This window comes from Coffea arabica, chromosome 3c (genome assembly GCF_036785885.1).
Source record: "Coffea arabica cultivar ET-39 chromosome 3c, Coffea Arabica ET-39 HiFi, whole genome shotgun sequence".
In the NCBI taxonomy this organism is placed as follows: domain Eukaryota; kingdom Viridiplantae; phylum Streptophyta; class Magnoliopsida; order Gentianales; family Rubiaceae; genus Coffea; species Coffea arabica.
Genome location: NC_092314.1, coordinates 522,472 through 740,930, shown reverse-complemented (window position 1 = coordinate 740,930; position 218,459 = coordinate 522,472). Strand labels below are relative to the sequence as shown.

Below are 218,459 nucleotides of genomic sequence, written 5' to 3'. Positions count from 1 at the left end.
CAAGTAATTTTTCAGCTTGAGAATCGATGGCGGTGGCATACAGGGAACCAGTTGCATCCGAAAGTGAAAGTGAAATACATGCTCTGTAAAGGGAAAAGTGGCACTGGTTATAGGAAGATGGAATTTGGTGGGTCGTGAAGTTCAGGATTTATAAATAATGGAAGAACCTGGGCAACAGGTGTACAACGTGTTCGCAATGCTGACAGAATGTATGGATTATAGATGTAGAGTAATGAGGTTCATGACAATTGGGACATATCATGTGGTACATTTTATTATCTTGATGGTCTATTTGAGCAGAGCCTTTAATCCATGCCGTCCCAACTTCCTATTAATCAGGTATAGGAGTTGAATGTAAGCAGCGATAAAGTAAATGCGAATAGAATAGAATTGAATAAAAGATGAGTTGGGAGAGTTACAATTTGTTTTGCAGTGGCAATATGCATGATTTGATCATCATTGGGAGGCGGAAGGAGGGCATTGGGATTAGCATAACTCGTGGTGGATAGAAGCTGTGTTGGTTGGGTAGAATTAGCAGAAAACCTGATTGATGGATAGAAAAATTAGTGATGAAATTTAATAGTAAAAGTAGGTGATGTAAACATTGGAAAGTTACCAGCTATGCATGTCGACTGCCTCTTGAACGTCTGGATTTATGAGAATGACTGATGATCTTTCAGTTGACAAGCTAAGATCTGTTGTGAGGGGAAAAAGTTGGCAAGGGAAGGAAAAGCGATAAAAATATCAAGGGAAGCGAGAAATATGTTTGCTTACAGTTTTTGGTTGTGACTTTGATCCTGATAGCAATAAGAACGGGAAAGTCTTCAGGTTGGGAAGCAATAATAGGTCCATTGGTTTCTTCAATTTGATTACAGAGAGTGAGAAGCAATGGGCGGAGACTGTATAAGCAATAAAAAAAAGATTGATAATTGTTGTGGTTGTAGCATAGTTGAAAGGGATGATGATTATGTGAATTTTAAAAATGGATGGTAACCTGGGATCAGCAATTACATAATCTCTACTGATGGACAATTTTCCGCGAACAGTTGTTTCTCTTCTAGGTAGGACATGCAGAACTTTCCCCATGATATCTATTGAAGTCAGATATAGGAAGCAATGTAAAATAAATGGTAGAACAAGGTTAATTTTTTTACGGGCGAAATAAATCAGTGAAATTGGGAATGGTTTGTATACTTATCAAACGATTTGTATTTGCAAGTGTGTCCAACATGGCAAAGGGGTGTAAGTGGAAAGAAAGTGGAAGACAAGGTCGTTGCAGCTGATGAATGTGGCGAATGCGTGTTTGCTTGGCGGCAACCCAGTAGTATGAGTAGTGTCCGGCAGGGATATCAGCAAGGGATGGACGGACAATGGCATTTGATATGTAGTATGTCTTAAAAGGTAAAAGAAGACTATCTAGTTGTTGAAGATATTGTGCAGGCACATGCATATTAACTGTAAGTCCCTGTATTTTAAGATGGTTAGTTTTTGTTAAAAGCTAAACGTAGGAGGGGAAAAATGCTTTTAAAAAAATATAATGAAACCTGTGGATCAGCAAGTGCATATTGCCGATAATGTGTTTGAGGTCCACCGAAACGGATGACATGGGTTTTTTCAATAACCTGGACAACTGTTGTCCAATCTTGGAGATCTGGATCAATGGTCGAGAGCGGAACCATAGTATTTTCCATGGGGGGAAAGGCTGCGGGAAAATTATGAATAATTAAGGTTAGATTATAAGTAATTACCGTATTTAAAAGTCAAACAGAGAATAGAAGTAGGAGGGCAAATATAAAGGAAGAAGATGCAGAGTGGCTTTGTTTGCTGAAACTTGATTATGAAATTCAGCACAGAATTATTATATAGATGGACGCATAAAAAAATTATAAAGGAAGGGAAAACATAGAGTTGGGAAAAGTAGAAGGAGGATAATTTGAAGAGGGGAAAATCGGCAGATAAAATGGAGAAAAACGAAAAAGAGGGGAAAAAAGATTACCTGAAGAGCAAGGGAGTTCAGCGGGTAAGGAAAAAACTGGTTCAGGAGAATTTATGAATTCGGTTGTAAATGGTTTTGACAGAGATGTATTGTGATATAGAAGAGAGGTAAGTGATTCATGTATTTATTGGAAACAGATAAATGATAGAGCACTGGTGTCTGACAATCTCGTGAGGATATACATGTGAAATCTGAAATTGCAGAGTAGGGGAGAGGACGTGGCTATTTAGGTAAGGGCTGGCAGGTGTATAGTGGCCAGGTTTTGAAAGTGTTTTGATTGCATTAGGCAAGTTTAGGAAAGGAGAAAGTCTGGGACTGTATAGTAGCAGGTGTATGGTGGTTAGATAAAAATCAACGTTTGACTTGATATTGGTCCTGGAACTATGGTAAATCATAGTTACGTGACATTTTGTTTTGTTTATTATTGGGCCTTGGTATTTTTGTTGCTAACAAATTTGTGAAATGCATAACGTATAGACTGAATATCTTTGGGAATTTGCTAATCTGGTGTTAATAATTTTGGATATTTTATTTGGAAGGTAACATGCTTTGGATATATTCTGATGAGTTTGTATATTTTTTTTTAATATTGTTGAATGGAGTTGTGGACAAAAGAACGTGAGGGATAGTAAGGACTGTTTTTTCAGTGCAACATTGCAGCGCCACTGACTAATACTACAAGAAGCAAATGCGAAAGGATGCTCAGAATAGGATTTGTCCAGTGTAAATGACAAAGCCAAATCCGAAATAACAAGGAAAGTTAAACCGGAAAGTTTGTCATGGAAGATAGGCGGCCATTCGTTCAATTATTGCTGCCATGATGTAGGAGGAAGCAGCTCACAAATTCGTCATATACATACTTGGGAGGGGGGAAACTTAAAACGGCCTACAAATTGCTCATCGCGTGATACGAGGAGCGAAAGAAACGAAGAGATGGAACTTTGTCTTCCGCTTGTGCTATTGTTAGTCACTTAGTTTTATACAATGCTCATAATGACCAAATTTGGTCTGGCCTTGGCATTCAAGTATGAGGTCCAATTATTTTTATTGGATTTTTCAATTTGTAAGCTTTTGATAGATGTAATTCAATTACAAATTATTATTATTATTATTATCATTATTTCAATTTATATTTATTATGATGTTAATTTGAGAGAGTATTTTTCAGATCATCGTATTTTCAAAAACAAAAAGAAATATTTAAAATTGATTTCAAGCTCTAGGTCTTTAGTGGGTTCCATACAGCAAAACACTCAGGCTTACAAATGCACGGCCCAATTTGCACCTCTGCATTTAAAAAAAAAACGCACACAGGCACATTCATCAGCTGCAAGTTGAATCCAAGTTGCATTTGTAGGCGGCGCTGTCATTCTTCATTGAAATTTGCTTATTTAATAATGAAAGTGATAAAGTAGAGTCGATGGGAAGGAGTAAGGGTTTGTAATTATTTAGGTTGCACAGGTTGAGAGTTTTATGGGAAGTGAATATTGAATTGATTAGGTGCAAAAAGGGACAGGAGGTGTAGTGACATGAAGAATGAAAATAAGTTGGTGATTAAAATGGAGGAAGATAATATGAATAGCATTTGGATTGGTACGTCAATAAAGCTAACAAATTACAGATCAAAGATAAGAATGTTTACAGATCAAAGATAAGAATGTACATAGTAGTTATGATACCAGGGGAAAATTTTTTCGGATCCATCTGTCTTGTAAACTTGGACGGTAAATGAATTTTCTGCTTCAGGTATGAAGACTAACTTCTCATTCAGCTGCAAATCGTGCTGGTAAACAAAGGAAGTCCAATTGTCGGTGAACTCTCGGCCCTTCATCTTTACTTGAAAAAGTTTATATCCAGCTCTGAGAGTGAGTTCTGGGGTTTTTTTTTCATTTAGAAAAACGGCAACGAACTTTGGTATTTTCTAGCACGGAAGGAAAAGGAAAATAGTGAGGAAAAACCATAATAAAAACACACAAATAACAATGTGCAAAAAGTTGAGACTCACGAATTTGGCTCTGTTCTTTTTGTCGTAAATCTGGTAAAAAGATGTAGAATTCATAATGTCATGAGTTATATCTGGTTTGATGGAAGAGGATACATGCTGATATAGAATATATGGTGGCTTGATATCACCTGAGATGAGAACGATCGAGTTAAGAAGGAGAATAAATGTCTATGTACCCTCGGTATGGAAAAGCAGACTAGTTATACTGACCATGAATATTTGCAGAATATTGCAATTGCAAAATATTAACAAGAGGAACTGTCCATCTAAGATAAGTGTGCATTTTAAGCTCTGTGAACTGAATAATGTCAAAATTTAAGTTGCCAATGTGGCGTAGGAGGATATAGCTGTCTCTGTCAAGCAAGTTATTTTTTTCAAATTCTGGCCATCCAGCTCCAAATTTTTGGTTCGCAACCTGAACATTCCAAGTTTCATTTCCTTGAACAATAGTGATGCTAGTTTTGTTGTGCAGTTTCAAGATATAGTGAAAGGTGGAGGCGAGAATCTGCAAGTTGAAAGCGGAACAGATGAAGTTGCAGAATAGAAGTTTCTTTGTGGGTGCTTATATTTATACATGTGAGAAAAAATTTTACCTTTTCATGCTGGCTGCATCTGAACAAAAAGCATCCTTCAGTGACATTGGGAGTATTAGGTGATTGTTTGGAGGAATTATTGTCCTGAATGTTGATTGCCATCGAGCTGGATAAATGCAGCAAAAAGGATTCTAGGAATAATGGTATAAATAAGAAAGAGTTTAGATGATAGATTTTATAGAGAAGAAAAGGAAGAACCGGCGAAGATGGTTGAAAGGAAACGAGCTTGTTAGGGATACATATTAGGAAGTATAGTGGGGTAGGATGTGGTATAAATAGCAATGAACAGCAGTTAAAAATGAGTGGGCAGTAGAGATTTGTTAAAAGTCAATACAATTGAAGTCTGGGGAGGCTGAGAGCAATAGTAGGTTCACGAACTTATTTATGAATGAAAGACAACTGATGTGAAGTTTGTGCAGACTGACATGAATAACTTGTGATAGTGAACCACCTTTGAGTCTTCATAAGAAAAATGACAAAAACAGATAAAGGAAACAGGGAAAGATGTGTAAAATCACTACATAGCTGAGTAGGGAAGCAACTCCCAGAAAGATGTGTACTTGGAGAAATATTTGGGGAAAGAGGCAACAGAGATGCAAAGCACTACATAGGTGAGTAGGGAAGCAACTCCCAGAATTTGTTGTAGGCGTTTATTCAATAAGGACCATTTGTTCTGCGAAACAACCTTTTGAAACTGAGTTTGAGGTTCAAGTATAATAATAATCATCCCTTTTATTGGCATAAAAAAAAATGCATCAGAACCATTGTCGCTATTTTTTAACTGCTCAAACCATCATTTGGTCTCTAGTTGTTGGACAATGAATAAGAAGGATGTGTGTCTTAAAATTAAACTTTCTGCTTCAAGATTTATGAACATTGAATTTAACATGGTAGGATTCTGGAAACACCTTGCACCAAATGAACCATATCGTGTTATACTTGCTGATGTGAGGGATAAGTTGTATGAGACACGCGAGCGCTGTCGACATATGTTAGCTGATGGAACTTCTGATATTTCAGAGGAGGGAACCTATACCAATGCTGAGCAGGTAGTACTTCTGAAGTTAATTGCTAAGTACCTAAAGTTTTGAATAGCAATGTTGACTATTATCTATATTTTTTCTTGTAGTCTGATCTCTGAGTCTATGTCGTTAGGTAAAAAGGCTAGCAAAGCTCGTAAGATGCAGAGGTTGGTTGGTTGATTGATATTCTAGAGAAAGAGAGCAATAATTGCTCAGAAAAAAGAGAGAATTGCAAAAGTTAAGTTTGAAGGAGGCAAGTATCAGAAGCTTCTTGCTAGCACGCTAAAGGAGCAGGGTGAGAGAAGATTCATGTTAATGTGTGGGATCTGTATATTTCGTTTTTATGCGTACGTTTGAGATTTTTTTTGCTTAAAGTTTTTTTTCCGCGTTCTAATTGATTTAATTTTTGGAAGAAGGTTCTGTGAAAGAGAGTGTAGTATATTGTTTATGTGTATCTGAAAATTCACATTGTAGCAAGCTAGGAGATATCAGTGGTGACCAGATAAGCTATTGCTGTAAGCAATAGAAGCTGTAATTTGAATGAATGAGAAAGTTTTAGAAAGTAGCAACGGAATAATAAGGAGGCCTGTAGAGAACTAATAGTAGATAAAGTTGACTGTCGAGGACAGTAGATGCGTGCAAAGGAGCTGGTTGACTAATACATACGTACAAAAGAAGAGGGTTCATAAAAAAGGCAGCGTCCTGTGTAAGGAACTTGGCAAAATGTAGGAGTTCAAACCATTGGTAAGGCGCATCTATCTTACGAAGGCAAAAAATGAATAACTCTGCTCTAGGTTAGCTTTGATTTTTTGGCAGAGCTGGTGGGTTCATCTGGAGAGGTGCCTGCGTCCAGCTTGTCTAATTCACCAAATTTGTCAGAAAGGCGCATGCGAGTCTTTGAAGGCACAGGATTTTGCTCTGGAACAAGTTACATAACAAAGAATTGGTTAAGAAATAGCAAATAAGTAACCGTACATGAAAACAGAGCACACGTAGTTAAAACGTAAAAGGGTAAACATACAAGAAACTTAAGTAGTCTTAAAGCCAGTGAGAATGATGCAAGTGTCTTGCTTTGTACCAGGACTAAGAATAAGGTTAGCACAGAATAGGTATTAAAAACATGAGACAAACCTGCATAAAAAAAAAGGTTTCGTTTTTCTACAGGACCTTGGCACAAAAACTAAGAAAGAATATCATTTTTCATTGGATGCATGCTGCACAAAATACTTGAGGCAAATAAATGCAAGAAGAAGGGAAAATTTGGAACTGATATAGCAAATAAAATAGAAGGCGAGATGGGCTAAAAAACAACAAAGTTAGGAGTTTGGACAAATGTACACAGTTGTGACAGTCATTTTTTTGCTAACTGTGTAAGAGGATTTCTTGCACTGAACAAAATGTAATTTGGGAGCAAGGACTTTTGGAACTCTATACACCAGTGAAAGTAAGCACAACAAAAAAGTGAATGCTGCAGTGAAGGTAATGACAGTATACAAATTTGTGGTTTCGCTGCAAAACTGAGATATACATGAGTAATTTTAACAGTAAGTGTTAACGACACTTGTAAATTCAACCACACCATTCTATGCATACTCTAAATAGATACACACAGCATGTGCAATGGAAAAGTAATGACAAAGCATATATATTTTAAGCACAACTAAAATAGGATTTTCCAGTATTATATATAACTGTAATGCACAATCATCTGTGCTAAGAAGGCAATAGTAAAGATAAAACAGAAAAGCAAGAAATAATATGTATAGCTACTCCGTCAAAACCATTGAACAGAATATAATTTCAAAATTAATTTAGAGATGAGCTGGAAAGATATTTGGGGGTGGAAAAAGAGCGTAACATAAAAAAGTTAATGTGGATCTGTTCTTATGGACCTTTCCTGTGTCTTTTCTAAATTTATTAAATAGAAAGCGAAACATGATATAACTGCAAAATAAGACTATTACCAGCAGCAAAACTAAATATTTAAACAGGAAGTAATTGAATAAGAAATTTAAATTAAGTTTACAGTATGTGCGTGCTTACCTGTATCAGCTAGTTCCAGCGTTCTGGATTGGTCATTAAGTAGTGGCAAATCATCTTTTGCCTCGCTTGCTACCTGAACTGAACTGGTAGCATGATCAGCTTCATAGTAATATATAACTGTGTAACGTTGCCTAGCATCTGCTAGCTGTGCTTGGACTGGTTTTATATGAATGAGAAAAGTCTTTGATATCAGTTGTTCATGAACAAGGTCAAGAGGGAGCTCAACATTCTGAGAACGAGAGGGGAAAAAGCATCAGTAATGTTATAATAGATCTGTCAACAACTTTTTTAGACAAAATAAAACCTCATTAAAATGCTGCATTGCTTCAACAGAGGTGAATGTTAAAAGCTTCTCAGCCAGTTCTCCAAATATGGAAGCTGGTATAGATCCACTGCTGTCAACTAAATCAACATCAAAGCGACATCTGGAAGAATAGTAAATACAGAGAGAATTAGTATTTTGGAGAATTTATCATTATACATGATTAAGAAAAATTTACACAATGATGACTTATGAAATATCACCTGGGTACAGCTGGTTGCTTCTCCTTGCACGAGTTGCAGGTAAATTCAACTTCATAATCTGCTGCTGTGGCTCGATAGCAATTCTTACAACTCATATACCAGTATTTTTGCAATATGTGTTGAAAGTAGAAGCGTGCTCTGACCCAAGTTGTCTGCAATATTAACAATCATGACAAAAAAAAATGTAAAATGGCGATAGCAAATTGTAAAGGAAAAGTGGGAAAGAATGTTTTAAGACCTTCTGTGATGGGTTAACATTGCAAATTAAGGTAGCTTTTTGATCAACTCTGAGAGAAATTGTAGGATTATACTTCATGTAGTCTCTCTTATCAAGAAGATCTGCAATTGTTTTAGAATTTCGAAGTGCCCTGTACAATGAGAAAAACACAGAGAAGGTGTAAGAAGGGAAAATCATCTGAAGTTGAAGTTTTATGAGATAGAAACAGATTATTGGAGTACAATATACCAGTTCTTCAGCTCTCTTGCTTCCTGTACAGGTGGATCAACAAGTATGACAGAATCAAACCAAGTACCCAATGCAACACCTGCAGAAAAAACATCAGTGTTATGATAACTGATTTTGTGAAATGTATATATAAGAAGGTGAGGGAAAAAATATTTCAATGTATAAAAGCAAAAAATACCATTGTAATTATTGACTTTAATTCGGCGTGCAATAATGACAGGATAGTTGTGGAGGTTAGACAGTAGCTGCTGTCCTTCATTAGTAAGAAAGTCATCCCATAAAGATAGCAATACAGTTTGACACCTGTAATGATTATTAATATAAGTAATAAGTAGGTAATAATTTAATTCACATTTGCGATTAAGATAAGAAATGAGATGCTCACTCTTCATCAAGAAGGACAAACTTTTGAACATTTGATTCTTTTGAGTTTCTATTCAACGTCTTCATGTCTAGTGCAGCAATCACAACGCCTAGCACATCTGTAAAGAGAGAACCACCATCATGGAAGAGGTACTAATAACAGTGTAAGTACAGCAATATTAATTTCTCGAGAGACTTACCAACTGATTTATTCTTCTCATCCATATGATGCACTAAATTAGTAAATTTTGTATAGGTAAACTTCACAGGCATGATTTCAGTAGGATCATCATTTATTTCTTGAATGACAGTTTTAGTGCTGATCACCCATTGGATAGTGAGCTCACTTGTCTGAAATTTTGCTGGGATAGGCTTCACTTCAGCATTCGTGATCTTGTATTTTTTGTAAACACGTAAGAGCGGACTCATTTTAGGAATATCAGCATTGAAGATTATTGCTTCCACTTTTGATCCCTGGGATACAGAAGCAGCGAGTATAGCATTAGCTAAAAAACAGGAAATTTTGTTATCACAACCATAGGAAAGAGAACGGGTACAAAGGGGCATTAACCTGTGTATCATAGAAGATAAATTTTTGTTTTTTTGTTGGCGTTCCCTTTGAGTCAGTGATCTGTTGCTTTTCTTGAACAGTGATGATGCAACTCCAATTCTTCATGAAAGGGACAATGTCTTGGATAGGCAGCAAGTTAGCCATTCTGTATGAAAGCAAAATATACATAACTAAGTATTAGTACACAGGTTAAGTGTAAGAGTATATTTGTTAAAGAAAGATAAATATGTATGTGTACCTCATTCAAAAATATACTTGAATTAGACAGAATCTTTACTGCTGAGTCAAATGAAAGATTTCATTAAAGACAACGTTCCTAGTTTTGCAGTCAATCTTTTTCTCATCAAAAGTTCCAGGAACAAGAAGAACTTTAAGGTCAGCAGCAGTTCTAGCTCTAGAAAGTGCAACGTAAAGCTGTCCGTGGGAAAAAACAGGTTCACGCAAGTAAAGACCCACATAGTCAAGAGTTTGTCCCTGTGCCTTATTAATGGTTAAAGCAAAACAAAGGCGGACAGGAAATTGAGTTCTTATGAACGGAATCCCATTCCTTTCGTTGTCAGAGGTCTGAAGAGGTATTTTTGGGATGAAGACTCTTTTGCCAGCATGAATGCCAAAAACAATTTCTGCAGAAATGATATTCAAGCTAAGCTCTCTACATATTAACCTTGTCCCATTACACAATCCTTCATTAGGATTTAAATTCCTTAAAAGCATAATAGGACAGCTTTCTTTTAGCAGCAACTTATGAGGAGGAAGTCCTTTTGGATTCTGCGAATTTAGAAAATCTTCATAGTCGCCTTGGTGCCGCTGCTCAACAGTCCGATCTGAACTAATATAAACTTGAAGTTTTCCAGGAAATTTGTTTATTAATAGCTCATTCAGCTCATCAACTGAGCTATTTTTGGGAGCAAGGATGCATCTATTTATCATCCTATAAGGATGCTTAGAATATAGCTGCAAATCTGGGAAAACACTCTCAACTAACCTGTTTAGAGTTATAAGTAGCTAGAATCAATGAAAGACAGGGCTGAAAATAAAGAATAAGCTAGATAAAGTATAACTGTATGTAGTTGCTAACCTGTTTAAAGATTGATCTTTATCATAATAAGGGATAACTATATCAGGTAGTAAAGTGATTTGGCCATGTGCATCTACAGGCTCTCTTCCCTCGCCTATTCTTAATAAGAACTCAGAGAAAGCAGGATCTAACATGGCTCTCATATTCTGCATGAGTTTCAGTTTGTGTAACTTAGACCAGAGAACAGAGTTAGGAAAGCTTGATTCTATGAGGGCATGCTTTGTTGCTCGTTCAATAACCGGCAAAGTTTGGCGAAAGTCTCCACCAAAAACTACAACTTTTCCTCCAAAAGGCAAATTAGAATCCATTATATCTTTAAGTAGATCGTCAAATGCCTCAATCGTTTCTCGCTTAGCCATTGATGCTTCATCCCAAAGAATAAGCTTACACTCTAAAAGCAACTTGGCAACACTGCTTTGTTTGCTAAGTTGACAAGCTTTATTCTTTGAAAAGTCCAGTGGTATCTTAAATCTTGAGTGTGCTGTTCGCCCTCCAGGAAGAATAGAAGCTGCAATTCCAGAAGTGGCTACAGCAATGGCAATGTAACCCTGTGATCTTAATGTAGCAAGCAGTGATCGGTATAAGAATGTTTTACCGGTCCCTCCTGGACCATCAATAAAAAAAGCTTCGCCTTGAGCAGAAAAACACGCTGCAAGAATTCGGTCATAAGCATTTTTCTGTTCAGAGTTCAATCTGAGAGAGAGTAAGAGATCCTCTGGAGCAACATGCAATCCTCTTTCGCTTTCGATCTCCTGTGTCAATCGTTTATGGAAAGGAGAATGGAAATCATCTGAAGCTAATTGGTAATCAGTAATTCTTTTTCCCATCTGCTCCAATGATCTGTTAATGTCTTGTAGCGTTCTTGTTATGATCTCTGAAGGAGTAAGAACAGAAAATGAGTGTTCGTGCTGATAATCTGTAGAGAGGTCATGGCGAAATTTTTCCCACAGGAGCTGAGGATTTACTGGAGAACAATGAACAAGCAAAGTGGCAAATAGCAATCTTAAGGAAGATGGCATCTGGAAGGCCACGGCTTCTTGGAGTGTATCATCTATGTAAGTATCAGATTGCAAAAGGCCTAATGCTAAAGCAGCTCCTCTAAAGGAATTCAGCTTCTGATCAGCAACCGTCAAAATATCGTCAAAAGAAGTTGGGCCATGAACATGATTCAGAAGAAGTCTCAAGTAGTATCTTTTTCCATCTGCTGGACTAACAGTAACCATTCTACCAATCACTTTTCGACGCTTCCTCTCAGTCCATCTTTTATATTTAGGAGACCAAACAAAAAATTGAGGAAAATCCTTGTAAAGACATTTAAGGTTCTGCGCAACCACATTTGTTTTGTTCATATGGAAAAATTCAGTTAACATGGTTTTTGAAAAATCAACTTTCCTCAATAATTGCAATAGATCAGAGTTTTTGTTGAAAGAAATAAACTGTTGGTCTGGAAGGTGGATCTGGAGAGTATAGACTGCTGGAGTTATTTCACTTAAGCGAAATTCAAAAATGCGCCAAAAAGCTTCAGGAGGTGAAATCCATCTGCCTTGCTGAAATTCCTTTATTTCATCAGTGTCATCAGAGGCATGGTGTGAAACGACTCTAAAACTGATTGAGTCATGGCCTTTGAAAACATACTTATACATGTACTTCACCAATTTAACAGTCGAGCAAATTTCTACATTGATATGGCAGTCAAATGTAGCTAACAGATAGGGACTATAAGACACAACCCATCTGTTATCAAGAGTATGCCTTCGGACTGTGATTTTTCTACCATCATCCCTCCTCCTGTATTGTGGATAACTATCTTCAGCATGAGTCGTTTGGCAACAAAAACTCTTTGGGTAGTGATATTTACAACGGCCATCTTTCATACAAGGGCAAGTTCTATCCATATCACCACAAGGACCATGAATCATATGCTTCACAACAAGCGAATATAGGTGAGGATGTTTAGAACGATCAGGTATTTCAGCGCAGACCACTCTATCATATGATTCTGGATTTAGGAGCTTGTATTCAGGCTTCAAAATTAGTAGCATATGCGCATGTGGGAATCCACGTTTCTGGAACTCAATCACATAAACATAGGCTGCAACTTCTCCAAAGATTTGTTTGGTCACAAGTTCTGATTTTAGCAATTCAAACTTGGCTCTAAAAACTCTAGCCAGAAGGTCCGGTCTGTCCTGAGGTTTTTCATGGTACTCTAGATTATCTTGAATTTCCTTCCATGCTGGGTTGCAGGTCATAGTAAGAAAGATGTCCGGTTTGCCATACTTTTGCACAAGGGACATTGCATCAAGATATCGACGCCTCATGTCCCGTGGTCCACCTATAAAGGAAGCTGGTAATATGGTTCTGCGGCCAACTTTACAAGCATCGGTCTGGCCTATAGAAACACTGTCTAGGACTCCTTGAAGAACCTCAGAACGAATGTTGTTCTGTCGGTTTCTATGAAAATCAAGTCTAGACGTTTCAATCTTAACATAACCATCTACTGCATACTGTTGTAATAGTCTAAGTGTGTGCAGCAACATTGATTCGTCATCATCCCTGATCTGAAATCTGTAACAGTAGTATTCCCTAGCTGACACTGTGTCTTCCTCATTTTTTGAACGATCAGCAGCTAGAGAAAAATGATGAGTAGTTATTTAGGTTGATGGTATCTTATAATGTAAAAAGAATGGGTACAAGCAATTGGCTAGAACCGGGAACAAATAACTTGCCTCTTTGTTCACGGGCGAATAAAGTTGATGGAGAATCGACCGAAGAAGGATGAATGTCGATATCTTCCTCACAGGAATCCTCTCTTCTTTTTCTTTTTCGAGCTCTTTTAATTCCAGGGTGCCACCCACATTCACCACGGGGAAACAAAATAGGGTATTGCAATGGATCATAACAGCCATAGTAATGTTTAATTCTATAGCTGCTGTTTGAATGAGTATAGACTTGAATATGAGCTCCCGTATGGTCTGATTCATCTTGATTTTCAGTCCATATTGCTGCAACTTGGGACGCAGAAGGAAGGTTATAAACTCGCTGGTCAAGGGCGGGATAACAACTAAGTACAATGTTCAGGTTGTTAATGTTTGGAACATGCCTAAGGTTTCTGAAGAACTTAGCATAAGGATTGTCGCTAAGAATGCGCATAAGGAGTCTTAATGTGGTTACTCGCAACTTATCAGAAGTAGCAGCTCTCTTTGCTAATTCTTCATCAGTGTCGAAGAAGTATAGCTGAATTCCAGATGATCTATCGTCTGACCGGACAAGGCCATTAAGAAAATGATAAACCTGACCTTGAACACGAAAAGTGTAAACACCTTTGGTGTTCTTTGTCAGTTCAGAATCATATTTAGCAGCAAATGATGTGAAGCCTAAGTTATTGTTGTAAGTGCGAGCATTATTCCTAAAATGGAAGCTCTCCTCATCGTTACCAATGAATAACCGCTTCAAATCATAAGGCATAGGAGGAGCAACAATAGAAATTTCTCCTCCTGCGCAGCAAAAATTAGGCGGTTCCAAATGGAATCTTTTCGCTCCACAATGGCCACAATCAGGAGCATCAGGCAAAGCCAAAGACTCGTCAGGAATATTGTTCACGAGGGAAAGATTTGGCTGACCACGCCTCCGTTTTCTCCCTGTGGTTGTTTGCATGCGGTTTGTAAACAGGTTGAGGTAAGACTGTGTATAAACAGGCAATAAGGAATCCTAAACAAAGGCAAAGTTAAGCGAGAAGCAACACTAAACCTGCATTTTCTGTTCTCACGGTGGGAGAGTTACTACGATTCTTGCTATGTGCAGAAATTGCAAAGGTCGGATCAAGAGGAGTATTCCTATTTTTTTTCCTTCTGTGGTGAGCCGAGGCCGATGTAGGTTGGTTAAAATTGCTTGTCAAAAAAGAAGAGGTTTCTGTGGATAATAAGATTCAATAAGACAATTGGCAAAGCTGTGTAGACCTTTGCATATGGACATTTAGTTATCAACAGGAAAAGGTGTTCAGGAGGCGAAAAAGAAAGCAGTGGGGCTGCAAGTTATAGCGAAAAAAGAGCTAAACAAGGATCATTGGAGAGAAGGACTGTTCTAAAGGAAAGTCGAATCTGAGGAAGGACTCGGTGATGGAGGATGCATTTTTTTTGCAAATCAGGCAATATATGGAAAACAAAATTTGCAGCTGGGAGGACTATGAGGTCAAGAAGACACAGTTGCTATAAACTAAAACGGGCATAACTCATCAGGATGTAATTCTGAATAGGAAAGGCTTGTAAGGCTCCAAATACTAAATAGGAGCATTGCAGGGTTCAAACAAAAGGGAGCTTATTTTTAGCAACACAGAGTGCATAGTAATCAATAGGAAGGCAGAGGAACAGCAATAAGATGGAAGAGGAAAATGCAAATGCAGCAGAAAACAACCTAATTAAATAATACCTTCAGTAACAGATGGCGCAGATCTGGAAGGCATATTTTTTATAGAAGAAGGCGAAGCATGAGTATTGAGCAAATGAGATACATCAGGAGTGCAGCGGAACTCTCCACCCCCTGTAACAACACTCTCAACCGGAAGCAAGCACTCTTGAGTTTCTAGTATATTAGAAACGACAGGAGGTTCATCCTCATTAACAGAAGGTCTATCATGACCATAGGCAAAACAGACAGTAGATTCCACACGAGGAAGAGGAACCTTTTGAAGGCGAGAGCGAGAATAATTTTGTTTTTTCTTCTCAGCTCTAGCTTGTCGCAGAGAACTCAAAAATGCAGCTTTCTTGGCAGGTGCCATTTCTGCGTATTTTTTTCGGCGCAAGGCGTTTCTATCCATCTAATCCCAGATACTAAGTAAGCGAGCAACCATGCAAGAATAAGGTAGTAAAAGCTACTAAATAAGCAGCCACCAAGCTAAGAAGCAGCAACTAAGCAAGGAAGAATGGCAGGACGAAGTTTAGTAATAAGAGATAAAATATGAATGGTAGGCAACAAAATATCATACAACTGGTGAGCATAAAAAAAACGTAGAGAAAAGAAGTGCACAAGTAAACGAATAAGGTGGCCGTAGAAAACTACAAGCACAGTAGCATGCAACAAAGGAAGAAGAGGGAAAAACTGCATGCGTGATAGACAAAACAAACGAGCGCAAACTAAAAGCAAACAAAGTTACAGAACAGGGAGATAGCAAGAAAAGGCAAGGAAAAAGGAGAAGAAGGGAATATACGACACCTCAAGCAAATGGCCAAACAGGCACACCTCAGCGAATGGAATAGCAACAACAAGCCGCACAGGATCCCTTGCTGTTAAAACAACAGACAGAATTGAGAAGTAAGCATGACACGAGACAAAGTACAACAAAGAGAAGGCAAAAGATTCTAGCAGAGGATATTCTAAGCAAGAGAAAGAAAGCAAGAGAAAGAAAAAGATTCCAAAAAGCAATACAAACGTAATATAGAATCGCGAGGAAAGAAACAAAAACAAAGCAACGGGGGAAAAAACAACAGGGAGTTCATAATGCAGGGAGAGCAAGTATGCGTACCACCAGCTAGCCAAAAGTTGCAGAGGAACGAGCAAGGTTGTAATAAGCAGCAAAACAGCAACAAAGCAATACAAAGGAAGGCGAGGGAAATAAGCTCGAAGAAGATTGGTTCAAACAGCACCGATCATAATGCGGGCCTCCCAAAATCCAACGGGAGACTCATGATAGGCTGACCAAGACTGGACGGAAATGCTTCAATGAATGTCGTCATCAATCATCATCATCCAAAAGCAAAGAAGGAAGAGCCATCCAAAAGCAAAGAAGGAAGAGCCGAAGGTCATTCTGTGTCAGCATTGCACAGTGTGCAAGGAAGAAGAAATTGACACTAACAGGCCATTGAATAGAATATAGTCTTTAAGGCACATTGGGTAATTGCGACAAGATAGGCAGGGTAAAATTGCCATTTTGGTTTCCCTTTATTCAGCTGACCACCTAACGTTTGACATTGAAATAACGTTTGACATTGAAAGAAAAGACATCACACCTGCTACAATGTTACAATGCGCCATAACAACCACTCTTCACACTCTATTCACCCTAACATTATCAGTTTTGAGTACTATCGTACAGTTCCAGTCTTAGTTTTATTCCTTTATGTTTATATTATATTATTATTTATATCGTTATATTATTATAAAACGACGGTACTTAGTCTTAGTCCGCTAACAACTAAGAAGAAAAAATAAGAAACGAAGCAAAGAAAGAACGGAAAGCAAACGAATTGGAGAACGAAGTTGGACGAACACTGTCCAACCAATCACGCTTGGCCACATCATCAAAAGTACACAATCTTGAGGCATGGCATTCGCTCTTTTATACCTATGTTAAAGATATGCGGTACGTGACAGATTTCAAACAAAAATTAGTTAGAAATCTAGGTAGAAATAAGATTTGACTAATATAAATTTATAAAAGGCCGTAAAATTATATTTTTTAAAAATGAGAGACGAAAAAAATTATTTTATAAAATGTGAGAGATATTTGAACGATTTTTTTCCATTTTTTATGTACAAAAAGTGAAATCTTACTATTTTTAGTGCTAAAAATGGATATAAATTGTGTCAAATCTAACTCTTTTAGGAAAAAAATGAATATAGTTCAAGTAAGATCATACTTTTTTTTTTAGAAAAAAATGAATATAAATCAGATTATTTATTTAACTACAAATGAGACCTAATTTCTTTTATCCATAAAAAAATGATTATGTGCAAATCACGTGATAAATTCAGGATCAAAAGTAATTGAAAATCCAGATCAGAATTAAATTTTATCAATTTAATTTTATAAGGGATATAAAATTATCATTTTTTAATTGAACGATGAAAAAAATTATTTGATAAAATGTGAGAAATATTTTAAACACTTCTCACTTTTGACAAACCCGATTTTCTCTATGCTTCGTGGTAGCCGTTGTCCATTTGGCCCCTAAATTGAAAATGTTTCTCATATAGTCAAGATTCTGGGTGGGCCTAGGCTCCTCTAGTATGAGGAGTTGATAGACAACCGAGCAATGACCAGTGAAGCAGCAGAGGTAACTGGTAAGGAGCCATTTTAGTTCTGAAACTATGCGATTTGATCCATTTCGTTTCTCTTAGAAAAACCAGAAAAGCAAGGAGCTAGGGTTCATCAAAATCAGAAAAAGCTTCGTTTTCTCAAATAAATCGATCAAGAGATGGCGTTTTGGTGGCCGTTGCTGGTGCTCGCATTCGCATTCGTGATCTGTAAATTCCTGTTGATGCTCGTTCCTTCCAATGTACCTTCTATCAACGTCGATGCCTCTGACGGTGCCTTCTCTCTCTCTCTCTCTCTCTTTTATACATATATAAGTATTACATGTCCGTTTTGCTAGAAATTTTGCTTAGCTTAGTTTCGAATAGACTTGCTTTGCTCGGTAATTGACTGTATTTAGTTTCGTATGTAGTAATATTTCTTTAGATGTTTAAAGTATTTTGGAATAATTTGATTGGAAAAATTTGTTTGTGTAGATACAAATATTGTATTGATTTTGAAGTTATTGTGTTAATTGCAGTGTTGGGTAACGGAAATCAGACGGACGAGAACAGCTACATATATGTGAGTTCCGACGACTGCTACTGTTTTTTTTTCGGTTTCGAAGCTTATTTGTAGTTTAAAATTGTAGTTATTATAATTATTATTTTAAGTATCGCTCCTATGCTACAAAATTATTCATTCCTAGCTAGTTTAGTTTCTCTGTTTGAATGTGTTAGAGCTGCGAACTTGATACAGAAATTTTTTTGGTAGTATAATTTTTTAACTAGATATATAATGTGCCGAACTGGATATTATTCATTTAAATTTGAGTTACGATTTAAATAAAGAACATACTTATTCTGATTGAAAAGCTTCAAGGTGGGATGCAATAGACGATGTTTATTACTTGAAATGTTCTTGGTTTGGCTGCAAACTAACAATTTTGCTTGTTTATTCTTCTTGTTTTTCACTTCTGTGGACTCCTTAGTGTTTGATAAGCAGTGATTGTATTCTATTCTTTCTTGGCTTTTGCTTTTGCTTTTGCTTATTCCACCCACCCCCCCCCCCTCTGGAATTGAGCTTTAGGTGATTTGAGCAGTTGTCTGCTGATAATGTTACATTGTGGTTTTCACTCAGAAATTTTTTTGGTAGTATAATTTTTTAACTAGATATATAATGTGCCGAACTGGATATTATTCATTTAAAATTGAGTTACAATTTAAATAAAGAACATACTTATTCAGATTGAAAAGCTTCAAGGTGGGATGCAATAGACGATGTTTATTACTTGAAATGTTCTTGGTTTGGCTGCAAACTAACAATTTCGCTTGTTTATTCTTCTTGTTTTTCACTTCTGTGGACTCCTTAGTGTTTGATAAGCAGTGATTGTATTCTATTCTTTCTTGGCTTTTGCTTTTGCTTTTGCTTATTCCACCCCCCCCCCCCTTCTGGAATTGAGCTTTAGGAGATTTGAGCAGTTGTCTGCTGATAATGTTACATTGTGGTTTGCACTCAGATACCATCAAGGCGGCAGACAGACATAGTTAAGTGCTATGAGCCTGCAACAATGAAGTACCTTGGCCACTTCCCTGCATTAAAACCTGATGAGGTGTGATAATTGTCTTACATTTTAAAAGTTTTAGATACTTGATGCGTGTGTAAAATCTGTATATTGGGCATGTTCTATTTTTTTTTTTTTTTAAATTAGCTAACAGTATGGATAATCTCTTGCATTTGGCTAGAATGTTATCTTAATTCTGGTTTCATTTAGAGCTAGTTCTGAAGTAAATATTACTTGATTAGAGTCGCAATATCATTTGCTCATGTCCTCTTTGCTTCATGTATAACTTTCAATGTGTTCAGTATCATTGAATTTAATATGATTCTAGATCCCTTCCCACCCAGGTTTACAGAATTTGTGATAATTCATCGTATTTATCAGATGCACCAGTGTGTTTAGGTAGTAGGTGTCTCTGCATAAACAATGTCTTTGTAGCATAGTTTGCAGCTTCCATCATCAGCTGTGACCTTTAGCTTTGCCTGACACCCTAGGCTTCAGAAGGCCTTAGCATCTCATATAACCACGACATTTGTGCCCAACTTTTCCATTTGGCTTTCGATGAAACTGGTAGTTTCCCAACTTTTTCCCCTCTCTATGTTGTGTTTTTGGTTGATGATGTGGCTTAATGATTCTTCTCTCACAGTTCATGTGTTCCGCTTCCAGTTGAAATTGACAACTGCACAATTTTCTTAGGTTAAGGAGAGGGTAGCACAGGCAAGGAAAGCTCAAAAGATATGGGCAAAAAGTAGCTTCAAGCAAAGGCGCCAGTTTCTGAGGATCCTTCTGAAGTATATAATTGAACATCAAGATCTTATATGCGAGTAAGGACTCCTGAACTGAAGAAAGCTCTCTATAAACTTTCTGGAAGTGCCAGCAAATGATTTGCTCATTTGAAGAAAAACTCCCTTCAACCTCTCCTAGTCTCCTCCTTGCCCCCAATGGCATGCACATACAATGAACCAAAAAAAAAAAAAGATTTAGTTGTAAAAAACTATCAGAACTCTGAGGAATCTATGCATTGCTTCTATTTTCTTTTACTTTTGCAGTATATGATAAATTTATGGATTTGCTGTAATGGTCAAAGTAATCAAGCGGTCTTCAACTTTTTCTCATTGTAGCTTCAATTCAAATCAATGTCTGGGGCTAGAATTTGTTCTTTGCATAGTTTTTTCCAACCATCAAAAAATTTTCTATTTATTGACCGTCACCTGATGGATTAGTCTGAATATGTTTAAGTTGCTCTACAAGTAACATCAGTGAAGAAAAGGAAATGGAAGACATCCTCATATATATCAATCTGGACTGAAAACTGATAACAGAAAATACTTCGGTGATATGGGATTAAATCTTGCAGAAGCACAAGTAAAATACTTCAGCTAGGGATGCTAAGAAATTGAATTCATAATATGACCTGAAAGTAAAAGGTTTAAGATCATTCCTCATCACGTACATCTTTTTCTCCCTTTTGGTTGAATTTTTTTGAAGTGTTGAATGTTGAATGTTAAAATTAAAACTTTCAACTTTTGCATTGATGCTTTTATTTGTGACTACTTGTGATAAAGTTCAGTCTCATGTGTCATTTCAACTAGAATTTCTTCAAGGGATACTGGGAAGACCATGGTGGATGCTTCATTGGGGGAGATATTGACAACTTGTGAGAAAATTACATGGCTTCTTTCAGAGGGTGAAAGGTGGCTAAAGCCTGAATACAGGTATATCCAATCACTTCTTTTTTCAATTCTATCACTACTACTGATTGGACGAGAGCAAAACTTGAACATCTGACCAGTGTTTAGCTCAAGAAGCAGTCTCATAAAAGTTGTAGCTGTGTCGTAGTGGCAATATACTCCTGTTGGTTTTGGTGTGAAATATGTAGATGCCTTCTTTGACAAGTGCTTGTAGTAATAACATCGTTTATGCTCATTTTGTTACTAGCAACATCCAATGAGTAGGAAGATCCAAACAATTTGTTGTTTCATCATGTTTTATCTGCTTGAATAATTAACAAGCCAAAAGTTTCAAGCAAAATAATCATCATTAGATATCTTATAGGTCATGTGGAAGATCAATGCTTCACAAGACAGCCAAGGTGGAGTTTTATCCCCTTGGTGTAATTGGTGCTATTGTCTCGTGGAATTATCCTTTTCATAATATTTTCAACCCAATGTTGGCAGCAGTATTCTCAGGAAACAGCATTGTGATTAAGGTATTCTTCCTTACCTGCATTGATTATCGTTTTGGACGTATTGCATGTTTTAGTTAACTCCTTTTGTCTCTTGAGTGTTGTATTTATGAATCGATTTAAAGTTGCAGTCTGTAGTAGAGTTTTGGCCTGTTCCACCATAGCTGTTGCTTTGTAATGACATCAGCACATTTTTCTATGCCCAGCATTTCATTGTCTGTCTGTAAGAACAGCATTTTTAATAAATATTTAAGCAAACTTTTTTAAGTAGATTGTTGGAAGAAATAAAACGGGCCATGTATTTCAAATAATAGTTGTATCTTTTTTCTTATTTCCTGTTTCCTAATTAACCCCCATTTTAGGCAATGCTTCTAAGTACCAAGGTTCTTCCCAGATGGTTGTCAGAGCCCTCACTCGTGGACACTATTTTTCATAACATAGAGGAATAGTAACGTGTCTGTGACTAAGCTTAGTCCTTTCCCGCAGAATGCCTCTGTAGTGTAGAAGAGTTGAAATTCATTTTAATTGTCTCAGATAAAATTCTATCTAAAAGAAGGATAAACATTTTAAATACATACATTCCCTTTGCTGATTTGCTTTGATAATTGATGAGTATGATTGTCATGGTAGGTTTCAGAAAATGCAAGTTGGTCAGGATGTTTTTATATGAGAATTATTCAGACAGCCCTTGCTGCTGTAGGAGCTCCTGAAAACCTGGTTGAAGTTATAACCGGGTATGCATCGTTTTAATGGTTTCATTGTGTTGACTTCTGTTCAGAGCTTGCTTGAATTGAACCTCTCTGCAGGTTTGCTGAAACTGGAGAAGCCTTAGTGTCTGCAGTTGACAAAATTATATTTGTCGGATCACCTGGTGTGGGTAGAATGGTAGGAAGTGAAGAAACGTATATTGATTTATTGCTTTACCATTAGCAGTATTATAGTCTACAAAAGTCCATTTTCTCATTTTTAAATTCCTTGAGCATTACTTACTCTTGAAACCACCCACCCGTGTACCATAACTGCCACCTAAAGAAGGAAAAGGTTTCTTGTGCAATATGGTGTCTCCCCTTTATCTTTGAGCTTCACTCATTTAAAGTAAAAAAATTTTCTCGTTAATTTTCAGTTTTCAAACCTTTGAGGTGTATAGATGCTTCTGAATTCGAGATGAAAACTGAGATGAAGTGCTTGGTGCTCTTCTTGTATATGCAGATAATGCGGAAAGCTTCAGATACATTAATACCAGTTACACTTGAGCTTGGTGGAAAAGATGCATTTATTGTCTGCGAAGATGTGGATGTGCCTCATGTATGAATCCCTCAAGCCTGCACTTGTATTTTCTAGATATGAATGCACTGATAACTTTCAACATTGCAATTCTAGATTCTTGAGCATAATCCTATTTCTTTTGCCTGGATGGTTGGTTATTACCAAATCATTTAACGGGAAGCAGGTTGCACAAGTTGCTGCTAGGGCTGCTCTCCAATCAAGTGGGCAAAATTGTGCGGGTGCTGAGAGATTCTATGTTCATAAGGATGTTTATTCTTCATTTGTTGCTGAAGTTGTCAAAATTGTAAAATCTGTTGCTGTTGTAAGTACAGTTTTTGCTATTTTCCTCTTAGTTTCTTTAATCAGATCTACCTGATCTCTCCCTGTATTGCTTCTTGGTCTCACTGGTGTCACGAACTTTAATTTTTCACTGCCTTCATATGCTTTTAGTTATAGCTTTACCTTCATGGCTTAATGAAGTGTTTTGAGATTACCACACTTAATTTATGTACTTCTGCTAATGCATCTTGCTAGCAAAAGCTTGTGAACCAATGCCTTCAAGAGGACTCAAAGTAGCTTTCTCTTTGTTCATGTTGGACATGCTGTGTCCAGCATGAACAAAGCTCAACTTCCTCAAAATATTCTTAGTTATATGAGTTGACCTGCTACATCAATATATGAAAGAAATTACATTTCGTTTCATATATTTTAGAAATTGATACCATTGATACTGCTAGTTATGCTGGAATTATTCTTTGATTGATCCATTTTTAAGATATGCATCCTTGTTTTATAATGTCTTTTCATCTTTCTTATTCCCTTGCTCTTTTGTTTGTGATTTCAGACAAAGAACTGTTGCAACTTTTGTGATTTCATTAATGATGTGTGAAATGGTTGAAGTCATTCGCTTGTGTCGCCTTCCGTTTTAGAAGTTCATGCATCAATCACCTCACATTATTCCATAAAGAAATCAACTAAATACCACGCCAGTAGCTTCCTTTGAGAACCACTAATTGCGTTTGATGCCAGATGTGAGATCCAATCTTTGAGAACATATTCAGGGAATACTGCTGCATTAGAATTCACTAGGTTGTTCCCTTTCCTGGCCACTGTAGTTGTGATTTTCACTTTAAAACAGAAAGAGTGATATCTTTGCATGAACCTTGACTGCACTCTTTTGGGCTGCTGTAGTATGATCGTGGTGCACTTGCATGCTCAATTGTAATTTCTTTTATAGAAGTTTAATAATTTAATTAATGATTTCATGCAGGGCCCTCCACTGGCTGGGAAGTATGACATGGGAGCCATATGCATGCAGGAGCATTCCGAAAAGCTCCAAAATCTTGTAAATGATGCCGTACATAAAGGAGCTGAAGTTGTTGGGCGAGGAAGTGTCGGAAATATTGGTGAAGATGCTGTTGATCAGTATTTCCCACCTACTGTTATTGTAAATGTGAACCACTCTATGAACTTGATGCAGGAGGAGGTATTTTCGTGTTGACTTCGTGTGTGTTTGTTCTGTTTGTTGATGCTATGAAAGTTGTCTGGCTTTTTTTCAATGGAAATTGGCACGCAGGCATTTGGACCAGTTTTGCCAATAATGAAATTCAATTCTGATGAAGAGGCTGTCAAGCTAGCAAATGATTCAAAATATGGACTTGGTTGTGCTGTTTTTTCTGGCAGTCAACATCGGGCCAAACAAATTGCTTCACAGTTACATTGTGGTGTTGCTGCAGTTAATGACTTTGCTTCAACTTACATGTGTCAGGTAATGCCACTACGGAAAGGGTATCATGGAGTATCAAGATGTGCTTTTAGTATTATCTAACTTAACTTGCTCTTCTAAATTACTGTAATTAGCATGATTAGAAATGGAACTTTCCCGGATGAAAGGGATTAGAAACAATATCTATAGTGGTCTAGAAGTTGCTTGTGCTGTGGAAACTCTCTGGCAAAGGATGATGTTTATGTGATTCCATAATTGCCTATTTTCAGAAACAGGTGGTTTAAAGTCCATACCCTACTGCTTTTAGGATTGGAAAAATTGGCTGTAAAATTAAATTTAGAGTTGACCATCTCTTCACTATTTATGGCTCTTAATTTGTTTGCATCTTACTTCAATTTTAATCATACATAGACATCTTAGTGATATTTTTTTTGTAATCTTGACTTTTGTATTTTCAGTCTTTGCCATTTGGTGGTGTAAAAGACAGTGGCTTTGGAAGATTTGCTGGCATAGAAGGCTTGCGAGCTTGCTGCCTTGTAAAGTCAGTCGTGGAGGATAGATGGTGGCCATTTATCAAAACCAAGATACCAAAGCCTATTCAGGTAAACTCTGCAGCATTTTTTACTCATTTTGTTTATGGTTCAATGAGTTTACATTGTCAATGTTTCTCACTGCATTACTGTAGTATCCTGTAGCGGAGAATGGTTTTGAGTTTCAAGTTTACCTGGTGGAAGCTCTTTATGGCTTGAACATCTTGGACCGTTTGAGAGCATTGGTGAATGTTTTGAAGATCCTTACAGAGCAGAACCCCTCCATAAACAACAAGAGGAGAAATGAATGATCTCTGTGCTCGGCAATTTTTCAAAGTTATCATGGTACCATCCAATATCACCATGTTTTGCACCATCTAAATGTTGCTTTATTTTCCTTTATTGCTGAGTATGAGTTGGTGGCTAAATGCTTCTCATTGTTTTAGGGACCGTTAGAGTACCTTTACAAGCCTTTTTTTTTTTTTTTGAAGGAACTGCTAATGAAACATGCAACAACTTAGAACAATTTGTTGTTATTCAGTTCTCGAGTAATGGTAAATCAGCATTGCTAGAAGTCATTATATTTAAATACCAGGTAAAACATGCAAATACAAAATTTTCGAGCTACTTAAAGGCAGTAAATGGCCAAGGCACCGTGATTCATACTTTAGTAGCTCGGGTGACCTCCCATGCAGTCTTTTCATGTTCCGCATTTATTAGACCGCCATCACCACTCCTGCAGCTGACAATTGCTACGATGAACCTTTCATTCTCAAGGGAAGATGGATACAAGATTTGTTCTTCCTGACAAGCCATAAGTATTGATAAAAGAAATTAGTTCCATAGAGTCTGTACATGCACTGCCCTGTTCCCTCACTTAAATTAATAAATATTAGTGAATATATTATATATAATTAATAATTGGACTAAAACTTTGACAAATTCTTTGTATTTACAACTTTAGATGAAGGTTTACTTAAATGGTTTTAAAGTATAAAACATTAGAGAAACTAAGCAACCTATTAACATTCAATTTAACCCCCTTCCATTTCTCTTTCTTCGATTGGTTTCTTTCTTACTTTTTTCCTTTTTCAGCTACCGCTCACTCTAAGTGTGGACGAATTGTGTATCTGTTGGAAGTTGTAATTGTTTTGCTAACCTTTTCTTTACAACAGATTAGCACTGGCTTACCTGCTACTTAGAGATGGTAACAAGGCAGGACCCGCCCTCCACCTCCTGTCAAAAGAGTTACCTCGCCTCCGGCCCCATTCCCCTAGTCCTTGCCCCGCAAGTGACCATTTCTTTTTTTTTTCTTTTTATATTGAAATGGAAGATTTCATTTTGAAGTAAATCTATCTTTGCAATATACATACATTAGTAATCCAAGAGAACATTACATTCAAACTAGTTTTTCCTCAAAAGTAAAGTTTATTTATAAGTGGACAAGCAAGCATTGGGCAAGCTAGTGCTAATAGATTGTAAAGAGAACGTTAGCAAAATAGTTACAAATTCTTCAAACTGACACAATATCATCAGATTGAGAGTGAGTGTGGCAACTGAAAAGGGAAAAAGTTACGTGACAGAGAAAGAAATGAACAAGAGAAGGAAAAGTAAGAAAGGGTTATAGGTTGAATGTTAATAGGTTTTTAGTTTCTCTAATATTTTGATGTTTAAGATATAAATAAAATTAAAATCATTTAAACTAATCTACTTATAAACTTTGTAAAGATAGAGAATTCTTCAAAGTTTTAGTCTAATTATTAATTAAGACTTGCTTCAAAAAGTTATTAATCATTATATTATACATATAATATATTCATTAATATTTATTAATTGATGCGAGGGAACAAGGCCGGCCCCCATTTACAGCAGGGGGACCCTCGCTCCATTACTTTCATTGCAAGACGGGCACCCGCGAACACCTACAGCCATTGCCATTGCCATTGCCATTCCTACTGTTGTTTGCTTGTTCACCAATAGTAGTATTTTAGAAGTAAATTAATCTTACTTCTAAAAAGAAACAATTTGCATGTGGTATTCTCTTGGACTTCTGATTTATACATATCACAAAGATAGATTCGCTTAAAAATGAAATGTTCCTCTCCAGTACACAAAAGATTTAAAAAAAAAAAGAAAAAAAGAGAGGAAACTATCACTTGTCGGGGAAGTGGGGTGAGACGAGGGTGGGGGAAGGGGAGCAGGGGATGGGACGAAGGCAGAGGGGATTTTTTGGCAATCCATCCCCCAATCCCACTCCGTTGCCATCCTTAGTTGACGAGATGTGTTGGCTTTTCTGTTGCCAGAGGTCAGGGGAATGGTTCAAAGTTCTCCGTTGACACCAGTTCTTCATTTTAAATTAGGAATTTCTTTTTTGGGCTTTGACGCAAGTCTTGGGTTTACTTATTAGAATATTCGTGAAAAGCTGTGATGCCCAAAAGTCAATTTACTTCCTTGGCGTTAACGATTAAGAAATCATGTGTAATGATGCTACTGTTAATAATATGTGAAATCATGTAGAGCAAATAAATATAGCGTGGCATACCCATTCCATTATTTCGGACACTAAAAAGTAGATTAGTGAAGTAAAAGATTCTTATATTGTTTATGTTCAAGAGTAAAATGTTATTATCTTGAATGGAGACGTCGAAAAGAAATGAAGGAGAAGAAGCGAGTCAGAAATTGTTTCAGGATTACCTCAGAGAGTTCATCAAAGTCGTCAGGAGTTATTTGAAGTAACTCTGCAGCGGTCTGACCAGTGCACCAAGCACACACTTTTGCGCTCCCATCAGCAAGAGTTATCTTGAGATGGAAAGACCGCACAACTTCAGCAGAGCAGTTCCAATTGCAGAAGTTACAAAAAGGGTCCCCACCGCGTGCCTCGTCAACAAAATTCCCACAAAGGGAATGCGAAAATCTTGTACTGACGTGACAATAGTCAATCTGATCCAGCCAGATTCGACAGATCTGAAAAGAAAAGGAAAGAGAAAAATGCTTTTAGAAAGCGACACCGATGCTCATCTAAGTAACTCTTTGTAAAGGGAAGGATACCTGAAGCCATATGCAGACAACCAACGAATCCCATGACCACAATATACATTGCGGCATCGGAACATCGATAACAAATCCTCATACAGAGGAGGAAAACAGAAAACTCAAGCAAGATGAAGCTATTAAAGTAGCCATTTGTTGTCACGAGGAAACAATCAAAACATAGCAGCAAAAAGACCTCAAAACTTAATAAAATCTTATTTTAGAAAAAAAAAAGATCATTAAAATAAAGGATTTTCACCTGGCTTTTCAATGTATGATTAAATTAACTATGGAAGTTAACCTGACAGCTGTTTATCCGCATGTCACAGGCTAATCACAGTTTAGAGTAAATTGAGTAAGAGGTAACTACCAAGACTCCACGTAGCAACACAAGATTACAAGTATCTTGCCTTAAAGAGAGAGAGAGAGAGAGAGATATTACCAGTATCTGCAAGATGGAAGCCAGGATTCAACATGGCAGAATCACAGAAAATAAAAAGTAAAATCAACCTTTTCTTTCCTTTATTTTTCTTTTGGGAGAGGAAGAAGAAAAACTGCATGGATTTTTAGCAGAACAGATAAGCACAGAATTGAAACCAAGGAAAAAGAATAAAACATACATGAGTTACACCAATCCGGATAGATAAATCAGAAAGGCGTGATAATTTGTGAAGACAAGACGAGTTCAGCAAGGCAGGTAAGCAACTTATGTTGATAAATGAAGCTCCAATGTCACTCTCCAACCATGATAACTGAAGTCTGTCAAGCATGCAACAAAAGCAAGATGAGATTATCCTATGAATAAAAAAGGCAAAATCAGGCAGCTGTAAGGGTATAATACATTCAAGTGCATGTAGCTTTAACCTGCAAACAAAGCTGTATCATGCACTGACCTCATGACCTTCCAGTTAATATATAATGAAAACTCATCATTTGACCAAAGTGCACCATCAGATGACCCAATACGTTCTATCAGTGAAAACAATCCCAAAAGGATCGCTGATCATTAGTCTCATTAAAGCTTAAAATGTAGCTATCCTTTTCTAACTGAATAAACTCACTTTATATGATATAACCCTTTCTTTTAGGCCACTTTCACATGATATAACGTTGTTCCTTTGGAGTTTTTGTGCAGCTAACTTGTCGGGAGAGAGGTAGTCAACGCAGTGTGTATATGTCAAAGTTCAGGATCTAATTAAAGTTTGAGTTGTGATCACCTATTTTCTATGCTCGTAGAGGAGGTCAAACCAGAAATGTACACTGTGTGACCAAGCCCTAATCTTCCCAATGACCTAAACAGCAAAAACATCGAGGAAACATTAGCTTTTTTAGCAAAATGAACATGTTTCATTTGGGACACAGGTAACTGAAGATAATTACCACAATCCGACAAAATATAGCTTTATCCAAATTGTTCCAGTTATATCTTTCAGCTTCAAGGAGAAAGTGGTCTTTGCCGTATTTCTCTCATGAACAATGTCAGTAACAACTCCATAAAGACTGAGGCCAGTCATCTTGTCATGTAGATCAACTACAAATGACTGCAATACTTCAACAGCATAAGAGAGATTAGTGGCAAAACTGAAATTTAGGGAATTGACACGAGCATATTGGTTTTGTAATGGACATATCCAGAACATTCTGAGGTAGGCACAGTTATAAACCCAAGAAGATTTTTATCCATTGTGCTTATTTAAATGGGATACGTCATCTATGAATTCACATAAAGCATCAGGTGTATTTAAAGGCATAATAAAAACACAGGAATGACAAATTTATATTTATGCTCAATGTGCATGCATATGAACACAATCCAAGTTGGTTTCAAAGTATGAAGAATGGAGGGAAGTATTCACAACGATACTAATAATGGTCATTGTCTTCTTGATTAATGATGTCATTAATGGTCATTAAATGACATACCTATCAAGTATGAAGCATGATTTGTTACATGTGAAGCTAAAACATAAAACTGAAGACCAAATCTTTTTTATTTGGTAAAGAAATATAACAGATGAGTATTACAACTCCATTTACCAGGAAAAGGCTAAATAATGCATTAGAAAAGAAGATTGAATTTACCCTGGATATCTAATCCAATCTCAATTTTTTATATGAAGAAGCTATTTCACAGATAAAACAATTCCTACAACAATAAATTGTTTTCAACATCCATAGATTCTGCCAAATTGTTGCAGAACTTACCCGAAATGGACAAAGACTGAAGTCAATAGATCCTTGAGAATCACAAGGCAGGGTCACTTGGGAAATGACAGATCTCTGATCTGATAGATTTAATAGCTTTGATCCTTGAGAACGGCTCTGTGTCAATGATACAGATACCTAGATCCCCCACAAGTTAACATTGTATTCATCATTGGACATGTTAGTTGCATAAAAAAATCCAAGACTTACTCGTTCCTCATGTTGGATAGAAGGCACCATAAAAAGCTGCGTTGCACTGCCATATTCAAGGAAAATTTCTTCACATGTTTCGATTTCACCATTAGAAGAACTTGCAATAAATGGCCTATCCAGGGCAAGCATACTCCCAACACTGAAAAGCAGCTAAATCATGTTGATGTAGAAAAACAAAAACAACAAATCTGAATCCCGAAGAGGTACCTGAATAGCTTGGATAGCATAACCTGCTCACCCCACAGCAGAAACTTTAGCTTGACACCATCGTTATCAACAAGAGTAATCTGCTTCTTCTGCAAATTACCATACTTCTGTGTTTCCAAAGATCCAATTGATTCAATCCTGTCCTCAAATAAAAACACAACTAGTTATAGTAGTTCTAGGTGCAACGTAAATTAAAATGCCAAAGACTTTAAGGACTTAAGAGCAAAGCAAAAAGAAAAGGTGCCAGTCAATTGAAATATGAAGTCAAAACGGGGAATAAAGAAAGGAAAAAGGAAGATTGGCAGAAGAAATGGAAAAGATGGGGGAGAGAGGGGACGAAAGGAAACTGACACACTTGACAGATCTTTGTGCCCATGTTCTTTTAAGCAGAGTCTTTATTGATTTGCTCAATCACATGTCAAAAGAAGCTAGGCCAACACTTGACAGCACTTTGAACTTATTAAAGTTGAGCACGCTTTGACTACTATACCATTCAGCAATAATATGCTAAAGTCTGAGAGCAGGAATTAAGACGGTGTGTAAAGCTGACATCCATCCTGTCTGTTAATGGACGGCCTTTTCTCAGGACATACTTTCATTATGTTCCCATCATGGAAAAGCAGATGAGGCACAAGCCAATTCTCAGAGCTAAAACTGTCTGATGTACTTAAAGAAGTGGGCCAGTTGGCGAGATGACTGATTTTATATATACCAACTTCAGAGAAAGTAGCATCAACTTCGTTTAAAACTGAAGTACACAAGACAGACTACAAATTATGCTGCCACATCTTACCTAGCATACAATGAATAAGAGACCCCTTCTTTAACAGCCTCAAGAGAAATGGAAGAGAAGGAATCTGAACAAAACTGTGCTCCAATTAGCATCGCATCATCGTCTTGGTCCTGCATCAAGGATAAATTTAAAGTCAACACCAGAAACAGAATATGAAATCTTAAAATCAGACCAAGTGCATATATGTCACAGGACTCCTGAAATTAATAAGCATGCAAATGCAAAGATAAAGCATGCAAAACTACACTAGTTTGTGCTAGCAAAGATCAACATCCATAAAAAGGTCAATCACAAGTGGATAAGCAAAGAAATCCTCCAAGACCTCATCTAACAGCACCACAAAATATTCAGTTGGCAGAAGTCGTGCCTGGCCACAACTTTTGCTGGCAGTTCGAAGATGGCATCCAGTTAGAAAAGCTTCTCGGCCCTTCTTCAGAATTCCATTGTTAGGATCAGCTAATTTGTAAAACCTGCTACAAAAATCCTTGTTAGACATCTTAGTAGATCAACAATGTACAAGATGCCGTACAGCAATGATAACATTGATTTAAATGATGACTAATGTGCTTAGTCGCTGAAAGTTCACCTTTGCAAAGAAAATATCCCAGCTTTAATTTAGTTATAGAATTAGTCTACTAATAACAGTCTGCTAGTTGCTTGTGAAGAGGTATGGTAACCATTAGCAGCATATGAAAAAAGAGAAGAAAAAGGATTCACAAGCATAAAGTTGGGCTAATTCACCACGTTAACAAATTGCCATATAATGTATGGTACACTCATTTAATATGCAGTGCAGTTCATTTACCTACGGTGAAGATACAGATCAATGGTGTTAGAGCTCCAAAAGTCACCCAATGTGATCATGCATATGTTGGTTCCTGAGAGAAACTTAACAAATTAAACATGACTACCACAGCATTAACACTTACTACTACAAGCAGGGGCAGGAAACCCATAGCTTGGAAACTGTTGGAAAAGAACTAAGCAGTAACGCTAAATATGAGTTGCCTCATTATAGACAAAATTTTCTCAAGTAATTTAACGCCTTTATTTAGCCCGAGAACTTCATTGCACTGTATATCAATGACAGTTAACTATTAGCACAAGCCCGGAAAGTTGTAGGTGAAAAGTTTGTTCATAGTGCATAATAGAATAGATCCCCAAGATTTTTATATTCAAAGTGAATTTATTGAGCCATTTTGTGGTAAAATAACAAAAAAGAAATGCAATTGAATGGCACGGCTCATGTTGTACCCGGAAGACAGTAAGCATCTACAATGACAGCTTCAATTACACTAGTCAAGGATAAGAATCTTTTCTCGTAAATTGAGTCAATTGTAACAGTGCTAGGAAGCTTTGCTCTTCTGTGCTTCTCCTTCAACTGGTTAATGCATTCAGGCCTCTTTTTTGGAGCTCTCCCCCTATTCTGCTCATTCCAAGCCTATAATCATACATAAACACACATATTAGCTGGGCAAAAACAAAAAAAAGCTGAAGAATGCCATAGAACGTGAAAAGTTGTTCGAAAAAGTGTCCTTATTCTGCAAATCAAATTCCAAAAACGTTCCTTATATAGACATAATTGTATAATTTATATCAATCAGAAAACATAGTATGTTTTTCCTCTTTCATGCAAATGATCTTTATTATTACTCAGAGAGTGCTATAAGATAAAATGTAAAAACCAAACTTATTTAGAACCTATTTTCTACGTGAATCTACAAAGCTAATAAAACGTGGAAATTCTGGACAAAAGTTCACAAATATCTATGCAATTAAGTCAAACTAATAACTCATATACGTAACAATTTCACATACACAATCCAGGCATACCACCGAGATGCACAAAATTCATCAAATTAACAACATGTATCTCTACTAATTTTCAAGTATACTGCAAAGACACGCACGTTTTACCTATAAAACTTGTCTAATTAACAACAAATACCATAGCAATTTTATATACTCTACATACACACACACACCGGAATGATGTACACATACTAAGCACTGATTATTCGGATGCTCAAAAGGGAAAAAAAAGATAGAGAGATAATTGAGAGGCCTATGCACCGAAGAAGACAAATATATACACGGAAAAGAATGCACGTATAGTTAATTTGAAGCTAGCGATGATAATAACTACTGATAATCAAATTTTTTCGAATATTTGGCCAAAAAAAAGAACTAATAAGAGAGAAATGCAGAGAGAATCGAGAATGGGATGGACCTGAGAGAGATCGGAAAGGAGAATAGCGGGAGTGACGCCGCTAGAATAAGCTACACAAGTTTTAAGGATCCGAGAAGCAATCCAGCTCCAACCCGGCCCGTCCGAATTGTCATTTTCGGTTTCTTTTAAAATCAACTGCGCGTAGTCAATAAATTTTAGGAACGGATCCTCTTCTTCGTCCATGTGATTTGGTTGATCTGTGATTTCCATTGATGAAGGTTCGTAGTCTATCATGCTGCTGGGAATCGCCTCAGAGAGAAAAACTCATCTGCTCTCTGAGGCAGGCACTGAAAGAGAAAGACGAATTAATAAACCCTAATCTCTGAAAGTGGGAGTGAAGTCCAGTTGGCGGGTTTTTATAGTCTTTGAACCTCCTAATAATCTCAAAATGCTTTTGGCGCGGAATCGATGCGTACATGAAGCGATGTCGTTTCATGGGCCGTGAGTGTGCGATGTGAATGAAGAGGTAAACGAGTCTTCTAGATCAATTAATTAATATCTCAACGATATTAATTAATCCCCATTTGGATTAGCTGTTTTTTAGAGTGTTTTTGAAAAAATTTACTGCAACAGAGCTTTTAGAGTATATTTTGGAATATTTAAAAGTAGTAGAGTTTTTAGAATATATTTTTGAATATTTTTTAAACATTAAAAATAATTAAAACTACTTTTTAGAGTGCCTTTTATAGTACTTTTTAAAAATTTTTATAGTATTTGAAAAACTCAAGGATCCAAACAGATTTGAACACACTCCTGTAACATCCAACCGTACACTTTTTTTTTTTGAGGCAACCGTGTACCCTCATTGAACAATAAACACTAACCAGGAGACAAATGAAGTGATGGGTAATGTACTATTTTCTTGCACCCAAATTTCCTCCTCTATAAAAATGTGCCCTAATAAATTTTTCTTAGTTTACTAATTTACTCGAGAGAACATCACTATTTAGAAATTAGAAATTACTCAACGTCGACCAAGTGTTAATGAAACCATTTTGCTTGCCAAAAGTCCATGTAAGTTTTTTACATAGACCCCATGTGCCACTTCTTTCACTTTACTTGCCAACAACATTGCATAAGAGAAATATATCCTAATACTATTGCAAAAGCATGCAAGTGATGATAAATCTACCACATAAACAAATCATAGCAGCAGTCACAAATATTAATTAGCAATTCATAGCAATCATATATATTACTTAACCAGTAATGTCTTAAATAAAGATGTTTTGGGACACCAATTCGCAAGTGATATAGTCAACAGTAGCCCATGAGAGAACAGCCATCACTGAGTGGAAAACGGGATGGGAGATGGTCATCGGCTCCTCCGCGTCGCAACTTCACGCGTAACGCCTACCTCAGCCTGCCTGATAACCTTATCCCCATAAATGTATCCATCCTTGGAGCAAACACACAACACGAACAGGTAACTAAATAAGGTTAAATAATAATAATAATAATAATAAGGGCAAATTATCCATTTGGCCCTTGAACTTTTAGTTTAGGTAAAATTAAACCCTTCAACTATTTGTAGTCAATTTTTAGCCCTCAAACTTGTAAAATTGGGAACCCGTGGCCCTTTTGGGCTAGTTTATCTGATTTTGCAACGGAAAAACCAAATCACACGAATGGTAGTATGTTTTAAAGAAGAGCCTTTTTGTCCACATAGAAATAAGTAAAAAGTGAAAAACTCCATCAATTTCTCTTTTCCTAAGGTAAAAGCTGCTACGTTGAAGGCAAAATTAGGAGAAATAGATAAGCATCTATGGTAATAGAAATGGTTGAATAAGTTTCTTGTGAGGGTACTTGTATTGAGTTGATTGATTGCTGTAATAATGATGCTTATAAAAACAAAAAGAGATGGAGTCTCGGATGGGATACTACAAATGGGGATAAATGTACTGGGATGATACTGCAAATTCGTGTGATTTGACTTTCCGGTTGTAAAACCGGATAAATTGGCCAAAAGGGCTATGGGTTCCCAATTTTACAAGTTCAAGGGTTGAAAATTGACTACAAATAGTTCGAGGGCTTAATTTGATTTAACCTAAAAGTTCAAGGGTCAAACGGATAATTTGCCATAATAATAATAATAGCCCAATTACATACCCGCTTCACTACTGCTACTAGTCCGGGTTCCCTATTTGGATCAGAAACAAAGAATGCAAGTTTGTGTTTGTTTGGATCAAACACGTCACCAGAATGTGGGGTGAATTTATTCACCCCATAGCATGGCAGAATCTAAAAATACAATTAGAAGTTGATAATCACCAATCAATTGATTCTACTTTCCTTTTTCTAAGGACATGAAAATGCATCCAACTGTTTTTTCTTGGCCTTTCTTTCGTAGAGTGGTGGGTTAGAGTTTCAATATCAAAACAATAACAGTGGTAGCAAATTAGTACTACTAACAATGCAAATACTAGACTTATTGGTCAATTGTTGTAGTGCAGCTGTTAAAACCAAAATAAACATAAAAGACGGATCAATGAAGTTCTCAACCTTAAACCTTGATCTAAACTTCTCGGATTACGCAGAAGAATTAAGAAGTAAAATGGGAAAACTTCTAGTCTGGTAAGAAAACCAAAATCCGGAACAATAGCTTTCCGCTAAACTCAGCACAAAGTCTTTTCTTTAAGAAGTAGGAAGCAAAAAATGAAACACAAGGAATTAATAACATCATATAAACATCAAGTTACCCAATTGTCGACTGTTCAACAAAAAATACTAGAAAATCATTCATCAGGCATCATACATCCCAATGGAATCGAAAGAGGCCATCCCTATTCACTACTTGATTCAAGTCATAAACAAAAACCCACATAACAGGTTGCGAAATGTGACGGCCCCACCTCACCCTAAGGCGAACCAGAGGGTTCGGCGGGCCGCCTGCCCAACTCTCGCCGGGACTCAGTCGTTCACTAAAGTCCTCAAATGAATTACAAGAATAAACCTTAAATATACATCACATGGTCCACAAATATACATCCAAGTCTCCAATAATTACATGTCACAAATGCAGCGGAAACTAATTCCTAACTATACATCAAATGATTCCAAATCCAAAACTGTACAAGATATAGGCCATCCATTCACGTGAATAAGCACAACAAGTCCTGCCTTCACCTTGAACCCTGTGGAGGGGAATAAAATATTTTTGGGGTGAGTTAGAAGCTCAGCGAGTAACCAGAAAATCAGTAATCAAATCGGTTTAACAATATTTCTTTTCAATGATGTCATAAATCAATGATGTCATAGATCAAATGATAAGTCCAGAAACGATTACAGCATTTACAAAATATTAATTTGGAGTATCAATAATTCAAGAAACATGTACAATGGAAAGCGAGAGTAACATTCATGAAAAGGATATGTTCATATTTTTATAAATAATCCCTCGTTCATCTTTTATTCGTTCATCTTTTTTTTTTCCGGACGTTGGCCGGTCTCCACCCATCCGGACGTAGCCGGACTACAAGGTAATACTCGAGTATACCAAATTCACCCAGGGTCACCATATCGCCCGACCGAGTCCGCTTCTGGCTCGAGTCGATCGGTAACGAAGGGCAGGGACTAATTCAGCCAAACGGCTTACATTCATGCGCAACTAGCATTTAATCATTAATCATTGAAAATTTCATATTTATTTAGGTCGAGTGCGATAAAGTACACACTCGCGTAGAAAGCTCGTTTTGGAAATCATTCAAAGCACTTAACACGTTATCAATCAATAATACAAGTCATGAAGTCAAGAAAATATAGCAAATAAGGAACACTCACATGCAAGTACGCATGATATGCAAGAAAACAGTTCAAAAGTAACTTTGGAAACAGTTTAAAGGTAAATAATGCAAGAAAACGGTACAAAAGTAACTTTGGAAACAGCTCAAAAGTAAAAAATGCAGGAAACGGTTCATAAATAACTTTAGAAATAGTTTGAGGTCACTCACCTCAACGGCTCAGAAATCATCCATCATGTATCATTGTCTTGCTCAAACCCAAGTCTTAGATCACAAACTCAATGCAAACGAATCCTTTAAAAATTCGGACAGCACTTCCCCTAAATTTGCTTACTTTTCCAGCCATCATGGTTTCATTATTTTCTCAGCCAGTCCCAAAGGTACACACACAACAACAAGTTCATCCAATAGCCATTCAGTAAACTCCAAGTAGTACTAGTACAAGTCAAACTAGGGAAACGTTTGGAAATGAAAGTTAAGCTCAAAACCAGAAAAACAGTTTTGACGTCATTTTGCGGTAATGGTACCAAAGGCGCTACAATTGTCGGATGAAGGTTCAAGACCCACCGTTTCGAAGCTAAGAGACAGGGCTACAATATTGCAAAAGGTCACTCAATCCAGTTTCGAGTGTAACTAGGTCAAAAGTGCAAGAAACTACACCAGAACCGGAAAAACAGATTCATAGAACGCACTCTAGCGGAAACATCATAACTCAGGCTCTCCAAGTCCAAATCCAGAAATTCTAGAACCAGCTGAAAGCTGAGAAACAGGGCTAAATTTCATCAGAAGGCCTCAACATCCAATTCGGAAGCAATTCCAGCCAAAACAACAAATTACTGTCGCAAATTCCAATTTCGGGTAAACCAGAACAGTAATAGTAATTTCGACTTTTCTCACTCTACGCTACTCCGATTGACCTGAAATTTTGTAGGCACCTCTAAAATGTCATTCCCTACAACTTTCATGTTTTAAGCAAAGGCCAATTCGGCCTCTATCTAGGACCTAAAAATTCGGACAGAATGTTCATCACAAAACCCTCACTTTTCAATTTTTGGTCCAAAACAGAAATTGGTTGCAATTAATCACTTTTTCCACCTCCTAGAGTCATTAAACATCATTTTCAATCATCATATATAACCACACAACCATGTTCATATTAAAACAGAAAAATCCCCAAAAATTATAAAATTTCATCAATTCAACCAAAATCAAGATATAATCCATAAAATCATTTATTTAGCCATCACAAGTCTCTAATTTAGCATAATCAAGAACAAAGAAAGGATGGCTAGACATGATACCTTCAAATATCAAGAAAGGTGATGACTTAGGGATTTTTCTTCCAAAACAACTCCACCAAGAGCTTCAATCTTCCTTAGCTAGCAAGTTTTATGGAGTGATTTGCAATTTAATCGGTTGGAACTCAAGATTTGGACAAGAAATTGAAGTGCAAGATGATGGATTTTCTCTCTCTTTTCCTCTCAAAATTTCGTCCAAGACAAGCTAAAATGGAGAGAAATTGGGTCCAAATTGGTTTTAGTAAAGTTAGAAAAGTCTTGGTCAAAAGTCAAGGTCCAATGGTTTTGTGACAAATGGTCCTTTAGGGTTTTAATCTTATCTTTTTGTCTCTCCAATACAAATATCTTAACACATTGTAAAATAATATCACTTAATACAAAATTCCAACAAGTTGTCAAAAATATAATGCATTTACCGCACTTACGGGTCCCACGTCCAAAATACGCTTTTAATTTCTCAAAAACTAACCGATACTAGAAAAATCATTTTAAAACTATTTTTGCTCATAAATTTTATCTGGAGAATTTTTCTAATCAAGAAAATGTAGAAAAGACGGGCGTTAAAAAAATAAACCCTAAAAAATTAAAAAATTTTCGAGTTCTCAAACTCATTTTTTTGGGGCGTCACACGAAAGAAAATCAAATCATCCACAAATAGCTAAAGAAAAACATTAAAAAAAATTGTAGTACTAGTAGCAAATTAGCAACTAAACAAAAGGTCTTCGAAGTTCAAATAGACTAAGCTATAGCTGTGTTAACTTCCAAATAGATCCACAAAACCCCATGTTTGATCTTAGTCTTGAGCAACTTGTCAATCTTGTAAGCCTGCGACTTAAACCTTGACAGTAAAATGCCCAGCACCAATGAAGGCTACCTCAAATAGAGCCTTCCAAGGGGATAGTCCCCTTGATTATACACTTTCTCTGGAAATCTTATAGATATGCCTAGTCATTACCCAGACAAGGATTCTTGCATGTCTCCTGAGGCCTTTAAGACAACCACGGGTTGTAGCTGAGATTAGTATAAGTTTCTACAACATTTGGAGATTGTTTTTTTTACTAAATAGGTTTCTATACCTTTTGCAGATTTATTCAGCATCTGAGCATTGAGATTTAGAAGCTGATCACAGTACGGTTAAAAAAGAATAAAAATGCATGTTGCATCAAGCTTAGTTTATTTTGCTCATATCTACTGGTCATCATTTCAAAAATATGTTCAAAAAAACTTTGCAGAAACCATTCAATTAAACTCGGTGGGTAAACTTTACACTCCTTACATAGTTTGATGTTCATGCAGCACAAAAAAATGATTATGGGGATAAAAAAGGGTATTATTTGTTGGATAAAAATAGCCAAAAAATAATGTTAACTGAAATTAATATAGTGTAGCTTGAATCGTGCTTTATATCACTGTCCTAAAAAATTATTTTAGGAGGTCGAAATATTTCTCTAGAATTAAACAAGCTTTCTTCCTATTATGAACAGGAAGGATCAGACTAGTAAATGAAATGTAAATCCAGCAAAGTAAGGAGAGGAAGAAGTAGAAGGGAAGTTGACAGGAAGGCATCTACTATCAGGGGAAGAATTGGAAAGAAAGCTGACAAGAAGGTATCAACTGTCAGGGGAGAAGAATTTGTGTGTTTTTCTAAGGGGAAATAACACCTATTTATACATTATAAATCTTGAGAGGACCTATTCATTTTCTGAGGTGGGACAAAACTTTTATCATATTCATTTTTGATGTGGGACAAAATTTCTGAAATACATTTATATTTTACAACAATCTCCTTCTTATTTCAATAGATTTTGGACAAAAGATAAGAAAATAATATATTGAATTTATTTGGGTGAAATGTAATTAGTTTGGTATCTTTTGGACTATGAACCAAACTTAGACTGACAAAACATGACCTTACAGAATTGTTGATGAAATATGAATTTCTATGAACCAATAATTCTTGACGTATGATAGAGATTTTGTCAATCACATTACAACCTATAATTTTGCTGTTAATGCGATTTCGCGCTTTTAGACCGTGCGCCTGCCTGGTTATTCATAAAAGCTCTAGAGATTTGACCAAGAAATCTTATAGGAGCTGCCCCACTCCATTCTCATATAAGTGAATTCATCAAGTGTATATTGCTTTAAATACACATCTCTAATGGGATATGAATTCATTAAAAATTTTAACTCATCCTTATAATTACTCAAAGCACTTATCTCCGAAGAGACTTAAATTTGAAGTATTTTTACAATCAATATTGATTTGTTATTACCCATATGAATCTATTTCATGATATCACCAATCACATAGGTTGGGTTACTGCCTCTATTGATAATTTGTTGGTTGAAGTCCCATTTCTTTTGAAGTTTGGAGAATCAATTTTCTTCTTATGGGTTTAGTAAGAGGATCGGCCAAATTCAACTCTGACTTCACAAAATCAATGAAAATAATTCCATCTCTAAACAGCTGCTTTACGACATCATGTCTTAATTTCATGTGTCGACTTTTACAATTATATGATTTGTTTTTAGCAATAGTAATTGCCGCCTGACAGTTACAATGTATGGATACAGGAGGCAACAAATCCTTAGTCGAAAGAATATTGGCTAAGAAGTTTCTTAACCAATCAACTCCAGAGTTATAAACTCTGATTTCATAGTTGATATAGTAATGATTGTCTGTCTAGCTGACTTCCATGCTACTGCACCACCACCAAGGGTGAATACATAATCACTAGTGAATTTTGTCTCATTTGAATTCGAGATCCAATTAGCATCACTGTACCCTTCTAATACAGTGAAAAATCCACAATAAACGATACCATAATTCATGGTTCCTCTCAAATATTTCAGTAGTCTGACTAATGCAAATCATTGCTCACTATTGGAATTGTGAGTATATCTACTCAATCTACACACAGTACAAGCTATATCAGGTCTTGTGAAATTGATCAAATGCATCAGACTCCCAATAATCTAAACATATTTAAACTGAGCAATTGGGTCGTCATTATTTTTCTTTAATTTAGTGTTAGCATCATAAGAAGTACTTACAGGTGTCACATTATAATTTTCAAACTTTCATAAGAAATCTTTCTGTATAATATTCTTGAGACAGCATTATACCATCATTTTTTCTTATGATTTTAACATCTAATATCATTGTAGTTTCACCCAAATATTTCATATCAAAATTAGAAGATAAAAAATATTTAGTACTATTAACAATCTCTACACTTGTACCAAATATAAGTATGTCATCCACATATAGACTAATTATCACATATTGATAATTTACACCTTTAGTATACACACATTTATCCACTTCTACAGACGAAAAAACGTCTTTTATCAATATTTAAACAAATTTCTCATGCCACTGTTTAGAAGCTATTTTAGGCCATAAAGAGATATAATTAATTGACACACTTTATTTTCTTGTTCAGATACAACACATCCTTTTGGTTGAAAATATAAATTTTTTCTTCTAAATCGTCATTTAAAAATACTGTTTTGATATCCATTTGATGAACAATAGATTTATGGATAAAAGTTATGGCAAATAAAACACGAATAGAAGAAATTCTTGTTACTGGTACAAACGTGTCAAAGTAGTCAATATCTTGTTTTTGAAAAATCTTTTGCTACTAGACGAGTCTTGTATTTTTCTATAGAACCATCAAAATTATATTTTCTTCAAAAATCATTTGCAATAAATAGGTTTTGCACCAGGAGGTAAATCTACTAAAGTACATGTTTTATTTTTTCAAAATAGAATCTATTTCTGATTCAATTGCTTCATTTCAAAACTTGCAATCAGAAGAAAAAATTGCATCAGAATACGTTAAAGGATCATTGTTAACAAGAAAGGTTTGAAAATCATTCCCATTGAAAAATTCTTTTCTTGGCCTTTTACTCCTTCTCAACTCCTCATTAGAGTTTGTCTCCTTATTATTATTTTTTCAACAGGTGCATGAGAAATTTTATTTGACAGTAAAAAATATGTTCTAAAAATTCAGTATTCTTTGTCTCAATGATTGTATTACAATCATCACTTCTCAAAACAAAGAAGAAGAAGACTCATGTCTTAGTATTGATATGATCGTACCCAAACATGTGTATTAGTGCCGGTACGATCGTGTTGCATCAAGGGACAAATGGGGGAGATATAAGCAAGAAGAAAACTCGTGTCTCTCTCGTATTTTTTAACTAACCCAATGTTTCTAAATATATAGTACAGGAAGTGAATTGTTTAGAAAGAAAATTTTCCTTACACTATCCCTTCCAAAACAATAGTAGAAATCAGAGCTAAGAAAGGAGAGTGCGGTACAATTGAGTATCCTAAATCACTATGAAATTTATCATATGGTGTAATATATGCTTATAAAACTGCGTGGAGTTTACTCAACTTTTACCAAAATCCAACTATTTAAATGACAACAACAGTAAGACACCAACCTAATTGCTTATTAAAATAATCCAACTGCAAAAACAGTGGATCTTTTGGAGTCTCATCTCACATGCTCTTGCTTTCAATTATTTTAATCAAGTGCTTACTTCCCATAATCAAGAAATGAATGCAAAAGAAATAAAAAAAAAACTCACGATATCACATGCCCCTCCTACATAAAATATAAATTGGAGTTCAAACTTCAACCTTGCAGCCATATATTGTATTTTCCACTGAACAAATAGTCTTATGTAGTGGTAAACGGTACTTCACATGATCAATTTATTTCTTGGCAGTTATATTGAATTTATAGAATAAACTAGATCTAATAGAAACATTAAGTAGTAACTCTTCACAAGGCATAAGTTTTGTACAATATTAGCTCTAATGAACAGAAAGCATACAAGAATCAAACTCTCACATATAAAGTTGTGAGATGTTAACATTGTCGGAGGCCATAGTTTTTTAGATTGTTGGAGAAAAATAGCCAAAAAATAATGTTAACTGAAATTAATATAATGTAGCTTGAGTCGTGCTTTATAGCACTGTCCTAAGAAACTATTTCAGGATGTCGAAATGTTTCCCCAAAATTAAACAAACCTTCTTCCTATTATGTATATGAAGGATCAGAACTAGCAAATGAAATGTAAATCTAACAGAGTAAGGAGAGGAAAAAGTAGAAGGGAAACTGACAGGAAGATATCTACTGTCAGGGGGAGAATTGGGAAGAAAGCTGACATGAAGGTATCAACTGTCAAGGGGAAAAGAATTGCTGTGTTTTTTCAAGGAGAAATAGCACTTATTTATACATTACAAATCTTGAGAGATTTTAGTCATTGTCCAATGTGGGACAAAACTTTTGTCCTATTCATTTTCGACATGGGACAAAACTTTTGAAATATATTTATATTTTACAACATTATTTACCCTAGAAAGTCCATCCTCACATATTTCTGCATTAGTCACAAACCTTAGAAAGTCCATCCTCACATATTCCCGCATTAGTCAAAGCCATTAGGGTTTAAGAGCTTCATTTTTCTTTTTTGCTTGTTTTTTGAGTTTAAAAAAATGCGGAGGAGACTCTTACTCTTAAACCTTGGGTCTTAACCACCTCCTTCGTGGGATGGATATCAGGCTCAGATCTCTTCTCGAACAACAGATTTATGTGAGAATCAATATATGTTTTGTCCTCAGATTCGCTCTCCAGAAGTTTGTTTTCGTATTTATTAAAATCTATTTCCACTTTTGTATCAAAAAAATAAGTGAGTCCCGTGCCAATGATCAAAACTCAATCTCTTCTTGCCAAAGATTACTCCAATCTTGTTACCGAGGCTAAAAAGTACTAATACATTTTGGAGTTCTTTTCTGGGGTTTTAGATTTTGCAGACGATAGGTTAATGCCTGAGAGAGAAAGAGGTCATGTTCATAAAACTAATCCAAGAGAAAAGAGTTATGTTAGTACTGGCCCTACTGGGATAGATACATTGTAGAGACAATTATATCAAAAAAAGAAAAAGAAAACATTTGAAATTTATTTGACCAGACTTTTTGCGGATGAATTGAGACTTGTGTTTTTTCCCACCAGAAAAGTTCAGGGGATTTTCCCAGAGATTTTAAACCCCTACCCCCCTCCCCCAACAAAAAAAAAAAAGTGAAAGTCCAATTTTGAGTTATGTTATTACTGGCCCTACTGGGATGGATACATTGTAGAGACAATTATATCAAAAAAAGAAAAAGAAAACATTTGAAATTTATTTGACCAGACTTTCTGCGGATGAATTGAGACTTGCGTTTTTTCCCACTAGAAAAGTTCAGGGGATTTTCCCAGAGATTTTAAACCCCTGCCCCTACCCAAAAAAAATAAAGTGAAAGTCCAATTCTTGTTTTACTTGTCGTGGGCATATTCTATTGTTATTCTATTGTTTGGGGATTAGCTCGGAACTTGGAGGCTTCAGTTATTATCCATCTTTTATTTTCAAAATCGGCCCCGTTTGGAAGATGAGTTTTTTGAGTGTTTGTATAAAATTTTACTGCAGATCACTGTAAAAGTTGTAGAAAAACTTTTGTGAGATGAAAAAACTTTTTTTCCTTTTCATTTTTTTCTTTCCTTTTCTTTTTTCTTTTTTTCCTTTCTTTCTTTTTTCTTTTCCTTCCTCCCTTCCCCTTCCCTCCCTTATTCCCTCTCCCGAAGCCAATGAAGCAGCAACTTTCTTTTTTTATATTTTTTTTGCTTTTTTTCTCTCTCCCTCTCCTGCCCGCCACCCCTCCCTCTCCCTCCCCCGTTACCCTCTTCTCCCTCTTTCCATCTCCTCCCCTTCCCCTTCCTTCCCCCGCCACCCTCTCCCCTTCCCCCTCCTCCTTCCCTCGCCATCGCTTCAAGACCTGTCAGCACGTAATTACTGCAGCAACAGAAACTTTTTTTTTTCAATTTTCCCTCTCTCTCTCTTTCCCTCTCCTCTCCTCTCCTTCTCTTGCTGGCAGATAAAGCAACAACTGCCAATTTTTTTTTTTTTTTTGCAATTTTCCTTCTCTCCCTCCTCTCCTCCACCCTCACCCTCCCTCGGTGCGATCTGGTCTCGCGACCAGATCAGCCAGAGGAGAGGGGGAAGGGTGGTGGGGGAGAAGTGGGAGAGAGGGAGAGGGATAAAAAAAAAGGAGGATCAAAATCGGACAAAGGGGGAGGATGGCAGGGGAGGAAGAGGGGGAGAGGGAGAAAGAAAAAAAAAAGAAGAAGACTAGCACCGGAAGAGGTGATCGGTGCCGGAACCGATGGAGGTGGTGGTGGTGGGTTGGGTGGGGGAGGAAGAAGAAGAAAAAGGGAAGGGAATTTTTTTTTTTTTTGTGTTTTGGGTATTTTGAAGTGTGTAGATAAAAAATTTTGAGAAGTTTTTTTAGGTTACTGTAGCGAAAGTTGGTAAAAAACTAGTATAATACAAACTTGAGTAAAAACTCAACTTCCAAATAGACCCTAGTTATTCGGTTGTCAATCTCATGCTACGAATTTTAAGTGGTAAATTAATCAAGAACTCGGTATGTAGGATAAAATTATTGTACGTAGCATAAAAACAATAGATTATGGAACAAACTATTGGTAAGTAGGACAAAAAATTGCGGTTTATTACAATAGTTGTTTGCAATGAATTAAATTAAGTACTGACTATTTTTCAAGTTTTTTTGGGTGATTAGTTCAATATCGAGACTTGCTTGTCCAACCTTATTACTTTTCTTCTTTTGGGCTTTCTTCTGTATTTTTTATCACCATCGGCGTGATTCAGAAAATCCAGTATGCCCAGTTGGCGAGATGAAACTGTCTGTTGTACTTGAAGAAGTGGACCAGTTGGCGAGATGACTGATTTTATATATACCAACTTCAGAGAAAGTAGCATCAACTTCGTTTAAAACTGAAGCACACAAGACAGACTACATATTATGCTGCCACATCTTACCTAGCATACAATGAATAAGAGACCCCTTCTTTAACAGCCTCAAGAGAAATGGAAGAGAAGGAATCTGAACAAAACTGGGCTCCAATTAGCATTGCATCATCGTCTTGGTCCTGTATCAAGGATAAATTTAAAGTCAACACCAGAAACAGAATATGAAATCTTAAAATCAGACCAAGTGCATCTATGTCACAGGACTCCTGAAATTAATAAGCATGGAAATGCAAAGATAAAGCATGCAAAACTACACTAGTTTGTGCTAGCAAAGATCAACATACATAAAAAGGTCAATCACAAGTGGATAAGCAAAGAAATCCTCCAATACCTCATCTAACAGCACCACAAAATATTCAGTTGGCAGAAGTCGTGCCTGGCCACAACTTTTGCTGGCAGTTCGAAGATGGCATCCAGTTAGAAAAGCTTCTCGGCCCTTCTTCAGAATTCCATTGTTAGGATCAGCTAATTTGTAAAACCTGCTACAAAAATCCTTGTTAGACATCTTAGTAGATCAACAAAGAACAAGATGCTGTACAGCAATGATAACATTGATTTAAATGATGACTAATGTGCTTAGTCGCTGAAAGTTCACCTTTGCAAAGAAAACAAGAGGACATATAAAGCACATTTCCCACGCAGTTGGATCCCCTTTATTGTTTCAAGAAATTAACCTCCAAGAAAGAATATACCAAAACCTACAAGCAAGGAGGACCGGATGAGTGGTGTTTAGTAGTAAACTAGGAGGGGATCACCGCGCGATGCGCGGTGGTAGTTTCATGCTGCCCAAAAAATGCCCAGGTTTTCAAGTGGAAATAGCATAAAGCATATGAATTGCGTCTGAGCAACTTAGCTATAAAATGATTAAGTTTTTAAATAAGTAATGGTATAAGAAAACGTGAGTATATAAAAGTTTGCATCCAACATGGTGTTGAGAAAAAAGGTTATAAAGGAAAAATCGAGGTGAGTAAAATTGTAATTAATTTGTATGGTTTTGTTTCGTGTAGAGATGGGACGAAGTGTTGGCAAGCTATTCATTATGCTATTTTACTGCAGAAGATTGATCATTTTTGTTGATTTTAAATTTACAATAAGAATTGATTTTGATGTTGTTCAATTGTCTTGTAATCGAAGTTTATTGTTTCTTCATAGTGAATGGAAATGTCTGCTAAAGGAAGTTTATTCTTGGGAGAATGGGTTAAGTAGGCGATGATTAGAAAGGTGGAATTGTTAGCGTACATGGTTTTCATGTTAGAGTAAATAAAATTGATCACTGATTATGCGAAGAAAATTAGTGGGAATAATAACTGTTAGGTATCTGTAATGTATTTGTTGCATGCATAATTTCATATGACTGCCAGTTAAATGTAATCAGGTGAAAGGGATAGCGTGCACTTTTGTTTTTCAGGTGCACGTGCATATGACTGCCATTATAAAGCTATTTTTGGGCAGACATAATCAGCACGAAGGAGGAAAACGTTCAAGAAAACCTTGTAACATTATAGAAGGGTGTAACAACATGGACCAAATGTTCATTGGCAAGGAACAAGGCAACAGGGAAAGCAAAAAAGGCAAGCTTATGCAGAAGGGAGAATAAGTGACGGCACCTTAACCTTAGATAGGCAGAACAATCCTTTGGCAGCCAACAATAGAGCAGGAGGGAAAAGGGCAGAACCGCCTTCTGTATTAAACAAAACAACGAGAAAAAGAAAGATTAAGAGGATACAATGATAAAAGAGCTAATGAGCTATAGCATGCAAGAGAGAATGAAAGGGGAAAAGCATCAGGGAATCAAGGGGAAAGGGGTAAAAAGCATAAAACAGAACGCGTGAGAAGCTTACCCGCACGAGCTAAGAAGCGCAGAGCAGAAGCTAGAACAAAAAAAAAAAAAAAAAGGATTGTAAGCACAACTTACAAGAGAGAAATGGAAAACAAAGTTAAAAAGATGCGTACAGGAAATCAAAGCTAAATAAAGCAACAGAAGCAGCAAAAATGGAGCGTAATGCAAAGGAAATAGCCAAGGCAACAGTAAGAGTTCAACGGGGCATAAAAATTTAGGGGGGAAAATCAAATAAGCATGACAATTCCAGACAACAAACTCACCAGGAGGAAAAAATGTAACAGTAACAGGGCAAGTAAATTCGAAACAAGAACGCAGGAAAACAGCAACTCCCACAGAGAGAATAAGGGAAAGGAAAGAAATGAGCTAACAAGACAGTGGATAGGAGCAAACAGATGGAAAGAAAGAAAAGACCACCGAAAAACAAGGCACAGTTACCGTGGAGCATAATGGCCGTAGCTGGAGGAGGCGGTCTCAGAAACACAGGAGCCTCTGCATACATGGGAGAAACAAAGTTTCTCAGTCCTTTCAATCAGAAGAAAGAGAAAAAGTCCGTTTCTGGTAGCTCTCCAAACCAGAGCTAAAACTTCTTCTCAACAAAGGACAGAGGCAAGCAGTAAGTTCAGCAACAAACAACGTTGCATTTGTTTTTTAAAATGAAGGGCAAAATGGTAAACCCACGCAAACCCACATTCAGCCCATCACCCAATACTTCGCATCAATCAAACCAGCACCAACCGCCGTAAGCTTACTCAGCAGGTTAGCCGGTCCTCATTCTCGTCTATCGGACAAAGAGCAGGAATTGTAGTGCTCCTCCCAACGGACAAAAGCAGGAATCCGAAGCCCCTCCCAGTGAAAGCACGCGAGCACCACGTGATGGAGGACGACCCTCCAGCGAATAAAATGCAGCCACATCAGCACAGCCACCACAACCCTTAACGAATCCTTTCGCGCTTTTACTATATAGGTAGATGAATAGATCACCAAAACCCCTAACAACAAGGTCACCAAAAACTTCATGACCACCACTCTCAATCACAGGAGCTTTCACCGCGGCTTCATAATAAAATATTTCTTCCAATCAAACTCAGGAATCGCGCCGTCCACGAAAAAAAACGACCGCTCAACTCCACCGTGCCCTGGACACTTTATGTCCTGCAGTGAAGGCGGATAGAAAGAGCAATTGTAGAAGAAGTGAATTATCTGATCATCACAATAAATGCAAATTTTTTAACGTTGCAGAGGTGGTTGGAGAGGCTGAGGGTCAGGGCATTGCCGTTACATGAGAGGCTAAAACCTTGGCAGCCACGGTACTTATGAGATTGTTGGCTTTTTAGCCAAAATGGGTAGCCTATTGTGAGGCCATTACAGTCAAAAGAAAGACAAGATATAGAAGAAGAAGTCAATGGTTTTGCAGAATTGCTGTTGATGCACTTGTAGAGAAGAAGGACGATGGAAAAGCACAATAAAGCTGGGAAGTGACGGGTTTCAGATGCCATTTTTTTGGTGCTTAATTTATTGGGGCATGGGTTAACTAGGGTGCATTTGTGTCTTCCAGTGTTATTTTATGGACAAATTTCTTGGGATATGACAAAGTAATAATCTGAAGTCAACGAAGTAAGTAGACGCTAATATAAACTAGCGATCTCGTGTACCAAATAATGACTTGTCATGCTACCTACGACTACGAGCTGATTGTTTTTTTTCTGGAGTTGACGTTGGACCTTGGTTGCTTCCAGATTCCCATGCGCGAGCAGTCTAATGAAATTCTACACGAATGCATAATCCACCCGTTTGGGTCGATAGATGATTCAAATCCTTTTGATTTCTCTTTGATCTTTTTAGATATCCCTTTCCGTGGCATAGAATAAATGTAAGCCTATCGTTTCGACCAAAAAAAAAAAAAACAGTCTAATAAAATTCACCTGCAAATAAAATTTAGCCTTAAATATCTTAGAAACAATACCGGGAATTCAATAAGTTGTTCAGATGCGTTGGTTAACTTAAAAGAGAACCACCAAAAAAAAAAAAAAGCCAGGCTCTCAAAGTACCAATTAAGAAGTTTAGCTTGATCGTTGGAATGTTAGCAGGTATTATTAGAGTCATCGTGTCGTAGAATTTCACGTGACTATCCTTCTATTTGGCCAATGAAACAAAACGCATACGTTGCCCTCTTGCATCTTTAGAGCACATCATCATTAAAATACAAAATGCACAGACCAACTTCCCTCTAAGCTCTCCGTCCAGCAGCATCATTGCTGGCCCTGAAAAACATATTTTTCAAATTGTAAGAATCTAATCACCCTAAAGGCAGGGAAAAAGGAGATATAAAGCACAAAATGCACTCATGTATATTTAAAAACAGGTTTTCCTTGCCTTTTGGCTTCCTTCCACTCCTTCCACTTCATTGTCACAAGTTTCTCCCCAGCGTTCAAGAAGATGGCAGCAGTATAGCAGAGCGCCACTGTAGGAATAGGTCCCAAACGAGTACCTGCAACACAAGGGAGGGTAAAAAAGAAAATAAAAAGAGAAACATAACCAGCCTAATTTGGTAAAGGACTAAAAACAGACGTGACTATATTGAAATGTAGTGTGGCAGTTTAAGATGGATAGCGATTGTGGTAGAAATAAAGAACATACTTAGTGGAACAAAATCGGCCATTGCAGCACGTCACCTGTAGAGGGAGCAATCAACAAGATAAAAGTATCAGCAAGAAAACTATCTGAAGTAAGAAAAGAAAAACAAAAAAAAAAAAATCAAAGCCGTTGTACAGCATTAGATATTCAAGAAAAAAAAAAGGAAAATCTAACCCACAAAACCAACCAAATTGAAGACAACCCTACAAAGAGCACATCTCAGCAATTTTTTTTTAAAGGCCCGGTCTCAGCAAATAGGTTGCCCAAGAAAGAGAGAACGAACAGAAATTAAACAGAGAAACACGATTCAGGTGAGATATCCACAATCAGTCCAAAAACACACACGCACACGCACACACAAAAATTTCAGCTAAAAACCACGCATTGTCGAACCTGTAAGGCAAAAAGCCAAAGGAGAACAATATCAGAGAGGATTAGGGCTCCGCAAGCACGCAGCAAGCCAGTAAATGCAAATTAATTCCCATCAAAATCAAGGGGAGGAAGGTTTCTTTTTAACCGGAAGTAGCGGCAGGCGAAGAATTGTGAACAGAGAAGGATGCGGGAAACCTAAGAGACCACCACACCAGCTTGATTTTACAACAATGCCCCTCCAATTCGTAAACCCAATAAGTTCCCGTACTAATATAAAAGTGTCCAACAGACGTTATGAAAAACCAACGGAATTATACTTTACAGTCATTGGGCCTTAGTCCAATAGTCAGAAGAGTCCAATAGTCTAAAACTGTTGCGTGCTTTATTTTTTTTAAAATCCAGAAACAGAATCTACTTTATATATTCGTGGCCCAAAACTTTCAAAACATTGAAACTAATTTTTTTTTTTTTTTTACAAATATTTAGGATAATTTTTGTGCACAAAATTAACACAGTGTGTGTAAAATCTTCAAACCAGGCGTTTACAATTGAATGGATACGTGGATATGTCATGTATTCTATTTCCCCATTCTTAATTTTAGTTCCTAGGGTAAAGTGCTATGTCAGTCTTATACGCTAATTTATATCTTAGTTTTGTACAAGCATCTTTGGGTGCTCCCACCTTTTTTCAATTAATAATATGTTTTAGTAGGGTGATAATTTTGTGTACAAATTTAACACAGGGAGGGTGCGTATATTCAGTCTACAATCTTCAGACGTGGAGTTTACAATTGAATGGATCGGATCTGTCGTGTACTCCATCTTCGCATTCTTAATTTTAGTTCCTAGGATAAAATGCTATATCTTATACTCTAATTATACAGCTTCCCCGACGACAAGAGGATCAATGTTTCACAAACAAGCTCAGTTAGACAACCATACAAGCAGAAGGCCTTAATCTTGCATATAACACATATGCAAGAGTATCCAATCCACCTCCAACCCGTGTCCATGAAAGAGAGGACAGTGATTATCCAATCTCGCTATAGTCTGTGTAAAATGTCTGAACTACTAAATTCTATAAATCAGAAATCACTGTTGATAACCAGTGATGATCCAATTTTGTGTATGATCTCTCAGTTGAACTACATTAGTACAATAATAATAAATAAGGGCAGGCCAATCAACATATATATGTATCGACGTGAATCAGGGCTCTGGTGATGGTCTAGCAGCCGTTCTCTGCTGCAGTGATACCTTCCTTGGAGATTTTATACTGACGGCAGTAACTTTTTCTAGTGTTCCTAACTGAACTTCCAGCTCTGAGGGATCCAAAGATAATTTTTCGCGAACAAACTTATCTAGATCAAACTCTTCTTCACTTCTGGTACCTTTGACATAATCAGAGGATCGCCCTGCTGATTCTTCTCCACTGTCTCCATTTTCAGCTCCTGGTGACCCTGTGAGTGAATTTACTGCTTTCTTGTATGGATTCTGACCCAAATTTAGAAGCTTCTTTATGCTGTCAATTGCAGGGTCGATGATATCTAAGAAACCCATAGCCCATGAAGCATCATCAACAACTTCAGTACGCTGCACCAAATTGAATGTTTTATTATGATACATTAATTCATTCGAGTACTCAATGCTTAGAGGTCCACGAAGTTTTATTCTGTTTACCTGCTGAAAGTATAAATTACGGATTTCCTCCGCACGTACAGAATTCCCTTGGTTTTCTTCCAGGGATGCCCAAGTCATCCAGGTTACATAGCTCTGAGAATTTATGTTCAATGAAGATCTAAATAGTCTTCGAGCTGCTGACAAATTGCCAATTCTTTGCTCCAAAACACCCCAAGCCTATTATATAAACCATAATTCAATGGCCGACATTTCAGTTTTGGCAATTAGTACTTTTAGTCCAGACGGATACAATAGAAACTTGAGCCAAGACAAACTGGAGTCCCGCTTTGTAAGAGGTGGGATGCTACATTGCAAGATCTTATTATTTTCCAGCTATACTGTTGGTATCCGGTGGATTTTTTGGTTGTTTCAGGGAGATAAAAGTGTTCTCTAGCAGACCGGCATTTAAGAATGGCACAGCAATTAGATCATGGTCCAAAGAAAGGTCATTTTGCTTGGTGATTGTTTCCAATTTTCAACAGCTTAAGAAAACTTACTGAGGCATAAGGAAGATCATATTATCACCATATTCAATTATATGATTCCTTAGGATCGAGGAGGCACTCAATTTGTGTTGCCTGCCTTCATCTAGATGTACTTTTTATCTAAAGAAGGGGGTCTTGGACAACTAAATGGGAACTAGATTTAATACCATCCTCCTTACCTGAAGGCAACGGGCAGCACTTTCAGTAGTAGAATCAATTGAGAGGGCTCTCTGGTACAAGTCCCTAGCTGTAGAGATGTTTCCTTCTTTCCACTCCATCCATCCCCAAGCCTTAATGGAAAAAAAGTTGGCATGTCAATCTCTGTGGATGTACTTGAATAAATGAGCATAAATCTACATACAACAGTGAGAATAAAGTCCTACAATCCAAACTGGTTGGTGCCTCGGATCCAGTTTAGATGCCTTCCTGAACAACATCCTAGCAAGATTTGCATTGGAGTATCTGTATTCCAACAAAGCAAGGGATTGAAGAAGAACTGGATCTCTTGGATTTACAGTGTGTCCTATCTTCAGAAGTTTCCTTCCTTTGTCTATATTTCCCAAATTTGATTCAAAGACTCCCCAGACATGCCAAGCAAACCTATTCTTAGGACTAGCCTGCACCGCTGCCTGCATGAGGAAAAGAAAAGGTCACCATGAATGCAAATCAACAAGAAAACTAAACATCTAACTAACTGAAGAAACCGAGACGAAATTTTATGTTTATTATCTTTGTTTCCAAAATATGGACAATAATTGAATTAGTAATCAGAAATCGAAGTTGCAAAACACTCAACCTCAAAAAGCTGCCTTGCTGCAGGGTTGTTTTCCTGCTGTGCCTCCAGTTGAGCCCATGCCTATCCAAAGAGACATCAGTACAATTAAAAGTTTTCACCTTGTGACCAATCGCAAGGAAAAAGAAAAGAGTCAGTAAATGCCGTCGCAAGTAAGCTGTGTAACAGAATCTCTTTTGAAGATAAATACTTACGAGCCAACTGGCACAGCTTTTTGGATTACGCTTAGTTGCCTGCCTGAATAGATAGCGGGCCTGTTCATATCTCCTCGCTTTAGCTTCAAGCAATGCAAGCGTTTGGTATATGTACTCATTTCCACCACAAAACTTCAGACCTTTGCCAAGAAGATTCCTTGCCTTCTTAATGTTGCCCTGTTTCAGCTCCAAGACTGCCCACCCATGCCAGGCAGCAATATGCCTCTTATCAGCAACTGTAGCAGCGTCAAACAATTCTCTAGCCCTCCGTATATTACCCATCTTATTTTCCAGAACAGCCCAGCACTAGTGCAAGGAAACAGGTCTGAGTTAATTTTCTGATCTATACAATAAAAAATGGCAAAGCATGCTGTTGGTTAGCCATTCTCCTTTGCACAAAAATAATTTACATGCAGTAGATATCTGGAAATCGCTGTTGTCCATCCAGCTAAATACATATGAGGATTTTCATTTACCTAAACCTTCAATTCAAATACTGTAAGGGAAGTGACAAGGCCAGAGCAGGTCTCAACCACCCTCCTCCACCTCTCCAATCTTTCCCCCACCTAAAGAAGTTCCGACCCTAGAAATGGAAAAGAAGAAGAGAACCTGATGCTGGAAGTCCACTAATTATGTCTTCCAAATTGTGCAGATGTAAAACTTAAAGCGAGTGACCAATGAAGAGAAATTAACGTGTCCTTGTTATTTTTCACCCCATTAGCTCTTGGCACATTGGACTAAGGGATTGATAATTCAAATGAAGACAATATCCTTAAAAAACAAAATGCCAAATTGATCACTTGAAATATCACTTAATCTACTTTGGGTAGGATATTAGGATAACACTAGCAAACTAATCTTGTCTTGTTAGTTTTTACCCGGTTGAACTGCTTTTTTGCCTCATACACGAAGTAATAAATATAGTTAGGCTCTGAAAGCTTGCTAAATTCTTTTAACTTATTGGACAGCATTAGTCAACGAAATAAGCTTGGGTTATAACAGAAAGCGGATACCAATGATGAAATTGGATTGAGAAAGGCTAGAATAACAGGTATACTAACCTGCCAAATGTACGGGTTTTCTCCCTGTGTAGCCTGGCATCCCTTTTCATAAACAGCCCTGGCTTCACCCATTTTAGATTGCTTACTCAGAATCTTGCCTAAAGCTACATATGATCTCCCATCTTCCGGCCAATAGTATATGCACTTCATAGTCCACAAGAGTAACCGCATAGTCATTATCAAAAATGAAGAATTCAAGATATCTAACTGCTGATAGAATTTGAAAAGAGATTGGTATGGAACAAGATGAGTACCTTCTGAAGTATCTTTTCTGATGCTTGATACTGAAAATTACGTGCCAATATTTTAGCTCGATACAGAGCTAAGTCCAAATTAATTGTCAGCGGTTTACCACCGGGGATCTGTTCTACCCTCTCAGGCTCAAAAATAGGCATCTTCTTTGCGAATTTAGAAAGTTTAGCATCAAATGGCATTGATGAAACGGACGACTTCTCTTCCTCAACTTCTTCATCCTCGGACTCAATTAGTTCTTCTTCTTCCTCTTCCTCCTCCTCCTCCTCCGCAGTAATCTCCTTCACTGGCCGGCGAACAACAAGCAACTCCTCCAAGGACTTCTTGGCAGTCCTGATCTTTTCAGCGACTTCAAAATCATCTTCTCGAACAATAATATCATCGGCCTGAGGTTGAAATCTTTGTGGGCTTTCTTGAAGAAGTGGTGGTGATGATGATTCATGGGAACAAACGGGACTTAACTGAGAATGCGAAGAAGAGGGATGGAGGGTCTTGAAGGGAACGACCAAATGGAATATTAAGGGATTGGAATTTTGAGGAGAAAGAAGAGTGTACTTGGAGCTGGTGCAGGTTGAAGAAGGAGGGGGAGAAGAAAATGAGTGCATTTCTTTTTCCTTCTCGAAACTCTTTAACGGATAATAACTGTATGAATCAATACTTTACATGGAACTGAGTAGGAGTGGAAGCGGAAGGGTAAGAGAGGCTCTCAGGAGAGAAATGAAAGTAGAAAAAGTTTGTTCATCTGCATTAAAGTGTTTCTCTGACTACAGCATCCAGATTCATTACAATCCAACTCGAAATTTCAAGAGGGAGGAGAGATCATTTGACAACATGTTTTTGGTCCGATGATATAACAAGTAAATTTTTGTAACTTTAAAAATAACCAGGGAGTATGGAAATTTGCTCCGTAAAAATATTAATGTAATTAGCTTTTGAATTACTATGATCACATCCTTTCGGCTAAGCCATGCGAAGAAATATGGAAATATAATAGGAGTAATATGAGCAAATACTACTACTAAATAGCCCCCCCCCCCAGTCCAGAGTTCAAACTTCAAAGTGGTGGCTTTCCTGCACAGTACACACTATTAGGGTGGCAAACACTGGGAAAAGAGGCTACTGGTTTGCAGAGTGGCACGTAACGCAGCTGCTTGACCGGCTTAGACCTCATCTGCAATTGTAGATTTTTTAGACACGTGGAAGCCGTTTATTGGTGGTCTAAAGGGGATAGAGCAGAAGTCAGAAGATGTCAAGCCATCCCAGTCTGTCGGTCCGATTCTTTTCTACACTTCTTCTTAAGATATATATATATATATATATTTTGGGTGTGTTTTTGGAGAATGCTTGAGTAGGAAATTTCACGTAAATCATACTTACTTAGGTACCTTTCTCTCCAGTTTCACCGCAGAAAGCTGATCATATTACATTTATATAATCTCTTTCCTACCAATAGTAGTCTTATCCGGACTCACAAAATTGGCGTCTTATTTTTTATTTTTTGGAATTATACATTACAAAACTTGACTTGCATCATCATAAGTTCGTTTGGTCAATAGGCAAGAATAGCTATTGCATGAACATCCCTTCCTTTGGGTCTGAAAGAATATGACATTCACCTTTAAACTTTTCGCAACAATTACCGTGATAATAATGAACCTGATTCGAGGTGGGAATAATTCTAAAGATTCAAGACAAAATTAATTCAGGAAAACTATTATTTAGCCTGCTTGACTGCTAGTACATTACGTGGATTGCTTCAAAATTTTAGAGCAAGAAAAAACACCACTAATTAACGAAGAAATTGTAGTCCATACCACATCTGGCTGAGTTTCAGAAATTAATACTTAAAAACAAGCTCCCAGAAACAACCAGAGTAAAGATTACACAATTGATGTGCTTGGATAGAAATTATTTACAAAAATATTTTATTTACTTGCATTACAAACACATTTTTTATCTTTCCAATCACCTGCACGTCCCATTATAAAAAATCACCCGTGTATATCACATACATCACATCGTAAAAATATTACAATAATTATTTCAAATAATCAACCTTATTTATTGCTTTGAATAAATGTCTAAAATTTAAAATTTTACTGTAACTTATTATAATTATATTTTGAAAAAATGTGTTTGTTCAAATCAAGTTATTTGTCCATGATACCCATTTTCCCCCTCCCACTGCCCTCCCCCTATTATATGATAAAATTTATCAACTCTTACCCCGAATGCTAGAAAACAATTATAAACTTTCTTCAACGTGCTTTATATTTCAGTAATCGCAATAATTATTGACCAGCAAACATGGCTTTGTTTGTATAATAACTTTTTAAACTAATCAAGAAAACCTGAAGATCTAATAATGTATTCTTTGTTGGGAAGCTTGTTAAGACCTCCCTAACTCCCAGCCCATTTCCTTTTCCGTGCTGGTCTAGGTAGCTGCTTTGTTTCAACAGTTTCAGCACCATCAGCAGTAAATGGCTTGCCATTTTTCTCTGAGACTGTTTTCAAAGAAATCGGTTCCTTGAACCGCTCTCGTCGTTTTTCCATTTTGGCAATTATCTCCAATATCCTAGGATTTTCCCTGGAAATGGCCTTTGTGCCTGTGATGTTTGTTTTATCTCTGGATGCACTAATCCTTTCCTTAGGTTTCTCATTCAAATCTTCAGTAACTATCTGACCTTCTTCAATATCTGGAGAATCGTTCCGCTTGCCATTAGGAAACTTGTTGCGCCAATTTGCATCCACCAGGAAGGTACCGGCTTTTGTATTGTCAGCTCGAGCAACCTTCTCTAGACGGGAATCATTTAAGCCCTTGAAAGTTCGCTGCTCTGAATCTTCATTGCGCTTGAAGTACTCGTATCTATCAAAGCAAATTGAACTTCCAGCCTCGGAGCACCTAGAGGACTGCAGAGTCCATTGCCATCAGGAAATGTCAATATAAGGATGTCCCACATTCTTAGTGTAGACAGACCAACAAAATTGTCAGAGCAGTGCATGAATAAGCATATACGACACAAAAGGGAAAAGAAAGAAAAAAGAGAAATAAGCGGAGCCACCGCATAAGTACAAAGGACCTCCTGTAAAAGAAGCAAAAGGTGGTTTCGGAAGATGCAAGACAAGCTGGAAAAGTAAACACCAATACTGATCAGAATAGGGCTCCAACCATAAAGCTCGGAGGAAAGAGACCATGTCCGGCGTCCATTAACTTACTAGGCATGTAAAATTGCCCTAATGAATATTAGAACTCAGGTAACGCAAATTATACATGCAAATTCATCGTGTAAGTTCCAGGACAACTACTTTTCAGTTACCAAGCACATAGCACATGCAAGGAAGACAACCCGGAACACAGGAAGATTGTGCATTCCCTCTGCGATGCAGCAAAAGCCACAACCAGAATTTGTGACCTGATCCTGTACAATTCATGTGCAATCTCCAAAACAACATACGCACCACAATCAGATCCAGGTAATAGTAAAAGTTACAAATACACCAAGCATTCAACAGTGATTTTACCAAACAAAATGCAGTGCCACAATGTCATGCTTGTGTATATATGATAACATGCATGTAAGCAACCACAACACCCACCAAGTAAAGCTTCAGGGAGAGAAATTTGATGGAAGTACAATAAATTTTTTTTTGTGGGTTGGGTGGGGGATGGTTGGGTGGAGTTGGGAGGAAAGGGCATCATCCTGAAAAATCTTCCAGAACGAAAATTTAAACAAAAAGTTTAGATGTCCATCAACTCAAATAATAAACAAATCAAAATGTTTACAGGTACCATAACAGGGGGAAAACAATATGTTGTAGGTCATTTAGCAGCTAATGGGGGAAACAATCATATTGGCTCCATTGACAACTACTTTCTACCACAAGTTCTTACTGTGGCATAGGTAGACTGAATCGATCAGAAAACAAAGCCAAAGGGCTTAGAGAAGAAAAATGATGCTCCTCTTGTCACCATGCATTCAGATGGTGGTGAAGTAACGACCATTGCAAATAATATAAACAAATTAGTCTGTATCCTATATTCTATATGCTAAAAAATGGTCACCAAGAATTAAACCAAATGTATTGCTCCTGTGGAGACAGAAAAAAGTAGTTTACAATCTTGATGCACAGTCAAGCAAGAGTATTGTTTTTAATACTACCTTCCAATCATGTAAAGTCCCAACTCAACAATCCAGTGAAAATAAACAAACAGTTCAATGTAGCAGCAAAATTCAAGTCATGTACCATTAACATAGACGAGTTTCTTTCTGTTCATCCAACCAATTCTCACTAATCTTATGCTAAACCTCATAATAAGCCACACCTCAACAAACTTATCGGCATAGCTTGGTCCATAGGCTCTTTAAACCAGAAAAGCAATTGATCATATGTACTAAGTATCCTAACTGGAAACTTTATTCGACAAGGCACAAGTTGGCCAAGCAGAACTCAGCTAAGGTGGCTCTAAGTCTGGCACTCTGGCTAAACAAGGGCATCAGCCTTTTCACATTGACATTGACTGCCTAAGTATCTACAAGACAAAGGGTAGCTTTTTAAAATTTTCAAGATGTGCAAGCTCCAAGATACAGATCATTATCCAAAATAAAAAAATTGGACATGTTAATATAACCTATAAAGATAGTTCTAAATTTCCTAAAGAAAAGAAACTTGCCCATTGATGATTTCCATGGAAAGTTACTGTTCCTTATACTACAAAACATGTTTTGGATCTCATATGTGCCTTAGGTTTAATATGCATCAGTAGAATGCAACAGAATCAGCTTTGAAAACACAAATATTGTCAACCAAACGATTGAAAGAAAACCCTCTAATATTAGTGGCCTGTTGGGTCGGCTTGTGACTAATGCATATTTTTTCACAGAATAAACAAGATAAATTTTGGGAATTTTTGAATTAAAAATTGCATGCTTCGAGGACTGAGGCCAACTTTCTGTTTCCAGGGAATAGGTAGATCAATCCAAAAACTTGCAATATTATAGCAAAGCTTGAATATAGGCCACACCAGAGTAAAAGAAAAATCAAGACAGTTCTAAAAGACACAAATAAAGCAATAAACATATGCAAAAAGCACTTTCCAAAATATGAGAATTACTTGTGTATATACATGTAGAATGATACAAAGATTTGACCTCAATTCCCCCAATTTTACCTTGCTGTCCCAAACAACCATGTCTTTGTCAGTTGAATCCCAGCACCTTGGGCGTGTTCGCTGAACATTATCTCTACGGCTAACATTAGGACTTTCCAGAAATTTACTACCGACACCGCCTTCTCTTGATAATTTGTATCTATTTTGCTCAGGTTCACTAAGATCTATAAGCTTCCCTCCATATACAGACCCATGTTTGGCAACAGATCCTTTACCCCCTGAAGTCTTGTTAAAAGGATATAATGTTCCCTCAGCCAAAACACCATGCTCAGGATACCAAGAATTGCATTCCTCTTCCCTCCACTCCAATACTTCAGATTGTCCATAATGTCTTCTTCCAGCAAAATCATCTTGATCATCAGCATGTTTTATATTCTCATCACTGTCAAACATACCATCAGAAAAACCAAATTTGGTACCACCACTGTACCTCCCTACACAATTATGTTTCCCTTGTTTACTGCATCTTTCAGATACATAAATTCTTGAATAAGGCGCACCTGGCGCCCTTACCCTGCCAACAGTTTGTGGTTTCTCGTCCTCGCTATTTCTACACCGAATAGTTTCACAGCCACTAAGGGGACTGTCAAATCTCCTTTTGCCTCTTAAAGGGCCTCTAACTTTTCCTCTACCATATTGCAACTGTCTATCATATTTACGTTGCACAATATCTCCTTCCCTACACTGAATAGATCTAAAATTTTCTCGAGTCATGTTATTGCTATATTTATGTTCACAAATAAAGTTACAATTTTTCAATTTCCTTCTAAATTTCAGCTCTCCTGATTTCCATTTCCACCGAGCATGGTTTCCACAGTCTAACAATTGTGATTTTTCAAAAATGAGCTCTCCTGGCCCATGGAAATCAAGGGATTCCAGTCCTGAGACAGAGTCTTCCCCATCATAGTGATCCAAATCCTTCTCCCTTGTGTCACCACTAAACCTCGGTATTCTTTGTTCAGTAAAATGGTGTTTTCCACTTACAGTCTGATTGTAACACTGCTCTCTCTCATATCTAGAAACTCGGCAACCTCTTTGATGAGAATTTTGAGAATAAGCACCACTGGACTGATAATCATATAATCTTTTTCCTCTATGGCTGATAAGATATTCTAAGCCCTCATAACATGAGAAATCTTGCCTTTCAGAAAAATCAAAACTATGACACCTATTTCTCTGATTGCCACATGCAGATGTTGAACGACATACGTCATGCAACTTCTTTGGATTAGACAAATAGAAAGCATCCTCATACTCGAGGTGAGACTTGAATTTAGATATCCTAGTTGATTTCCTCTCAGGAAATTTGAGCTTTCTGTTGATGGGATTTCTGCCTCTTGAAAAATATTCATAAGCACCAGACTTCATCTTGATGCTATGGCTTCTGAAGTCCTTTGAGGAATTACAATCAAATGTGACAGCCTCAGACTCTGAGTTTGGTGATACCCTTTTAACATGGTCATAAATTTTATCTGGCTCAGGATAAGCACCACATCTGGATTTTATGTCATGACTGGAAGAAGGAGAGAAATTAGTGCCACGAGTCTCAAGCCCATAGGATGATTCTGATTCCCTTACGGTTGATGTGGTATTGGATGTGACACTACCAATACATTTCTTCGAGTCATCAGAAGATCTATCTTCGGCACTTCCATCTGAATCACTGTCTGCCAACTCTTCATGGTCGTGTTCGTGTGTATCAGAAACCTGAAGACTCCCACAATTGTCTGAATCCCTATATACAGGATTACCAGCACATGTAGATGTATCATTGGAGCACCTGATCGATAGGAACACTTGATTAGCTTGTAACTTAGTTAAGAAACTAAAGTAAGAAGATTACAAAACTAATAATCTGTCCAGAAACCAGCAACATGCAAGAGCAGAGATATTCCCCATCCATATCCTTTATGACAAAAAAGTATGCTATTGTAGCGTACAAAAGATGGAAAGTATTCAGCTAGAATGCTTTCTTGCAATTATATGCACTTTGCAAACCTTTCAGGAATTGATATCCATTTTTCTTCTGTGGGTCCCTTCAAAATGGGTAGGTCATCTTTACTGGCACTATTAAAACAAACCATATCTTCATTCTTTATACCAATATCTCCAGATTCTCCTTCATGGGAAGCTTCAGCTACATGGCTACTCCCTTGATCAAGTGCCATGTTCCCAAAGCTTGAGAGATCTTCCATATCCTGCACATGAATCTGTAGCACCAAATACAGTGAGCAGCAGAATAAGACAGTATAGTTTGCAGAAGTAGAGTAATAACAAGCTACCTGTATGATAACATCAGAGTCTCGATCAACAGAATGCCTGACATCTACAGATGCTTGGCGTTCACAAATGCTGTCTTCTACCAGAATAGCTTCCCCCTTTGGCTGGATAAGCAAACAATCTTTATGTGACAATGCTGCTTAACTCAGAAGAGATTTTTCAAAACTATGATTCTCCAGAAGAATAAAAGCTTAGATACATGAGATCTGCCTATCAAATGAACTATGCATACCATCTCTAACTGCTCATGTCTACAAGAGATTTGTGAAACTGATCTCATCTGTTTGAAGAGAGTTCTATTTTCAGTTACAGCCTCTGAAGACACGTTATGTTGGTGTAAAATTTTGACAGATGGAAAACATTACAAGACAATTTTGGGCATTTGACTTCAAATTGGAGAATATTTTGTGAAATCAACAATTTACCATACTATGTCTCCAAGGATTGTAAGCTGGGTTACCCTCATTTGGTTGCTCGCGGTACCCATCCTGTAATGCAACTCAGAATGAGAGTTTATCCAGAAAAGGCCAAGTACTGAACATAATTTTGCAATTATCTTCTAACACAATGCTGAAATTCAAAACATTAAAGCAATGTTAAATCTGTGTATAAGCCCAAAGGAAGTACATTGATGAACTGGACAGCTCTTAAATATATACAATTCGTAGACAGTATTTCATTTACCAGGCAACTGCAATAGCATTTCCAACTATCTTCATCAAGACCAAAATTGAAAAAATCTGTTATGTCAGCCCCCGGATGCCTCCAAGGCTTCCACTCGAATGCATCTATATTTACATCTATAATGGTCCTGTGTACAACATACAAATAAAATGAAATGTAACACTCCAAAAGCATGTAGAAGAAGTATCTCTGAAGATACTATAAGCAACACAAAAAGATAACAGAACCAGAAAATCTACCAAGAACATGTTGGTACATTAAGAAGCACTATCTAAGATCTTATCAAGAAAAAACTCTTAAAAAACCAAGGTTTCCTAAAATTGCTGACCTAGAACGAGGAAGTGAGAAGTTATGTCCCCTTTGTGGCACTAGCGAGTTTTTGCCAAAACGAGGGGTCCAACAATTATGCTCCCAGTATCCTCTAACAAATTGGGAAGAGTAAGAAGCTACTCTGGCAGATCCATTGCATTTCAAATTACTTAGAACCGCTGCTGCCTTCGATTTCATGCACTACACAAAAGAGACGATATAATTGTCCATATGAAATAAGATGATCTCTGAGTTTATTTATAAAAGAAGGTGAATGCAGTCAATACAATCATAGAATCACGATCAAGTGACACAGATTGTATCACATTGGAAAGGGAATGTTTTTGTTGGAACAAAGAGACACACCAAAGTACTTTACGTGGAACATCTCCTGATTTTGAAAAGTAATTCCAGAGGTATATGGCACAAAGTAGACCTAAATACACAACATTCAAAAATTTTACACATTTAAAGGCTCTCATCTTGCTCCTTTTGGAATAAACAACATGGCCAGTTGAGTAGGACGTATTGCCAAAACAAACACATACACAATCACATTAACAGAACAAGTATTTCAATTACATAATGTCATCCATTTCCTAAATGTCCACAACTCTATCATCTGCAACAGAGAAAAATCTAAATGTCAAACCAAAAAATTTATAACAAATGGCTAAAAACATAAAATACATCTTGCTACACGCTGAATACATCTTTTGCACCCAAAGTGCCCAATGTATCCAGCATCAGATTCTCGGCAAGCAAATAATACTGCCGTTACCCAAGACAAGTTATGTTGCTAAGTTAATGCAAGGGATTTAAAGTATAGGAATACGAGTAAAGAAACCACATCCTACCATGACCTATACTATTCCTGATACAAGCTTGAACCTTCTGGCTTCACTGGTTTTGGGCACGGAACTCCCAAGCCAGACCATTCAAACTCAAAATTCACTCAGATTCTGTCGGGAGCAAAAAATTTCAGCGCAAACGCTCCATTTTATTTGCACTTCAAAGTAAACATATAAGCCCAAAAACTATAAAATTTTGTGTTAAGAGTATACCTCGTATTTTACACTGCAATCACCACCATTAAACCCAACCTTCCCTCTATTGCCTAGTTCAAAGCCAACATCACCAACACCACCAGTGCAGCAGCTATCATGGTTTCCCCTTCCTTTACTCCCTTCATCTTCCCCTTTAATTCCAGCTTCATCCTCATGATCAAGCCCTCCCCCAATCCCCCCAACTCGAAACCCTAATTGACCTCCATTAATAACCTCATTACCGTTTTCAACTTCCTCATCATCATTCAACACGATATTCAAATCATCCTCACTCTCACTCTCACTCTCAGATCCATTCCCACTCCACTCTTGACCTTCATCCAAAGCCACAGCCGCGGTCTCCTCCTCCTCCTCTTCTTCAGCATTGTCTGCGCCACTGCCGCCGGCGGTGAATCTCTCATTTGCCTCCGAGGAATCCGAAATTTCTGTGTCCAGGGAAAATTGAGCCAATGGTGGGACAGAATTGAGTGCCGGGCCGGCTTGAACCTTGACGTCGGTATAAAGATCCCCGAAATCATCTTCGTCGAACTCTTCCATTTTCTTCTCCCAAAATCTTGATACTGTTTCTTGGTTAAATAATGGAGAAAACCCTGGGAAAATGCTTAAACCCTACTCTTTTTTTTTTTTTTTTGAAACGATAAATTGGCTTAAACCCTACTCACTCTACTAGTAACGGCTCGGTGGCGCCACAGGCATCGAGGTGGGTCCGTACCTTTACGGCTTTACCTTTATACAGAGTGCCTTTGGGAGAAATTTGGAACATTATGGAGGGCAAAATTGTCACATAAATGAATCACATCATCCTACATACGCACTTCTGATATTTTGGGCTAAGTTTGGTCTAATTCCTGTATTCCTTTTTTTTTTTCCCTGACTTAGGAGGTATTCGGGCCTTCAACCCGATTAATCCCCAACAATCCGAGAAGAGAGGGCCCATCCCCCGAACACGGCAATCCTGGGACTCGAACCCTTGTGAGGGTAATGGACAATGTATCCTGAGAAGGGGACATGACCAACTGAACTACCAGGAGGAGTATCTAATTCCTGTATTTCGGGGATTCAAAAAATACATCCAGAATTTGTATAATTCTCTTTTTGTCCCACTAATTATGGATCTTGAAGGAAGAGTTATTTATGTCCTTAGACAGCATTAGCAAATTATACCTTCGACGATAAATATCCACATGTTCTGACTCTATTTATCATGCTTGATTCTTCTATAACTCTAATCAATATTGAATCCTATCAAAAACAAATTTATTCCTAAAAAAAAAAAGAATTTTTATGCTCCTTGAATGTTAACTGGATGCTCTTTATAACTTTTTTTTGTTTTGTGAATTGAAGTCTAGTAATTTCTTTTAAATTACCACGAGGTTATTTTTTTAGGGTGAATTGAAGCCTCGTAATTTCTTTTAACCTGCCACAAGGTTACTGGTGATTAAAAAAAAAAAGCCATGGCTGGGAAGGAAAAATGTAGATTGGAATCTATTCATTTCTTGAATTGGCTCCACCATATGAATTTTGCTGCGTATTTTCTGTTGACCAAAAAAACAAGAGGACATATAAAAAGCACATTTCCCACGCAGTTGGATCCCCCTTATTGTTTCAAGAAATTAACCTCCAAGAAAGAGTAAGAGTATACCAAAAACTCCAAGCAAGGAGGACCGGAGGAGTGGTGTTTAGTATTGAATGAATAGATCACCGAAACCCCTAACCACAAGACCACCATAAACTTCATGAACACCACTCTCAATCACAGTACCTTTCACCACGGCTTCACATAAGGGTTTGTTGGAAAGAGTATTATTTGAAATAATTATTATAATATTTTTTGTGATGTGATTTATGTGAGATAAAAAGATGGTTGAAAATATAAAAAAATGGATTGAAAAATATATTTATAATGCATGCGAAATATTATTTGGGATAATTGGCTATCCAAACAAACTCGGAATCGCGCTGTCCGCAAAAACAAACGACCGCTTAACTCCACCGTGCCCTGTATCCTGCAGTGAAGGCGGATAGAAAGAGCAATAGTAGAAGAAGTGAATTATCTGATCATCACAAGTATGATTCATCGAACAAGAAGCAGTGTCAAGGACAACATCATCCGGTACAAGGGGACATATTGGATCATTTAGGTCAGTATAGGTGATGGTCAAAGTCTTTTCTGAATCATTGAAATTTTTTTAACGTCGTAGAGGTGGTTGGAGAGGCTGAGGGTCGGGGCATTGCCGTTGCATGAGAGGCTAAAACCTTGGTAGCCACGGTACTTGTGAGATTGTTGGCTTTTTAGCCAAAATGGGTAGCCTATTGTGAGGCCATTACAGTCAAAAGAAAGACAAGATATAGAAGAAGAAGTCAATGGTTTTGCAGAATTGCTGTTGATGCACTTGTAGAGAAGGAGGACGATAGAAAAGGGCAATAACGATGGGAAGTGACGGGTTTCAGATGCCATTTTTTTGGTGCTTAATTATTGGGGAAGTCAATCGAAGATGTAGAATATTAGATAAGCACCTACTTAATAGTTGGCAGTGACACTAGAAGCTCCTCGTATTCTAGCACCACTCTTAGCATTGGTTGTGTTTGGATTGCATTTTCCGTCATTTTTCATGAAAAAATTACTGTAGTGATTTGATATATGTGAGGGAAAAATATGATAGGGAAATGTGATCACGAAAAACGACAATATTTTCGGACGGAAACAAGCAATCCAAGCAAGGCTAAGCTTATAACACAGAAGGTGTATCCCATTGACCCATATCTTCTGCAAGTTGCCACAAACAAATTGTGCAACCCAAATCTTTCCACAAGTTCGCTCAAGTCCATATAAGTTGTGGTTGCTGCCATAGTTATTAAAACCAACCCGACCGGAGGATCGGATTGGAGGATTAGTAATTCAATCGGTGGGTTATGGGTCGAATCGTTGGGTTACATTATACAATAAAAAATATATAATATAATTAAATAAACATATAAATTATAAGATAAGTATAGAAATTCTTAAATGTTAACAAATCATCACATATTCATATTTCATAGTTCAAACACATAAGTCATACACATATGTGTTCCTTAGTTCATGAATTCATATTGATATTATACGTAAACATAAATGATAAATCTAGGTGTCAAATAAAGAAAGAAACCATAATTCCCAAGTCCCTTTTCAATTTTTCTCATTAAATTATCAAAAAGACGACAATGTCCATATTGGTGTGGTTGGTCAAATTAAAAATTTGGATAAAAAGGTAATTTCAGAAAAATTTTCAAAATCCGTCAGATTCATTAAAAACAACTGGGTTTAGCGAGTCACCAGTTCGATCGTCCGAATCAAACAGTTCAAAGCGAATCATCTGCAACTCCGATCCAATTGCTAAACCGATCCGATTTCATGGCAGATTCACCAGTTTGACCAGTTCAACCATCAGGTCGGACCGAATTTAATAACTATGGTTTCTGCATTCTAAATACCTTTTTTTAAAATTTTGCGTTTGAGAACTACATCTTATGATCTGTTAATATTATTGTTAATGTGAGGTGACAAATGGCGATCATATAGACTTTGTAGTATGTCAAATTATGGAATTAGCATGTGATTTGGCATTACGAGTCCTTGAAGATAGGCCTACAAAAGTAGGGTTTGGCATAAATGGAAACTAGTCTCCTTTCAGCAGGCATCTAATGCTGCCTTTAGGTTGCAAATGTGCGATAAGTTTTTCAAGCGCGAGTTTCTTGTTATAGGGAAAAAGTTTTTTGCGCTTATGTCAAAGAAAAGGAGATTTATTAGGGTAAATTTTTTTAAAAGAAAAAAAGTACAATGCTAACAAAAAGGTTGTAAAATTTTTGGACCAAAACAAGAAAGGGTGAAAGGAACTCAGGTTCTTGCAGGCATGCGAGAAAGGGGCAAGAACAAAGCCACTTGGTTGACCACATTCAAATTCCCAAGTTCCTAACCTTGAATTACAAGGAAAGGAAGTACTACATGAAATTCGTTAGGTAGGCATCATTTGTTTATGCAGTAAAAAGTTTTGCATCCTTAATTTGATTTGGAAAAGATTGTCGCTTGTCATTTGACTATTTCCTCTTCCTCCAGAAGCTGTTTACCAAAAATTACTTCGGCTGCAAGGCTTAAAAAAATAATCAATATATTCGTGCAGACTAGCAGCACTTAAGTACAAGTTAAAAAAGTCTCTCACTAATTAACATGTATATATCGCCTACGCCTCTTCTTCCAAGAGTATCTTGAACAAAGAGAACTTGTACCGTATGATTGTGGATGTGTTAAGTGGCACCAGTAAGTCGGTAGAGCTTGCGGGCATCACTGTAAAGAAGAAGAGGTTGATATATGGTACGGTCATAGTTGTAAAGACTAGAGAGCCATCTGGCTATTGTTGCAATTAATGGTTGTCTTTCTTATCATCTTTGCTTTGGCATTTGACTAGCCTGAAGTTTGAAGAAATTTGCTGAGGAATGACTTCACCCTATGTGATAAAAGGATGAGCAACAGTAGTGGTCCTGTTCTATACTCTCCAATCTCTATATCCGTTCTTCCCTTGTGCACTTGGCTTTACTTCTTGTCCTACACTACCCTCGCGTGTCATTTGCTAGCACATTAATCCCATGTGTACTTCATGTTAGTGAAATAATAAAATAGGCTGATACAATAAAGAGAAGAATAAATACAACCTAGAAAGAAAGAAATGATCGAAAATAACAATAATAACAATCCGAGGCTTGTGAGTACAATTTCCTTAAAACAGATTCGCCCCCTCCAGGTAGAGTGCTCGAGGTTAAGTAGCCGTCTGTCTCCCAGGATACAACAGATTAAAGGTGAATATTCAGCACCAAACTTTCTTCACCACAGCGAACTCGAACGAGAGCAATATGGAACACTATAAAAGATGAAGATGCAAGAAAGAAAAAGAGAGAGAGAGCGCGCATTCTTTTGAAACAAAAGGAGATATTTATAGATGCTGGCCAAGGGTGACTGTTAGAAATTGACAACAAGTGTTAAATTCCAGATAATTATCTTCACGTTTATCAAAGTACCATATTCATGTACATACATGTATCTCAATAAGATAACTTCAAAATCATGTATTAAGTGCATGTATCCTATCCAAAATCATGTATCAATAATTAATATACATGAATCCTATCCAAAATCACGTATCAATAATTAATACACATGAATCCTATGTACATGAATGAATGATAGATAATTATCCTTGGATTCTTTCAAGAGTGCTATTATGAGAACAATTTTCTCATTCACTCTACAATGGATATAGCCATTTTTCCAACACTTCATATGCACAAGTACTGTGTATTTCTCGTCAAATAAATGAGCAAATCTTTCAAGAGTGCCATTATGAGAACAATTTTCTCATTCACTCTATAATGGATATAGCCATTTTTCCAACACTTCATATGCACTGAGTACTGCGTATTTCTCGTCAAATAAATGAGCAATACACAACTCTCTCCTCGACTCTCTTATTTCTCGTCAAATAAATGAGCAATACACAACTCTCTCCTCGACTCTCTTACTTCATAAGCCTGCACTTTCTCATGGCTCCGTTCTGACTCCGAACTAGAAGATTGTCTGGAAGTGAATCTAAGAAATTTGTTTGTCTTGAGTACAAACAAAAAGTTTTCCACCTGTAGTAGTTGTAAACTGAAAAGGCCATCATGAGGCCTGTGGCATTTGTTCTGTTCTCCCTCTTTATAGTAATCATTATAGTCTGCAGCATCCAATTTCAATCAGGCAAGTCATGTACTGAAACTAGATGTTCCGGAAGAACTATAACATTTTGTAGTTTGTTTTCGTCTTGACCTTTCGGCTTTCATTTTGACAGGTGAGATATTTCATGAAGATGGCAACAGGACAACAGTGATTGAACCTGGGAAAGCATATCTAAAGCATAGGAAATTTTTGATCCATGGTAATATTTCTATATCAGTTCTATAATCTTCTCTGCTTTTAATTTCTAAGTTCCCGAAGTTTGTCATATGATATTCTGATTTTTGTCACACCAGATTTTTGTTCGAATAGGGATATAAGTATTTCTCAAAGCATGTACTCAACATCAGGGATCCCACAGTACATTGTGCAGATTGTGAATACTTGCATTTCTGGCTGTGCACCTTCCAAAATTCACCTGCATTGTGGATGGTTTGCCTTTGCGAAGCTAGTCAATCCAAGAACTTTCAGGAGACTCTCTTATGATGATTGCTTGGTCAATGGAGGGAAGCCTTTAAGAACCGGTCAAATTATCAGATTCACTTACTCAAACTCATTTATGTATCCCCTTTCTTTCAAGTCTGCCAAGTTTTGCTGAGCTCAATACATCCAAAGGTTCAACAATTATACCTTAAGAATTCGGTGTTTCATTCTCAACCTTTTTTGCCATACACATTTGGTCAATTTTGATTTCTTTGAATTCAAATGGGACATTCAGAGTCAAAAAGGCATTGTCTTGAATGCAAGGCCTTGCCCTGCCTGAGGACTACAAATGCTGTTTCTTTATCAGTACAAGTGCTCTCATTTCTCAGTGCACTGTCCCTTTCACTCCCTCCAAAAATGAGACATACTACCGGGGAAACTAGGGCTACAAACGAATCGAGTCGCTCGCGAGCCGAGTTCGAGCTGGCTCGAGTTGAAATCGAGCTCGAACTCGAGCTCAAAATATTAAGTTCGTTAGGCTCGCGAGCTCGAGTATATATAAATTTTTTTTATTTTTTTATTTTAAGTATATATATATTTGTTTTTATTTTTTTATTTTAAATATATATATATTTTATATTTTTAAAATTTTAATAGTAAAATTATATATATATCCTTAATATTTTATTATTTATTTAAAAAATATTATTTTATTTATTTTTTAAAAAATAAAATAATTATTTTTTATTTTTTTCGAGGTCGAGCTCGAGCTTGAAATTGTCAGCTCATCGAACTCGAGCTCGAGTTCGAGTTCAATGAAATTATGTCGAGACTCAACTCGATTAGGCCAAAACTCGACTCAACTCGACTCGTTTGCAGCCCAAGAAACAGAAAGCATACAGAGTTAGGATCCTGCGGCCTGCATGTTATCTCCACTATTTTCATTTGGTCCAGTCCCCCGTGAAGACTTATCTTTGATGTAATGTTAGAAATTTTATCAATATAGGCTGGACTAGGGGTGCTGTCGAGTCGAACTCGACTCGAGGCAAAATAACTAAGCTCGAGTTCGAGCTCGAGCTCGTCAAGCTTTTAAAATTCGAGCTCGAGCTCGAGCTCGACATCGATTTATGAAATTCGAGCTCGAACTCGAGCTCGAGTTTAATTAAATGTAATTAATAGCTCAATCAAGTCTGATCAAGCTCAAGTAATAAAAATTAATATTTTATATATAATTTTAAATAAAGGATATTATTGACATTTCATAATAATAAAAATTAAAATATATATTATAAAAAACTCGATAGAGCTCGTCGAGCTCTCGAGTATTATATTTCCAAGCTCAAGCTCGACTCGATAGTTCTAACGAGCAGCTCCAGCTGCTGACCAAGTAGTTTGCGAGCTCGAGCCGAGCTACTTTGGTTAAGTTCCAGCCCTAGGCTGGACCAGAGCCTGGCCAAAATGCATGGTATGGCACAAGAAGCAATACTAGAGAAAAAGAAAGAAGCAAAGCTGTGAAAGGGTCTCTTTCTCAATTTGCTTCAATTTCTCGACTTCTGAACTTTGATTTGACATCGAGGAACTTCAGTTCTAATTTCATTTTTCCTCCACGGACAAGACTAGCTAAGTGGTTGAAGTACGAATTTATTAAAAAATCGAAGGCTCCGTTTGGATTAGTTGTTTTTGGGTTTGTTTTTCAAAAACACCACTGTAGCATTTTGAATTTGAAAAACAAATCCGTTTGGATTAGTTGTTTTTGGGGTTGTTTTTCAAAAACTATATAAAAAACTTTTACTGTTGATTTTTTTGAATTATTTTTAGAGGTATTTTTGAAACATATTTTTGAGTATTTTTAGAATATTATAATTTTTATATTTTTATATAAATATATATTTATGCATTTATAATACATTTATATTTACAAATGTATAGATATATATTATTATAAATATATAAATTATAAATGAATATTATATAAATGTATAAATTATAAATTATTTTCAGGGACAGGTGCAAAAACACTCGATCCAAAAGCATTTATCCACGCTATGGTGATTGGGGTTGCTAGTGAAGTCAAATTTGTACCTGCAATCTTGAGCCCTTTTCAGGAATTTGCAAGGTTACGGTAGCCTACGAGTTCCCAGATGGTTATTTCTTTCCTCTGAATATTATCCAGACTTTTTATTTGGTTTTGGTTAGAGCTTACTGAGTGCTCTTACGTCCTGAGCACATATTCTTTCTGTATGTTTTCCACAATGCCCTGCCTGTATTCATTGTTCCAATTGTCATTTTTGTATTTGAAAATAGTAACCGATTCTCAAACTTCAAATATGATTCAGATATTCAGGAAACATGGATAGATGGAAGTAACACCTAAGACTTAAAAGAACTCGAGAGAATCCAAAATATGCATTTTAAGTACATCCGAAGGGTCATGATTTGCCAGCACTAATGAACACAGTTAATTTACAGAATGGGTTGCAAGATTAAAATTATTACTTGATCTGCATGAGCTAGGTTGCAGAATCATCAGAAAGGTCAAGAATCCTACTGTTTTCAAACTAAAAAAGAGAAATGAAGAATACAAATCTACCATCAAGCTTGGCCTAGAGCCCTTCCACTAATTTATTCACATGGGATAGCTAATGTTTAAGACCAAAATGCGATCAAATTGGCTGCAATTACAGACAAGCAGCAGAATTAATGCTTGAACATCACTACCAACAATGTGCAAAGAAGCAGCAAGTAAAGTGCACTGCAAAAATTGAAACATGTACTCAACCTATCTCCCTTGAGGATTTATTATTTGTGAGAATATTTCGTTGGAGCTGCTGTCCTCTGTCTCCTGGCTTATTTTATCATTCTCCTCAATGGTCAGCAACGTTTCATGCATCGCATAAGCATCATTGGCTTTCTGTTGCACAACGAATTCTGGTCCATCTGGATTGTTTTGTAATTGTAAGCAATACTCCAGATTCCAGAGAACAGCCCCCATTGAAGGGCGATCAATTCCTTGATCGGACAAGCATTTAGCTGCTGTTTCTGCGAAGTGCTTCAAGCATTCAGGTGCCATTTCCCCCTTGATACATGGATCAATAATGTCGTCAAGAACACCCCGGGAATGACACCTCAATGCCCAATCTGCTAGACTAACTTGCTCTTTTGGAAGATTAGGATCAAGAGCTGGCCTTCCGCACAAAACTTCAAAAAGGACCACCCCAAAGGAATATACATCTGATTTCTCTGTCAATTGTTGCCTGCGGAAGTATTCTGGATCCAAGTACCCAAAACTTCCTTTCACCATTGTACTAACATGTGTTTGATGAAGAGTAGGACCTGTTTTTGAGAGTCCAAAATCAGAAACCTTTGCAAGCCACTTTTCATCCAACAGAATGTTAGTAGTTTTCACATCCCTGTGGATGATAGTGTACTTTGCTCCTGTATGAAGATAGTGAAGGCCTCTTGCAGCGCCAATGCAGATATCCAGCCTCTGTCTCCATAAAAGTCGTGGCTTCTTGGTCTTGTAAAGATGCTCCCTCAAAGTTCCATTAGCCATATAGTCATACACCAATATCATTTCATTATGTTCTTCACAAGCCCCAATTAGAGAGACCAAATGCCGGTGTCTTAGCTTTGAAAGCAGATCAATTTCAGTTCTAAACTCATGAACGCCTTGTTCTGATGATGGGTTTGCTCTTTTTATGGCAACTTCAGTCCCTCCATCAACAAAGCATCTGTACACCTTACCAAATCCTCCAACTCCAATAACTTGGGATTCAGAAAAATTCATGGAACCATTTTTTATCTCGGCCAAGGAGAAACGTCTACAGAGGCTTCCACCAATATTTGAAATGCGACTGCTGCCACAACTTTTGCCTGAGATTGTTGTTCCAGTTTCTGAAGAGCGCGAGCTATCATAAATTGGCAGCCAACCTGCTATGCTAGAACTTTCTCCGAGAGCCATCCTCTTCCTACGCCTGAGAAATGCAACAAAACCAATAACCAGAGCAAAGCCAACCGCTGCTCCCCCAACCGCACCGAGAATAAGGCCAGTTTTTCTGGACTTCGATGGTGCAAATTGCTTTGGCTCGGACTCCATGGGAGTGGCAAGCGGTGATGGCACAGGATTTGGGCCTGCTAAGCTCCCTTTTGTATCATTAATCTTAAAGATCTCCAGACCGTTTAGAATTACATCGTAAAATTCTGGCACGGATGTTTGATTAGGTTGCAGAGCCACCCACAATTGTTCATCGCCACTCCTATCACTGACTTGTATCGTAAAATCCTTGTAAACTGGTACCCCTTTTGCGCTAGCCCATCCAATCACATCTGCATCTGGAAAAGCTGTTTGGTTGTTAATGAAGATAGCAAACACCCTCTGATTAACTTTGGACATCTGATAATCGCAGAAATGGAACCTCACGAGATAAGTATAATTGGGATCAATTTGAAACACCCATGTAAGGTTGAAATTCTGATTAACCTTTGGATCAGGCCCCATTGACCTTGCTGTGTCATAAACGTTTACAGGAGCAATGTACTCGGGTAAACCAGTTGGATAATTGATTCTCACATTTTCATCAGCCTGAGAGGTGACACCAAAAGCTGCACCAAATAGATAAGGCGAGTCATCGTACCATGTTCTGCTCAGACCAGAATCATCACTAGCTGGAATATACTGTCCACCAACATTTAGCCTAATCAGTGTCTGCACCGTATTCTGTTCTACTTCCACTGACTGCTCTGAAAACCCAACCAAAGGCGCAGCTTGAAAAAGTTCTGGCGTTGAGATAATCTCAATGCCATTGACAAAAGCAAAAGATCCATTATATGCTGGTGATGGAGTGAATGTGAGGTTGAGAATACCAGTCTGAATTGGTACAATATTATATTCTCTGATAATATAAGCTTGTGTAAGCGCTTGGGCGGTGATCAAAGCACTAAAATTGTTAAGAAGTGTGAAACCATCAGCTGTTACAGAAAAGAATCCATTTGAAGAGCTGAGATTATTATAAGAAGGGGGGTAAAAATGAAGGCGAATCCAGTGGCGGGCTTTGGGAGAAATTCTGAACGTGTAAGTGAATTGTGATTGGAATACTCTGGCAGTCATGTAAGGGACAGTGGAAGGCAATGAAGGATCTTGAGAAAGAGCCGTGGCAACGATTGAATTATCTGAAGATGCAAGGAATTTAGAATCTGGAATCCAACTCCTGCCGTTATTATCTGTGGCATTGGTAGGAGCACCACAAGCCAACACAAGAGAATCAGAGTTTGATATATTGCTGTTGCTAGCTGAATGGACCTTATTCACAATGAAAGAACAGGCGATTCCAAGAAATAAAACATGGATATCAAAAATCATGCCTGAATATAGATTCCCTTTGAAGGGTAACTGCAAGAAAGAAACTTGAAAAGAGTTCAAGGAAGTATGGATATGCAAGAGAGTGGGGTAAGGAAACAGATTACGAGAAACTGAAGGCAAGAATTTTCCACTTGATGCCCATCAAGGAGGATTTGTAAACAACGTAATCGAAATTGACCTGCAAGAACAAGAAAATATTGGCATGCTCACCTTTGAATTTGCTTTTATTGAACCAAGAAAAAGGAAAAAGAAAAACCATGAAGCCAATCTTCTAATTCAGCTTGCTCAAGCAGCTCTATTATTTTCAGCAATGCTTCTTGATTGATGAGAGTTTCAGAGGGCGGAGAGGTTGTTAGAGAGGAATGGTGAAGGAAGAAAGTAACGGCTCGAGTGAGTGATGTTGCTTATAGCTATATTGATGCATTTAATTACTCCTCCAAATTTGGCGCCATCAATTGTCGAGTCTTACTGGTCACCTTGGCCTGCCTTGAGGGCAAATAAAACATGGAGTAAAACATATGCATTTATTTGCTCAATAAATACAGTCGATAGTCAGAACAATTGAGAGTTGGAAGATTACCTTCTTTTTTTTTTTTTTTGGTTGGGTGTTTGGGGGGTTTGGATAATTGTAAAGTTACTCTTATTCTTGCAATATGTAACATATGTAATTGAAGTATTTCAATTATGAATTATGTCACAGTGATGAAGCTGACTTCAATGCTTTTTTTATCACCTAGGCTAGGATAATACATCTTATGATCTTATCTTTGTTTCGTCTACAAGGATCTTAAAGGGACGGTTTAATAGCAATAACTGGTTTGCATTTGTAAGCCTTTTCATTTCCTGGCACTTACAATAATGTATGAGGTTTGTTCTAAATTCATACGGGTGTGTGGTGCACCCGTTTGATCTAATGGTGGTTCAATCTCCATCAAGTTCTCCCGACTTAATTGGGCCTTCCCATAGAGTAGATTTCCCCCCCCCCCTTCCTCCGTAGGAGTAGGCTAAACATATGCCGTTAAGATAAAAAAAAAAAAAAAAACGTCTTGTTAGAATTTCCATATCTTTTCTTTTTAATTTCAATCCCTCCTCCTCTAGTACTAACCAGTCCATCCCTCCCCGAAATTTCCATATCATTTATTCCATCAAGAATATCTTACTCATTATCTGGCTTACCACATAATGGGCGAATTCTGCTAATTAGTCTGTTCATTCTAACTCCTCAATGCCAAAAAGTTCAAAGTTCCATTCAAATTGAATTAGTGAACACTATAATTCCATTAAAGTACTAAAATGCCAGGCAAACACGATCAAATGAATTTTTTTTTAATCTCTTTATATCGAGAAAATTATCACATTAATTTTATTTTCTTCCTTCCTTTCATGAGAAAGAAAAGTAAGCAAAAGAAAAAGAAAAAAAGGTACCATAATCAAGTTTATGGGAACAGAGCTGAGCTGCAAAGTAAACCAAGTTGTACAACTAAACTTGTTCAATAATGCCTGACGGTGACATCGAGTTTAAGAATAGCCCTCAAGTTTGGTATGTCAATGAATTCAGTCGTCATAATTCCATACCCTTTAACAAACCGAAAAAAACCAGTCCCTGATACAATTGAAAACTCTCTTTCCTTGACGGAGAAGGGATCAGCTCCTTGAATTTCCAAAGTGCTCCCCTTGTATTCTCCATCAGTGAATATCACAGAAAATACCAAGTACAATCCTTTGCCATCCAGCTGAGAATTGATGTACAAACCTTGGGCCCTTCCAATTTTTTTGGATTTTGGATCTGGACCTTCAGTTACTGGATCATCCACTGCAGCCAGAGTTCCAAATTCTAAGATACTCGTCGTTGGGCCATCCTTCCCGGCCACGGTCATAGCAGAGGTGTCATCTCCGGCAAAGTTGTCGTGGACATAGAAAACAAGGTTTGTTTCCTTGGGTTTGCGCTTCCTGAGGGTTGTGGCCCAGTAAAGAATGGGCAGAGCCAGAAGAGGTAGGAAAGGGGTAGAAGCAGAGCTGAGAAGACTGGGCATGGCTATGACCTAAATGGATGATGCGCTAGTTTTTTCTGGAAATGGGGGGATGCTGCTGCATTTTATTTATGACTGCCATATGATGCTTAGCAGAGGACTTGGCGAACATTTTCAATGGAAAATGACAAAGGGGCAGCTACGGGTAATCATATTTTAAGGGGTTTAGTTTAGCTTTGTTAATAAGCATCTGATTAACCACGCGGCTTGGAACGCTCGTCATGGCCTTCGTGGATGTAACTCATGTATCGTAAACCGCAAATGCTGCTGCCCAAACTTTTGACCGGGGTTTTATGTTTTTGGCACTTTTTCTTCATTGAACTTTAAGGTGATTAGCAAAGAGTAAGACAAAAATTGCAATTTGAAAACTGTTCATTACGATTACAAATATGAATCTGAAGTATAGACAGAGCTATCAGCAATTCATTTCTTCAGAAAAAGTAACGATTAACAAATTGAGGGAACCACTTCTTCTGACCTCAATGTTGGTTCTATCTCTGACCACTCTGGTGCAACCACACAACTTTAGGCAGGCAATGGGATTGGCTACATGTAAAGTAGGTGAACCATGACGGAGAAGAGCTTCTGCGTCAGTGGTCTGTGGGTATAATTGGCGTTGGGATTTAGCACCATTCTTTAGTTTCACCTAAATAGCTGTTGTCACGCTTTTGCCACCTCTAAGTCCTAAAGAGAAGGATACGTACAAAAATATATACATATATACATACACACACGTGTGTGTTTACATATATAACACACACGCACATGTATTAAAGTTCGAGCAAGTTCGAATTTAATTTGCATATTTGCAACTTTCGAGACCAAAAATATCTGAAAGGAAACACTCAGCGGCTTCTTGAGGCATGGTTCGGCTCCACTGAGATTTGGGATGGCCCTCAGCTTATCTTGCTGTGCTTCGCTCCAGTCAAGTATTCAATCTGGTTTCTCTCTCTTTCTTGCCTTCTTCCAAGTTCCAAGTCCTAGAAGAAAGTTGAATTTGTTAATCAGTTTATGTGTAACATTGCTCTGCTGTGCTCTCACAGCTCAGCTGAATATAAGCAGCAAAAGAGAAGGCCTAGGACAGGTGAAAAGCCTCGTAGCCAGAACTGGGATTCCTTCAATAATCACCTCTCCGCATGAATCTCTACAAAAAGGCAACTGGGTCAAGCTTATTTGTGGTGCTAGTTTTGAGGATGTTGCTGATATCAGGAATCTTTCGTTGGTGTACACTCTTGCTGGTGGTAAGACAGAATGTTTCGATCAGCATTTGTTCCTCTTATTCCTTTGCCGCTTGTTGAAAAGAAGAAAAAAGCCTTCTCTTTATAGTTGGTTTTGTATTATTGAATGAAGTGAAGCCTTATGTATGAGTTTTTTTGTGTGAATGAAAATTCAGTTGATTGCATTGACTGTGCTGCTGAAGCATCTGTAGTGAGTGCTGTGAATGAAGGAATTGAAGCTGCTCGTGCTATTTTCCCCATTCGCAGGCCTTGGATTATGGTCAGTGTCAATGACAATGAAGATCTTCATTTCCGTAAAGCCGGTAACTATTTCAATTCTTGGACTCCATAAGGGTTACGTGAAGATGTGTTAAATGCTACAAATTCCCCTCTTCTTTTTGTGCGTCTGTAATTGGCATTATAATGCCACCATAACTCGAGGTAGAAATCCTTTTGTTTTTGGCTGATGTCTTCAGTTGATATTACTAGTAATAAACAACTTAAGGAGATGGCTTGGTGTGGAATTTAGGTAGAACCTGAATCGTGGAGCATTCTTGTACTAGCTCATGTGGTCATAGTATGGCTACAGGAACTGAATGTTCTCAGGAATGATGACCCTTGATCCTTTAGGAAGCACACACTTAAACAAAAGCCTGTAACGGCTCTTTATTATATAACAGAATTTGATCCGGATGATTGTCCCCTTGATTGCTCAAGACCGTGTGAGATTGTATGTCCAGCTAATGCAATACTTGGAGAAAGTACACCTAGTGGACTCAAGGTTCTTTTCTGTTTCATTTATGTAATTCAGTTGATTAAGCTTAGCTAAACTTCTGGCGTAAAGATCTTGTTCACCATCATTTGCTTATGTTCAATAACTAGATTTGAGAATGCAGGGTGGGGTCCTGGCTGATCGCTGCTATGGCTGTGGCCGCTGCATTCCTGTTTGTCCCTTTGATAGAATAAGTGAGTTAAACTTCATAATTCATTTATTGCATGCCTGCATCTGATATTGAGTTTTGAGAACCTTATTATCATAATTTCTTTTCCCAGCGGAAGTTTTGTCTGATTGAACGTTCTCATGACGTTCTCTTTTGAAAAGCCTTGAACTGGCTCATTTAATGATTATAACAGAACACTCGATTGATTAGGAGCAATTACATACATACGAGACGTTACCACAACAGTTGAACTTCTCAAAAGAGATGACGTTGATGCCATAGAGATTCATACAAATGGAAGGTAGCTTATCGCCATATCACTGTGTAGACTACTAGTATTATCTTTGTATTATGGATTTAAGTACAGCAAATATATGGCTAACTGCATGCTGGCCAAGTTAACCTTTCAATATTTATGTAGTAAATGGTAATCAAAATAAAGCGACTCATAGTAGTTTGAAAAGGCATGTTTTGCAGTCACGGGATGAGAAATTGCCCAAGTCTTTCCGGTACATTTTTTCTACATTCACCAGAGAGTAATGTTTCAGTATATGTGAGGGCTTAGTGCGACGTCACCCAATTATCGATACATAGTTACTAATGCTAAGCTGTTTTCACTTAGATTCGCTTTTTATATCTGTAGGCAGGCAAGTGCATTTGAAGAACTTTGGAATGGATTGGGAGATTCAATTAATCACTTGAGACTAGTGGCAGTAAGTGCAGAACAGTTTTATTGCGTTTATGATCAAACGCTGATTATTGTCATCTAACTATGTACATTGATCCTTACGAGCATTTTTCACTCTCTACTAAGTGCAGGTTAGTATGCCCGATATCAAGGATCTAACTATTGCTGCAATGAGCACTTTGTATTCTATAATGGAACCCAACCTGCATTGCATCAACTTATGGCAGGTACAGGCCCTCGAAAACCAGGAATCTGAATCTGTTACTACTTGTAAATCAGGTCTTGAGTTTCATCAAGTTGTATTGTGAGCTTTTTGATGGTTTGTGTATGTTATGCTGACTAAAGTTGGATGGTCGTCCCATGAGTGGAGACATCGGAAGAGGAGCCACGAGGGAAGCAATTGCTTTTGCTCTCCGTTTAGTCTCTGCTAGTGACAGGCCCAAAGGTGCATGTCTGGAGTATCTTCTTATCTTTATTTTTAGGTGCTAGGATTTGTAAAAGCTCAAAATTCCAATTCCAGTTCTGTCTACTCATCCCAGGTTTTCTTCAACTAGCTGGTGGTACCAATGCTCACACTGTAGATGGGCTGAAAAGAGAGAGATTGTTCCAAACAACAACCATACCTGGTACTAACCTATCCCCTCTGTAGCAAGTTTCTTGTTTGATGTTTCCTAATTCATACTGTTTTTCCAACTAAAAAGATAGAAATTCTTTTGCAGAGATATCTGAAGGTAAAAAGATGCCTCCAGTACCATCTAGTTCACAAAATGCTTTGATTGGAGGGGTAGCTTTTGGAGGCTACGCAAGAAAGGTAGTCTCGCATACTGCTGTAGGAAACTGTCCTAGTTATTGTCTTTATCATTAGCAAATTCAGAACCCTCTGCTTCCAACGTGATCTCTGGGGGGTAATTTTTTCTTATGTCCAGGTGGTTGGAAGGGTTTTGACATCTATGCAGTCTAATCATACGCATGCTTATATTGAGGACTGTCCTGAACATCTGTTGAAGGCACTTGAGGAATCACTTGCCTTGGTTGGAACTGTTAAAGCCTATGGCACCAATTGATCCTGGATAAAGCTAGAATGTCAAGGTCTCCACTCTCCTGTATCAATCGCAGAAGGAATGCTAGGTAGCAAGCAGGCCCTAGACAAATCTCGCAATGCACCCGCGGGAAACGAGAGGCAATTAGTATTGATTAAAAAGCTTTTTACAGTTGCGAGCAACCAAGAAGTCGTTCGTTGTTCGTTTTCTTTAACTCTGGATTTAAAGTGTCGCATCATAACACACAAACACCGTGCGATTTTTTTTTTTTTATAATTGTGCTTGGGCCTTGTCTCGCCCGAAAGGAAGTGTAGTGCAGACACGTTCGATTTGAAGTTTTTATGACTGGCAATTGGAGGGGTGCGCCAGGCCGAGGCTGCAGTGCAAAGCCCAGGCGACGCTCGAGGGCCCCGGCAGCAAGCTACCGTAGTGGGCTCTCCCCCTATAAAAATTGAGTTAATATCGTGTGGGCCGATGGCCCACGTATCAGATATTAAACTGATAAGAACAGATACTACACTTGATCTTAGCCAAAAGGCCGAGAAAGGTATGCTTGTTACGAGGCTGGCTCGCTGCTTTTATACTTCTCCAAGCTCACGCGACGCCCTTTGCTGCTCCGATGTGGGATCTCTTCGATAACCGCCTTTTCTTCTTCTTTGCTCTTTACAACCAAAACCATGGGCACAGGCAGATTCTTTTTAGCTCCGCCTCTATCAGACTAATACTACGTGAAGATCATCTTGATGGGTAAAAATGGTCCTTTCAATTTGATTTTGTATTGAATAGTAGCTGGATCCGTTTGCACATATTGGGGTGCTTATCATGCTGCGAAAAGTGTATAAGTTCTAGGCATCCCTGAAAGATTTTGCTCTGTGTCCAACAAACAGACAATTGGACATTATGTCACAAAGAATTTTGGTTTTCAATGAAACAACTGAACTAGATGCTTAAAATGTCGAATTGTTATTTTTCTATTGTCCACCAAATGGATGATAAATGTGTGGAAACGTTATTTGCAGTCCTGCCGTTTATTTTATTAAATAATATAGTAAGTGAAAACTATGTGATTGGAATGATACTGAAAATGTGATTAACAAAAATGGGAGTGTAAATATATTCGTAACTTCAAATATATTCCACCTAATAATGGTCCTCCCTCCCTCAGCATTCTGATCCCAAAAAGTATCCCTTCACCCCTCTTTTTTTTTTCTTCCTTTTTTAGAAAAAAAAGGGGTGCAATAAATGGATCTTTTTCCATCCAACTTCTGACCAAGTATGAAGAAGTATCAGCACATTAGAGGATTATGAATGTTGACATTAAAACTTGTCCGGCCCCTGCCAGCCACATGTTAGCGAAACCAACCCACTCTGGCACTGGCTGTTCCTGAAGTGGAGTGGACCGAAAAAATTGGGCCAATGGCTCAGTGGTCACCAGGGAGGCACTTAAGTCCCTCCTTGGGCTGTTGGTGAGGGTTCAAATCTCATCAGCAGCAAAAAAAAAATATAAGGGTAGTGTCATAGCACTCCCTTGGTCTAATTGGGTCTGTATACCCACTAGCTCCTACCACAGCCTCCTTAGGCTCTCCCTCCCCCTTAGATTAGGATAGAGTAGGTTATACAAATGCATCGTTGCCGGTAAAAAACAGTTTATAGGGTCCTAATTATGCTTAGAAACCAAAATTCCGTTTAATATGACTTGTTAACGGAATACAAAAATGCTTCCGGGATGGGATGCTTAAGAATCTTAAATTTCATTAGCTTCCAGGATGAGTTAGGATTAAGGTAATAATAATAATATTTGCGGACCTGTCAAAGGAGTTCGCTATCGCCCGCTTACTTTTCCGGGATGCAATTTTCTTCCTAATTGTTTGCGTTTCTTTGACTGAGACCGTGATTTTAACAATATGGTTATAGATGCTGATCAGAATTGCCAAAGATTTAAATAATAGTGGTTGATTTGGCAAATGCGCCGGTCGAGAAGAAAACAAAACCTGAAGCTTTCTCACGCTCCACCTTTCCCAAGTCAACCATGGCATGGATTGCCTCGTTGACCTTTTCTTTTTCCTGTCACAAAAGTGGTACTTAAAATACGAAAATATAATGCATATGTAAAGAGAATGATCGGCCTATAGCCAAAAAAAAAAAATCATCTAATCACAATAGTCTATAGAATTTTTTTTTTTTTTTTTTTGTAATAAATGGGAGGTTTTGAATCGGCTATAGATCAAGTAACAAGAAGAGCTTTTATGTGAGTGGCATCTCAAAACTGATCTCCTTGGTTAGCCAAGACTTTGCTCAAGCCCTAATAAATGTGTTCTAATTCTGGTCAACTTGCAGCTGAAGCGCCCCAATTAGACAGGAGGCTGCGACTGCAACCGCCATTGCTTTGGGAGCCTGCTCTTGGTTTGACTTTGACATGCCAAGTCAGCACATACTGCAACTGTGGATCAACTAGATTGTCTATATTTTAACTTTACTTTTCAAGGTTTTTATTATTTTTTTGGGGGGGGGGGGGGGGCGTTTGAAACCTGAAATGGTGAAGACGTTAAGTATGACCGTGTTCCGGGATGTACGTTGAAAAACAGCATGTCTGACTTCTGTATGGATCATCTATTAAACTTTCTCCAACCCAAAGGATTTTTTTTTTTTTTTTTTTTTGGCGAGTCTACTCATCTGACCAAACCAGTTTTGGTAGAATTGGCAGAAAGAAAGGTTTGAAAAAAGATTAAACAATGAACTGAAAAAACCAGTACTGTAATGCTTGTTTATTGCTCCGTTTGAATTAACAGTTTTTAGGTGTGTTATTATAAAACTTTATTGTAGTATTGCATATGAAAAACTTTTGTATGAGATTTTTTTAGGTTATTTTTGTTTGTATATTTATAAATTTGCTTGATTTATTTTAACTTTTCTGAGTGGGGTCCATTTTAACTTTTACTGTTTCGTAGTAATCTCATTCATTCATCTGTGTTTTTGCTAAAATATGATATTGAGCCTTTGCAAATTGCTACGCCCTCAACTAGGGGTGCAGAGAATTCGAGTAGCTTGAATCGAGCTCGCGAGTAGCTTGGTTAGCTACTCGAATCGAGCTCGAGGCGATTTCGAGCTACTTGCTACAGTAAACGAGTCGAGTTCGAGTAATTAATGGCAAGAAATTTTAACTCGTCGAGTAGCTCGAGTTTGGTGGCCTATTTGTATATTTTATATATCAATTTACTCTTTTAGGTTTGTTAGTTAGAATATTTACGGGTTTAACCAGTTATGTTGTAATAATAATGAAGGGTGAATAAGTAATTTTGGCTCGTAAACTAAAAACGATGAAATGCATTGCAAACTCTGTCCTTCATTCGCCTTCTTCGTTCCTCTTCAGTCTTCAGAGTTCAGCTTACCTCTCAAATCCCAATCTCAGTCTTTGGCTCATCTTCTCAAATCTCAATTGTCACAACTCAAAAAAATTGGGGGCTGCTGCTGCTGCAATACTTGTAATGGTTTCTGAGCTCTTGAGTCTTGACTTAGAGGAAGCTCTTGAGTCTTGCGCGCTGCTGGCGCAGGCCGTGGAGGAGAGGGCGTCGCGAGCTGGCGGATGACTGCGCGCCGTGCGCAACTGCTGCTGGACTGCTGCGGCTGAGTTGCTGCTCGATCTGCCTGGAGGTGAACTGGAGCGCAAGGGGCAGGCTGCTCGCAAGGGGGCGACTGCGGTTGAGTCGAGCAGGGGTTGCGTGAGAAGGAGCTGCTGGTGGCGAGGCGCGGCTGGGCAACAGGCGCGATGGGCGGCAGTGTGGCGTGCGGCGATCTGGCGGGGTGCAAAGTGACGGCGGTGGACAAGGAATAAAGAAGGAAGAAGAAGGAGAAAAATAAATAAAAGGAAGAAGAAAAAGAGAGAAAGAGGGGAAGTAGGGCTGACGTTGTTGTTGTTGCTGTTGTTGCTTCGATCGGATGCATGTCAAGTTCGAGTACTCGACTCGAGCTCGAGCTCGATATGCATTCAAGCTTGATCGAGTCGAGTACGATCTTACTCGTGCTTGTCTCGAGTCAATCCCGATCTTCATTGCTCGAGCTCGATTCCTGGTGGATGTTGTCGAGTTCGAGCTCGAGTAGGCTACTACTCGAACTCGACTCGGCTCGATTTCACCCATACCCTCAACAACATGGTCGATTTGATTGCTTTACTCATTCCGTATGGGTTGTAAGTTTTTTTTTTATATATATATATACACTACAATGATGCAATATACGGCAGATATCCCAAGAGAAATTATATATATATATATATTATATACAAAAACTGACAATCTAAACACGTTTACATGCCAATGATTGCTTAGCCTACTCGAGCTCGACTCGACTCGATTTCACCCCTACCCTCAACAACATGGTCGATTTGATTGCTTTACTCATTCCGTATGGGTTGTAAGTTTTTTTTTATATATATATATACACTACAATGATGCAATATACGGCAGATATCCCAAGAGAAATTATATATATATATATATATTATATACAAAAACTGACAATCTAAACACGTTTACATGCCAATGATTGCTTAAAATTCCTCGTTCATCCTGATGGATGAAGCTTTTCCAACTTCAGACTCGAAGCACAGAGGCTGTCAACCTTGACTTACCGGTTTCGGTGACTGTACAACTAACAAGTCTAACACAAGAATCAATTTATGACCTTTGGGCGGGTTGGTGGATGTTAGGAATGGCGGGCAATCAATCACCTGGCTAATTACGAGTACAAAACACGCAGAGATCAGGAAAACACACTCCTGTTAATGCCGCGTGCGTCGCAAGCCGTGTCACCCTAACTAAATAATCTGAAATCAAAATAATTTAGGATTAGGAGGAGTTCAGATTAAGCTACATTATAAAAATTTATATAGTTGGATGGCCTGAATGCAAATGGCGTCTCCGGCTTATTATTATTTGATATAATGGACACACGAGTCACCCAAAAAACAAAAAAAAGGACTTTGATATTATTATTGTCTTATTTTCCATTTTCGAAGTTTGACCAAGATAATTACTCAAGCTCGGCTACTCATTTACTTTTCATTTTATTTTATTTTTATGGGGTGGGGTGGGGTGGTTCAAAGCAGACTAGAATCCTCTCTACAAGCAGCCACAAAATAATATACTGTGATTTTGTCATATCGTACCCCTAATTATTATCCTTAAAATGAAAAAAAAAGGTGTGTTACAAGGTAAATAATACTACTAAGAAACGATGAAACTGGTTAGCATTCAAGACACATAAAGTATATGCTATAGTAATTGTTTGTTAGGCTTTAAAAGATTTGTTTGGATTGAGCACTATTTCCTTAATTTTATTTGCTTACATCATCATTACAATTTTCAATACATCTTTTTATCTTTCCAAGTATCTTTCTATCTCACATACATCACGTCACAAAAGGTACTACAGTAAAAATATCCCAAATAATTTACAATCCAAACAAACCCTAATCGGGGTTCTTCTGATTGAAGAACAATTAATTAGGACAATCCAAAACCAATAAAGGTTGATGATGAAACAATCCATTAATTCAAAAGTCCTTTGGGCTTAGGTAAAAAAAAAACAATCCATTAATTCTCCTCCTCTTTTAATGCAGCCACATAGGGGTTGTTAGTGTTAGCTAACCTTCCACTTTAGCCACATTTATTAAAGAAGAAGAGAAGAAGATCATTAAACTTGTTAGAAACTTGAAGACTTTCCAACTTGTGATTGAACCGGGGGAAAAAAAAAATTAATACCACAAAATCTGGTCAGTGTCAGCAGAACTTCCCATCAAGAAAAAGTAATCCTTAGTGCGTTGGCTCGACTAGTAAAAAATAGCACAAAATTATGTTCAGTTTCATCTCAACAAAATTTCTGCTTCAGCGTCAGGTCAATAAACCGAGATGACGAATTAGCGCACATAATATGATCTATTAGTTTATTTTTTGTTAGGGAAAGAACGCTTGTCTTTGGATTGTAGTCTATTAGTTTAATAGTTTGCGATCTCAATCAATTTAATGAATTGGTCAGGGACTTGGACAAATTAATTTTTATTTTCCATTATTTAATTTTGGGTTCTCAGTGAAGTCCACTAGATAAGATTGGTCGACCCATGAATTCTTGTTCCTGAGTCAATCTACTACTATTATATTTTACAAGTATAATAAAAATAATACGGTACTTGTTGAGTTGTTGTATCATGCTATAACTCCATCAAAATTAAAAAGGAGCCTTCTCATTCGTGAAGTCAAGCCTAACCACCGATACACCTAACCTTTCCTGTCCGTCCTACTCTCTCTCTCTCTCTCTCCTTCTTTCTGATGCTTCCTTGGGAGTAAAACCTCAACAGCCACTCCCACACACCAAGTCCACCAATGGACTTCCGGATGAATGTGTTTTTTCCTTTTTTTTTTTCAAAAAAATTAATTTTATATTTTCAACCATCTTTTTAATTTACATACATTACATTATAACAAGTGTCATGATAATTATTCTAAATAACATGTTTCAAATAACAATTAATTTGGTTTGTTTGGATTAAAGGATATTTGAAAAAAAAAATGGTATTAACTACATAGGAGTAACATTATTTTTTTTTGATACGGTGTATATGCAATAAAATGTGATTGAGAAATATATTTTGTAAGTAATAATAATAAATTTTTTTCAAATAATACTATCCAAATCCAAACACACTCCGTGCGTGTGCTTATGAGTTATGATGTATGTCAAAAAAAATTTAAAAAAAAAATGAATGGATGGATGGTTGGATGTTTCGAGAAATGACATATAAGCGGAAAGTCTTGAATTTGAAACCTTCCAATTACACTAAAAAACTAGTATTTAAAAGAAAAAACTGAGTATCCAAATGTTATTCCACATGACAAGCTATAAGACATCATCCTTGAGATGTAAAAACCAAAAGAATGAATTTGGATAGGGTATTATTTAAAACAAATTTTGGAGCACTTTTTGTGATATAAATGTATGTATAATAAAAAAGATAATTGAAAATAGAAAGAGAGAGGTTGAAAAATGTATTTATGATACAAGTTAAATAGTATTTGAAATAATTGTGTAACTTGCTCTGATACTTTTATCCCAACACGTTTGTAAAAATTAAAATACTTTTTCTTCGTAAAGAAAAACATATATGTATATATATAATAATAATAATAATAATAATAATTCTAATTCCCATTAGTTCAATCTAGAAAATCCAACACCAAGACAGGAATTTCATCGACCCATATATTGCCTGTCTCCCTGCAAACTGCCGCAAGCAAGCAACGAGCAACTTGATGTGCATCGGTCCCAACGGATTGGAGAATTTAGAAAAATGCAACTTTAAATGTGCTACTACTACTTGATTTTGAGCGTGATCGGATCTCAACCGGCTGAGCGATGGGCCTGGTACCGAATGCCAATTGAGACCAACAAGAAGGTTGTTGAGAATTGGGTCAGGAGTCCCAGACAGCAACAGCAAATTGGAAGTATTGACTTAAAAGCGGTGCTAGTAATAAATTTTGGTAGTAGTACTAGTTTCAGAGTTTGTTTGATGAAAGAAAATGTAAAGGGGAAAAAATTTGGTTCCAAATGGGTAGTCGTGAGCTAACTACCATGAGTGCCGCCACGTGACAGGCTGTTAGCTGCTCTGTCTTCCCTCTCTCACACAACACAACTATACATGTGAAAGTTGAAACTACTCAAAATTCAACCAAATTCCTTCCCCAAAATTCTTCCATTTTTTCTTTCTTTTACACCCAAATATCATACTCTGATCTGATTCGTTCCATGATTATTTATTGATAAAAAAAAATAATAATAATAGTTTTCCACAGACCAACCTCCCACAACTTCTCTCCTATATAAGTCTTCTCCCTCCTCTCGATTCTCAGCTCCCAAATACGATTCCTCCGCGCCTGACTTCGCCCAGGCTCACAGTTTTTGTTATACAGACACAGAACAAACAAGCAGGTACAGCTCCATTTTATCACACATTTCCCATTAACTCCCATTATATTCCTCCAATCATCCACCCTTTTTGTTGAAGAGACGAATCTTCTTTTTCCTATAATTCGGATCTGTTTTTCCTCGTGTTGGCTTTCCGGGTCTGTTTTTCTTTTCTCTTCCCTGTTTTTTATGATCTGGGATTGGGTCCTTTTGTGGGTAAGAATAATATGTTTCCATGGCGTGGGTGGTTCGCTGTTTCCCTGTCGTGTTTTTCGATGTTTCCGAGGAAATTGGAATATGGATGGGATGGGGCATCTTTATGCTTCCTTTTGCTGTTTAGTTAAGGTTGATGAACCTTTTAAATTTCCGGCTGAGAGGCAGATCCCTCTCTCCAATAAAGTTACCATTTTGTCAAGTGAATTTCGCACACCTGAATTGCTCATTGCTAGGATCTGAATTTTTGTTAAGGTTGATTTTGAATTTCTACTTCTTGAACATGATTGCATTTCCACTTATAATGGGTCCATTTGATTAACTGCAATCAAACTGATATTTAGATTGTCGTCGTGCCCCTAAATTTGGGTTGCATCAACAATGTTCATCACATGTTAGGGGCAAATATAAATTGGACTGTAAGTTTTTCCATTCATGATCTGGATTCAGTAGTGGTGTGATCGCCTGCTTTTTCGGGTACTGATGCATGAAGCTTGATTTACAATTTGATGGGGCTGTATGTTAGGAACAATATTCGTTATTGTTTGTCACTACTGTATTACACTTAATCTCCCTGCTTATTTTGCTTATCTAACCACTTTATTGAGATCTGCTCAAACCTCAAAATGGGATCTTATTGAATTTTCAGTTGCTGGATTAATTCATATAGAGTTGCGGAAAGAGTCAAAGGTGTAGTTAATAGTGCTATGAGATTACTTTTTAAACCGTTATGTCTGTTACACTCAGTTATGCAGAGTACGAAGATAAATGTTTAGTCTGCAGAGATGTTCCTTTACTAGAAAAAAGGACCAGTGCGTGCTGTGCCTCTGAGGAAATGTTTGAGTGCACTATTTGTTGTTTGAGTTTGGTGGATCTCTTCTTTACAATGATGTCTAATACTTTCCATACTGAGAAGATGACTATGATGTTTAAGCAGAAGTCGCTCTGAGGCAAGGCCATGGCTACTGGGCAGCTTTTCTCCAAGACTACACAAGCATTATTCTACAATTACAAGCAGCTTCCAATCCAGCGGATGCTGGACTTTGACTTCCTTTGTGGTGCGTATGGAATTTCTTATTGTGATTGAATCCATTTCACAATGTGGAGCTTTAAATTTGTTTTTCACCTAGTCTTTTTCACTAGCATTTGGTTAATGTTATTTCTTCTTCCTATCTGTTTGAAGGGAGAGAAACACCTTCTGTCGCTGGTATTATAAATCCTGGTGCAGAAGGTTTCCAGAAGCTTTTTTTCGGTCAGGAGGAAATTGCAATCCCAGTACACTCCACGTGGGTATCTGACCCCTGATTATTGTGTTGCATATGCTTGCATTTTTTGTCTTTCTCAGTAAAGTTTGGGTTATCTTGGTCATAAAGTGGAAATCTTTCTAATGGTTTTGGATAGGGTTTCAATATAGTGTACTATTGCTTGTTGTCTAGGTTGACAAGTAAATAATATGTGTTTCATAACTGGTCAAAATCTTATGTTCTTATTTTTGTCTATCTGTGCACGTTGACAACCGATGAACATTCACTTGTTTGGCATGAGATGTTTTAGTCTATCTGTCAATAGTTCTTGAAAGCAGCATGTTGTCAAAAATTTCGCTTTTTTTTAGGGGGGGGGGGGGGGGTAAAGTTTTTAAGGTTCAATCATAAATTTTTCTTCTGTGATCTGCATTGTTTTCTAGGATAAATCAAGTGGAAATTGCTTTGTCACTTCTTTCTTTTTGATATAGTTTCAGGTGCATATAACTGCACCTTGTTACACTTAGTACTGTACATGCTTTCTCTTTTCCCTGATAATTTTCTTAAGATTGAACATTTCTCATATTTTCTGCCATTTTCTGTTTCTCCAGCATTGAAGCCGCTTGTGCTGCACATCCCACTGCTGATGTTTTCATAAACTTTGCGTCATTTAGAAGGTGTGTCTTATAATTGTAATTGTGTATTGACCCGAAAGCTAAAGCTCATCCACATATTGGAATACAACTGCTGTTACTGCAGTGCTGCTTCTTCATCAATGTCTGCGCTTAAGCAGCCAACTATTAAAGTTGTTGCTATCATAGCTGAAGGTGTCCCTGAGGCAGACAGCAAGCAGTTGATTGCTTATGCACGGTCAAACAATAAGGTAACATGCAGGTTGTATGTTCAGATGCATTAGTCTGTCTTTTGCAACATGGTATCTGATCGTTGTAACATATCTGTTTCAGGTTGTTATTGGCCCAGCTACAGTTGGAGGTATCCAAGCTGGAGCTTTTAAAATTGGTGACACGGCTGGAACAATCGATAATATTATTCAGTGCAAGCTCTACAGGCCTGGATCTGTTGGCTTTGTCTCAAAATCTGTACGTAATCTTTGAAGTTCTCATTAATACAGCTTTTTTTTGGTACATCTTCGCAAATATTGTGTTTAAATTTTTTGTTAAAATTTTTCAATTACCAATGTGATTGGATCTCTCTTTCTTCTGGGATATGATATAGTAGCAGTGAAAATCTGTATGGGTTTTAACATAATTCTTTGACATACAGGGGGGCATGTCCAACGAATTGTACAATACAATTGCCCGTGTCACGGATGGCATTTATGAAGGTTATTTTCTTAACTTTTCAGGCTAATAGCAGTTGTTTGTTTTGTTTGAGCAGTAATAAAGGGATAATTTCAGAAACCTCTGAAACCTCCCCTGAGGTTTCTAACAATCTCACTGCCCTCCCCTAAGGTTTTCAAAATATCAAAAACCTCCCCTAAAACTAATTAGCTAGTAACAAATCAGCCCAATTCAAATACAAAAGCATTATAAACTTGGTATTAGGAGAGAGAAAACAATTTAATTCCATAACTACCCTCAAGTTTTGCATTAAATAGTTAATTTACTATGAACAATATATATCTATTTTAACTTTATTAAATGTGAGGTGGTGTAACCGTTACCGCATTCATAGATCGTAAACAAAATATCAGCTTATAACTCTACAATAAGTTTAGCAACTCAAAGTCTCATCTACATATTGCACATGTAATATGATACTGATACATCTATTATAACACCAGTTGCATAATCTGCTACAAGAGTAGCAAAACATGTAGACCCTACTGCAGCCAACATTTCGATTTAAAAAAGACCATTTGTTGAATAATCACAAACAAGAAAAAAAATTGTCATAATTTAAAGGTTTTTCAATTTAGTAGCATACAACCAATGATCTTTGCCTATATTTTATACAACATCAACACCTATTTTCGATGACAATAAAAGTAACAATTAAGATAAAAAAAAAAAAAAGAAGAAAAAACACTATAATTGAATACCAATCATCAAATGGAGCAGATCATACAGAACATAATACAAATTACATAATGTCATATTTTCCATTTTTTGTTTGATTCAAGCTATTTTTTTTCACTTGCATTAAGCATGACCATCAAGAATTACCTTAACATCTGCAATCAAATAATAAAAATTTCCAAAATTTAAGAGCAGAAAAATCTTAGAGGTTGACCTTGAGATTTTCACAATTACCAAAAATTTGAGAGCAAATTTCCTTGTCAAATCTCCTAAATCCTTAGATGTGCCTAAAGAAGCTCTATTTCTCTTATTCGACAAAAACCACTAAAGTCTAAATCACTGCTACTCACGCACATCAATTATCAATCATAGAAAGGCGCCTATAATTGCCCCCCCTTTTTGTAATGGCATATTAGAATTTTTTTTTAAAAACTTATAAATTGTCATTATTTCTGTTAAATCTAGTTAATAACAATTTAACTAATCATGTGAACATAATTGGGAAATATCTCTTAAGTGTGTGGGTAATTAAGTCATTTCTCCATGATTGGTGTGACAATTGGACCCAATGACCTAATAGGGGAGGTTTCTGATATTTTAGAAACCTCAGGGAAGGGCAGTGAAACTGTCAGAAACCTCAGGGGAGGTTTCTGAAATTATCCGTTTAATAAATGTTTAGAATTGGAATTTAATTGGATAGCAAATCATGTTTTATACAGGTATTGCAATCGGAGGAGATGTATTTCCTGGCTCAACACTTTCTGATCACGTTCTGCGGTTTAACAACATTCCCCAGGTACATACTCACTCTGGTAATCTTGTCAAAAATGGGAGGTTTCTTGTGTTTTTTTTTTTTTTTTTTGGTGCTTGATCTTGGGTGGGGAGCTAGGACATGCACTGAGCTTTAGTCTTTCTGGCTTTTCTTGTCTCAGATTATAATATAGGTTCTTAAATTCTGAGTCTCTTTGAACAGGTTAAAATGATGGTTGTTCTTGGGGAACTTGGTGGGAGAGATGAATATTCTTTAGTTGAGGCCCTCAAACAGGGTAAAATTAACAAGCCTGTAGTTGCTTGGGTCAGCGGCACTTGTGCAAGGCTTTTCAAGTCTGAAGTACAATTTGGTCATGCGGTGAGCTTTTCCTCTTGCTTCCATTTTTTCATATGGCTGTCAATGTTACTCTGCTTAGCCCTTTAATTTCTCAGTGTTCAATATCTTTGGGTTGGCACAGGGTCAAAGGGTTCTTTTGTACTCATTTCCCTCCTCAACAATAGCTTCTTGTGCAAGTAAGGTCTCTAACTTTGTCTGATGGTATTTGTCAGGGTGCAAAGAGTGGTGGTGAGATGGAATCTGCACAGGCAAAGAACCAAGCACTCAAGGATGCTGGTGCTGTCGTTCCCTCCTCATATGAAGCATTTGAGAGTGCTATTAAAGAAACTTTTGATAAATTGGTAGATTCTCCATATTCTTGCCTTAGTTGTTATTTCTCAGGCATTTGCTCTGCCTCTAGGTAGATTTACTAAAATGCCTGGTTATTCCCAATAGGCTCAAGATGGCAAGATTGCTCCTGTAAAGGAAGTGACGCCTCCACAAATTCCAGAGGATCTTAACACAGCAATCAAGAGTGGCAAAGTTCGGGCTCCTACTCATGTCATTTCCACCATCTCTGATGACAGAGGTCTGGGATATTTATTTTGTACGTTAGATGAATTCATCACTAATTTGACAGGATCTTAATTATTAGGTTGATTGCCTATTCTGGTAAACAGGTGAAGAGCCATGCTATGCTGGTGTTCCAATGTCCTCCATTGTTGAACAGGGATTTGGTGTTGGTGATGTCATTTCTCTGTTGTGGTTCAAACGAAGTCTTCCCCGTTATTGCTCTCGTTTTATTGAGGTGAGTCTCTTCTGAATTGTTAAAAACTTCCTTTGATTTCGTGGCATTCCCTGTTGTCAGTCTGTTTTACTTGCACAAGTTTACCCTTTTTTGTTGCTGACAAAACCAGATTTGCATCATGTTGTGTGCGGACCATGGCCCCTGTGTCTCTGGTGCTCACAACACCATTGTAACCGCCAGAGCAGGAAAAGATCTTGTGTCCAGCCTTGTTTCTGGTAAGTTGGTATCCTTCTGATATCCTCCTCAAAAGTCACAAAGATGGTAGTAGTAATCTTGAGTTTTTTTTAAGGTAGATGAATGGAATCTATACTGTTGATTTTGTTATCGATGGGAGATGTAATTTGGTTTCTGAAACAGGTTTACTGACTATTGGTCCCCGATTTGGTGGGGCTATTGATGATGCTGCTCGGTACTTTAAGGATGCTTATGACAGGGTAAGTTCACATGATTTGGCTAACTTAGCATATCCAATCATTCATGGATGCTAAATCGTTGTCTTAATGTTGTTTGGTCTCAGAATCTGACACCTTATGAATTTGTGGAGGGCATGAAAAAGAAAGGCATTCGGGTGCCAGGAATTGGACATAGGTAAGAAGCTCTGTTTGCTTGTCAGTGTAAAATAAGGCCTTCTTTCTCATATGGCATTATAACTTGGTAGATATTCTCTCCTGAATGGTACTAGATTGCTATATCACAAACTGACGTTCTTGTACAGTTTCCGTGGGTATACTTTTGAATCTTGCCATGTCAATTTTTAATATGGAGCTTTATATTCTCTCTATGAAAAAAGGATCAAGAGAGGAGACAACAGAGATAAGAGAGTTGAACTGCTACAACGGTATGCACGTGAAAACTTCCCTTCAGTGAAATACATGGAATACGCAGTCCAGGTTGAAACCTACACACTCTCAAAGGCAAACAACCTTGTCCTTAATGTGGATGGTGCCATTGGGTCTTTATTCCTGGATCTGCTTGCTGGAAGCGGAATGTTCACCAAACAAGAAATTGACGAGATCGTTGAGATTGGTTACCTGAATGGGCTGTTTGTGCTTGCCCGTTCTATTGGTCTAATTGGGTGAGTTGGATTATGCTAAAACAGTAAAAGGCAGTCTTTTTAAACAATGGTTGTTTACATCTCCCTCACTAACAAACGACTGATATATCCTTTTAAAAAAATCTCAGGCATACATTTGACCAGAAGAGATTGAAACAGCCACTGTACCGCCATCCTTGGGAAGATGTTCTCTACACCAAGTGAAGAGCTGGCAGATGGGAAGAGGGACTTTGCAGCATGCTCCTCAACAAGCATTCGGTTAAAAGTTGTCAATTTACCACTTGCTACCACCATTATTCAGTTTTAGGCTAGTGTTTTGAACTGCTAAAAGCAGGTAGAGTACTTCATTTTAAGTCATTTAACCCGAGTTTACATGAATATAAATGAGTAGTAGTCAATCTGGAGAATCTGTCTTTTGACTTGAGGAAGTAATAACAATTGTGGTATCGTTAGAGCAATTTTCGTCCTTGTTTTGTTAGCGTGTTATAATTCAAAGTCTCCACAGGCATGTTTACTTTGTTTTGCTTGATTAAAAAATAAAAAAAAAAAAAGGAAATAGGCTTGATTTGTTTTTGTGAATCCCCTGAAAGTCACAAAAGGGGGCCCTCAAGAATTCCTGGCAATTTCATGGATAAGATTGTGTCACATCATTACATTGAGATTTGAATGGTTGGAAGGTCTTTTGCATCTTGAAATTGATAGTCAAGGAACTTGTTTAAGAGTTTATGAGTGTCTCTGCTTCGGATGCAAGCAATCTGATCTGATGAAGTAACTGGGAGCCTACCATATTGATATAAACAACTGTATGGCATGCCATCCATATTAATTAAACTGGGGCGTTGTACACAAGCAACCTGTTGATACGCCTGAGACCAATGTTTTTAAAATTGGATCGGTCGATTTGATCGGTTGAACCATGAGTCGGTTATGTTTTTGGTCCGATTCAATTTGATTTAACCATGAATCGGTTATGTTTTTGGTCCGATTCAATTAAAAAATCAAAGAATTAATTGAACTGGTTAAGAGCTTGTTGAACCAATCAAATCGAAAGGTTTAATCAATTTTTGTTAAGTTTTTAGTTTCTACAATAAATATTTTAGTTTTATTCAAAATTCTTAATATTAAAATGAATAAAAAATTATTAAATCTTTGAATTGAGGTCGAATTGATTGAATCGTAAGGTTTTCCAACAATTCATTCTTCGATCCGAGTTTACAAATATTGTCTGAGACAAGTAGTTTGTTGCCGACAGTTAGGGTACCATACATACAAGCAGCCTAAACACAATCTGCCCAAGCAAATTAAATCAGGATCCATCTTTACTAAAATGATTTGTATATCGAATTCTATACATGTGTTATAGATATGGACACGCTAATATATATACACTCAAGAACTTAAGGGATTAATCCATTAAGTTGTTCTCGATGCTCGCTAGTGCATACATTCGGAATATAAGAAATTAATCCATTGAGTTATTCCCGATGCCCTCCAATGCCTTGTACGTGCTGAACATGGATTAAGTGGCGTAACTACTACTATGTACAACACCTGAATACGCCTGCTGCTTGAATCCATCAGAGGACAAAACCATGTGGAGTGAGGCTCTGATTGCAGACACTAGAAGGAAGGAGATAAGCTTTTGCGATATTGTGGGTCAATTATACGGTACAGAGTTCACGTGGAGGGAATGCGATCTGAAAGGGAAATCACACTTGTCCCGATCATTGGTGTCCATGTGTATATCAGTCTATGTTTCATGTTTTCGGAAATACTAACTGCATCAGTAAACGATTTCTAAGCTGGATTTGCATTACCTTAATGGACTTATGTCATTTCTTACGATTTGATGCGGAGTGGGCCTAAAGGACTCAAGAATCAAGTCGACAATCCTGTCAGATTTGAGGAATTGTAGATGTATGGATTCCACTAGTTTACTCATTTTAGTATTTAACTTTGTCAACAAGTTATATCTATGTTGGATCGTGATTTTCTATCAAAAAAAAATTTCTACATTTTTCGTAAACACGTTTTTTTATTATTTTTTATCTCATATACGTCAGATCGCTACAGTTAATCCAATTGATTGATTTTTATCAATTGCTTCCGGAATCAGGCCACTTGCTGTCAGGGCCAACAATTATTTTTTTCAAAAAAAAAAAGTTTAAGGAACTGATAAAATATTAATAGCCATAATTTGTAATAAAAAAATAATTAATTACCCACATATGAATCACGTGAAGAATCAGTCTTGTAGGAATAATTTTTTTGTCAAATTTTTGTATTCTAAGCTAAAAACTAGTTACTCACATCATTGGCATGCAAGTAATTAGTCCTCATTTATTATAAATTATGTCAAACAATATTTGTTTCATATTTTTAAAACTTTTTACAAAATTAGTTGCTAGCACGTGACAACACATGAACGGATTCTGGTAGCAATTAACAAAAATCATTTATTTGGACTAAATATATTTAGAAATTGAAACATTTGGAACTGCATTTATTTTTTGTCTAGGTTTTAGTGACTAGAATTGTTCATGGTCCAAACATTTGTTTTTGTCTAAACTTTTGGGTGCGTTTAATAAATTTGAAATTTGAAATTTGAGTTCGTTGATTTGTTAAATTATTAAGTAAATGTGGCAAAATGGGCGGGATTTGCTTGAGTTTTAAATCAAACTGAATCATATGGGTTTAGGCCTAACCATAACCATATGTGTTTTAGAACTAACTTGGGCGGTATCACTTTGGAATGGTTTTAGATTGATCCCGCCCAATACCCAAATCTATTTCTATATTTTTTTTCCTTTAATTCTTTTTTATTTTTTATATAACTTTAATATTTTTATTTATTAAATTTCTTTTTGATCTTATTGTGAATTTATATTTTCCTGAATTCATCCACACTCTAAAACGACTAACAGTTACTTTAAAAAGACATAACATTTTGGTGAGAATGAACATATCTTCTCATTGGATTAAACCAAAAATTGGATTAACATATAAAGGAAAAGATAGATACACAGCTATATTCTAACAGATATCAAAATAGCCTGGATACTGAGGCTGTTGAACATTTATCCTCGTCACTGTCCAAGTATATGGGTAAGGTTAGTAATTGTCTCTACCTAAATATGACATAATGTTGTCTGACACAAGGACTGGAAACAAGATTTTTTAACACCAAATTCATTTTTGTTGACATTCTTAAAATTTCCAAAAATTAATACAAAAGAAATTCACATTAAATGCTGAATAAAACTAGCACAAAAACAAAGAAGCTCATTAACATATAGAAATCTATGTAGATAGTTCAACAATTAGCATAAAATCAACATAAAATGATGCCAACAGTTGTTAATGATTCTTGAAGACACCAAAATTTTATCAATTCATTTTATTTTTATTGTTATATTTATTTTTTTAAGTTGTTTAGATGAAATCATTTTTACTTAATTGGTTTTCTTTTGTAGGAAAGTGAGAAAAGAACAGAAAGAAAATGGAAGTGAAAAAAAAATCAGATTTTTGCAAAAAAAAAAAAAAAAAAAAAACAAAGATGAATTTTTAGATAAATAAAATTTTTTGGAAAGATATTTGGGCCCAATGGGTACCCAAGTATTTCCTAATATTTCCCATCAAATAATGGGCACAACTGAGATGCATCCCATTTTAAACTCAATATCAAATTACAATACCCATCCCGCACAAAGTCCTTTTAGGCATGAGTAGCCCATTGGGATTTGGGACAAATTATCATCTCTATTATTAAACTCAATTTGATACATTTAAATGTATATCACATTAAATAATAAGTGAATAATTCATCACTTATTTTTTAGAGTAAGTTTTGCTTTGAAAATTTAGTGTCAATTAATTTAGATATTCAATTTTTTGTTATCAAATACGTTGGAACATGTTAAATTTGAATCCATTAAATTTAAGTATTGGATTAGGTTATTAAACAGGGCCTTATTTTGTAGCTAGAGCTAAGACTTCAAGAATTAGAGATTTTGATTTAAACTCCCTCCTCATTTCTTAAACTCCACACTTTTCCTACTAAACAAATTTAATTTCTCTCACTTTTCCATACTTGTCTTTACAAACAAATATTGCCTAAAGAAAGGTTAAAAGTTTCTATGGTTAAAAAAGGCATGGACATGGTGAATTTCTTAAAATAATCCCTAAGAATAAATGTGTCTCAAAAGTTAAGAGTATTTTGGTTGGGGTTTTAATATTAACATGAGTATGCAGTGACAGAGATAGATAAATTTTTTTTTTTCATTATCTTTTTGTTACCGCACAAGTCTATGAGTTTTTTAATATTATATTTTGATGAAATGAGTTTCAAATGTTACAAGAAGTTTGAAGTAAAGGAGTCAAGTGAAATTTTTAAATTTTGGGAGTGTTAAGAGAAACTATTAAAACCTCAGAAAAGGTTTTTTAAATTATCCCTAACAAAAAAGTTGTAAAAAAAGGAAAAAAGAGGAGCTAGTCCAGTATTTTGCAATCCTCCTCGTTTTTGGGTTGTATATGGCTTATAAGCTATAAGGTCCATGGTTTCAATTGCCATATGCACGACACGATTTAAAAAAAAAAAAAAAAAATCAGCGGTCGGTCGCCGCATACTCATGTGAGGCGACTGAGACATTTCAGTGAAAATTTTCTTATTTGTGTAATACAGTCGGAGCATACACCCATTTCGGCGACCAACTATCCTTACAGTAGTTGACTATTAGGAAAACCGCCATGTTTGGATTGCTACTTTTCGTCGAAAAATTACGTTGTTTTCCGTGATCACATTTCCCTATTACCTTTTTCCCTCACATACATCACATCGCTACAGTATTTTTTCCATGAAAAATCATGAAAAATGCAATCCAAACACAACCTTAAGACTCTCCTTGATTATAGATTAAGGGATAACTTACATTCATTTTAAATATTTTCTGAAAGTTGTATCGATGGGTGCTAACGCATTCATTTGATCGCTTGATCCGATAATAGTTCAGTTCCGTCCAGACTCTTCTTTGACTTATTTAGATTCACTTCCTCCCTCTTAATATAGAGTATGAATAGAAAAGCTATCATGTTAATAAAAAAAATCAATTTCAACAATGTTAATATATTAAAATCTCCTTCCAAATATCTTTACTTTTGAGACACATTTATTTTTGGGATTATCTGAAGAAATTTGTAGATGAGCATCTCACCAAGCCACAATATTTTAAGAAACACAAATCAAAGTTAGTGCCATTTTCATGCTCTGAATCTCTTTTGCTTTTTCATGAATGGTAATCTTCATTAATATGCCAGAAATGTGGCCAAATAAAGGCCGTCCATGTTACGCGAATGTGAATTGGAAACGTGGTAGAACGAGTTATTACTGTACTATTTTAGGTGAGTTCTTCACCTGTGTTACTTTAGTTGATTGCAGAGATGGACAAGATACGGTTGCTTCTATTGTGGAAAGCTGAGTCATCTTTGCATGGTGGGAAAAAGTAATAGGAATAGGACAACACAGCTAGGTGGGCCAGGTGATAGACAGGAGTGAAAATTGCAACCGAGGATAGGTTAGAACCGATAATGAGCAAGGGGCCTACAGCAAGGTTTGTAAAATCGGGATTCTACATAGGATCGATTTTAGTTTTACAGGATCGGATCGTAGAATCGTAAGATCCTACCAAAAACTCTTAATTGCAATTAAAGGTTGCAATTCTTTGATAAATTACAAATATACCACAAATATTTTCATTTATTTGCAAAATGGAGCTTCGTATTTCACAAATTTACAAAAAATTGTAGGATCGTACGATCCTACCGATTCTACGATCCTACGATTCTACACGATCCTACACGATCCTATACGATCCTGCTACGATTCTATGCGATCCTGCAAAAATTAATATGATTTGCGACTCTGCATACGATCCGGATCGATTTTGGTTATCCGGATCGTAGGATCGTACGATCCTACGATCCGAATCGCGATTTTGACAACTATGACCTACAGTTTAATTTTTGCGCATCCTTAAAATAAAACCTGTTTTCATGATGGAGCAAAGATGCTGCTTTCCTGTCTTCAGTTCAAGCTTGCGTGAGATCCTTTTAACCCAACGTAACATCCCCAATTATTTTCAATTGGTGTCTTTATTCCTTTGGAAACTCGGAAGACATTTTAAAGTGGCGTTGTTTCCATTTTGTTTAAAGTAATTTATCCAATTTTTGTCATTTAATTTTTTAATTCTATTTATTGGTTCAAAAGCATTTTTTTCTTTATTGCATTTATTCTTTTTAATTCATTTTAAATATAATTTAACCAACTTTTTCCTTTTTCTTTAAGAAAAAAATACTGTTCTTATAATTTGTAAATGTGATGGCTATCCCAACTATCGATGATTACGCAAAGGTATGTACGTGAAAATTTTCAATTGAGTAATTACATTAGTGAATTATTCTACCGCATAAATAATCAAGAAATCTTGACAATTCAAAGGTATGTACACTTCTTGCAAATCCCAAATGCATAGATGAAATTCACAGTGTGGAAGCGCATGATTTTATAATTTTACTGTGATACCCGTCATTCAAATCTCTCAATTTTGAAATGTTAATCGTGTGCAAATTTTTTTTTGGTGTAGCTTAACCACTACTTCATCTTGTTTCTTGAGTTTTGTATGGTTCTAAGACAATAATGGTGTTTTTTTTTTGGTTAAAACGAAAAAAAGAAAAAGGGTTGGCTACATTACATTAAACAAAAGAAAAAAAGAATTAAAAGAAGGTAAGTGCAATGAACCAAAAATTGCTTTTGAACAAATAAAGAAAGGGAAAAATGTTAAATGATAAAAGTTGGTAAATTACTTTAAACAGGGGAAAAAAAAGAAATAGCAAATCTGAAGATTGTGTAAATATAGGTACATTATTATTAAGTTGGAGCACTTAAAGAAACCTAAGTGACAATAAAAAATCCCAAATCAAAATGATCCTCGTATATTATTTAAACTCTTGTCTGAATAATTTAAATTGAACATGGGAGCATAACTTGACATCTAAACATCGTTGCTACATAGTTAATAGTTAAAATGCCTTAAATTTAGTGTATACATCAAGTTTGTGATTTATAATCCAACACATTCATCATAACTAGTGGAAACATTAATAGTTAAAAAGACAAAAGACACAAAATTTGACATTGCACTTGTCAAATTTGTGATTTGTAGTCAGTCGTGTTCAATACAACTAATGGCACAGTTAGGACCTAGTTTAGTACAATCTAATTATTTAGTTGGGGAAATATTCACTATTTGAAACAATTGCATTATCACTAGGAGTGAGATTTGGAATTCGATTTAGGAATCTTTTAACAGATTTTTTACAACTAGCGACAAGTTAGGATATAGTTTAGTACAGTCTAATTATTTGGTAGGGGAAACATTCACTATTCGAAACAATTGCATTATTACCAGGAGCGAGAATTGGAATTCAATTTAGGAATCTTTTAACATGTTGACCTTGGTCGATCAATCCTTGGTTTTGATGATTAACAAACTAATATGTAGATTTGGGCTAATGTTTTTATGTGAGTAATTTGTTAGAACAGATTCTTGTGGCATAAAAGAAGAAGCAAAAACAGGGCACTCATGTCGGACGCTATCGGACGTCCGAAAGGATGAAGAACATCAAGAAGAAAACTCTGTCGGACGCTCGTGAGGAAGCATCGGACGTCCGGAAGGATCGGACGCACGCCTCGGACGCACATCGATCGCATCGGACGTCCGAGAAATTTCGCAAAGATTTGATGACTCTCTGTCAACGTTCGGACGCAGGGTTCGGACGTCCGACAGGTGGTTTGGACGCAGGGTTCGGACGTTCGACAGGTGGTTCGGACGTCCGACAGGCCAACGGCTAGTTTTGACAGCATTTAATATTTGACCGTTGGAGAGCCTTTTGGAGCCATTTCTCACCTTCTATAAAAATCCCAAAGCACAAGAAGACAAGGGATTTTTGCCAACACAAAATACAAGCTTACAAGTGAGATTTTTGAATAGAAAGATTCTTTGTTGGTTGTATAAGGGGTTGGAAAAGTTGGGTTGTGAGGTTGCTGAAGTGAAGGTTACTCTCTAAGAGAAGTAAAACCTTGGTGAAAGTGAACCTATCACTTGAAGTGGTAAAACCTTGGTGAAGGTTGCCTCATTTGTATAAAATAGTTCTTAATTGGGTGAGTGATCTTTCAAGTGTAGGTTGTTGAGGGTTAACTAGAATAGTTGTAAAACTCTTTGACTCAACCAAAGTGTGTTTGGGGTGAGGAAGGAGTGAGCCTTCACTTGTACATCTTGGTTAGCATCGCCATCTATTGAAGAGGCTATTGGATTGATATTTGGTTTGCATTTCTTATCTTTTCTCTTTAATTAAGTTTTCTTTATTGTACTTAAATTTGATATATCTTTGTGCATCATTGTGAAATTGTTTGTACTCATTGGGTTGCACCAGGCCTAACAATTGGTATCAGAGTTTGGTCTCTTTTGATCAAACTTAACCGCTTAGAGTAAAGATCATGGCAACCATAAAAGTTTATTTTTTAGAAGGGCAATCTATTGATAGACCACCTATGTTTAATGGTTCTCATTTTAGCATGTGGAAACAAAAAATGATGATTTTCTTACAATCCGTTTATATTGAATTATGGTATGTGATAGAAGATGGTCCTTATGAAGCCAGAATAATTGACTCTATCACTAATTTGAGTAGATTAAAGACTAGACAAGAATTGAATGAAAAAGACAAGAGATACCTTTCTTTGAATGCCAAGGCCATGTGTATATTGTACAATGCATTAGATGTAAATGAATCTAGTAGGATTAAAGGTTGTAAATCAGGTAAAGATATTTGGGATAAATTGTGTGTATTTCATGAAGGTAACCAAGATATTAAAGAACAAAAGAAATCTTTCCTTGTTTCTCAATATGAATTTTTCAAAATGCATCCTCTTGAAAATGTTGATAAGATGTGTAGTAGATTTTGTGACATTATTGAAGATCTTAAATTGCTTGGAAAAGAATATTCTTTAGGTGAGAAAAATAGAAAGATTTTGAATGCCTTGCCAAAAGAATGGGAAAACAAAATAAATGCTATAGAAGAGGCAAAAGATTTAAATTCTATGTCCATTGAATTTTTTGTGGATACCCTAATCTCTTATGAATTAAAGCTGAAATTCAAAGTGCAAGATGAAGAAAATGCAAGAATGTATAAGAGAGGCATAGCTTTTAAAGCATCTCAAATGGGAAATAACCCATCCTTCATGGGTAATGAAATCATGGAAGTGGACAATGATATAACTCCTCACATCAAAAGTTTCAAGAAGATCTTCAACAAGAGATGTTCAAGAGGAGATTGCAAAATTACATGGGATGAATGCAATTCAAAAAGAGAAAAAGAAGAGTTGGCCCAAATGGCACTAATGGCAGTTGGAGAAGATGAGGTAAGTTCTTATCACTCTTCTTGTGATGAAGATAATGGAGATGATGATGTGAAAATTTTTATGATTAAAATGCATAAAAGTTTGAGAAAATTTTATGCTAAAAATAAAGATTTGAAAACAAAAATAAATGATTTGTTGGAAGAAAACTCCAAACTTTTTCAAGAAAACAAATGTTTGAGAATGGAAAATGATGATTTAAAAAATCAAAAAAATGTTTTGAAAAGGAAGTTGGAAGAGAAAACAAAGTTTTATGAAAAAATGTTGGAGGAACAGAATTTGTTAAAGAAGAGAATTAATGACTTGAACGAGTTTCTCCAAAATGAAAAATAAAAGTTTTCTCAAACAAAAGAAAGTAAATCTTTTCAAGGCATAAATAAGTTTGCTATGATAAGAAGTAAGAAAATTAGTTGCATTAAATTCACTTATGTGCAAAATACTTCTATCATGTGTCACTTTTGTTGCAAATTTGGACATATGCAAAATGATTGCTATGTAAAGAAAAATATGAGAAAAGGTATGAAATCCATGTGGATTGTTAGATCATGTTGTCGTAACTCCCAATGACCCTATAAAGAAAGGGTACCAAATGAAATTTCTCATATTTAGGTACATCATGAAAATTTGATCCAAGAAGTGCTATATGGTTGTAAGTACAATTGAAAATTTTGATATTCAATATGGTTTTGATTTGAAAAATAAAGGGGGAGTTTGTTTTTGATTGATGCCAAAAGGGGAAGTTGGATTTATTGAAATTTCTTTGTATGTTGGCACTTTCTAAGGGGGAGCTTTATTTGAACTTATTTGATAAAAGAAATCTTCATTTTGTTTGTCATCATCAAAAAGGAGGAGATTGTTGACCTTGGTCGATCAATCATTGGTTTTGATGATTAACAAACCAATATGTAGATTTGGGCTAATGTTTTTATGTGAGTAATTTGTTAGAACAGATTCTTGTGGCATAAAAGAAGAAGCAAAAACATGGCACTCATGTCGGACGCTATCGGACGTCCGAAAGGATGAAAAATATCAAGAAGGAAACTCTGTCGGACGCTCGTGAGGAAGCATCGGACGTCCGGAAGGATCGGACGCACATCGATCGCATCGGACGTCCGAAAAATTTCGCAAAGATTTGATGACTCTCTGTCAACGTTCGGACGCAGGGTTCGGACGTCCGACAGGTGGTTTGGACGCAGGGTTCGGACGTTCGACAGGTGGTTCGGACGTCCGACAGGCCAACGGCTAGTTTTGACAGCATTTAATATTTGACCGTTGGAGAGCCTTTTGGAGCCATTTCTCACCTTCTATAAAAATCCCAAAGCACAAGAAGACAAGGGATTTTTGCCAACACAAAATACAAGCTTACAAGTGAGATTTTTGAATAGAAAGATTCTTTGTTGGTTGTATAAGGGGTTGGAAAAGTTGGGTTGTGAGGTTGCTGAAGTGAAGGTTACTCTCTAAGAGAAGTAAAACCTTGGTGAAAGTGAACCTATCACTTGAAGTGGTAAAACCTTGGTGAAGGTTGCCTCATTTGTATAAAATAGTTCTTAATTGGGTGAGTGATCTTTCAAGTGTAGGTTGTTGAGAGTTAACTAGAATAGTTGTAAAACTCCTTGGCTCAACCAAAGTGTGTTTGGGGTGAGTACGGAGTGAGCCTTCACTTATACATCTTGGTTAGCATCGCCATCTATTGAAGAGGCTATTGGATTGATATTTGGTTTGCATTTCTTATCTTTTCTCTTTAATTAAGTTTTCTTTATTGTGCTTAAATTTGATATATCTTTGTGCATCATTGTGAAATTATTTGTACTCATTGGGTTGCACCAGGCCTAACATAACATATGGTCTTTTTTTTTATGGACAAAAAGGTTAGATTTCATTTATAGTTAAACAAATAATCAAATTTATATTCATTTTTGCACATAAAAAAACAAGATCTAACTTGAACCATATTAATTTTTGTCAATTCATATTTATTTTTGCCATTAAAAAATTGAAATTTGACATTTTTGTACATAAACACCATTGCATATGAGTCATGTGGTGATTTTAGACTAAAAAGTGGTTGAAACCAAAATTGCGAACTTGAATTTGTAATGAATATAAAGTTAATATTTTAAGACGAAAAAATTCATTTAACAAAATGTAAAGGACATTTTGATCAATTTTTCTTGAAAATATTTATTACTATTTAGTATGCAAGACTTGAATCATTTCCAATTGTAAATATTTCTTGTAATAATAATTAACAAGAAACCGATTTCATAACCATAACCCACTTGGTACCAACATGAGATGTTAAGCTCGAGATCGTTGTTCTGAAAACACTATTAGTATGCTAAGCATCCAATTAGTAATAACAAAACTGACAAGTTTTGACGCAAAAACCCGTTAATTCGCTCAGGATTTTCGGGTTCCAGCCATTATCATGGCCTAGTTTGTTAAGCCAACCTACAGCCGGTTGCCTTATTTCAATTGGGGCCCAATTGTCATGAGAGAGATGTTCATGCTGAGTTGTCTTGTTAATGCTTCTTCTGCCTACGGACCGGTGGAAAGTAGAATGTACTAGGGGTGCAAACGAGCCGAGTTGAGTCGAGATTTATCCTTATCGAGTCGAGCCTTAACTTAATTTCATCGAACTCGAACTCGAGCTCGAGCTCGACGAGCTGGTAATTTTCAAGCTCGAGCTCGAAAAAAATAAAAAATAATTATTTTATTTTTAAAAAAATTAATAAAACAATATTTTTTCTTAATAAATAATAAAATATTAAGGATATTTATGTAATTTTACTATTAAAAATAAAAATAAAAAAAATAAATATATATATACTCGAGCTCGCGAGCCTTAATGTTTTGAGCTCGAGCTCGATATTGATCGAGCTCGAGTCGAGCTCGAATCGAGCCGCTCGCGAGCGGCTCGATTCGTTTGCACCCCTAGAATGTACTTCCCACACTAGAAGATATTCTACTTTTATGGGGTAATGGGAATGGATTGCTGAGCGAATGGGCGGATAGCATAAAGTCAAAGGCATTTGGGGACATGGATTAAGGGCCTCAACAACAATTGTTAGTACAATGCGTGCACTAATCGAAGAGATGTGCATACTAACTTCAAGTCATGTATTGCGCAAAACAAAAAAAAAAAAGCCATGAATTTATTAGAATAACAAGTGTACAACTACAATAATTTTTGGTACAAAATTTGTAAAGGCAAATTTTAAGTTTCGAAAAGAGTACTTTTAATACTTTGCTAAGTAGTACAAAAAATAGTCCATGAATGAGTATTCAGAAATGCAAAATCAGTACTTCTAAAGGATAAAATCAATATTTTTCTAATGATGAATTACTCACATTATGAATGGTAATTAGTTTTCGACATTACCAAAATTAGGCACTGTGGTAGACTCACTCTGGAGATCAGAGAAATTATTTTTGTATGACACTCATTTTTTAGGCTTATAAATTTATTGTGTTAGTATTATTACCTTCATTGTGCTGTACATTATATGTTATAATTGGCGCTCGTCCAAAGAAAGAACACGGGGTTGAATGACCCTCAAAGAAAAAGGGCAAATTATTTGGATGGTCGCTAAATTTTTAAAATCATCGAGTTTTGACTATTAAACTATTAAATGTCCAGTTTTAATTACACTAAATTATTTAACGTTTAAATTTGGAGCCGTTAGATTTAATCGTTAATTATGCTATATTCGAGTGCTCGCATGATTCACAAAACAAAAGAAAGGGACATAATTAACAGTTAAATTTGGCAAAATGACTCGAAATCTAAATTTTAAATAGTTTAATGATTAAAATCAAACCTTTAATAATTTAGTGGTTAGAATTCAATGATTCTAAAAGTTTAGTAACTGTCCGATAATTTGTTCAAAGAAAAAAGGTTTGAATGCCCCTCAGCTAGTGACAGAACATTGGATTGAATGACCGCCACGACCCCAAAAAGAAAAAAAAGAAAGAACATTGGCTTGTGAATCTCACGTGGCCTAAGTGACACTTGACCAATCAATGAACCAGAGATTTTACTCTCTCAGCAAGTTGTCGCTTACGTTGCGAGTCCTCCTCTCCTTCGTTCGTTCCCTCGCTCTACTTTTCGGCTCAAAGAATTAACTACAAATGTACGGATAAATAAGGGATCAATCGAATCTTTTTTATTAAGTTTAAAAGTTATTAAACACAATATGTTGTTTAAATTTGATTTGATTAATTGACGAATCAATTTAAATTAGTTATTATCAATCAAATTTGATTTACGTATTGAGTAACTTAATTCATGTTGCAGCCTTAGGAATAAAACAAAAAGCGGAATCTTATTCAAAATTCCATGTGAAAAGGTAAAGTATTTTTCCTACAAGAGATTAAAAGGAATACATCCAATCATTATTTGACAATTGATAAGATTAGGCGTGTAGAACTTAGCATAGCTTTCAAAGAAGTTAAATTTTCATTAATTAACCTAGATTTTAGTAACACATGAAGTAATCATAACAAGAGGATTTTTTCAATTATGCTGTATTAAACTTATTATATAAAAAAAATACAATAATCACATTCGTTGCACTTTTTGTATTTAAATATATTTTTAAAATTAATAACATATGCTTGCAAAATAACAATAATAAAACATGAGGGTTTTATTCAACGAGATAAAAAAAAAGGTTTTTTTTTCCAACCAGTACAAGGCATCTATTAATCAAACCTATCACAATATAGTAGGTTATGTCAATGATATTATTGAAATTTGAAACGTTAAAGCATGCAAACCACGCCCTTATAAAAATGCATTTGTATGTTGATGCTGTTCTTAACATGAATATATATATCATATAACAGATCGTGTGCGGTGCGTGTGCTTCCTATAACAGATGGTCTCTCAATTAATATTATTTGTGTGTGTGTGTTTCATTTCGTTTCGGAAAAAAACACTATCACCTGGTGGTGTCTGTGTGCGCGGAGGGGGTTGGGGCACTATCCCACATCGGTTGATCGTGAGATATTTATTTTGGATTTAAAGTTCATAGAAGTATTTTTTTATCATCAATTAACTGGATGAATGTTTCCTGTGGATCCTTTAAATTACTTTCGTGCCGATTAGCTGATGCTTTCTGCGTGTCTCTCATTATTTGTACGTGTGTGTGTGTTTCATCCCGTTTCGGTAAAAAAAAAAAAAGTTGAGTGAAATCTGAAATAATGGCAAATTATGAACAGAATACTTTGTACGCCATCATGTCATCTCAACTTTGGCACAGCCAAAATACATACGAATGATATTTATATGTTGTGCAAAAAAACTCTAAAAATCGAAAGAAAATGGGGAAAAAGTAGGACTGACTCAGTTCCCAGCTCCCAAATTCAGCTCTCTTCTCTTACCTCATTCAATGAATCAAATGAAAAATCAGTCCAAGCTAACTTTCTAGCTTCTCCCTCCCCGATTGGAAAAAGGAAAAGAAGGGGATTCAAGAAATTAGAATCCGCCCCAGAATTAACAGGGACGAGGAAAAAACAGGGTGAAGAAAAAAGGTTCTTTCTTTTTTAAAATTCAAGACAAGAAGAAACCCTATACATCTGCTGCGAAATTTCTTGACACTCCCAGAAATTTTACCCAATCGGGTCCTCTTATTAACTCCATGTCTGTCCTAATTCAGCTTAAAAATCCAAACTTGTAACACACACTCAAGGTGAGCTTGTCCTTTCCTTCTTCTTCTTCTTCTTTTTCCTTTTCCTTTTTCCTCAACACAGATGGCCTCAGGGGGAAGCAGAGCATCAAGCAGTCTTCATCATCACCATTCTAAAGGTAGAGGTCAAGCTCAATCTTCAGGGACAAGCCAAAATGTAAACTACAGGGAGTCAGTCAGCAAGGCTGTGGCTCAGTACACGGTGGATGCTAAGCTACATGCTGTATTTGAGCAGTCTGGTGAGTCTGGCAAGTCCTTTGATTACTCTCAGTCCGTTAGAACCACCACACACTCTGCTCCCGAGCAACAAATCACTGCATATTTGTCTAAAATCCAGAGGGGTGGTCATATTCAACCCTTTGGTTGTATGATAGCCGTAGACGAGGCTTCTTTCAGTGTCATTGCTTATAGCGAAAATGCTCGTGAAATGCTTGGTTTAACTCCTCAATCAGTCCCTAGCCTCGAGAGGCCTGAGATCCTCACAATTGGGACTGATGTAAGGACCGTTTTCACCCCTTCCAGCTCTGTTTTGCTCGAAAGGGCATTTGGGGCGCGAGAAATCACTTTGTTAAATCCGATTTGGATTCATTCAAAGAATTCTGGGAAGCCCTTTTATGGAATTCTGCATAGGATTGATGTTGGGATTGTAATTGACTTGGAGCCTGCTAGGACTGAGGATCCTGCTTTATCAATTGCTGGGGCGGTTCAGTCTCAGAAACTAGCTGTGAGGGCGATTTCACATTTGCAATCACTCCCCGGTGGAGATATTAAGCTTTTGTGTGATACTGTGGTTGAAAGTGTGAGGGAGCTTACGGGCTATGACAGGGTAATGGTGTATAAATTTCATGAGGATGAGCATGGTGAGGTTGTGGCTGAGAGCAAAAGGTCGGATTTGGATCCTTATATGGGGTTGCATTATCCAGCCACCGACATTCCTCAGGCATCAAGGTTTTTGTTTAAGCAGAATAGGGTTAGGATGATCGTGGATTGTCATGCTACTTCCGTTCAGGTGCTCCAGGATGAATCACTCATGCAGCCTCTATGTTTAGTTGGTTCAACACTTCGAGCTCCTCATGGTTGCCATGCCCAGTACATGGCTAATATGGGGTCAATTGCCTCATTAACTCTTGCAGTCATCATTAATGGAAATGAGGAGGATAGTGTTGGGGGCCGGAATTCCATGAGACTTTGGGGCTTGGTTGTTGGTCACCACACTTCTGCTCGTTGTATTCCTTTCCCTCTGCGTTATGCCTGTGAGTTCCTAATGCAAGCCTTTGGGCTCCAATTGAACATGGAGTTACAATTGGCTTCACAGTTGTCTGAGAAACATGTTTTGAGGACACAAACACTTTTGTGTGATATGATTCTTCGAGATTCTCCAACTGGGATTGTTACACAGAGCCCCAGTATTATGGACCTCGTGAAGTGTGATGGTGCTGCTCTGTACTACCAGGGAAAGTACTACCCACTGGGTGTGACACCTACTCAAGCCCAGATAAAGGATATTGTTGAATGGTTGTTGGCTTACCATGGGGACTCAACAGGATTGAGTACTGATAGTTTGGCCGATGCAGGGTACCCCGAAGCAGCCTCTCTTGGTGACGCTGTTTGTGGGATGGCTGTTGCTTATATTACTTCAAGAGATTTCTTGTTCTGGTTTCGCTCCCACACTGCCAAAGAGATGAAGTGGGGTGGTGCAAAGCATCATCCAGAGGACAAAGATGATGGGCAGAGGATGCATCCACGTTCTTCTTTCAAAGCATTTCTGGAAGTAGTCAAAAGCCGTAGTTTGCCATGGGAGACTGCTGAAATGGATGCAATTCATTCCTTGCAGCTTATACTACGAGATTCATTCAGGGATGCTGATGGAAGCAATACAAAGGCTGTTGTTCAGAATCAGATTGTGGATAATGAGTTTCAAGGGATGGATGAGCTCAGTTCTGTTGCCAGGGAAATGGTTAGATTGATAGAGACTGCAACAGCACCAATATTTGCTGTAGATGTTGAAGGCCGTATAAATGGGTGGAATGCAAAGGTTGCTGAATTGACAGGCTTGCCTGTTGAAGAAGCTATGGGGAAGTCCTTGGTTCGTGATATTGTTAAAAAAGAATCAGCAGAAACTACTGAAAAGCTTTTGCTGCATGCTTTGAGAGGTAGTCTTCTTCCATTTAGTATTTATTTTCCTGTCTCCTCCTGCATTTTTTTTTTGGATTCTGTATGTGTGAAAAAGGTTTGTCTTGAAGTCTTGGGTTACAACTAGAAGTTGTTTTTGCTATTTCCAGTACTTAAATACTCCTGTCAATAAGGGATATAGATGGGCTTAATCAATTCTTTGCGTATTTTATTATGATAGTAGGCTGCTGACGTGGATTACCAGTACTTATGTAGTTTATTGTACATGGGTATTCTAATATTGACTTAAGTTGATGCAGGTGAAGAAGATAAGAATGTTGAGATAAAGCTGAGGACATTTGGAGCTGAAGAAAATAAGAAAACTGTATTTGTGGTGGTCAATGCTTGCACTAGCAAGGATTACACAAATAACATAGTTGGGGTTTGTTTTGTTGGTCAGGATGTTACTGGCCAGAAGGTGGTCATGGACAAATTTATTCACATCCAAGGTGATTACAAGGCCATTGTACACAGTCTAAATCCACTAATCCCACCTATATTTGCTTCCGATGAGAACACCTGCTGTTCTGAATGGAACACTGCTATGGAAAAGCTCACTGGATGGAGCAGAGGGGAAGTCATGGGGAAGATGTTAGTAGGGGAGATTTTTGGGAGTTGTTGTCGGCTGAAAGGTGCAGATGCTATGACTAAGTTCATGATTGCTTTGCATAATGCAATTGGAGGCCAGGATACTGACAAGTTCCCATTCTCTTTTTTTGACCGAAGTGGGAAATATGTGCAAGCTCTCCTGACTGCTAATAAGAGGGTCAATATGGATTGCCAGATTATTGGAGCTTTTTGTTTTGTTCAGATTGCAAGTCCTGAATTGCAGCAGGCCTTGAAACTCCAAAGGCAACAGGAAAAGAAGTGCTTTTCAAGGATGAAAGAGTTAGCTTACATATGTCAAGAAATAAAGAATCCATTAAGTGGTATACGCTTTACTAATTCACTCTTGGAAGCTACAGATTTAACGGACGACCAAAAGCAATTTATTGAGACAAGTTCTGCTTGTGAGAAGCAGATGTCAATGATAGTAAGGGACGTTAATTTGGATAACCTTGAGGATGGGTGAGTTTATTATATTTAGTTCAACCTTTTTATCAGTGCATTCACAACTGGAAAGTGCTTACATGGCATGATTGTTGCTAATGTTGTTTTCATAGTCAAAACACAAATTCTGAGTTCTGACCAACAAGGAGAAATTGGCTAGTAATACGAGGCATTAAGTTTTTTAGCAACTCTTAGGAAATTATTTGATTTTTCTTGAGGTTGTGCTTGATGCTCTTAGGAAGTTATTTGTAATTTGTTTAAAGGTTTAATATCTCCATGCAATCTTAAAGGTTGTTTAGTTTCATATCCTGCTGAGAAAACTTTGAATTGTGATTTTTGGAAAACTTCATATGACTAATGCTCAATAGCTGCCATTATTTGCATTTCTATGATTTTCTTTCTTGCTGAAATTGCATATTTCTCTATTAGCAGCTTATGAAATGTGCACTTATGCTTCAATGCTAGATCCTTCTTTGTGCTTTCCGTCAAGCTAACTTGGTGAAGTTTTTTGGATTTTAGACATGAAAATTCTTGTGGCGACTCTTGTAGAAATAAAGCATCAAATTGACCAACTTAGTAGAATTTAGTGACCATACGTTCATTCCGTTTCCGTCTGTTCTCCAGTAGGCAGCCCTTGCGTGTAGAGTCATTGTTTACTTTACCTATTTTACCAGTCTGAGGATAGTCATTTGGGGAGCAAATCAATGAGTTTCTTTTCAGTGCATCTCATCTCTAGTCATGACCTGGCTTCTCTCTTGAATATTTTTGTGAGATTCTTTTAGTCTTTTAGAAAGATTTTGCATTTCTGATGTCCGTTTGAAATAAAATCTTATTCCGAAAGTGTTTTGTGATTTGCTTATGGACAAGTCATATGACTGATTCCTAGTTTGTTTTTGGGCAGGTCATTGGAACTTGAGAAGTCAGAATTCTTACTCGGGAGTGTAATAGATGCTGTTGTTAGCCAAGTAATGTTGTTGCTGAGGGAAAGAGGTCTACAACTGATCCGGGACATTCCAGAGGAAATAAAAACCCTGGCTGTTTATGGTGATCAAGTAAGAGTTCAGCAGGTCTTAGCAGATTTTTTGTTAAATATGGTGCGTTATGCACCCTCTTCTGGCGGTTGGGTGGAAATTCAACTAAAACCAAGTTTGAAGCAAATTTCTATTGGGATAAACATTTTGCACATCGAATTTAGGTATGTTCTCCATATTTTGCTCAAAATGTGTTCAGTAGGATACATATACATTTTAGTTTTAGCATATGCTTTAACAAGTCATGTTTATTCACTTCACTGTTTCTTCTGCATTTGAAGTCACATGCCTGATTTCATCAACGTGAACAAAATTAGGGTCTATGTTGAAAGATGTAAATGGTGCTAGTTGCAAGGATGGTAATTAAAGCAGGAAAAGCTCCTAAACCAACCACCAATTAAGTGCTGCCAGAACAAATAACAATTATTGCAGATGCTTGTCTTCAGGCTCAAGTTGTTCCATATCGTTCATGGACGTTGATTTTGCCATAAAATTGTGTGGCTACTCTGACTCACGGCATTATGTAGAGAATTGCTGTTAAAAATTTAAAAGCTGGCATATTTACCAAGTAATCTGAGAATTTTTATGCCATGTGCTATCTTGGTGAAACAATTTTTGTGCACTGGTTCTTGTGAAGGATTGTCTGCCCTGGTGAAGGTCTTCCTCCTGAACTTGTTCAGGACATGTTCCATAGCAGTCGATGGGTGACCCAAGAGGGGCTGGGCCTGAGCATGTGCAGGAAAATTTTGAAGCTTATGGATGGAGAAGTTCAATATATTAGAGAGTCAGAAAGAAGTTATTTCTTGATTACACTTGAACTGCCCATGCAGCGGAGAGGTTCAAAAAGCGTGGCTTAGTCTATTAACGGATTGGATACAAACCAACTCTCTGGTTCTAGAAGCAAAGCTAGTGCTAAATTTCCAGTGTTTACTCGGAAGTTAATGCTTTCCTTGGCAATCAAAAGAAGCTTTATTTTGTGGGTACTGAAATCCAATGTCAGGATCTGCGGCATTTCAGCTATTTGGCCTGTTATCGTGCCATTGGTGCCCATGCTTGACTGTTGCTGTTTGCCACCAGTATTCACATGGAGCTGGAAGATTTCTTGAAATGTGACAGGGATACGTTTACTAATGACTCGTCAAGTTCCCTTCCCGACTGTGTACTGCATGCAGTATACATGGGGCCAAAAGGTCAAAGCAGGTGTTTGTAGTTCTTGGCTTAAAGATAACCCTGGTGATACGGTTCTAACAATAAGCCTTGTATTGAGAAGTATATATAGCCTGTATAGATACGGTTCTAACAGTAAGCTTGTATTGAGAAGTATATATAGCTGGTATTGTTAAAACTGAGTATAGATCGTCTCAGGTCTTAGGGTATCCACATGTGCAGCAGTTTTACACTTTTACTTTATGGGGTGCTTGAAAGTTTTGATCGTCTTGTCTTGCTACTTTCTTTCGGGCTGTATGATAGCATCATTGGTCTATTTCCTGATTTCATAATTGTAATAATCTACATTAGATAGATTAGACTGATGATTAAAATAAACAAGATCCTCTTTGAGAGGACTTTTTGGTAAATTTGCATAACCTAGATTAATTTATGTATTCGATCCATCTTCCAGGAGATAAGCGAATGCAAGTGATCGATCTGGGCGGAGTGGTCATGAACTTAATGTTACTTGTACAAAATTTTAGGTTCATGAAATTAATAGACTTCCTTTAGTCGTAATTAACACGGTGACATGCCCTTAGTATGGTGGAAGATAACTTTTGACATTTTTGTCGCCCAGTCGCATATGTCTCTTCTCAGAGCAGGGATGGCAACGGGACGGGGTTGGGACGATGGATCCCTCCCCCATCCCTCGTCCTGCTGCCCACAAATTCCTCTCGCCCCCGCCCTATCCCCAGTCCCTTGCTCCCCCTGCCCCGCCCCGCTTCCATCCGCGGGACTTATAAAAATTTATTATGGTTAATTTTTTGCAAATAATCAAGTACTGAAATATCAACACATCATCAAATTATTATTCATTGTAATTTTACAATTGAAACTTATAAAAACAATCAAACAAAAATTAGTTGAATACAATCTAACATGATGAAATAAATATAACTAAAGTAGTCAAGTTTTCACTTTTAGCACAAATATAATCACTAATTCATTATTGTGCTTGTGCTTTTTTTAAGAAAAAAATGTTATTGTATTAAGTGTAATTAGGGATTTAGTATAAATGTATTAGTAAATTTAGTATAACCAATTAATAATTTGTATTAGTACACATATATAATTATTAGTATAATAATATCAATTATATTATATATACTAATAGACATCATATAATGCATATAACTAATAATATCATTATCATAAGTTTGTAACTAATTAAATTATATATTATATATAATTATATACATATATATTTTATATATTTATTTTTCTAAAACAGGTGGCAGGGCGGGGGTACACTCCCCCGCCCCCCGTCCCCCGTCCCGTTACTAAGTAGGGGGGGAAATTCCCCCCGCCCCCGCCCCTGCCCTCGCCCTAACACCCTTCCCATTAGCCCACCGCGCGGGCACCCGCCACCATTACCATCCCTATTTCAGAGTCTATTAAGTATGCGGATTATGACTCTTCTACTAGATTCTTGGTCAAGATAGTAAGTGTGGATTCTGCACGAGTTGAAGTAGATCACAGATAGAAAATGGATATGGAACTAGTAGTATTGCCTATGAAGAAGAGAACCATTGATGAGGTTTTGAAAGTTGGATCCTGTTTGATAATCTAATTCAACACTTAGACTTAATGGATTTAGATTTTAATATATTTAGACGCGTTTGATAATAAAAAATTGGACATATGAATTAATTAAGTGGTATCGAATTTTTTAGGTAAAACTTGTTCCCAAAATTAAGTGATGAACTATTCGCTTATAACTGAATGTGATATACACTCAAATGTATTAAATTTAATATTTAACAATTAAATAATTTAATAAATTTAGAATTTAGATTTCAGATTTCAGTTTTATTAAATGCACTCTTACTCCGTTTGGATTGGAATTTTATGATTTTTTTGTTTGAAAAACATACTAATGTATGTGAAGTAAAAAATAAAAAATTGAGAAATGTGTTTGAGGAAATATTCAAATTTTTTTTTAAAAAAAAAAACAGTTTGACGCAGAGCTCTTGACTACCTCGTGTTACTCAATTCTCGTGAGAAAACTCTTGAACCACCGTTGAACCATACGAATGCATCATGCATTCTCATATAGATTTAGAAGAAATCACGTATAACGACGCACTAATAGAAAATAAGATTCGAGTCCTTGATCTTTTACCTCAGTCACTCGCTCACTCACAATACATGTGGTGGCCAAGCCAATTCCATTAGATGAAGTTGGGTCTCACGCAGGACTCAAGGAGAGCAATATTCCCCGGTTAGTAAAGGACAAAAAGAGCACGAATTCCTGTTTAGTAGTACTGTACCGTCACCATGACATGATGATGCAGATCAGAATAGTGCTCTAATGGAATGATTAACATATAATTGAAGTTAAAAAGTGAGGAGTCGTAGAACAGCACTACCGACCCACTTGCCTTTCATTGAGGGCAGAAAAGTCAATCCGTAGTGTCTCCAAGATAGTAGTAGATGCTTATATTATATAGCTTTTGGTTTTCTATTCTGGGCCCCTCTACGGTATATTCCCGTTCAAGGAATTGACTGATGCTTTATGCATTAGCATATCTTTCTTCAGCCGTCAATTTTTATCACTTGGGCACTTGGGCGGGCCGGGTGTCATGTAGCAGCTGCGGAATAGTATACGAGAAAGCGAAATCCCTCCTCTATCATGCATTCGTCGGTGAAATTCATGTAAAATAAGATAAATTAAATTATTTAATAATTATTATTATTATGAAAAAATAGATAATTGCTGAAGCCCTTGGAGAGGGCTTCACCTTTAGCTATATGTTGCATTGATTACGAACTTGTAATTAATCGAAAGCCCAAGTGACCCTTGTTTGTGATGAATAAGAGCCACTTTTGACCTAGTCTGGCCTTCTCGACTCCCGGAGATGAGCACGCCTCTGAACTTGTTAGCTAAAGAAGTAGGGTTGCAAATGAGTCGAGTCGAGTCGAATTTTGGGTTAATCGAACCGAGTTTTGATTAAATTTTATCAAGTTCGAACTCGACGACCCGACAATTTAAAGCTCGAGCTCGGAAAAAAATAAAAATAATTATTTTATTTTTAAAAAATAAATAAAATAATATTTTTTCTTAATAAATAATAAAATATTAAGAATATATATGTAATTTTACTATTAAAATAAGAAAATAAAAATATATATGTATACTTAAAATAGAAAATATATATACTTAAAATAAAAAATATTATATATATATATATATATATTCAAGATCGGGAGCCGGCTTGCGAGCTAACAAACTTAATATTTTGAACTCGAGTCTTGAACTCGAGTTCGAACTCGACTCGAGTCGCTCGCGTTCGATTCGTTTGCAGCCCTGTTATTTTAGAGAAGGATGTTATAATTGTTATTGAACCAAAAGGAAAAATGGGTATCATGCATTGAAATTGAATGATCATCTTCCTTCCTCATTTTTTTTTAAGTAGTAAAATTGTTTGGGAAGTAGTAGTAGTAGTAGTAGTAGTATATCATAATCAATTACTCTCATTTCATTCCCGTGATGCCTATCATTACTTATGTGCATCCAACCACAATCACGTCGTGCACGGAAAATGGATAATAACAAAAAAAAAAAATTCAGAAAAAGAGAGAGAGAGAGAGAGAAATCAATCAATCTGTCTTGCTTCAAGAAATGAAAGTGACCCAGAATAAATTTGGGGATAAGAATTGAAGAAAAGATGAATAAAACGTAGAGCACAAAGTAACAATCATCCTCTAATCAAATCAAGCAACTGTGCCACCTAGCCTTGGTTTGCACTTTTAGTTATATATATATTTTGGTTTTGGTTTTGGTTTTCCTTTTTCTGTGAAAGGAAAAAAAGAGGGATTCTTTGCATCGAAGTAAAATGGATAATTGTATGATGATGATGATGATGATGCAGGAGGGTCTTGGATTTTGAAGACATGACATGATGGTCATCTGAGGGCAAAAAGAAAAGAAAGTAAAGAAGGCAGTGCAAAAACCTGCATTGCTTTCTCTTGCTGGAGCAATAATTTGGTTCCTTGGTGATGAAGGTTGGGGAACAGAAATGCTTGCTTGTCCATATGCGGTACAATATTACTTGTACGTGTCCAACACCCAGAAAGGTAAACTCCGCTTTGTACTGATTTAGACAGCCTTGCATGTTTATCCCAGTCCCAATCTCTTCTCTAAGTTCTTCGTTGCAGCTCACAGGAGGACAACCGCGGGGAAGGAATTTGCAAATAGTCAAACACCCTAAAATTAATAAACTTATTAAAATTTCACAACCAAAATTATGTGGGACGCAAATCCTACACTTGTATTCGGTTCAGGCAGGCCGGATTTGGAGCCTCCACTTGACCCGCTTTCCAAGAAAGAACAAACAACTTGCATCCACTACTTTTTTCACAATGACGTTAGTGGATCTTTTGAGCTCCCGGGTTGGACAAGTTTTCGTGGAAAAGCTTTTGAAGTACTGCTACTGTTTTCTTAATATATTATTATTGTTTAATCACTTTTTCTTTAAGAAAAAAAAATATATATATTAACTTTCCACGCATGCATCGCACGTAAATTTTTCAACAGAAACTCCAAAAAATAACAATTCAAACAGGCTAAACTCAAGAAGTAAATATTTAGACATCTTTCGTAACAATTCTGCGTGTTGTCCTTACAGATAACTTTCAACCGCTTATTTATCCTTCAGTTTATTCTAGTTTTATTTTAGTTGAATTAAGCATCAAACCTTGGCATTTGGAATTGCCATTAATTAAATATAATATATTTATTTAGATGGATTCAGAGGTGGGCAAATTGGTAATTTGACTCTTAGGTGTACTCGAAGCCAGTCCAACGAACATATGGGATACTCAGGCCATTTATTAACAAAAAAATTCCCCAGGAAAAATTAATACGGAAAGAAAGAGATGGGAGGCATTAAAAAACCAGACTGGATTTAGTTGCTTGAACCTTTTAATTTGAAATGTGGGCCAACAACACTTCACGCGCCATAGCCTATCCTTCTCCTTCCGAGCCAGATACATCACGAAGCAGCCGGGAGACAGTTGTTGCGTGCACATCACGCGCCACCACGGAGAATGGGATTGAATTTGGCGGTCATCACTATAAACAAAAAACCGGTCGAAGTGGTCAGCTTGGCAGAGGATGGATTTGATAAAGAAGAAGAAGCCACCAAAATCCAGAACCGCCCACCCGCGTTCAAGACAAAAGAAAGAAGAGGGCGAACAATAAACCACATACAGTAGACATTTTCGCAACAATCCATTGATTAAATCTTTTTAATAATTCTTGTTTTACATTTTTAAAAAAAAGTCCTCAGAGGAGAGAGAAAAAAGAACCCAAAATGGTACAGTACTAAACAGTTTTTCTTGACCTTTGAGGACCCATCAATCAACTCTTTTTTTCAGCTCCAATTCATGAAAGTATGGATAAACATGCTTACAGAGGTTGAATCTCTTTTTTGAATTGTTTTCAGATCCATTTATTAGTTGGGAAAGCAGTCCTTCCAAAAAATAGTAGTGATATATGTTCTTCTTTTTGTGTTTTTGAGCACGAAAGGCTAAAGATTTTAGCAAGAGTCAAGTTGGGTGTATTTTTGTGTATATTATGGTAGAAGATTGGATTTTTTGAGGTGGGTTGCGATTAAATTAGCCGGAAAATGGAAAATATTGGGACAAAATCGGCTGCAGCTGGAGCAGGAGCAGCAGCTGCAACACCCCCAGCTGAGGAGCTGCTGAAGAAGATTCAAGAATTGGAAGAAGGGCATGCCCATTTGAAGCAAGAGATGTCTAAGCTGATGATTTCAACCACTCATGAGAAATCTGAGAGGCAGCAACAAAGGTCTCATTCTATATCTCCTCAGCGTTCTCGTGGGCCGCGGCGGCTGGGTAGTGGTGGTGCTGTTGGCTTTGAGGGTGGCATAGTGGCCGCGTGGAAAAAGGGTTCTGCTTCTTTTCGGCATTCCTCACCTTTGAGAAGGGAAAGTAGGAGTAGGGATGCGTATGCTGCTGTTGGAGGCGGTGGTGGGCCGACGGCTGTAAAATTTACTGACAAGCAGTATTTGAATATATTGCAGTCAATGGGGCAGTCTGTGCATATATTTGATCTTAATCGTCGTATTATTTACTGGTGAGTAATTCGATTCGAAATGGAATTCATAGCATTAGTAGTTGCTATTTCTGTTTATATTGTTGTATTTATTATGTCATAAGGTTTCCTTTTATCTTCCTTATCGTACCAATTTCAGTAGTTACTATTTGGCTCTTTACCATTTTCATATGTCGGTTGAAAATCTGAACTGCATAGTGAAAAATGTTCAGAAGTAATGTGGCTTGGATAGTGAAACTGCAATGATGGACTATTTCTTTGGTCCTCTTTTTTGTGTTGTAAATCTTGGACCTAGGAAGGAAATTTGAAACTTGGTAACTTGTATAGGGCAATACTGACGCAACTTGTAGTGCAGGAATCGGAGTGCTGAGAATCTTTATGGTTATTCAGCAGCTGAAGCTTTAGGACAGGATCCCGTTGAGCTTTTGGCAGATGCCCAGGACTATGCTATTGCCAGCAATATAATCGATCTCGTGGCAATGGGGCAAAGTTGGACTGGTCAGTTCCCTGTCAAGAACAAGAAAGGAGACAGATTTGTAATTGTTGCCACTGATACCCCTTTCTATGATGATGATGGCACTTTGGTTGGAATTATTTGTGTATCTACTGATTCAAGACCCTTCCAAGAAACAAAGGCAACATTGTCAGGGGCAAGGCAGCCAGAAGCCAATTCAAGCTTTAGTAGGCCTAAAATGCTTGCTTCTGCTAAACTTGGGCTTGATCCTCAACAGCCTCTTCAAGTTGCAATTGCCTCGAAAATATCAAATTTGGTTAGTTTGTAGTGTTTTAAACATTATCCATTATTAAGTTAGTGATATGCTGATGTTACAATCTGAATATAGGCTTCCAAAGTGAGCAGCAAGGTGAAGTCAAAAATAAGGACTGGAGACACGAGTACTGATCATGAGGGTGGTAGTGAAGACAATAGCGTTGATCATCTCTCTGATCATGGTATCTCAGATGCTGCCCTCTCTGACCATAGAGAGGATGCGGCTTCTAGTGGAGCTAGTACACCACGAGCAGATGTGCACCCTTCACCATTTGGAAAATCTTCTCAAGCTACTTATGAGGAGCTCTCCCCCGGAAACAACTCCAGAGGTTCAGGGGATGAGGGTGAAGGAAAACTGGGGATCTCTAAGATCATTACATCAAAGGCAGAGGCATTGATCAGTAAAACTGGTTTAACTTGGCCGTGGAAAGGAAATGATCGAGAGAACTCTGAGTCAAAGGCTACTCGTTTTGTCTGGCCATGGTTACACAATGACCTAGAGAATGACTTGGATCAACAGAAAACATCTGCAGCTCCAGCAAAGCCAGACAATCAGGAAACTAACAGGATGGTTAATAATGAGGCTTCGGGCTCCTGGTCCTCATCATTTAACATTAACAGCACAAGTAGTGCTAGTAGCTGTGGAAGTACAAGCAGCAGTGCTGTAAATAAGATTGACATGGATAATGACTGCTTGGACTATGAGATCTTGTGGGAAGACTTGACAATTGGGGAACAGATTGGGCAAGGTAAACAATTTCCCATTTTACGGGTTCTATTATATCAGTTTTCTCAATCTTCATGCATGCACAACCCCCTTTAAGTACCTAGAAGGCTGTAATTTCAGGAAATGGCATTTTTGGTCTTACCTTTTTGAAATCATTGGTCTAACCTTTTTGGTCGTGACTGTTTGTTTCTTTTCCTTGTATCCTTCCTTGAACAGGATCTATTTAATAAGTTTGTACTTTTGTCCTTCAGTTTTAAGGAGACAAGACATCAAGACTATATGCATTATCACCGATTATTACAAATTCAGAATAGGTTCTTTTTTTTTTGAGGGACATTTTGATTAGCTGCTCAGCTTTATTAGTGTTAATATTGTCTGAATTTTTATCTCTCTTTGTTTAACATCGTCTGCATTATGCCTGTGCAGGTTCATGTGGAACTGTATACCATGCTCTGTGGTATGGATCAGTATGTTCTTTAGCTCTTCTCTTTTAGTCATTTGTTACAAGGAGAATTCAAGAACAATTGTCACTATCCAAATTAAACAGTTCAAATAAGATGTGGCTTTCCAATAGCATAATTTAAGTAAAAGTGTGTGTGTTTTAAATTCACAGCATGTAAATCCCTGGCTCCAAAAGTCAAGGCTTTACTCCTAAATTAGGTTATAAGCTAAGTCTGGAAGCTAGTGCCATCAAAACTTTTGCATGATTGGTGATTGGTGTTCTTTCTTTTTCTATATGATCATCCTTTCTAGAGCAGTAGGATGCTGGAAAATGGCTATAATTTTGTAGTGCCTTTGTTATGCAGGACGTCGCTGTGAAGGTGTTCTCTAGGCAAGAATATTCTGAAGATGCGATATTTTCCTTCCGACAGGAGGTGAGTAATGTGTTCTCATTAATTCTTGGCTTCTTGTGTCCATACACTTGAAAAGTTTTCTGTGTGTTTAAATTGCAAATACTCTTCAAAAGATGCTAGAAATGATCTTTATGGTAAAAGAATATCATTCCAGTTTTTATTGTTAGCTTAATTTGCCTTTGAGTATTGCTGCTAGTTCGAGTTAACAATTGTATATCTGTTCGTGTGATATGTTAGTCTATGTGCACACAGGCATGTATCTATAGATGGGATAGCTTTAGAATCCTGTGTGTATATACTTGTTGGATGCTGATCTTGTTCACTTGTAGTGCTCCCTTTCCTTCCTTTCTTATTTTCCTGAAAAGTTATCTGCTATGTGGGCATCTACCTGATGCATGTATGTCGTGTTGTTTAGGTGTCTCTCATGAAAAGATTGCGGCATCCAAATATTCTGCTTTTCATGGGTGCAGTAACCTCGCCTGAACGTCTCTGCATTGTAACAGAGTTCCTGCCTCGGTTCGTTCTCCAGTTCCTTCTATAATACATTCTTCACTTTATTTTATCTATTCTGAGAAGAAATGGCTAACGAGCCATGTTTCTTGCATGAACTTCTGCATGTTAATGTAGTGGAAAATTTTATTGGCTGAATGACTTACGAATTTCTTCTTCCTCTTTTGATGCAGTGGAAGTTTATTCAGGTTACTACAAAGGAATATGGGCAAATTAGATTGGAGACGTCGTATTCACATGGCTTTGGACGTAGTGAGTAATTCAAAGTCCGTATACTGTGAATGTTGTTGGTTAACAGACCCATGTTGTAGCTTGATATGGAGAAGCAGGACATGTGCCAAACCGCAATTATTATGATTTATTAGGCTTGAAGCCAAATTTTTTCTTTTTGCTTGTAGGTTTTTGACCTTTTTTTTTTTGGTGGGAGAAGTGTTTTCGTTATACTGTTTGATTTTTAATTTTTATTTTTTCAGGCACGAGGCATGAATTATCTTCATCATTGCAACCCACCTATTATCCATCGAGATTTGAAATCTTCGAATCTTCTTGTTGATAAGAACTGGACTGTAAAGGTGTGGATTTAGGTCCCCTAGCTGCTTAATTTCCTGCTTGGATGTTAAAAACTGTTTATTGAATTGAGTTTCGTGAAAACCTGAATTTGTTGTTACACAGGTTGGCGACTTTGGTCTGTCACGTCTTAAAAGAGAAACATACCTGACCACCAAGACAGGGAAAGGAACGGTATTGAATTAAAACATGCATTAACCTTTTTGCTATACTGACATGATCAGTTGTAGTTTCCGGGTTGACTGAGGCTCTAAATACTTCATTTTCTTTCAGCCTCAATGGATGGCTCCAGAAGTTCTTCGAAATGAACCCTCGGATGAGAAGTATGTCTCTACCAGAAAATATTTAATGCATATGCAGCCATATACATAAAATATTGCTGATTAACTTTTTTTTTTTTTACTTTAAAATATCTAGGGCGGATATATACAGCTTTGGGGTGATATTGTGGGAACTTGCCACTGAAAAGATCCCTTGGGATAACCTCAACTCTATGCAGGTACTTGTTTTGTCTTTCTACGAAATAGCTTACCTGAAAACTGGGGATAGAAAGAGCATTTGGTCGTGCAGGTTTAATCACCTTTTCGGTACTTCTCCAGGTAATTGGAGCTGTAGGATTCATGAATCAACGACTTGACATTCCTAAGGACGTTGATCCGCAGTGGGCAGCAATAGTTGAGAGCTGCTGGCATAGGTTTGTACCTTGGCACTGAGAATCTCCTTTTTCTTTATTTCTTTTTGTTTGATAAGATGCAACAAGTATTTCTTAGCAATTTGCGGCTGAATGAAGAAAGGATGAAATCTTTATCGCATCTGTTATGTGTGTGCATTACGTTTTAGTTAATAGGACTGAAATGGACATGTTGCTAAATTTCATATGTTAAGGATGGGGTGATCTCGTAGTTTCCTAGTTCAAAGCTCCGCTTATACTGTAGGTTGATCCATCGATGTCTGCATGACATTTTGAATTTATCAACGAAATTGTCATACTGTCGAGATTGAGTACCCAGTCTTCTGCTATTATCTTGAGTTTTAATGTTTCAGGGAATATTATTTAGTTCTATGTGATGTTGTGTGCATTAAACTGATGTGAAAGTAAATGATTTTTCCCAAACACAGTGAACCGCCGAACCGTCCAACCTTCCAAGAACTAGTGGAAAGGCTTAGAGATATGCAAAGACAGTCTGCCATTCAATTTCAGGCCTCACGAGCTGGCACAGGAGATGGCAGTCAGAAAGAGTTGTAGACACGTCGTGTAACTTGCTCTTTGCTTGGAACATTCAGCCACTTCTCTCTCAATGGTAACAAACGCTGGTGGCAGGTTGATGATTATGGCATTGCCATGAATGCTTGCTTGCAATGTTGAAAAAGCTCAACCCAAGGGCTGGTCGATATGATGTTTGCTAATACAAGAAAGTTTGATGCAGCAAGTTGTCATTTGTGAAGCCTGTCAAATCATACACTGGTAGATTGTATCCAATTGCTGGTGCTATCGACGACCTCTCAAGCATGTCCATCGTGTGCACTGGCAAATTTGTTGTACGAGCAGAACAGATATCATTCAGAGATGGATGGGATCTTAACAGTTTCAAAGCAATCAAAATCTGTGTATAGAAAACAAGAAACTCTAGGAACTCTACAAGTCCAACTGATACTCTGATTTTGCCGTTGAAGAGATCTGTCTGTAGCTTCGTGATTTTTGGTGCAATTAGTATTATTTCAACAAAGTCGATAAATATGTCTCTGACAATATTCTGAGCTAGATGAGCATAATTGCCTAATAAATTTGAGACCTTATCCGGGAGTGTAGCTATAAATGAGGTTCTGTTGAGATGTAGCTTAAAGAAACTACAATAAGAAGACCATGGCGCATCAAGGAGGAGTATACTCATACTGCATGTATCACAGATTACGAATTTTACAGAACCACAAACAACCAACATATCTGCCCCGGTTTGGGGATGGAGATGAAGCAAGGGAATTTTAGAACACAAATTAATCTAATTCACTTTCACTTTCGTCATGCAAGGGAAGCTGTTTGGCACATAGACGGACAACTTCTGTTCAGCTGCGGTTGAGGAGAAATGCCAGTTGAATGATGACCCTTATCGTCTCTATTCTTGATAAATTGTTAAAAAGTGCAGGTTGATGACCCGAGTGATTGGAATGCCTTTCACCGGGTTTCTCATTACATGAAAAAGAGAAATCAACTAAAATAAACAAGTACTAATTGACAAAAAACAAAATCTCAGAGCATAAATTTCACCGATATTGCGGCACAATTTTACAAGCAGGAAATGCACAGCTAAGCACGGACACTTGAGAGATTGAAAGCATGCTCAAGTCCCGTAATGGCCCCAAACACAAGTAAGAAAAGCCAGCAGGATCCAGTAAACTCGTCTTTGAAGCTCGAATGGCAGCATTTAGTTAAGCAAAGCTCGAATGGCAGCAACAGGATCACCTTTGTGCTCACGCAAAGTCCTTTCAGCCACCTTCTTGTCCAGCTGTGGGCAAGTTTTAAAGCTATATTGTTAAAAAACGGAGCACAAAGCAAAAGGCTGCAAATTCACGAACGAAAATAAAAAATGATACAAGCCTCTAGTTCATTGGCAATTATATCAACATGTTCTGGATTAATCTTGACTGCAGCTAATTCCTTTTCCCTGCAGAAGGAACAAAACGTTGAGAAGCTACACATAACCCCACAGTACAAACGCATTTTAAACACTGTTAACTGGCTTAACTTCAATTACTGCTGACCACTCGAAAATAATCATTAAAAGAACAGCATTTGCATTTGTGATGAGAAATTTTGTAAAGCAGATCTTTAAGCTGAACCACATGAGCACGTGGAAATAAAAAGTTGGCCAAAAAAAATCTAAACAAAAAGGAAAAATGTTGAAGAAGGCCACAAAAGATAATTCAAGTTTTAAATACTTGAGCTATGGTAAAATGAAGCATGATAGTATGCCCTCCAATGGCATGAAAAACCAAATCTGTAGTCCTATGGCTAATTGCAGACAAACGTTCTGAGAACAACACAGCAGGGTAGGTTGAGAATAGAAAAACCAACATAATTATTGAGCTTACCTTATAAGATATCTAAATGGACACAAAATAGCTTGTCAAATTTGATAATTAGACAGAATCCATGGCCATATCACATGAATATAAAATCAAACATGCTGCGTATTCATGTTGTAAGTCACTATAATAACTACGTAAGAAATTCATCACGAGGCCAAGAAAAGCCCAAGGAGCCACATTACTTCATTTTCTCTACACCCCACAGGCAATTCAAGCTTCCCCAAAAACTATTTCTTTGTTTATTTACTTTATATGATGCAGTACAATAGTATGAATCTCAATCCAGCATGAAATACCAATCAATTATGTCTATACATGTTTTACAACCAGTGGGCCACGTTTACAGATTACATCTTCCATTCCATCGAAAGAAAAAAAAAAAAATAATAGAGAAGCATTTGAAATCTATTTCCAGCTCCACTAACGAAATAATGTACAAAAGTAAAAAAGGAAAAAGAAATAGCTCCAACCTCAATCTCATGGCTTGAAGATCAGCTTCTTTGGATGCAGCAATTGACGCCATAGCCTGAACTAATTCAAAGTAAACCAGAGGTAAACAACAGAAATTGGAGAATGAAGACAAATGAATAGAATGTGGGTATTGTGGGTTGGTACCTCCTGAACCCGGGTGGAGTCGAGTTGACGATCCTCGACTCGGTCAGTGAGCTTGTCGAGGGCTTTGCTCTGCTGCTGCAGGTCCTTGGAGTCCACCACCATCTCTATTCCTTCATCTCCTCCCTCCGCTTCCATTTTCTCCTCTGCCCTAATCCCTTTCCCTCTTCTCCAATTTCTTTCACGATAATTTCCAAAGCTCTCTCTCGCGGATGGAGAATTCGTTAATCAAGCAAGCCCTACATGTCTTTTGAATGCCCTGTTTTGTTGGGGATTTTGTACGGAAAGATGTTGGAATTGTTGGGCCAACTGCTGGGCCTTCTCACTCCACGTAATTTTGGGCCTTTTGGCGTTTTTTTTTTATTTTTTATTTTATTATTGTTATGATTGTTGTTAGTTGTTATTCTTAATACGAACATCTAGACTGATCCTGAATTGAACTTAACTGGATAAAACCTCGTTGGAATTCATATTGTGACAGTAATAATAATTGAGCTGAGTATTCTGAATTATGCAAACTGGTTAGGGATTTACAGTCTACGAGTTATAAACTATAGTTTTTTTTTAAAAAAAAAATAAAAGGGTTCGTGTATGACTATTTTATATTACAATTTCTATTTTTCTTTCACCGTTCAAAAAATTTTACATTGTATGCACGGATGAAAGAACCCAAACTTTTTTACATTACAAAGAGATCTATCAAATACTACTACTACTATGATTTCTACTACCATATAACTTCAGTATGAAAGAAATGATGAATTACCACATGTTACTATTGAATTGGTCCGATCAAGGCTCAAGCAAAGTAAGTTTTCTTATAATTTTCTTTACATTAATGGGTTTAAATCATGTTATATAACGTAAATTTAAATTTAAAATTCAAAATATGCACATGTGACGTATAATCATAACTGCTAGTATAAAAAAATCACTATACTGTCAATGTATAAATTTTTTTTTTTATTTTTGATAAACAGTGTGTATAAAAGGTTAATCCTATATCAAATAGGCAAGAAAGTAGGTGTTGTCGAACACGATCTTAGGTCCAAGTCCTTGGAGTTGTAAGCTACATTTGAGCAGAGGATATATAGGCTCCCAGCTGCCCTTCATGCCTGTATATTCCTTCACGACTTGATATATAGATGAATACTTGTTTCGTCATCTTTCTGTGTTTTGTGGATCTAGAAATGTGCTGTGATGGAATATCAAACTAATTGTTTCATCTGCGCATGGAACCGGATAGAGCACTGCATTTGCCCGCCCGCCACACACTACTCTTTTTAAGTAATTGTTGCAATATACTCGGGGATAAATTTTGTACTGATTGGTAATGTAACAATTTTGGCATTATTATGAGAGACAAATTAAACCTGATTCATAATCCAGTTTTATGGTGTTTATAGTTATTATGTGCAGCGGTAACTCGACTTCTGAGTGGAGTTTTACTTGCATTAGGGTAGTTGGAGTTAGTTTTCAAGTACAATGAGTTAAATCATCAGAATGTGTACGTCAGACACAATGATCAAGATCTGTTCTCCCCAGATTTCTTTCAGTTGCTTCATCAAAATAATCTAATATCCAACCAAGACCAACTTTGGAAAGGATCTTAACATCGACCAGCATCAATCCTTAGTAAATGGTACTTGGATACATTACATTTATTTGTGCAAGTTTATTAAAAAAAAAAAAAAAAATTGGACAGGGTATGCCCCTCTATTTTACTGACTCGTAAGCCTCCAAAGGGCTAGTACTAGGAGCAAGTCCGATCCTAACTAACTACCACCCAAAGATTTACAATTGTGAGGTACTCTTAACTTGGAGCAGGTCTCATCCTGTACAGTATTCACATTGGCAGTTCAGAGCCATGCTGGGAGCCATTGCTTGCCATTGATGTAATCAATAGAGAGGAAAGGAGCTACTTCTTTGTCATCGAGTTGTTTTGACCACTTAGCTCGATCTTTTGAAGCAGACCCTGGACCATGACATTTATACTCTGCAAGATATACACGGCTGTTGCAGTTGTTTGCAACATTCCTTGGATCAGCTAGGAGCACAATGACAATGAAATTACTCAAGAATACCCAGTATCCAGTGATCCAAGTATGATGATTGCAAGCCATTCTGGTAAATGTATCCTAAAAACTCTACTTAACTATGATTCTTTGCGTTTTTTCAGAGCGTTATCGAATAGGGTATTGACTGAAGAACCTTTAGAGTAGCAGTTCCATAACATGACTTGAAGCCAATTATGTTTTCGTTTTCTGAACATTTCATGCAGTTGCATATCATTCGTCAATCACCTCATACTCATCGTGGCATTCTTAAGTTATAATATTTTCTCATTACTGCTTAAGCTTAATTAGTAATGAATATATATATATATAGGGAACTAGTCCTTACTCTGGACTGCCAGCATAGCTCCAATTCGTCCATCCTTGAGGCACAATGGTCCTGGAGAAGTAGGTGTTTGCAAAAACAACTCGAGAAAAGGGTGCATTGGCTCTACCCAAGTACAAGCTACCAACCCCATAGATCTTCCCTCCAACGAACACAAAACCACTGTTTTCACCAGCACTTCGCCTGCTGTGAGCTGTGATGGATCCATGGATCTCTGCCCTCTTGTCTCCAATCACGAATATCTCGCAGTTCTGCGTTACATCGTCACATCACATCACAGGTCTTTACCCATTTCGTTTAATTTCTCGCAATATTGCACATACGTAAAGAATCATGTATGAAGATGGCATTTACGATATCTACTTACATGGAACATAGACTGACCGCGTCCAAATATGAAATCGATGGAACCCTGAATATAGCAATTGTCGTAGTAATGCCTGCCTTTGTAATCAAAGAGAGTGTTGTGTGAGCTAAAGAATGCACAGTGGTAGAATGCAACTTTATCTGCCCCAACAAATGCTGCAACTGACTGGTTACGTGAGGTATAAGCAATCCCGGTTGGAGCTTCATTCTACCAAAACAAATCAATTACTACACATTTAATCAAAGACTAAGACAAATTAAGGGAGATGCTCTAAATTTAAGCAATTTTAACCGAGGATCTCTTTGCCGTTATATAGTTTCTAGAAATGAAATGAATTTAAGTCCGACATTACGCTACAGAAGTTGAACCTTGAAGCTAATACCGAAGGCAACGAAGTTCTGTGATTCAACAAGGAAAGCAGCAGACTGGTAGTTGTCGACAGAGCTCTGAGACCAAACGATGGATGTCTTACCCTTTCCATTGCCTCTCAAGAATATAAAGGGTTTATTACGAGGTATGTGCACCTTCTCTCTGCAATTGTTACAAGTTCAGAAAATGTTATCACATCAATATCTTTAATTTTACCGATGGATGGCAAATCAATATCACATCAGAAAATAGCTTTGAGCCATCATTCCACCGATGGATGGCACATGGTCCTTCAATTTTACAGTACAAAGCAATTGTTCACACCATTAAGTGATCATGTACCAAATGTATTACCGGGACAAACCCAAAGAGAAATTGATACTTTAGATCCCAGTATTATGCCTAGCTAATTGGTTGGAACAAAAGTACACTTCTTACTATCTAATAGTCATCTACAGTTTTCAAGTACAGGCAGCGCCTTTTATATCTCTAAATTTTGTTAAATTAATAATGGCATCAACTTTTGTTGCAATCGCTAAATCAAATGATTATGATCGCCAATCTCATTTCATCTCGATTAAAAAGTGAATTTGATCGTCATCCCGTTGTTCTTGCTTTTTGCCAAAAAAAAAAGAAAAAAGAAAAACAGATAGATACTTGAATCGTATTTTGGCTTTTCCTGGCAATTTTTGGTATAAGATCACCTGTAAACACCTTTCCTCACATGAATAATGGTCCAATTGGAATTGCCTTCTGGAACAGCATCAATTGCTGCTTGAATGGTCCTGAAGTCTCCTTGTCCACTAATATCAACTATTGTTGCTCGCCTGGTACCAATCTTCTGGGTCAGGAGATTGGAATCGATCACGTTTCTGTCCGAGGAGCAATGTACAACATCTGAAATGAGGACAGACATGACTAGAAAATGTACATAGGCAACATTTTTTGCCCAGGGAAGCGTTGAAGAAGATGAAGGCATTTTTAGAAGTGGAACCAACTGCCCCAGTTCTCTTGAATCTTAAAGTTGGCTTTGATTGAATTGACATTCACTATAGGAGTTGCTTCTAAAGATATTTTGCATGCATGTACTGATTTGGCGCATCGAAGTTGGTGCGAGGAAGGAGCTTCCTCTAAATTGGAGGGCGTCCAACAATAGCTATGCGGCTGTTATGCAATCCGTCCTTGATTTCTGTTGGTAGGTAATGGGTAGGACTCACAACAACACATTTATATTTCTGGTAATTAATTTTGGCTGAGGCTCAAGTGAGAAAGAATGCAATATATTTCACCTTTGTACCTAGTGTGTGTGGTATATTAATCTTCTCTTCCGCTTCAGATAGACTAATGCGGTTTCCATTTACTAATTTTAAGCGTGTCAATTAGGAAAAATTGCATCAGTCGTATCTCACATATAAACTGATGTGAGAATTCAATTCCTCAATATGAAAATGAGCGATTTTAATCTCTATCACATGAAATATGCTCTTTTTTTTGTCATTCGACATCTTTACAAGCTAATTTTGATCGAAATAAATTACGAATTTATTGCGTGCTTCATATTTAAAGAGTGATGAACACATCCTGTGCTCCATATATAGTTTCTATTCTATTCAGGCTGACACACATTTTGATCGATGCTCACTCCGCCAAACGTACCGTTCCTCACTGGTCTCGGCCATAAACAGGCCACTAGCCCCAGAATTCCTTATGTTTGGGCCAAGCTGGAGTAACGCTTTAATAAAAATGATGCACGGAGAAGTTGAGTGGATTTTGAGGTCACAGCACGCGCTCGGGAGGGGATCATTTTATGCTTCCATGGCATCTTTTGATCATTTCTTAAATGGCTCTCTCAGAAATACATAGCTATGGAATTTGATCAATTCCTTCAAGTTTAACAATTTCTGAGAGGGGTTTTTAATGCACCCCTCCAAAATTTGATGCGTAACTTATTAGCTTGCCAACATAAGTTAATTTTTTATTTCATGCTTCAACGAGGTGTAGCCGCAATAGAAATGGGAAATGTAGAAATGTTGCAGAAAAGCATCACGATTCCCTTTGAGCACTAGGAAATAAAAAAAGTAGAGTATCAGTTTCGGCCTTATCATAAAGGAAAACAGAGGAAAGGAAAATAGCATATGAAGCATGACTAATCTTCAACAGATGTTGCTGCAATCTTTTACCAATAACTATTCACGCCCAGGCCTGAAGTTTTCTCTCTGCTTGTCCAGCACCACACCACACCAAGCCAGAAAAGCGGTACCCCCCCATTGCATTGCTGGGAATTGTGCGGTAATATTAAATATTAAATCCTTTGATATCCTTCCTGGATTGATCATGAAGGAAACAAAGATGTGGGCTAGTAAATGAGGTGTTACCATCTCAAATGACTGCATTGAATTCCACGTACTTGTGCCATCCCGTTGGTTTGAATGTTTGGAGGGCCGTTAGGCTTGTTGGGAGTTGGAAACAGAAGTTTAATTTATCATTATTGTGTTTCTGAGAAATACAGATTAGGATTTGGCAGCAAAAGATTTCCATGAATTCGGCTATTCGTCGCCGTGGTGCCCAGTTATTGGTGAAGCTTTAAATGACAATAGGCTTCAACAATCATATGGTAGCTCCCATGGTTGGTAGTGCTGCCGTTGCTGGACATTCAATGACTTCGTTTCTCTACCTACCCAGTTGCTCGCTTGAGCACTCGGGTTTATAAGGAAAAGTATGTTCTTGAACAAAATCTGCTAATCTGGTAGCTTCATCTTGATACTCATTTTCGTTTCACACTTTGGATAGTGGATAAACTACGTGCACAAATTGTTTTGGGAAAGGAAAAATTGATCAACCAATTGCACAACTTGTCTTGGGTCGTTGGATTTCTCTTTGATACATTGTGTGTTCAAGATACAATTTTTGGTTAGAAAACTTAGCCATTGCAATTCTTTCTGCCTTATACATGTATCTGTTTTCTTGTTTCTCGCATCCCAGTTGAGGTGTTTATTTAAGTTTAAGCAGCAGCTTAGCAGTTGGAAGTTAGTGCAGCAGAAAAAGGAAATTTTAGATCAAATCTTCATACAACTACAGCAGAATAAACTTCCGTGGTTTTCCTGCTGATGGATTATCTATCGTACAGGAAACTTGCAGCAGGGATTTTGTTTCAACTCTTAGCCCTTTTTGTTCGGTTGAAGACCTGCTTCTGTGAAGTTGCTCCTCCTGCTAATTTTGTTTTTGGAGATTCCTTGGTTGATGTTGGCAACAACAACTACATTGTGTCTCTCTCAAAAGCTAATTTTGTACCAAATGGCATCGACTTTGGTAAGCCAACAGGAAGATACACAAATGGAAGAACAATAGTTGATATTTTAGGTGAGGTGTCCGTCCTGAACTATTTCAGCTTGCTGTCTGCCAACTTAATTGGTAGCCACATTCAAATTGTCTGGTTAATACTTGATGATGGCATTGGAAGCTGATTTAGGTGTCATCTTCTTTTCTTTTCAATGGCCAAAAGTACTACCAGCTGACCATTTCATGTGCATACTTTTGGTATTTCCAGGAGAGGAAGTAGGAATCAAAGGCTTTACTCCTCCATTCTTGGCGCCGACAACAGCTGGTCCGGTGGTTCTGCAGGGTGTTAATTATGCTTCTGGTGGAGGGGGGATTCTGAATCACACTGGAAAGATTTTTGTGAGATTCTTATTATCCACCTGCACATGTTCTAATGCACATTTGGATGAAACAAACATGTAGCGAAAACACACATGAATTTCTTGACAGAACATAGCCTGAAACTTGAGCATTCCAATCCACCTATTTTAATTGATTACCAATCTGCATTGCTACGACAGGTCGGTAGAATCAACTTCGATGCTCAACTAGACAACTTTGCCAATACCAAGGAGTACATAATTTCAACAATCGGTGCTCCCATGACAATGAAATTGCTTCAAACTGCACTCTTCTCAGTAACAATGGGATCAAATGACTTCATTAACAACTATTTGGTGCCCGTTGTCTCAAAAGTTCAGCAAAATTTGGTCTCTCCAGAAACCTTCGTAGCAGATTTGATTACAAGATATAGAACTCAACTTACGGTAGGACTCCCATTTGCAAATAGCAATTCCGTTTGTTTATCGTACTGTAGATGCTAGGCATACAATACATTTTTCTGATGTGATTAAAACATTCCCAGAGGCTCTACAACATGGGTGCTAGAAAGATCGTTGTAGTTAATGTAGGACCTATTGGATGCATCCCATATCAGAGGGCAATTAATCCATCTTCTGGAAAAGGCTGTGCTGCCTTCCCTAATCGGCTAGCTCAGTTGTTCAATAGCCAGTTGAGGGATCTAGTAACAGAGCTTCGTTCTAATCTGAAGGGATCAAAACTCATTTATGCAGATGCCTATCGCATTGTAGATGATTTGATTCAGAACTACTTCTCCTATGGTAAGCAACATCTTATCATTCGGAATTACAGCAGCAAATGCTATCATGGAACACCACCTTAATTGTGCTTAACATTGTACTGATCAGCAGTATATCCTTTCTTTGCTTTCCATAAACAGGTTTCGGGAATGCAGATTCAGCTTGCTGCTACGTTGCTGGGCGATTTGGGGGCCTAATTCCATGCGGTCCAACATCTAAAATTTGTGCAGACAGATCAAAGTATGTGTTCTGGGATCCATATCATCCAACAGATGCTGCTAACAGCTTTATAGCTAAGCGTCTGCTTGACGGTGGCTCTGGGGACGTTTGGCCGATGAACATTAGACAATTAATTTCATCAAATTGACTACATCTTCAGAGTGTTGAACAATTTGCCCAAATATATTTACTTACGTCACCGTTACAATTTTCAATATGTCTTTTTATCTTCTCAATTACTTTTTTATTTCACGTACATCACATTACAAAAAATATTACAGTAAAAATATCTCAAATAATTTACAACCCAGAAGAACCCGAGATGATCTTATATTCGCTTAATATATTCTCATTTCTATCGTCAACAATGGACGTGTTTGGATTACAAGATTTTTAAAAAAAAAATTCAAAATTTATATTTTACTTACATTATACACGTAATTTTTATTCATATTTTTATATTATATACATCGCATTACAAAAATATTACAATAAAAATTATTTTAAATAATCTCCCGTCCAAATAAACTCATTAATTGCCACCTTTTAGTTCAGGTGCATAAGAATTGAACAGCAAGGTATGACGTTTGTTAGCTCTTTTGTTTTAGGATAACTACAACACCGATTCGTAGGTACTCCACGCTGTCAACTAATTTTATTATTATTATTTTTTGAAGTGTCACGTCAGCTAATTCAATTCAACAGCCGATAGGGCACGCATTTCGACCCTCCAACAATCTAATCTAATTATTATACGACTATACATACTAGTAGTCCATTAGTTTTCACCTGCGCCCTTCGGAAAAGTGAAAATAATGGCGGGCACTTCTTCGGAAAACCTGATAGTCGTGAACCGAGGACAAGGGGGCGTCGGTGTCGTCACAATTAACCGTCCCAAGAGTCTGAACTCGCTCACCAGACAGATGATGAAGGATCTTGCCAAAGCATTCAAGTCGCTAGACGCGGAAGAGTCAGTTCGGGTTATTATTCTTTGCGGGTCAGGTCGATCATTCTGTTCTGGGGTGGACTTGACTGCTGCGGAAGATGTCTTTAAAGGGGACGTCAAGGATATAGAATCCGATCCAGTTGCTCAAATGGAGCGTTGCAAGAAGCCCATTATAGGAGCCATTAACGGGTTTGCTGTCACAGCTGGGTTTGAGATTGCTTTGGCTTGCGATATTTTGGTTGCTTCTAAAGATGCTAAATTTATGGATACCCATGCCAGGTTCGTTTCCTTTAAATTTTTTTCCCCAATTCTTATTCTTTTATGTGCATTTTTTTTCGATGCTGCTGTCAATTGCTTCGATTAATAATCCCGATTCAGTGTAATTTTTCAGTATTTTATTGTAGAACGCACATATTTGAGCTAAAATATCGGTTTCTGTTTTCCTTTTTTCCCCCCTCCTTAAAGGGTACATTGGGAGGGAAAATTCGGGGAGAATTATGGGGACAATCGGAACCGAATGTAGCTGAGTGATATTCAGAGCTAAAACCTGGTTAAGTTATATTAGTACTTCTGTAAATTGGAGGATCAATGGAGAGTGATTAATGTGTTGAAAGTCTGACTTGACTTGAGAGATCAAAGCATCACCAATTGATGGAGATGTTGTAAGGCCAGCTTAAGCAAGTTGGTAAATGTTGAAGGGACACAAGTGGAAAGATTTAAACTTTCTGACACTCTACCCGAAGAAGGAAGAAAGTAAAAAGGAAGCTTGACAGTGTCATGAATCAGTTTTATGCTGAGTAGAACTAACTGGTTTGGCCGAGATTGAGACTCCACTGAATCACTCTTGATCTTGACCCACCACCTAATTTGGATCGTCTGTTCTGCTTGGTTCATACAATTGGTTTTCTGTTTTTGTCTGAGAGATAAAAATGTGACTACATAGGACGTGTAATATGAAGACTTAGGGGTGAAAGTTTCTTGTTGCAACCTTTTACATATGATGTTTTGCCGTTCATGCTCTTCAACTTCTCTAAGTTAAAGCTGGATGTGTTTACGTTCATGACTATCCTGCGCATTCTGATTAATATTGTTGGATCAATTCTCTTACAGATTTGGAATATTTCCTTCATGGGGTCTATCTCAGAAGCTTGCCCGTGTCATAGGGCCCAATAGAGCCCGTGAAGTATCTCTGACTGCGACCCCTGTAACTGCAGAAGAAGCTGAGAAATGGGGTTTGGTAAATCATGTAGTTGAAGGAAGTGAACTCTTGAAGAAAGCTCGACAAATTGCAGAAGCCATTATTAAGAACAATCAAGACCTTGTCTTGAGGTACAAGAGAGTTATAAATGATGGATTCAAACAAGACTTGGCTCATGCCCTTGTGCTAGAAAAGGTGGTTATCTGTCCTACTTTTTCTTCTTCATCTTCTTCTGGATTGCCTATGCACATGCACTTACCTGGAGATACTCGCATGTAACCCAGAAATGTATCATAAGAAGGATAAGGGGATTGCTTAATGGTTTACTGTGAAGTGGCTATTAAATACGCAAAACTTTAAGTGCTTAAATTTGTTGATCAATCACACTGATACTGAAGGAGTTTGTAACCCCAGAAATTATTTGTAGTTTAATTCAATACACCCGTAAGAGTTCATTACCCATTTTGTTTTTCTTAGAATTTATTTGGTTAGGCCACTATGTCACTGTACTAGCTCATTCTTTTATATGGCCAATTCCAGTGGCTTAATTCCGAGTGCTAGTGTTGTCAAAGCTCACCAAACAACATGGCTAAAATGGTTTTGTTTAGAGCTGTTGAGTTTGTTATTGTATAAAGAAGTCAAGTGTTAAACTAAGTTATATAGGCATATCATTTGCTGTCAACATACTGTGGTATCTCTGTGTGTTGCGCTTCATCAATCTATTTCTTAAATTATCATGCTTCATCAATATTAATTGGAATACCAAACCTCTTTCCCCGCTTTGCACAAGCTAGAAGAGGATACCTCTGTGTTTGAGATGGTTTGGGCTGGTCTTTCAAAGCAGTTAGCTAATAGGATGCTGCAGCCTTCAAATAATGCTTAATCATAACCAACTTAATCATTTGATTGCCTCCTCTTTATGTTTTTAGTACTTAGCAGGGTCCAGACAGTTGATTGTGTGCTTAACCTTGAAAACGGTCCTAAGTATTTAACTAAAAAGAATCTAGATGAGAAAGTTAGGAATTCATAAATTTAAGTTACTCAGCTGACTCGTAACGCTGCAGCTATTTGGAGATCATGGGCTAACCGCAGAGGCTCATAATGAAAATGAGTAACATTATAGAGAAGAGTCTTTGTGGAATTCAGATCTTCTAGCAACAAATCACTTATCTTTGAGAAGTCTGCATTTTTTTTTTTTTTGGGAACAGGACTTCATGCATGCAGTTGATTGGCACAGTTGACAAACTTTTGTATTCTGAAAATGATCTAATATTTTGCTCTGTTACATGCTTTGCTCAGGAGAGGGCGCATGACTATTACAATGGAATGACCAAGGAGCAGTTCAAGAAAATGCAAGAATTCATTGCAGGTCGGAGTGCAAAGAAATCTCCATCCAAGTTGTAGATATGTCAACAAGTCACTTGATAGTCTGTTGTAAAATAAGTTGTTTGAGTCCCTTAATACGTCCTCAAAGGATAGGTGTTCGCTTGGAAAATGAAGTCTTGATTCTACAATTAAGTAAAACAGGGAAACGGGAATGCATTAATAGAGGCTTTGATGTTCTGAGAATCTAGCTTTTAACCGCGCATGTTTACTTGGCCAAATGGTCCGAACTTTCTTCGGTATGTGTACTGTTCCCTTTTTTTGTACTTTTTTCCCACCAATGTAATAATAGGTATTGACTTCGACTTGAACTTTGTAATGGTTTTGCATCTGACAATAAAGGAATTAAAGCACAGAGAGACCCACCAGCAACGTATGTCTCACCCCTATGGGCTGCCTGCGGCCTTTTATAAGATGCCATCACAGAATTGGCAACCTCTTAAGAGTACCTTTTAGTTTCAATCATCAATTATTTCGGTAGGTTGGAACTTAAGGGAGTGAGTGCAGGGTTTGTTTAAATTCTCGTTTGAGCCTTGCTCCAAGAATAGTCAAGCCAGGGCCATAAACAATTGAATGCTCGTTTAAAGAACCGAAAAAAAAAAACAAGGAAAAATGAACAAAATAGTGGGTAGTTCTATGGGTATCAATTCATTGTTGGATCAATTAAAAAGAGACATCAACCACTAGATGATTTTAGAAGCTCAAATTATTGAATAATGGGATAAAAATTTATTAAATTAAAATCATCAGATACCCAAAAAAGAATGGTAGAATTTCTACACACGACTCAATTAGTTCAGCTCCCTATTTCATTCTATTTTTAAAGGCTTCCAGTTCCAGCATGATGGGTTCCTTAGCTGGATCTATTGTCATGTCCAAACTTATGTAAAATTAAGTTGTCGTGGACCCAAACTGGGAAGAGATCGGAATGGAGTTGTACTGTTTGAGCCCATCCTATTCCCCACCCTCGATGTCTTGCGTCGCCCAAATGGATGGAGAATAAAAGAAGACGAAAACAAAGAAAAAAGAAAAAAATGTTTGGCAGCAAATTTAGCAAATAACCAAATACGGGAAGGCAGAATGCTTGTTAAGAAAGAAAACACCAACTTCCAATTTCATGAATGCTTGCGTGAAATTGACCATCCCGTTTGCCTTTTCAGTTATGCGGTCATAGTTTTCTTTGGATCCCCACAATTCTTAGGAAGCAAACAGGCCCTAGTTTTGCCACCTTCAACAATTTTTTATCTATTGGACTGCTCGTCTTCACACAATGTGAGAGGGTTCCCTGTTGCAAGCCGACTAGGTAATCTTTTCTAGGTTTTGGCAGCAGTTAAGGGTTGTGAAAAGATGGCCCCAGGTGAACCCTTTTCCCTTTTTCTTCCTTTTTCTTCGCGCAGATGATCATGCCACTTGTGATGGGGTACGGAAAATAAAGGAAACTTTTTTACTCTTTTCTCATCTTAAAGTTTAAATTTTGTTTTATTTTTGCTTTAAAGACAAGAACCTTTCGTGTCTTGATAAAACTTCAAGTGTGTTTGGTTTGTCATTTAAGTTCAATATGTGGATAATTTGGAGAAGTGGCCCAAGGTAAACCCTTTCCACTTTGCTTGATGATAATGCATTGATTTCGTTCTATCTGGTGTTCTTTAGTAAAAATTTTTTCTCCCCTGTGCAAATAATCATGCAAATTCTCATGGGCTACCAAAAACAAACTGGAAAAGGAAAAGCATTAGTGGAAAATTTGTTACTGTAAGTTATTCGACTTTATTGAATGATATGACGTGGGCTTGTCTTAGAAGCTTGATACAGTGCACAAAAGTTTTTTTCTTTTTTTTTTCCTTTTGTTTTGTGTGTTTAAACAACTGAATATCGCTGTTGGATTTTAATTTGAGCTGTGTGTGGATAATTAGAAAAGCAGGGCGGTGAGTAAATTGCTAAATTATCCGTGGGCGTGCAGGTTAATTGAATGAGATGCTCATGTTTTAGTGGAGCTCTTACTTTGGTGGTGTTCAAATTATGTGTCTCATTCATTTTGTATAAGAGATCTTCAAGGAGGATTTTTAATGGCTTGATCTGTTACTGCATGAACTCTGTTTAGTAGATGTTTTACCTTGATTTTGTTTTTCTATATACCTAGCCTAATTCTTGGGGGCAAATATTTACTATTTAACTTAGGAGATATTGATGGTTTAATGCATTCAATGCTATTTCAGTTAGTCCTATGACGCACATCAACCTGTTAAAAAGGATCGAGGGATGAACCAGGACTCATCAGTACCTTTTTGATTTTCTTGTCTCTGCATATTACAATCTTCATCAGTACTTGCTATTTATTTCTCTGTTGATCAGGTGATAACAAAGTTGCTGCCAACACCATCGTATTTCCACAGTTCGACATTTTATCAGGTGATTCAGCTCATTCAGATCACTACTTCATTCATTCTAACAAGTCCAAAAAGGCTCAAGGCTGCTTCAACGATTCAACAAGTGCCGTGTCGAAGAAAATTGCAAAAGAGTGGAAAATCCTTGAGAAAGGTCTTCCTGACTCCATTTATGTACGAGTTTATGAGCAGAGAATTGACTTGCTTCGAGCTGTGATCATTGGTGCTGCTGGAACTCCTTATCATGATGGTCTTTTCTTCCTTGACATTGTTCTGCCTTCTGATTATCCAAACCAACCTCCTAAAGTGTATTATCATGCCCATGGCCTGTGTTTAAATCCCAATCTATATTCAAACGGGACGGTTTGCTTGAGTTTGATCCATACTTGGACCGGTCGAGGTGTGGAGTTATGGACTCCTGCTAAGTCCACCATTCTTCAGCTGTTGGTCTCCGTTCAAGGACTTGTGCTTAACAGTAAGCCATACTTCAATGAGCCTGGACGTGAAGTTGGACTGTACAGCAAGGCTGAACGTTGGACCAAAAAATCAATGGCTTATAATGAAGAGGTTTTTATCTCGTCTTGTAAGACAATGCTGTACAATTTGCGAAAGGCACCAAAGGGTTTTGAGAGTTTTGTTGTAGAACATTTTCGAGCACGTGGAGATTTTATATTGGCGGCTATCAGGGCTTATATAAATGGTGATGCTACCGTTGGCCAATATCAAGAGTGCGTATCAGCTTCATTGTCCTCTGTTCCAGTGTCAAGCAAATTTAAGGCAAATTTGGAGAAGATGCATTTGGATCTTAGGTCGGCCTTCCATGGGATTGACACTTCTCCACCAAAAATGAAGAAATTACCATTGGAAGGCAGGAGAGAAGAAAAAGAAGCGACGTCAGATGCAGTGAAGTCTCGGTCAAGTGCGAAAGAATCCAAACAAGGAATATCAAGCAGAATTTTGAAGGTCCTGAAGAAGATTTTTGAATGAAGACTGGTAACGTTGTTGACATCAAAATTCGTTTTAATGGTGTAGAGGAGGAAGCAGACGGGAGTAGAACAGCTATAATTTTCTGTTTGACTAGATATATTTGTTTCCAAGATCATGGGGCCAGAAACTGATGATGGTCTTAACTCAATTCTTACATGGCAGAATATAACGGTCAGATCTAATTGCTCTTTTGCAGATATGGTCGAATGATCAGGTGGTATTCAGAAATTCCTTGACATTGCATCGCTTTTGATGGTCTTAATTGGGTGGCATTGTAGTTCCTGCTCGTGATGTAGAGTGAAAGCCTTTCTTGATTTCAGTCGTCAGTTTAACTATAATGCATGGCAGCTTCTCATTTTAAGCCAATTTTAATTTCTACCAAATCAGCTTTGAATAGGTTTCAAATTTGTCCGTATTGCAAGAACTTCAACAAGTCAGAAAATATTCCAAGTAGTGCTGTCTCCGGGAAGATTCCTCCTTTGATTGACAGAGATGTTCCTCGGCAGTCCGCCAGTTCTAGCTCTTCGGCTCTGTTTGGTTACCCTTACTCTCCACGGCAAAGAGCCTTCATCCGTAGCATATACTAGTATTTTTTTACAGTAGACCAATTGATGAAGAGGTGGCTTTTTGGAGATGAGTTTTATCCAAAGCCGAATACTACAGTAGCCTTGTTTGGACAGTCATTCTTCGTGAAAAAATTACGTCGTTTTTCGTGATCACATTTTTTTATTACATTTTTTCCTCGTATACGTCATATCATTACAGTAATTTTTCTAAAAAAATCCTAGAAAATGCAATCCGAACGCAACCTTAATCAGAATAGTCTTAGTCAGAGAGCCGGTTTAGTCCATTTAAAATGAACACTCCTCAGTGTCTCCTGTGTTTCTTCACTTGAATCGCATTGTTGACCTAAGTGCACTGTCATTGCCAATTGGACTCCTCGGTATCTTTTGATTGAATTCTTGAACTGCTTTGTGAGCTTATGTATACGAGATTGAAATCGAATTAGGTCTTCATGCGTGGTTTGAATATTTAGTGAATGTGGAATGTACACTTACAAGTGAAAGCATTAATAAACGTAATGGAGCTAAATATCAAAACCAACAATGGATTTTTATTCTTGGGGGTGTGGCGTAGTACTTGAAACTGTAATGACAGCCTCTGTTTTTTTTTTTTTTTTTTTTGAGAAGGGAGGGAAATTGGTCCTCTAACCTAAATTTTGTCTCACCATTTTTTCTCCTTGTCATTTTACATAGTTTTTAGTTTTTACCATGTTTGAAAAATGCGTATGTGTATCGATGCACTCAGATAAATTTGTATAAATAATTTACTATCCAAACCGACTCAATATGATGACTATGAACATATCAACCTCAAAAAAGAAACACAAAATAAATTTTTGAACAACGACATTTATAAATGTGGATTTCAATAAATGTTTGTGTATATCAAAATATGCATATCTAAATTAATATACAAAACCTGAGAATGTGTATATATGATGTATGCGCACATAATAAGTTCTTGAATATGCAAATAAGGATAATTTCATAATTTTTATTGACAATATTCCTTCTTTACAATTTATGAGCCGTAACTCATTTCTCATTGACAAATTTCATAAAGTCTGATGCTCTGTTTGGATGGAAGTGTTTTTCAAAAATTAGTTTTTCAAATACAATATAAATTTTTAAAAAGTACTCTAAAAGATAATCTAAAAATTAGTTTAAATTTTTTTAAAATTTTAAAAATATTTCAAAATATATTTTAGAAACTCTTCTACTCTTAAATATTCCAAAATATTTTTTAAAAATATCTTAAAATATAATTTAAAAACTCTGCTGCAGCAAAATATCTCAAACGGAGCCCGAATCTTTCATCCGAGATGCAAAAACAAAACAATAACGATTTTTCGGTTAGACCAGATCGGAGTTAACCACGGCTTAGACCCGGTTTAAAATTTTATTAAAATAAATAAATAAACGGGTTTTTGACGTCCTTGGCTTGGACAGAAGCCCCATTGAAACGCAGAGCGAAGAGAGACACCAGTCTAGTATAAACACAGAAGAAGAAAAATCAAAAGAGCGATTGTAATTTTGTTATCAGTATTTGGAATAAAATAAAAGACAAAGATGCTAATAGGAGGAGCAGCAGCAGCAGGAGGAGGAGGAACGTGGAGCAACAAATGTTTGATATTGGGGATTTTGATATTAATAGCGATGGTAGTGAAGGAGGAGACTAGTTGTTTCGGGGTTGAAGCGGCAACGCCCAAAGCTTATGTGAGAAGAGAAGCAGGGCATCTGCAGTGGCATCATGGAGCCTTTCAGGATGTCAAAGATTCCGTCCGATCTGAAGTCCGTCAAATGCTGCATTCTCGCGCCGAGGTATACTGTTTTTGTTCTATGTTTGTTTCCGTGTTTTTTTCTGCTTGGAGATGTCTTCTATTCATTCTTCAGTGATTCTTTCTTTTTAGATATTTTTCTTTTTAGCTTCCTTTGCTTAATTGCTTGGAACTTCGGCCTTTCTACTAGATAATACAGCTTGCTAGCTGGAATTTTTTATGTGAGTGATTTGATTGTTTGCAACTTTTATTCGCTTAGCTTTGAACTATAATTTCTTTCGGGGTAGTAGAATTATGATCATTTCAATTCTATGGTTTTAGGCTTTGTTAAACGGCAGTGTGATTAATTTTGACTTGTACTTAATGTACTCAAGAAAGTGCAGTCTGCAGTTAAGCAGCTTTTTTCTGTGCTGCTTTTTCATTGCTCAACCTCGTGGTTGTGATTAAGCTTCACACTTATTTCTCTTTTTCATTTCGTAATCACAAGGGATGAATCCTGTTTTACAAGCATTTTGTCCTTTAATTTAGGAAATAAATTCCTATATTTTTCCTCTTTTTTTTTCCATTCCCTTTGTATCTCAAAGTGAAAAGGCATTGAATTTTAACTTTCTTCTTTGTATCTAAAACTAACATCTGCTTTATTCTTGTTGAGAACAATTGTATTTGAATCCGGGACTTAACTTTATTCTCTGGATCATGCAGGTTCCGTTTCAAGTACCCCTTGAAGTAAATATTGTCCTCATTGGTTTTAATGGTGATGGAGGCTATAGGTATACCATTGATTCTCAAAAGTTAGAGGATTTTATGAGAGTCAGTTTCGCATCTCATAGGCTGTCATGCCTTGAGACAGGCCAGCCTCTTGATATAGAGCATCACATCGTGTATAATGTATTCCCTGTAAGAATCATTTAACTTAAATTTTCAAAATTTTATATGCTTTTTTTTGAAGAATTGTAATAGCGCAGACAAGGTTACTAGCTTTACATATATCTTGGTCTTGTTGCTTTCCACTGCTCCAGCTATGTGTAGTTGTGAGGTATGGTGAATAAGTTTTATACAGACGGCAGATGCAAAAAGAGCTCCCATTAGCCATAAAATAACTTGCTTGGCTCTTCAAAGACTGCAACTTAGATTATCGGAGCTACAATGGAAGCAGCACAACAAAATTCAACTGTTTCCTGTTCAAAGGCTTTAACTTTAGCTCCAATTGAGTTTCTATGTTTAGGAATGGCAATGGGGTGATTCCCCGCCCCTCACCCCGTTGCCCAAACATTCCCCGCCCCTCCCACCCCTGTGCTGCCTCCCACAGGGGCTAATAGAATAAGTGTATATGTAATAGTAATTTAGTATAAATCTACAACTGATCAGTAATTTGTATTAGTAGAAATGTATAATTATTAGTATTAATTATATTACATATACATAATCTGACACTTATAACTAATAATATAATTATTATAACTAACAATAATAAATATATTATATATGTAATTATAATATACATTTATTTTTTTCAGGTGGGTGATGGGGCAGGGGTATGCTCCCACGCCCCGTTTTTTAATGGGGGGAGAATTTGACCCCCGCCCCATCAACCCCCCATGGGCACCCACCCCAATTGCCATTTCTATCCATGTTTTACCAATGCTGATGACTGCTTTACACCTTAAAACATGTAATGAACTTCAACAGGACACGTAGTTGAAATCTCTGTCAAGTTAGATGTTAACAAGACAAATAGTTATCTCACTTTATGTTTTTTTGCTCTTTCCTTTTTAGCTTTAACACTCACTTTTTCAACAGGTTGGGCAGCCGGAACTTATCGCCCTTGAGAGAGCATTAAAAGAAGCAATGCTTCCTGCTGGCACAGCCAGAGAGGTCACAACATCTATTTACCTAGTCTTAAGTATCAATTTCTACTTTTGCAGTTTTTTAGGCGATAATTCCAACTTAGCTATTTGGTGCACAGGCTGATTTTGGAAGGGAAGTTTCTTTGTTTGAGGTGGATGCAACAGTTGTTGAGGCAGAGTTTCAGAATCTGTATTCCTTCCTGTTTGACATGGAAAATGGAGGACATTCTGTGGAAGAAATGGACAGACCTTGGCCAACTGCAATTTTTGTTGTCAATTTTGATAAGGTATTGTTTATCCATCCTAAAATGTTGAGATAATATATCATTGCCAAGGAATTAGTTTTTTTTTTATTATTGCTTCTGTTAACTCAGAACTGTGTAATGCTTTCCTTGAATTGTTTCATAAAATAACATTTCAATCTTCATCATAGCAATTGATGGGGCTCTAAGAATTGTTTCTTTCTTTTGAATCTTGGTTTTCTTCTGTATAGGTAAGAGTTGATCCAAGGAACAAGGATATCGATCTTAACAGTTTGATGTATGGAAGAATTGCGCAGCTAAATGAGGAAGAGCTGCAAAAGCAAGAGGGTGATTACATCTATCGATATCGTTATAATGGAGGGGGAGCAACTCAGGTTTGGCTGAGTTCTGGCAGGTATAATTCATATAAGCTTCATAATGGAAGACCTATCTATTTGTGCACAAGAAAAATTGTCCTGTGTGCTTCAATCTGCAATTGACCATTCATGGGAGTTGTTTTTAGACTTGTTTATCTGAGGGGGCTGTTTTGCAAGAATAAGACTGTGTCTTCTGTAATAACTTTGATTTGTTGGAGATAAGCCATGCATTAGCAAGTTGCTTGATTCATCATTGGTGCAAACTTGACAACATTGTCATAATTGCAGGTTTGTTGTGATTGACCTCTCAGCTGGCCCTTGCACATATGGAAAAATTGAAACTGAAGAAGGAAGTGTTAGCTCTAAAACACTACCTCGATTGAAAAACGTCATATTTCCAAGAGGATCAAATTTAGTGAGTGAGCATTCTGCACATGATATATTTGTTGGGCAGCTTGGTGCTCTGATTGCGACCACAGTTGAGCATGTTATTGCTCCGGATGTTAGGTATAATCTGTTGATATTTGAATGGGCATTAATATTCAGAACATCTCAATAATCTCACGTTTTTTTGTTCACTTTAATGAGCTTTGTGTGATAGATAAAGGAATAGTTGCAACATTTCTATACTTAAAACACTCACTTATGATCCTGGACCAGGTTTGAAACTGTTGATATGGCAACGAGGTTGCTTATACCAATAATTGTCCTCCAAAATCATAATCGTTACAATATCATGGAGACAGGCCACAATTACAGTATTAATATTGAAGCTATTGAGGCTGAGGTGAGATATTTTCTTTGAGAGAGTATTTGATTTTTATCTGTTGGAAGTTCTCTTTCATAGTGTTTATGGATTTTGAGGCTGTAACATGAAGATTGATGGTTCGAACTTAAGTCCTCTGGGGGACAGTTTTGATAATGTGCAAATTTCAATATCATTTGAGCTAGCTATTTAGAGTATTGAATGCATAGATGTAGGCCTTTTGATATTCCATTTTTGAGATTTTCTATTGGCTAAAACTTCCTTACCCTCTTTAATTGCCCACGAATCAGGCTGCTTTGGCAGAAAGTTATATTTATCCATCTATAGATCTAGTTGTTCTTTAGGTGTTAAATACGTCTGGTACTGTCATGGGTAAACATTAATTTAAGAGTTCGTGCTTTTTGCCCTGCAGACCAAATTCTCTGCCAGTCTTTGCTATGTCTTTTGATTATAGCAAACCCTCTTTCATTGGTATTCTTTGCATCCTAGAACTGTTTCAACATTACTCTCCGCTTGTTCCCAGCTTGGATTCTGCACACTGTCACCTGTTACAAGTATGCAAAAACCAATATTTAGTGCTGATTTTTGTTGAAAAAGGTGGTTACCATTTATTTGTTGAAATACTTTGACCATGATGAACAGAATCATTAATTCTCTTTGCAGAAGTGATTGAGAGATGTTGATTTCTATCCAGGGGTTGAGTTCTCTTAGTTTTTGTGTTAGAAAGTTTAGAGCTGCATGCCTTGAAATGTTTGTGACCATAACTAGAGATTCATGTCTATATTAAATTGGTAGATACAAGATTTTAAGATATGAAATTTCTTCATTCCTCTTTGTGCTCTTATGTTTAGAGAAATCTTGATAAGGGTATAGCCTAATTGAGCATTGTGTGATGCTCTTTTCAGGTTAAGAAAATGGTTCACCGGGGTGAGGAAGTAGTAATAGTAGGAGGTGTACATCCGCTGCATCACCATGAAAAGTTGGCTATTGCTGTTTCGAAAGCAATGAGAGGGCATTCCCTTCAAGAAACCAAGACAGATGGACGCTTCCATGTGCATACAAAGACATATCTGGATGGTGCTATTCTGAAAGAGGTTTAATTTGTTCTCTTCAAATTTATCCTAACACCATTTTATGATGCATGCAAGTTTTCTTTGGATAGGATTCTAAGTTTTATGTCGCATATATGTTTGTTGTCATGACATACTTAAAATTTGAACTAACAAACATGCATTTCTGCTAGGAAATGGAGCGGTCAGCTGATGTCCTTGCTGCTGGTCTACTCGAGGTGTCTGATCCATCCCTTTCAAGCAAATTTTTCCTCAGACAGGTTGGCACCGAATAATCAAACATGTACAAGTTGTGTTGAAAAATATGATCTTTGTGAAGCTTCATCTTTATGTCAGAAAATAGCTTCTAGTCAGTTTTTTATAAATGATGTCTGTTTTGTTGGGTCATACACCCTCCCCCCCCCTCCCCCAAAAAAAACCAACAAAAGAAAACCAACCTTTTTTGCTAAAGTTTCATTGTCAAATATTTTGCTCCAGAACTGGGTGGATCAAAGTGATAGCTCAAGTGATTCCCTACTAAAACACAAACCTATCTGGGCTACTTATGGCCAATGGGGAAAGGACAAGAAACGGAGAAAAGAGATGAAGAAACAAGGGGATTTGTACCGGACCTATGGAACTAGAGTTATTCCAGTGTGAGCACAAAATCCATCTCTTCAAATAGTCTTGATCAATGTCGTCTCAAAGTAGTTTCATGCAATACAAGTTTTATTAAAGGCATGGTTGGTATTTTTTGTGAATGAATGTTAAAGTGGCCGTTTTTCAATTCAATCATGGAGTAACTACTAAATCATACCTTGTATGCTTTGGATTTGGCATTCTTGAATGCATGTGCACCTTAATTAGCCATATGTATACTATCCCAACAGAATAAAGCTGCATAATAAATTCACTTCATGATTGGTAATGATCAGGTTTTAATGTTCTCTGTTCAAAGCAGGAAATAAATGAGCTTTGCCTTCAATTGTCTTTTGGTAGTACTGTTTGAGTATTGTTTGGTTAATGTACTAAAAGACTCCTGGTTACCCTACTGAAGCATTTTTATAATCTTTTAATTTATTCTATGCAGCTTTGTTCTATCACTAGCCGATGTTGATGAAAATCTTATGATGGAGGATGAAAGTCTTGTATGGACAAGTAATGAAGTAATTATTGTCCTTCAGCATCAAAGTGAAAAGATACAGTTGAGGTTAGTCGTCAAGTATTCCTCATTTAGTCAGTGACATGCTGATTGTTGCAAACGATTTATTGTTATTGAATTGCTAGCATCTTCAGATTCAGCTCATTCTTGCCACGACACATTTTATGCGAAAAAGATTCCTGTTTGGCATTGTCAATGGTTTATAGCTAATTGGAGATTCAGCTCATTCTTGCCGCGACACATTTTATGCGAAAAAGATTCCTGTTTGGCATTGTCAATGTTTTATAGCTAATTGAAATCCTCTCGAAACTTCACCAAAATCCAGATAATTTGGCAAACATGTCCCTGAACTATTTTGTTACTGTGATGATGAGTCTATTTGAATGTCTTATCCAATCCTACAACAAAATTGTATGAGATCTCGCTTGGCTCCTTATGTTCTGGCAGTTATGTTTCGGAATTGGAAAGAAGGCAAGCTATTCCATCACAAGCACAGCGACATATATTGGCGGGGCTGGCTTCTGTTGTAGGCGGATTGAGTGCGCCATATGAAAAGGCGTCTCATGTGCATGAAAGGCCCATTGTAAATTGGCTTTGGGCTGCTGGTTGTCATCCATTTGGACCATTTTCTAATACTTCAGGAATTAGTCAAATGCTGCAGGATGTTGCACTGGTACGTCCTGTCTTACTGTTTCATTGGCTGATACTTTGTTTAGCATGATGAAAAATATCCATTTACGTTGAAAATTGATGAATTTCTTTAAGATTATTAGTGAAACTGCATATTGTTCGTATTTTTGTTCCTCTTGGAGTTGGTGATTTTGTTCCTTTTCATCTCTACCGTGCTTACATTTGTTTAAGACCATCTATCCTCATTACTTATTGTACTCAGAGGAACACAATCTATGCACGTGTTGATTCTGCCCTTCACCGAATAAGGGATACATCAGAGGTAACATGATTAATATGATCTTTGCAAGGTCAAAGTTAGAAGGTTTAATGTTCTTGTTATCACAAATCGTGTGTTTTCCTAGGCTATCCAAGCTTTCGCTGCAGAGTACTTGAAAACTCCTCTTGGTGAACCGGTGAAGGGTAAAAAGAACAAGTCAAGCACTGAGCTCTGGCTGGAAAAGTTTTATAAGAAAACTACCACCTTGCCTGAACCGTTCCCGCATGAATTGGTTGAGCGGTTGGAAAAGTACCTGGATGTAAGTTTATCTCGAGGAAATTAACTGCATTCAGCTTAGAAAGTAACGAGCAATTTTACGAGAATAATTTCACATCTTTGGATAACAGAACCTTGAAGAACAGCTTGTTGATCTGTCTTCCCTGCTTTACGATCATCGGCTACAAGATGCACACTTGAATAGTACCCAGATTTTCCAGAGCTCCATATTCACCGAGCAGTAAGTTACCCTGCGAGTTTCAGCTTGATCGAGTGGTTTTTTTTCAGTTACATCTTCCTGTTTAAACAACCTATGTGTGATTGTTTGCATGCTTTACGCGTAGGTATGTGGACCATATTTTGGCCCGTGAGAGAGAGCAAATGAAATGTTGCAGCGTTGAGTACAGACTTCCGGTGCAGTCTTCACAAAACTTCATTTATGCTGGAATTCTCTTAGCTGGTTTTGTTGTATACTTTGTTGTAATCTTCTTTTCAGCACCAGTTCGTTAAAAACAATTTTATACCGATGGCAGAAGCATTTTTTCTATGTAAAACAACGAACACAATTTTGAGGAAGAGAAGGAAGCTGTTCCCTTTCTTGCACCGTGGAGAACATGTGTGCATGCTTGCGATGTCAAGTGGCAGCAATCTAAAAGGATATGCTCCTTTTCTGCACAAGTTTTAGGATTTGAAATTTTTATATGCTTTTTGGTACATCTTATGAAATTGAAGTTCACCTTTACGACAAAATCTGTGTCACTTCTGGCACTTTGATTAGGTTATAATTAGATCAGTTTGACACCAGAAAGAAAACATTGGGGCCCGACAACCACCAAAAACTTCCGCTCGCTCTTTCACGATTGAAGTTCACCTTTAAGGCTTAAACCTTATAGGCTAGAAATTATTTAGCCAAATTAAAACTCGTTAGTGATCATGGTCAAGAAGCATTTAATTGAGCGTCTGCCTCGTACACTCTTTTTTTTTTCCTTTGGAACTTAAACAAGCTGTCATTTCCATCATGTTGATATTATACTTCATGACTAGTTGTAAATTGTATCCTTAATATCACCCTTAATTCCCCTTTTTCTTAATATATCTTCCTCAAATCTTTTGATAAAATTATTATTGGACTCTACATGTTTCTCCGCAGAAAGGGTAACATGTGAAACTTCCTGCATCCCCCTTCCCGGCATTCATGTATCAAGCTTAACGAATGATTTTCCATTTAAGCTAGTCATATTTATAATGGGGAAAAAATCAAAGAATTTGCTAGTCCAATCAATATTAAAAACAGTCAAAAGATCAGAAATAGCTTTCTAGGCTGCATTGTCCATCAAAATTTGCAGCTACTTAGCTGCTCAGAGCCCAGTGCAATCATCATCTCTAGTTTAAAAAATAAAGATAAAAATAAAAATTGGTGAATGAAAATAGGGCGACAACTACTCGTCATAAATGAAATTGCATCGAAATTGAAAAGAAAAAGTTTCTGAATTTGGGATAGGAGCCCTCAGAAAAAGATGCTTATAATTGTCATCAAAATAGACAATCAGGTCTCAAAGATTCCATGCCATCATAGGAATCCCCCCCCAAATTTCAACATTTTCAAAAGAAAATTGGGGCTAATTTCCCCGGAATAACATATAAATTTTTTATAAAAAAAATCACAAAAAAGACGAGTATTAGTAACAAGAAAAAAGAAAAAAGAATAATTTGGCAGGGTGTTATTCACTGCACCTAGCGGCAACGGGCGAAGTGACTCAACTCTCCTGCTCACCCACTCTCTGCCCCCGCCAAATCTTGTGCATATACACACAACCTGAGAAACCCTTACCATTGATTAGGCTTGAGCAAAGGTTTCCGGTAGGAGGCAATATCATGGAACACCACAAAATAAATATTAAAAAACAAAAAACCCACCAAAATTTTCAGCGTGTCGTGTTTGCCTCCGAAGCGATTGTGGAAGAAGAACGAGATGACTGGATACAGAGATATATATTGAAGGGTCATGGGGTTAGGGTTTTAACTAGATTTGTTGAATGACCAAAAGCTCCTTGGGCCAGTCCAGTGCAGAAATGGATGTAGACTAGGCCCATTGTCGTCATGACTGGACCGCCAGTTATATCTTTTAGGGCCCAACTTGCGTCAAGTGCTAGGTTGCAAGACTGCTGTATTTTAAGGATGTCTTGGCATTTCATATAGGGTGGAAAACTCCATAAAATTACGCCTGTGGTTAAATTGTTTCCAGGAGATACAGCTCCTGTGATTCAAAAATGTTCACTTACGCTCCTCTTGCTCTGGATTTGAGTAGAAAACAAACAAAATTGGATTCTACTACTGAAAATTTAACCATGCAATAATCTAACAGTGCTACCGATTACTTATTTCTAATGATGTTAAATTTTGGTAACGTTTTTCTTCCGAAAATGCCTCTAAATGAATGTTTGCACTCTACAAAAAAGGATCCAATATTTCACATTATTGTAATCAAGTAACTAATCATACATATTGGTGCATGTATGGTAAAATCTCTGTTAGTGAAGTCCATTTTCATATGTTTTTTTTTTACTTACTTAAATTTAAAGTGTAGAAGATATAAGTACTCATTTTTAAAACATGAGAGGTGTGTGTTTAAAAAGCGTAAAGGGGCGCGTGAGAAATTTGTCCAACTGAAATTATGAGCTCTGCTCTCTAAATCATTCACTTATGTATACCCCCGTTTGGTTAATGGGTGCTCGTGGAAGAATATTCACATTGCAAATGCCCTGTCGAAGAATCAATGCGCAAAACGTAAGAATGCAAAGGGCCGGGCCATCTTTGACAAGACAGCTAGATGCTTGGTGGAGAAGAAAATCCGAGCCACTAAACTATACTCCCTCCCTTTTTTTATAATTGACGTTTAAGATTTTGCACACCAATTAAGAAAAATTTTTCATTGCTTAAATATGTACACTATTTTCCTTTTGTACCCTCATTAATTATCCAATTCGCCCATATTTTCTCTCACTAGAGTACTAAATGATGCTGTTTTACTATGCCAAAAGCAATGCAAACTAACTCCCACCAAACTAAATGTAATTAAGAACCTTGTATTGGAAAAGAGAGATAAAAGGGTAAAATTATAAAAAAATAATTAATACTGTATGGGATAATAAAACGACAGATAAAAGTACACTAGAGCAAATTTTTTAAACGTCAGTTATAAAAAAAAGGATGGAGTATTGCTAAAGATTCTCAATCTCAAGAAATATATTGCTAAGATTGGAGTTCACATCATGCTAAGCTAGTTGACAAAGATTCTGGCAAACTACGCAGTCGCCTCTCACATTTGACGGCTACGTTTGCTTCCCCTTCCATTCCCCCTCAAAATATTATGGAGTTCTCTTTTGTTTTATCAAAAAAATTTTGACCTCGTTCCATTAATTAAGCCAACAACGTGTGTACATTAATATATGTTGGGGGCCTGTGATAGTTTGACGGAATACCCACTTGGGGACAGAAACTGGATTTCTTTCGGCGTATTTGTTTTGACTGAAGTCCTTGCTGGCTGCCGGTGACCAGAAGGAAAGCAAGTACAAAGTGAAGGCCATGATTTGTGCATCAATAAGTTGCCTTTATGGCCTCCAAGCCCATAAAGTCTCATATGCGTGAAAAGTCTCAAAATCAATTTAGTAGTCAGAAGAGTCCCTTTAAAACGCTTCCGTGTATAAGGGAGTTTAAACCCCATCTAATGCATTGCTTTTTGTTTTTAAAATATTCATGCTTTCCATTCTTAAAAAAATGTAGAAAATGCAGTAGTACACTTGTCCGATCTGATGGTTCATCTCCTAACCCCCATTCAAAGTCTTTTTAGACTCCTTTCCTTTTTTAAAACTAGCATTATGACCCGTGCTATGCACGGATTTATATTTTAATTTAAAACAATACTTATATATTATAGTATAAGACAAAGTATATAAAAAAAAGACAAAAAAATTTAAAGACGTGTATGCTTAATATGTTTAAAAAATTTTATTTCATAAGTACAGAATGGACTTTCTTAATTTTAATATCTTAAATAAGTTAAACCCAAATTTTGTTAACCTATTGTTTGTCAATATATGATAACAATTTTAATAAAATAATTTAATTTATAACGCTTTATATGATAGAGCAATTGTAAACTTATTTATCAATATATCATGTTATACTCGTATACCAAAATTTTTAACATTAAAAATATAAAGTATAACTAATTCATTTTCCTCAATTTTTAAAAAATTTTCTCTCATTTTGTAATCCTAAAATTGTTGAGTGCCTATAGAATAATGCTGTTTATAAATTTTAATATGTATTTAAAATAATCTTTCTAAGATGTGTTTCAAAATTTTCAAAATTATTAAAAACTATCACTTTTCTATCCTCTCTTACCTGCTAATTATCTATCCGCTGCCTTCTATGACTTTCAGACCTTTTTGTTTTCTATATAATTTGTCCTTTTACTTAGGATGACTGAGTTAAAGAGTAAAATATTGTTATTTACTTTTTATTAAGGTTGGTGGTTTTCCTCTTTATTTACTCTCACATTAATAGATTTCAAATCAAATTCTTATATAAGTAAGCCACTCCTTACTTTTAAATTCAAAAGACATGAAAAAATATATAACAATTAAAAAAGTTTAAAATTCTATAAAAAAAATATAACAAGGAGTTATAAGCATTCTGATTTAATCATCCAAAAAACCTTCCATACAATACTTGTAGATATAGATTTTTGTAGTAATATGTGTTTTACCCTACTTCCCATGTTAGACAAAATCGCATTCCCTATTCCTTATTTTATTTGTAAGGTTGTTATCTTAATTATTTATTTAAATCAGAGCCCAAGAAATGGAATACAAACCCAAATGGGCAGTCTCACATTGGACTCGTTCCTTTTCCATGTCTCCACAATTAAGTATCTATTCCTCATTCACTCTAGAGGGAAGTTGAAAGAGATAATAAATTGCAGTTTTTTGTGAAATTATGTTGTTATCTCTTATTATTGGGTTAGAGGAGTTTTAATTGGAATAAAATTGTTAATTGGAGAGGTATTAATTGGAGTGAGGAGTTATGTGATGGGAGGAGTATTAATTGGAGTGGTATTCTTATTTGATGAAAACATAGACATTATGTATTTTACGAAATAAATTAAATATAAAATGCTAAAAAAATGGAATTGAGAGAGGGAAGGTGTGTGGAAATTCGTTGCTAAAAATCCCTTTTCAAATTTATATAGATATAGATACGAATGAATTAGATAGTTGTCATTACAGACAAAACAAAAAAAACCTGTAAAATTTCAAAACTAATGCCCACTTGGGGCATTGGTCACCTCAAATAATTTAAATTTTGTAGAGTGGGAGGTCAAAGTTCAAATATTGTCTTCTATCATTTTGCCACTCACCCTCTAAAATAGATTAGAGTAGAAACACAAGTTCCTCCAATTAGGTTCCTAGAACAAAAGTACAAATCCGACCAGCCAATTGCTGGCTTGTGGTCTACAGCTACCATCTAGTAATAATTCCAAAAGCAAAAAGTTGTGATTCTAGACCTCTAACAGAAACAATTGGAGATTTTTTGGGCCGATCAAGTGCTCTCGGTTGTTATTTGACTTGTCTTTGGTCAAATTGGCTACTCAAGGAGAATTAAAAATCTGTTTCAAACCTCACACCCTACTATTTAAAAAGATTTGAAAGTAAATATCAGAGCACTCATTTAGTCTCAATAGGATTGCATTGCCTCTATGATAGAATAGACATTACCAATTGAAGAAAAAAGGATCATCTGTTAATTTAAAAAAGGGCGTGTCACATTTAGTTTTTTGCTTTTTTAAGGAGTGTCACATTAGTTTATAACATTTATATGAAAGGGTTTCTTGAATGAGTGTACTTTTAATATACATACATCATACTTAGCGTATCATATAAATGTACACGCTCATAATTGTTATATACTTCTTCCGATTAACTTTACTTCTTTTCAAAAATTTAAGATCCAACTAATCTCAACCAGTGACCCTGGTTACAACCATGAAAAATCACTACAATAGGTATTGAAATTATCGAGAATCACTACCATAGGTATTGAAAAATCACAATCATATAGGTATTGAAATTATCGAGAATCACTACCATAGGTATTGAAAAATCACAATCATATAGGTATTTAGAAAGCTCTCTCTCTGGCTTACAACTCACGAAGGAGAGGCTGAAGGCCCCTTGCCCCCGTCGAAAAGTACTTGCCAATTTTGCAACACAAAACGCGCTGCGCTATCTTGGAAGAACCTAGAACAACGAGCCAATAACCACAAGCTTTCGAGGCCAAAAGATTCATGACGTCATCACATACGCATCTGATCCAATCATTTTATAAGTAGTAGCAGCGGCCAGCGGGCGTCCTAGCTTGTTTGACACGGCCCATGGGGCTGGATATGGGCCCCCAAAGCTCCGGAAGTCCTGCTATAAATAGGAGCTGGGGGAGGGGTGGGGAAGGAATCAAGTCCACCCAGTCTACCAAGAATCGATTGACACAACGTTGCGATCCTCCCAGCAAGCATACGAATCGAATCCAATTAGTTAGTTCTCTCCTTGTTTCGTGGGGCTAAAGAATTCCATTCCACCAAAATGTGTCCAACAGGAAGCGTTTTGGCTGCTCAGGAGACGGGAAGAAGATCAAATTTACGTTCAGCATTCGATGTTTTAGACGTGGACCACGACGGAAAGATCAGCCGCGATGATCTCCAGGCTTTCTACGGTGGGTATTTGGCTGCCGGGACGTCGGATATTGAAGATGATGTCATAGGATCCATGATCTCCGTGGCCGACGCAAACAAGGACGGCTTCGTGGAGTACGATGAATTCGAGAAGGTTTTGGGGTCCAGAAACAACAACAACAGCAGCAGCAGCAAGAAGCAGGAGGAGGAGAATGGAAGAGAGTGGAGTTTGATGGCGGATGTGTTCAGGGCGATGGACAGAGATGGAGATGGGAAGGTGGGGCATCAAGATTTGAAGGATTTTCTAACTTGGGCTGGCTTTGGCGTCAATGATGACGATGTCAAGGCCATGATCAGATTGGGCGGAGGCCATGAAAATGGCGGCGGCGGCGTTTCTTATGAAGGTCTTCTCAAGATTTTGGCCATCTGAATCACATGCAAGAAAGAAAAAGTTCAAATGTGCAAGAAAGAAGAGTTTTGACGATGACGACAACGTTAGATAAAATTAGGAGTCCAGGACAACTAGCTATTAGCCAAGCCAATGTCTCTTGACTTCCTTTTATTTAAAAAAAAAAAAAAAAAAATTCTTGGGTCCTCCTGTACTTATAAAAATATTAAAGGAAAAATCGTTTGCTCCTTATTCAAGTTATAGCAGGTGTTAATCTCAATCAATCGGTTGGGACGCTCTTTTCAAGAATTCAAGAATCCCGTTGTTCCGTTCCAGGTGAATGCTGCTGCTGATTAGTGATTACAGCTGTGTTGGAAGAGTACTATCACCTCTCTTTCTTCCCATATTTTGTTTTGGCCTTACATTTGCTGAAGCTGCAATTGATTCTGACTGGCTGCTGCTCGTACTTCTTATCTTGTAACAACTGAGTATTTTTATGTGGTGGTGGTTCATGAATTATTATGTCCATTTCTGTTTTGCTTGAACGCAAATTCCAGTCTTCCATATCCTTGAGACATGAAGCATTAAACCTTTTGACCATGCATACAAATTAGAATATGCCAACAGATGTTTTAATCGTACGTAAATGCCCCCAGTGGAGGGGATCGCTCAGTCGCCGTCTCAATAGGATAACAACACTTATTGCCACACACACACACACACACATATATAAAGATATACAGACAGAATTAATTCAGCGTGCGTAAATGAGATAAAAAGATAATTTAAAAAAAATATGTTTGTTAGAAAATTGTAATCCAAACAACATAATATGTATGTCTGCAATGTAATATAATTTTGCCGCGGTCAGATATTGGTGCTTCATTTTGGGCCAAGCCTACTGAATTTACCAGATCCAGACTTGATGGGCCACCAAAATTCCGACCACCTCTCTGTCTCTCGTACACATAACACATTATTGTTACACAATCGAAAACTGAAAATGGAGATGAAACTGCCGTTTTCTGAATTTTTTCCCCCTCCAATCGTAGAATGTTTACAAAGAGGGAAAAGTATCAGATGCAAAATTGTATGAATACTGAAGAGTAAAATGTCAGGAAGATCTAAAGGAAAAGGAAAATGTTAATATACTACTGTTTCCGAAGATGCTCATGTTTAGATTTCCGAGATGAAACTAACTTAAAATCATTTTCATATTTCCTCTTCTGGCTTTAATTAGGTACGATTTGGCTTAATTGCAGCGTTTTGAATGCTTTCTTTTAATTTTCAGATGCAAAGCCCTTATAAATAGCATATCTATCGGCATTGACTATTGCTACTATACAATTGACAAGCGCCTTGATCGAAGTAATTCTGCTCCTCATTGCTCTGATTTTCCCCCCCTTTCCTTCGTGGAAAAGTGATATAATTCGTGCTATTCAGAGTGAAATTATGGGAATGCAGTATTAAATTTTTGCTCTTATAATCATTTTGATGAAATTGGACTACTGGCAGTTGAAGCAGTACCTTTTGTTTAGATGTCATGAAATTTCTTGAAAAAATGCAGCAGTTTACAGCCAGTCACTATTTAAGTAATGACTTGAAAGTAGGAGTCAGCATTGGTCGGTTAAACTAAATTGGTTAAAAATGGTTATTGCCATTTTTGTACTTTCCACCGGAATAGGGCTGCTATCGAGTCGAGTCGAGACTCGAGGCAAAATAACTAAGAGCTCGAGCTCGTCAAGCTTTTAAAATTCGAGCTCGACATTAATATATGGAACTCGAGCTCGAACTCGAACTCGAGTTTAATTAAATATAATCAATTCAAATCAAGCTCAATCATGTTTATTCAAGCTCAATCAAGTTCAAGTAATAAAATTTAATATTTTATATATAATTTTAAATAAAGGATATTATTGACATTTCACAATAATAAAAATTAAAATATATATTATAAAAAAACTCCATAGAATTCGTCGAGCTCTTGAGTATCATATTTCCAAGATCGAGCTCGACTCGATAGCTCTAACGAGCAGCTCGACCTCGAGATCGAGCTTGGTCAACCGAACTCGATCTCGAGCTGCTGACCAAGTAGCTCGCGAGCTCGAACCGAACTACTTGGTTCAGCTCCATCCCTACACTGGAATCAACAATATTCGCTGAATTGAAATCAGAAATCAGTTTTGAAATCGGTTAATCGATTTAGTCAATTTCAAAATTTGATTAAAAATATCAATTTTCACCATGCACTTCAAAAACCAATAAACCCTCCTGTTTTACATAGAAGTCAGCTTTACAAATTTACAAGCCACCAATTTCCAACAAGGCAACAATTTCCATCACCATCCTCTTTAATTAATCGAAAAGAAATAAGAATACAATTCATTGAATGAAATTCAAGAAATGAAAAAGGAAAAATATAGCATATGAATATGACGGTTCGGCGCAACACATAAAAAAGTAAGAGCTTTGACTATGTCATATAGAATATATGTATATATATATATATAAGATAGTTAAAAAAAGGAAAAATTGAATTTAGTTTTCTGTCAAGATCAAAATCGACAACTCAGAATCACTTTTGACTAATTAACGGCTTTGACATCAATTTCACCATAATCGATTCACCAATTTTAATTAAATTCGGGGAAATTCGGTTAACCAAATTGTTCCTCGCCGCTACTTGAAAGTGCATTTATACAGCTAAAATGAAATTAAAACTGCTGGGAGAAAATATAATAATGTTGTACTTCAGAATATTGTCTGCCTGCGAGGATCTTGCTGTTTGGAAACTGATGGGGCATATCTCCCGCTGGTGCCATGTGTGAAAAGATTAACTTGTTTTTACATGGCAAGATGAATGCATAGTAGAAGGAAATCCATCTAAAGTAAATGCCTAAAATTGTTCTTAATTATTTGCTCAGAGATTGGTACAACATTTCAATGCCGTGTTTGGGCACAATAAGGGGTTAAAATGCATGCATGCCTTCTTAATTAAGCACTATGTATGTGGCAGCTTCTTGCACTCTACCTGTGTTTAGCAGATTCAATGACAGGTTAACGTTTCTTGAAGCCACGCCAAAGAACAGTTATGTATACTCAGTAGCAAGTACTAGTGGTTAGCCCCAGTGGATAGCTCGGCCGAGGTTAGCCCCAGTGGATAGCTCGACTGTTCCGGTGGTCGTTTGTCTTTATAACAAGGTTCTAGGTTCGACACCCACTTGCTACTGCTGTTGGGCATCTTTGGGGCGAGCTCTGCCCAGTTTGGGAGATTAGTCCGGTGATTTCGGGATATCCATCCAGACCGTAAAAAAAAAAAAAAAAGTACCGGTGGTTAAAATATGTTGGAATTGCTGAACTTACTTAAAACCTAGCATGTTATTAAGATACATAATTCTTGTATTCACAAGGTTTGTAAAGACGTGTATATCTGCAACTGAAAAATACAAGGAGTGATGCGACTATTAACAGAAAATTAAACTGATGATCTCCACATAACTCGAGAGAATGTATAATTAGGAAATACAACATATAATATATAAGCAGTCTATATAAACATGCCACAATACTACTCAAATCACCGTGGGTAGATGACATGTACATGACACGCATGTAGCATGCATAAAAGCCAAGATCATGGAAACACAAGACAATCAATCACAGATGAAACACAAATCTAAAACTCGATCTTAACATGATCAAAAGATCCTGTCCATGTACAGGCCACAACTTACTGAGCTACGACGCATGGTATAACTGCCAAACATGCATGCATTATATCTCACGTTTATAATTATAAGGCCGAGCACCATTATATATACATATATATATTTTGGTCTGCACGGCTGTTGACGACAACATGTATATCTATAGCGTCTTAGAGGTTGCGATGAGGTGTGTTAACGTTATTGTTCGCGGTGGAGGGTTGGTGTTTATCATCTGGGAAATAGCGGTGGGAGGATGTGCCTGAATCTTCTCCATCGTCATTTTCATTTAATTCACTATAAGCAGCTGTAGCAGCACCGTTTGTAGCAGCTATTTTGGTTTGAGTCGCAACCTTGTCATTAGGACCAATACTCTTGACCTTTCTGCCAAGAAGATTTGCATCATTCAATAGCAGGGGAAAAACCCTTTTTGCATTGGCTTGAAAAGATCCCAAGATGAATACTGAGGCAACAAAGAGACTGATTGAGATCTTCATGATTGATCAACCTGAGGAAGAAAGACACAAAAAAGGTTTTAGTAATACTAACAATCCCAGAAAAATAGTAAGATTTGGCGAAATTTTGGTGTTTAAAGTAATTAAGGAGATGGAGTTAGTTAGTACCTAGCCACTTTTATTCTTCAAACTTGTGTGGAAGAATGCAGCTTGAAAGGTTGGATTATATGGTGGTATAATTCACTGTGCTTAGGGTTAACTAGTTGGAGCGTAAAATTAAAGTGCAAGCACTAGTGAAAAAGGATTCATTGGAGGATTCACAATGCTTTAACTCGATTGGAGGAGGCTGCAGCCACCGAAGAAGTAATCATGATTACAATTCCTATTTCAAGAACTTTAATTTGAAGCTGATTTTCCTTTAATATGATGACTAATCTCACATGTGCTCCCTCGTCAGGGTTAAAACTTTAGTGCTTGCTCCATAAAGAAATGTCCCTTTTTGCCTAACAGTTAAACTGCTGACCACTCTAATTAATCATCGATCATTGGGGTTAATTAACTATAGCATTTGAAAGATATTCTGGTGATAAAGTAAACTTTCGAGCTTATCTGAGTTATACATGTTTTTTTTAATTAATTAACCATGAAGTACGAGATATTATGGCTCTTAACTTGGAAAACATCTCAAACATTTTACTAATTAAGTCTGCACCGTACCATACTTTTTTCCTGCAATGTGAAGGAAAACAACCTTCTTTCTGTATTGTTATAGCACCGCTGTTTGTTGACGCACTATTCCAATTAAATTCTGCGCCAATATCTTTGCCTGCCACACCACATCCACATGTGGGGCGGCTTTCTATAAGTTGTTGCGAGGACCCTTATTCTCAACAGGGATCATTACAGGCTTCACTTGAAGATCGAGTTACTATAGTTTTTTTACTTGTTGCATTATTTGGTATACAATCACATTACGTTACGTTGCTGTACTCTTGAAAAAAATAATATACATGAATAAAATATTTCACATATATTTAATAAAATATTATTATAATGTAGGCGCGCATTGAAAAATTTAAATCGCGCACACTAACCGGCAAATCGCATAAAATACAGCATCACCAGCACCCAGTCCCTTAAATTTAATACCTCCATTGGATGTCAACACAGGCATGGAAAGGAAAAAAGAATTATGTTCTTTTTTTTTTTGGTGGGGGGCGGGGGTTAGCTTTTCAAGTTGTTAAAAGAAAATGATATCTGTTCATTTTTTTTAAAAAAATTTTGAGAATTATAATTTTAAAAGATTTATGCCATCTGGCACTTTTGAATTTCTCTTGTGCTTTTTTACTCTTTTTTAATAGTATTTACCTAGAAACTTCATTAACAATTGTTCAGGTATTACACACGAAGGCCGATGGGGATGAAACTGAGCACTTGGACAAATGCAAATCTGGCCTACTTAAATTACTAGATCTGCGGCCTTTGTGGAGGTTGGCCCATTATAGCCCGCACCTTCGGCGCCTATAAATTCCCATCCCCACATTTGAAAATTCAACTCTTTACCGCCGAAACAGCTCCTGATCAGACGCGCGAAGACGAAAGGCTATCAGTATCAACTTCTAACGCCTCAGAAGGATCACTCAACTCGCCGATCCAAAATGTCTGCGATCAAAACAAGGTACCGAATGTTTCCAATTGCTAATAAAAAACTACAATCTCTCTCGAGCTAAACGTTGTCTCCGTTCACAGAGGTGGAATTATCGATTCATTTACCGAATTCTTTTAAATTATTGTTAGATTTTCTCGCAGAATGGGAAGTAGAGCTTGATTTCTGAATTTCCTGCGTTCCTTTTTGTATTGATGAAAGACACGAACGATGTCGCTTCCGACGAGGTGATTTGAAACTCTCACTGTTCGAGCTATGAATTTTTTCCAATTGTCTCTCCAATATGTTATAGCTTTGGTTCAATTGCAGTTTTTGAACATTTTGTTTTACTTTTCAAGTGCTATACTTTGATATCGAGACTAATTCTCTCTATTAAATGAAAACGGGAAAAAAAAAACAGAGAAAGACAAAAATTGAACAGAAAAGAAGATTGTTTGATTCTGCTTTGCAATACGCTCTCGCTCTTTTTTATTTTTATTTTTTACTTCTTGGTAATTGGAAGTAATATGTTTATGCACTTTTGGAGAAAAGTTCTGGCACTAATTTTGTGGATTGTTTCTGAAATTATGTACCGTTCAATTATATTAATTTCAGTGGTAAAAACACTTTGTTTTTATTTGTGATCTGGAAAGGTCTGCCAGTAGAGCCTCGAGATTAATTTTTTCCGAGAAGCTCCTTGATGACAGTAATACAGCACGTAAAAAATAATTGTGTAGTCGTTTGATTCACAATTTGTATGCCTTAATATTCTATATTTGTGCTGATGATCTTGCTGTTGAAAAGTAAAGTTATTTCTGCTATTTTCAGAGGAAAGTTATAGTAATAAAGTTCTAGTAATTTGCTCTTATGACTTGATGGGTTTTGGATTCATATAGTCAAATAGTTAGTACGTTGTGCAGAACTTCTCCAAACACTGCATTCGCTGACTAGTGCTTTCTTTAGTTAGCAAGTTTTTCCCCCCTCGATTCTGTCTTGTCTATTAGGTTCTCTTGCATAGGGATTTCTTGGTATAACTTGCGAGAGCAGACCTGTGAAAGAATCATTACTTATTATAGAGAGCTTGCACGATTATTGATTACCCAATAGAAGTGATTCAACAGAGTCCGGCAACCTCACTTGCATTGGATATTGTTGCTTCATCTGACCTCTCCCCTCTGTCATCAATGACTGTTTCTGATGAGCGCAAAGATCCCATAGCATCAACTAATCATTCTAGAATTATGGAATCAGAAACTATGAAGTTGAGTTTTGTTGAGGCAGAGCAAGCAGCGAAACATCTGAGGGGAGCTCAACTTCAGATCGTAAATGCAAGAGGATAGGATTTTCCATCTAAGGGTGTTTTGGATGCTTTGTTGAATCTCATTGTTGATTCGATTGCCTGAGGAGGACCAGTTCAATGAATTTATGACCACAAAAGATAATTTTGCAGTTCTGAGCTTCTTGCTATGGATCCGTGTTGTCAGTGCATTTTTCTTCTTCTTCTCTGGCAGCCAACGCTCATTCAGTGGAGCTATACCAATCTGAATATTGCCTTCTAGTTGATTGCAGATGAACTTTAGCTCCTCATATTTCTTCTGTCCTTATTTCTCTGAGTGGATGCTGCTGACAACTGTTGAGTTTTGTTGAGGCAGAGCAAGCAGCGAAACATCTGAGGGGAGCTCAACTTCAGATCGTAAATGCAAGAGGATAGGATTTTCCATCTAAGGGTGTTTTGGATGCTTTGTTGAATCTCATTGTTGATTCGATTGCCTGAGGAGGACCAGTTCAATGAATTTATGACCACAAAAGATAATTTTGCAGTTCTGAGCTTCTTGCTATGGATCCGTGTTGTCAGTGCATTTTTTTTCTTCTTCTCTGGCAGCCAACGCTCATTCAGTGGAGCTATACCAATCTGAATATTGCCTTCTAGTTGATTACAGATGAACTTTAGCTCCTCATATTTCTTCTGTCCTTATTTCTCTGAGTGGATGCTGCTGACAACTGAATGTTCTTTGGCCTGGACATGCTTTAGGCCTTAGTTTGTGCTTAACAGCTATGATAATTGAGGGACTTAATAGCTGTGGAATGATCAGGTCAAGCATATTCCTGGATTTAAGTTGGTTCGATTGTGTTGTTGGTTGAATTACACTAGATGAAACATATTTCTCTTGTGCAGCGAGTGGGACTTGCTTCAGGCTTAAGAATTTTACCTGGTTATTCTGGAATCTATATATGCTTCTTGCAGAAAAGTCGTAAATATAGGTCTTATGCAGAAGAAGATAGTACACCATGAACTAATGTTACTTTGGTTGAATTCACCCTTGTTGTCGGCATAAGCACTTCCAACAACAATCTTTAGCTAAATAATTTGGTATCCTTTTCCCATTGTTTACCTTTGCAGTTATCACTTGATACTGGATTCCTGTGTAAACTAATAAGAGGAGACTATCACACAGTATTGTGCTTGTGCCAAAGGAAATACTGTCGTGTTATCCAGCCTATTGTGACGAAAGGAAAAACTGTCTTGTTATGATTTCACTTGGCGGAAATTTGTGTCGTTGTGGTATTTTTTAAGCTAATTACTGTTCACTCTTCCAATCAGATAATACGCAGCAAGTTGATTGAGAGGTTCACCGACTCAGCCTTTATGACAACTTCATTTCTCCCACTGAGGTATTTCCCATGGATTCTTCTTGAACTTGGAAAAGCTCTTCTTTGGAGACTGAATTTCGCTCACTCTTTCATTATGTATTTTGCAGGAACTGGCAACCCGTCAAAAGCCACGGCCAAGCGATCACGCTTCAATTGGCCGAGTATCCTCAAGTTCGTGTAAATAAAGATCCTGTCATGAAAGGTATGTAACTTCTGGCATTCGGGTCACAGTTGAAGTTCTAAGCTTCTGAATTTCGTAGTCATTGCATTGATTGCTATTTGGGTGGCAAATGGGCTGGTTTGTACTTCGGAGGTGTTCCCCAGTCCTTCGTCCTATATAGACTTGCATCATTTCATCCTGAAGATTACTATATCTAAACTTGGATGGACACAATAAAGCGCAAAGATATGGAGGTTCAACTTGCTGTTTCCTGTTCAATGGGATCGATGAATTGTCTGTAAGTCCGTGTTTTAGGTTGGTTTTCTTGTTGAGGTCCTATTTGATCATCTCTAATCAATTACTAGTACTTATCCAAATCGATTATGCAGTGTGTTCTGCGTGGACATCCCGTCTGGTAGAATAGGCCTCGTGAATTCAAGTTCTTCCTCACTTGGCATGCAGCCTAAAACCAAGCAGCAAGACCTAACGAAATGGCTAGGAAAAATTTTAGGCATAATCGCCAAACGTCTGAACCAACGAGATTGACTTTTGTTGTATCTGTAGGATAGGGAAGTGGGTAGTTGAGGAAAAGGAAAAACTTCTTTGAGTGGCTGCTAATTAAACCAATTATCTCTGTTCTTTCGACCCCAAGTGTTAATGAAAGAAGAATAAGTTCTATCACAACCATATTTCATTAGCCCGAGATTACTAAGATAAAAGTACAAAATTCCCATAAAGAAATTAGGTTTTTTCCCCGTAAACGGTAGAAACACACACACAATTAGGTGAGTGTTGATTAGCGGTGATAAGGGGATTAAAATAGACTTTGTAGCAGTCTTGCAATAAAAAATTGCAAGGAAGGATTGGCTTGTTGAATCGGGACACATGTTAAGATATAATGCAGCAAGACAATTGAAAAGGCTTCTCGTTTCGATCAGCAATCAATAGCCTGAGAGAGCATCCTTAACTGTCTTGTCATTTGGTTGCAACTTTAGTGATTAACTAATTTATCCTCCTGTAAGATAATCGTCATAAAAAATGTTCGACAAGGCTAGATGAGTAAGATTCTGTATTGATAATTTGACTACACAAACCTTTCTAAGTTTCGTTTAGCAGCCCGTTGCGCATAGGAGCAGGTAGGAACTCAGTTCAAAATTCCACCTACAAATCTTCCCTTAGAATGTTTTAATTAATAGTAGGTAAATGGATCCTCTGATCACAAAAGGGAGTTGCTTGAGTTCTAGGCGCCCACTAATACACTCTACAGAGAAAAGAAAAAATGGCAAGGAAAAGGCTAGGCCTGGGCCGCAGGGGCAGGGATGACCATGTTTTGCCTCTTCACATTTTTTTTCCAAAAGCTGCAGTATATTTTTGCCTCTTTTCGCTTGAAAGCATGATTTGATGTAACCATATATAGTTTATCGAAAATGTTGCTGACTACTGAGTTTTGCATCACATAATTGGTATTCAACTTTATGGCTTTATGTAGGGAATATGTCTTTTACTTTTCACATGCAGAACAATTGTGTGCTGCATCCAATTGTAAAGAAACATAGTTTACATTTATTTGTAACTATGAAAATACGAATCCTTCTGCACTAATACATCCGCACTAGCACTCTTACTTTGGTCATGCTCAATCAAATGCGCTTCCAGCATTGCTCTGATCATGAATTGTGCGCTCCTTGGGTCTGCAGCCAATGTAGGGCTCATACTTAAGACGGAAGTCAAAGATTACTTTTTCTTTTTTTTTTTTTTTTTTTTTATAAGTGGAAGATCTTGAATTTAGAGGATTATCTACTTACAATTTTTTCTACCTTACCTTCCAACCCAACCTTCTTCTCAGTCAAAAATTACTTGAATACAGCATCTTCAAAGATACTCAATTTGACACTCAATAATTTATTCAATTTGACATGTTATACAGATGTTTGTCATTTTACCCGAAACACTCTAAAACTTATTTTGCAATTGTACAGTTGTACTAAGAAAGAGGAGTACAATTTTTTGATGCCAAATTTGGCATATATCAACTGGTACCGTGATTTTCATATCAATACTTTGCTTAGGTTTTTTTTTTTTTTTTTTTTTTTTTTAAACACTGGGCCAATAGCTCAGTGGCTACCAGGGAGGGACTTAAGTCCGTCCTTGAGCTGTAGGTGAGAGTTCAAACATCACTTGTAGCGAAAAAAATTTAAGGGTTATGCCATAGCATTCTTTTGGTCTAGTTGGGTCTGTATACTCACTAATCCCCCCTACCACAGCTTCCTTAAGCTTCCCTCTTCCTAGATTAGGATAGAGTAGGTTATATAAATGTATCGTTGCTGACAAAAAAAAAAAAACTTTGGTTAGCTTTTTGACCACTACAAAGGCGATGCTACCTCAGCTCATTGGTACTAGTCTTACATAAAGCGATAGCAGTTGAAAAGTTGTACAAGCACTAATATGAGTACTGTGGTGCTTGTTGGTGTACATCAAATTTAGCATTTCAGAATTACTGAGGGGATGGATCTACATAATTTGCAATTTTTTCTAAACCCTTTAGTGCAGTGGCATATAAAGAAGAAATTACTAGAAATTTATTACACATTATAACTTGTACATGTTTGTTTAGCTCGTCCCTCATGAAATAGATGCATCGGTGAAGTTCGTTGCTTTTTACATGGTTATAGAGTTGAGTGTGAAAGAGCTGAGCTAAGCTTTGGATCTCGTCGATTAAAAATACTAGTTGGCCGCAGTAATTCCTGAATTATTACTTGATTAAAATGATACTGCTACATGGGCCTCGGATACATACAGCCATGGTTTGAAGAGGCATCAGTCTGTGACACCTTGCACCCATTAGACCAATTGGCGACGCTGACTTGCTGTGTCAGGAAGGCTAAGAAAAATAGAGATCCGAACCAATGAATAGAGATTAAGCTTGTCTGACTTAAATATCCTCAACTGGATACCTTGTGGTCTATTATAATATAACTAACTCTAACAGGGACCGAGAGGTCACGAGTTCGAGCCTCCACTCTGCTGGATTCCTCCGCGCACTTAATGTGCTAGGGTCGGGTTGGGACGCCGGGCCCGGGCCGCAGGGGATTAGTCGGGTCCCGTAAGAATTGATCCGGACACCCCTGTGTCGAAAAAAAAAACTCTACCAAAAAAAAAAAAAAACTCCAAATGACTGAGAATATGTGTGTTTCCCTCGGGCCTCCTGTTGTTTAAGCTAGTTTCCCAACATTATACCTCGAGCACACTAGAAAATGCTATGGAGCATTAACAACTAAGGATGGGAGCCAATTTCCAATTGAATCATCACTCTAATATAGCTCAACAGAAGATATTGCTAGATTCGTCCGTTTCAGGTTCAAGATAGACGCTCTTCACTGTTTAATGTTGTCTAATAATGGGGGAACAAAATGTCTCTGGCACATCATATTGCTCAGAATTGCGGTCTCTATCTATTTGTTTCTTTTTTTTGATTCAAACTTGACACTGATTACGAATTGATGTTAATACACATGGGACAATGATTGTGGTTAGAATGTGGATTGGGTTTATAATAACGCAGACGAATACTATATATTTTTGCGAACGTCACAGTCAAGCAGCCATTCAATAATTTTGTTAGTAAAACTGTTTTGGTCAACTTAATTGTTTAGTTTAGAGGCTTTAGAATCATTTGATTTGTAGTCTTCCCCAGGAGGAACTCTCCATATGGCGCGCACCTTGTGTTGAAAAAGTCCATCGCTGTTAGAAGCGAATCCTGAAATAACAATTGCAGAAAAGTTTTTGTATAACACATTTCCACCGCAGAGAGTGGAAGTTTTCCTGTTAATCCACTTCTTTCTACTAATAGTAGTTATTGGAATCCAAATGAAAACAAATTTGAGATTGAGACATTAAATACACAATAATCTAATGGCAAATAAACTACAAACATGAAACACAAACAACACATAATATTTAATATGATTCAACTTCATCATTGATCTTGCATCTAGAAAAGGAAATTCGCTCTTTATTATTAAAAAAAAAGAAAAATCCTATACAAGAATATACTTAAATTTAAATCTAACACTTACATACTATCTCTCATTTTCGAAATATCCTCTCTCATCTTATGTATAAGACTACATGTCGCCCCTCACGTGTTATTTTGTGTTATCCTAAGTTCCACCTATTTATAAGGTACATCACTTAGTCAACACTCAAATAATAACATAAAATAATTGCTAATTCTTAATCTTATACAAAATAAGAAATAATTCTTATTTTTTAAATTCATAAAAATAGGAAATTTCTTAATTATTATTTCAAATAACTAAAATAATTAGAAAATTAATTACTTCCATATAAAATAAGAAATTTGTCTAAAAGAAATTCTTTTAACAATCATTTACCTTTAACTAGCAAATAATATGGTATCAAAATATACATCCGAATCAATGTAGTCTTGACACTCAATTGATTCAATTGTCAAACAAACATTGTAGTTACCTCGTGTTTAACTTCCAATTGTTTGTGGTACAGTGTCTTAATTTACCATCTCACTTCGTATGATTTCTTCCCGTCACCACTAGCAATTTGAAATCTACCTTTATTTCTAATTATTGAGCCAATCAAGTCATAAAATCATCATATTTCTTTTCATTCGTCACGTGTGATTTTTAAAACTTCACATACAATGAAAAACTCGTAAGTGTCAGAATTTTTTGACGTTTGGAAATTAGATCCTTTATTTTTTTTGGAATATAAACCTAAATTTAAAAACCATCAGAAATGAATTATCAATCGTTAGAGTTATGAGAACGTCTCCACTGGTTCACATCCATAATAAATATTGGATTTCATCTTTTTTTTTCTTGATCCTTAAATCACCTATTTAGATTTAGTGTCAAGCATTTTTTTTGTTATTTTTCAACTTTCCATCCTTCACATTTAATACTTCATGCCAAGTCTTTGAAACAAAGAAATCATTCATAAAATTGTTCAATTGGTAACAATTACCAATTCACTTGATCTCACTTGTCAATCATAACACAATCATAAACCTCACTCTGATACCAATTTGTTGAGATTCAAGTGCAAAATAAACGACTATTGAGATATTAAGTACGCAATAATTTAATGACAAACAAACTATAAAAAAAATGATATACAAGATTTAACATGACTCGATTCCATCATTAAACCTACGTTTATAGAGAGAAATATATTCTTTATTATGAGTGAAAAATCTTATACAAGAATACAACTTGAATTTAAGTTCAATATTTGTATACCATCTTCATCTCTCAAGAATCTTTTATCATTCTATGTATAAGGTTGAATGACGCCCATTATGTACTATTTTGTAGTATGTTAATCTCCACCTATTTATAAACTACATTACTTGGCAAACATACAAGTAATACTGGAAAATAATTGCTAATTTCTAATCTTATACAGACTATGAAATAATTCCTAATTTCTAAACTCATACAAATAGAAAATTTCTAAATTTTATTACTTCAAATAACTAAAATAATTAAAAAATTAGTTACTTTCACACAAAACAAGAACTTGTTTAAAAGAAATTAAATAAATTTTCTAACAGTAGTGTACAAAATCTGATGCATGATTTGGCCTCCATGCACCATGAAAGCAACACACATTGCAATTGCAACATCTAAGGTAAACAAGCTCAACAAGCAGTCTACCAATCCAAGTGAAATATCACGGTTTAAAGGGCTACTTTAATTTTTTTTTCAAGGGGAAAAACGAAAAGGCGAAGCAAAAAATAGAATTGATAGAAATGTAATTCTCTTACGAAGGACTCAAATATCTGAAAATGCTAAGCATTTCTAATTTCTGCCAAGCGTAGGTAAGAGAAAATCTTAAGAATAAAATAATAATATTTCGCTTGTATTATAAAATTTTAAGAGAAAATTTGGATAGCTAAAATTTTTCAAATAATATTTAGTTTGCATCATAAATACATTTTTCAAGTCATCTTGCCACATCATGTTACAATAATTATTCTAAATAATACTCTATTTAAACACACGTGTTCCTAGAACTCCGACTATTTACGTATTACCTACGATAGAAACTTATGTTTTTTTTTATAAAGAAAAGTTTGGATAGATTCAATTTCAATTATACTCTATCTAAACACGCATTCCTGGAATTCTAACTATTTATATATGACCTACGACAAAATTATTTTCTTTTTAAGTATGGGTGGATTCAACTCCAATCACCACCACGAGTCAAAACAGGTCTCCAAGACCATAGATTACATACAAAGGTACTTACAAATCATCCACCAATACAATCCTTATATTGATAGCGAAATTCGAACACACGATATTTTGTAAGGAAGTGAACAGTTATGAACTGAATCAACTTATGTTGGCCAACAGAAAATTATGTAATCATTCACATCACAAACAAAAGTTGATTGGGTAATTTTGTCCATAGAAAAGGAGAGGACATTTTTCTAGAAACGCGGAGCACATCCTCCCACAACCTACCAAGAAAATATAAGCCTCAAATCCCCCTGCATATATGCACATACACACAGTCTGTAATGTTGTGATAACATAAAACAAAGCAGCAGGAGAAGATGGAATGGTGCAGTGCCAGCAGAGAATGAAACAAAAATATTATATGATTTTTTATGCTACTATTATACGTTTCATTGCTATGCTCAACCAACAATAATGATTGCACGGAATGAAACAAAAATATTGTTGTTCTTTTCTTTTCTTTTCTTTTCTTTTTTTTTGGGTGGGGGGCCGGGGGTCCAAGAACCACTCAGTTAGTGGAAGCCAACATCTCGGTCATAGCTACTCAAGCTCTTACACATCCGCAAGGACTTTACTCCTACAAACTCATTTTCATGGAACAAAATATCTGGAAAGACGGTAGGGGAAGAAGAGGCAAATTTGAAATTGTTTCGTCAAAAGGTTATCGAATTCCTGATTCAAAAATGATATTGTGTGGACAATTACCTGAAAAAGATAAGTGGGGAAGAAGAAAGGTGGATATGACAAGGGCAAACCAAGGGCTACAGCCTATCAATCAAAACAAAATATCTATTGTCGTAAAGTGAAGCATATTAATTTGCTTGCCTATGTTTAACCAAGTGATAAAGGAGCGTGAAAACGCTATGGAGCATAACAAATTAACAATAACCGCGGAAAGGAGAAAAAGCCTAGAATAAAAAAACCTGATGCGCACTTGAGTCTCAAACCTGCATAACATATCTGCATACAGCACACAGTTTTTTTTTTTTTTTTTTTTTTCAAACGTTTTAAAGATAGGATTCACCGACTAGGTAATCAACTAACTTCTCATCTGATGGACATCATCTCTTTTTTTTTTTGTCCTTAAGGAAATTTATTAATATCTTTTTTTTTCAGTTTATATAAATATATATATATATCTTATTATGTCTTTCACAATATTAATTTTATCTTCAAATTCTTTCCTTTAGAGAATTATTTTCTCAAAGACCGAAAAATACAAAATTGGTCACTGCAACTTCCATGTTCGAGAAGTACACTTGTTGTTAAGTATTAATTTTTCAGCTAAACTGGTTCTCATTGCGCTTAAATTGACAGCTTTGCTAGCCATCTTTACACCCAGACGAAAGATATAATATTGGAGTTGCATTCCGCCACGTCCTAGGATTTTGGCCGGATAAGCATACTTAAACAACTTTCTGATATCTTTTTAGGATAAACAACCGTCATGACGTATATTTCTAAGTATTCATTTTAACCGCTGCTAAAATATTGTCTTGATATTCCAGGTTATCCATGTAAAGTCAACAAGAAATATCGAAATGATTATAAAAGCACAATATGAATAAAGTGATTTTTTTGGGGCTTAACGTACAAAATTTTAACAAGCTTTATTTATGAAAAGAATAAAAAAAAAATGATAAGCAAGCTTTCTAATAATTTTCTCCTGATGTGACGTCAAAATCACAGGCCCCAAAATTATCAAATTGAATGGAAACCAAGTGTTACTTTGGGGGTCCTAACAGCACAGCCTTTTATTTTAGAAACAGATATCTCAAGAAAACTACTCGAGCAATAAGATCATTTTCGCAGCGGCTTATGCAATAATGTGTAGTTAGGATGTCTATCACTTTCCCAGAAGCATCTAAAACGAATATAAATAGGGTAATCCAGATGGAAAGCGATTGACCAGCTACAAAAATCCGAAGCTCACAGCCTTAATTAGATTTCGCAATTAATCTTTTTTAAAGAGAACCAACAGTGGAGCCACTATCTTTAATGTCATAATTGAAGGAAAATATTATTTGTTTTATCACATAATTTAGTAAATGAAAACTATATAATTAAAATGATAATGGAAGTGTGATTAACAAAAATGAGAGTGCAAATAACGTTTCCGTAAATTAAATACCAATAACGAGCCTTCTAAAAAAAAAAAGATAAATTCTTTAAACGAGTAGAACAGAAGTATATTTAGCGGCCTAGTAAAGGCACACATGGAAATCGCTTTTATGTAGAAGAAAGACAAAAAGACGTGCTTCAATATTAGAAGCTTTTGAGTTACATAAGATGCAACTGCATGACGTGCAAAGAGCTAAAAGCATAATTATTTGGTTGAAAATAAGCACTTGTGCTAAACTTGGTTAGCAAGGAGCATAAAGATATTCCTCGCCTAATGGTGGACCTTAAACAGGAAAAAAAAAAAAAAAAACATACATGCATACATACATACGAACAAACAAACCTAAGTGAATAAATAGGGCTCGGATTTGCTGGAGGTTTCCATTTGCCATATAAACACATAATTCAAATTCAGGCATAAAGTATAATAAGCTAGAGCACCATCGATTTTCATTCCTAATACAGTTTCTTGCGCTGCAGCAGTCACTTTTATGAGAAACAGCAGCCATGAATTCTGATGAACACAATCATTTCCTTGTCAATCAATTTCAGTTAGATGCATAACTTCAGGTAGTCCTTCTCATAGTACCAAAAGACGAGAAACAAATTAAAAGTAGTCAGGGGTTGGTGCAATATCCCTCTCAACTTCTAATGGTTACCCGTAAGTTCGCCAGTTCATTCTTTTACAAGTTAAGAAGCATTTCAGCCAATCAAAATTTCCATTTCTTGTTTATCTTTGGAGAAGGAAGCAACAAACATAATCTAGCTAGAGTAATACATGGGAATTGGATGAAACCATCATGTTACCTAACACTTTTGAAGCCCCCCAAGGAACATCAACATGGTGCATTGGACGTTTGAGCTTCACTTGTTAGGACCAAAGGTTCTGTGCTAGCTAAGAAAGTGTTTTAATGGCATCCAAAAGTGACTCGTTCATCTTGACAACAACCATAAGAATAGCTTCACATCCAATGCTGGATAAGAGCTTAACTGTCCAAATGTTACTTCCATTTTTGTGATAAATTAGGTAAATACGGTCATGGAAATCCTATTTTTGTATGAAAAACTAATTACCATCCATATACTGCTCCATTTTTGGTTGGGCAAGGGATGATTCTTAGAGAAATTATGGTTGAGTAAATATATCATCATTACAAAGGAGAGGTAAGTATCACTACTACAATCTCTAACATCTTTTCCCAGGTCGAGGTCGGGCCTCCTGCTATTACAGTAGTAGTTGTGTTTGAATTGCATTTTTCATAATTTTTCATGAAAAAATTACTGTAACGATTTGATGCATGTAAGGGAAAAAGGTAATAGGGAAATGTGATCAGGAAAAATAACGTAATTTTTTTGACAGAAAACTACAATCCAAACAAGGCCCTAACGATAACGGGAGAAACGAAATACAGATAAAAATTGAAGAACCGAAAAACACTTATGTACAACGGTGTAAGGGTTAACGGAGACAGAGAAAGGAAGTCACAAGAACGTGGACCTCAGAGGGCCCACACTGCCACATGGTCCGTACGAAAAGGCAAACACACCAGCAGAAACACATTTCTAACCCCCAAAAAAAAAAAAAAAAAAATTTTTACGCTTTTTCCCAAATATCCCCGTTTAGTTTACATTGCTGTATTTTTTTTAAAAAAAAATTTTACACTATTCATAAACACATTTATACAGGAACTCTAGAAAATAACAATTCAAACAACCCGATTCATGATGGTTTTTAGCCCTACCGTCCGCAATATTTGGATTTTAAATTCAGATTTGAATTAATTGCTAGGCGTCCAAACACAGTAATGATGCATACACTCCTACCTACCATCCGGAGGATTAATTCGTAACTAAAACAACAGATGCAGCACTTCTATTTTTAAATTGTTGGGTGGGGGCCAGAAATTAAGAATAAGACTCCCCCAGCTCGCCCTGCCAGTATCTGCATATGCTGATGGGCAGCACAACCCACACTCATGGACTCTGCACTGCACTGCACATTTAAAAGAAACCTTCCCAAACCACAACTCGACTCAATTCACAAATAGCAGACGCATGCTCTCTTTGCTGCTTTCCTTTCCCGTGATTCCCTCTCCACCACCACACAGCCCAAAAATACAAAAAACTCTTATCCCTCTCTCTCTCTCTCTCTCTCTCCAGCGGCTCTTCAATTTTCCGATCAATCAATCAATCATAAAAGTGTTTCCGAAGCTGATATTTGAAGAAACTCATCTCTTCTTGCCAGGTTAAAAACTTAAAAAAGGATCACTTCCTTTATAACTATTCTATTCATAATCTCACCTGTTAATGTCTTATTAATCACGATCATTATCTGGTTAGTTAATCGCTAATTCTTAGATTAATTTTACTTTTATTAATCACTAATTAATCTCCTGAATTTGGCTCTGTGAATTTACTCTCATTCTTTACCTCCAATTCTGACTCCATTCGATACGTGAATTTACTCTAAATCCGATTCGTTGAATCTACAGCAGGTCCATGGAATATGTTGCGTGCGTTGTGTTTGCATAGGTGAATCAAAACTCAACCGATCATTCCTATTTCTATCGGCGTTGGAAATACACGTCTACCTACCTCGATGGCGTCAACGGCGGTGTCCAATCCGGCAGTAAATAACTCCGACAGATCACTTCTGAGGAGAAAAAAGAAGAAGAAAATTCCGAATCAGAACCAAAACCTCAGAAATCAAGCTCAAGCCGCTCAAACTGAATGGAAATCCGATACTCAACAACAAGCTTACTCTTCCAAGCTTCTCCAAGCTCTCCGCCGAGTCCGAATCACCGGCGGCGCTGCTCCGAAGGGCGGCAGAGCAGTGCGGGATGCTGCGGATAGAGTGCTGGCGGTGGCGGCGAAAGGTCGGACGCGATGGAGCAGAGCGATTCTGACCAACAGGATAAAGCTGAAATTTATGAAGAATAGCGCCAGTCACAAGAGGCAGAGAGTGACGGTGACCACCGGGAACAGCCGGTGGCAGAAGAAGCCGAGAGTGTCGATATTGAGGTTGAAGACGAAGAACTTACCGGCGTTTCAGAGGAAGGCGCGTGTTCTCGGCCGGTTAGTTCCCGGTTGCAGGAAGCAGCCTCTGCCGGTAATTTTGGAAGAGGCGACCGATTATATAGCAGCTCTGGAGATGCAAGTTCGGGCCATGACTGCCTTGACTCAATTGCTTTCTGGAGCCTCCTCCTCCTCCTCCTCTTCTTCTGCTTCTTCTTCCTCTTCCAGCTCTGTTAACGCTCTTAATCAGCTCGGCTCAAGCCGGCATCCTCCGGCTAGCTGATAGCACTAATTCTCGTTCTTTTTTTTTTTTTTTAATTTTTCCTTTACAGTTTCTCTTCTCCCTGTCTCCATCGCTTATGAATATTCTCCTGTCAAATACTAGTACTGCTCCAACAACTAATTGTCTAATATTCAGTACATTCTTCTCTTTTTTTTTATCCGGTTAGTTCTCTCAATTGTAACGTTGCTATCGGTTCATCAGAAAAAATCAAACAAAAAGAAAGTAAAAAGAAACGGAGAGATAATAACTGAAGAATGAGTGGGCGTTTGGGTGCAAAGGAATAATAGTCGTTATCGTTATCTTCTTTATTGGAGATTGGAGAGGGAGTAGTTGTATTTTATTTATTTATTTATTTAAAATATATTCCTATTTTTGCAGTCATCCCAAATATTACCAATTATGTTTTGATTTGGGAGTGAATTAATGAAGGGAATAATAATAAATAATGCCTTCGAACTCATGCCATCTCCTCCTGAATCTGAAGTAGTAGTATGTAATTTGCGAAGGATGGATAGATTGGCCCAGAAAAAGAAAGAAAAGGAATAGGCACACAGGCTTTTCATTTGTGGAATCGAGAGGTATGCCAGATAGTATATGGCTTTAACCATTCAAACTGTAAATAAGGCGTGTCTAAACAGGTGGGATGAAACGTCTACTGCAATTTTTTTTTTTTCAATCGTCACTTTATTTATAGAATTTTACACTCTCCTGAATTAAGAAGGAAACCCAATTGAATCTAAATGGATCAATGGGAACTAAACTACTACCAAATCAAACGAGTGTACTACGTACCCATCTGAATTTAAGAAGTCACTTAATCGAAACGTCTGCTACTATTTGCTTAAATGGTTTTTAACCCTATATAGTTGTCCCAACATTTGGACATGACTAAGAGAATAAAAAACGTGATCTAAACTTTTATGCTTTTTAACACCTAGGCTAAAACTTATATGATATAAACTTTTATGGTCTGTTTGTTTGGGTGAAAAAGATTTTTCGGAAAATATTTTTCATATTTTCCGTTGCTTGGTTGTTAATTAATTTGAAAAAATAATTTCTGACATAAAATAAGTTACATCCATTGGAGGAAAATAACTTCCTTATCTATCTTTGTGAAGTTATTTTCCTTTCTTAAACAGACTCTTCGGCAGTGATAACAGACTCTTCTTCAGCAATGACATCTCATCCAGCAAACAAATCCAAGGGAAAGACCCACTCTTCTTCGCCGGCGGCTCCGGCTTCTCTCTCTCTCCCTCTCTTCCTCATTTTTTTCCTTTAAAAGCGGCCGCGATAGCGACATCTCTTATCAACGGCTCATCCCCACTCTAGCAGCGACATCTCATTCTCGTTCCTACAATAACATTTCCAGCAAGGGTGAAGACTTCTTAAGTATTTCCAAAAATATAGTGGTCTCTTATTGGTTTTTTTTTTCCCTCCCTTTTCCTTTGAAAAATTGTCATGAATTACTGGTGTAGATTCTTGAAGTTGGATTTGAATGAATTTTTGTGGGTTGTTTTTGTTTTTGTTTGTTCTTATCTGATTAGGGTTAAATCTGATTTGATTGATGGGCACGGAATTAGTTATTTAGCTAACTAGGAAATTATGCCCAATATTAGATTTTCTAACTTTTTGCCAATAAGGATATGACTTTGTGTTTTAGAATATGTTTCCCCTCAACAGTTTAATAATGTGTTTCTGTGAGAACTCGAAAATTTTCTTATTTTCTAAATTTTATTTTATTTAATTGCACGCCTTTTCTTTATTTTCTTTATTAGAAAAATTTTCTAAATAATTTTTATGAGTAAATATAGTTTTTAAATCATTTTTCTAGTATAAATTAGTTCATGAGATTTTAAAAATGTATATTGGACGTGGGACTCGCTAGTGCGTTAAGTGTGAATTATTCGGCCAATTAGGTTAAGTTTTGCATAAATGGATTAAATTATTAGGTGTTAGGAGATAATTAGAGATTACCTAGATGGATTAACATTGGAGAGATTTAGAGATAAGTTTAAGCCCAAAAAGGTGACATGTGTCACTTTATGATTCAATCTTGGACTTTGACCATCTTGCCTCAACTTTACTAAATAACCAAAATTGACCCCAAAATCATCATTTTCTTCATCTTCTTGGCCGAAACTCCTAAGGAGAGAAAAGAAGAGAAGACTCCAACTACTTCATCCATTTATTGTACAAATCTTGTGATTCAGCCACCAAACTTTGAAAACACTCTATAAAAGTCCTTTGCTAGGTAGGTTTATAGAAGGTGGTGGAGTTGTTTTGGAAGAAAGAAACATAAGTTACTACCTTTCTTGAGGTGTCAAGGTATGGTGTGTAGTAATTCATAGGTTGTTCTTAATAATGGGTTATTAGTGACTTGTGGTAATTAAAAAAGTTGATTTGTGGAAGATTTCATGACTTTTAGTAGAGTTTGATAAATTTCTGATTTTATTCATGATTTTTCTGATTTTATATGATAAATGTTGGTTGGCCGTGGATAATGGCTTGATCTGGTCCAAAGTGAAGTTTTGGTGTGTTAATTATAGTTATTTACGAAAAATTTCAACTTTGTGCGAAAATTTCAGTTTTAGGGTATTGAATTTGGGACTTTTCTAGAGTTGTTGTGAAATTCTTGATTTGGCTTTGATTAAAGGGCATTGTAACCCTAATAAGGTGTATTGAATGGCTTGTGACTTGTACTTGTAGTTGTGGTTGTGTTGGTTCAATATGAATGATTGTTTGTAGAATGAAAATCTGAAATTTTAGGAAAAATGCTGTCCAATTTTTAAGTCTAGGTGATTGCATGTAATTGGCTTGTTGTGAGTAGACATGAGTGCCTTTGGGGTTGTCTAAACCTTTAGCACCAAGTATTCCTTATTTTCATTTTCAAGTTCTTTTGGCTTTGTGTGAGTAGTATATGGATTAGGTTTATGACTCGTGTTCGAATCTCATTGTGTTTTCTTGAATGTTTTAGGGCATGCCGGTGACTCAAGGCACTCGTTGGGCGGAAATTTGGGAAATCCCTTTTGTTTGATTGGTGAGTGTACTACTCACATGATTGTTATTTCATGGCCTTGTTATACCTGAAATCTATGATTGGAATGCTTGTGTTTACTGCTGATATTGGTTGAGACGAGGGTGTACTTTATCATTCTCGTACTCTATGGTTTATTTGACTGTTTACTGTATCAATTGAATTTCTCTTGAATGCACTTGAATTGGTGTCGATTGGACGTTTATCCAACGACCTTTACTGTTAACTCTGATCTCAACTCTATTGGTGGTCAATTGAATCAAACCAGTAAGGGCATGGTCGAGAAAAATTGACAAGTTATGGGGACTGTTTTGGAGATCTTTGGGTATGAGACTCTTAATTCCAGTATACTCGAGTATTACCATTTCTAAAGTGATTGGAGTTCGGACCCGGTAAGGGGTATGTAAGGTGGACGGAAATTAGAGAAAAGTGGAGTCTACGGTATTGATTACTCTTTATACATTGACGGAGAGTCAATGAGGTGAGATCAAGTATGACAAAAGTGGAAAAAGGCTCTTGAAAGCCGTCCGTATCCTTTTAATCTTTATTGAGATATGGTGTTAGTTCGACTCACTTGTTCAACGTATTTGGATTGAGTAACTTTGTGCTTATGTGAACTTTGTTTACTTGCGTGATGGTACTTCATTGGGCAAAAGCTCATTCCATTGCCTTTGTTTTCCTTACAGGGAACCACCTTTTGGAACTGTGATTTTGAAGCATGAGTTGAGTTAGTTTTAGTATATTCTTTTGTAAAGCTCCTCAATGGTTGGAAAATCTTAAATGTATTTTAATCAAACATTTTCTTTTGAGTTGTAAATTTGCAACCATACGTATACAAAAGTGTTTGGTAATGTTCATTTTATTTTGGTTTGGAAATGTTTCCTTCTAAGGTTATATAAAGTTTATTGCACTTGTATAGGTTTCGAGCAGGTTCAAATTTTGAATGACAAAAGGAAAATTTTGGCGAGAAATTTCTGCAGGAGAATCCGGCCGCAAATCCGGCCAAGAATTGGCCGGATTGACAGGAGAAATTTTGAATCCTTGAGGTTGGCCTCTGCCTCCAATCCGACCAAGAATCCGGTCGGATTGTGACGTGGCCGGTACTATTCATTTGCGGTTCTGATTTTCGTTTTTCCGTTTCGTGATTTTGAATAGTTTAAGCGCGCTAATATCTTTCGAAACTTTTTAGATTGTACATAACTGTCTTAGTAATCCTGGCGAGTGTTGGACAGGCAATCCGCTAACCCCTTTGATACGCCTTAAGGGAAGGTGGAGCTGTCACAGTTTCAAAATGTTTTAGATACATTGATGTTAAAATTTCATAGATAAGCACTGAAAATGTATATTTATTTCACGAATGGAGTGTTATAGAATGGTAATCTTAATTAGATAAGTGGTTGGAGGGACACTCTGTGCTTTGATTTAGATAAAGAATGCCTGAATTTGACCATGCCTTCTCCTCATATGCCGCTTGATCAGGATCTATGTAGATTTTACATGTGTTGTTTTCTTGAGGATGAGAAAGAAAAGAAACCAAGGCTTGTGATCTCTTTGCTGGGTAAGGTAATTTTGTACGACATTAAGGATGAGGATGCTAAGGAGCTAGTTGAAGCAGGAACCAATGATATTGATCGTGGTTGGAATAACTTTTATGACTGGACAGAAACCTACCAGTTCATGTAGATGCTTGCTAATGTTTGATTCCTTTCTGTAGCATGCTCCAACATGTTGAAGGGGCTAGCTTGATGTACCTAATATCACTCTCCCAGACTAGAAACATGAGTATGATGAATCACTGTTGTGTAGCTTTAGAAACCTAAGATTAGTTTGCTTGATGGTTTACAAGATCACTGCATATATGTATCAGCTGTTAATCAGCCAAGCTTCAGTTGAGTACAGATTGATTTGATCCAAGCTTCAGGCTAGAAAGCCTAGTTTTCCGACTGGGCAAAATAGAAAATAGGGCAAGAAAATTTCAGTTGTAAGAAAGTTTGCAAATAAATAAATCATCCGACAATACTTATGGAAACATCAATCAACAACAATATCAGCAAGCGAATTTTGGGCACATTTGCTGTAGACTTGCTCCTCTGTTTTTTACTCAATTATTTGTTGGTATTCTTGTTTGGTGACAATTATGTGTAATCTTAGTTGTACTATCTAAATAGCCAATATTTTTGCAGTGATTCTAACAAGAAAACAAAAACTGAACCATTAATTCAGATTTTGTTTGCCATGGTTCAGTTTAGCTTTAAACCATGGTTGCATATCAACAAGTCAAAACCTTTTTGATTGCTACATGCCCTCTGTGCACTCTCTCTCTCCCTCCCTTTTTCTCTCTATCATGTATATTTAGTGGCTTTGCATCAAATATTTTAGCAGAAAAAGGACGAGCAGATTAGGCAGAAACAGTATGTCGAATTGCCTTGCCAGAATAAAGTACGTGAACTGAATTATGCAATTGCCTTGTCAGAATAATTGTTTCTTGTATGGCCTATGAGTTATAATAGGTTTGTACTTTACGAGTGGACTTGATGCTTCTCTCACGTATTAAGATATTTATTTTTCCTGTTGTGTTTTAGCACCATTGAACCTTGGAGGTGATGTAGAAGTGGAAAAAAGGAGGGCTGACTGAGTACGTTGCCACTTGCCGTGGCCTTGGGAATTTGTAGGTGCAGGCCAATTGGATTTGTTCAAAGTTGTGTCTGGACATCCGAGTTTATTGGTGCTGATATTCTAGCTGATCAGTGCTTGAGTTGAGATCTATTCTAGACTATGTTTTTCTTTTCTTTTCTTTTGAATCTGTATATCTAGAGATTGATTGAAGATCGGGATCAACTGTCTTCTTGGCTTGTAATGTATAAATTGCCATTTCTGCAATGCTGAGTAGCAGCAGCAGTTCCTACTACACTTGATGATTCATTGCCGTCCAATTCATTGCGTTCTATTTGCAGTAATTACCACCAACTACACCAATATATATATGTATATATATACTCATAGTATATAAATATAAATTTGGGATGCAAGGAACTCGACTTCTTGTTTTGTTGTTCGTTCCCATTTTGTCACCAGAAGTTGCCATTTGTCCAACTAAAGCAAGATTTTTTTTTGCTTCAATGCAAAGAATTATACTTGAAACATTTGTGTCTTGATAAGCAAAAGTGAAATGTTAATCACATTTCACTTTTTTATAATGACACTCTTACTATCATTTTTAATGTAAAGTCTAACAAATGATAACTATATAATAAAAATAATAATGAGATTGTTGTTAGTTAAAAAAAAAAGGTGTGAAATTTAAGTGCATGCAAGCGTTGGAGCATATTTTGCAACATATCAACAAACATATCAGAAAATATTTTCATTGACAAACCAAACACTGAAAAATTATGAAAAAAGGAATTTGGAAAATATTTTCACTTAATAACCAAACACTGAAAAATTATGGGGAAGGAAGTGATTTTCCAGGAAAATGACTTCGATCAAGGAAAATATTTTCAGTCCAACCAAACGGACCCTTAATGTTTTATTAGTTTTGGGCACGCTACAGATAGAGAAATTTTTGGTCGGCGAAGAGCCTTAAATCAATTCGTGAGGATGATTGAATGAAGTATGGAGGAGGCACAGGCCATATTGCAATTTGCAGGTAGGCAGCAAATTAATGACAAAGCACCGCTTGCAATGCATAGGAATGGTTGGAATTGTTTCATGGTACCGCCCACAAGACGCAGTGGCTGTTGCGGTCGCATGTGATGATAGTTTCTGCTTCTCCAACAGAACAGAATGAAGTGAATCTGTTTTAAGGTTTGGCGTGAAGTTTCTGATGAAACACACGTCTTCGATCATCTGGCAGAGGCAGAATTAACATACATCAGAGGGCCGGGGGGGGGGGGGGGGGGGGGGGGGTTGGTTACGCCGCAGCAAGTTGTTGGACTTGTCAATATTATTACACTGCGCGTAGATGAACAACCATACATTATTTGTTTTTTCGATGCCAATGACTAAATGCACCTTCTTCCCTTTTCTTGTTCTTTTTTCCTTTCCCTTTTTGGTGCATAAAATAGTACTAGCTTTTAACAAGAAATGTGTTTTGTGCGCGTATTATTCTTGAAGAATCAACTACAGCGTAACAGTTTCATATGCATCCCATAAAACTAGATCGTTCTTCATCGATCCTCGTCCACAATGTTGCTTCAATCTACATCAAATCAGATGGATGTTCCTAATTGGATTTCAAAATCAAAGGCTCTGTTTGAATTTCTCATTTTTTGAATAATAAGTTTTTCATATTCACACAACCTATCATAAAATAATATATATATATATATATATATACCATGTTTTTCTTCCATCCATCACCACCAACCACCACAAGATAGTATAGGATAAACAGTAATGATCAAGATAATGAAGATGGCATTTTCAACCCCAAAAAAAAAAAAAAAAAGCGAACATGGCCTCCCTTTTTACTCCTTTTTATCTTTGCAAATGACAAGTCATGACGGCACTCATTCGTGTCATCACCGCATTGTAGTTGCCCCGGTGAGACCGTCAGGGATTGGATTACGTTTTGGACACTTGCCATGTTGTTTGACACCAGCACAGCACTATGGGAGATTAGAAACGTTCTGTGTCGTGACAAGAGTTTGTCAACCCACATTCTAATTGGCTTGCATACATGGCGTGCCTGTGTAAATGTAAGATTTCGGTTTTCAGTGGTCATCGTTCGTAGGTGCCAGCAACTTCTTGCTGTATACTACCCTTTTTTTTTTTTTTTTGTTATGTTTGCAACTCTACTAAAAATATCAAGATCGATGTCTACATATGCATCCTGTATGTCTTGCTGGAGATGTAGACGGTAATCATTCTCATATAATTGCCTGAACATTAGGTTTCATGATGAGGAAACAGGTTGTTTTAGGGGCCACGTCTTCATCATTTTAACAACCACAGACAGCCACCATTTCTGTACGTACTGTTCTCTCTTCCACAACAAGTACATCCTACCAGGCTTAACTCAACTGCGGAAGAAAGAACAAAAACACATAAAGGGATCTCAAGGCGGTTGTCCCAAGTTCTTTCTTCATCATATCTACTGAAATTTGTCTTGCAGATGATCCTGTGGTGATGTTTTTTGGGGACAGGAAAATGGCATCCAAAATTGGCAAGTGACTTGCTTAACACAGAAGTTAGATGGAAGAGATAAAAAATAAGCAGGCAAGTCATTAGTAAGCATCCACTTGACATCTTAACACAGCATTAGTTTAATCATCACATCATCAGGTCTCATCGCACACCTAAGTGGAAAGCACAATAGATATCTATCTATACAGGTTGATGAATCAAAAAGTAACTAATATATAGAAGCAGGCACATGGGGGTTGGCCATGGACTCAACCTCACCTAAGAGGTTAGGCCCCAGGAATTACTACTAATAAACAACGATTTGGGAAAAAAGGTTGAGGGTTTCAATAAAGTAGTGCTTAATCTGGGATGAGCAGAAGAAAGAAACTACCACCCAAAACAAAGGAAAAAAAGAAAAGGGGATTAATGGTGGGTTCCACTTAGCATCAAAATCATTAGTGGCAAGCATGTGGATCAATATACAGATGTGGCCTATGAAAGACTGGTGATCCACGCTTCACGCCTGTTGCCATTAACTCCTTCCTAATAATAAGTACTGGTATTACCATGTGTGACCAGGCTCCATCATATAAGTGCTTTTATAGATATAATAATAATAATATATGATCTGGGATTTCACGCAGATGATGAATGGTGTTCGGAATATGTTTTTGAAGCTTTAAACTTCATTAATTACAATCTACTAATTGATTAAATTGGGAGTTGGTTAATCTTCTCGTCACTTCATAGTAGTAGACTAGTGTATGGTATATTATACTGACCAAAAGCATATATCTACATCGCCATATATAAAATTAACAATAATATGATCACGCTAGAAGAAGCTATGATGGATCAGGTGCAGTATTTCTACCCCATAGTCATAGCACCATTCCAATCTTTTCTCCAAAAACTTCATCGCCAGAGAGGGAATTATAGTATATAATATGTCAGATGTGACAGTAAATAAAGGACATGTACGTGTGCTGCTAGCATAATCTGTAATGGAGAATCTGAGCTATAATAGAGAGATGCAGGCATGATATGAACAAGTTTCAATCAAAGGGACGCGAGTGAGTCCCTACACGACCAGCTTAACCACAATTATGGATTATTGGAGATTATAATTAGACCGACGGCAACCAAACCTGTTTGATTTGACAAATCCAACCTGTTTCACTTTCTTGTCCTTGAATGGCTCTCTTAGGGACTAGTTAAGTACTAGTAAGTAAGTAGGCTCTCTTTTTTTTTGAAGAAGAAGAAGAAGAATTGGCTCCGACATGACATGGAGAGCTTCGCGCCTCGCGCCGCACCGCTCACATTAATCAAAGACGCTAATTGTTTGCCTATGTATCTGATTCCGAGCCAATCATCATAGTGAAAAGTGAAAAGGATCCTTCTATATTCTTTATTTATTTTCTTTTTTCAGTTTCTTTTTCTCTTCTCTCGCTACCTTCCTTTTTTTTTTTTTGGCAAGTCATCCTTGTAGCAACTATATATAAATGGACTTTTGACTCTCTGGAATTTTATGGGCCGACAACACCAAAACCCAGCCCAGATGGCACATACTCAGACAGGAGCAGGCTGTTGTCTGTCCTCTTGATCAGACGCTATCCCTTTTGCTCAATTGCTTGAGCCAAGTGGACTTTTGTATCCGAGACTTTCACATCGTTGCCCGCCTCCGAGGCCCCTCCTGCTCCAAACATGAATTGTTGTACGAAAGCCCACATTGCTTCAGTGGACCGGAGCAATTCGAGTTAACCACATGCTAAAGTTACCTAGCGTCGGCCCAATAAAAGTTTGGTAGCGAATCACATAACCATTAAAAGGTAATCAGGAAAAAGACCATCAAATGTTTTGATCAAAGAATTTTCTAAAGAATTTTTTTTTTACGTTTTCCCTGATGAAACGACACTCTCTCTGTTGAGTCCATCCAGCTCCAAGTTCAACTGAGCGAATCGGTCGTTCTCTGTTCCTCGGTCTTTCTATTCTCTTTTTTACTTTCCCTCTTCCGGAAAGAAGAAGCAAAATGGCGTCAACATCAGCATCAGCAATCGAAGGAACTGTGACGGAGAGAAGAGGAATACCAGCGGCCGCCTTCGTAGAGGATGTCCAAACATATTTATCCCAATCGGGCCTGGATGCCAATTCCGCTCTCGCCTTCTTCCAAGAAAGGTCATCCCTTTTGCCCCTTCTTTTCACATATCCACTCTTCTTGCTATCTGTTTCTTTATGTATAATTTATGTTACGCTTGGTTTTTTATTAGTTCAGATCAATGTATATTTTGGTGGGTTTATTTGTGGTTTTAGTGTGTAATGTTCATATTTATTAGTATTTAATACATTATTATTCTTTGCTGTCCGATTGGTAGAGCCTGGTGTTGGACTTAATGGTGTTTAACTTTGATTTTTGGGTGTAGAACCCATGATCATAGTAAGCTAGTTTGTAGACTTGACTATGTTGAAAAGCTTATTTATGAGACGTTATTGTGAGCCATTGTTGGACTAAAGTTTTGAGTCTTTGTAGTGAGCTAGTTTGTACACTTGACCATGTTGAAAAGCTTATTTATGAGATGTTACTGCGAGTCATTGTTGGACTCAAGTTTGAGTCCTTGTGGTTGTCTGTTACTTCAATTTTAGTTGGCAGGATAAAGCAAGGTTCCAAGTTTAACTTTTTTTCTTTGTAACAGAAGTTCTGTAGTAGTATCTACCTAAACTGCAGATAGGGCAATGTTTGAGCAAAAGCTGGGCTTAGAAGTAATATATTTGGTTTTGAATGACTTTGAGACTGTTTTTGTGAAAGATTGAAACTTTCTTTGTTTCTAGTTAACGTGTCTCTGGTTTTTGTCTGGATTATCATTCTGTCTTCCTCTGCTTATTGTATTTGACTGTTACTGTAATATGAATAGTATGTCCACCGACTGGGCACGGTACTGAATTTTAATCACATATAGGAATCTGGCCATAACATAACTGACAGATCCAAGATCTATAACCTCTGGATTGAGGCTCTGTTCTGTGTCACAAGTATGAGATACAAGGATGAATCTGTGTTTGAATTGAAGAAACTGGATGATTTTTACCTTGGCTGGTAATGCTGTTGTAATTTGTTAGATCATGATCACATAGCTTTGTAGCCGTAACTTAGCTGTATGGTAGATTTTATGCATGCTGCTTTACTAGTCTTGCAATCACTCCAAGGTCATCAAGTATTTATAATATCTTTCTGAACCATCTAATCTTATGTTTTCATAAGCTTGTGCATTTACAAATTCTGGTCACATTTGCTGTTAGATGATGTTCTGAGTTCTCTCCTTCATCTGGTGTTTCTATTACATCTATCAGTTTCTTTGCTTTTACTTTGCCATTGCTGTAATAACTTCTAGCCTTAGTTGGCTGCCTTGTCAGGTAACTTCTGGGATAAATACATGCCTGGTAACATGTTTTTCTTTACTTGTCCTAATGTTGCTTATCAACTATATTTAATCATCTATGCTTCATTTCCACACCTTTTCTAGCTTCATCTTGAGCTTTGCATATCCTTGATAGACATTTTTGCTGCTTGTATAGTATCTTCTTGTTTATAAGCTTTGAACTTGCTTTTTATTTTTGCAGACTTCAGCAGTACAGGGTAGTTGAGATGAAACTTCTGGCTCAGCAGAGAGACCTTCAGGTACTTGTCTGTCTGTGTGTGTGCGTCCGTATATGCAGATAATACATACTTATAGATGCATGGTTTTCACATTGAAGGGAGTGAATATTGAGGGTTGGAAACTTGAAATAGTTCTCCATGAGCACAAATTTTATGCTATGAATTTGTAAAAGCAATTTTTTTCCAAGGTACTTAACTATATAGGCAGATCACGATGCACTTTTCTTCTTAGTGATGCACCCTCTAAGTGCCTCATATGCGTCTTATGTAGGTAGTGATACATAAACTCACAATTTTGAAACTAACAATGGTTAAAATGTGATTGTTTTTGCTAAACTATGTAGCTTTGGAGATAGATAGATTGCATGTTGTTCTCTGGGATGCATCTTATAGGTGTCTTGTACAAAGAAGTACAGTTGGCCCAAGCATTGCTACATAAACCCCAACAGTAAGCTAGAACTTGTAAAGTACGTTATCTTTTGCTCAAGTGCAAAGCTTCCAAAAGAAATTGAGTTGCATGTGACATAGGTACCTGAGTAATCAATAATACTATATTTTGTGTTTTTAAGCCCTCAGGCAAACAAAATTGAAATTCTTTTGCATGTTTTGAATCTTATTCATATCATTTTACAAAATCCTTAGTAACTAAAGTTTTGTGAAATCAGTTATTCGAATCTTTTGGCTCTGAAAGTTTCTATGATAGAAATTAAGACTTGCATGGCTCCTTTTGACCTTTTCTTCCTAACTATATTAGGCCATTATTCAGAACAAATATTTTACTTTCTTGCTGCTTATCAATCTTTTCCTCTTATGCGTAGGGTTTACTTACACTTCCTGTTGCCTTTCATATACCAGGCAAAAATTCCCGACATTGAGAAGTGCTTAGATGTAGTTGCCGCCCTGCAAGCTAAGAAGGGTACTGGTGAGGTTCGTTTTGGTAGTGTGTATTATTGTTTTGTCCTCTTATGCATCTGAAACATTAGCTGGTGCTTTTCGCCTATGATGTAATTATGTCAGTCAGGTTTTGTAGCTTTCATGTTCTTTTGTTGATAGCTTTTTGTTATCATGGCAAAGAAGTTGGTCCTGATGCTTGTGCCAATTTGATTGGTCATTCAGAATTTTAAGTTGCAATTATTCAGAAAATTTTTGAAGTAGATAGCCTGTGTGGTGTCACTGCCTTTAGTTTCCAAATTGTGGGATCAGCAATTGATTTAGAATTATTATCTTGATAGATACTGAGACAATAAATTAACAAGGGATCGTAATTATTGTTTCCAGTATATGTATCTCCATAAATATAGATGAAGATAGGGATCCAACATTTTTTGAGTGTAAAACTTACGAATGCCATAGTGTGATAATGCTAGCCAAACATGCAAGTATGATGGTAATTCTTCTTCCTTTTACTTTTTTCCACATTATGCTTACCCAACTTTGATTGTCTTGTCTCTGGATAAACTTTGACTGCTTACCCAGCAAGATCATTGGCCTGGTGGTGTGCGGAGTATTTAATTTGTATGTGTGTTAAGATTGTCTCCTGGTGCTTCTTCAAGAGAGAATAAGTATTTCCCCATGAACTACACTGTTTGCATTCGCATTTGCCAAGTTTTTCAGTTTCATTTTCTGAACTACAACCATGTGGACAAATCAAGTTATGGTTCTTATATGTGTATATATATTACATGTTGAATGCAGGCTCTACTAGCTGATTTTGAAGTGTCAGAGGGCATTTATTCCCGTGCTCGCATTGAAGATGCTGATTCTGTTTGCCTATGGCTTGGAGCCAATGTCATGCTTGAGTATTCATGTGAAGAGGTACATATATTAGGATCTACATATATTAGGATCTCCTTATATTTGCTCTTTCACATTTGACACATGTAGAGTATACATTTAAGAGTTCTAAATAACCTTGTAATGCAGGCTACTGCTCTTCTTCAAAAAAATTTAGAGAATGCTAAAGCAAGTTTAGAAGTTCTTGTGGCCGATCTACAGTTTCTAAGGGATCAAGTTACCATTACGCAGGTACTATGACCATTAAATTTCCTCAATTGTTAAAGTCTAAGTCTTCTTCTTTACAAATAGATAATCAACAAGCTGTCCAGTCTCCTTGAGTTTGATCACGAAAATGATTGGACACCTCTGATGTACTAGAACAACTAGACCTAGCCTTTTTATCTAATTGTCATTGCTTAAGGTAGTGCATTATGTGATTTGTTCAGGTAACAATTGCCCGTGTATATAACTGGGATGTACATCAACGAAGAACACGACAAGCTATCGCGACCACAGAATCATAAGGACCATATTGTACCTTCCAATTTACAGTTGGTGGCAATCCATATTTCAAGTCAGGTTAACGAATTTGTCATTAAGGTTAGCAGTCACGATTTCGTTGCCTGATATCATCAGCGAGGATGCTTTGGTCATCCTTTAAATTCCCGATTCTGAATCTTGTTTGCGATCAAGAGACGTGTTGTGAGAAAAATTAGACCGCATCAGCTTTGAAGTGTGAGTTTAGAGCTGTAATATTGGGTAGAAATATCTGCTTCTTTGACGCTTTTTGTTTTCTTGAACTGCTTGATGGCTCGATAAAGTTAGCAGTGCTTGTTTCTGTTGTTGGATTAAATGACTTTGGCCCTACATGGGATGCCCTTCTCCCCTGGCTTGAAGTTTTCGATTAAGAGCAGTCCATTAGCCTTTTTTTTTTTTTTTTTTGGGGTAAAAAAGATGCAGATATTGATAAAGAGTTAGTTACAAAATGAGGGAAACATATCCATTTTATGTCATCCAAAATTAAACTAGACATCGCAGGAGACATTGCCTCAAATAAGAGAATGGTTAAGTCTGATCTGCTCCAAACTTGGCATGCCAATCTGCACACCTATTGGCTTGTCAATAAACATGTGCAAGTCTTGCTTTCTGCAGTGACAGATCAGGTACCTGCAATCAGAGACGATTGATACAAATTCACAAGCGGAAGAGTCTGCTTATTTAATCAAATTCAATTGCAGCAGTAGCATCTATTTGTACTTCTACATATTGCATGTTGAGAGATTTGGACAGTGGCAATCCATCTTGTATCCTCCATAATTCGGCAAGGACGTTGGTCGGATGTCCCAGCTTTTAGCTAAAGCAGAAATCCATCTTCTTTGATGGTCTCTGAAAAGTACCCCTGCCCCAGCTGGCACTGGATTTTACCTTTAGAGGATCCATCTCTAATTTTGAACACATTTCGCTCAGGAGACATCCGGTTTGGAATTGAATCTAATTTGATCTTAAGCTAATTCCGACTAGGTCCTAGGAAGGAGTAGTTAGAAGCAGCCTTTTTATTTTTTTTGTTGGGGGGGGGGGGGGGGGGTAAGATTTTTGGAGGACTCAGATGATGCCAGTCTCGAGTCTTAGGCGCTGTTTACATCATCGTGGATGGTAGTGTAGTGTAGTCGAAATTGGTTTGGTTTTATCGGTCCATTTTGTATTCGCCCTTTTACCTATCCATAAAGTAACCCAGAGAACATGATCGTGGTACCAAAGTGCGGGCTTTGGTGCATGCATGCTTCATTAAACTTGGCTGTCGCTCCATTTTCTCATGGAGAAACTCACGGCTTTCAATGCCATCTACAATCTGAGGAGCATATAGTATTAGTTTTAAGCATTGATTCGTCCTGTTTGTCAATGAAAGATTCACCGATACAAGACTGTTAAAGTTCAGAAAACGCCCTTCCTTTCAATTTCGGTTTCTTCAAGGCGTGGCAGTATACCATAAGTTGCTATATTTAATGATTGACCTTTTGAAACATTTCTGAAGATTCCTTTGGGTCACATCCGCTTCTGCGATCCGGGCAGGACCTGTTCAGCATTAAAAGTCAACATAGCATTTTTTTTTTCCTTCAAGTTTTCTTTGCCTCGAAAGCGGTCAGACAGATCGTTCATGTGTGTTCCTTTTAATCCTTGCATATATTTATTTGCTTCCTTTAACTCTTTCCAGCCAAAAAAAAAAAAAAAGCCTAGTTTTTTTGTTGTCAAAAAGGATTTTGACCTAATATGACGTGCTTCTGACCAAGCCAATGCTTCTAGTTGTGTCGTATTTGCATGCTAACAAGGGCTGGGACCAAGTTCTTGCTTGTATTCTTGCAGACGAGTTTTAGTTGAAATTGGCCGAGTATCCAAAGCAGAATGAGCTGAGCATTCACACCTGGTGGGGAAGCGGAGACAAAAGTTCAGGGTTGGCTTGGCTCAACTCTTTTAAGCACTCAGAATCATACAAAAGGGAAGGGGCCTAGGGCGCCCGTAGCCCATATGTGTGTGTTTGTGTGTGTATATATATATATATATATATATCTATAGTCTGAGATGAGATGTGATGATATGTTTGACCTCGGGGGACGTGTCTTATGCCTGGGAATCTTTGTGGGACTTCAAACTCCGTGTTGACAGTTGAAATTGAACCCAGAGGAAACCAACTGTTAACGTCAATAATGCCTCTCGAAAGTTATGGGCCATTCTCTGGACTACGTGATTCTTCCGTGAAATAATAATTCCCCCGGATGATCACTGAACTTTTGAAGTCATCAAAATTTTGGCTATTAAATTATTAAAAATTTGATTTTGTCCACTAAACTATGTAAAGTTTAGATTTCGGGTTAGATTTAATTATGCCTCTTTCTTTTGTCTCGCGAATCATGTAAATACTTAGATTTGACATAGTTAACGATCAAATTTGATGGAATGGTTCGAAAACTAAATTTTAGATAATTCAAGAGCCAAAATCAGGTTTTTAATAGTTCAGTGATCAAAATTCAACGATTCTAAACGTTTAGTTACCATCCGAATAATTTGCTCAAACAAGAATAATAGTTACCATGATCTAAGACATTTTGGTGTTTCAAAGGCACTTAAAAAATCTAGCTCTCTCTCTCTCTCCCGTAGTTGTATGTTTTACCCAGAGTCTTCTCAATCATGCTCTCCCAAAATTATATATTGTTTTTTCTCGAGGGCTACCCGCTATTTAATCAGTGGCCACCATATTTTAGTGGTACGCTTGGTCTGTGAGAAAAGAAGCAGCTATTCCTCTTGCTTTCAATCGCCCTTTCAGACCAAACTTGCTCCAAAACAACATTAATAATGAGCTATTGGACTAGCGAAAAGAAAATGAAATTTCCACATGCAACGCGCAAACAAATAGACCTATTTTCTCTTGTCATCTACTAGTATTAATTGTTGTAACACGATGATGACAAATGCAATTCATGCACCCGGGGAACTTGAACAAAGAACTACTTGAAACAGCCACGTCAAATTGAAGAATTACGCTAGCTCCTTCAGTTTCTTTTTTAATATATATATATATTTTTTTTTAAAAAAAAAAACAAAAATTTTGGGATGCGGGGTGACAAGATGGGTGGCTAAAGAAGAGTTTTAGTCTGGCAAAAGGATGAGTAAAAGAGCCAGGAAGAGAACTCTGAGTAGAAATGCGTTGATTACAGAGACGTGCACGAAAAACGAAGCCGATATTGTCCAGACCTGCATTTGTCAGCTTCTGGTGTTTGACGCGGTAAGCTCTCAAATCAAACGGTGCCCCCCACTCCCCATCGATTCGAGTCAAGGCAACCACAAACATTAATGCTGTTGACCTTGACCTTCATCATCATGTGCCCACCCCAGCCCAGATCTTCTTCTACCTCATGGGGATGGGGATGATGCTGCCTGCTTTGGTTTTCTTGATTTTGCTACGCTCACTGCTTTTATACAGTATATGCAACAGTACTTACTCTGCTGCTGCTGCTACTACTATAACACTTTGTCCACGAGTACTAGCAGCAGCAGGCAGCGTTTTGATTCCGAAATCCAGAGATGAGTCGCCAGTCCCACATTCAAAAAAAAATATATATGTATATATATATACTACTCGTATTATTTATAAATAAAGTGACGATGGGATGACATCACTGAGCGTTTTAAATTTTTGTTTAATAGAATAATAACCTGAAAATTTTGAGGGATAAATAAATGGCCGCAATCATCGGCCACGTACCACTCGTAGCAATAGAAGAGAGGAGATTGACAGAGTCAACGGGTTCGATTCGGATCCACAGCCCCGGTACTCTTAACCAATCATGGGTCGTCCATATTACATCATGTCATTCACGAGTATGATGATGATTATTCCTTTTTAATTGTGGTTCTCTAGTAAATACTCTACTAAGTAGTGTAGTACTAGGCGCTAGCCATTTGTTTCATGTTTCATGCATCCCGGACCCGTGCCAATTGATTAAGTTTGTTCTACTGCTACATTACTATTATTAATGGACCGTTGATTAAGGCTACGGCCAAGGGATGCTTCCAAATCTTTTGGGTTGGCAGGTACTTATTACTATCTTGGTAGGTGTTACGGGAAGATAGTAGTAGTACGTATCGGTTTCGAATATTTTTTACTAGCACGGATTTAGATGGTTCATCTCACCTTTTCTGATTAACCCCCTTCGGCTATTTACTTTTTCTTTTTTTTTTTTTTTGAAAAAAAAATTCTAGATCAACTTACATACTTAAAAAAAAAAAAAATAGGTTTGAACTGTAAGAAAGTTTGTAATGATCAATCAGATGGTGGTAGAATTTAGTCGATATATTTCTTACTACATTTTGTGTACAGCTAACGAAAATGATGAAATATATCATGGCCGTTGCTAATTTTCAACAAATAATTTTTAAATTAATTTTATTGTGGTGTGATAGAGAGAATTGCTCTCCAATTCAAGGGAAGAGACTTTTTAGTCCCATATTCTTCTCTCTAAGAAACTAGTTTTTTTTTTTTAAAGTCCTGGTGGCAACTACTGTTAATAAGAGCTGCGTTAGCCCAGAAATATAAATTGCTTCTAGCTCCGAGCACATCTCCAAATTACAGACAGTATCATTCTAAAACTCATACATACATACATACATACCTATATCTCTAACTACATAAAGCGCCGAAGGGTTGGCAACAGTGATTTCCACTGGTTATTTTGTAATTTGAGCATTGATTTTGTCCTCATTTGTCTTTGTAGGTGTGATGGAACTCATTGTGGGGTCATCTTTGTTTCATGCTTGTCGGCCACAGGTTCTAAATTTTGGTCGCCTTATTCCAATTTTACCCTTTTACACTGGTTTCGTTGTTGTTTCTCTACAGATTTTGGCCTTTTTCGTCTTTTTATTGTAAATAATATTTTTAGTGGTTGGCCCGTTGCCTGCTGCATATGTCTGCCCGGATTTATTGGACCTCTCACGGTTTTTGCGAAATCTTTTCTGGTCTGCCGCCTTATGTTGGTCCACTGTGTTTGGGTTTCGGACATAAGAAAAATACCACTATATCCATCCATATATAGCAAACATATATATATCTATATATATATATATATATGATACGTAAACAAAATCAGCAACCTTGGCTGCCAAATTACTCTTCACAAGTTAAATAGTACCAGCAACAAATAATTAAAAAATTTATACAATTTACACATTACTAATCAATACTAAATATTACAAAAATCAACACAACCTAGAATAATACACCTCAAACTATACCATCATACACACTAAGAAATCCTTCAATTAATCCACTCTCACAACTTTCACAAGCATAAAATTAATTAGAACCAATAATCAAATCACAATTAGACAAAACATAAATATACTGTAAACAATAAAATACCAAAAAAATAAAAAAGTGCAAAACAATTACTTACTTTACCAATAGAAAAACATATCAAAACCATAATCATTCAAAATAATACAAAATATGACAAATCCATACTACATTGCAAAACTTATATTACAAATCTTTACACATGTTCCAATATAAAATACATGTACATATAATTAATAAACAAATGGAAGATATTGCCTATAACATACCAGGTCTTTATGGGTTTTTTGCATTACATGAACAAAATATTAGTTATTTATGGGCATTTTACTTTGAATTATTTAATTTGTGTAAAATACATAAATGTTTGTAGCTAAAACTGGAAAAGTGTTACACTAATATTTTTATGAAAGGGAAACTCATAGGTTTTGTATTTAACATAAATTAAATATGTGAAAGTAAAAAAAGAAATTGCCCAAAGCATACCGGCTCTTTACTGGTTTTCTCTATTACATGAACAAAGTACTAGCTATTTATGAACATTTTACTTTGAATCATTTAATTTATGTTAAAAACGTAAATGTTTGTAAGTAAAATTCAAAAAATGTTACACTAATATACTCAATTATTAAATTAAAGCTTTTGCGTTTTAAGATCGATAATATTTGTTAACTACTCAATTATTAAATTAAAGCTTTTGCGTTTTAAGATTGAGTAGTTACTTCGATAATATTTGTTAACTGCTCAATTATTAAATTACAGCTAATTAAAGCTTTTGCGTTTAAGATTGATAATATTTGTATATGCATGTTCGGCAAAATATATATATGGACATAATTTCTGTGTGTATCTAATATTATTAATTTAAAGCTTTTGTGTTTTAATATTAACTACTTAATTATTAATTTAAAGCTTGCCGTCAAGCTCCAGTTACAAGTTAATTGTCTCCTTTTGCTGTTGTGCTCATATTCTATTTTCTCATCTTATTCCAATATGTGCATATCTAATAAATATAAATCAATTGTCCCGCTTTGTATTAGGTTCCATTAATACGATCAATTATTTTTAAAAATATCGGATAATTTTCCTCTATTTCAAAAATGTTACTTCGATAATATTTGTTAACTACTCAATTATTAAATTAAAGCTTTTGCGTTTTAAGATTGAATAGCATAACATAAATGTGTTTAGGACAAAGTGATAATTAGTTGTGTGCCTTTTTATATATGTGCATGTTCGGCAAAATATATATCTGAACAAAAATATTGATTTTCTGAAAAAAAAATATTTCGAGACAAATTTTTTGTGTATCTAATATTATTAATTTAAAGCTTTTGCGTTTTAAGATATTTTTAGCAAAATATATAGCAATTCTTCTACAATGCCACCGCATGCTATCAAAATTTACGTGGTTGTTCCCTGGTGATTAAAGGTTACGTGGCGCAAAATTTATCTTACGTGGTTACATATTAGAAGTTACACCTGTAGTTACAGTTCATGTCATGTACTTACAGATAGAGATATGCTTGTTTCGTTCGGTTCTTTCACAGATTACATACTGTCATAGTGGACTTGCAATCATTAGTCAGATTTAATGCATGCATGTGTTTCCTTCTGCCAAACCTCAAACTCTTTGTATAGTTGAAGACTATATGCGTTCTATCTATATTAACCTTTTCACCGTCAGTTTCTTTGGTTTGGTTTTCTTTATCTACGGACTACCAACTATTATAATGCTTTAGAGATGTTTCTCTTTTCTCTTGCGCCTTCCTGTTAGCTCTTTATTTTCTATTGGCTTTTCCTGATCCCTGTTTCAAATTCTCAGCTTCGCACCGGCCTGTTATCAAATTCTCAGCTTCGCGCCGGCTTCAGTCAGGTATGTCCTTGTTTTTCTTTACTGCATTTCTTGGTTGTCCTTTTCCTCGTTTACTCTTAATCAATCTACAGTTACTTATTTTCTTTCCTTGTGATTGAAGTTATGTTTCTATCATTTTCTCCTCCCTATTAATTACCTAAGAATATCTGTTTTGTTCCCATGATTTTTGCCAAAAAACTGACTACTTCGCACAGAATCATTTTTCTTTGTTGCAGCTTTTTAGTCTGCATTAACTCTGAATTTACTTACCTTAGGTGACTCCATAAACTATTAGCAAATTTAAAAAATCTCCTTACTTTTTCCATTTTGGTGTATTTTGCTTATTCTACAATCACTACTATACTATTCAACAAAACAATAACCCTCTATTTATAATTTCTTCTACTTTATTTTACATTCTTCATCACTCAATAACACCATAATATGGGCACCCCGCGGACAGCCGCGGGGTCGAATGCCTAGTATATAAGCATTTTTCGTTGTGACAATTCCAAATTAAGAACTCCAAAAAAGCTTTTATTATATTATTTTTTGAGAAGTAGCAATAGAAGAGAATCATGAACTCTGAAATCACTCCCAACTAGTTACCCCAATTTGACGGCAGTTGTCTTCTCCTGGAAAGAAATTAAAGCAAGCCTAGTCCTTGTGGTCAATCACTCTTGTGAACCGATAAGTTCAAAGCAGCCATAAAAAGTTGAACCAAGAGGACTTGCCTTGCAAGAGATCCTCCATTAGTTTGTTAATGATGGGAAGGAATAAGTAGTTAGTGTCTAGAATCCAAGCATCCCTTATTCAATTCCACTGATAATTAAGAAAAGTTTTTTTTTTTTTTGCTCGCAGCAAATTGTTTAGTAACCGCCATGGACGGATGCATGATTCCAACAGTCATCTAGAAAAGGAATCCTAACTGCAATTACTATATATTGAAGGCGCAGGTAATCATGGAATTTCAATCTGTTTATATTCAACGAACCAGGGAGGTCTGTCTTGACCTCTATCCTGACGAGCTTGAAAAGAAAATTTGTGTGTGTACGTTCTTTTAATTAAGCATCGATCGATCATAGGCATAATAATGGGTTAGATATATACGTACCTTCATAATTAAACCCCACATACTAACCACCATGGATGAGTTAAAATAAAAAAAAGGTCGGTTCTGTGGATTGGATTATATATACGTACCAGCATGATAGGTAGGGTAAAGGGTTCTTTAATTAATTTATAGCACAAGGGTGCATGGCCTTTTGCCTGTAGAAAGCAACTTTTCAACCAAAGCTATATATAGCCCTCTCCATATCTTATGCTGGAATGAATGAATGAATGACGATTCTTAATTACATTGGTTCAAAATTTAGGTGAAAGTTTATATAAGAAATATATTCTGTAGAGATGATGAGAATCTTGCATCTTGTGCTTGTGCTTGTGCTAGTACAATAATTGTTTGTAGCTTAATTACAAGAGAAAAAGATAAAAGTTTACTATAGATCGGCGACATCAAATTAAAAGAATGCTACCGACTCTGCACGACGCGGTGTTGTGTTTACGCGGAAAGACCATAAAATATTTAGAAAAGAAAAGCTACGCATTGACCGGTTGATTGGAAAAATTAATCAAACGTTTCATGAAATTAGGCGTCGGTTGTTGAAAATTCTGATTTTTTGGATCAAGTATTATCTTGTGATCTTCCAACAAATAACGGGCGGGCTTCCGTAGAGAAAATCCGACTTCATATATATACGGTCGAAATTGATTCAATGTATGAATGTGTAGGTGTGACAAGAAATGTGTAGGGAACAATTCTGATGCCAAAGAACTTCTTGTCCCATCATATGTATAATACTAATGGCTAATTAAGTTGGAATATTTTTCATTTGTTAAAAAGAATATGGAGTAGATAACTAAAATTAAAAAGGATGAAGATCAAGAAACCATCATACGATATATCCAATTGACAGGCGTACGGTATACGTATCTTATGATGCCACACAAGTAGTTGGCTGCTGTTGTGTGCATGTCTAATGTCTTCGTTGAGTTGATCAGGCTCTTGCTTTCCCAACTGTGTAGTCACAAAGGGTGCAGCAAATTGGTGGACTAGCTACTTGACATAATTAACTGCTTCTATATATGTATAGATGCTGGCCGTCCAATCGTTTGATTCTTGCTTCCCTTCACTCTCTTTCCAACAATTGTTTCCCACTAAGAATATTAAAAAAAGAACATTTTTTTTTGGTGACTATCTTAATTAGCAGAGTTGTTTAGGTTAAACTATATATATATAATAAAAATTTTCTCTTCGTTCTCACCTACATTCAGGTTTTGCAGACTTGCAAGTATTAATTCATGGATGGCAATAGTCATTACAGCCTATGCAAAACCTTCATCCATCATGCGCGCAGTAGTCTTAGAATTTTCTTTAGTCGTCGATTTTACATTCATGGATGGCAAAAGGCATCATGGGGTTTGAATTGGATCCGAGCTAGATCAATTGAGCACTTCATTAAGATAATTAGGTCAGATGCCGAACTCTGTAAAATAGAATGACGGGGTCTCATCTCCAAGCCGGTTCTGACACTCTGTAAAATAGAATGACGCGATGGTGATTAGTACGCACGTACCTGATCATACATGTGAACATCTTCCGAATAATTTGCTATCTAAATATGATGCCTTGGCAAGCACAGCTTTTTTCCATGTGAAGTGTAGCATCATGTGCATAGTTTTTTCTTGCCATATATATATATACACCGTACAAGGAGAAGCAAGGACCGTCCGTCACCATGCTATAACTATTCAAATCGGGTAAAACGATACACGTTATGGCCCACAATGGTGGTGCAAAAAAGAATATGGTGGAGTAAATGGCAGCAGGAGGAGGAAGAAGAAGAAGAAAACGAGAAGGAATGTGGTGAAGAAAAAGAGTTTTGTTTTTTGACAAATGTTCTGGCAAACCTCGGAATATTAGATACACCCTCACATGGAATTATCTTCTTTTTTTTTTATTTTAACGTTGAATAAGCAAATGTTTATTCATTCCTTGCTGCTTTTAGATGCCAACAAACAACAGTTCAAACCTCTGACTATTGACCACTGCTGAGGCGACGGAGACCGGAACCCCGGTCAATTTAAGTCGGTGTTCGATGTAGCCCATGGTTTCGTGTTGTTGCATCCAAGCTTAGTTCGCTTTAGTTCTCCTGACTGGAAAGAACGCTTCCATACTGGAGTAATATATCAGTAATATGACAACGTACTATGAACAATGAATATATGAATGTTTCTTTATCCTGACCGACTCCTACCGGCCAATTGCTTTGAAAATTTACCCCTACACTCTTCGGGTTGAAACAAAATCGCTTTGAAGTTTCTCGACGACGACTGTTATGCGAAAAGTAGACATGCAACCAGTAATTTAATGGTTACTGCTAATCACATGTTTGCAGATCCTTTTGGTTAGCATGGCAGGGAAAAATGAAAATGCCTTGGATATATAATGGATTAGTAGTATATACTATATAGTAATTGGCTGGCTGGTGCAAGTCTCTAGAATGGCTGATTTTTTTTTTTTTTTTCTCACGCGCTGTTGGGGAACTGGGATGTCGTGACAAAATAGACATATAGACATTTTATTGCTTTTTGGCAGCAATTTTTATTTTTGGTCTGAAACGTAAGTTGGAAGCAAACTGTGGTCAAATTGTCCGATAAAACATTTTTCAATGAAGTTAAAATTGTCTACTTGCACCCATTCCTAACATTAACTACATAGTAGGTGCGAACAATACATGCATCCAGACACCCAACTTCATGTCCGTTCAATTATGTTGAGGCAAGGTGAAGATGGCAAGGCGGGCTTGGCTTGCGCCGTGATGAACCTCGAAAGTTTAAGAATCTTCCAATTACAGCTCGATCATCATAATGATGATGTCTTGATCATAAACTAAGGTGGTGTTTGGATTGCTATCGTATATCAAAAATTTTTTACGTTTTTTATAAATATATTTTTTTATTTCATGTACATTAAATTTATTATAATATACTTTTCTTACAAGAAAAAGTTTTTTTTTTTTAAAAAAATAGCCATCCAATCCAATCAGGGCCATTGAAATGTGGTATTTATTATGGCTGAAGATCGAGCAGCTGACAAAACATGCATCGTCAACCAATACAGGAATAAAAGTACGATATTGTGGTTTTGAAAGTACGATATAACATCAAAACGAATGAATTTCTTTACGTTATGAATTTCTCATCTGTATACAAAAGAAAAAAAATATATAGAGAAGTTTTTAAGAAGGCGTGTGATGTATCTCATGTCATGTGCATGAATAGTCAGTGACGTCACGTTGACCGAGATGAGGCATCGGACAATAATATGCATTTATTTATTACCTATTTTGTTGCAATATTATTAACTTACCTCCTCGTTTACGGTCTATGGATCCACACAGTGACACAGGACATCAAGTAGCTGCCTTGAAATTTTCTATTTTTTTTTTGGTTTTGCTCTTCCCCTCCTGGAAGAGAGGGAAGTGTTGTGGGGGCGAGGAAGAAAGAAATGCACAATAATCACACCATATATTTGGTTGCTCAAAATCTTTCTTTATACCTAAATTTTATCCGCATAAATAAAGGTGGCAGCCGGGAATCTGCCCCAAAAACGCGATTTACAATGAACCGGGGAAGCGTATGTTGCAAGAATTAATTATAGGTCAATACTAAAAGCGCGTTAAAAGTTGCATGTGGGCCGTCTAGACTCCTAGATTCATTATACTAATATGTACTCCTATATATATACTAGTATAGTAGTATGTATATATATTTATATGATAAAAAAGAAAATATGAAACTTGGCCTGACGACATTAACTAAACATACACGCGACGAACAAATGGAGTCACTAAAAAGGAAAATATTTAGAAATAACGCGTGTTAGCTGAGACGAGGCTAACAGTTCGCGTAACGCTGTCCTGCGTCAAATTCTTGGTGGTGGTGGTGGCTATATGGCGACCACAGCCGAGCATCGTGGCTATACAATTAATAAATTAACTGATTAATTATGTCGCCACCCCAAAAAAAAAAAAAAAAAGGATGGGAACAATTAGTGATAATTGAACGCATAAATCTATATGTTTTCATCCATTGCGCCTATTCTCGTAAATATTACCAACCAATTGGCATAACCACAAAATCGTTCTGTAAAAAAAAAAAAAAAAACACAACAAAAGTTCACCCAGCGCAGGCATATTCATTTGAGCAAATGTTAATAATAAATAAAGAGCGCAAGTGAGAAGCGTGGATGTTTTAAATAATGTTAATTAATCAGGCGTTGCCTACATGCAGGAATATCAAATGAATTGGACAAGAAAATGGCGGAAGCACGCACTCAATTGTTGAAGTTGATTATCATTTCGTTCAGATTATAATGCACATGAAAAATCAATTACAAAAAGTAGGAACGTGATTGAAATTAGTTAATTCAACATCAAAAAAAAAAAAAAGTTCAGAATGAGACCAGTTTTCAGTAATCGAAATGGATGTTGTGCAGAAGAAATTTATAAATAAATTGTTCAAGAACGCTGACCGGAAAAAAATTTTTTTTTATTTTAATTTTTGCACCCTTTCTTGAATTGATGTAAACAGCGAAAATGGTCACTGATTACGCAAGTGGTCGATGTTGGGGCGGCATACGTTACATGGAAGTTCGTGATCGATTCATACTAGTTTGAATTAGGTCAAAGGCATCATCAAGATGCTAGAAGCAAGAAACAACCATCCATATAATCTATTTCCAGGCCATATCAGCTTTAAAAAAAATAAACCTAAAAAATTCAAGAGCTATATATATGTATTTTTTATTTTATTTTTTCTTCCTCGCTGCACCAGTTAATTCTACTACTGAACTGAAGAAAGACATCCAGATTTAAGCCCAATTTTAATTTCTCTTCTTTTTTAAAACTGTACTGTATATAAATTTGTGGGAGTTAAATAGTAAAAAAGGTGAATGAGGCTGTGGGTTATTTATTTATTCATATATTTATTTTTGACTGTGGACGGTGTGGGCTTGTCGGGGAAGGAGGAAGCTAACGTTGAGAAGGTGACGCGGTAATCAGGTCAGCATGAAGGACACTTGTCAGGGCTTTGCACCACACGTGTGAATCCTTCTTTTACACTCCTCCCACACATCCAAGTTCTCTTTTCCTTGCGGCTATTTCCATTTTTAACCAACAACTTCTTCTTCTTCTTTTTTTTTCTCTCTCTCTTTTCTCTCCTTCCCTCCCTCCCTCCCAAAACAGAAGTCCGATTTGAATTGCTATTTTTTGAAGCTTTAATATAGAAAAACATACTGTAATGTAATGGCGATTTGATATATATTATTCAATAAAAAGATGATTAAAAAATATATTTAAGAACAATGTAAAAATTTTTAGAAAAATAATAATGACTTTTCAAACAGTCTAAATAAACGCGTCTTTTTAATCTTATAATAAATTTCATTTCAATCTCAACGGACGTAAAAAAAAAAAAAAAAAAGAGAGAGAGAGAGAGAATGTTAGAGTTACCGAAATGGCCCCTTTATAAAAATTTGGAATGCACTTTTTTAAAATCAGGCACCTTCTTCTTTCGGGCACAGACAATTCTAATTTGGACGATAAACAAGTAGCTTTCGTGGTGCGAAAAATTTCAAAAGCTGGAGGCTTGGAGCTGTCGAGTTGGGGTCCCTTCTGCTAGCGTTTGAAGTCCACCAAATAACACAAAACATCGATCATTCTAGTTATACCAAATTATCATCAAAAAAATAAGTACCCTTTTATATCTCAATCATGGTGGAGACCATACAACCATCATAGCTAGAAAAAGGCATGAGGGGCCTAGACCTATCCGTCGGAGCTATGAACTTAAACTGGTAAGCACGTACTTTGGGAAGCATTACCAAAAAATGAATGCTGAACTACGTACCTCTTTCAAGTGCAGGTCACGATAAAGTAAACCCAAAAAAAAAAAAAAATTAATTAAAAAAATTTTTTTTTTACACCCAACCCAACTACTAATGGACGTATTCTTATGGAGTATTTGGTATATGCTGTTTTACTTGGTAAAACGAAACGGTTTACAAGGAAGACGTATGTCTACACTCTTCTACACTGACGAAATCCAAATAATTCTAGAACTCAAAATAATAGTTTGAATTGATTATGAAGATGTAAATATACAACCAATCCTATGCTCTCCTAAAAAAACTCAAATACTACATCTTAATCACACGTGTTTGGATAAGAGTTTATTTGGATGATTTATTTGAGATAATTACTGTAGTACTTTTTGTGATGTGATGTATGTGAAATAAAAAAGGTGATTGAATAGATAAAAACGTAATTAAAATTTGTGACGTAAATTATTTTGTTTCAAATTATCTCAATCCAAACACACAAAAAAAATTAATATCTCAATTCAAATAATGCGTTTTTCATCTCTATTGTTAATAATGCGCTTTTCATCTCTATAAAATACACTACCATCATATTTACCTATCGCATGATTATTTCAAGATAATTGAGAAAAATGATAGATTGCTAGGGTTGATTTTTTTTTTTTCCAAAAAAAAAATTTGCAAAATGATGGACTAATGCGTTAGGGACATTCTTGTCCTCCAAGAAAGAATGTAAGCATTTCCCGTTGGACTTGAAAACGAAAACCGGGGTTTTTTTTTTTTTTGGGGGGGGGGGGTGTAAAATTAAATTCCCACTCGCGCACACATGCCAAAGCTTACTGTCCTCTCTATTTTTTTTTTCAAATTCTTTTCATTTAAGCTCATCGGCACGTGTAACCAGAAGGCAGTTCACACTCATCCGGTTACCGGTCAACAAGCGGGTATGAAAGCGTGGACTAGCCAACCGGATCACATTGGGCGGTCCTTTATCATTAATTGCCAAACACAAGTCATTTATTTTTCCGTACGCACCTTCTCCACCGGTATTTCCCGGTCATAAACTGAATCTCTACCACCCCACAGCCAACCTTTTATTGTCCGCAAAACCACTCCTCCCTCCCTGATCCCCTCTTCCACTCGAATCCACTCTCCTCTCTTCACACTTGGTGCTCTGGTAGTACTAGTTCATATATATAAAGCCAACCACGACCACTCCACCCTAGCTCTCTCTCTCTCTCTCTCTCTCTCTCTCGTTCTGCTTTTCTTATTTTCTCTCTTAGCTAGGGAGATGATGAGATGAAGCATCTATGCTAGCTAGCCATATTGACGAATTTTATGGAGAAGGATAAAAGGTTAGAGAAAAATATAAAACCCGAAAATCCCATGTCGAATTTAACATTTTCAGATCAGATTCCGATTCCGGCCACATTGGCCGCCATACCAAACATTTATGACATCCCAATAGGTTCAGCACCAGTGGCATCATCACCACCACCATCATATGGAGGTGGAGGTGGTGGAGCTGCTCATCCACATGATCATGATATGGTGAAGATGGAGTCTTTTGGATTTATAGACATGCTAACAGTCCCGGACTATCCATGCCCTTCCATATATGAGATGGTATTTCAGCAGCTACCTCCCATGAAGTTTCAATCTCCCCCCCTTTCCCAGCCCCTGCTTCAGCCCCAGTCCCCTCTTCCGCCCCCACCTCCGCCATCCAACCATATTAATAATAATAATGCTCCTCCGGAGTCATCTGACGTGGCCACCACCCCGGCAACCCCGAATTCGCCATCCGTCTCTACTTCATCCAGTGATGCTCAGAATGATGATCAACAACAGAACAAGACACCGGTGGAGGGTGAACAAGAAGATCGGGATCAAGACAAGACTAAGAAACAGTAAAGCTTTTTGTTTTTTTCTCCTTTCTTGCTTTTTTTTTTTTTCATTTTCCTCGTATCAAAAATATTTTACTCTAGTAGCAGTACTTTTTGTACTAGTACTGTTTTTGTAGCACAATCTTATTTTCTTTTTTTTTTTTCCTTCTCCTTTTCAGATTTCAGTGTGGTGTGGTAAATGGTATCATATCAGTTTGGAATTTTGATATCCTGTGACGAATGAAAGTAATGATTGATTTGAACAGAACCCGCAAAGGAGATACGTCTTGTTGATTGCCCCCGGGATGGGTGGGGTGGCCGGGGGGGGGGAGGGGTGCGGGGAAGTGACGAGGATTGAGGGGAGGGAGCTTCTGTTATGCATGATCTAATTACATTGAATTACTGCTAGAATATGTGCAAATTCTTTTTTGATATTTGTGGCTTTTATATTTAGGTGCTGCTTTTCCTACAATTTCTTTTTTAATCGTCAAAAGGTGATATTTTCCCCCCTTCCTTTTTCCGGGATTAGCTTGAAGCCCAAAAAGAAAAACCAAAAGAGGCAAAAGGAACCGAGATTTGCGTTCATGACTAAGAGTGAGGTTGATCACTTGGATGATGGATACAGATGGAGGAAGTATGGCCAAAAAGCTGTGAAAAACAGCCCATTTCCCAGGTACCACTTTACATTTCATACTGCTAATGTTCGCCTACACATTCACACGCTGGGAAATACTCTACGTTTCACGCTGGTCAATCTCCTTATTTATTTCTTTTGATCATTTTCCATACTAATCTTGATCTGTGGCTATTTATAAACAATTTAATTGATTTTTGGTCATGCAAATGCTGGAATATATACTACAGGAGCTATTATCGTTGCACCAGCCCATCATGTGGTGTGAAAAAGAGGGTGGAAAGATCATCTGGTGACCCAACCACTGTGGTTACCACCTACGAAGGTACTCACATGCATCCTACACCACTAACTTCTCGCGGCAGCTTTGGCCTTGTGCCGGAAAGCTCCGCCAGTTTCATTTGTGGCCCAAGTGGTGTTGGCAGTAGTAATGGTGGTGGTGGTGCTGGAGAAGCTGTCACCATTGGTGCTGTTTTTGGAGGTGCAGGTTCAGGTTCAGGGCCAGGTCCTTCCTCTTTTTTCCCAGCACCAATGTCGCAGTATCATCATCAACAACCACAACAATTTCAACAACAGCAGCTGCAGCTACTACCCTTTTTCCGTGTTCCAACAGCTCCAGCATCCCTGCATTTTAACACCCCTAGTTCGTCATTTGCTCATATGATAGTTCAAGAGAGCAGCTATTGCCCTCCTCCTCCATCATCATTTGTGGATAATGGCCTTCTTGAGGATATTGTGCCGTCCGAAATGCTGATCAAGGAGCCCAAAAAGGAGTAGAAGCCCTGATTACCTGTTACATATGGATCCAATCAATGGGGTATGTTAGCAACTTAGCATCTAGTGCTTATTCGTTTTAGTTAGTTACTGACTAATGATTTTGGGAGTTATCTTTAGGTTCATGTGAATGAAGCCTGCTTAAACTTTTAGTGCCTCGTAGACTCTCATGTAAAATGACTAGATGATTTTAGCTTTTTTCTTCGACATTGTTGTACTTAGTTTCGACCTTTTTTCAAACTATGGAGATTTTAGACCTTTGCAAATGGGTTTGTTTTTTCCGCTTTGTTTCGCTCATATATTTTCTAGTTTTCATTCCAGTTCTTTAAATGCATATATGCATGCGAAATTCTCGTAATCTGCATTCTATATATATATATATATATATATATATATATATATATGCGTGTCAAGATTAGTAGCTAGGGTTAGGGTTCGTTGGATCATTTGATCAAACGATCAGCTTGTCCGCGGCCTTATGATTTTCTCTTCACGGCCGGCAATTTGGGAGTTAGGACCAGATTGCGGAAACTGAGGCAAGAACGAACATTGGAAGTTGTTTTTCGCATTCATTAGTCAGGGAATGAAGGAAAAGCATTGAAGTGGTGCTTAAATATTGGTTGATCTCTTTGAGGATTTTGATGTCAATTTATTGAGCTTCTTATGCAACGGGAAACATGCAACTTTATCAGCATCACAGGTATTTCAATTTTATTTTTTCTTTTGGCCTTCTTTCCCCGTATTGTGATATCGTGCCACTTGGCCAATCCACTTTTTCACGAGTGAATCCAAACATTTTGGAGATTTTTCCTATTTTTCGCTCGAGTTATCTTCACTGGGGCACGGCCCTTAAGGCCATATATCTTATTAGCTAGCTAGACCGAGCTGGTCAGCAAAACAAGTTCCTATTTCCTAAAACCCTTTTTCTTAACTTTTTTTTAGACATCTGTTTTTTTTTTTTTTTTAGAGAGGAAGGTGAATTACTAGGGTTGTGAACTCTTGGCCTTGCACCTCATGGCGCAAGAACCCAAACCAGTGGCAATGCCATAATGCCTTCCATTATAAAAATGGTGGTAGCTACGCACCAAGCTAGGTCCATCCTCTCCTGATCACAGGAGTTTTAAACGTGTTCTGCTCTACCAAAATCACGTCAGAAGTGGATGCTAAATATCTGTGGTTCTAATTAATCATGCCTTTCTCTACCCGCTTGAAGGTGTATTCTCATGGAGCTTTGATCATTAATGATATCGTGAATATATATATACTAGGAATTAAGGAAGGTAGTCGAATGTACTTGTTGGTTGAGAGGGGGATGGCTGCGGGATTTTGTTCGAGATACTACAGTAGCTTTAGACATTCTTCTTCTTTTTTCCAACACCATCCTCATCATCATGCATACCAATTAGAGTTGGAGGGTCCTTTTCCACATGACATTTATTATTGGCTTGTGCTTAGAACGTCAAGTTCAATTGAATACGCTCGTACTTCCAGCCATGCATGATGATTTATTGCCAAGGTTTTGTACAGACGACGCTAAGATGAAAGGAAGATGCAACTCAGCAAATTCTAATCTTTTTCCCATCTCTTCAACTTTACACAAAAGATCTGCCATGTTTCTACGTACACATATATGCAACTAGAGACGTAAAGGGACAATAGCCATACCTAGTGCATGGTCCCATTCTCTGAGGGCCGGGTGGTGTCATGCATCTATAAGAGCAAACAGTTTTTGCAAATGACAAAGGGTAGATGCTCGAAGCGGTTAAAATTCTGCAAATTAATACAGCAAACACTACTACTCGCCCAGATCAATAATTATCTCATTTCCCGCCTACTATACACACATCAAATTATCTCATTTGCCTTTGTCCAACGTATTTCTTCGCAAACTGGGACTTGTGGCTTTGCCTTGCACTCTTGCTTACGTGCATATGAGCTGGTAATTAAAGTGCAAAGTTTTGTCGCTATATATATATATATTTGGCGCCCTATCTTGTCAAGTTATATATATATATATATACACATCATCCGATCCCTATAAAATTTAGACAGCTAATCTAAATTCTAATTTCCAGGAAATGCGTCGACCTACTAATATATATATGCTTATCATTCAATAAAATTCTTTTAACTAACTTGAAAAGGCATCCAGACAACTTCCGCATGTAGTAATGTTTACCAGTTCATAGTTTCTATTCGAACTCACACTCTCATAGTTGTAAAGATGAAGAAGCAGGCATGCATTTCCTTGTCTTGAAATCATCTAACAGGTGTAATTCTCCAAGTGATATCGATTTTTTTTGGGTAAGTAAGAATTTCTTAAATACTAAAATAACGTACAAGATATATGTCTCAAATGATCAACAATTCTAACTTACACAACTTACATCCGATACTAACAATTTGAAATACTTTGTGTATCAACTACAAAAGAAGTAACAGCAACTAAAATTTCAAATTGAACAAATGTTCTTTGGTAACAATCAGATCCTTTGCAACTATATATCTATTAGTATATATCCGTCTTCTTAACTTTTTTGAAACAGGACAATCTGCATCTGACTATCTGAAATATCCATTTTTTAGTAACTTTTGTATCCCTACATTCATTACTGAATTGGGTTGCATTCCTTTCTTTCCAAATGCAATAAACTGCAGCTGCTAATAAAACTCTTGCTTGGGTTTCAGCAAAAGATTTGCCTTTCAGGTGAATTCCAACCCAATCAATCAAATTGTTCCAATTGGTTTGAGGCCATTATATTGGACAGGCACATTTAAATTTGAAATAACTCCAAACACTACTATTAGTCACAGAACAATCAAAAAAGGATATTGATAGTCTTGGAATACTTAAAAAGGATTCAGCACACAGACATTTTTTGGTCTTAAGATTAGTAGGTTATCGACTCGGCTCATCACAGCATTTCAGGTTGTTACAGGTCCTGCTTAATTATCCAAGAAGAATACATGAATGATCAGTTTCCGATCTCCCAAAAGAGTAGTTTCAAAAATTGAAAACAGAAAAGTAATGCAACATCAATCTTGTTAGACCAGCCCATTATTAGCTTGCAAGTTTTGAGCTGGAAACAATTATGCAAAAGGAATCAGAATGCAGAAAATTTCTCCCTTTTACTGTACATGGATGTGAATATTGCATGTATGCAAATATTCTCTGCTGCCACCACTGAATAAAAGTATTCACGATAGCTGGAAATTATTGATTCCAATCACCCCCTTTTTTTTTTCTTAAGCCTTGGTGGGAATTTCCTGTTAATTTTTTTCTTTATTTTTTGGTTCATCCCGGATAAATAGAATACATCAGAGAGAGAGAGAGAGAAAGAAACTTGCAAACAAAGCAAATTTTCATGACTTTTTTGCGGGCGAATTAGTCAAAAGTAGATACTCTAGGGCCACTTACCAAAAACGAAAACAAAAAAGGTTGGCGAGAAGATAACAAAAAAAAAACAAATTTCCATCTATCATTTCCTGCCATGCATACTCCCTGCTTCTAAAGCCAAAATTAGTGGGACACTGCATTTTTGCAGCTGGTAACATGCAGAGGTTTCATTTTTTGAGGGATGATTTAACCTATACTTCCCCGCCGGTATTAATGGAGGTTTAGACGCAGACAACATAAAACTATTTTGTTTTTAGCACTTATTCTTACAAAAACAATCCCTAATTAACTCCCATGCATGAACCTAGTTTGACAATCATTGGAAATTGTTTACTTTTTTTCTTTTTGAACAAAAAAAAAGAGAGAAAAACTAAATAAAAAGGGTGGGAGGCAGAATTTGCCTGTCGTCCAGGGTTTTGATGTGGAACGTTTACCATACTTCGTAAATAAATCGACCATTTTAACAATTAATTCCCTTTATTTTTCTTTTTTGTCCATGATAGAAACATTAATGGTACTCCACTTTTCTCTTGGTGACTCAAATTTGCAACCTCTAAATCGCAGAAGAAGCTATTCAATCTACACAACAAAGCTTCATTGTCCTTATGCATGGATTGAACTCACAAATTCCTCCTTTTCTTCCACAAGATAAAATCGCTCGAAGTCTCGAGACTAATAAGAGCAATAATCTCTTGCCTTGATGAATTCTGCATGAGTAGATGCGCAAATGCATTCCTTGTTTTTCTTGGGAAAATAGAATAGAAAATTACTATAATTAATTTGTCTTCCTTTGATAACGGAAAAGCAGAACATGAACCACAATGATTGTTTTTGTCAGGAAAATAGGGTACGATCATGCATGGATATGATATTCTCAAACACATTGAAGCTTGGCTCACTTGTATACCAAAGTATTATTAATTTGGACTGGGGTTCTTTATAACCCTACATGCGTTATGCCTTGCAGACAATGAACTTGGGGAGCATGACAACATGTTTTGCTCCCTCGCATGCTTCAACCTGCTTTCTGCTTCATTACAAGCCTAATTCTTCAATTAGTAAACATGTTCAGATATTACAGTATTTATATTGAACATTGCCGGACCTTAAAATTTGGAAGCGAGCTTGTTCTGGCCAGACTATGTACCTGCTAGGGCCTCACAATTGAATCAAGGTACGTGTAAAATTACCATAGCTTTTACTTTTGCTATTTATAGGTGACAAAATAAGCAAAAACGTATTCCTGGGTAGTAATATAGTTTTCCCCCTGACCATCTAATCACTCTCAGATCATACAAAAAGACTTCTAGTTAAATCTCGACTTACCCTGCATGCATTAATTCATCAAGGCTTTAGCATTTCATTAATATCTGAAATTCTAGGCGATGCAAAACCATTAAACCAGACCTTTGTAATTCCTTTACTATGTTGATCAGTGAAGGCCCGCA

General features: G+C 36.9%; 20 protein-coding genes, 4 long non-coding RNA genes and 3 other non-coding genes across 44 annotated transcripts; 15 read left to right on the top strand and 12 right to left on the bottom strand.

Annotated features, from left to right (window-relative positions):
• Nucleotides 1-17,553: 17,553 nt before the first annotated feature.
• On the top strand, nt 17,554-27,085 carry LOC113733883 (aldehyde dehydrogenase 22A1). Of its 4 annotated transcripts, none has more exons than XR_003459171.2 (15): nt 17,554-17,964; nt 18,210-18,253; nt 19,188-19,280; nt 19,926-20,053; nt 20,822-20,944; nt 21,285-21,438; nt 22,045-22,148; nt 22,221-22,299; nt 22,624-22,719; nt 22,865-23,002; nt 23,951-24,166; nt 24,257-24,448; nt 24,865-25,008; nt 25,102-25,281; nt 26,112-27,085. XR_003459171.2 is itself a non-coding variant. In XM_027260103.2 (15 exons), the coding sequence occupies exons 1-14, from the start codon at nt 17,853-17,855 to the stop codon at nt 25,245-25,247; spliced, it is 1,779 nt and encodes a 592-aa protein (XP_027115904.1). In that variant the 5' UTR covers nt 17,554-17,852; the 3' UTR covers nt 25,248-25,281; nt 26,112-27,085. The 4 variants fall into 4 exon arrangements, 3 of the variants coding, with proteins under 3 accessions (XP_027115904.1, XP_027115905.1, XP_027115903.1); XM_027260103.2 differs by having other exon boundaries at nt 25,092-25,281; XM_027260104.2 differs by lacking the exon at nt 26,112-27,085 and having other exon boundaries at nt 25,102-25,510.
• On the bottom strand, nt 25,445-33,950 carry LOC113737088 (uncharacterized). Of its 2 annotated transcripts, none has more exons than XM_072081655.1 (13): nt 33,615-33,950; nt 32,639-32,825; nt 32,190-32,262; nt 31,707-31,854; nt 31,385-31,494; nt 30,592-30,729; nt 30,382-30,523; nt 30,172-30,309; nt 29,347-29,507; nt 29,184-29,258; nt 28,587-28,725; nt 27,631-27,900; nt 25,445-25,740 (listed from the first exon to the last, which is right to left on the bottom strand). In XM_072081655.1, the coding sequence occupies exons 1-13, from the start codon at nt 33,846-33,848 to the stop codon at nt 25,597-25,599; spliced, it is 1,959 nt and encodes a 652-aa protein (XP_071937756.1). In that variant the 5' UTR covers nt 33,849-33,950; the 3' UTR covers nt 25,445-25,596. The 2 variants fall into 2 exon arrangements, with proteins under 2 accessions (XP_071937756.1, XP_071937757.1); XM_072081656.1 differs by having other exon boundaries at nt 31,752-31,854.
• A 12,492-nt stretch (nt 33,951-46,442) lies between these two features.
• Nucleotides 46,443-51,671, bottom strand: LOC113737087 (uncharacterized). Of its 2 annotated transcripts, XR_011841359.1 has the most exons (9): nt 51,413-51,671; nt 51,023-51,057; nt 50,759-50,873; nt 48,821-50,646; nt 48,384-48,413; nt 48,150-48,223; nt 47,138-47,240; nt 46,874-47,021; nt 46,443-46,661 (listed from the first exon to the last, which is right to left on the bottom strand). It is a non-coding gene; the product is annotated as an uncharacterized lncRNA (long non-coding RNA). The 2 variants fall into 2 exon arrangements; XR_003459927.2 differs by lacking the exon at nt 47,138-47,240.
• A 543-nt stretch (nt 51,672-52,214) lies between these two features.
• On the bottom strand, nt 52,215-56,910 carry LOC113738049 (protein high chlorophyll fluorescent 107-like). Its single transcript, XM_027265211.2, has 8 exons — nt 55,859-56,910; nt 55,605-55,748; nt 54,544-54,849; nt 54,353-54,412; nt 53,940-54,185; nt 53,736-53,846; nt 53,072-53,248; nt 52,215-52,984 (listed from the first exon to the last, which is right to left on the bottom strand). The coding sequence occupies exons 1-8, from the start codon at nt 56,459-56,461 to the stop codon at nt 52,601-52,603; spliced, it is 2,031 nt and encodes a 676-aa protein (XP_027121012.1). The 5' UTR covers nt 56,462-56,910; the 3' UTR covers nt 52,215-52,600.
• A 1,199-nt stretch (nt 56,911-58,109) lies between these two features.
• On the bottom strand, nt 58,110-66,180 carry LOC113738047 (uncharacterized). 3 transcript variants are annotated; one of them, XM_072081652.1, is made up of 9 exons: nt 65,364-66,180; nt 64,319-64,500; nt 63,991-64,117; nt 63,732-63,794; nt 63,539-63,586; nt 63,309-63,410; nt 63,025-63,236; nt 60,970-62,806; nt 58,110-58,766 (listed from the first exon to the last, which is right to left on the bottom strand). In XM_072081652.1, exons 1-9 carry the CDS (start codon nt 65,901-65,903, stop codon nt 58,257-58,259), a joined length of 3,621 nt encoding a protein of 1,206 aa, XP_071937753.1. In that variant the 5' UTR covers nt 65,904-66,180; the 3' UTR covers nt 58,110-58,256. The 3 variants fall into 3 exon arrangements, with proteins under 3 accessions (XP_071937753.1, XP_027121009.1, XP_071937754.1); XM_027265208.2 differs by having other exon boundaries at nt 61,027-62,806; nt 65,364-66,177; XM_072081653.1 differs by lacking the exon at nt 63,539-63,586 and having other exon boundaries at nt 65,364-66,178.
• A 7,742-nt stretch (nt 66,181-73,922) lies between these two features.
• On the bottom strand, nt 73,923-78,460 carry LOC113735310 (receptor-like protein kinase ANXUR1). 2 transcript variants are annotated; one of them, XM_027262330.2, is made up of 3 exons: nt 78,320-78,460; nt 77,151-77,380; nt 73,923-77,072 (listed from the first exon to the last, which is right to left on the bottom strand). In XM_027262330.2, the coding sequence occupies exon 3, from the start codon at nt 76,892-76,894 to the stop codon at nt 74,315-74,317; it is 2,580 nt and encodes an 859-aa protein (XP_027118131.1). In that variant the 5' UTR covers nt 76,895-77,072; nt 77,151-77,380; nt 78,320-78,460; the 3' UTR covers nt 73,923-74,314. The 2 variants fall into 2 exon arrangements, with proteins under 2 accessions (XP_027118131.1, XP_071937752.1); XM_072081651.1 differs by having other exon boundaries at nt 73,923-77,376; nt 78,320-78,419.
• On the bottom strand, nt 78,205-79,557 carry LOC113738045 (dirigent protein 1-like). The gene is made up of 2 exons (XM_027265206.2): nt 79,492-79,557; nt 78,205-78,936 (listed from the first exon to the last, which is right to left on the bottom strand). Exons 1-2 carry the CDS (start codon nt 79,555-79,557, stop codon nt 78,385-78,387), a joined length of 618 nt encoding a protein of 205 aa, XP_027121007.2. The 3' UTR covers nt 78,205-78,384.
• Nucleotides 78,928-83,763, top strand: LOC113733876 (uncharacterized). Of its 5 annotated transcripts, none has more exons than XM_027260090.2 (12): nt 78,928-79,853; nt 79,968-80,165; nt 80,318-80,464; nt 80,822-80,922; nt 81,038-81,107; nt 81,293-81,383; nt 81,726-81,795; nt 81,902-81,997; nt 82,116-82,215; nt 82,310-82,396; nt 82,490-82,581; nt 82,697-83,763. In XM_027260090.2, the coding sequence occupies exons 1-12, from the start codon at nt 79,814-79,816 to the stop codon at nt 82,832-82,834; spliced, it is 1,230 nt and encodes a 409-aa protein (XP_027115891.1). In that variant the 5' UTR covers nt 78,928-79,813; the 3' UTR covers nt 82,835-83,763. The 5 variants fall into 5 exon arrangements, with proteins under 5 accessions (XP_027115891.1, XP_027115892.1, XP_027115890.1 ...); XM_027260091.2 differs by having other exon boundaries at nt 78,928-79,865; nt 82,325-82,396; XM_027260089.2 differs by having other exon boundaries at nt 78,928-79,865.
• LOC113736130 (U2 spliceosomal RNA) lies at nt 83,166-83,361 on the bottom strand. The gene has a single exon (XR_003459621.1). It is a non-coding gene; the product is annotated as a U2 spliceosomal RNA (small nuclear RNA).
• A 6,737-nt stretch (nt 83,764-90,500) lies between the features above and the next one.
• On the top strand, nt 90,501-97,666 carry LOC113733875 (ATP-citrate synthase beta chain protein 2). 3 transcript variants are annotated; one of them, XM_027260088.2, is made up of 17 exons: nt 90,501-90,790; nt 91,917-92,037; nt 92,163-92,265; nt 92,832-92,897; nt 92,980-93,103; nt 93,186-93,320; nt 93,505-93,565; nt 94,979-95,055; nt 95,233-95,388; nt 95,580-95,708; nt 95,803-95,935; nt 96,027-96,154; nt 96,264-96,369; nt 96,512-96,588; nt 96,672-96,742; nt 96,945-97,229; nt 97,337-97,666. In XM_027260088.2, the coding sequence occupies exons 2-17, from the start codon at nt 91,938-91,940 to the stop codon at nt 97,410-97,412; spliced, it is 1,827 nt and encodes a 608-aa protein (XP_027115889.2). In that variant the 5' UTR covers nt 90,501-90,790; nt 91,917-91,937; the 3' UTR covers nt 97,413-97,666. The 3 variants fall into 3 exon arrangements, with proteins under 3 accessions (XP_027115889.2, XP_071937751.1, XP_071937750.1); XM_072081650.1 differs by lacking the exon at nt 90,501-90,790 and adding an exon at nt 90,897-90,924; XM_072081649.1 differs by lacking the exon at nt 90,501-90,790 and adding an exon at nt 91,374-91,398.
• A 14,136-nt stretch (nt 97,667-111,802) lies between these two features.
• LOC113733874 (phytochrome B) lies at nt 111,803-118,200 on the top strand. 2 transcript variants are annotated; one of them, XM_072081648.1, is made up of 5 exons: nt 111,998-112,373; nt 112,445-114,523; nt 114,803-115,610; nt 116,494-116,787; nt 117,261-118,200. In XM_072081648.1, the coding sequence occupies exons 2-5, from the start codon at nt 112,738-112,740 to the stop codon at nt 117,478-117,480; spliced, it is 3,108 nt and encodes a 1,035-aa protein (XP_071937749.1). In that variant the 5' UTR covers nt 111,998-112,373; nt 112,445-112,737; the 3' UTR covers nt 117,481-118,200. The 2 variants fall into 2 exon arrangements, with proteins under 2 accessions (XP_027115886.1, XP_071937749.1); XM_027260085.2 differs by having other exon boundaries at nt 111,803-114,523.
• A 4,790-nt stretch (nt 118,201-122,990) lies between these two features.
• On the top strand, nt 122,991-129,037 carry LOC113733872 (uncharacterized). The gene is made up of 13 exons (XM_027260083.2): nt 122,991-123,935; nt 124,270-124,684; nt 124,757-125,432; nt 125,837-125,877; nt 126,217-126,285; nt 126,680-126,780; nt 126,948-127,026; nt 127,248-127,346; nt 127,447-127,515; nt 127,615-127,664; nt 127,759-127,840; nt 127,941-128,035; nt 128,461-129,037. Exons 1-13 carry the CDS (start codon nt 123,466-123,468, stop codon nt 128,585-128,587), a joined length of 2,373 nt encoding a protein of 790 aa, XP_027115884.1. The 5' UTR covers nt 122,991-123,465; the 3' UTR covers nt 128,588-129,037.
• Nucleotides 129,038-129,432: 395 nt separating this feature from the next.
• Nucleotides 129,433-131,298, bottom strand: LOC113733873 (uncharacterized). The gene is made up of 4 exons (XM_027260084.2): nt 131,044-131,298; nt 130,899-130,954; nt 129,938-130,004; nt 129,433-129,845 (listed from the first exon to the last, which is right to left on the bottom strand). The coding sequence occupies exons 1-4, from the start codon at nt 131,176-131,178 to the stop codon at nt 129,765-129,767; spliced, it is 339 nt and encodes a 112-aa protein (XP_027115885.1). The 5' UTR covers nt 131,179-131,298; the 3' UTR covers nt 129,433-129,764.
• Nucleotides 131,299-132,701: 1,403 nt separating this feature from the next.
• On the bottom strand, nt 132,702-135,168 carry LOC113735309 (probable pectinesterase 67). Its single transcript, XM_027262329.2, has 5 exons — nt 134,881-135,168; nt 134,176-134,338; nt 133,808-134,014; nt 133,444-133,691; nt 132,702-133,053 (listed from the first exon to the last, which is right to left on the bottom strand). Exons 1-5 carry the CDS (start codon nt 135,153-135,155, stop codon nt 132,900-132,902), a joined length of 1,047 nt encoding a protein of 348 aa, XP_027118130.1. The 5' UTR covers nt 135,156-135,168; the 3' UTR covers nt 132,702-132,899.
• A 1,595-nt stretch (nt 135,169-136,763) lies between these two features.
• Nucleotides 136,764-138,961, top strand: LOC113736086 (GDSL esterase/lipase At4g16230-like). The gene is made up of 6 exons (XM_027263026.2): nt 136,764-136,878; nt 137,264-137,536; nt 137,724-137,854; nt 138,016-138,261; nt 138,360-138,615; nt 138,735-138,961. Exons 1-6 carry the CDS (start codon nt 136,764-136,766, stop codon nt 138,959-138,961), a joined length of 1,248 nt encoding a protein of 415 aa, XP_027118827.2.
• A 609-nt stretch (nt 138,962-139,570) lies between these two features.
• Nucleotides 139,571-142,693, top strand: LOC113733870 (probable enoyl-CoA hydratase 1, peroxisomal). The gene is made up of 3 exons (XM_027260082.2): nt 139,571-140,038; nt 140,870-141,152; nt 142,257-142,693. The coding sequence occupies exons 1-3, from the start codon at nt 139,629-139,631 to the stop codon at nt 142,359-142,361; spliced, it is 798 nt and encodes a 265-aa protein (XP_027115883.1). The 5' UTR covers nt 139,571-139,628; the 3' UTR covers nt 142,362-142,693.
• Nucleotides 142,694-143,187: 494 nt separating this feature from the next.
• LOC113733869 (putative ubiquitin-conjugating enzyme E2 38) lies at nt 143,188-146,427 on the top strand. Of its 2 annotated transcripts, none has more exons than XM_027260080.2 (2): nt 143,188-143,643; nt 144,690-146,427. In XM_027260080.2, exons 1-2 carry the CDS (start codon nt 143,421-143,423, stop codon nt 145,706-145,708), a joined length of 1,242 nt encoding a protein of 413 aa, XP_027115881.2. In that variant the 5' UTR covers nt 143,188-143,420; the 3' UTR covers nt 145,709-146,427. The 2 variants fall into 2 exon arrangements, with proteins under 2 accessions (XP_027115881.2, XP_027115882.2); XM_027260081.2 differs by having other exon boundaries at nt 143,192-143,697.
• Nucleotides 146,428-147,717: 1,290 nt separating this feature from the next.
• LOC113733868 (uncharacterized) lies at nt 147,718-155,335 on the top strand. The gene is made up of 16 exons (XM_027260079.2): nt 147,718-148,092; nt 148,752-148,946; nt 149,850-149,924; nt 150,016-150,183; nt 150,390-150,553; nt 150,804-151,022; nt 151,176-151,302; nt 152,187-152,375; nt 152,525-152,611; nt 152,829-152,986; nt 153,421-153,540; nt 153,940-154,165; nt 154,385-154,444; nt 154,527-154,700; nt 154,789-154,898; nt 155,002-155,335. Exons 1-16 carry the CDS (start codon nt 147,841-147,843, stop codon nt 155,165-155,167), a joined length of 2,490 nt encoding a protein of 829 aa, XP_027115880.2. The 5' UTR covers nt 147,718-147,840; the 3' UTR covers nt 155,168-155,335.
• A 621-nt stretch (nt 155,336-155,956) lies between these two features.
• LOC113736119 (small nucleolar RNA snoR118) lies at nt 155,957-156,042 on the bottom strand. Its single transcript, XR_003459612.1, has one exon. It is a non-coding gene; the product is annotated as a small nucleolar RNA snoR118 (small nucleolar RNA).
• A 118-nt stretch (nt 156,043-156,160) lies between these two features.
• Nucleotides 156,161-156,235, bottom strand: LOC113736114 (small nucleolar RNA R66). The gene has a single exon (XR_003459607.1). It is a non-coding gene; the product is annotated as a small nucleolar RNA R66 (small nucleolar RNA).
• A 4,909-nt stretch (nt 156,236-161,144) lies between these two features.
• On the top strand, nt 161,145-162,326 carry LOC113733889 (calcium-binding protein CP1). The gene has a single exon (XM_027260111.2). It carries the CDS (start codon nt 161,299-161,301, stop codon nt 161,815-161,817), a length of 519 nt encoding a protein of 172 aa, XP_027115912.1. The 5' UTR covers nt 161,145-161,298; the 3' UTR covers nt 161,818-162,326.
• Nucleotides 162,327-165,239: 2,913 nt separating this feature from the next.
• On the bottom strand, nt 165,240-166,154 carry LOC140038012 (uncharacterized). Its single transcript, XR_011841817.1, has 2 exons — nt 166,103-166,154; nt 165,240-165,987 (listed from the first exon to the last, which is right to left on the bottom strand). It is a non-coding gene; the product is annotated as an uncharacterized lncRNA (long non-coding RNA).
• A 1,276-nt stretch (nt 166,155-167,430) lies between these two features.
• On the top strand, nt 167,431-171,200 carry LOC113735288 (uncharacterized). Of its 2 annotated transcripts, none has more exons than XR_003459562.2 (4): nt 167,431-167,612; nt 167,744-167,827; nt 170,182-170,252; nt 170,339-171,200. It is a non-coding gene; the product is annotated as an uncharacterized lncRNA (long non-coding RNA). The 2 variants fall into 2 exon arrangements; XR_003459561.2 differs by having other exon boundaries at nt 167,732-167,827.
• Nucleotides 171,201-181,395: 10,195 nt separating this feature from the next.
• Nucleotides 181,396-182,222, top strand: LOC113733867 (transcription factor bHLH148-like). Its single transcript, XM_027260077.2, has one exon. The coding sequence runs from the start codon at nt 181,396-181,398 to the stop codon at nt 182,092-182,094; it is 699 nt and encodes a 232-aa protein (XP_027115878.1). The 3' UTR covers nt 182,095-182,222.
• A 9,887-nt stretch (nt 182,223-192,109) lies between these two features.
• LOC113733866 (prefoldin subunit 3) lies at nt 192,110-196,565 on the top strand. Its single transcript, XM_027260076.2, has 6 exons — nt 192,110-192,430; nt 193,871-193,928; nt 194,763-194,834; nt 195,603-195,722; nt 195,831-195,932; nt 196,130-196,565. The coding sequence occupies exons 1-6, from the start codon at nt 192,285-192,287 to the stop codon at nt 196,205-196,207; spliced, it is 576 nt and encodes a 191-aa protein (XP_027115877.2). The 5' UTR covers nt 192,110-192,284; the 3' UTR covers nt 196,208-196,565.
• A 6,524-nt stretch (nt 196,566-203,089) lies between these two features.
• On the top strand, nt 203,090-204,810 carry LOC140037482 (uncharacterized). The gene is made up of 2 exons (XR_011841358.1): nt 203,090-203,404; nt 204,245-204,810. It is a non-coding gene; the product is annotated as an uncharacterized lncRNA (long non-coding RNA).
• A 6,522-nt stretch (nt 204,811-211,332) lies between these two features.
• Nucleotides 211,333-213,880, top strand: LOC113733864 (uncharacterized). Its single transcript, XM_027260073.2, has 3 exons — nt 211,333-212,230; nt 212,736-212,879; nt 213,071-213,880. The coding sequence occupies exons 1-3, from the start codon at nt 211,662-211,664 to the stop codon at nt 213,615-213,617; spliced, it is 1,260 nt and encodes a 419-aa protein (XP_027115874.1). The 5' UTR covers nt 211,333-211,661; the 3' UTR covers nt 213,618-213,880.
• The last annotated feature ends 4,579 nt before the right edge of the window (nt 213,881-218,459 follow it).

Coding starts and splice junctions, on each gene's coding strand:
- LOC113733872 (XM_027260083.2), top strand. CDS start 123,466: ATGGAAAATATTGGGACAAAATCGGCTGCAGCTGGAGCAGGAGCAGCA. Junction 124,685..124,756: donor CCTCGAAAATATCAAATTTG/GTTAGTTTGTAG, acceptor ATCTGAATATAG/GCTTCCAAAGTGAGCAGCAA. Junction 127,347..127,446: donor ATAAGAACTGGACTGTAAAG/GTGTGGATTTAG, acceptor GTTGTTACACAG/GTTGGCGACTTTGGTCTGTC.
- LOC113737088 (XM_072081655.1), bottom strand. CDS start 33,848: ATGATAGACTACGAACCTTCATCAATGGAAATCACAGATCAACCAAAT. Junction 30,524..30,591: donor ATGCTATCCAAGCTATTCAG/GTACCTCTTCGG, acceptor GCTGCTTTTCAG/TGTTGGGAGTATGCTTGCCC. Junction 27,901..28,586: donor TCCGGATTGGTGTAACTCAT/GTATGTTTTATT, acceptor TTTTCTTTTCAG/ATCTGTCGAATCTGGCTGGA.
- LOC113733866 (XM_027260076.2), top strand. CDS start 192,285: ATGGCGTCAACATCAGCATCAGCAATCGAAGGAACTGTGACGGAGAGA. Junction 192,431..193,870: donor CTCGCCTTCTTCCAAGAAAG/GTCATCCCTTTT, acceptor TTATTTTTGCAG/ACTTCAGCAGTACAGGGTAG. Junction 194,835..195,602: donor CTAAGAAGGGTACTGGTGAG/GTTCGTTTTGGT, acceptor TGTTGAATGCAG/GCTCTACTAGCTGATTTTGA.
- LOC113733864 (XM_027260073.2), top strand. CDS start 211,662: ATGGAGAAGGATAAAAGGTTAGAGAAAAATATAAAACCCGAAAATCCC. Junction 212,231..212,735: donor CAAGACAAGACTAAGAAACA/GTAAAGCTTTTT, acceptor TTCCGGGATTAG/CTTGAAGCCCAAAAAGAAAA. Junction 212,880..213,070: donor AAAAACAGCCCATTTCCCAG/GTACCACTTTAC, acceptor TATATACTACAG/GAGCTATTATCGTTGCACCA.
- LOC113733869 (XM_027260080.2), top strand. CDS start 143,421: ATGCTTGTTAAGAAAGAAAACACCAACTTCCAATTTCATGAATGCTTG. Junction 143,644..144,689: donor CCCTGTTGCAAGCCGACTAG/GTAATCTTTTCT, acceptor TCTGTTGATCAG/GTGATAACAAAGTTGCTGCC.
- LOC113733883 (XM_027260103.2), top strand. CDS start 17,853: ATGGCGTTTTGGTGGCCGTTGCTGGTGCTCGCATTCGCATTCGTGATC. Junction 18,254..19,187: donor ACGAGAACAGCTACATATAT/GTGAGTTCCGAC, acceptor GTTTGCACTCAG/ATACCATCAAGGCGGCAGAC. Junction 24,167..24,256: donor TGAACTTGATGCAGGAGGAG/GTATTTTCGTGT, acceptor ATTGGCACGCAG/GCATTTGGACCAGTTTTGCC.
- LOC113735309 (XM_027262329.2), bottom strand. CDS start 135,155: ATGCCTTCATCTTCTTCAACGCTTCCCTGGGCAAAAAATGTTGCCTAT. Junction 134,015..134,175: donor CCTTCGGTATTAGCTTCAAG/GTTCAACTTCTG, acceptor TTGTTTTGGTAG/AATGAAGCTCCAACCGGGAT. Junction 133,692..133,807: donor GCGGTCAGTCTATGTTCCAT/GTAAGTAGATAT, acceptor GATGTAACGCAG/AACTGCGAGATATTCGTGAT.
- LOC113738045 (XM_027265206.2), bottom strand. CDS start 79,557: ATGGTGCTAAATCCCAACGCCAATTATACCCACAGACCACTGACGCAG. Junction 78,937..79,491: donor AGAAGCTCTTCTCCGTCATG/GTTCACCTACTT, acceptor TCATCCATTTAG/GTCATAGCCATGCCCAGTCT.
- LOC113733889 (XM_027260111.2), top strand. CDS start 161,299: ATGTGTCCAACAGGAAGCGTTTTGGCTGCTCAGGAGACGGGAAGAAGA.
- LOC113733873 (XM_027260084.2), bottom strand. CDS start 131,178: ATGGAAGCGGAGGGAGGAGATGAAGGAATAGAGATGGTGGTGGACTCC. Junction 130,955..131,043: donor ACTCCACCCGGGTTCAGGAG/GTACCAACCCAC, acceptor GAATTAGTTCAG/GCTATGGCGTCAATTGCTGC. Junction 130,005..130,898: donor CTTCAAGCCATGAGATTGAG/GTTGGAGCTATT, acceptor TTCCTTCTGCAG/GGAAAAGGAATTAGCTGCAG.
- LOC113733870 (XM_027260082.2), top strand. CDS start 139,629: ATGGCGGGCACTTCTTCGGAAAACCTGATAGTCGTGAACCGAGGACAA. Junction 140,039..140,869: donor TTTATGGATACCCATGCCAG/GTTCGTTTCCTT, acceptor ATTCTCTTACAG/ATTTGGAATATTTCCTTCAT. Junction 141,153..142,256: donor ATGCCCTTGTGCTAGAAAAG/GTGGTTATCTGT, acceptor TGCTTTGCTCAG/GAGAGGGCGCATGACTATTA.
- LOC113733867 (XM_027260077.2), top strand. CDS start 181,396: ATGGCGTCAACGGCGGTGTCCAATCCGGCAGTAAATAACTCCGACAGA.
- LOC113733868 (XM_027260079.2), top strand. CDS start 147,841: ATGCTAATAGGAGGAGCAGCAGCAGCAGGAGGAGGAGGAACGTGGAGC. Junction 151,023..151,175: donor GTTATTGCTCCGGATGTTAG/GTATAATCTGTT, acceptor ATCCTGGACCAG/GTTTGAAACTGTTGATATGG. Junction 152,376..152,524: donor ATGGTGCTATTCTGAAAGAG/GTTTAATTTGTT, acceptor CATTTCTGCTAG/GAAATGGAGCGGTCAGCTGA.
- LOC113735310 (XM_027262330.2), bottom strand. CDS start 76,894: ATGATTTTTGATATCCATGTTTTATTTCTTGGAATCGCCTGTTCTTTC.
- LOC113738047 (XM_072081652.1), bottom strand. CDS start 65,903: ATGGAAGAGTTCGACGAAGATGATTTCGGGGATCTTTATACCGACGTC. Junction 63,587..63,731: donor ATCCTTGGAGACATAGTATG/GTAAATTGTTGA, acceptor CTCTTCAAACAG/ATGAGATCAGTTTCACAAAT. Junction 63,411..63,538: donor GACATGAGCAGTTAGAGATG/GTATGCATAGTT, acceptor TTGCTTATCCAG/CCAAAGGGGGAAGCTATTCT.
- LOC113738049 (XM_027265211.2), bottom strand. CDS start 56,461: ATGCACTCATTTTCTTCTCCCCCTCCTTCTTCAACCTGCACCAGCTCC. Junction 55,749..55,858: donor CAGAAAAGATACTTCAGAAG/GTACTCATCTTG, acceptor TGGACTATGAAG/TGCATATACTATTGGCCGGA. Junction 54,850..55,604: donor AAAACCCGTACATTTGGCAG/GTTAGTATACCT, acceptor TCCTTGCACTAG/TGCTGGGCTGTTCTGGAAAA.
- LOC113733875 (XM_027260088.2), top strand. CDS start 91,938: ATGGCTACTGGGCAGCTTTTCTCCAAGACTACACAAGCATTATTCTAC. Junction 92,038..92,162: donor GGACTTTGACTTCCTTTGTG/GTGCGTATGGAA, acceptor ATCTGTTTGAAG/GGAGAGAAACACCTTCTGTC. Junction 96,155..96,263: donor ATTGCTCTCGTTTTATTGAG/GTGAGTCTCTTC, acceptor TGACAAAACCAG/ATTTGCATCATGTTGTGTGC.
- LOC113733876 (XM_027260089.2), top strand. CDS start 79,814: ATGGCCCTCAGCTTATCTTGCTGTGCTTCGCTCCAGTCAAGTATTCAA. Junction 79,866..79,967: donor CCAGTCAAGTATTCAATCTG/GTTTCTCTCTCT, acceptor GTGCTCTCACAG/CTCAGCTGAATATAAGCAGC. Junction 81,384..81,725: donor GAGATTCATACAAATGGAAG/GTAGCTTATCGC, acceptor TTATATCTGTAG/GCAGGCAAGTGCATTTGAAG.
- LOC113736086 (XM_027263026.2), top strand. CDS start 136,764: ATGACAATAGGCTTCAACAATCATATGGTAGCTCCCATGGTTGGTAGT. Junction 137,855..138,015: donor ATCACACTGGAAAGATTTTT/GTGAGATTCTTA, acceptor TTGCTACGACAG/GTCGGTAGAATCAACTTCGA. Junction 138,616..138,734: donor TCAGAACTACTTCTCCTATG/GTAAGCAACATC, acceptor TTCCATAAACAG/GTTTCGGGAATGCAGATTCA.
- LOC113733874 (XM_027260085.2), top strand. CDS start 112,435: ATGGCCTCAGGGGGAAGCAGAGCATCAAGCAGTCTTCATCATCACCAT. Junction 115,611..116,493: donor TTGGATAACCTTGAGGATGG/GTGAGTTTATTA, acceptor GTTTTTGGGCAG/GTCATTGGAACTTGAGAAGT. Junction 116,788..117,260: donor ATTTTGCACATCGAATTTAG/GTATGTTCTCCA, acceptor GTTCTTGTGAAG/GATTGTCTGCCCTGGTGAAG.